General features: G+C 39.5%; 1 protein-coding gene and 1 non-coding gene across 2 annotated transcripts; one reads left to right on the forward strand and one right to left on the reverse strand.

Moving 5' to 3' along the window:
- Positions 1 to 5979: 5979 nt before the first annotated feature.
- LOC111754382 (U6 spliceosomal RNA) lies at positions 5980 to 6086 on the forward strand. The gene has a single exon (XR_002789074.1). It is a non-coding gene; the product is annotated as a U6 spliceosomal RNA (small nuclear RNA).
- Positions 6087 to 34476: 28390 nt separating this feature from the next.
- Positions 34477 to 226916, reverse strand: Tgfbr3 (transforming growth factor beta receptor 3). The gene is made up of 17 exons (XM_003478932.5): positions 226730 to 226916; positions 208031 to 208187; positions 150000 to 150184; positions 105397 to 105534; positions 84498 to 84681; positions 79931 to 80099; positions 78097 to 78244; positions 73088 to 73277; positions 70999 to 71333; positions 70427 to 70579; positions 67930 to 68070; positions 67597 to 67755; positions 62945 to 63244; positions 59904 to 60021; positions 51991 to 52032; positions 49558 to 49665; positions 34477 to 38005 (listed from the first exon to the last, which is right to left on the reverse strand). The coding sequence occupies exons 2-17, from the start codon at positions 208089 to 208091 to the stop codon at positions 37887 to 37889; spliced, it is 2550 nt and encodes an 849-aa protein (XP_003478980.2). The 5' UTR covers positions 208092 to 208187; positions 226730 to 226916; the 3' UTR covers positions 34477 to 37886.
- Between the last annotated feature and the right edge of the window lie 49189 nt (positions 226917 to 276105).

Genomic DNA, 276105 nt, shown 5'->3' on the forward strand with positions numbered 1-276105 from the left:
CTGTTCCACCACAAGCACCAAGTCCTGCTTATCTCACCTTTGAACTAACTTCTTTAAAAACCAATGTCTTGTGACACTACCCTTCAGAATCCATTTTCCTGGCTTCTTTTCTAGATTACTTCTTTCATCCTACCTAGAAACCCTTTATTCTTTGTGGTAGATGAAGGGCAAAGAGTAATCCTCCCACACTTTTATCCTTATCCACGTGGGACATTGCCTTCCATTCGTAGCACACCAAATGGTATGACCCTGAAGGCAAGAAGACTGGCTTCATATACAGATCAACCTGACAGTTCAGTGACCATTTTTACTTCTTAGATCAACACGGTCTCCAGGAATTTATCATGGCAAACTGTCCATTAATTCTGTCGAGACTTCTTAGGAAAAGTGCCTTTAATTGTGTCCTGGTACATTTGTACATTTGGAAGGCAGATTGAACTGGTTTTGATCACCTGACATTATGATTTCCACAATGGTCTCTCCTAATCCTCCTCCACAGGATGCTAAGCATCAGTTGACTCCAAGACTGGTAGTGCCCTTCCACTAAGGCAGATTCTAACAGGTACAAATAATCATTTGTTTTGAGATTGCCTATTTTGATACAGAGAGACAGTCTTGATCAACCTAGCTCAAGAAAAGGAGAGTCAAACTTTAAAGATGAACATAAGACAAAAAAAAAAAAAAAAAAAAAAAGCAAGGGAAGGGTAGATCAGAAAAGGCATAGGAGTCATAGTACGGCTGGGCCCAAAGGGTAAAGGACCAGGAAACAGAAACCTATGAAGTGCCGAAGCTCCTTGTTCCGGGCATCTACCTCTCTCTAAATGGCCTGGTAATGCTCATTTCTAAACAACCAATTTCGTCTGCTTCCCCATATGTTTAAGTACCTTATATTTTTTGAATGTCTATGGTGTATCATGGTCACCCTAGCCTAATGGCAATTCTTGATATAGACATTTGACTTTTATCTTCACTGTTCATTGGCTTAATTTTACAGTGGTTGCAATTTAAAAATAAATGTTTTAATTACAGAATATTTAGTATATGTTAGTAGAGAGAATAAAATAATGAAACTAATCATCCATTTTCCAATTTTCAATATTTTACTTCTGAATTTCTGTCAGTCTCTCTTTTTTAGTGCAAATCCAAATAATTTAATAATTTAATTTTAAATAAAATCTCAGATATCATTTCACTTCTAAATGTTTACATTAAGTCTCTATGTTTTATTGCTACTTGATCCTTTTCTATCAGAAAGGGTCGAATTACTTTCTTCACCATTTTAAGTGGAGACATAATAATGGTTACTGAGCTTTCTGTGGATTGGATATTTTGGGGTCCAGTGACCAATCTAGTCCAATCAAGATGGTTGGGGAGACCTGTGGTCAGTAATGTAAGTAAAATAACTGTTGATGACACAGCTTGCCTACAAAACTAAGAGGAGAATAGTTTTCTGTGTAAGGGGGATCAATCGTGGTAAATAATGTAAAATCTGATTATCTGTGGATCACAGAGTCACCACCAGTGCTGGCATTAAGGGGAGGCACTTGCCTCAGGCACAAAAGTTAGGAGGAGCCAAAACAAGTAGTAATTAAGATAAGTGTTATTTTAATGCAGTGTTTTAATGAGTCAAAGTAATTCTAGAAAATCTACAGTGAGAAAAATATTGAAATGTTAAATAAGAACAGGATCATCCCATAAGAGTAATAACTATGCTACACTGAAAGATCACCATATATTCAAATCCTTTGCATTCACTAGAACATTTACTCATAATAACAATCCCATGAGGAAGATATAATTAAGTAGTACTAGTAAAATTCTTGACATCAGAATTGGGGATTTTGTTTCAGTGGTGGAGCACTTGCCAGGCATGTGTGAGGCTGTATATTTGATCTCTATAACAGGAAGGAAGGAGGAAAAGAAGGAAGGAAGCAAAGAAAGAAGAAAAGTAAAGAGAAAAGGAGAGAGGAAAAACCTTGGTAACAATTTGTATCTTCAATCTAGTTCTGAATAAAAAAGCATTTATTGCTAAAATTTCATATAAAGCATCAGAACCTCAGTAGAAACATATAAGAAAGTAACCATAGTTTCTGTTTTTAACATGTCTTCTTTAATTTTTCTTTTTCCTGGTATTCCCAGTTCAATGACCTAACTTGCTTAGAAAAACAAGCCTTTTCCAAGAGAAACAACACTTAAATCAAAGAAAATTCTTACATCAACAGTGTTTTTAAAATGTGATCATTTTAAGACTGTGATATTTCCGACAAGCTGAGTTTTTGGAACTTAAAATTGGGGTGCTTCATCACTCAGGAGACTAATCTTTAAGGAGAGCTTTAGAGTTACATTTTGGAAGTTGCTGAGACAGAGTATTTTGCCTTGAAACTGTGATACCTTTTGAAAGAAAAAAGAATTTCCATGATTATTATTTTTGCTGGTAGCTGCTGTAACTATAATTAATCAGTCACTTATTCAGCAGCTATTCATTCAGGGGATAAATGGATTAAAGCACGATGCTTAGGAAACAACTATGAAACAGACAGCCAACGTCCTGGCCTTCATAGAACTAACATTTGATTTTTAGTATCATAGTAGTGCTCAGTGTGGCATCTCTAATTTAAAAAGCAAATAATGTTAATCTATACAATTACAAGAAAACTGGAAAATGCATTCAGCTTCAACTAGTTGTACTTTAAATGCACTAGAATATTCCCAAATCAATTATAATTTTTAAACCTGGTTTACCATTCTTCAGAATATTCCAGCTCAGTCTCAAATAATCTCCCAGCAAAACACTTAATAATTAACACATTTGCTTGCATTACATGATAGATATGAATAGAGAAGTTTTGTAGTTTTCCACCTCTAAACTATTTTCTGAAAATAATTTCAGAAAACAATAAGAACTGAGTGAACTCTGGCCTTATGGTTTTATCATGAAAATGAGAAAAGGTGGTCAATTTTATGATGACTTTAACCTTCTTTGCAAATTATTTCTGCCTATGTTTCCATATACTATGAGAACTTGGAGCTGCTTCATGTCCTAAGACATGCCTCTTCTGGTAATGCCATGTGATTCAAATGGAGTAATCTTGATACACCGAGAGGCTGTCCCTAACTTTCCAGTGCTGCAAAACTATTCTTAAGAGCTGGGGTCAGCGCTATTGAACAAACTTTCATTAAGTTTCTACTAGTTCAATAGTTTACATGACTATATTCCCTTTGAAATCTGTTCCAGAACAATTTAGTCCTAGTGTTTGGCCACTCCCAAAGTGCCTGGAGACCAAAGACAGAGAAGCACAAAGATCCAGGATTGTACAGAGTGCAGTTTAATTGCAAGATTTTACCAGCTAAAACCTGATCCTGGGCAGCAGCAAGACCAATTGGATTTCTGCAATTTGAGTTAAAGGGAGACATATTTTTGGGTTGGGACAAAGTGACTTCATTCTCTAACATGGCTCATCTCGAGGTAATATCAAAGAGTCAGGCACATCCCCAGAGCCAGGGTCTGGTGATAATGACCCATAATGACTCTGCTATATCAATATGGTTTGCTAGAAAAGTACGGAGGAAAAATCAGCTAGGGTTATTCAGGGGCAATCTTGTTAGCTATAATTCAACATGGCTACATGGTTATGTTAAGCTGAATACATATAAAAATCTTACTAAGCTTCAGAGACATTTGTTTTATTGAATAAAAATGTCTCCAAGTCTCCATACTCACATATTATCTTTGCATTTAAATACAATGCTAAACTTAGAGAACAAAATCATTAATTTTAGGAACATCATTAATTTTAGAGAAACAAAGGGATCATAAGAGAATACTGTGAATAACTGTATGTCAACAAATTAGACAACCTAAATGAAAGGAATAAATTACCAGAGACAAAAATTACACCAACTGACTCAAAGAAAAGTAGAAAACCTAACTAGACCTATATAATATAAAGAGACTAAATTAGTAATTTTAAAAGCTTTCCTAAAAGAATGGCTAGAATCTTCTGACTTTTAACCAGTGAATTCTGTCAAGCATTTAAATAATAATTAAAACTTATTGATCATAGCTATTCTAAAAGAAGAAAAAAAAAGATAAGAATAAGAGGAAACACTCCCCAATATATTCTTGTGAATCCAAGATTAACCCTGATACAAAATCAAAGACATCACAAAAGAAAACTATAGATCAACATCTCTTATGAATATAAATCCAAACATCCTCAATAAAATAGTAACAGGATAAATCCAGCAACATACAAAGGGGACTCTATACTATGACCAAGTGGAATTTATCCCAAAAGTGATGATTGGTATAACATTAGAGGTTCAGTTGATGCAATATACCATACCAACAAAATACACACAAAAATCAAAGCACCAACTCAATAAATGTAGGAAAAACTTTTCACAAAATTAATACTTAGTCATGATTTTTAAAAAAACTATTCAGTAATTCAAGAACAGACAGCACTTTCTTCAACTTGACAAAGGACATCCACAACAGTCTCACAGATAACACCATATTTTGAATTAAAGAAGGCTTTCTCTTAAATACCAGAAACAAAACAAATGTCTACCCTTCTCAATTTTGTTCTCAAGTTTTAGACAATATAATCAGACAAGAGAAAGGTATTAAAACATAGATTGGAAAAGAAGAAAAACATCACCACTTGCAGATGAAATTATCTTCCACATAAAAAAGTAAGGAATTCACTAAAATATTACTAGAACTAATGAGTTTATCAAGGTTATAGGACATAAACTAATATTCAAATATCAGTTGTATTTCCGTATACTAACAAATGAACAGTCCGAAAGAGAAATGACAGTGTTTACATTTTTAATAGCATAAGAGTAATAAAATAATTAGGAATAAATTTAATAAAGGAACTGCAAGACACATATTGATAACTATAAAACATTGCTCATATTCATGGAATATATGTCTTAATATTGTAAAAATGGTGTTACTCCCTGCACTGACTCCACACTCAATACAATCCCTCTCACAATCTAAGCTTCCCTCTCTTCAGAAACTGATAAGCTGATCTTAAGATTCATATAAAAATGCAACCCACAATAGCCAAAAATATCTTGAAAAAGAAGACATTTGCCAGAAAGGTAACATAAATTATGGAATAGAACTGGGAGTAAGAAATAAGCTCTTATATTTATGATTACTTGATTTCTGACAAATATACCAAGATAATTCAATGGGAGAAAAAACTATCTTCAACAAATGATCCTGAGAAAACTGGATATCCAAGTGCAAAAAAAGAGAAGTCTTAGTCACTTTTTATTCATCGCTGAGACAAAATACCTGATGACCGGAATTGGGAAAAGAAAGGTTTCTTTCTTACAGTTTTTGGAGGTTTCAGTTGGCTCTGAGGCAGGGTGGTAAGGCAGGGCCACAGTTCCTGGAGGTTGCAAACAGCAAGGCAGAAACCGGCAAAAAAGAGAGCAAGACACACCTTCTTCCGGCCATTACATTACATGCTGGCTCTACCCCTAGATGGGTGTAGCAGGACACCATCAATCCAAGCACCATACAATGAACCAGTCACAAATGTACCAATCACAAATGAACCAATCACAAATGTACAATGCAAATGAATGAGGTTGGGAGCCACCGACATAAACCATAACACTTTCCTTACACCAAACACAAGAATTAACCCAAAAGAGATTACATAACTAAATAAAAGAGATAATATTATGGAACTCTTAAGATAACACTAAATTTTTTGTAATTTTAAGTTAGAATCTTCTGCCAGGTGTGGTGGTGCACACCTGTAATCCCAGCACTCACAAGGCTAAAGCAGGAGGACCATTACAATTGTGAGGCCAGCATAGAGAGTTCAAGGCCAGCCTGAACTACTAACAAGACTATGTCTCAAACCAAACCAAACAAACAAACCAAACCAAACCAAACCAAACAAGGAAACAAAAAACCCAGGAGGATAAGTTAGAAATCATTTTAGAGTGCTCGCTTCTGCAGCACATATACTAAAATTGGAATGATACAGAGAAGATTAGCATAACCCCTGCACAATGATGAAACGCAAATTCATGAAACATTCCATATTTTTTTCTGTTCTGACCTGTATTATTATGTTGTTATGTCTTCTTTTATCTCAATCTCCCCCTTTTTAAAAATTTATTTATTTTATTATTATTTTTTTTTAATTAAGGGAAAAATTTTAAAAAATTAGCAGGATACATTATAGTAACTTTTTTGATTTCCAATTAATTTGATTTGAAGCCCTCACCATCTTGTTTTGACTGATTTTACTCTATTCTGTTCTGTTTGATAGTATCAAGTTTGAGGGTATAGGCAACTACTTTGTTTTTTGGGTTTTTTTTTTTTTTTTTTTTTTTGGCTTTTTGAGACAGGGTCTTTCTATGCAATTCAGGCTGGCCTTGAGCTCACTTTGTAGCCCAGGCTGGTCTGGAACTCTCAATGATCCTCCTGCCTCAGCCTCCCAAGTGCTGGGATTACAGGCGTAAGTCACCACACTCGGCTTAGGCAACTACTTTTGGCTAAACTTGGCCCTATCTCCATTTATTGATATGTACAGAGCTGGCTAAGCTATTTCCTTTTCCCCACAATTGGCTCTAAGCAATGTAAAGAGGGCTGGCTGAGGTACTGATGTGTAATCTTTGAATCCAGAATACAGTCACTGTTTCCCCACATCAGTGTCTTCCCAAGTGGTTGAGCCCACTGGGATGCAGAGCCAATGCTCCAGGGCTGTCAACTGGGTTTTAACCTTGAGAAAAGAGGCTATGGTTTGATTTCTCTATACCTAATTGACTGGATGACTCTTGTGAAGATAACGAAATATACTATAGTACCTATTATTACTATCCCAGCATTCTGCTTTGAAGTTCTGTACCAATGTTACTACATTGTCTCGATTGGCTTTGTTTTATCTTGTTCTGTTGTATTTTTACTACATTCTAAATAAAATTTTAAAAAAATAAAAATAAAATAAAATCCAGGTGAGGCCCTGGGTTGAGACCTTTGTTCTGATAAAACTTCATCCAGATTGGATTTAGGACACCTTGTCTGCCCATAATTATAAATATGTCTTAGTGTCTATCCTCTCACTGTGGATTGCACTGGAAGTGGTAGATTGGAATTAACTTCCCAAAATTCCAGTAATGTTTCTATGGGATTACAAATATAAACTTCCTGGACTGTGAAAAGGACAAGAAAAGGGACCTCTATAACAAATAGTAACTTGTAGACCCTGCAAGTGGCACCTAACATTAAGTATTCATATTAAACTGTGAGAAGTGAGTTCCAGTGAGAGTGCATGGCCTCTCCCCAAGCCTGGGTGATGTGCAGGTGAAGAAGCTTCAAGAGTCAAGATGAGTTAAAGAACTTATGCAGGTGCTGGAGGGACTGTTGGTCATACCAAGGAAGATTGGTCATACCCATATTCCTCTCTCTCTTCTGGCTCTCAGAACCTTAGTCACCTTCCTTAGATTATTGTGCAAAGTGTGTCTTCTCAGTTAGCTTCTTGAGTGTTATTTACATAAACTTACTTGTGTATGTTTTTACTAAGAATATATATTCAATGTGAAGAATTTAAAAAACATACTGAAAAATTTAAACTATCCAGTAATAAGATTACTGTAATATTTTCCTGAGGAGCTATACATATCTTTTATAATTGTTAAAAATGGGATGGGACTGGGGATATAGCTCAGTACTAGAGTGCATGGTTGTCACAAATGAGTCTCTGAGTTCAATCTCTAGCATTGAAAAAAAATATTATTCTAATCATAGTGCCTTAAAGTTTGTTTTGTTCATTTAGCAACATACTGTTTCTTGTACAAAAATTACTTTTCCACAATGTCATTTTGAGTAGTATATAATGAAACACCAATCATGTATTCCCTACAGTTCAACATTTAGGCTAATTTTTTTGGCATTAATAGAAGCAATGTTGTAATGAATATCATTACATATTGTCAAGGAACAAAATTTTAACAAATTGAGTTTAAAGATCAATTTGACTTTTATTCACAATTCAGGAGTAGAACAGCATGCAACAAATGGTATAGAAAGGCATTTCCAGGCAAGGCAGAACCATTGGTTTTTGCAAGAAAGCTTGAGTAAAAACAAGGAAACGGCATCTTGCCAAAGAGCGTTTACCCTCAGGTGATTCAGTTATTCAGGTCCCTATAGAAAAAAACCAGAAGGTGTATCCTTATCATGTTGGCTCAGGTTGACTGGGCCCCATTGGATTGGTTGCTATGAATCTCCTGGTACTAGGAAAACTCATATATTTTTATGTCTGGCACCTAGTACGAGTAACTCCATTCTGATTTGGTTTGGTCTGCTGAGCTCAGTCCAAAAAAATGATCTCCTATAAGTTTTATTTAATAATATCTTAACACTGCTGTCATTAATTTTGCAGGACAGTTTCTTGTAAGTGGAGCTTCTGGGTTCAAAAGTATTCATCAAGCTTTTGTGTGCCACCAACCTAATATTGATCAATTCAGTTCACCTATTTTTACAACCAAGGATTCTTTGGATTACCCAGGCTTCCTCCTAGGGGAACATGATTATAATTATAAACTATGAATTATAATTCTATGAAGAATTTCAAGTCCAGTCCTAATATCTTACTTAAACCTGTGAAATAACTTCACTTACTTGTCTTTCAAGCTATTTTCTCCCATTTTAATTCATATCTGGAAATTTATTGAATTGAGAACCAAGAATAAGGAAACAAAGGGTACAAGAAGTAATTGCCAAAACACCAATCTGTACAATATGCCAATCTATATAATATACAAGTGGACATTTTAACCAGGAGGCTGTAGGGCAGGGCAGAGATTTCTCTTCTCTCCTGTGTAAGAACGTTGCCTGGTACTGAGTAATAGCCGAGTTGAACTGCCGGCCGGTGGGCTGCATTGAGCCTGCTGACACGGGTGTGCTCACCCTGCCTGCACCAAGTCAGGGAAGGCTGGTGTTAGAGAAGGAGTGTCAGGAAACAACAGTGGCCACAGCACAGGAGGAAAGCAGAGCTACTACGCTCTCAGCAGCCTTAGGCTTGTCTCTTCCACAGAGCTCATCCCTTCCCTCTGAGTCACCCTGAAGCCCTAGACCAGAGGAACTCAATTTAACTTTTCTGCTCTTGATTGACATAGTAGCCCTGTCAGAAAAAAGCCACATTTCTTTATCTCAGTTTGATTCAAATTAGATACCTATATGAAGCAGAATCAGAGTCCAACCCAGGATATTTTCTCTTGACCAGGTTATAAGATCTTCTAGGACTGGCTGGATAGTGGTACCTTCTCAGTGCACAGACTTACCCCAGGATTCTTAGGCTGTAAACTTCACAAAAGCCTGAGGAGATTATCCAGGGCATAGAAAGAACACTCCTCAACCAAACTCAGAACCAACAAAGAACTCTCAGCACCTTTGGTAAACTTAGATTCCCCTATAAAATATATTAGTATAGCAAGGTACATGCCTCTCACAGCACCCCATAGGGTCCCATATTGCCTCTTGTTCACAAGGATAGAGTCACCCAATTCCATGAGGTTTCCTTGCCCAGGGGGAATAGCAGTGTGGCTCCTCGGGCTTGTTAGCTACCATCCTTTCCCTAAAAGCACCTGCAGCCTTCTCTTAACCTGTCTTCATACTGATCACATTCACAATGGTGTTCCTCGGTATACAGTCAGTTACCCCTCATGTGGCCAAAATCCTGTGGGGACCCTGGCAACTGCAGAGATCTAAGGAGCTACAGTTACTTGTCTCATCATGATCTCAGAGATTCACCCCTCAGGCAGGCTGACTGGGTGTCATAAAAATTAATTGTATAATTTAAATTGACTGTGGGGATGTTTTTTTGCAGAGCAAGACAGCAAGAGCTAATGTGAGTCACTGCAATGGGGCCCCCGGGATCTGAGCACAAACAGGGAGGTGCAGGCGTGGCCTCGACCACTGAGTCAGAGTAGGCTTGTTTCTCAGGGCAGGGCTGTGCCCCAGCCCCTGCTGCCCCTGCTCCCCTGGAGGGCAGGGCACACACACCCTCCTGAAGGTCAAGGCAAACTGAAGCCTGTGCAGAAATGCAAACCACAAGGCAAAAGCAGGTTTAATCTCCACCTCTGTTTCTAAGCAGATGCACTTTTGCCTCCTTTCTTCAACTTTTCTTTATTCTTTTCCCATATCCAACTTGGGAAGTAGGAGTTAGCAATATACAATAGCCAATAGACAGATAAGCATTGCTTAAGATCCAGGAAGACAGGTTGTCTGGAAAGTATCTTAAAATATATGCCATATAGAGTGTATGGATGGGGTAGGAACCGCAGTATTTTCCATGTTCTTATTTGTCTGGATCAATGAACTGGTCAGAACAATTGAAATGTGAAAGATTATTATTTATTCTAGGGCAAAAATAAAAAGAAGATAAATGCAAAAGAAGTACTCAGGAAGGAAAGAGTATTTTGAAAAAGAAAGAAGATATGTCTTACAAGCAAAATAGGACCACAAGAACAAGAGAGTAGTGACCCCAAAGTCATCACTGCAATCCTTTTGTCTTCTTTGCTAGTTGGTCCAGTTGGTCCCATTCAATCTCGTCCTAAGAAGATGGATATCAGGTGCCAGGTTTGGCAGGTTCTCATGGCAGAAGAGTGGTACCTGGTGCAGGGTTCAGCTTGATCCTGAGTCAGGTGCAGGAGCTGCTGCTCGCGTCCTTGGTTAAGAAGTCTCCTCGATCACTGGCTCTGGCCCAAATACTGCCCCCACATTGCCCTGCCCTAACCTCATACTGTATTAGTTGGCTCACACACTGATGTTCATCTCAGAAAAATCATACCCGTGCTTAACTTGTTGACTTGCTCTTTGAGTTTAATTTAGTTCATCTTTCAAATTGCATGTGTGGTCTGTATAAACACACACCATTATCTTTTCATCTTTTCTCAGCTTAGAATTGCTAAAGTCCTGGAGCAATGAGGTGAGTTTTGAAAAATAATTATCTGTTGTTGGGAAAATCTGGATAAGAGAAAGACAAACTTTTGAAATTAAGCTGCAAGTAGAAATACAGTAATATTAGGGACTGTTGGTAGATATGCACGGTGCCAGCTACTTCAGGTGTCAGCAGTACAGTAGAAAGTCAAAAGACTTTTGTGGTCACACACGCTGGGCTCAAAACCCGCCTCTTGCATTTACATAGCGTGTGATCTTGAGTTTTTCAGCCCCTCTGAGGGTGAGTTTTGCCATTCATAAAGTAGATAATCTTTAGGATTACATGAGTAACATGAGTAAGCCATTTGATACACATAATGAGTCTCTGGTAAACGGTAGCTCTTGTTTTACAACATAAGTTTTGAAAACAATAATGTTTTTTTAAATTATTGACTTACAACATGATAAATTGTTATATTTCTTTTAAAGCTTTTTAAAAACAAGCTGCTAGAACAGCTTACTTTCTTCTTTTCTTTTTTAAATACCTTTGCTTTTTAATATGGAAAGTCCCCCTATCAAAACCTGATAAACAATTTAGGCTACCAGTATGGACCTCAGTGCTGTTAGCAATATCAGTTCACTCAGTTGTCAAAAGTGTCCTTATGGAAGCCAATTCAATTAACATGTTTATTGCCCACAGTAAGAAAAAAATCTAGAAAGAGTAGAAATATTTTCTTTACTTAGGATCTTATCATTATCAATTTAAGCTGACAGATCCAAAAGAGAGAAGGAAGGGAAAGGTAGCTGACCCAAGGGTTAGGAAACTGGAGGAAAGGCTTCCTTCTTGGAAAAGACAAAACAAGAACTTCCACAGAAGTAAAGATTCACACAGGAAAGACCTGGAAACCTGACAGCTAAGCTAAGGGCTCCCTGTGGTCCTAAACCCCGATGGTGACTGATAACCCGCTTTGTGTTTGGGCCTAGTGCTTCCGGGCAGGAAACCCCAGCCCTGTACCAAGGATAAGGCCAGCCTGAGAGCTGGCCCAGTGAGGGTGTCTCACTGCCACTTCCCGCTCTCCCTGGGAGGCTCTGGTTCAGGATCCCTTTCCCAGGCCCTCTGAGGTCTCAGAGGTCAGGGCTCAAGCCTGCTGGTATGGAACTAGCCCTCTTCTGTGTGGAGGTCAGTGCTTAAAGCCAGGCCTAAGGGTGGGAGCTGGAACATAGGGATGCACCACCATGCCTGCCTGTTTTTTTATTTTTAAATGAGAAAAAGAACATACATGATTTATTACATGTCTAAAGCATAGGAGTACTAATAGGCTCCTTATACAATTTGATTTCTTGCTTTCAGTACCGAGGATTAAACCCAGGGCCTCTTGCACTACTAAGTAAGTAAGTAAGTACTAAGTAAGTACTCTACCAGCCTTACACCTTCATTTTTTTTAATGGCTGATGAGTATCCCATTATATGAGTTCTTTATTTATCCAACTCTTTCATTGAACATTCAGTGATTAACTTTTTCCACTCTTAAATAGATCTTATAAACGTAATCACTGTTTTCAATACATGTTTTCATTCTGCTAAAACAAAGAAAAGACAATAATATGACAATTATCCAAAAAGTTCTAAATTTGATCAGAAAATTCTGAGGCATTTGCAAGGTCATCTTAATGTAGCTTTCAAATTTCCCTGGCTTGCAGTTCACAAAGCTGTCTTTGGACCCAGCCAAGGCAGTGTGGAGTGTTTTCTCATTAAGTTGGCTAATATTTCTTGAATACCCACTATTTCAGGGCAGAGAACCCAGCCTCCAAAGCATTCCTGAAGCTTATATAAAAACAATTAGAGTCCCAGATTCTAGAACGAAATAGCTTGCTTTAGTCCAAGAAGTCTACCTTATGGCTTTGAGGAAGCAACTTTACCACTATGAATCTAAACCTCTGGGTGTGTTAAATTAGTGATACCTACTGCATGGGGGGATTAATCCTCCTATTGGGAGGATTAAATGAGACAATACTTGTAAAGATTTGACACAATATGTGGTACATACTGAAAGTTCTATCCCTTAACTCTATTATTGCTCTTCTGCTATTATAGTTGAAGAAATCTAAAGCTCTATACGTCTCTTCATAATTCAAAACTTCCCTGTTTATCTGTTGCCAGTAATCTCATTGATACTTCATTGACCTATTATTTCTTGAGTTGTGTACATTGTCAAAGAAAAAGAAAACACTAAATTAACAGATAAAAATATAGAGTTCAGCAATTGACCTTTCAAAGGACAGGAGTAGAGCCTTGAAATTTAGAGTTAACAAAATATAATTGCTTAAGTTTACCCCAGACAAAGAACAGATTTATTTCTTGGCAAGAGAGAATCGTGCTCAATGCCTCATGTTCCTTCGAGTTCAATTTGCATTTGAGAACCCTAAAACCTCTAGTTACTCTTCCACAAACTACATCAGCTGTATCCTACACAGGCACGGTCTCACTGGTACAAAGTGGAAACAGCAGGAGGAGCTGAGAGTGCACCATTCCAGGCCTGGTATATTCGACCTCCTCTGTGGTCAGGAAATTTTTGAGAATCCAGGATCTCAAAGCACTGAGGCTGACACTGATAGGCTTGCCTCCCTCCTCCTGAAAAAGAAAAAAAAAAAAAAAAAAATAGCAGCTTGGCCTCATTCCATGACAGAGCTGCAACACTAATCTTTTTGATGGTAACTTGTATTATTTCAATGGCAAAATGCAGCTGGACACTGAGCTAACTGGAATGGAGATTTGCAAGGTGCTAATGGGGGAACTGCCAAAATTACAGCATGAAATCACAAGGGGTCTCAAGTTAGCTTAAAATCCTCTCCACTATTTATTTCCCAGTCTCTAAAAAATGCTGCAAACTGTGGGAAAATGAAGGTGGCTCTCTGTAATTCCTGAATCTAGGGGTTGGGCAGGAAATGTGGCTTGGGGGACCAACTTTAGAGGTACAGAAATTGAAGAGACAGCATGCTCGAACAGGGGGAGGATCAAACTGGATTTTCTAGGCCTTCATTCATTACCAGCCAGGTTCTAGAGCTGGCATGACACTTCAGTTCTTAGTGCTTTGGTTTTCTTTTTCGTAAGATGAGAATCACACCATTTGGTTTGTAAAGTTCTGTACAAGTTTCTATTTTTAAACATGTTTTTGCAAATTTGTTAGATTCATCAGGCTGCCCCATGTCTGAGTTCATTTTGGGCCACTATTAGAGATCCACAGACCGGATAATTTATAAGGAACAGAAATTCATTTGGCTCACATTCTGGAGCCCAGGAAGTCCAAGATGAAGAGGCCAAATCTGGTGAGCACCTTCTTGCCACATCCTTTCACTGCAGACAGAAGGCATTGTATAGTGAGAGAAAATCAGTTTTCTAACAAACCTGCTCTAGCAAGAGATAACACCGCTGTGCTAACAATCCATTCATGAGGGATTGTCCTAAGCTCCCCTTAAACATACTACCCCTCAGCACTGTCACACTGGGATTTACCTTTCCAGCACACAAACTTTGAAATACACATTCAAGCACAGCTCCTAAAAATGGATTTACTAATAAGATCCATGTACAAAGAGGATAGATAATTTATAAGAAAAATACTCCCAAATTTTTTTCAAAGAGAGTCTCATGCTTAGTTTTTCCTTGAGCACAGTATATAAGTGTCTTTTGCTGACTATGTGAGAGTGAAGTATTAAGCTGATTAAAAGCTAAGTGATGATAGGTTGGGTTTGCTACTTGGTATGAAGGTAGTAAGGTAGCTAGCTTGATTTTTTTTTTTTTAAACTGGGAGCCCACATCTCTGTGCCAGTAGGGCTTTTGTTTTGGTCTAGTCAGTCTTCTAGAGAAGAATTCTCCCAACTTCTGCCCAGGCTCTGTGCTCGTGTTCTGTGCCCTGGGTGAAGGTGGGGCTGGACACTAATTCAGAACTTGGTATTGGCACTATTCAGGGATGACTTCACCTCTTTCACTTTCAGGTACTTCTGCACTCCTTTGCCATGTCTTGTGTCCCTGGGATGGAAAACCCTCCTGTCAAGGTTTATCACACAGTCAGTCTTTTGCCTGGATTGGAAGAGATGGGGCCCTTTCAGACTGTTCCTGTTTTCAGCCTGACATCTCCCCTGTGTTCAAGAGGTTCCTGTCATCCAAGTTCCTGAGCCATTTCCTTTGAATCAACTTGTAGTGGGTAATCGGGTACACCACTATGACAGCTCCATTTTGATTGGCTATCGGGCCCTTGTTTCCCCACTGCTGGGAGTATAGGCTAGTAAAGGCTTACAACAAGGTTCTTCCCCAGGAGTTGGCCACGAGTGAGGGGAACTGCCTCCCCAAAGATTGTCTCAAGGCCTGAACCCTTCATTCCACTTTGAGTTCACTCTGAAGAGATTTCTGTGAGGTTAGCTGACTCCACTGCAGCTCCATTTCTATGCCCTGTCCTGTTCTCACAGTCCTGCAGGAGTGGTTCCTAAGAGCTCTGCCCAGTAACTTTCCAGCCTCCGAGACCCATGTCTGGAAGGGTTGCACAGAAAGCCCAGTCTGAGACACTTCTCAGCAATCTGTCTCTTTCTTCTCCTTTTCATGTCCCAAATATTTATTGCCATTTCTCATCTGCTGTTGTCTCCTCTCCTATATTCTTTGCCTTCATGAATTTAAGCCTATTTTCTTCCTCTACTGTCATTCTGTTAATATTTTTAAAAGACAACTAGTGTACACATATGTATTTGGTCTGTTATTTTAACCAGAAATCTGAAAACTTAACACTATGGAACATAAAATGAACCTTCCATCTTCATAAAGGTCATGCGAAAATTATAAAAATTAAATCCATTTGGCTAGTACTGATTTAGAATATTAGGGAGAAAATTAAATATGACAGATCTAGGTCATCAGTGGAAGAATTAGAGTGGCTCCATGTTTCCATGGCTTCACCTCTAGATTTCTGGAGGGGCCAAGAAATTCACCCCAAGCTCTGAGCTTTCTCTTTCCTCTCCAGGTGTCTGCATGTGCTGAACTATGTTGAAATGTCCTTTGTTCATTTCACCTGGCTGAATCTTCCTAACCTACCAGAACCCAGCCAAAAAATGCCATAAACTTGGCATCCTTAGCATTTGTTTGGGTGTCTCTCTTGGGTATCAAAAGCAGGCTGTGCCACCTTTACAGCAGCACTTAGCCCACTAGGATTATCATTGTCTGTGATCCTGAAACTCTGAGGACCTCAGGCCCAAAGAGATAAGAGTCCCAGTTACCAGTGGGCTTTTTTTGTGCAGCCTGCATGTGCCAGAACAAAGACACTGGAGTTAATTCAGCCCACTGCTATTGAATCAGGGTGACAGAAATGGAAGAAAAGATGCCAGGGTGCCTATTGAGGAGTACTGAGTCAGAGGAAGGAAAGAGGAGGCCATGCGTTTAAAAAAATTATATATATCATATATATATATATATATATATATATATATATATGACATGATATATATAATATATATGTAGCTAGACTAAAGTTGCAAAAAGCTACAAAAAAGGAAACTCCTTAGGATCCTGTAATACTAGCAAAAGAACTATTCCTAACACTTAAATCTTAGGGATGTCTTAAAGACCTATGCATGTTTAACTCCATCTCTCCATCTCTATCTGTCTCTTTGTCTGTCTACATGTATCTTATGTCTTTTTTGAGACAGGGTAGTCTAGGCTGGCCTTGAACTCACTATGTAGCCCAAGCTGGGCTCACACTTGTAATATGCAGCAGATCTCCTGCCTCAGCATCCTGAGTGCTGGGATTACAGGCATGTGCCACCACGCCTGGCTGTTTTAACTCATTTTATCTTTATAACATTCTTAAGAGCGGGGTATTGAATCCTATTTTATAGATGAGAAAAGTGAGTCACAGAATACTTGCCTGAGGTCATTTATCTAGGAAGTGACAGTGACAAGATTTGATTCCAGGCAGTCTGTAGCTAGTATCCTTGCTCTTAACTATGCCAACACAAGAGCTCTGTCGCCCATTTCCAGATCTTACCAGCTCACTGCCTACTCCAACTTACTGGAAAGAAATTCATCCTTTTGGATGGAACAGTAATATGCCTGCCTTGGCAGGGTTCCCAGCTGTGTTGAGTCTCATGGCCCAAGTATAACTGAAGGCAGGTAAAAAAGAGCCCAGGAGGAGAAAGAGCCCAGAAGATGGGGTGGTGCTCATAACTTCTCCTCTCCTTTCTAAAAGAATTCTGAGAAATGGACTCTGTGAGTGTGTGTGTGTGTGTGTGTGTTTGTGTGTGTGTGTGTGTGTGTGTGTGTAGAAGAAGAGCTAGCTGACCATACATTAGTGGAGACTAATCCCCTCCGGGCCCACTTGCAGAAACTCAGTGCTCAATGGCCTACACTCAGCTGCTGGGCCTTAGTGTGTGGACCCAGGATGAAGGACCCCGTATGCTTTAGGGATCAAGTCAGAACTAATGACTCACCTCACACAGAAACCCAGAGGTTCAGAACACATCCCAGAATCCTGAGACATGTCTCAAACCCTTGCCAGCTGACCCATCTGGACCAAGAGCTCTAAGCATGAAAGACTGAGACAGGAAGGAGCCCTAAATGTGTGGGTCAGTGAGAACTGACGCAGAGATCACTTAAAAGGCCAGCCTGGAATGATCAGGTGGCAGGACTGAACCCAACAACAGTTTCCCAGGCAGGACAAGAGTGCTTTGCCCAGCCTCTCCCTCGCCCTCCCTTGGGGGTCTTACATCAGGGGCTATTTTCTCAGGATGTCCCACCTCTAAATGTGAGAAGCAGGAGAAAGAACTAGCCACCAAAACTTTCTGGGGCAATCTCCTTGCTGGTCCTTGCATCATTCAAAGGAAAAGAGTTTGTAAGCAAACCATGAAATTGTTCCCTCTGGACTAAGCGGCATTTTCACACTGGTAACTTGAATGTGTGGGGTGGAATCATTTGTTCCATGTCTGTCTTTTCCACAGGGCAATGAGTATCACAGCAGAGGGAGGAGGGTCCAGGTCAATAGTGTTTAGAACAGTGCCTGCTAGACAGTGGTGCTCAACATGTGTCTGTCACAGGACAAACTCTGCCTGAATGCTACATTTCTGGCCCTTACTTTGGGATTAGTGTGAGTAAGCCTCTCCCCACCCTGTAAAGAGCAGGAAGTGGATGAGGATGCTCTGTTCCTCCCTCCCCTCGTGCGCACACATATACACACACACAAACTACCAGGGCCTCCTTATGGATTTGCATTTTCAGAGCCAGCAAGAGCAGTTGCTCAGGTCTCTTGAGCCACAGGCTCCAGTACTAGCTCAGGTATCAGCTGCTGAACAGGATCTCTAGGAATCATTTGGGACGGTAAGGCATGAGGAATTTGAGAGGTTGGGGGTTGGGTTCAGCATTTTAGAGGAAAAGTCAGTAACTGGGGAAAACAACTGGGACGAAGGGCAAGCTCCTCAGCTATGAGGAAGTACACTGGCTCCCAGTCAAACTGGCCCTCTTCCAGATTTTTATTTCTGGTGTTTGGTGGTTAAATAAAAAAAGCTTATAAACTTAACTCCAGTTAGAAAAAAATACAACTATTTAAAATATTGATCCTGGATAATCCTTTCAAACCTGGAGACCACCAGCAGTGAAGGAAGGGGGAGGCACAGTAGGCAGGAACTAGGGGCTGCTGAGCTCCCCGCAGCCCCCAGGTTTGGAATAGCTTCTTCCCTACTTTTGGTGAGGGTTTTACTGGTCAGTTGTTCACCCCTAGATTTTAAGGACCAAGAGACAAAAAGGCAGTTCATAAGCCTATAGCCTCATTGATTCTCGCTCTTTACAGATTCTAACATGGTAATGTTCATGTTTGGCTTTTGATGATTCTTCCTCTCTTGGCAGAAACTATAAGTATTTATTTTTAAGGTGAAAATGGTTTAAAAATAATTTTGTGAGATCAACATAAAACACGACAGACATCGAATAGAAACATTAGCAAAGCATATGAGCAACAGTTTACTACAAGAAAACAAATGCTCAGTAATCATCTGAAGATTTTCACCCCCAAGAGTTGTTTAAAAAATGCAATTGAATCAATACAGTGCCATTTTGTATCTTTTGTATCTGTATCTATATCTGCATTTGTATCTGTATCTGTATCTGTATCTTGGAATGGACTTTTAAAATGTTACTTGCCAATTTTAACTACCGGAAAAAAGTCAACTGAAATACTACTAGAATTGAGACCTCGATCCAATGACTGAACACAAGATTTTTATTTAACAACATACATACACGTTTCTCCACAAACATGCATACTAACAAGCTGTGAGATATAATGGAAAGATCCCATGCACAGTAGTAATAACAACAAAATTAAAGATACCCAGGAATTCACATAACAAGGAATGAGAGACTTATACGAAGAAAGCATTCATGTGTGCATGTGTGCGTGTGTGTTGGTTATTGAACACAGAGCCTTGTGTGTGTTAATGATGTCACTGAATTGTATTCCTAGCTCCCCATAAAACATTTTTATTGAGAGACATTGGAAACAAAAGAGCCCACATCTGAAAATGTTTAGGTGAATTAAAAATGCAAATGTAAATATGAAATCATAAAAGTCCTAGAAGACAGGTCATCATGTAGTTCTGACATAAGGAAGACTTTCTATGCGTATAACTACATAATTCTTTTCAGTGTATTGATAAAACCAATGCTAAAATTAAAAGGCAAACTAATTAATACTAAACTATAACATTAAGATAAAACAGTTGGCATTCCTTTTTGTTATGAAACATGTACTAACATTTATTTTAAAGGAGCAGTTTTGGGGAAAGTATAAGATGTGATCTAAATTATTTCTTAGCAACCAGTAATTCTATGGCTTTTCATTAACTTCATCAAAAACTGTCAAGATTTTTTGGCAGAGGTCTTCACACTTGTCTTTGTTTGGAAAGTAAGCATTTCTTTTCTCACCCTCATGAGCAATCTTGTCTCCTTCTTCAGACCTGAGCATGAGTGATGCCTTCTCAAAGAGGCCTAAACCAAGAAGGCAGAAGTTACTTGTGGGGTGAATGAAAACACCCTCATCTGCGTGTTGGGAGTGTCAGAAGAATTGAAATAGGGTCCCTGCCCTCCTGAAATAGGCCTTGAGGGATTTATTGGTGCTTGAATGAATGGGTAGATCAATGAATAGGGTGGGATGCGCCTTTTGTGATATATTCTTTATGGATTGCCTGTCTGGATTTTAAATACAATCTTAACTTGAATCACGTCTTTATCTAATTTAAGCCCTACCCTAGTCAGTATCCATAAACCAGCCCCAAAGTCCAGGAAAACAAAGAAGCACAGTTCAATGAGAAATTGTTGATAAAGATTTTCTTTTATCCTCCTGTTTCTTGACATTCAAAGTGAAAGGTTTTTGCCCCAGACCCTGTAGCGGGTAAAGCCTTGGAGGCGGAACCAAGGGGCTCTATCTTCCCCACCCTTAGGAATTTACTTGTGGCACGAAATGAATACCAATGGGCTACCTGTGCATCAGTAATGCCCCTCAGGCACCACCCCAAACCTAAGCTACAGGTATGCCCCCACTCCACGTGTCCAACGGAGAGAATGCCAGCCCCCGGAGACAATGCCAGACCTCCGAGGGTCGGAGGGTCTCTCCCTACATTCTTAAAATAAAGGTCATTTATATTTCATACTTCTTATCACCACAATTCTATCACAAAGGAGTTCAAAGTGTAAACCCTGTAAGACTATTTTCTCTTTACTCTATTTTCTCTCCTCTACTTACCTTTCCCTATTGCATGAGGACCCAGACCTATCTAGAAATTTCTACAGTCTTTCACCCTCTTCTCTCCAGCCCAACAATCCTATTTCCAACCCCACTTCTAACACTTTCCTCTGTCTTTTCCCACTCCCCAAACCTCCAGCTCTGAACTTCATGATAGGGGATGACACTACAACTACCTCTCCTTGTTACAGCTCAGTCCCCTCCTTCCTTATGGATCTCTCTCTCTCTTCCATCACGCTCCCCCCTCCATCATTCTTATGGTAGACCCTGGCACATCCTGGCTCTCTCATCAGGTCGGTCTTCACATGTTGGAATGCTTTGGGGCTCAGTTTCTCTGATCCTTTCTCTACACTGATGTCTCTAGGGCTTATGAATGCCTCTAAGCTCGTGGCTTGTCTACTTAACCACAGGTTAATAAGTCATTTATATCTCTTGCCTGAACCTCTCCCCTGAGTTCTCCCTCCCCACCTGAAGTGTACAATACTCTCCCAGTTGCTCAGCCTCAGAACCTAGTGTCATCCTTGACTGCTTTCATTCTCTTACAACATACATTAGCCTGTCAGAAAAGCCATGCTCTTGTCGCCACTTCTACTCATGTCTCCCTCCTCTGAACAACAGTGTCACGGTGCCTGGATTAATTCCATAGCCTCTGTAGCAGAAACCCAGTGTTTCTCATCTCAGTGCATTGAATATCACTTGAGTAAACAAATATCCTCCTAACCCTCCTGAGGAACAACACTGTTGGGTTCTCCAGTTTTCTATGTCACAGCCACTACTTATGTCACTGCCTGAGCCTTCTGGTCCCTCCTCTCACCATCTCCAGAGCAATTTTCACATTTCTGCTTCACTTAATTTGGACCTTGCCAGAGTGGTAAATCCTCCATCACTGGCAAGGACTCCCATATCAATAAAATCTTTGTGGTAAGATGCCAGAGTGGTTCCAATGACCCTGCACTGTACATTTATATTCTGCATAATCCCTCCCCTTGAGTGTGATCTAGACACATCAAGACACATGGGATTTTACATATGTGATTATTCTATGTAAAGTTTTTGAACACAAGTCTTGTTAGCAGACTCTCCTTTGCTGGTTTTCAAGAAGCCTGCTGCCATAGTATGAGTTGCCCTAAGGAGAGGACCAGGCAGTAAAGTACTGAGCTGGTCTTTGGTAGCCAGCTGGCAAGAAATGTAGGGTTTCAGCTTTACAGTCTGCAAGCAACTGAGTCCTGCCAACAACTACATAAACTTGAAAGTGGATCCTTCCGCAGTCAAGCTTTCAGATAAGATCTCACCCTCAGCAGGGTGTGGTGGCACATGCCTGTGATCCCAGGCTTGGGAGGCCCAGGCATCACCTGACCTATATAGTAAATTCAAGGCCATCCTGAACTACATGCAAGACCCTGTCCCCCCCCAAAATAGAACTAAATTTAAATAATTTTTTAAAAATTTAAAAATCTCAACCTCAGCAGTCTTGATTCCAGCCTTGTGGAGGACCCACAGAAACTGAGAAAATAAATGTGTACTGTTTTAAACTACTGGATACGTATCAAGACACATGGGACTTTATATATGTCATTATGCCACTTAAAGTTTTAGGTTTTGTGCTGCTACAGTTACACAGCTAAACTTGTGCTAGTACAGTTACACAGCAATAGGTAACTAATACAATCTCCTATCAAACTTTGTGCCGGTATCACTTTTTGGACTCATGCTCCCTGATTCTACTAATTGGCCAGGTTCTACAGTTCCTTCTCATAGTAGACCCAACACTAACCTAGGTGGGTTATATTGTGACCTAGCCCGAGTCATTTGTTTTAATAATAACCATTATATTTTGTCAGAGGTTATGAATATTCTGCCTTCCAGTACTGGAACTTAGCAGTGGGTGACTTAGTTTAAAATATCATTTTAAAAGCTCACTTTCTATAATCGTTTCTGTACCAACTGTCATAGCTCAGCTACACTGAGAAACAGATTCCAAGACTGAGTGCCAAAGCTAGGCTAGAAGTTTTACTGGGCAGCGCCCTTGGGTCAAACATCTGTGAGGAGTGAGGAGAGCAGGGTTGAATCTTCACCACAAATGTCCCAGCTGCTCCTATCGGTTGTGATGCACTGAAACAGAGAAGGTTCTGTCTTTGGCAGAAGTGGGGGACTGGTAGAGGATTTTATACTTTATCCCCTTATCATCCAATCATTGAATGCAGGGAGGCAGGAAGGAAGTCACAGAAGGAAGTTTCCCTAAGAGGAAGTCGGCTGAGAGTCGTCACCAACAGGCTGAGGCACATCCCGACACCCACTGCCTTCCCAAGTACCCTCCTTACTCTGCTTGCAGCCTACCTCGCTGTCCCACCGTCTCACACAGGTTCCAGCTTACTTGCCTTCAGGTTGGAGCTATCATTAGACATTGACATTGGACTTGGGGTAGTCCATGGAGCTGGCAAAGCAACAAGTTCTGGGAGCATCAGTCTATTCCTCACCATCTCAGAGCAGCTTGAGAAATGACCTCGAATGGCCCTCTGATGTTCAGTGCAAAAGGCACAGGGCAAGAAGCCACTGGAAAAGAAACGTGGTTTCCCCTCCCCCTCAGTGGGCTGCACCCTGCCAGGCCAGTATATGATCACCTTTAACCATCACAGCTCATGAACTGAGAATTATTATTTGTTCTACAGATGGAGAGATTAAGGTCTAGAGATGATTAGTAACATGGGTGCCAATCTCTGAAGTCACCACTCCCATCTCATCTTCTTGGCTGTATCCTTCTTCATCCTGACGCTAAATCCAGGCAAAACTTACTAAGAATTCTTGTCCCATCCTATGGCTTTACATATTATTTCTATATTGATGATTCTAAATTTGGACCTTCCACTCAGACTGCTCCCCCAAACTCCTGGCTTGTATATTCTTTTGCCATCCTAGCTCTCCTCTTTAAATCTAGGAACAAACACAATAATTCAAAATAGAATTCTAGGTTTTCTCTGCCAAATCTCACTACCTGGTTTCCTACTGCCCCAGTTACTTTTCCTAAAAAAAAAATAGCACTACCATTCTTGCCATTGTTCATGCCGAAAACCTGGTGCTATCTTTGATTTTGTTTTAATCACATTTAATTCATTAGCATATACAGTCAGAATATTGCTTGAATTGAATCTGGATTCTTACCCTTTCTTATCAGTGCTGCTGATGGTTAGGTCATCCTAGCAAAAACCACCATCCTCTCTCATCAGTGCTATTATTATAAGAGCTGATATTCTCGTGTCAGATTCTTCTCTATGCAGCAGACAGTGATCATTTTAAAATGTAAAGTTGTGTCCTTCTGTATCTCAGCACTTTCCAATGGCTTTCTATTTAATTCATAATAAAATCCAAACATTTGCCACAACCTACAAGACTGCCTGATATGGGGCTCCCTAACCTTCTATCCTCACTTCTTACCCTTACGTGGCACTGCTCTATATTTTACTCTCACAATTGCGACCTCTTTGCCAGGGCCCAACACCCCCAAAACGTACTATTCCTACCCCAGGTCTTTGCATTTCTTTTTTCTTCACAGGTATTTATCCAGCTTCCCCTAGCCTCTACTTTCTATTGATCTCTGCTAAAGTGAGTTCTGTTTGGGTGCCCCTCCTATATATAAAAGGAAATTCTCACCAGCTGTGCTTAAAAAGAGACCACCCACCTTAGTCTGCTCTGTGTTTCTGTATATTGTTTGACTTCCATCCTTCTAGTGTTTAAGTCCCAGAAAGGCAGATATCCTGTCCACTGTTGTGTCCCCAGTATCTACAACAAAACTTGGTACACAGTGAATACTCAAGTTATTACAAGAATAAATAATAAACAAATGAATTTCCATACGAGAGGCATGACTTAGTAGATTTCTTTCCAGGTTTTTGGAAATTGTTCTGTGAAACACACTCTGTTACCCAGGGAGCAGATAACAATAGAGACTAGACTATTGGCTGCCTGATCTTTTTGTTCAACCCAAGGATTTCCTATTCTATATGTGTTGTTGTCTTATCATCTCACCCAAAATATAATTCTAAAACCACATGGCTTTTACCCAGGTCAACAGGTTCTATGACATGACAGGCAAACTCCTTCCTCATTCATTTCCCAACTACATATTCACATCCACACTTAGCCTTAGCAAACAAATTGCTCACAGGACACATTAAGTGTATGAGTCCACATCTACAAAAAGCTTAGAAAAATTTTGTTAGTATCACAAAAGGATCCTTTGCTTTGGAAAAGGAGTTACCACAGGAACCCTTTCAATTACCAGTTCACCAAATCAATTTAAGATAGAATTTGGCGTCAAGCAATCCCCAAGAAGGAAATGAAGGCTACATTCATCAAAAGCCTATATGTCCCAGTCACCCTGTGCCATTGGCTATTTTAATTCTGATACTCTGACAGTTATGCCAGGGCTCTGTCTAGTTTTGTTTTTATTTTTTAATACTTTTTGGTGGTGGGGCTAGGTCTAGCTCATTATTGTAACAGTTTAGTCATAACTTTTTAGTATCTTTGAATTTCACAAATTGTCATACTCTTTCCAAGGAAAAGTATATAAATCTATAGCACTTTGGCACTTTTAGTTTTGGAACAGATAGATTTTATACATCTCAAACTCGCCCAGAAACCAACTTTCATTTCTAGACATCGTGAAATAACTGGTAATTGATTAGCTTTTCTGTTGTAAACAACTCTTAAATTGGAAATAATACATGCAATAATTATTTTCAGACTTTAGACAGGACTGTGATTCTTGAGAGAAGAGAAACCAGCAAGATGTACCCCTCAGTGCTGGTAGAATTTTACTCACCATAGTACAGATAGGCAGTTCTCAGAGCATGGCCCTTTTGCTGAGCCAAGATGACAGAATCAGTCACAGCTACTGAAGTAGTCAGAATTTGTGGGCGAGAAACTAGAGGAAACTTTGTAGTAGAATAACTCTTAAGTGTCTGTTTAGAGGTCCCTATGAGTCTTGAGATGAATATTAAGCTATAATTTTACAGGGCAGAGCACTATGACTTTCCCCAAAAGCTAATGGGGAAAGAATAGCCACTGAGGTGCTGTGAGTTGAACACCTAGTGAAATTCACACAGGGCCAAGAGACATTTAAATTCTGATCATTAGATCATATATTAGGAGTCATATATTAGGAGAAGGCTAATCTAAACTTAGAGCCAAGTCTACAATAAATGGCTACTCTAACAAAGCTCAAAAATAATTCTTAAAAGTTCAAGTTGATTCACAACTGCCTAGTACAATGAAATGCAACATTTTATTAAAGAAGACAACAAAATTTGTTTTTATTTATGGCAGAATAGTGCTCCATTCTATGTAAATACCACATTTCCTTTACTCATCTGTTGATGGACATATATAGTCTGCTTCCAACATTTAGCTATTGTACACTGTGCTTCTATAAACATGGATATGCATAAGTACTATAACATGCATGATTTCTCTGTAAGAGAAAGGCCTAAAGTATAAATAGAAAAATAAGAGAAAGATAATAGGAAACAGGGAGCTGGTTCTTTCTCAAAGGGGAAGGGGTCAAGAAAGAGAAAAGAGGGAGGAAGGGGATGGAAAAGAAATGAGTAAAAGAATTAAGATGTATTATGTGCATGCAGGAACTCCCCATAAGGAATGTAAATGTTATGTACTACCAGCACGGACTAACAAATTTTTTAAAACTCAACATGATTTCAGCACTCTGATCAAGCACATTGTGTTCTTTGCAGGAACTATGTCATACGCGGTTTATGAACCTGTATGAGTAACAGATCAGCAAAAGCTGCTCCACCCAAACCACTTTTAAAGACTTTTAGCTTTAAGTTTAAGTGAAAGGAACAAAGTTAAAGTTTTAAAACTAAAAAATCATTTTTTTCTCACCTTATTCTCTTTTCTGTTTAAAGTTTTTTATTTTTATTATATGTTTGCAATACATAATGCTTACATTCATCTTAAGGGAACGGCCACATATACATACCTCATCTTAATCATTTTTACTTTCCCTTCTCCTCACTTCCTTCCTGTCTCCCCCATCCTCTTCTCCTGTACAGGGAACCATGGTCCATAAAAGAATCATCAGCTTTGAGTTTTCTGAGCAGAAAGATGATATTGAGAATGTTCATGAAAAGCCACAATTTTTAAATGAAAGGCGAAAATGGCTGAGATGTACGTGTGAACTTGCGCCTGTTCTAGAACGATTTCATCTTGGTGTTCAAGGATCTGCCCCAAGGTGCCAGGCAACCAGATAAAGGCAAATAGATCTAGAATTTTGGAGTACAATTTACAATTTTGGAGTCTTATTGATAAAAGTGGGGTCCTGAGCAGCAGTAAGACCAGTGGATCCCTACAATTTGGATCAGAAAGAGAAATACAATTGTGGGTTCAGATAGAACTGACTTCATCCTGGCTAAAATATGTGTGGTTTGTTTATCTGAAGATAGTACCGAAGTGTCAGTTGCATCCCTGGAGCCAGAGTCCAGTTATAAAGCCCCGCTTATGACTTTAATGGTTTTATCTATCTTGGTAATGTAGGAAAAACTAATTAGGGTTTCTCAGGGGGAAAATTGTGGTGGTAATTACTTAACACGCCTGTATACGTGTCAAGCTTTATCTGTATATTCCACTTTGGCAGACAGAGCGTGGAGAATGAACATCCAATGTGGGCAGTTAAAAAGGTGGTATCTCCTGTCTATGCTCTGGTGTCTGACATTGCCCAGGTGCTGAAAAAGTAACCGCACTCTCCCTTAACTCTGTATATGCCGTTTTAGAATTAGCTAGTGCCTTTTTAAGCATTTCTTAAAACTAGACCAGGAAGACCAGCTCTCCTTCACATGGGAGAAAAGGAAATGGGCATTATCTTCTGATACTGTCTGAATGAATTGTATCTGTGACATAGTGCTAACTGGCAAAGATTATACTCTGTTATAGGACATAGTAGAATAGCTATGCACACATCTACCCAAGAGGAGGTGGGCTGTCCAATCTCAATAGGATCCAAGGCCCTGGACTGTCTGTAAAGATCTTGGGAGTTTCTGGTCTGATAAAACCCGTGAAATCTCAAAACACGGTGTGAAATAGAGTATAAACCAAGGAACTGACATATTGATTATATTGAACCTTTGCCAAACAGTAAAGGACATAAATATGGTTTAACCTTTATAGACATAGCTACTGGCATTATTCAAGCATTTCCTAGCAAGAGAGCTGAATAAACTGCCCTTGCCAAAAGCCTTGAGAAGTTAAGTGTAATGTATGGGTACTTAGGCTAGATGCTGTCCAAGACTGGCCCAACCACATGGCACATGATGACACTATCACCTGCCACTGAACCCTCAGGAAGGCAGTTAGTAGACAAAATAGCTGAATGTGGTGACACACATCTGTAGTCCTGAGGCGGAAGAATCACAAGTTCAAGCCCAGCTTGGGCAATTTAGTTACTTAATGGGACTCTCAAAAATACCAAAACACAACAACAAAAGAAGAAACAAAGGGCTGGCGATGTAGCTCAGTATAAAGGCCCTGGGTTCAATCTCCAATACCAAACAACCAAAATAAAACAAAACAAAAAACCTGAGCAACAATAACGGCCCTATTAGGCAAATCCACTCTGAATGTTAACTCAAATACTTACACAGCTGGCATGCTTGCTCCTTAGGTGTTGGGGGCTCTAGCCCCTACTCCAAAACCTATCTGAGTTATGAGTTGATCACAAAATCCTGCTTTTTTACTCACTGCAAATATTACATCCAGGATGGGAAACAGCTCATTGGGGGTTCGGATGGCTTGTTCCTCCTGTACATCTCAGCTATTTCTTGCCACAACATGAGGATTCTTCAGCCCTCCTAATTTGGTCTTCATTGAACCTGCTGGACTCTGATGCTACAGTTGGCCTCCTGGTCTAGCATGCCATCTTGTCCCCCGTGAGGATATTAGGTCTCGCTCACAGACCTTGTTCTCTTGGCCCACACATGTGGTATGCTCCAGCGTACCTGCTCCCAGCTACTGCCACCTCGTTATGTAACAGAGATGATGCCATCAGTACAGTTGAGTGGCATAGGTTTACTTTTACAAGTCCTTACTAAACATTTTCCTATCCATAACTGCAGTCTTCCTGTTTCTGCTCTTTTCCCTGGAACGTGTACTGTTGTCAAACCCAAATTAATGCCTTGATTGAGCTTGCTCCTTATATATAAAGGCAAACTAATTCATTGATTTAGTTCCTAGGACTTTTGGCAGGGAAAGTTCACTGGTATTAATCATGTGATTACTGTTCTTTGTCTATGTTCACATATGTGCCTTTACTGTGGTAGACTCCGTTTATAACCCAGACAAATGGCCTTGCAGCACAACACCTACATAACATATGAAACCTCTTGCAGGCTCAGTACACATCATGGAAGAGGGCATGAAGTATTAAGAGCTGGTTATGAGGGGTGTAATTTAAAAACAAGATTGACATAACAGCAGACATCTTGAATTATAATTACCATGATTGCTCCTGAGTAACACTACCTGATTTTTTTTCTTGCATAGTTTCCAACATAAAGCCACTGGCGTCATATGTTGGGCTTTATATTTGAACCCTAGCTCCAGGGATGTGCCAACTCCTTTTGATATTATCTTAAGATAGTTCATTCAGCTAGGATGAAATCACTTTTGTTCTAACCAAAAAATATGTTCCTCTTTCTGACATGAATTTCCTGAATCACCTGCCAGTGACCACACTTCTGTCTAATAAGTAGTATTTGGGGCAATCCTGGATCTGTTTGGCTTTCTTTAGACACACAGCACCTTAGATCCAGTCTTTATAAACTAGGACCAAGTTGTTCCAAACATGCACTCAATTCTAACCTTCCTTAACCCAAGGTAGGATGCAATTCAGTCACATTCGTTCAGTTCTATCTTTAAATTTTTTCCTTCTAATGAATTCTCAGAAGCAGTAAATGGAGAAAGTCACTAAAAATCAATTCAAGCTGTGACATTCTGAGGAAAAAGAAGTGATGTCATGTGACCTTTGTTTTAAGTGTGAAAGCACTTAAAAGCATCTACATAAAGTGCAGTGTTCTCAGTTCCTCTAAAGATGCTGAGATGGAAATTTAGAGACAAAGCCTGCAAATATATCAAAACCCAAATTTTGGGTTATTAAAGACACCTGTAACTATTATCCAGCCATCTGCCTATTTTTAAAATGCAGTGTTAGGAAGAGCAATGCTACAGTTTAGGCTTACTGTGAAATACACGAACAAACAAAAAAGATGCCTATATTTTCCTTGAAAATGGCATTTAATAATAGTTCTGTATTTTAGAGAATTATAACATTCACAAGTGGCTGGAAGAAACCCAATACTTTATAACTGATATTTAAATTATATGATTTTTTCCGTAGATACTTATGAGAGGAAGGAAGAAGGGTGGAGTAGGGATGAATTATCAAGCTACCATACTGAACCATGAAAAGTTTGGAGCAGAACTAACATTGATCTGTTTCTTATTTACTAGACAACCTTTACCCTAAATTTTTTGAAACAACAGGGAAAAAACCAAATCTGTTTTGCTACAGTAAAAATCAGAGAACCCACAATTCTTATGTAAGTGTTGGAATTATAACCCTTTTGGGGTCATAGAATCATTCAAGAAGATTTTTTTAGTTAAGAGTTTAATAAAAACTATGACTTTATGGTAAGATCCTTCATCAAAAAAAACCTGGTCACTCTTTGTGTTTAATCTGTTTATTCCCATGTTAACACAAGGCTATTTTTAGTGACATGATTTTATGCTGAATTTTAAAATCCTTTTAGGTCAGACCATCCTCACTGTTTGCTTGCAGAGCCGGGTTTGAATTCAGGGCCATCACACTGAGCTACAACCCCAGGCATTATTTTAGTTTTTATTTTTGTTTTATTTTGAGACAGGTTTTTCTAAGTTGCTAACTTCCCCAGACTGGTTTTAAACCTGCAGTACTCCAGCCTCAGCCTTCTCAAGTGCTGCTGGGATTACAAATACATAGCACCACATAGCTCATTAGACAAATGGGCAAAGGATATGGAAATGTAGAGAAGTACCTGGAAAGGACCAGTTACTATATCATAATGACCTAAAACTTACTGTCAATGCAGAGAATACAAATTCAAATAATAAGATAAAATTTTAGATGGCCAGAATTTAAAACATATAATGCTGGTAACAATAAGAGATAATATTTATCAAGTGATTATTTTATCCTAAGAACTTTATGTGGAATATCTCACGTACTAACACAACAATGCTAAGAAGTAGATTTCGCAGTTCAGCTAGCAAATGAGAGAGGCAAGATTCAAGCTTGTGCAGTTTGATGCCTTGAGCATGCTCAGTGGGGATGAGGAAGCCAGGAGCTATGGAATCTTACACTCTGCCACTGGCAGGTGATTCAGGAAAACCTTAAAGAATGTAATGCAATACAAAGTTTATTCCTTCTGTAATCTAGGTCCCTGCACAGTTAAGGTGAGAAGATCAGATTCAAAGCCAGCCCGGGCCACTTAGCAATACCCTCTCTCAAAATTTAAAAATAAATTATAAAAAGGGTTGGAGGAATAGCTCAGGGGGAAGCCCTAGTCTTAATCCCCAGTACCACAAACAAGCAACTCATCCCGACAGCCTGGTACAGTGGTGTACATCTGTGGTCCCAGCACTGGGGAGGCTGAGGAGGGAGGATCACCTGAACACAGCAGTTTCATATCAGCCTGGGTAATCCAGGACGTCACTGGCTCAAAAATCAACACAAAGCAGAAAACCAAGAAAAATCTCATTTGCTTTGACCTGCTATCCTAGACAGAAAACCCACCAGCATCTGATCATCATCTATATTGACTATTTAGTAGAATTTACTTGTAAAACAATCTGGGTTTGGCTATGTGTTTTGCTTTTTAATTTTGTATTTTGTTGTGAGACTAATTTTTCTTAATAGCTAATATTTTATGTTCAATTTCTTTTGCTTCTTGAATTCATTTGGTAAATTACACCCCCCCCTCCAAAATTATCTGTGCCATTTACCAAGATTTGTGTATCCATTCCTAGTTCCACACTTCTATTTGCCTGATGATAGTGTTGAAATTTGGAAACCACTCTCTACTTAGTTCTGATAAGCCCAGATCTAGGGCTGTGATTTTTTCCTATGTTTGTTTACATCAGTGTCCTCTCTTCACCCTGTATCACCCCACCCAATACCTGCTTAACCATGTTCATTGCTGATTACTCTATGGGCCCAAATGACATACCACCCACACTGTCCGAGTTCATTAAAATAGTCATTTAAGGTAACCCTTTATTTATTAAAACCTCTGTGATACATAGCGTGTCATTTTTTAAATTCTTAGTGACTTTTTTTTACTGTTGTCTATCTCAAGTAGTTTTGCTCTGTTTGATACTCATTTTCCACTTTTTATTCCCGATATAAACTAAATTTACAGCGTTAGGTTTCTCATAATTTATTGTTTCGGCTGCATGTTTGAATGTGTTTCAAGTCTGTATACCTTCTAATTGCCATTATGAGTTTTTCAAGCCATGAATCACATCAAAGTACTTCAAAATTTCTAAATTTATTATTTAAAATTATCCTTGTCATGATTTCTAAACTACTTGTATTGTGGTTAAATCAGTGTGATTAAGTTCTGTGATATTTCCTAAGAATTCCATTATGTTTCCAGCAGTGGTCAATTTTTATGTATACTTTACATATTCAAAATACTTCAGGGACACAGGACCCTATGTCTGTCTAACAGAAGAAGCTAATAGACAATTTCTAAATGTGGCATGTTAAAATCTCCCACTACAGTGGTGAAATTATCAGTTTGTGATATATATATATAAAATTACAAATGGATAGGGATATAAATTATAGCAGAGTATTTGGGCAGGAACTTGAAAATAATATTTCTGTGTATCACACACTAACCAACCGATTGTGCCACTGAAGTTCGAAAATAACACTTCTAAATATTTGTTGGTAGTTATTAGGCTGAATTCATTGTAGGAAATAGTATATAATCATCAAAAAGCATATTGTTGTTCTGTACCTTTTAAGCTAGAGGGAGGTCCATATTAAGTGAACAAGAAAAGTTCTAGTGTGGCTACTGTGACTCCATTTTTAGCAAAAAAAACAAAAACAAAAACAGAAACCAGGAACTACTTGATTTATATATCTCAGTTTGAAAATAAGATTGTTAACACCAGTTCCTAGGGCTGGGGATTTAGCTGAGAAGCATAAGCACCTGTTTTGCAAACATGTAGTTGTGTTAATATTTTTGTTTTACTTCTTACAATAACCATGTTTTATTTTGGCAACTTAATGTGGAGTTCCATACTGATGAACTTTAGAGGATCTGATAGAAAGGTGTGTCTTGTGGGAAAAAAGCAAGTTATGAATGTTACAACTTGATTTTACTTCAGTGACACACACTGATAGATGTAAACAAGGAGATGGCTGGGAATACACACTGATTACCAATCAGTGTAGCGTGGGTTTTTCACTACTATGTTTTTTTTTTAACATTCATTTTTCACAACTATATGTTGTGAGCACGAAAAATGAGTTTTTTTAAAAATTAGAACTACAAAAAGTCTATGTCCTCTCTAACCAAAAGCAGTAACCGTAGTCCACACACCTGCACACTAACTGCTGTACCCAATTCTAGGCAGTTCAGAGACCCCCTGAGAAACCCTCCGATGGATGGTCTTGGTTTCTGCTTCACTAATACAAGGAGTTTATGGCAAAAATATTAGTGGACCCACAAATGTCTCCCTCATGTCCTCAAAAGGAGAGGAACTGGCCCCCAGGGGCAATCTTGGCATTGAAAAGCAGCAGGACCTCATCTGTAATGACGTCAACATCACTTGAGCAAAATGTGACTGCATCTCTTCTGTTCTTGTTTACTGTGGGCTCTTGTCTATGGAAGGTGTGAGGGGGCGGGCTGCTGGCCTTGCTCTCAAAGCTCCTAAGACACTTACTCTCAAAAGGGGAGAAGACAGGGACATGGCCGTGCAAAACCATATCCACATTATAACGTAATCTTCAATAGACAGAGTTTTCATAATACAAATTCATATGGCAGAGGTGTACCCAAAAGAACTGAGCCTCCAAGAAATGAGAGAAGTGCTGGGGTTGAAGGCAATAATTCTCATCCTGAAGGCAAACTGAGGAATTAAAGGACTCAAATTGGGAAGTAATGTGATTTGAGTGTTTTTAGTATCAGTTCTGCTCTATGCCAAAGAATTGGAGGGAAGCAAGACAGACAGTTGCTGCAGTACTTAGGAAGCTATTGCAGTAAATTCTGACCAAGATAAGGGCTCTTGGGCAGTGGGTAGCAGCAGTGGAAGTGGGAACCAGTCTATGGTTTTAGAGAAAGATGCTCTGGAGTAAAATAACACATATGCTTATTAATCTGGGTTGGGAAAGCCAAAGAGGCTCCAGTTAGATTCCTAGTTTTCTGCCTTAGGGAACTGGAAGAAGGCTGTACCGCAGTGAGGTGGGGAGTACTGGAAGCAGAATTGGGGTATTTGGAGGGGATGAAAATAGTGGAGAGTAAATACATATTATTTTTCCTCCTTTGACTCTAGGAGACTGACAGAAGGCCCTGGAGTGCACTGCAAGTTGCTTAATTCCCCCTGGTCTGCCCACCCTCCCCTAATCAGCGCAGTTGAAGCAGGCAATGTAAGTAGGAGAGAAAGTGTAAGTCAGAATTTTGATGTATCTGCCTGAAGGAAGAATTTGATGACCAAACAACATGCATATTCATAGCTGATATATATCTTTTTATTATGCACAGATAAAGGACTTAAAACTGTGGTTATCAAGACTATACAGACTATAAGCATGTTCACAAAGTTGCTGACACACCAAAGACTACAACAGGGGTGTTCAAACTGGCCACAGGGATTTTCCGGTTACTCTTTCTACCCTCCTAGGTGATGAAAAACAGCAACAAAATCAGGCTCATCCAGGAAAAACCAGAAGAGAGAAGAATTGTATTTGGAAACTGATAATAGTCCTCTTTAGAAAAACATCTGTCAGTTTCACGAACAACCCCAGATTAAACAAACAAGAAAAAAACTGTATATAGGACTCGCCCAACAAAATGTGTGCTGTTAACACAACCAGCAGTAAGCAGTCATCAGTCAAACCATGAGGTAGTTACAGTACAAAAAGACTGGTGGGTGCAAATGCACCCCACACACACTTGCAGTCACACCCGCTGGAGACACGCAGGAAACAGATTTACAATCTTATTACCAGACAAGGAAAAGGCCATTTTGTGTTTAGCAAATGCTACACAAACAGCTTACACAGAAGAAATTGATGACTTTTTAAAATAGAGTTACAGCTGGTGAACCAACCTTACACAGTGGAAAGCTAAAGGTGCTACACAGATAAATCTGTGGTGGAGCTTAGAGCATTTCAACAATAACTTCAGTAGCAACAAATAAAAAACAAAAGGGGCTCTGTGGATTATGGGTGCACTGCGGAAATAACATTAGGCTTTGCTGACAGAAAGGAGTTCAACCGGAATATAATGGTTTTAAAGAAACTTGCAGAACATGTTATAAAAGTAGAGCTTGTACTTTGTATTAAAACTGCGAAGGGTGAAGCAATCAGAAGTGCTATAACAAGAAGCCTGGGAAAAATGCCCTATTTAAAAAAAATACTTGAGGATATTTACTCTCCAATATGGGATTAGGTTTTGTTAATATGAATTTCTCTATCTGAATAGTACTTCTGACAATGACACCCAAACAAATAAAGGCTGATTTTCTTCCTCTCTCTCTCTCTCTTTCTCTCTCTCTCTCTCTCTCTCTCTCTCTCTCAAAAATCTTTTGGCTTGCATCTATAAATTTGTAAATTAATTTAAGATGACTTATAAAATCAGTGGCACTGTAGGAACTCTCTCAAAAATATACATTTAAATATATTATGAAGTTTTTAACCCTACCCATCTAAGAAACGGATCTTTTAAAACTTCCCCATAGCTAATTTTCTTTTTAAAAGATGGAAAGATTTTTTTAAAGCAAAGAACTGATCAAAGAATTCACAGTAACTGAAATTAAACATTTCATATGGAGTAACTTAAATTCATCTAAAACACTTAAATATATCTTTATACACAAATTTTTGTAGTAAAATATAGCTATAAGTGACTTAAAGACTCTAGTCTTCTTTGAAGACATCTTTAAACTTTTTTATACATAGAATATGCTAAAACAATACATTCTGCTGAAGGTTAGGCAAAGCGCATTATTTTTAAACACAGGTAGCATAATCTAGGCCCTCCACTCTGCTATGACACCCTTATGTTAAAAATTATGGGGACATATTTTCCTAATCTCATGTTGTCCTCATATGTATATAAAAATCTAAAAACAAGGTTCAATATATCAATGTAAATAGTCTGGAAATCTCAGCTGCTAAGTAGTCTGCTTTGGTTAAAATGATCTCATTTGAATGCCTACGTCCATCCAGTCAATGGATCTTAATGACTGGTATTAGTAACGATCCATCTCTATCAACTTGTTTGCCTTGTACACACTGCCTTAAGATTCCGAGTTTCATCAACATTTCTTATGTAAGGTTCCATTCACAGAGGACCAGGCACAACTGCCATATTTTAAAGGCAGTGGAATTCAGTTATGAATATTTTAGGACAGAATCTAACCTGTTCTATTGCTAGAATGCTAAACCATTGGGGGGAGGATTATGGAAAAAGAATACTATGTAAATTGCAATGTCAGTAGTAAATGATTTGGCATGGAAATCCTCTTCTGGTATTCTTTTTTTAACATACGGGTATCACTGAGTATACTTTAGCTGCAAAGTGACATCATATTATTCCATTTAATGAAATTCACTTCAAATCCTTTTAAATTTGGATATATTTAAGGCAAGAGAATGAAAGCAACCCAAATGAGTGCACTTTTCTTCTGCTCAGCAGTGGCCTAGCAGAAATGGTGACACTATTCAGATAACCCAGTAAGAATCCAACGGGATCCACCAGACATTTGATTTTCATAAGGGTCTGCTTTTCATATGAGAGCTTATTAGAAAGGTTGATGTGTGTTGAAGGGAAATGCTCATTCTACCAAATATTACTTAAGAATAAGTTTCAACTCAGGAGCAGCAGACAGTATCAAAATGGAAATGGATTTTTTAAAATCTCTTTTTAAAGATGGGGGTCTTGCTAGGGGAACTTGGGAACCTTCTGCCTTGGCAAGTAACTGCTATTGTGGCCAAGTGCCACTGCATCTCTCTTGATTTCTTCAACAAAGGAAATGAATGTGCCAGATGACATATTATATACTTGTAATTACATATTCATATACATATCACCTTGCAAACTTCTCAGCTTTATGACTGAATTTTGCCCCTATCTAGATATTAATTTATCAGAATAAAATGTTCTGCAGTTCCATATCTTGGCCATTTTCAATTTCTACACACCTATAAGCAAAAAACACTTGCATTAAGACATGTTTTTAGTCAGTGTGTGTCGAGTGGGGGGTGGTCTATAAGAAGCTGATAAGGTAATCAGCACTGACTGGTTTTGGCCCAGGGAACAAGAAGGGAATGTTGCCTTGACACATAGCAGGATGCAGTCCCCGAGGCAGCACCCCGCAGGCCACACATCCAGTCCCACTGAGTAGGGCCAGTCAGAAGTGTGCATCCAGGTGGGGTGCAGATTATGCATTGAGGCACGCTGAGAAAGCCTCAAGGCATTTCTTTTGTTTTATATCTTGGTTCAGATGTCAAAGACTCTTTGGCCACATCTCACTGGGTTTACTGTCTAGCTATTACCCTTTGACCATCTCCTTGAGTGTAGGTAAAACTCAGGGCTCCAAATTATGAATGTTCTCACCTGGACAAAGCAGCATTTTAAAAACTGGCCTGTGTTTCACATTGAAAATCCCTAGCCTGGGAGGGGCCGGTGGAGAAGGCCACCATCTTAGCTTTTCCACATGAATTCTAGTGTGTTGCAGAGATCTAGGGGTCACATTTCTATTGGCCATGATGAGGGGTGAATATAATAGGTAATCTTTATACTGAATTCACTCTCTCTTTACGAAGGAATCCAAGTCAAGCCTTTGAATCTGGACCCGTGCATGGCATCAGTGCCAGCCCCTGCCCTCGGCGGTGGAGGCCTGGCTGGGGCTGGCTACGCAGTGCTGCTGCTGGAGCAGGGCGTGCTCTGTGTGCTGCCGATGCTGTGAGCTGCACTGCTGTTTTCCGAGGCCGGTGGGGAGGTGGGGACTTGCTGTCTTCCTGCTGTCTCCCCTGCAGGTAATTTTAAAACAAAAGAAAAGAAAAGAAAGAAAGGTTTTATGTACATTGTAACACAGCATGTTACCCCTTGCTTTGCCATTTTTTCTGATGCTTTTCACAGTTGTGGGTAGGAAGCATCTAGCTCAGGTCTATGCCGTTTATTATTGTTTTTCTTTGAAAGCATCATGCATGGAGCAAGGAGAATTTCTTAACTACCAGCTAGTAATAGTAGCCAAGACCTCTGACAGTTGATGATGACAAATTCCCTGGATTTTATAGGCTACAAGCTTCCCCCTCCTCTTCTTTCCCCCTATAGTACTCGGCATTGACACTGAGCCTTCACACTGAGTTATATTCCAGGCAAGCTCCCCCAATTTATTTTTTTGCATTTTGAGGCAGGTTGCTAAATTGCTAAGTGGCCCAGGCTAGGCTCACTGACAACCTTTGAAGACAGGACTGTGTAAGCCAACTGACAGTGTTTAGATTATACTATGCATCTTCTCTCATAAAGATATTTACAGTTTGGAGGGTATCTTAGTTACTTTTCTTATTTCTGACACAAAATACCAGACACCAAAAGTTAAAGGGAAACATGTTTATTTTGGGCTCACAAGTTTGTAGAGGTTTAGTTAGTAATAGGCTGGCTCCATGATAAGGTGGCACAGCAGAAGAGTGTCACAGAGGAGAAACAGTTAATGGCAGGCAGAAGGCGGAAAGCAGCAAGTGATGGCAGCAGTCCTCTTTCTGTCCCTTATATTCTATCCAGGCTCTATATTCTTAGGGCAGGTAGTTCCCACCCAGGGTGTGCCTTCCCATTATCAAACTAATAACGGTGCCAAAGCAATCAGTGAACTAATCCACATGAGGCTCTGATTAGACATCTAGACACAAGCCATAAAAGAGGGTGAGCATTTAAATTGTAATAATAGAATCTTGGCAGCTTGGGACCTTTTGCTTTTCTGTTTTATGCCAAGGCTCGCACCCAGGGCCTCAGGCATGGTAAGCAGGCACTCTGCCAGGAACTACACCCCCAACCCCTGGGGCCTTTTTCTAAATGATTTGTTTAAAACTGGGCTGGTAGAGTCTGGATATGGTCCTAGTTACAACAGAGAACCTCATGTGTGAAGCACAACCTTCTTGAGGAATAGGGACTTAGAAAGGGCTGCTATGGGAAAACCTTTTGGGGAAGGGGTTTAGCTGTGCGGACATGAGGATTGCAGGGACTGTTCCCAAGTACCCATCTTTTATGCTGAAGTTCACTATTGACTGCATCATGAATATCTAACATATTAAGCATCCCACTTTTCATTACACACCCCACTGCATTTCAGTTAAACCCACTCTCTGTGCCAAATGTACAGGGCTGTGGAGAGGGAGGAAACCTCAGGTCACACACATGGTTTGCATTTAGCAGTCCAAAGGGCCCTGGAGTTAGTCCTCAACAAAACTGGCCTCAGTGCAACCCTCAAAAAATGGCTGTAGGTAGGGAAAAGTGATCAGGGCTCTCCAGTGAAAAACTGCATTTTCTTTGAAAACTCAGAGCATAAAATTTATAAACTTGTAAGCAGTGTCCTCTTTCCAATGCAGGAAACCCCAAAGGACTAGGCTTGTTTATGAGTGAGGCTCCTCTTTCCTGTCATGCTGAAATGCACATCTATCAGCCAGAGATAAGCAACCCTCCCTTCTGTTAAAACAAAACACACAAGCAAAGCCTCTGCCTTCAAGAACAGGAACTTGAGCCCATTACTTCCATTCCTTTTCAGGGGGCCCCTCAAAAGCTTCTGCCAGAAGTGTAGTTCTGCAAAATGTAGAACCAGCTTGTGCCCCTGGGTCTGGTTACAGCTTTCTCCGTCACTCTTTTTATGAACCACAGCTCCACACATTTTTACATCAACCTTAGAGCATTTCTATGCCTGTTGTATATTTGGTCCATGTGTTTCCTCTAATTGTCTTTTCTCCTGAGACCAGTGAGATGGAGAAGGAAAGGGATCCATATTTCCAAGAAGCAGAGCAACTCTGTTTATATGCTTCTTTCTAGAAGACCGTATTTCCCCAGCATCACCCTCTGCTCTTCACATGTGTATGTAATTAAGTGTGAGACATTTGCCTCAGTGGCAGTAACTTTCTGCAGAAAATTTACTTTCCCCAGAGTAGGAGCTTATTTCTAGCAGGGGATCAAATCTTTCTTTAAGTGCTGGGGATCAAACAAACCCAGGCCCTCACACATACTGTACTACTGACAGATACATCCGAACCCTTATTTTGATGTGTGTACACACACACACAACAGAGATCTTAACAACTCTTAATATATCTTTAAAAATTCAGCCCTTTTATAACTCACATTTTGATCTACACTCAGCTGGACCCTCATGTTGTTTATTAAAGGGTTAATGTGGCTATACATGAACCACATTTATAAAATCTCTCTTCCTATTAAAATAAAGGACTCATCAGAAAAACCAAAAGTAAGCCAACTTCTTCCTTTTTGGTTTGGCCAGGCTTCATTTGCTCAGCCTGACAGCACCTAAAGGAGGAAGGCTCACCGCCTTTAGTGTCAGGGAGCAAGTCTCTCTCCAGAACAGGACATGTCCTGGGGTCACACCCAGGACACGTGCCAGAACTATGCCCTGCCCAGGAAATCTGAATATTTGCTTTCTAGCATCTATTTGCCAAATATAATTTGTTGTCACATTAGTTTCATCAGTGCCCATTAAAAAGAGATCTTTCAACTTCCAGAGTTTTGGAAACCCTTGTCATGGTAATACAATCCGCTACTCAAACTAAACCCCTAGAAAAGAAAGAAAAAAAGGAAACAAAGCTCTTGTAAATAAATAAGAAGCACAGAGGTTGAAGGGAGGGTAGGGAAATGGGAAAAAAATCAAGTTATATCATGTATAGATACAAATTCCCTGTGATGAATGTGATCATTATATATACCTAAAATATATCAATAAACTTAATTTAAAAATAAAGTAAACCCCAAATAAAACAATCCAATAACCCCTGCAGTCAGTATCGCAGGATTTTTCCTCCAGGTGCACAAGGTAGAGTAGCCTAATATTCTACAGACTTTGATCCAAATGTCAAGGACAGTCTGTTTGGGAATGTTGAAATTTCCTTCATTGTAAATGATCCCTTCCACCTCTGTGGATATTTTCACATGTAAAACACAAGATTTCTCAATATTTCCAAGTTTAAAAAAAGAAAAAACTTACTTTTTGGCCAAATTTAAAAAAGGATTTTTCACTGTCAGATGGAAGCACCCAGAGATGCTCATCATGAAGCAGTAAGTTTAATGGGTTAGTGCTGCTTCCTACAAAGCCACAGAGTCCTCTGGGATTTCTCAAATGGGTCCTTTGGCTTTCTGTTCTCCAGTGAAGTGGCAGGGGCAGCCTGGAGCACCACCCCTTTCAAAACTACCCTTTGGGTGAAAAGCCGGGATACTTCTGGAGGAGACGAGCAGGGAGGACCTTGTGACTAAGCAAAGGAGGCCCAGTTAACAAATGGAAGAAGTTCAAGGGAGGCGCCTTCCTGACAAATATCAAACTTGGCCCTCAGACACATGTGTTCAGTCTCACTATGTTCCTCAAATCTCAAACCACATTGAAGGAAGAAAGACTTGTGGAGGAGGGAAAGAGCAGGGAAAAGAGGCATTTGTACTGGCGTATTCTGGAGCAGAAGGGTGTGCTGAAGATGACAGCACCAAGGATTAATCCACCCACCTCACTTAGCCTGTGGCTGAGCCCAGATGGTGCCAGAGAGGTTTTAACCAGAACAGGTTTTCCATGAAGAAATCTATTTTGATTTCTTCATGGAAAACCTGTTTTATTTCTTTAGCCTGGAATAGAGTCACCCAGATCCTAACTTCTGCCACCTCTTAGTTATCTACTTGAAACTTTTATCTCTAAGTCTTTCACTGTGGCAGGTTCTAGGGAAGAAACTACATATGCAAAATTTAAGTGATGTGCACAAGGCTCCCTGGGGAAACAGCAATGCAGGGAAACAATGAAAGTGCAAGAATTTAAATGACAGATGAGAAGAATCTAGACAAATTCAAAGGAAGCTGTTCAGTAAATACTGCCCTTGAGGATTATTACAAAGAGGACCAGGCAGCTGGGTTTTTTTGGTTTTCTGTTTGTTTTGTTCTGTTGGACACAGTCAGAGACATAAGTAAAATAGAAAAGAACTTGATGGTTATGAGGATTGGTTAGTTACAGAGGGAATTTACAGGATCTCTTTCTTGGGAGATATTTACACACATGATTGAAAAATCATATGCCTCAGGGTGGTTTTCATTTTATATTCCTTGATGTCAGAAAGAAAAAGATAAGTTCTAGTAGGTCTATGTGTTGGCTACAGTTTTATGCCAATTAACAGGAGTTTCTTGATATCCTGACTCCCATAAGGATAGCAAACTAAGCTATCTTCAGTTTAGTAATTTCAATTACTTTTTATTATTTCCCATAATGGTTCCTCTACACTCTCTAAGCTAAAAGAACTTTCTTTTGAAGGCAAAACTCTCCAGGAGGAGTAAGTGAGATGTTATCAATTCTGGGCCAAGAAATAATCTTTCAAGGTGGGAATTAAAATCTTTCCAAATGTCCTGCTTTTTGTTTCCCTTCTATAGTCCAGTATGACAATCTGTTTGCACCCACCTTTGGTTTTCTGTATCTTACTTTAGCTTGTTTCTGCTAAGCAGAATGCACTTAAACTCTGACAATAAGAATAAAAGGAGAAGAGGAAGAGGGAATGGAAAGATTAGATAGTGAAGAAAGGTCACACTTCATACATTTATTTGTGCCTCTAGGTGTGGGCTACTGGACTTCAAGCTCTAGTTCAATCATGGTGAACCTTTTAGAGCTTTCAATGATATAAACAGCTCGCTGCAGCATGCATGCATGGATTTACCACCACTCTTTGTCCATGTGCTGAGCCAGGTATATTTACGTACTTCCCGAGCCAGGCATATGAATCAAATTTACCTTTAGTAAACAGAGAAGATTCTCTATTTTACAGGATTCTTAGGAGTGAAATGCTTAAACAAGAAATGCATATGAAGAGCTTTTGGAACTTCAAGGTCCTATAAAAATGTACGATATTTAAATCTGCTCTGATATGTGAGTAGAAAAGATACTTAAGAGTAGACAAAACACTATTTCACAGAGCAAAATAAAATATGGAGATTTTGAATTAAGTGCGCCTGTCCCAATCCCTCAAGATTTATATTCAACAAGCCTTCATTGAACATACTATGTTCCACTTAGGAGCCAAGTTCATACCTAAAGCCCACCTAAGTCAGGTAGACACTTTTAATTAGGAGCATCTCTGCAGGCTCCAGTGTTTTCAGAGATCTGAGGTCTCACCAAGTTCCCAGCCTAGCCCCAGTGAAAAGAGGAAGAGCATGAAGCTAGGCTAGGGTACGACTGGAAGACAACGGCAGAAGGATGAGCTAGACCAGACGGAAGCTTCAGTGACTGTAAAGAAGGCAGCCTTGCTCACTTGTCACTCAAATGTTCCACTTAAACACAGAGGGCTAACAGCTCTAGCTTTCCTGGATCTGTTCCTGTATCTTCTTTCCCAAGACACAGAGCCCCTCCCTGAGCTTCTGGACATTCAGATCCTTCCCCTTTCTTCTGAACCTCCCTTCAGGTACTGTGGGATTTTTATAAGAAATTTAATTCTTAAAAACAAACAATACGTTCTCCTGTTGCAATGAGACTTATCTTTCCGGTTCTCCATCCTTCTGACAAAATTCACTGAATTGTTGCTTTCCTAATTGTTGCTTTCCTGGCATATGTGCTCATGTTTGGGTTTCAATGGAACCACTGTTTACTGTTCATCTGGTGATTCTCTTCCTCCAATATCTGTGAACTCATAATGCAAGGCCTCTATTGTTCATTACTGGGCTACCAGTGCCCAGAACAGTGTCCGGCATTTAATAACACCTCAGAAAGTGAAAACGAGTGAATATACTAGAAAATTTAGCAGACATTAAACAGAGGCAAAAAGAATAATCAAATACAGTGATACCTTGGTTTGCAAATGATTTGCTTTATGATTTTGGAGAAGATAGCTGTGCTTGTGGTGGGGAAAAGATCTGTGGTCATATTTATCACCCAATGCAGAGTTTATCAAAAGCAAAATTTTGCTGGCTGCTCTTGTTTATAAAACAAATTGTTTGCAAAACAAATTGATTGCAAATAGAAGCATTCATAAAAGCATTCATAAATTGAGCTATTATTGTACATGTTAATATAAAGGTTCACTACTGACAAGAAAAAAGAAGACAGCATTATGGTTATGTGCCTTTTAAATTTGGGATACAGGACAGGATGAGAAGAATGGCCTCTACATGAAGAAAGCAGAATTCCAGTGCTGCCTGCCCTAACTATATGGCTCTGAGTAGTTGCATCAGTTCCTTAGGCCTGTTTCCCACTATGTAAAAGGAAACAGATCAGTAATTCTCCAAAGACCTTGCTCAAGTCACTGATACAAAGTTAAGAACAAGACTTAATGTAGACGGTGCTTTCTATGCACACATGCTATATCCGCTCCCTACATTTCACCAGAATGACAGTAAATGGATTTGCAGAAGACACAGACCCACAAAAACAAAGACAATGGAAGTGGAGACAACAACAAAATTCTAGAAGCTGGTGAAGAATGGGAGAATGGTAACTGATTTAGCACATTCCTAAGAGTCAAACCCAAGGCACAGTGGGAAGAGCTGAGAAGCAATTTACATGACAGTGTTCCCAAAAAGTGAGGAAATGATGACATCATGACCCTGTGGGAGAGAGGGTAATTAGAAGGCTAACAGCAGTGGAGTTGGGCAAGTGTCTATGTAAGAAGCAGTAAGATTTCTCAAAACCACCTCTCTCACTGCACAGGGCTGGGACCCGTATCCAGGAGGACTATGGAAGTTTACTCTTGGAAGAGGGCGAGACCAGGGTTTCCATGATGACCACACAGTCTCAGAGGGTAAGAGAACCATACTCCCAAAGAAACATTAAGTAAAACATTCACTGTGTTTGGTTCCATTGAGCTTCACTTGCTTAGCCTGACAGCAGCCAAAGCAGGATGGTCTTGTCTCCAGAAGCAGTGAACCAATCTGCTTCCTCCAGAACACGTTATGTGCTTGATTATCCACAGCAAGTACAGGTGCCAATGATATCATGTTCTACCCAGGACGTCTGAGTATGTGCTTTCTGATACATACTTGCAAAATTTAATTTTTGCCATGTAAGTTTACTTTAATCAGTCCTATTGCAAAGGTCTCCCAACAGCCAGACGTACACCTTTAAGGGATGATGCAGAAAGATTTATTTTATGAAAACTCTAAAATTAAAGAAGAATGTCCCAAGGAGGTGACATCAGCAGCTCATGAATAAAAGGCCCTGTCCGTCATCCTAGGGAAGTTCATAGTCCTACCCATAAGCTCAGAACCTCCCCCTTTTTAAATAATCCTATGTTAAGGTACTGTACCCTAAGAGGCAAGCATAGGACATTTTTTAAGGAAATAAACTCATCAGAAAAAAAATGTTCCTGGAATTTAAAATTTTAAAAATAGTATTAAAATCTCAATAGGTAACTGAAAGATGGAGATGAGAAAAAGAATAAATTCTAAAATATCTCAGCACTGAAGGACATGAGTTTCTAAACTGAAAGGGCCCAATTAAAGCCCAGCACAAGGTATGAAAGCTCACATAAGTCAAAGGATCTTACTGTACAACGTCTTCCAGAAAGAAGAAAATAGGTCAGATATAAGGGAAATGAGCCTTGATTTAGAAGACAGTGAGGTCTGCTTGTGAAATTCATAAAGAAAATTATTTACAACCAGGCATTCTTTGCCAGACTATCCACAATTTCTGCAACACCAGCATATTTTCAGACATGTTAGATGTAAAAAACACTTTCTAAGTTTTAAACCAAGAAGGAGAAAGGTATGGGAAATAGGGCACCTGCGACTCAAAAATGAAGGGATTCCCTAGAATAAGAATGGAAAAGAAAACAGGACAAAATTGTCCAGACTTCAGAACATACTAGTTCAGATAGAAGCAGGTAGGGGGAAGCCTCCAGGAAAGAGCTACTAATGAAAAGGAATGAATCAGTGCAATACCTAATACAGTTTAACATATTAAGGGAAAATTAAGACAACTGGCAGAGTCAGCAAATAAATTAATGATAAATATATAGAAATCTAACTAGAAGGTAGAAGAGAAAGGAATGACTATTAACCCCAGGAAAAATTAAAAGAAATATTATCTTATCTGGTTAAATTTTGATTAGCCTTTAGGTTGTCATAATAATATAATTAAACAGTAAATAAGAATCTTAACCAAAATTTCAGTATAATTCTCCCAGGACAAGTGGGAAGTAGAGCAAAAAGGGAATTATCACATGATTAGGGCACAGGTGTAAAAGACAGGTAAACCCTCATTTTCCGTTGGAGGAGACCGATGGCAAAGGTTCCAAATGGAAAAATCAAGAAGCAGCAATGCATTCATGTTATTTAGAGAAGTGGATTAATGGCCAAGAGAATCAGGTAAGAGTAAACAGATGGTGCTCTAGGGAGGGAGGGAAGGGAAAGAGGTAAGCGGGGTCTGATTTTTTTCATTAACAAGTCTCATAGAACTCTTTAGGCCTTTGAACTATGTGCATGAGCTATTGAGATGAATCTAAAAAGTTTTTCAAAAAAAAAAATACTTTGTGTCCTTTACAAAAACAGACACAACTTTGCTTTGGACTTTAAAGACGTCCATGGACGAGGAGTTAGAGTCCCCTGAAGAAGCAAGGCTCCTCAGAACCATAAAGCTTCTATGGCTCTAAGCCAGCAACTTTCTACTCCCAATCACCTTTTCAGTCTGCACCATTTTGAGACATAAGTTTACAAAATGAAGTCTTCCAGGCAGAAATAATACTGCCTTATGGAGGTATCTCTTATTTGCCCAGAGGTTATATTATCAAATTGGGTCCCCATCTTTTCAGACCAACACAAATTCCAGGTATGTAAGTGGATATACACAGTCTGAACATGTAATCTGGTGCTGTGCTGTGTGCTGCAGACAAAATGGAAAACATGAGGAAAGGGAAAGCCATCCAAATGCAGATGCAGATGCTGCCTGGACCCCCAAATATACCACGTAAAGTCTGAGCCTACAACTTAGCTTACTGTGGAAATCCAGTGGACTAAGTCAGTTTTTGAGTTCTCACCATTTCTCTTGGCCATTCCATTAAGACCTTTTCTATTCATCTAAACTTGCTGCCAGCTGACCCAGGTAAGAAACCAAAAGGGTCTGAAGAGAAACATCATTTGGTTCTTTAATCGACCTGTATGACCCTGGTACTCCTGGTGAGCAGTTTGTAAAATGAACCAGAACCTACAGTTTTGAATAAAAAAAAATTTTGAAGCTATATTATAAGTAATACCAACAGATTTTAAACCCATATGAGCATGTTTATAAACTTTTTATTTTTTGAACTGACATATTTTGCTAAAAAGCATCACTTGGTGGGTCTTGGCTTTTCTTTAATCTATGTACAAACATATCTCTGTACTGACAATACTAAAATTCCTTCTGAAGCCCCTGGGTGGAGGAGAGGGGATCAATAACAACAACTCTCCAAGCTGGTGAGCCACAAACATATGCCGTAAACCAAGCTTTGTTTTTTATCAGATTTGTGCACTTAGCTGTGGACAGGAGTCCAGGATTGTGGAGGAGTGGGGATTCAGTGGAGTGTGGTCTCATAGCAGGTACTATTTGGCTGCTCTTCATTCGGCCTAGACCTGGCTTCCTGGCACATAGTCAGCTGTAACTAAGGCTACTCAATGGCTGGTCAGACACATGGAAGCTGTGTGGGGTGACTGCCACCGTGTAAAATCCTGGAACTATTCAGTTTTCTTAGAGTGCTTTTAGCTTCATTCCCAATAGACAACAGAGGTTGCCAAAGGTCCTAGGACTTCTCAGCCACACAACGGATTGGAAAAAGTTTTGAAGACCTATTAGTTTGAGATCTGAACATGTCAGTATTCCTGTGATTAAAATTACTTACATTAAAAATTCTACTCTGCTAAAAGCTGTCCCTTCTGGTCCTTTTATAAACTGCTCATGAGGAAGCATACTCCTAAACTGATTCATAGATGTTTATGTAATACTGAGAATCATTACACTTAAGGGTCTTATTTTCTCTGTGATATGAAACATATTTCACTCAAAGGTTGCCTAAAAGGAACAACAATTTGAAGACTCAAAGCCCCACTATTAAATTCTGCTGAACTTTTGCCAAGATGTTAGCTTATTAGATGAATTTTCTATGCCAGGCACAAGAGTTTGCTCCTCCCTTTGTGTCACAGATACTTTAGCCATGGATACAGTATTAAAAGTAAAAGAAAAGAAAAAAAAAGAAAAGTCTGAGATTTTTTCCACGAACACAAGATCTCTGGGTCATGTGTTTTTTATTTTTATTTTTTTCTCTTTGTCTCTCTCAACAATTAGAGGTTTCTTCTAGCTATCAAGAGAACTAAGATATCATGCCTCAAGATGTCCTCTGATGGCTGTCTGGCCTTTAACTGGTCACCCTTTCAGCTGGGTCACTTGAACAGCCGAAGGTGACACAAAAGATCATAGCATTCTTTGGTTCAATGAAGAGTGAAATGAAGTTCTAATCACAGGCTAGACCTGCCCCTTACCTCTCATCGATCAGCATTTGCCCAGGTTTGTAGCATATACAACAAGTATTCATAAACAAAATACACACTCTTTTTTCCCATATTTGCAGAGAAATTAAGAAGCAACACAAGGCAATCCACAGGTTCCTTCCACACCAAAGTTTAAGAGCCCCACCCACCCAAACCTCCTACACCCACTGGGCCTGTATTCTCTACTGTGTCAGAACAGGCTGTCAGTTCTGGCCTATGAGTTTTGACCTCTCTAAGGTAGGATACTCTCTAGGGTAGGGGAAGGAGGGTGCCAGGGCACATCACAATCAGGGTTGAGGGAATATAGCTTAAAGAACAAAATGCTTTATTGCAATACTTTTATTTTTCTTCAATTCATGAATACACATTTTGAAAATTTAAATAACTTTATAGAAAGATATGAGAGCTTTACACTTATCAAAGGATCGAGAAATTCTGGCTTAAGTTACTAAGTAGGGACAGTGTTCAACACTTCAGGCGTGGTTAAGTATTCTGGGCATCCTTTGTCACTTACTGCACATTTAGAAGTATTCTAAAGTCTAGCTTTGGACAAATGGCTTATATTTCCAGTTTACATTAACTTTCTTTAAACTTTAATGACAAAATAGCTTCATTAGAAGCTAAATATCACCAACATCACCACTGTAATGAACACAGTCTACGTATCACTTTTCTACCACTACTTAAAGCAAATTAGATTTTTACAAATGCAATTTATGCCAAACACATAAAGGTAAAAATAGTGGGGATGAACTTTCTTTCACTCATCCATTTCATTCATTCATCCAATGAAACACTAAGTGTCTACTTAGTGGCAAGCACACAGGGCGTGCACCAAGCAACAGTGAGCAGTTGCACTAACCTGTATGGGAATAGATGTACCACAAGGCCCCTGTCAAGAGTGCTCCAATCACAAATGCTGCAAATGCAATACCCATCACAGTTAGGGTGTCCAGACCATGGAAAATTTCTATAAAACAGGGAAACCAATACACATACTTTAAGTTAGTCTGCATCATATATAGCAATTTTATATTTATTTTACACACACTGTCATAAAAGCTTAGCCTTGGCTAATAAAATCTGAGACTGTAATAAGAGTCCCAATAAAATACACTGTACTTTGTTACTTGCGAATTTTTGGTCAAAGGAAAAATTATAGCTTTGCAAATTTTTTCAGTTTGCAACTTATTTCAAACAACAAATTAATTTTAAAAACCTGTGGTCTCAGTGCCCCTATCTGAGGGCCTACTATTTGAATAGAGGGCAACCACAGGTTAAAATGTCTTGCAAGATATAATGAACTTCCATTGTCAAAATGTGATTGATTGATGCTTTTTCACTGAACACCTCCAACAATGAAACATATGGCACAGAAAATATATATATTATACACACTATTTTCTTAACATTTAAAAGTATGACAGATAAAAGTAGATAAGAAAACAGAACAAACTATTCCTGTGCATTATAACATTTTACTGATTAAACCCTCAATTTTTTTTTTATTTTATGGAAAAAAGGTAAAACAAAACTCATATCAAAATAATAGAATAACTATTGAGTTAATAAACCCCCAATCTTAACAACTATGTAGCAAAAGCTTTTTAACACTTTTCCAACTGTGATCTTTCTATGAGGGGAACAGAAATTACTTCTCAGTGGACAGTGACGTCAGTTTCATGCTCAGCAAAACATACATAAATAGAATCAATTGTTCGTCCATTTGGCAAAGATTTTTATATGTGAAATTAATTCCAGACCACAGAAATAAGATATTTCCTTTTGTTTAAGATTATCTTTGAGTCGCTTATAAAAAGTTGAAATCAGTTTCTACGGGAGACAGTGGAATAAAAATTTGAAGGTTTTTTTTTAACACAAACTGAAGGTCTAAGATGTCCTCACTATTAGATTCTACCTGCGCTTTCCACTCCAGTCAGAATCAACGCCAGCTGATCTCTGCATAAATTGAATCTTTTTACTTTTCAGTTCACATTGATCTACAAGATTGAGTTGTAGAAAAACATGACCCCTGAACAGCCCCAGCACTCCAAAAGGCTTGGGAAAGTATGTTACAGTGGAAAAAGGAAGGATCCAAACTCCCATTTCTGATCATCATTCTTCCTGTGTCCTTTGTTATGCTCATTTAAATTGTGAAAAAAAAGGATTACGTTACCTACTAGAGGTAGAAGATATATAAAATAAGATTGTGAAATAGAGGAGGATCCCTTAGGGGGAATATGAACTGGGTAAACATCTATGGAGGTTACTGTGAACTATTTAATCCAGTCCCTGAGGCAGATATTAAAAGGCAACTTGACTTTTTATGCTTACAGATGTACAGATGAAACATGATTATAATTTTTTTAGTGAAAACATTTTAAAATTCCAAAGATGGAAACATCACTTATGAAAATTAGATTAGGTATGAGACAATGTGTATCCACATGGTTCTGTCTTTCTGAGATCACAATACTGTCCCATATCTTATTAAAATAATCTACTGGGGGAAGGGAATATAATCACTCTCCAGACTGATTGTTACATATGTGTGATGGGCTCAGTCTAGAGACTCATCTTGGGAATCTCAGAGAAGGAGAAGAAAAAGCATAGATTCTTCTAGCAAAGTCAAATTATCTAGAAGAACTTTGGGTGAGAAGCCAGGGTGGAATTATGCCCCATGCCAATGATGAGGCAACTCACTAAAATATTTCTTAGCTGTTCTGCACAAAATGATGAAAATAACATATACAATTTTAAACTCATTCTGTAGTAATTGGTATTGTTCTATTATCATTATTATTATTATTATTGCAATCTGTCTGGAAAAAAAAAACCTAAAAACTATAGATTCCTTGGACTAGAGATGGTCTTGAACATACTGCAACTAGATCTCTTAGCACTAGTTCACTGAGCAGGCAAGTACTATTGCCACCACTTAAAGTAAGCCACAACCGTATGTTAATGTTTTTGGATCACAACGGATACAAGCAGGTGAATAAAAATTCTCTAAAACTAAGTTTACCACGTTCCCATTCATGTCATATTGCCAGTGGGATAACAAATTAATATTTTGAAATGTCAAATAGGGAGAGGAAAAAAGAAAGAAATGGATGAAGGAAGGCCAGAGGAAAGGAAAAAATAAAATAGAAAAAAAAAAAAAAAGGAAGAAGAAAAGAGAATGAGAGCAGAAGTCTCCTTATCAAAACTCAAAGTTTGGCAAGTATTCACTAACCAACTCCATCCTATAAAAGCCCAGGAGGCTTTATTTTGAAAGAGTTGCATAAAGACTTACGTGGAGGAACTGGATTTGGCTCCTTAATGCTTGGAATTTTTTCTGAAACAAAAGCATAAGTCATAATGCATTCCATGCAGAATCCAAGGTTTAAGCAAAAGGTCATTAAAATCTCTGCAGAAGTTGACATTTTGTATTTGTTAATATTTACATATCAGGTGATTTGTTAATAAGGTTGTGAAGACACAAAGATCATCTTTAGAAATCAAAACTGTAATGTGGGTTACCCAGAAATTTTAGGCACTGTAGTTTACTAATGATTGATCTTTAGAAGCTTTCCAACTTGAAGAAAATATGAAGGCAAGCACCTAAACTTAGGCAGAACTGTATATGTGTGCACCTTTATATTTACATTCAAAAGGATCTAATACCTTTAATATCATGCTTCTGCTGTATTCACAATATTATTCTATTTTTAAAATATTCTGTTAAGAATTCACAGATTTTGTATCTTTATTCTTCTGTCCTTTGAATGCTACTGTCCTATAGCTCAGGTCTTTCATCACTCATCTAATTATCGCAGAAATCTCCCTTCCTCCACTACTACCAATCCCCCACAAATATTTCATCCTCCACATCTGCCCGCAGAGTGAATTTTCTAGAGTTCAGAGCTGATCATGTATTGCTCCAATTAAGCCCCATAATGACTCCTCTTTGTTTAGAGGAGGGAAAAACCCAAACTGTTCAGCATCAGGTACAAAGTATTCCCTGCCTGCTTTCCTGAGGGTTATTTTACCCATGCTGGGCTACCTGTAATTTATTTAGTCTCCCCAAGTTACCCATGATGCTCCACCTCATTATCCCTTCTTCCCCTTAACAAGCTTTGTTGGCAGTGTTTGCTGGGAGCTTCCCTCCCCTTCTCCAGCTCCAGTCACCCCAGCAGGGCTGGTCTCTCCCACCTCATTCAATTCACCCCTCTTCTGTTACATCTGTGTCACATCAGGGCCTAATTTGCTGGGTTTGTTGGGCAAGGTCTGGTTCTTACTCATCTACAGATCCTCAAGGCCCAGGCTGGTGTACAACAGTCCTTCCAGAAATCTTTGGTGAAAAGCAATTAAAATGTTGATGTACTTTTTGAAAAAGAAGGAAACAAGACTATTAAAAAGCTTGTACACCTCAATATTTCTACAATGCTTCATGTTCCTAAAGTGCTACCCAGCCAAGATTTCATTTGGGGTTTACTTCAGAACTGTGAGGGAGGCAAGGAAAGAATTTTTATCACTATTAAGGTCACAGCTGGAAAACATCAGGGCAGGGATTGAACCACTCCTGCCTTGTAGGCTGAGTGACTAGGGCTGAGAGTGTCACTCTGCCTGTCCTTAGCCAGGGACCACTAAGTTACTTCTTGTGCACAGTGAACACAGCATAGACTGGGGCCAGGACATTATAGCCCATGAGCTAACAGTTGGATTTTACATTTTGAAATAATTTCCTAAAAATCAAAAGAAGATGATTTTTTTTTTAGACAAGATCATGCTCTATAATTCAGGCTGGCCTTAAACTCACTATGTAGCCCAGCCTGGCCCCAACACCTGGAAATCCTCCTGCTTCCACCTCCTGAGAGCTGAGATTACAGGCATGTGCTACCACATCTGGCCCGAGATAACCATTTCATGACAAATACATGAAAACTTTCATGAAATTCAAATTCAACCCAAAATGAAGTTCGATGTGGCCATAGCCCCACTGAACATACTATCTATGGCTACTTTCACTTATGACAACAAAACTGAGCAGTTGGAGAGAGGAACTGTGTGCCACAAATGAAAATGTTCTCTCTGGCCCTTTCTAGAAAAAAATATCCTCCTTTTTTAAGAGTTTAAAAGCAGTTAGTGCCTCTCTCTTTCATCTCCACTTTCACTAAAAAAGAAACACACACCTTCTTTTTCCTTTTTATCGGTACCAGGGATCGAAAGCAAAAAGAACTTGTGAAAATCTGACCAAAAGCAGCAGCATGTTGATCTTTAAAAAAAATAAAGCAGGCCAAGAGGGTGAAGAAAGAAAGGATTGTTTGTAGAATACATACTCCCTACAGTAACCACAAAATAAAAGTCTCCCGGGAGTTTGGTCCCATCAACCTTACTTGGATCAGTGGTGACATCTTACATTTTTACATTTGTATAGTGTTTTACCAATAGACAACGTTTACCAATAGACTTAAGGTTTTCATTTTAAATTCTCCAGGCCCTATGAAGTAGGGGTATCTAACCACAAAATTCACCCACTTTCAAGAAATAGTAGTTTGAGTCACTGAACCAAGGCCAAAGGCATTTAAAGGTCTAAATAGTGTGCATCATGCAAGAAGTATACACACTTCTGGGAAGAGTTCCATCTAATCGACGGCCTGTGGTTCAACTTTGTCACTCGGAATCCCCAAGTGGTTTAAAAATGATGATTCTCCCCTAAAGAGACTTCATATGTAAGAATCTAGGTTTTATAGCCAGGCCTGTGTGATGGATGGCACTGGTTTAAAATGCTTAATGGACTTATGATCTAATCTTCTCTCCCCACCCCAAGGAGAGGCCTTCTCAGACAGCTAACCAGGAACAGTTGTTTCTCCCTGGTGAAGTTTCTTCATGACTGCACATAAACAGGAACAAGCGCAGGCTGCAGAGCTGAAGTTAAAAGAATTTTATCCTGTAACTTTTCCATGCCCAAGTCCCCTAACCCCTGAGTCTTAACTAAAATGGTTTCATCTCCATCAGAACCCTATAATTGAGTTGGCACGCTGAAAGGAAAAGGGTGGAATAACAATATTTACTTTGGGTTTAAGGATAAGATTGTAAGAAAGAGATCCTAGATGTTACTGCAAAGAGAATTTTAATAGATTTCTTTGCAGAAAAAATAAGCTATAATCAACATTCTGAATTAAATCTTTTCATACACTCTGAGCAAATTTTGGTCTACCTCTACAACCAAAATTTCCTTCCTCCATTGTTAGGCATGGTTTTCATAAATGTTATATTCCTGGGGGTTATGCATGAGTAACCAGCCACATCTTTTGGCCCTCACTTTTTGGTTCAGGTCTAAACACCATATAGGCCTGAACAACCCTCCAGGGAAACAAGGCGTCAAACTGGTACCACATTTATTGACATTTGACAAAGAGGAAAGGATGGGGAGAGAAAGTCTCTTGAAGATTCAGGAGGCCTTGTGTGGGCCCAATTTAAGACACATTTTTGCTAATCTAACTTCATTGTTTTTGAACTCTTTTTCTGGGCTCTTTCAGTATTTGTGACATGCTCTGCAAAGGCCTGTCTACTTGTGTGTCCTGCCACTAGACAGTGGTTCTCACCTGAGGGTGACTTAGGAAATGCAAAATGGCTACAGACACAATGGGCTGTCACAACAAGAGGAGTTGTGATTGGTGTCTAGTGAGTGCTGTAAACATTCTACAATGCACAGGACAGGCCTCCAACAACAAAGAGCTACCTAATCCAAATGCTGATACTACAGCGATCGAGGAACATTCCACTAGACTGGAAAGGTCTTAAAGATAGGAAACTCTGTCCACTAATACCCTAACATGCAAAAGGGGCTCAGCAAACATTGTTGTGAACTAAATAACCATAAATAGTATATATTTGTTCAGCAACCCAATCTTCATATTGCTTTCAGAATCATCATCTTAAGTGATCTAATCATTGGTACCTTGCTTGAGATCTTTTGATGGTTCGTAACCTTTAGAGATGCACACTGGTACACTGATGTTTAAAATTACTCCCTGGATTTCCTTCCAAATAATTCAATGGGCAACAGAAAGTAATAAAGTATAATTTGCCATAAATAGATAGCTGGTAAACTCAGATGTAGACTCATGATGGTTCATTCTATTTTTGCATGTATTTGAAATTTTCCAAAATAAAGTTTCTAAACTGTGAAACACATAAAAGAATAAAAATTCCTATAATACCCTCCCAATTGAATAGAGACTGAATACCTTATTCTGTCAGTGAAATATTTCTACTATCTTTCCACTATTTCCCTTCATCTCTACCTTCAGGACAAAAGTTGGCTGGTCCTTTAGAGTATTTTGTTCTGGAAAAATCAAATGTGTCTTCCAAAAAGTAATGTCTCTCTTGGATTAATTTTCATTTGACAATCACAATTTTTCCTTCCACTTTACCTACCTCCCAAAACCCTGCTAGTTTGGCTGAGAGGCTGAGAGGAAAGGAAATTAATATTCACTGAGTGCACATGGTATGCAGGTGCTTTTATTTTTTAAGGTTATGTGGTGGAAATCTGGAGAATTCAGTATTTCAAACATTTAACTTGCTAAGAATCAAGTATTGCATATGAATCACAGCAAATTTGAAGAAGACATTTATTGCTCTTTTATGTCCACACTTCTTTGTATACGTGCACTCTGTTTCAGAGGAAAGATTATCTTTCCTCTTGCCATTTTTTAAATTCATCACTGATGTAGTGTAACCATCTTTATTTGTATAAGCCCAACCATTCTCAAATGCTGTGAAGAATGGTACAGCATCCAAAGCAAACAGTACCAGCATGACTGTACTTCAAAAAATTTCACAAAATATGGTAGGATGGCACCACCTCAAGTATTTTAATTGTTTTGCCATAAACCATAGAATGCATAAACTATTCATGTTTTCTGCAAGTTTTTGTGAGTTACAGTCCAAAAGTCACAGAACTACTTCTGACCTTTAATACACTTTAAAAAAAAAAAAAAAAACGCTTTTAAATAGTTTACACATTTCCTAATATCTTAACCCATTAGGGGGGCCAACTTTGAAAAAAATTTATCTTCCTTTCAAAATTCCTCCTTTCACCCAGTATTTGGGTGATATCTTGAATAGAAATGTGATTAGGGCTGAAGCGGGGAGGGGAATATGACAGACAGAAGCTTATATTCATGGCAGTTCTACAAAAACTAGAATGGACTTGCACTTGGGATGAGGCAAAGGATTTAAGAACACAGGCTGTAGGATCAAAGACCTGGGTTTGAATCCCAGACCTGCCATTTATAGATTGCATGCCAGTGGGTAGGTTATTTAACCTCTTTCTATACAGAGGTGCCATGAAAATTAACTACAATGATCCACATAAAGCATTTAACACAGAATCCTGTACCAAGTAAACTTAAGCCTATACCAAGTTTAATAAATGTTGGGTCATCATCACCACCACCAGCACCTTCATTTACTGTTGAAAGTTTAGGAAAAGAATACTGGTTCCCAAAGGACTTGAGATCAAATGTGGCAAAGATGTGTTCCATTACAAACAGTGCCCTAGAAGAGGAACCCAAAATTATTTATGTACTCTTAATGACCTACTCCTCCTGTCCCCTGGGGGAAGAAAACACCACCTGAACAGTGTCCATGTTGTTATTGGCAGCGGTGGTCACCACTTTCTCTGCCTGGCTCTCTGCCTTTATCAGCTACCCTACAAAACCTACCAGTTTAAAAATAAGATGAACCAAGTGGGCAGGGAGCACTGGAGTTTTGGCATGGCCTTTGAAAGGCACCAATGTAGCATAGGCTAGTGAAGCATTTCCTGGGGATTGGGGAAATTTTACCCCAAAACTTAATCTCAATATGTGATCTGCCTGCTCCGCAGGAGAATACTCATAACCCATTTATTATTCAAATAAGCCAATGCTATTAGGAAAATGGTCACTTTCCCTTTACAAATAACCTATTCCCTGTAAAGAGGAAGTACAGATTCCAATGTTCTGTACTGAAATGATTTTAGAGTCAAAGAAAATAAATATAAAAGGTGAGAGGAGCCCTCACAGAGTTGAAAACTGCCAAAAACCCTATCCATTCAGTGCAGTTAGGCCGTGAATCTGTACACTGCCCCTGGGAAGCTAGCCTAAAGTTTAACTTTCTCAATTTAACAAACAGTAAGCAATAAACTTTCTTCACCCACGTGCTTCTCCTCTAAAATCTAGCCTCAGCAAATCTCAAGAAATTGCTGTGATACTTGGTGAAACTTTCCTCCTGAACTTTTATGTAAAAAAAACTTTCAGTATAATTATATGAAGTTTGAATAAAAGTTATTACCTAGTTTACAAGAGAAATTACTAAAAAAAAAGCTGCTAGAATTAAAAGAATGAATGAATTGCTGGAAGTTATACTCCTGCAGTATTAATGGGTAATTATTGTCTGGCACGGGAAAAAGTAAGCCTTCAATTACTGCAGAATTACCTCGCTCAGAAGAGGTACAAGTAACAGATGGAGTACAAGGTAGTTGCTGTTATTGGTAAACTGCTCCCACCCTAAAAAATAGAGCCAGCTGTGGCCCAACTGTGACTCTTTTGCAACACGATTAATTTATTCTTATTTCACCTGAATCCAAGAAAAAGGAACTAGTATTGGAGCAAGCCGTTATGTTATCACTTTCAGATGATTGAAAACCAACAACGAAAGTAAAACAACAACAAAAAACATTGCTGAGGAACTACTAAACACCTAATCTGTCCTCTCATAACAACTTTAGGATGGCTGGGAAATGAATTATTTATTTTGCTCCTTCCAATGGCACAGATGCGTGCTGCAGCTGAGCGGGCAATGGAAGTCATTTGGGCCAAACTCCTCCTTTCCAGGTGATGAAAATAAACCCAAAGAGGTGAATGAGCACTCTGGGGTCTCACAGTCAGTGGGAAAGCCAAGAGCAGAATTGCAGGCTCTCGGCCTGGGGCCCATGTCCTACCCCTACATTCACCTACCTCTCATGGTGACCTTGCCCCTGTGGGGGAGAAGCTACTAGAGCCAGATACAACAAGGAGGACAGCACAGCTGCCCTTACAAAGCTCACTCAGCCAAACAAGAAACCACCAGGACCCACACACTTCTGTTCTGGTTGGTCTTTTCCGCTCCAGAGCCATGTCCCCTGTCTAGGCTTACCACATCCCAATCCAACAATGCTTAGATCACAAGTGCATCCCAGGGTGGCCCCCAACCCTAAATCTGATGTCAGCAGCAGTCAGCAGGTCTCCCTGCTAATATGCTAAGCAGCTAGAACCAGGCTGTTCACTGGCTCCTTTCAGTCCTCAGGGTGGGGGAGGTGGCCTGTAGCTCCCAGCCCTGGAATATCTCACCCTGGCAGCATAAAATCCACTTTCAGGCACCCAGTCTTCTCTCGGCTTCACACCCTTAGACAGCATTGCTTCTGGAGAGTGCAGGTTGCTTCTAGACAGGGACACTGTAATTACCTGGATATCAACTGGCCTATCAAGCCTATGCCAGATCTGGCTCTGCCCTGCCTGTCCTCCCAGGTCCTGACACCACACTTGTCAGGGCACTTCGTTCCTTTTGTCCTAGAAGGTACAAATGTTCCTGCCCAAGTAGGAAGAGGCCTGTTGGCTTCAAGTAATAAACAATTGTGTAAAATTCTGAAAACTGAACTATTACATGCATTTAGGCAATGGTTCTTAATCACCTTGCTCTAACACCTAAGATGGACATATTCCCATTACATCCTCTCAAAGGCATCTGTGGTTTTGAAAGCATTATAGAAACTTATAGCCTACACTATTAGCAGTAGATCACAGAAAGATGGGCCATGGACTGTGTGCAAGTATCAGTAAACTACAGACAGCTTTAACCACTTCTTGCACACTCATGGAAGCATATTTGAACATGAAAGTGGCATTACAACAGAATTACCACTCTCAAAAGAGGTATGAGTAACAGATGAAGTACAAGGTAGTTGCTGCTATTGGTAAACTGCTTCCAGAGACAACCCTGACCCCGGTCTAGTATTTTAAAGAAATAATTTGCAAAGGTATCACAACTCACAATGGCAGAAGGAATACTACCTAAAAGACTCATTGGACAAAGAATCCTTTTTTTAAGGCTACGAACAGATCTTTTGAATAAAAGTAGACCTTGATTTATAGTATGAGATCTTTGTCAGAAGAGCCCTGAGGCCCTTATACCCTGACTCACCTTTAGGTAGTGCTTGGTAGATCACGGCCAGCGGCTTGATAAATGTCCTCTTGTTTTGCATCATGGCCCAGATCATGGCAGCATCCAATGAGGTACAGGCTTCATCGGGAGACACACACTGCAGAGGCAGGGCAAAGCACAGTGTCAGAAGTCCCTTGAAAAAGCCTCACCAGCTAGGCCTGTACATTTAACTTGTGACCCCACATCAGACAGCTCACAGCTGTGTGCCACAGTATAACAGGAGATTTGTGGTTTTCAAAGAATCTTAATCAGGGAGCTATCATGGCAGGTCTAGGGCATCTTCAGCTGCACTGGAAGGTGCAAATCTCCTTGGGTGGCTTATAAATACTGGCCTCCCCATCCTTCTTCTCTACAAGTTTTAGATTAGTTTGAAAAATAGGAGGAGCTATGTGACTAATATTAGCTTTTCACCAAACTGGCTTCATATAAATGGTATGTGTAAATTGTAATTATCATTTATGATTGTGGTAAACTTCATGTTTTACATTATGAAGGTGACAAATTTTACATTTGTTGTACAAAAAGATAATCATGCCATCAAGTTTGTCTTGATTTTTTAAATCCTGGAATAGGCTTTGCTAAATAAAACTTTCTAAGGCCATCTTGCTTTTTGGTTATTTGTTTTGGTGCTGGGAATTGAACCCAGGCCCTTTGCACATGCTAAGTATGTGCTATACCACTGAGTCACATCCCCACCCTGGCCTTCTGCTTTTCATTTCAGGTCCTACGGTGTGCAGGCCATGAGATCAGCTGCTTCTAAGCATATAAGGAGCATGCCTGGGGTTCACGATACCTGGAAAAAGTATGACCACACTCCAGTACCTTTTCCTCTAAAATAACTCTAGCTCCTTGTCAATGCTTATCAAAGGATGACATTCTAAATGACACCCATTTGCCAATCATTCAACAATTCTATGGGAGGCACCCCAAAATAGCTAATTAAGGTCCAGCTCTCCCAATCACACATGAGCAGAGACATGAGACTTAATGGTCTTGGCTGCTCTGAACAATACAAAAGTCAGACATACAAGAAGACAACCAACAAAATACCATCCAAAACAAGACAAATGCCTTTATAAAAGCCTTCTTCATGGTTTTCAGAAAGATTTGCATTTTATTTCCCTACTTCACTTTTCCAATATTCATTCTCTTACTGTCCTGTTAGTTAAGTAACAGTCTATGACTCTACTTGTATCTCAGTGGGTGGCCCTGGGCTAGACACTTAACTCTCCAGACCTCCATTTCATCAAAAAAGGGTAGGGTTGGATTCAGTGACCTTTGAAACTTCCTTCTAGAAGGTGCTTAGGCTATTGTGACAGAAAAGTCTCAGAGGTCACTAGAAATATGGAAATACTACGTATATACAGCAAATGAGGAGAGCGCTGAAATAGCTCCACGAAACCTATGCTGCGTCACATCTCCTCTCTCATTCACTTTTCTACCCAGGAGGAAAGCTGGGTGTTACTATTTATGACTTATAGATGAGGACATAACAGGTCACAAGGGGTCAAGGAACTTGTTTTAAATCCCACAAGCAAGCAGAAGGCCTTCTGTGTCACTGCCCATGTTCTTTTTGCTACGTCCTGTCTTGGAGGTAACGCATGGGCTGAAATTCATGGTCACATCTCATTATGTCATCCTCTGGGGCTCTGAGCAAGAGTTCTACAAGGAAACATTAAGTTTAATTTTCACAGATCAATACACTGAGAAGCTTAGACGCTGTCAGCAGACTCAGACAGGCAATAGCCAAAGCCACCAACCTGGATCCCTGCTAAGGGCCTCCTCTCCAAAATCTCTGACTTCTAAAAGTTGTCTTTCTGCTCGGAGGAAACAGCTCAGTCCCACAGCCAAGCACTCAGTTCCTCATGGTCCTCTATCACTGTCCACTAAGCCCTCACCTTTATGCCCACTGGAAGGTGACATGTCCATGGAACTAAGACATCAATGAATCCAAAAGCAATGAAACAAATATAGTCTAAGTCACCTTGCATGTGTACCCTAATGATTATGATTTGTATGTTTTCACAGGTAGACAAAATTCTCAAAGAAATGGAGGCCTAAAGAAATATAATGTGCTCAGATCAATGGTAATCTAGTAGAAAATGATTTTTTCTTCTACATCTACATGTATTTCTTACAGCCTATATATTAAATGAGAGAATTCTATATTATTAATGTTATAGCTTGATTCTTAACCTTTGAAATTGGTAAGTGCCTACAAAAGAATGAAAAATTAGTTCATACTGCATGTGATACCTACCACAGAAATGCACATAGGAAATCACACATAATTATGCAGGTCACAAAAACAGTTATAACAGAAGATTCCTTTCACACGAAAAGGCCAAATGAGGTATCATAAATAACCTTGTGGAATACCTGCAGTAGCAGGCCAGCAAGGCCAAAGGGTTCTGTTATGGCAAGTGAAGGGGAGGTGATGTGAGACAAACAGGACAAACTGAGAAAAGCTAAAATATTAGTTAGCTTCTCTTAGAAATCTTTCTGAGACAAGTCAACCTTATAATTCATACAGAAGTCAAAAAGCTACTGCAATCCAAGTCTCAGCAGGACCTGGAAAATTAACCCTCCCAAGGAACTCACCCTTTCAGCTTGCTGCCATTCTGGCACTGCACAGTAGCTGGCTAGCACAGATAAAACCAGGCCTCTCCCTCAATGGAAAACAGTACTGATTTATCACTTATAAGCTACTTCTAAGTAGCACACATGCAAAGAGAAAAATCGTGCCATTAAGATTTATTCTCTAAGACTCCATAAAACTCACACTGCTCACGCTGACTTTATTACTTCAATTGGGCAGTTCCAGGGCAGAAAACTTCGACCTTTAATAGAGTGATACCATAATCCCAAGCCTCCCTTTATTCCTTAGGGAAGTGTGCAAAATTAGTCACTGTGAATTTGTGGTCCCCAACATATAGTAATTTGGAAATCAACTTCCCCCAGGTCACTGCCTTGTATAACAATGCCAAAAAACCAGTCCCTGTGGATGGGAGTCCACATACCTTAGGCAATTTCTGATGGCCCTTGTCCTTCTTGGTACATAGTGTCACCTCACACTGGAGGAAGAGCAGTGAGGTGTTGAACATAGACTTAAAAATAAAGCTGAATCTCTTCTTATCCATCTCAGCTTGTGGGAGAGGAAAGTATACTTTCTTGGTACTATAGAATTTCACAGATTCATCTTTAGGACAAATGTTCTCAATGATGGTGTAATCAGACATCCTATCAGGGTGTGAAGATGGAGATATAAAGCATGTTTGAATGGCAAATCCCAGTTCTCGGTCAGTCTTAGTGACAGACACCTACAAAAACCAGAAAGATAAATTCAGAGGTGAGTAACATTTTTTACTTGATGCATGAGGACAATCTACTATGACTGGGATATTCCTTCATTTTCATAAATGTTTATGAGCTTCTTTCTAATTACAAAAGTAGCATATGTTCATTAAAGAGATATTTTCCATTTAAACTTGATATGGATGATGACAATGAATTATTTGGTTCAAATGCCAACCACTAAATCTCAAATGCAACATGAATGTCCCTTCAATCTCCTGTAAGTCCTCTGAGAGACTAAAATAAAAGTATACCATGGACCTAAGTGAATTTTCCAAAATAAATAAAACATTTGCAGCTAAAAACCCTAATAGCATACTACTGTTTACTTATAGGACAAACTCTTAAAATTTGCTTCAAAAACAAAAAACAGTACAGAGGCAGAATTGAGTTAACACAGGCAGGAAAGACTGAGTTTCTAAACTGCAACAAATCAGAGCAAACCCAGAACAGTACAGTAAAGCTCCAGATACTGAAAAGAGTGCAATCTGGTGGCCATCATGGGCCTGGCAAAGTGTCCCAGCTGCTCACAGGACCACACCGCCCTTGCCAAGTACTCTCCCTTCACTCTTCAAGCCCAAGGGTATTTTCAGGGAAATCTAATCTGGAAACAGTTCCAACTCATTTACACTTCCCTCTTACAAAACATTTGTATGGGTCATGTCCAAATCTTGTTAAGGTTCTTTTCTTTAGAAACAGGAAGTAGTGGTTAGCCAAGTGTAAACAGAATCAAACCTCAACTATCCTGAACTCAGCTAAAATCCCCAAAACAGACTAGATTCTCCATTTGGTGACATGTGGATCTCTTTGTATACTGTCTCTCCCCCTTGTATGCCTCATTCCTTAACTAAACTTAGGATCAAAATAAACTTAAACACTTTAGAAGTAAAGTTAGTTCTTACCCCTGGGCCAAGAGCCCCAGAATCCTTTCAAAAGATGTGGAAAGATAAACAACTTTCCATTCTGAGATGCCCAGGGGAAATCCCTGACATCTCATGGAGCTCTGAATCCACAGCACTGTATCAAAGATCCCTCTGCGAGTACTACACAGTACTTGACCATAAAGATGATGAAAGCAGGAGGATGCAAATGAAGACCATTATGAGACTGTCACTTTGGGGTGACATTCTGTAAATATTTACACATCACTATTTTTACAGTGTTTCTGCAGAACAAGCTGTATCTTAGAAAGATGGTAAATTATGTCCATCCTACTGACAAAAAGTACCCTTTAACATGAGTTCAGCACTCATCAAGTATAACTCACTAAAAATGTGTATCAAAAATTCTGCAAATCTTTTCTTACTCTCAAGGGAAGTATGTAATGGCACAATGTCTAGGGTATCCCAAAAATTTGTCTTGGAGGGGAAAACACGTCATCAGCAAATCCTCTATGCTAAAATAGACTGGAATCCTGGGGACAGGACTTTGAGGTAGAGCACCTGTCCTGCATGTGTAAGGTCTGGGGTTTGAGCTCCAGCAATGCCAAACAAACAAACTGTACCACACATGAAGAGTAGAATACTGTAGGTTTTGAAGTGAGACAAGTGCAAGGAAGCTACAACTCCTGCTGCTCACATATATACCCCGCGACTCAGTATCCTCAATTGCAGAGTGAGAACACTAATACTTACACGGCAGAGTTAGTGAGCGAATTAGTAATATAAAAATTACATTTAAATAATATAGCTGCCAGGCAGTCAGAGTTAGAAATGTAAAAGTTATATGTACTTCACTTAACATTTTGGCCTCAAGGTCCTTTATTTACCTACAAATGCCTCAAGTTGATCTTTATTTATGGCAGAATCTATAAATCCTACTTTGAGAAACATGTATTTTCATATATATATATATATATATATATATATATATATATGAATAATAAATAGGAAGTACGGAGACGTCTTTCAAATGGATGGGTTAACAAGTGATGGGAGAGGGGATGGATAAAAAAAGAACTGAAGAAAGAAAAATGAAAATAGAGCTTTTATAAATGGGAAGGGGATCAAGAGTTGGATGGAGCAAGGGGCAGCATACAGCAAAAGAATTAAGATGTGTTATGTACATGTACCAATTCCTCACCATAAATGTCATCATTCTTTACGGCAATCATGTACTAACAAAAAAATGTTACAGGTAAACAACACAGTTTCTAGGCAGTCAATTAGTAGTATCATTCTAGATTTAAGTTTGGAGAGTTAGATACTGTATTCTTCCTTAATTGCTCAAGACAAATCAACTATAAAAGAAACTGCCATTATATCACTAATAGTCATCCAAAGATGACCAGAGAACAGGTGGCAACATTGGTAGCATCTTAGATTAAAGGAAGGGACTGTCGTCTAGAGGGCATGGAATACATGGAAAAGGGATAAGAAGAAAGGTGGGGAGAAAAATCCAGGAAATAGTTCTTCAGATCAAGTCAATGATTTATAGGTTTTGCTTAACCTAAGTAAAAAAAATTTCCTACCAGCAGTGGAAAACAAAGATGAAGCACAGTTGGTTGCTGTCCTATTTAGCATTTTAAATAGTTTAAATCTATTTTTTTTTAAATTTATAACATTTTCCCCATCTCTTAAGTTCTCCTTGATGTATTCAATATTTCAAATATATTTAGTAAAAAGACTTGGTCCACTTTTCACTAAATTAAACTACACAAAATACAGAGGATATTTGAAAAGATATAATAGGAAAACAAGAATAAAAAGGAGAAAAAAACTACCAGTAATATATGAAGCCAGCACTGCAGTAATGAAGGAAAAACCTCCAAAATATCCAGGATAAAGTACAGAAGGAAGATTAGCCATTGGTAAGCATAAACTAGCAAAACCATAAATTAGTCAAACCAGACACATACTTAGAAAACAAAGTACTGTTAAACAACGCCACTAAAATTCACAGCACAATAGGAAGCCACTGACCAAAGACACATATGTATTGTGCAGCCAGGAAAGCCAGAGGAAAACAGCACCCCTTGGATTAGAGGAGAGTTATGATTAGGAACAGTATGTGAAAAGCAGAGTTCTTTCCTCAGGGGGGAAAGTAGGGGCAAAGAAAGAAGGGACACTCTCAAAATAGGGATCACAAGAAGAGAGACAAGAGTCCACATGATCAAGGAAATTAACACGTGGAGCCAGCAGGTTTGGTCCCAGGGCCAGTGCAGATGTGAGAGTTACCTTTTTAAAACAGAACTATGTGCCCTGAAGTCACTTTTAACATATGGAACTATCCTATTTCAATCCCTTGAGCTCAGTGCTCCACTCACAGTGAAGCAGGACACCAGCCTGCAGCTTAGCACCCAAACCCAGCTCATCAGATGACAACATCCCTTGAGACTGGCAGACAATACCCCCAGCTGAAACACTACAGGTTCTGCCCACAGCACAATGGCAACAGACAGTCTGGTGCCACAAGGAGACCTGTCTTTTATAGAGTCCAATTTGTGAACCTACATAGTTGCACTGATAAGAAGTTATGTTCTGTCCCTTTCAAATGGCACTCTGAGGATACATGACAGTAGTACCTGTGGACAATAGTATGGATTATGGAGCCACAGAGTCCGGGGGAGGGAAGGATCCAAGTCTGAAGTCTTGTAGGTAGCAGCTAGGTGACCTGGGACAAGTATGTTCCTCAATTTTGTCACCCATACAATGAAGTTACTATTTCCTGTTCTCACAGGCTTGCTTTGAAGAGTTAATTAATTACTACAGTGCCTACAACTATATTTGGCATGCTGTACACCAGCAATAAAATTAGCTGCTGTTATTTCATTATTAATCCCACTACCTAATATTTTGCAGTCATTCCAGGTTTATGCTATGCTTGATTATTGGCTTTATATAGGAAATAGTTTTAATAAATGTATATATTTAGATAATTTATGGAAATAATTATTTCTGTGACATATGGTAGCCAATGGTATTGACTTAAAAATAAGTGCAATTTAAAAGACAATGGGTGAGGCGATTTGAAACATTTCACGGTTAACTCTGACAGGGCCGCTTGCTTCTAAACTATTGTTCTAAATACCAGCCTCAAAGCAAGCGCAGAGCTTTACCAGAATTCATACTCTACTCTTATTATTTTTAACATTTATCTACCAAATATTTTCTCCATTTAGCATAATGTGTTAAATACTGAATTTTCCTATCTTGTTTAGAAAGTAACCTGAAGCATTTTCAGAGCCAAGCCGTCACTCCAGGCAGGGAGGACCATGAGGAGAGGAAGGAAGAGGCCCGCGGCAGGAGCGTTAGCTATTGTCTCAGAACTGCAACTCGGAGCTGAGCTGAAAGCCCAAGGCTCAGGTTAGTGGTCTCACCTCAACATAAATGTGTCCATTCTCTGCCACAGAGAAGATCCCTTGGGAGGGCACCAGAAACAGGTCAGTGCTGTACAGCTCCATGTTGAAAGTGATGTTTCCATTGGGCTGGTCCTGGAAGCTACTGGGATTCCTCAGTTGCCTCAAGCTACAATTAAACTGTAAAAAAAAATCCACAGAAAAAGATAAAGCCCTTCACAGGAAGGAAGAAGGTGCTGTAGCTTTATAAGCTCTGGCCCCTAACATACAACTATATTTTCTGATAGTCCCTAGTGAAAGCCAAGTAAATGGACAACACTGTTCATGAACTACCTACTAAGAGCCAATACATACCATGACAATTTCAGAACGGCTGAAGAGGAAAGCATCTCCTTCATCTAAATCTCCTGGAAATCCATTATCACCTGACTCCAAATCTTCATAACCATCTGGCCAGCCACTGCCATCCCCAGGCAATGGAACCTGTAGCACAATCTAAAAGGCAAAGAAAGCATAGTCATTGTTACAAACAAAACAAAAAACCCCTAACCACAGGCATTTTGGTCTACTTCATATAAATACCTATGTACCAATTCAGACATGAATTTAAAATCTGACTTCAACATAAAAAATCCACAAGCTTTAAGGATTTCACCTACAAAGTTACAAAAACTGACCAATACAAGTTTTAGAAAATATCTAAACTAAAATTTTATTTTCCCTGATGAAAAGTACATATTTATTTGATAACTCCATTGAAAAATTATACATTATTTCCTAGAGTGAGAAGACTATATACTGAAACAGTTGAATGGGATTGTCACCAAGCTTATATTGTGGGGGAAGGCTTTTCCTTTGGGCCTTTACTTAAAAACTCTAAGCAATACTAAGAGTTGGCTCTTGCAAACAGCTTTTATTATTTGTTCCCTTTAAAATTTGCAGAAAGTCTGGCTTCACTTAGAAACAAAGAACCTAAGGTTTATAATGGAGTCAATCTCATCTTTCCTCTTTTGCCCAGTATCTTTCTGTATGGTGTACAGATGCAGAAAAGAATATGTTCTTTTTCAGAATAATCTATCTTAACACTGGCTAAAATCATTGCTTCTGGATTAGTTCTAAGTAACAGGGAGAAGATCTGTCAAGAGCATGATTCTACAAATAAAATCCTAATTTCTCTCTACTTAGTATTATTAGATTCTGAACGTGATACAAAACAAAAATATACGGCAATCCTAAAATATTACAAAAAATAGTGATAATTAAAACAAAATATTCATCAAAGGGAACAGAATAGGAAGAATATGAAGAAAAACTCGCTCTCTTACCAGGTCCTCAAAAGAAAGTACTGATGCAATTGAAACAAGTACCCAGGCTATTGCTTATTCTATAATCATAATAAAGTACATGAAAATATATGCTAAAGAAGCATCTTTAAAAGGTCGTATGACTTCCTTTCCTAAAGCAATTGATATTTTTTGTTCTTAAACAGATTATCATACCCTGTTACTGGTGTTAACTTGGACATCAGTTCTTAAATACCAAAAGTCAAGTACAGCATTAATATACGACATTCACTCCACTAGGAAACACTAGATAACTGCAAGAAAATTAGTGTTGCATTAACAAGAAATCAAAGGTTAATAAATGAATTATTTGTATAACAAATGGGTATTTGCTAGGCCAGAAGAAAGATTACTGAATAAGAGATCAGGAAGCTGGATTCAATCCTAACTTTGTCATTAACTAGTCACCTGAATCTAAGCAAGTCTTTTAACTCTCCAGAGTTTAATTTCCTCACCTGTGAAATGAGGAAATTGAATGAGATCATCTCAGAGTACTTTCCAGCTCTAATATTCTGAGCTTCTCAGAGGAATAATAAACACGGGCCCACAGAAGAACTATGCCATATACCTCACTGGCCAGAGCCTCCCATCGCCAGTCTCTTCTTTAGACTGGGTCAAGTTACTGGCTGCTTGGCAGGGCAAAGAACCAAAAGCCCAGCCACCCCTCCTATGTCAACACAGGAGTAAGCGCTCAGAGACAGACACATACTCTGTGCCAGCGTAGACGCAGCATGTCTGAGCCTTATTCTTATCACTGAAAGTACAATCCTATTACAAAATTAGTACTTTGAAATTCTTGTTAGAGTTCATGTTTTGAGTCCTTCTAAAATGCCTTTGCCTACCACAGTCTTTACTCTCAGAGAACAGATTTAAACTGAAGAAAAAAAATTAGATGAAGTGACAAGAAAGATTGCTACAAAGTTAGTTATTGTTATGGTTATCATGAGAAATCTATAGATTCTTTCTCCAGGTAACTTCTAAATGTAGTGTTTTTCCTAGAAGTGAAGCAGGTGACTTGATAATTCTTTCTAGATTTTAAATTCTCTTTTTGGGTCTTTATGAAGAAGGGAGAAACCCTCTCACTTCTGGATAAGACCCAAATGAAGACAGAGAGATCATGCATTTGGTTAGAGCTTCTCATATGTAGCTCAAGGGTGTGGATTTTATCCTGTAAAGACACGGTCCTCTAAAGGCCATTTGATGGTTCAGATTACCTTAGAAAGAAGTCATAATCACTTTGCTAGTGAATCCTTTACCATTAGGAGATGGGAAGAGAAAGAGGGTGAGATCACTACAACTCCAGCTGAGAAAAGAAGACCTTCCAACTCCTAAAGACCCACCTATAAAGCATATTAAGAGCTCAGGGTGAAGGTGCTCCATATTTTGTTAAGAACTGACACCTGGCTTTATTTAGGCATGTCACTTTCATAGAAAGAGAAGACTAATCTTAAGGGAACACTCAGCAATTGTCTGGAAAAGGGAAAAGCTTTGTTGTGGACAACACTCACAGAGTTATAGTAAACTACACCATGGGAGGCTGACTGCCGGTGCCGCGTTCCACAGCCATTCAGCGGAGACTCCAGAATGAAGTGTGTGCTGTTCACCTTGGCCTTGCAGGAACGATCCAACAGAGTGAGCTCCATCCCTGGGTGGCCATTGGTCTGAAAAACAACCACCAAAGATATCCTGAAAGGCTCACAGGCAGTTCTCTGTGCACAGCGAACACAAGTGGCCTGACCTTCCATGTAAAGGTGGCTGAAGGCCTGTATCCTGCCCCTTCCCCCACTTACCTCTTCCCAGCTGACCACCTGTGAACAGCCCAAGAATTGTGTTTGTTGGCCTTGGAAATTCAATAGCTAAATATTGACGTACAAAGCTTTGGAATCCCCCTCCCCTTCACTGAGAACAACAGGAACCAGGTGAGACGCGCAGCCAAGCGGAAGTGGGACCATCCAACTAAAAACCATACCAAGGCTTCAGCCTCCAAACTAAAAGAGAGCGCATGCACACAGAATGGGCCAAGATGGGAAAGGAGGTAGCCTCTCTCTCCCATTACACTCTGTCAACAGGTTGCACTGACCTGAAAAGAATCTTTTTCTACAGCCACAATCATCTTTTCATTGTCACATTTGACTGATGGGATAATATCCATGCTCCCTTGTGCTTCTTCCGGTTCTCTGGGACCAGGAAACAGTTGTGTACTGGGGATGACAGAATCCTTTGGCCTAGGTATCCTATCTTCTCCCCCTTCCTTCCGGCCTCTCCTGGCGATATCAGGGAAAGGAAAGGGGAGACCTCCAGTTCCGCCAACCCCTCCCTGGAAGGGTGGGTTCTCCGGATCAGGCAGTATGGCTGGGTCCAGCAGGATCTGTAGCCCAGGAGGGATGGTATGGACTTCCTCATCTCTCATTTCCTCTGTGGCAACAGAAGAAGGCAAATCATCATCAGTGTGGGATGCCAGGCCACAATCATCATGATTAGAGGCAGAGCAGGAGGAATTAGCACAGAATGGGCAGTGTAAAATTATATTTAAAAAGCAATGTTTAAAAGCAAGGCTGAATTCTAGTCTTGGTGCTCCATTAATTGGGTGGCTCTTGGCCTTCTCTATGCCTCAATTTTCCAACTTTTAAAAGTTAGGGAGTTGCATTATATCTGTATCTTAACCTTGGATATACATTAAAATCAATTTTGAAGCTTAAGAAAAATCACTATGCCCAGGTTATACTCCAAGCCAATTAAAACTTAAGACTCTTTGAGACATAATCAACACATTTTCTGCTCCCTATATGACTGCAAATATACAGCCAAGATTGAGAAACTGTTTTGGTAGCTACTTCTATAATATATAAATAAAAAGGCTAAACATCTGTGACTCAACTTGGGGGGGGGCAATATTATTCCATTCAAAAGCCATTAGACTACTTTCCTTGAATTTACAAATTTAAAAAGATTTCCTGAAACAATAGTAATACTTTTATTTACTTATTTCTTAGGGTTTCTGGGGATCAAACTTAGGGCCCTGAGCATGATAGGCTAGCGTTGTACCATCAACAGTACTCTCTGCCCCAATTTTTGTATTTTAAAATTATTTTTCTACTTCCTTTTTAATTGTTAAATTCTAGCAGGTACTGAGTTTCCCATGCTTTTAGAACTCAGTATCTAATGGAAAAATAAAGAGCTACTAAGATGCACTTATCACTTCAAAGAGAGAGAGAGATTCCCATACAAGCTATATTCAGTATTCTATATTTTCAGCAGTTTATAGGAAAATTATTTCCCCAGTATTCCCTACTTTCTACTCACTTAAGGCCACCTGATGTATATCTGAAGTCAAATCCAAATCAGTGGAGGTTGGTCTTGAAGATGACCAATGAACTTGAACTCTCCTTCAACATAATCTTTTTGAAAATGATGCTACAGTTGTATGACTCCCAAAGAAGTCATAGCTTTGGAGGGTCTTTAACTTGTACATTAAAACTTTTACAATGACCTTGTAAGACAGGTGCTATTATTTTCCCCCTAGTTACTCAAGAGAAAGCTGAGGCTCAAAATTATACAACTTCTCTCCAAATAGTGAATAAATGGTGGCACTGGGATTTGAACCTATACTTGTAACCTCCACTCTACGGGCACTGTACTCAGTGGGACCAGGGATAAGGAACAGGTCTGAATATCAGAAAACTTGGAGCTTGAGTGACATTAGTTGTAAAACTGGATATTCTGGAAAACTTGAGCCTCTGCTTTCTGCTCCATCAATGTGAGTGACAACTCTGTCCTTCCCCCTGGGTAACAAAGCCCAAGTATGAGTCCTTCTGACCATTTTCTTATAAGATTAAGCCTCTGATCATGAACTTTCCTGCAGTCCTAACCCATCTGGATCTTCAGCCATCTGTGATCATTTAGGTACCTCTGAAAGATTTAGTCCTAATAAATATGATCTACCACAAATTTTCTGACACAATCAACTGTTATGAAAATCTATCATAATTTTGCTAAAATAATCTGTCATGATTCTAGATAATTATACATCTTTTGGAAGAAAGCAGTCAAAGAAATTATTAAAATGTACAACCAGAAAACAGCACCATTCAAGCTAAAGTAACAGTTCTACACAGAAAAACATCAGTTGGTATTTTTCACACAACAACCTCCCTAAAAGTCATACTTACCATTGTTTTCAACTCTGAGATGAAATCTGTTAGCCACAGGAGCCACTGTGTATGACGTCACTGGACTATAACCATTGTCCAAAGCCCACTTCACCAGATTCTCTTGTGTAGAAGGAATGTCGTTTCTTATTGATGTAGTCATTGTCATGGATCTTTCACTCTCTTTCCCAAAGCCAATACTATTGGGAGCCTAAACAAACAAACAAAAACTTCAATAAAATAACAACCACAAAAAAAAAACAGCAAAATTTTACTCCTGACTCAAAAAATCAGAAAGTACTTCAAATAACAATAACATTGCATATGAGGGATTATTTATTCTTTTGATCCTTATTTTCCTTGGGCTAAGAACACTGACGTGAAAAACCTTTGACAGCAGATGTAGAAACACCTAAACATGCTGTGTGACCACAGCATTTGGGTCACTTAATTGATAAAAATAATCCAGTGACAGCTACATAAATAGCCACATGCTAAATATACCTAGTCCATCCCTAGAGAAGCAGTTTAATGGTTACTTTATTAGCACACAATACTGAATATGTATACCAAATTCTCTTTTATTTATTTAAAATTTGGTGTAAAGTATATAGGTCTACATGTTATATGATCCTGTCCCCACAAAAAAAAAGGTCTGGGCTTTTAATTTTGTGCCAGTATTTAAACGAAAGATGGCACAACCTAGTGACTTCACTGGGGAGACTATCCCAACTTTATTAAATTCCATATAGTTAAACAACAAGTATTTATATTTCATCTATAATTTATGATCATCTTAGCATCCTTTATGTTTGTCAATTCTATTAAATAAATATGCCTACATTTTATATTCTAAAATGTTAATTAAAGTTATCCGCTAGGTGTCAATTTTTTTCAGCAAAATAAGGAAACCATAACATTTAGTTTCACTGTGTAATCAGTTACAAAAGTAAAACAAGAGTCATAAATGGGACTCTTAGTAACCAGGGCCTGGAAGGGAGAAACAGTCATCTTCCCTGACCCCTGTAACAGTAACTTTGTTAGCAGCAGTGGGAGCCGAGTGCTGCAGAGAGTTCCCCAATGGGAAGACACATTTTCAACAACTGCTCCAACAGGGCTGGGAAGCCCTTCCACTGTGCAGATTATAGCATTTCATGCTGAATAAAAGCCACTGTAATTTCCATGCCCAATGATTTTCTCCTGCATATATGCAGCATTTTCTCTAAATTCCTCATTTGTTTCCCATTCTGTTTGCCCCTAACATGACTAAATATTAATCCTTTCCCACTGTAAAACCATAAAAGATTCACAGGCTCTAAATTCTCTCGGCCTCTTTGGTTGTGGGAGATTGGCTGAGGACACATACACTTCAATTCAAAGCTTAAAGGATCTCACCCGGTCTGTTTTTCTATTACCCAAAGTGCTTATCTGAAGGAAGACTGCCAGACTGACCAGTCACAACCAATGCACATAAAGGAACCAGATGGACTTTTAACCAAGTTCTGCAGCCATCTGGATACTCAGCTTCAAAGATTCAGAATAGTTTAGCTCTGATTCAGAAAAAACTCCTTAGAGAAATTAAAGGAAAGGAAGTAGAGGAAGAAGGGGGAGGGGAGAAGAAAAAAAAAGAGAACGAAGAAAAGAAAGAAAACTAAAATAGGGTAAAGCAGGATCCACTTTGTTGCTAGAATGTTTTACTCATTTGGTCACCAGTAATTTCTTAAGCATAGCTTCTTCCGGCCTTTCAAAGCAGCACATCATTTTGATTGGCTAGAATCACAGCATTGGTCTAAACAATGCTGCGTGGCCTCATCTGCCCTGGTCTTGTACGTTGCTGGACAGCTGAGAAAATACTACATTTTGAGAATATTATCATTATAACTACCATTGGCCCATTTATACCAATATGGAATAATCTGCCTACCTCTTTCCACATTACATCTAGCTGTCAGTACCTGATTAAGGATAAGAACTTTTTAAAAACTAGATATCTGCCCACACATTTATAAAGCAGCAAGGCTTGGGACAATGGTAGGCAAGCTGGCTCTCAGTACTGCAGAAATTCTTCACTCTTTTCAATCATATTGGAGGTAACAGGGAGTTCAATCAGGCCTCCAAATGCCACCACCATCTTCCACAGTCACATCTTCAAAGATGATAAGCATGGTTAAAAAGTCTAAGTGCCTCTACCCTTTGTTCCCCATATCTGCATCAGAATTTACGTGGGATGTTGGGAAAAGGTGGGCTAAAGAGAGTAGTGCCTACACTTGCTGATTTTAAAAAATGACTTTTCTAAGAATATGCTGTCTGCTGCCAATCTGTAAATCCTAAGGCCATATAAAACAGTATAAGACCAGGTTTACTTGATCTCTTCTTTTTTGTTCTGTTTCTTTCCCCCCTCGCTTTGGAAGTGATTAAGCATTGACCATAGGGAACTTGAGGAAAGAGCCAGAGCTAGATGCGACAGTGTGGATACATTCAGGCTTCCCATTCTTGCCCAGCACAACCTTTTGATTTCTTTGGACCATTTTGCCATCGGAAGGGTACATTCTCCCTACCTACGCACAAGGCATCCATGTTTAATGTGCTCTTATTTAAAGTTACTCCAGCAAGCTCCTTATGGTTACTATAGTAGATATCTTTCTTTGTTTTCACCTTGTTTAGAGAAATAATCTAATTGTTTCTATAGATATGTCCTTAATGTCTTTAAGATGGCCCCTTTTTTATTGCTAGGCACCATGTGAGACACTTTACATATATTATCATATTTAATCCTCTAAAATAAGGAGAGAGGTATTGCTATTCCTGTGTTAGGGAAAGAGAACCAGAGACTTACAGAGAACTCAAGATGTACAGGAATTATGTCCAGTACTTTAGACAAAATATCCTGCAGGCCTTAACCAATACTTGTTGTATAAATAAATGAATGAGTAAACAAATGAACTCAGTTAAACCACTGAAAGTACTCGCATTATACCTATTTAACAGGTGAGTAAACAGATTCAGTGTTCAATTAGATTGCCCAATATTTGCTAGGGATAACAACAATCAGAGATGAGCCTTGAATCTAGCACTGTCTGACCCAGAGCCAGGGTTCTTAAAATACTAGAAATAAGGTCTCTATAAAACATTTCTAAGTAGTAACTTAAATCTTTTTATTACTATGTACCTTTCTTTTTTCTACAGCCTAGTCAGAATTCACATCTGAGACAGAATTAGGAAATCACCAAGCATGAAACTGATTGGGAGGGGGAAAAAAAGAACATCATGAAACATTACCTAATTGTTTAGTAATGTTGTCATGCATTGTCCAAAATTGGCCTGGAACAGGAGTACAGCCAAGGAGAGGAATATAAACAGATCTTTCTTGGGATGAGCGATCTCATTTCTAACCTTTCTGATTCATATGAGAGATGGGACATTCCCAGTGAACTCTGGGCTGCCACGGACCAGGCATATATACTCAGGGAGAGAAAGAGCCACTGAAGGGTCAGGGCTGAAAGAATATTTATACAAGAACTCTGGCTGGGAATTAAAATGTACCGTATGTTTTTTTGCCTTTCAAAGCATGATTCCTTTTCCTGTTTTTGTTATTCTGAAATTAAAAACATTTGCTTGGTGTGCCAGGCAGCAAAATCAGGAGACATCCCAGGTCACCAACACCCTGTGTGTCATGCCAGGGAAGGCAATAAAAGTATCTGTGACTTCAGAAAAATCACGGCTGGGCTTTGTGCTTGACACCAAATTAATATATCACTGTTACACATAATGAGTTATTGGGACCCTCACAAAGTTAAAGAAAAAAATGCAGAAACCCACAGCAACCAGAAAAGATTACTTTAAAATTAAGATGTGCATGCTCCTGGCTTTGCCTGCTGCCTACCACAAGTGTCTTTACATGATGTTGCCTAGGAAACGATTGGCTTTGCTCCTACTATATTGCAAGGAAAGCGCCATGCATGAGTGAATATCAAAACCAAAGATGGCCCTCTCCTAACATATTTAAAGCATAATATTCACTCCAACTGATTGAATATAGGTGAAACAGAAGTTGGTTAAATATTTTCAAAAAAAAATAATGCATAAAGCTTTGAGCCTACAAAAGAGATGCAAAAAAAGTTTTAAAATACAAGGACTTGGGGCTGGGGATTTAGCTAGGCGGCATAAGCGCCTACCTTGCAAGCAGGCAGTCATGGGTTCGATCCCCGGTACCGATAAAAAGGAAAAAGACAAAAAAAACAAAAAAAAAACAAAAAAAAAACAAGGACTTACTGTTTAACTTTCCATATTATTCACTCCACTAGTATGAAAAATAGCCATTTCCTAAACACATCTGAGGTAAGATTTATTGTATCTACTTCAACATTCAACTTTTCAGGAAGTTAGCTGCTGCATCCTATCATGCCAACCAGTGAAGCCTCTTAAGTGCATGATTTGCATGAAATAAGATGTTTAAGGAACAGGATGGAGCATACTCAAAGTTCCTGGATTCTTCTATCAGTGTTCCAGCCCTAAGAGTTTGCAGCAAGCAAAAAACTCATGCTGATACAGAGTATTTAACTCAAAAGAAAAGTCTATGATGTTAGCAGGGGTCAGTGCAATTTTCCAAATCTTCCCTAAGTACATGACCCCAAATAAAGTCTGATATTCAGGATATGGTTCCCTTACAGGACATTCAACCATAAAAGGCTGAGCAATGTTAATTATTCTACACTTACTATGTCTAGAAAGTGCATTTCAGGAATTTCCCAAATGAAGCAACTAAGGTTCAGAAAGGCAAAAGGGCTTGTCCAGGTCACAATTTGTAAATGGAAGCGTTTAAGACTCAAACCCAGGTCTGCCTTAGCCCTAGAGACCACACTTCAATCACCACACGGAACCCCCTTGTCAAGAGAAACCAGAGTACTTTCATAAAAGTAAAACCTGAGAGAGTTCAGAGATTCAAAAGAGCTAGAACCTTTACAAAAATAACACTCATAAGCACAGTTTACTGCCATTCATCAAGACACAAAAAAATTCAAACAACTTACAATAACTTTCAGGTTTCCCTTAACATCAAAAGATTTGATCACCCAGTTGACAGACTTTTTACACTTCAAGATCAGGATGAGATTTTTGACCACAGCAGAATCCTCTGGAGAAGGTCTTATGTCAATTATTATATCCACCTGGAAGGCACTGAGAATGGAAAACAAAGGCAAAGTAAGGACCTCAATGCCAGAACGTTGCAGCTATCTCCCCTCTTCCAAGTCTTCATGTTTCCAGTGTCTGGCCAGTTGATTAAAAAGCTGGAGTCCATCCCAGGCAAATGACATGTGCAAAACAGATTGTTACTGCACACATAACAAAATGGTTTTACATAACAATAGAAATACATGCCTGCTGATTACTAGCCACTCAAGTTTTTCTCTTCTTTGGGAGGGGAAAAAGGTGGTTATTTAATGCAGCCACTGTTTGAAATGGACTTGAACAAGCCAGAATAGTTTACTTCTAAAGCACAGTCAATGGTTTTCCAACCTATGACACCACTTCGTTGTGTATCTCCAACATGCTATACACTCAGATTCCTTCAAATCAAGAAGCCAAGCGAGTGGCAGTCTGGTGAGGAGGGCAGCTGGTGACCGGGAGGAGGGAGGCAGGGTGGTAAAATAATTAGGAAACTTCAGAATAAAATAAGAGGTAAAAGGCTGAAGGTACTCGGGCTGAAGAATCTGACCTACATAAGGCTTGCTTAAGCCATTAACAATTGTGAAGAATCATATCTCAAACTTCTGGACATACTGTTATTACAATAAAGAAAGCAGATGGTCAACCTAGTGATTGCAAGAAAATTGATGAGTACAACTCATTTTCTAAGAATTAACATAAAAGAGGATTTTTTATTAAACAATAACATCTCTGTCATTCTGAATTTAAGGGAAGAGTCTTTATGTCTATCTTGGTTTTACATACTTACGAAGCGTAAAGTGAATGGTATCCCCCATGAGGCCTTAGGCTTAATACTGAAGTATACTGGCCAGATTGTTTCTAGTCCCATCCGTTCTTAATTTTCCACTAATTCCTCACATGAGACTAAGTGAAATCTTACCAAAACTGATATGTAGCTTTTTTTTTCACTTTTGAAACAAAAACAATTATAAAATTAATTTTAAAATTCCTCCGCAATATAAAGTTAAATTTCTAAATCACTAGTCCTCATGAAATATGAAATGGGAGAAAAAACTTTCTTTTCCATTTTTGTTTCTTTTAAAAATTTTCTAATTATTCTCAAAGGGAGAGTCTAATTTCCAATCCAAGGGTAGGAAACTGACACAGAAAAAAAGAAAATAAGAGAGAGGCTAGTTGTATCTAATGGTTCCTTGGTATGTCACCATGAAGAACCTTTCCCCAACGCAGGCACATACTCCCCACTCCCCAGGACGGACACACACACACACACACACACACACTCCTGCACACACAACTTTCAAGCAAACAGTTCTGCGTATGTAAATGCTCTGAGGACTATGAAGAGAACTTTATTCAAAACAGAATGTTACTAAACTGAAAACTATGTTAATAAGGCACATTTTGTAATTTTCTCAAGATGGATAAACGTCAGTCAAAGGGAATCATGATGGAATGAGAGTAACTGTTTCCTATAACTAATACCCAGAAATTTAGAACAGGCTTCAGGAACTCCTCTGGACCACAGAGAGTCTAGAGACATGCAAAAAATAAGCTATCGCACTTTGCCTACTTCCTCTTCACAGCTTCTGTGAACCACAGGCATTGCACCCCTCCCTACCTATGAATCAGGAAAGATTTTTCCTTTTTACTTTCATCTTGTTTCAGTTCAGAAGAAATACACACATTTTTGCTCACCTGTAAGGGTTAGAGCTGGGGGTGATTAACTCGATGATGTGTACTTCCTTATCCTGGGGCTGGCTGGACATCACACACCCTTCTGCTGCTTTGGGCTGAAGGTACTCAGCGAGATAATTGAGTGACAGAAAATTTTTCCCAATGTTGCAAGTGGGAGGAAACACTTGATCTGAAAGTAAGGAAGCACAGAGTGACCTGTCAAACACTGAGCTGCGTAGAACTAGGCTCAAAGGGAAGATGTGATGGTGAAACTGAGCGAGCTTAACACAAGGCCCCACAAGCCTGAAGGAAGCACCAGACCTCCTCAGCCACCGCTCTGCAATGCTTCCCAAAAGGTTACCAGTGACTTCCTGCTAAGCAATTCTAATGGGCTCTTTATGTCTACATCCTTTTGGTGCTTGTTCTCCATGATCGTTCTTACTTCATCCATCTACACTGATCTATATCTGAGTTTCTTTCACTGTGGTAGCCCCACAACCTTTGGTACATGCCACAATCTACTTGTTAGGACCTCACTTTGGGTAACGTGGCTCAGAACCTAAAGCTGGGGCACAGGCAGTGTTAGTTTAAAGTTCCATAGTTTAGCCCAGTGTAAACCAAGGTTAGGAACATGAGATCCTTTCTCAGCCCTTTGTCTTTTACATTCCCAAAATGATCTCAGTCATGGCTCCTTCTCACTTGTATCTAGAGCAAAACTCCTTTTCTGAGTTCTAGACTTGCCAACTTTCTACTAAGCCATCTCCCACCTAAAATCCTAACAAGTATTTCACAGTTAGCATACTCAGCACTGAATCCATTATATATCCAATCCCCAAATATACTTCTCCCCAGGTATTTACAAGTTAAATTCATAGAAAAACTAGTTACCCAATTAATTTTCTAGTCCACACATGTAACACTAATCATCCCCTGTATTTATTTCTCACAGCACTTTATACTCTGTAGATTAAAGGTAAATGTTTGGGATAAACAGGGAGAGCAGACTTTTACTCTTTGTCACTTCTTGACCCAGATAACTGCTGTTTACATGGCCCTACAGTTTTCAGGGTGGTTTTTACAAACATCATCAAGCTGAGGGCTGTTCACCACCTCCAGTGGGGAAAGCAATGAAGGTACCAAGAGTCTGAAGACACTCCTCAAGAGCCCGTGCCATTTACACAGCACTGCAGTCAATGGGGTTTCCATCCAGTGGTTTAAATGTTTAATCAGAACCTGAGGAGACTGCTAGAAGCGTGACAGCAGGGACCAGTGTCAAGGAAGTTCTAGGTGTTGCAAACTTTTCAGAAGAGGTAGTTAGAGACCTGGCATTTTTATGAAACAGATTTCTGCCTATTTCATTTTAAAGAATGGCTGCCAGAGTCCACATCCACTGAAAGTTTCACCTGATGGTAAGGAATCAACAACCCAGGATGTTCCAAGATTGGGCTAATAGTGTCCCTCACCGCCATCTGTGTAGCCTCTCCCATACTAAAGTGCAGCACACACAGCAGCCGCACAGCTTCAAGCACTGCAGCATCCCACCACCATTCCAGGAACGGAGAAGAACAGAACAGTTCACAAGGGCCCTGCTTTTAGGCTCACTGCAAGAGAGCATTGGCTCTGCACTCTGCTTTCTCTTCCAAAACCCCCTCAGAGAGAACAGGCTCCCCAACTGGAGCTGCTCAAGCAGCCTTCCTTCACATCTGCTGAAGGTTTTTGCCAGATGTGCAGATGAGGTATGCACACCCTACAGCTGCAGCCCTGTGATGCCTCCCCCAGATCACAGGATGGAAAATGATATTGGAACAGCAGAGTTGAGATTTAATTGGGAATCAAGTGTGCATATGGGACAGAGAATTCAAGAGATAGACCCCTCCTGGGACTGTGGCCTGCATTTCCAGTCCACAAGCGTGCCTAGCTTGTCACTGGCATGTAATAGGCACACAGTATAGGTTTCCTGAATTCACAAATGACGTGAGACTTCAAAGTTCACCCATGTTGGTAAGCCAGTAGAAAAGGTTTCATTGTTCAAAAGTTTCTGGGGGTTTTTGTTTTGTTTTGTTTTTCTGGTACCAGGAATCAAACTCAAGACCTTGTACTTGCCAGACAGATGCTGTACCACTGAGCCATATCCCTGGGCCAAAAGCTGCTGTTATTAAGGGTTCCAGTCCTAGATACCATTGTCACTAAGTTCAATAAGCTGATCATTTTTTGTTGTGTATGTAGGGTTTTTTCCTCCACAAATAACTTTCCACATGCCTGGCATCAAAACTTACATAAAGTGCCAAGTAGAAAGAAAACCACAATGGGGAATCCCCAGGGAGAAATGTAATAAGTCTGGGGGTGGGGAGGAAGAGTACTTTTTTTTTTTGCATTTGAAGAAAGACCAACAAATGACTTTGAGAACCAAAAAGATACACTCAGAGCAGGAATTAGCTTAGGAAGTAATGCAAATGCCCCACTTTTCTGCTCTGGAAACTGCAGCTCTGGGGTTGGCAGTAACAGAGACCAGTTGGTGTAAGAGCTAACATTCTTCTCTACCCAGACAGGTTAGAACAGCTCTCAAACTTTGAGCAAGCACCATAGTCGGGGTGGGGTGGGGGGCTCATGAGAACAACTGCTGATCCCACCCCCAAACGGCATTTCTAACAAGCTCCCAGGTGATGCTGCCGCTGCTGCTACTGGGGTAGGAATTAGACTTTGAGAACTGAGACTTGGCATGGGGAGGCTCATGGCTTGGATGGGGAGTGGGGGTGAAAGGAAGGTAGAGACACATCAGATTCTGGAAAACTAGCTCATGAGGCTGGCCCAGGAACCTCACTGAGGGTGACATTTGATGACACTGTCTGTGATCCACCGACCTAACCAAGGAACCTCCAATTCCCACTGCATGCTTTCATGGCTTAGCCCAGTGACTTAGACCTGGCTAGAGCTGGAGACAAATTCCAGGGGCTCCACAGGAATTACCAAGAAGTTAACCAGTGTTTTGCTGGGCTGGACATCAGGTCTCTAAAATTCATTTCCCTAACCAATGTGTAGCTTAGTCACCTAAGTTAATCAGCCCTGCTTACAAGGCAGGTGATTTTTAGAAATCCGTGTACTATCAGAGAAATCCGTGTACTATCAAAGAAACAGAGCCCAATATTCTGAATGTTACTATAGCAAATGTTCTTATTCTGACAAATTCCAAGGCGTAATCAACATTCTTTCATGCTACTAGAATTCTGCTTCAGAAATGCAGACCATTGGCCAAGGATTAGAACTTGTATTAAAAGAGTTTTCATTTTGTCTCAGAGGGACTTGACCATCTGTTATTTGCAACCTGACTACTATAATAGCCTGGTAACAAATTTAAAATCTTTTGAAAAAACCTAGCTCTCATTTAAAACTCTTCCTCTCATCACAATTAAACAAGTCTTTCCATCCAGCAGTCCACTTTTATTTTCAGATTATGCTTATTTGGTGAAGACTCAACATCTACCATCAGGCAACAATCATTATTAGATTGCAGAGTCAGGAAACTTGGGTTTCAGATCTGGCTTTTCCACTTGCTAGTAATAATGGATTTTAACCAATTTACTTAACCCTCCACTAAGCCCTCTGTACAATGGTAGAAATCAGGTCTCCCTCCTGGGATTACTGTGGGGTTAAGTGGGATGCATGTGAAAGCCCTGATGTGGCCTCAGTAAGCAGCACACACTCTACTGTTGCTGTTCACCTTTGCTCTATCTGTTTCATATGCACTTAAAACAGTCTTGATCCAAAAAAGAGCAGGGATTGAGCATTCAATGACCCTCACTTTCTTGCCATGCTATCTGTGGAGGAGGTGACAACTGCTAAAGAATTCACCAGATAGCACTGTATGGTGAAGACCTAAAACACAGTGCTCACAGTCACCTGACTAACATGGACTCATTCACAAGAGTTATTGCTTTGTAAACTTGTGGCAGTTCCGAATATACTCAACTAAAAATAATGATGAAAATGTTCTATAAAAAACAATATTCTTCCAGAATTGGGTTGCTGGCTATTTAAGCCTGTCTGCAAGGCAATTAAAATGGGCAGTCTCTTTTCCAGGCCATGTAGTTCATTTCTCCAATAACTTATCATATGCATTAATATTAAAATATATTTAAGCACTTTCCTTTGATATTGCCCAAATTAAAATGATGTTTCAACTATACATTGGTACTGGCTTCAAATACATGTAGAAAGACAGGTAACAGAAAACTCATCTGTTGACCCAATTGCTAACTCCTTAATTTCATAATCATCATCTTACCACATTCTTTACTTTTTACCCTCTACTTCTGATGTCTGTGCACAGGCGCCTTCTACATCCTATACAACAGCTCCAACTCCCTATCAAGGGCACTAATTCCCATTTTCACTTGGTCATTACCAGGTAAATCTCCCCAGAAAGAAAAATAAAGAAGGGGAGGTGAAGAGAGACAGGAAGCCTAAATGATCCCTCATCTCTTTGCCCACTACAGCATTCTGGAATCCTGTGATTCTTTCCCCTAATCACCTGGTTACAGAAAAATACCTGTCATAAACCAGTCATAAACTGAAGCCACTTAAAATTTACCTTCCCCTACTTTAATATAAATGTTTCTTGCTATCTTGAGTTCGGTAAATGAAGTAACTGCTCCATATTCCTTTTGAGCCCAATTTAATAGATGTTCGTTTCCATGGGAGAAGTTCCTTTCTTCTGTTTTTGCTGTCAAAGAGAAGTTTCCTGATGAAAACTGGACCACAGAACCCTTGGACACCTAGAGGAAACAGAACACATAGTTAACATGGCTCAAGATATCTCAAGCTGAATCACAGTCACACACACCATGTCATGGCACGCAAAAGAATTCACCAATAACCAATTTGTGTCTTCCTGCTGTTACACAGGGAAACCAGCATTTTAGGAGCTGATTCAAGAAACTATCCCAAGCTTAGTTCTCCCAGCTAATGGCAAACATTCCTTCAAACTTTGAAAGAGCTTTGTGATGGAAGACTGAAACATGTATTGTGTGTAATCAGAATTATCACTGCTATTTTCCAATGTATCTATATTAAAGGACAACCTTTTGAGTACTAACAGCCTCTGGTTCTGCATCTGTGGGTTTAATCAACTACAGACTGAGAGCATTTGGGAGAAAATTTATACCTATACTGAAAATGTACAGATTTTTTTCTTCTTGTCATTATTTCCTGAACAATATAACTATTTATATAGAGCATTTACACTGAATTGGGTATTATAAGTAATCCAGTAATTTAAAGCATACAGGAAGATCTGCGCAGGTTTATACGCAAGTACTATGTCATTTTATATAAAGGCCTTGAGCATCTACGGATTCTGGCATTAGGGAATGGTCCTGAAGCAATCCTCAACGGGTAGCAAAAGTTGACTGTCAAGTATTGCAAGTCAACTTGGAAGCGCTGGTGGGTGTTCTCATGAGCTTGTTATGCACTTCAAAATCAGGGTGAGTGATCTTACACAGCTGCAGCATCTGCTGACAGAATCACAACAGACACCCAGCAAGAGTCCTTTCAAGTTCTGCTGATCCCTGAGATAAAAAGAATGGTTAAAGGTTCCTGATCTTCCACTACATTCCTATATTTCATAGCAGTGAGATGAACATGCATAAGTTTATTTGTAAGACCCTCAAATTTTAATAAATACTGGAAAGACTGTTAAACTGACCCTAATAAAATCTGGAGGTTGATGCACACAAGTACCATATTACTGTTACATGAATTTGTAGGAGCACTAACATAATGTGGTGCATAAAAAACACACACAAAAGAGAAAAATCATATTGCTGTACTATAATCAAACTCAGCTGCTGGTGAAATACATGTCATTAACTAGTATTTATAAAATAACTAACCTTAACAATGTCAAGTAGAAAACACAAAACATGAGTAAAAAAGTTAATAGTTATACAACTATAACTGTCTAACCTTAAATTTCACATTAACTATTTTATTCATAAGGAAATCATGTCATTTCTGGTGGGGTTATAAATAGCCAGATCAAAACAGCAAGTTTGAAAGCAGGTTCTATCACTTACAGCAACACCTCCAACCTTAGTATATGTACAAAATAGCACTTAGGCATTATGTTAAGAATTAATACAGTACTTGATTCAATTATATATACACATATATTTCTTAAATGCTGGCCAATGAGTGCTTCACTGGTTTGATCCAATGATATATTAATAGTTGAAAAGTGAAATCACTTGAAGAATTTCTAAATATTCTGATGCCCAGGGCATATCCCAGAGCAGTTAGAATCTTTGGGGTAAGGCTCAAGCATCATTATTTTTAAAACTCCCGGCTGACTTTAATGTTCAGCCCCATTTGAGAAAGCTTCCCTGAATGAATATGAAGTGATCCACAATGGGAAAGGCACTGTTGTAGCCCAGGCTCAGTGTGCGGCATCTGAGCTACCTCTACTCTCATGGTAGTTTTTAACCCTTAAATTCCCTAGTGATCCATTTCTAGAATGCTCACAGCAGTGGAACACAATGAAATATGTTCTCTTCAGTTTCTTCTCCCTTAAATTTTTCTACAAACATAGGTAAATTTTATGCAAAATTTTTAAAAATTTCAATCTTCAGCATAAATGGGTGAACCAGAGGTAATTTTGTCCTCTAGGAGACATTTGCTGATGTCCGTCTAGAAACATTTTTAAGATTATCATAAAAGGAATGAAATGCTATTAGCACATACACATTAGAAGTGGGAGATTTAAGTAAACATCTTACAATGCATAGGACACACACACACACTCGCACAGAGAGAATTATCCAAAATGTCAACAATGCAGAGCGTAAGAAATTCTGCTCTATGTTTTGGCAGTTCGCACTAGGGAGGCAGTGGTGAAGAGGATGATCCCTCAACTGACCAAGTATTATTACTCAAACATCTACTGGATTCCAAGACTGAATCCTCAAATAGCAATGTGGCTGATTAGAACTTTAAAAAGGAAAAGAAAGCCTTTCTAGTTTGCACTAGCTTGGGAAACTCAAAACTAGCTATCCATGAAGTGAGTATAGACATAGAGTATGTGAGGATAGACATAGAGTCTGACAATAGATACCATTTAATCCAAACCTACTCTATATTAACAGTTACCATTTACTCCAAACCTATTATATTCTAGCACTGTGCAGTGCTGTTAAATGTGGTAAGGACAATTTCCAAGTGTCCTGATGCCATTTATAAGCAAACCCAGTATGTAATGTTTAGCTTTGATGTCACCTGCACATAAAAAAATCTAACCCTGCCCACCTATGTATCACTCCTCTGAAGTGCAGCTGGACACCAGCACTGAGCCTCACACAGTGTTCATCTGGTCTTCTAACCTTAACCTGGTTGTAAAATCATCTTTTCATTGAAAAGCATTTGTACTAAAAAGGCATTTTTATTAAGTCTGTCTCTAAAGAGGAAAAAAAAACCCACAACAGTGCAGAGGGCTTTGTGCCCCTGGCAGGACAGTTCTGGTTTCCTTAGCAGGGATTCTTGGGTGTTCTGTTGCTCCTGTCTCTTTCATGGTACAGCCATAAAATGTAAACGTGGGTTTTAAGTACATTATACAAAGAGCACATTTTTTTTTCAGAGTAAAAGAAGGAATATATAATGTCAGTACACTCTCGAGGCAAGAAAATGGACAGTATAAATAAGGGCATAAATCAGGAACAGCTTCAGAATGTCCCCCGCGAACTACAATACCACGATGAGGCTGACTGTTCAAGGAGGAAGAGCTCTGGCTCAGCTCTGGCTGGCTACGAACCATTAACCCTGCCGACAGTGTCTTTGCCTGACCAGCACCACCAAGTTTCATACACTCAGGGCTGAGGAATTTGAAAACAATTACCGCCACTCCTCAGACACATTCCAAAAAGAAGACCGCGAAGCTGCCAGCAGCAGTGAGGTGTCCCTGACTGCAGGTCAGTGGAAATTTCCCGCTTTGGTAAGGGGTTAGTCAGCACTCTGCTCCTGACTGCCAGTTCTCCTAGCTCTGCAAAGACTTCCCCCACCTCCACAGAGTTACAGAAGGTATTATTCAGATGTTGTTTCCATTTGATCCTTAGGACCTGTGAAGCAGGCTACTGTAATTTCCACAATAGAAAGGAAGAAATCTCAAGGAATGGCCCCCTCAAGGCCGGAGAATATGGGAACAGGACCAGAGCATGAGACTTCTGATTCCTGGTCTGAGCAGGCATTTGTTGAACCCTTGCTAAAAGAAGACTACTACTATTCCAAGACAGACTACTTACTACTCATAAGATTCACTTTCTACTCACTAGCATGAATCATACCTGCCAGACTGAAGACCTTTCTCTTTCTCCTATGAGACAATCTTAGAAATATTTGAAGGTGTCACTGGGTCTTATCACGTGTTTGCTCTTTAGAGCAGCATTCTCAGCTTTTCCACCTCCTCCCTAAATGCCATGGTTGTCTGAGCTTTAACAGCATGGTCTCCAAAACACAGAACTGGCACATGATTCTGGGTTCCCAGATGTGGTCTGACAAACACACTGTGATTGTTAGTTTTAGGGACCAATCTGACAGGCCCAAGGGTTGCTCAGATCCTATAGTTGATCAAACATTATTCTGGGCATTGTTGTTGTTGTTAGGGGATATTTTTAGATGAGATTAACATTTAAATCAGCAGACTGATTAAAGGAGATTGCTTTCCCTATGGGTAGGCTCATCCAATTAGTTAAAGGAGTGAATGGAATGAAAAGCTGGCCTTTCCCAAGATAGAATTCTTCTGCCTGATGGCTCTCACACCAAAGCATCAGCTCCTCCTGGTTCCATAGCAGCCTGACCTTTAGAGGGAACTCTACCACCAGCTCTGCGGCCTTAGCACTTGCCAATCTCTCTAACTGCATGAGCTGATTCCTTATAATAAATCTGCTTTTAAAAAAATAGAGACACTACATAAGGCCCAAGACCACATTAGCTTTTATTATCAGCTGAATGCAGGTATTATCCTGTATTATTAATTTATACTTTAAACATATACTTAACAAATATTTACTGAGCCCCAGGCACTGTTTTAGGTGTGAAGGGGATATGGTAGAAAATATGACAGACAAAATTAACCATCCTTGTGAAGTTTAGGATCTAGTAAGGGAGACAGAGTAGCCAAAAAAAAAAAAAAAAGAGAGAGTAAAATATATAATATATAATACAGCAAAAAGAGGTCTTTGTTTTATCACAGCAAGGCTCTTTGATCCTTTCTTTATAGCAATAATTCTTTCAATATACATACAGACTCTTTATAATTATTCTTTAGACCTGTAAGTAGTCTATAGAGACTATTTAAATCCTTATTTTGTTGCCTGTAAATAACTAAACCTCACATGCTTCCTTCTATATATCCATCCGAATTCCTGAGAAGCTGAACAAAACAAGGTTGAAGTCTACTGTGCCTCACAGGGATCTCCACCCTTTTACAAGGTCCCAGAATGTTACCTAGCCATGAAGCTGCCCCAGAGAAGGACATTTTTATAATGGCATCATGCTAGAATCTTCCTACTGAAACAGACATGTCATGGCCATGTTATCCCTGGACTTTCCAGTCAAAGCCCCAGACTTAGCTTTCACCTCCACAGTGTGACACCCTTATTCAAGTCTGGCTTGGGTTAAAGTTTGTGGGAAAAGCATTGGGCGTAAAGAGATTAGCAAAACACATAGGAAACAGAGGGAAATAATTTCATAAGTATAGAGGAGCACCCAAAACCTGCTTTTCTCTATACACCCCCTACTCTCAACAGTTCATGTATGACACAGACTTCTGAATCCTCGTCCCAGCAGGTATCTGTTGAAACCTTACAGAAAGACTTCACCAATCCTTCTCTAACACACTGGACACTAGCTGCTATGATGCAATTCTATTTAACTGATGCTGTTTCCCTAGAGGTAGCCTCAGGTCCACAGGTTAAGGGTTCAGCCCTACAAGACTGCTGAAACAGACATGTCATGCCAACAGCAAGTCTAGGTTGTCACCTGTGTTTCTGAATGGCCATAAATCAGAGGCTCCTAAAACCCTCCTCAGGTTCACTTATTTGCTGGAATGGCTCACAGAACTCAGAGAAACAATGTGCTTCTATTTACATATTTATTATAAAGCAAACATCTCAGGAACAGCGAGATGGAAGTTGACAAGATATTGAGCACCTCCCAGGTCTACCCAGAAGCTCTACAGCTACACACACACACACACACACACACACACACACACACACACACACGCAGTTCTGGGATTTTTATGAAGATTTCTTTATTTCAAGTGAGCAGGATTAAGTTAAGCCATGGGACACTGGCAATAAAGTCAATCTCTTGCTCCATTTCCTTCCCCAGAAGTGGGTGATTCTCTGGAAATTTCAACCTCTAAATCACATAACTGGTTTGCCTGGCAACCAGCCCTCATTCTAAGGGCACCCAGGAGTTCCCAGCTCCCAGTCATCTCTGCATAGAAAAAAGAAATACATTTATCATTTTGGAGATGCCAAGGATTTTAAGAACTATGTGCCAGGAAATGGGGAGAGGGACTAAATATATATATTTTTTATTATGTCATAATGAGTGTAGAATTGTTTAAAAAAGAAAAGGTTAAGAATACAGATTTTATATGAGGATAAAACGGCAGAAACTTCCCAGTGCTACTAATTCCCCCATCCTCCACCTTATTCCTGGGTCCTTGCCATACTACTACGCCATTTCTGGCCCTTCTGTCTCAACCAAATGGTTACAGTAATCAACCCCGTTCCCTTTCTCCCTTTTCCACACTCTCAGCTGGGCAATCTTTCTCAAATATAAACATGCAATGACGCAGAAGAGCAGTTAAGTATCTGAATGTGGCACATGGCCAGAGGGGTCTCTGCCACCCCCATTTCATACCACTTTCCCATGTATCCAGCATGCACCATATGGAACCAATAATAGATGCAGAACATACTGCACTGCTACACGCTCCTGGGTCCTTTTACATCCTCCTCCCCAGCCTGGGCCACTCTAGCCTGCCTGGCTCACCTGGCAAACTGTTCCTCGTATTCCCATAAGCATCTCCTTCTCTAGGAAGCTCCCAGACTCCCTGCTCTCCTCAGGATGGAGCTGCTGTCATTCCTCCGGTCCATTCCCTCCATCCCCCTCTCAAATGAATTTCTTTGGTTTATTAGCACACCTACCACCTTCACTTAGCAAAGGACACTACCTAAGGGGCCAAGAAGATACCTTGGCCTTTCAGAATCTCTTGGCCTGGCACCATGTGTGGCACAAAGAAGGAACTCCGTAATTGTTTATTGAATGAAAGCTCAAGGTTGATACTTACAGGAAAGGATATGTCAGTAATTTCTCCATTCCTGTCACCTACACTCTTTACTTCCCTCACTGTCCAGGAAATGAGCTTTTGGCCAGGCTTTCAAGTTAATGATTTGATTTTTCACCTTATAACTCTAGCTAAAAACCAACTATCGAAGCATATTCAGTAGTTTCGTGCCCCCCCCATAGTCCACTGAACTTTCCTCCAGCTTGCTAATTAAAACCTAATCTTCTGACAGTCTCTAACATGACAAATGTCTTCCTGTGGGAATGAATGGAGCCCTGAGCACGAAGGGTCCCAATTCCTAGCAAGCATCTGTGGAAGGGGCAACCATAAAGCACTCTGCAGTCTAACAAATTCTGGGATAGCAAGATGCATCTGAGCCCTCTCCTCACCTGAATCTTTTTCTCTATTTGAACCACGCATATCATTTGTATTTTAAATTCTGGTTATGCTACCAGATTTTTTTTTAAAAGCAGAGCATTACTCTCTATCTGCCAGTGCTGGGAGTTTTATTACAAGAACTTACGGGTAGGCAGTGAGAGCCAAGTTTATTATTTTTTCTGGATCACATTCAACAACCTCGTCCAAAAGTGATGAAAAAAACTAAAAGAGGCAACCAGCCCTTTTGTTTCCACACCTGTGTTTAACGTTTAACTCTTGAAGTCCAAGCAGATCCATGGAAGCCACAAGGTTGATCTCAAGAGCCAGAGAAAAAGGAACAGCTCCTTGCAGACGGGTACACATTTTCTGGGATCTGAGTTGCTTCTTCTTAGCACTTATCTCAGCCCATCAGTTGACTACCTTTCTCAAGTTGGTTGAGTCTTGGTGGGGAGATAAGAGGGGCTGCTGTGGAAAGTGCCACTCTGTAAGGTTTCATCCAGTTCTATGCTCACCCCCACTTCCTTGACTCTCAACCAAAATCTAATGCTTCTGCAGAACCATCCTGGTGACAATTCCAGCCGTGCTAGATCACAGGTAGCATTAAGTCTCATCTTCACTTTTACCTCACATCCTCTAAGTCTACTCAAATATACTTGTTTATTATGCTTGCTGTCCATTCCTGCCACTAGAATGGAAGCTCCTTCAGAGACCAGAATCAACACCTGCTTCACTTCTGGATATATCACAAGTATATACTGAACCATGTTGGCTACAAAAAAGATACCCATTATTCAGTACAGTAAATTGTTGAAGACCAATTAGTTGGTAGTGCCCGCCTAAAGTTCTGCACTGAGGAGGATTCTGAGGTCATTTTCAGGAGTAGTGGAAAATGGAAATGAGTGCCAAGATCAATCGTTTCTGGCAAGGACTTCAAGAAAGCCATTCCCTGCCCCCAGCTACACTGTCCAACACAGTTACCACTGGTTATCTTAAGCACTTGAAATGTTGCTAAACTGACCTGTTTATAATCCTCTTCCCAGCACCCATGCATACTTGAAGAGCAGTGCCCTAGGGCATGAATATAAACATTATTTAAAATCTAAATAATCTTTACACAGCTGGAATGAGATTGTTTGTAGAACAAGCAAGCATCTTTTCCCTTGAAGTGGTGGAAAAAGCAAAGAGGGAGACAGAAGAGCCAACTCATGGATGGAGTCATCTTGTTGCACATCTTGTTCATTTCTTTAAAATGAAAGAAGTGGGTCTTGTGAAAGAGAAGAAGCCAAAGCTCCCTGGTGATAAAAGCCTGCTGAGATTGCAGAGGAAAAGTTGTCCTAGGATATCACACATACGCAAGTGCACATGCACACATACATGCGTGCACACGCGCGCACGCACGCGCGCGCGCACACACACACACACACACACACCCATATAGCTCAGCTGCGGTCCATTTGGAGCTTGCGTTATCGGTTGGGTGAGTGCCTGCTATTAATGTTAGGGACTCCCTTGGGGCAGCTTCAATTCTACTTCACACACCCAACTCCATGCATTTCTATGACTCAGGCATTGGTGGAAATTCGACACTTGCATAATGAGAATCAGCCCTATCCTCTTTCATCCACCCTAAACCCAACTTGCACTCTTCCTCTTCATTTTATCTGACTCTTATGTTTTAAAAATCTCTTTCCAGAGTTACCTGCTTAGGAAAATGAGAAGGGCAAAACAACAAAAACAAATAAAGCAAGGGAAGACATAATGATATTTCGAAAACACCTGCCCTGCCAAGAACTCACTAGCTCAATTCCAGTGGGGAAAGACATATGGTAAAGGAGAATAAGCATTTCTCTAGAATCTGGGTTTTTATTTAAGTAGGATCTACAGATTGGCCCTAGCACTCATAACAGCTCCCACACAGAAAGGTATTAAGGAGATTATGTTTTGATGTATTTTGTGCATACAAAGTCCAGCAAAAACAAACTTAGTGAAACAGTACTGAAATATTTACTTTCCAAATGAGGATTGAACTCTACATCTGAAAGAGGAAAATCACATGTTCTCCCTACCCGATCCCTGGGAAGACTATACGTGCTTTTTCCTCTAAATCTCTGTGATATAAAATGAGATCCAAAATATGTTTTCTATTAACATATATTACAACTTAGTGTTTTTTCAGAAAAAGATTTGTCTTAAAGAAATAATTTCCGTGCCCATGAATTTATATCTGTAATTTCCAAAGCTACATATTCATGAGCCTTATGATTATAGTATCTGCCAGTTATGTATTCAGGAAACACAAATTAATGCAACCATTTTTAAATTTTGGGGGGTTTTTTGCACCCCAAACCAGAACTTTTATGGTTTGAAACATAATTGACTGTGAATTTTTTGCCAGAGAATTCACGATGGTCATCTTGATTTTATATTTATTTATTTATTACTGAAATGTACAGAACTAAGAGACTGTGCAGTGTTCTACTGCTCTGCATGTTCACACGGCTCCACAAGGAAAGCTCTTGAAGCATCTCAGAACATGCGCCTCACAAACCTGAGTAGGAGCCAGCACACGAGCAATGTTCTCATCTCCCATGGAAAGATGACAAGAATGACAATATGTGTAAGTTCACACACAAAGAGAAGCAAAAGACTTCACTCCATCTGAGAAATGAACTCAGTCCCCACAGATTAGCAAAGTAATGAAGCGTGAGCTGCATTATAACAGTTTTCCAAAGTAGAGCCCCAGGCCACACAGGGATCCTACTCAGCCTTAAAATATAATCTCCCCAGACTCCTAAACTCACCCTTCCACATCTTCCAATGTTAGCATGATGTTTAGAAGAGCTTGCCCCAAATTTCAAAGTGCATTTTCCATCTAAAGAGTGTTTTCCAGGAAAAAAATAAAATATTGGCATTATTACTCTTACTTGCCACATTCCTCAATCTATTTTTGCCTTCCAAGTGTGCTTCTGGGGAAACTCTCACTAGGAAGGATTCTTTTATTGTACTTTATTTTTTTTAAAGTTACATTCACTCTGTCAAATCAGGCTCAAGAGCTCAAATTCAATTTTATAAGCACTTGACTCCAAATGGGATAGTAGAATGTTCTTTGCAGAGTTATTCTTTGATGCCAACTCCATTTAACAGACAAAGAAAGTGAGACTCAAAGAAGATAAAGGATCTACCTGAGGCACAGAGCTGCAGGATGGCAGTACTGACAAAAGAAAAGATCTTGACAAAAGAAAAGACTTATTTCTCATTACAGCTCTTTCAATTCCCATCATCAGGAAGCAGTCAGCTACTAAACCCAGAAATCACTGTAAGACAGCCAGGAGTCTCCCTCAGCCTCATACTAATAGAATACTGAGAGAACATGAGCCTAAAGCCTCAATCTTAACACCTACTAAATGTATGTTACATAGATTTTGAATCTTTTTATTTGACAAAGAAATGAGGTCTCTGAGTGACTAGGTAAAGTGCCAGATTATGCAGCAAGGGATGAGGGCAGATTCAAACGGTATTTGGATTCCAGATATTGCTCTTTCCATACAGAGATGGGACTCTGTGCCTAGAAAGGTCATCACCCTTTGGGAAGGGAACCTGCTCTCAGGTGAGCAACAATCTGAATCTCTCTATAGATATGGGGGTGGTCTGCCCTACTGGGTTCTTTTCTCTATATAAACCCTGACTGATATAATTCCTGTAAATATCTGACACAAGTTCCAGGAGAAATAGAGTTGCATACTTTGGACCACTGAGCAATCACAGACCCATGAACGGCTTGGGAAAAAAAGAGTCTAAAGCAGTGATAGAGAACCTTTTACAGTTTTCAGTGATACAAACAACCCATTACAGCGCACATGCTATAGGTTTGCCACTATTGGTCTTAAGAATATTTTCTTGGGTGGTAGAAATAGAAACAGGGTCTCCAGCCTAAAACAACTAGTGAGAGCCCTTTTGGATATTCTTAAAATTAGGTCTCAAGCAAAAGCACAGTCTTTCTAATAGACCACACCATTATTCTTACTCTCATCTTATAGTCTACATTTAATAGTCTTCTCCCAAATTCAAGAGTGTTGAACTGAACAAAACTAGCTTGAGTGTTGAAATGATTCCTACAGGGCAATAGACAGATACAGATAATAAGCAAGGTAGCCTAGTATAGCTTATACAGAGTTAGTCCAACCAGGAGCCACAGAGAAAATGTTCTTGGGGAAGAAGTGGAATAAATAAATAAAAACCCTTATCCAAATGGAATAGTGGTATGACCTAAATCCCAGTACTGAAACAAGAAGCTTTGCTGAAAAAACACCTTTCCTCATCTGGCTTCATTTCCCAATGTGGTTCTTAGGGTTCAAACTCTAACGCCTATTCTTGGGATAGTTATATAGTATCTTCATGCTGGAGTCCAGAGTTAGGGATGATATCAGTTACACCCTCAAGTCAGGCAGTGTGACTGCCACCAACAAAGTCACCATTTACCTTTCTAGAAAGTACACTAGTGTTGCTAACATTTATTGAGCACTTATGTGTCAGACACTACTTCAAGGACTTACTTGGGATATAGTCACAACTTACCAGCTATACAACCAACCATGTGTTAACCTCTTTATCTCAGTACCTCCATCTTAAAATGAAGATAATAATGATACCTATTTCACAGACTTGTTATAAAGATTAAAATAATATACGTGTTTAGAAGAATGACTAGCATACAGCACACGCTATTAAATGTTTGTTAAATATATACATATAAGCATATGTCCTTACAACAGATCATGAGAGTTCTCTGACAGATCTTGAGATGGATAGGCCATGATTTATTCACTGGGGTAGGGCCATAGCTTTCTTGCCCAAACTGCCAGAAAAGGATAGATGAACTCTATTTGCAAAGGTTGGAGCAGGATTAACATCAAATAGCAACTCTGAACATCAGCCTACAGCTTAGGTATAGAAGGTATAGAAACCTATATGTGCCACGATAAAGATGGAAGGCTAGAGATCATACAGGTTCTGATCACTGAGGACCTTCCAGGTACATGGATAAGTACCTGGCTTTCATGCACACCCCACATCCAAGTACCACACTGTTATTCTCTGCCCCAATGGGACAAGGCAGAGCCAGACCAACATTGACTCCCTGGCACAGGTGGCAGTAAGAGCCCACATCTGCAACAAAGACATCTGGCCATCCACAGATTCGGTACTAGGACCCGAGGACAAAAGCAGATCTTGGGATACAAATTCTACCCAGGACATAAAAATAATAGAGATTAAAAAGGACTCCTTCCTATCCTATAGAAAACAGAAGTAGCTTCTAAGCCAGAAAGTTAAATGATAGGAACTTGAGGCAGAAGACCCAGGTTGCTTCAAATAACACATCAACTTGTACCCAGAAAAGAATTAGGATATCCTGCAACTGTTTCCTGAAATGGGCAGTGGGGGCTACCTGGGTAAATCCTGAGCAAGGGCATCGCTGTCTGCAATTTACAAGACCAATGCTCAGTTAAAAGCTTTCACATCAGCCTCCTGGGAGATAGATTTCCTCCCCTCCTGCTACATGAAAATAAAACATTCTGCAACCTCCCTTAACAAAACATTCATTTTTTTCCTACCAAACTGCTCTCTGGAGGCTGTCCTCCATGTTAGCCATGGCACTAGAGACTAACATTTGATACAACTGCCCAATGCTTGGAGAGGGCAGATGCATCAGATTACCAGACCAGCCTTAGACAATAAAGCCTTAAAGGACACCATGGGACTCTACACAAAGAAACACCAACCTTCAAGGAAAGTGAGTTTATTTGACCTCAATTTGTTGAATGAAAGCAAAGCCTTCACAGAGCTGGGACCATGCCCGCACACAGACATGACACAACATGTCCAGCCAGAGCCAGGAAAAGTCTACACTTATGTGAACCCTCCAGGACGGATGTCTTTGGAAAAAAAAAAACACTGCAGTGAACCTCACAAGTGTCCCAGGGCTACTCATTCACCTGCATATTCACCAGCCTTCCCCCAACAAGCAGTATACATCCTAGAGTCATTCAAAAACCCTTTCAGGACCAGGTTCACTGGATGAAACTGGACTCTCTCTAATGTTTTAATTATCACAGTGTCACTTAAGAAGAGTTCCCTCACCATAAAGGGTCTAGAAACTCATTCCTAAGAAATATAGTAGTTGACTGACCCTAGCTCATGAGAGGATCGACCCCATATAATTAAGGCTCTTAAGGACAAGCCACAAAACCAAAAGATAAGCAGCCTCCAGGATAGAAATACATAGTACACAACCACTTGGCTATCCCACAGGACATAATGAGTCATTCCACCAGAGCTGTTTTAAAGAAGAACTACCAATCTTGAAACATTTAGCTATTTAGTCTGCCTCTAAGAGAGAATTTATTTGAGGGAAGACCTCACTCAAAAACCTAAAATGGTGCATCCAGGCCTCTGGTGTATAAGATGACACTTCTGGGTGATTAGGAAGCTGCCTTGGTCTCAGCACCCTGATCCATTTGCCACATGCTACTGCCCAGAATCAATCTCTCACATCCCATTTGAAGAGGAGAGTTCTCATTTTCTCTAATTCCCAGGATCCAGCAGTGGCCCCTGTCACACTTAACTCTGGGCCCTAACTTCCTAATCAGTTTTCCCATGTAATGGAAAGCTCTCTGAACGCAGGCAGTTCACCCCCTTTCTCTGTATCCTCCACAACTAGCTCAGTTCTCAGAATCATGTAGGCCTGCAAACACTAGGTGTTACACGAATGAAAAAGTAGATGCATAAATCAACATACCAAGTATGCTAATCTTGTGGTGTTCTAAATGGGGAGGAGGGCTGTCAAAGAAGGAAAAGGAGGAAACTAAAAGAGAAAAAATTATTTCCAGATTTTTCAGTGTAACACAATAGCAAACAGAGCTTTTAAAAGTTCCCTCCTCCACAAGCAGAAACGGAGTTTGAGTTATTCTTAGTGCATTTTTGGATGCTGCAGCCCTCGGTTACACACTGCTTGGCACAGTGAAAAGGTAACGGCTGGACGTGCACTGTGGTACCGGCTGTGTGTGTCTCTTCCTAGCGCAGTGCTAAGCTCACATCTGGGGCTGTTTAACAACTGATTGGAAATTTAGCCTTCTGATTTCCAGTTAAGTACTAGGCACAGGAAAACAAATAGCACTTGTTTTTCACTGAGCCTTGTCAGTCATCCAAACTGCAGTGCAGACCAGAGAACTGCCTGTGATTTGGTGGCAGAGGCCCAAATATTTGGATAGGTTTTTTTCCTCCAGTATAAGAAAAAGGAATAAACTAGATTTTGGCAAATACGGCTTCTTCATCCACCCTACCCCTGCCCCCATTTTTGGAAATGCAAAGCTGGATTTTAAATACGAAGCATGTTCTGGGTATCGATTTACATTTTTCATTAGGATTAAGTTTTGATTTGTTTTTAATCCAAAGCCAACAGCATAAAGTTTGGTTTCTCTCATTTATTTCAACTGCCCTGCCTTGATATTTACTTGGATTTGCTGAAGAGGCAATGTTCATATTGCCATTTTCTGTTTCCAATTAAATCAGGATATGATATCTAGCAGTTGTATTATCAAAGAATCAGAGAGTTTAAAGGTTAGGAGGAACTTTAGAGATCGAGACTCCCTCATTTAGAAATGCAAACTTAGGCCTGAATAGTTTAGTGATTTTTACATAAGGATGATGATTAGTTAAGTGCTAGAGCCCCATGACTAGTACTGAAGCACTAGTACTCCTGACACTCAGGTCAGGGTTAACTAGACACGAAAACCCGAGTTCCCTCTGAGTTGCCAGATAAAACATAGGACACCAGTTAAATTTGAATTTCAGATAAATAATGAATAACATTTTAGTGTGTCATAAATATTGCAAGAAAATCATTTGGCATTTATTATTTAGTTGAAGCTCAACTTTAACTGGCCATCTGTATTTTCATTTGCCGACGCTGGTAACCACACCTCAGAGATCCACATTCACCCCTTCCACACTCTACCTTCCCGTTAGCATACAGAACGAGATTGGAAGAAGCTCCTTATTTCTTGAGACTTTCCGAATCTTCTTTTTTCCTTATGAGTATGTTAAACAGCTAACAGACACAAATAGGCTGGCAAAGTTTTCTAGACCAGGCATTTATGTTACCAGAAACCAAGCATTAGGGTCTCATCTTGAAAATTTCTCTTTGCCCCAGGCTCTAAGTCAACAGATCTTGTGGAAGAGAGCCCTCAAGTTTGGAATGCAAATGAAGCAAGATTTTTAAAAAATCAGATAGGTGCATGGAAGAAACAAGAAAAATACATTTTAAGATTTAGTTCAGGGCTAGAGGCATAGCTCAGTGGTGGAGCACCTGCTCAGCATGCATGAGGTCCTGGGTTCAAGCCCCAGTACCAAAATCATCATTGCCATTGTCATCTAGTTTGCTGGTCTTGCACCATGACTTTTTTGGGACAACGGGGGTTTGAACCTAGGACTTCTACCACGCTAGACAAGTACTGTCTACTAGTGAGCTATACTTTCAGGCTTTGTATAGTCACTTTTAAAGAGTACTGTAGCCAAGGCTTTTTGTAAAAATGGCTTTTTAAGATATAATTCATTTACCATAATATCACCATTTTCAAATGTCCAATTTAGTATTTTTAGCATATTCTCAAATTGTGGCATACTTACCACCATGTAACCCCTGAACATTGTTATGCTCAAAAAGAAACCTCATATCATATTAGTAGCCATTCCCAATTTCCCTTTGCCTTTACCCCAGAAATGGCTCATGAATTTTTTGTCCTTATGGATTTGCTAGTTCTGGTCATTTCATATAAAAAGAATTGTACAACATTCTGTTTTGTGTATGGTTTCTTTCATTTGGCATGTTTTCAAGATTCATTCATATTGTGTTATATATCAGAACTTCATTTCTTTTTATGGCCAAATAATATTCCATTGTACAGACACAGTATTGTTTTTTTCTATTCATCAGTTGATACACATTTGGGTTAGTTCCAGTTTTTGGCTGCTATGAATAATGCTGCATTGGACAGTTGTGGACAAGTTTTTATGGACATGCATTTTGTGCAGTTCTTTCCCAAAGATCTGTTTGACATTCCCACTAGCAATATATGAGTTTTCCAATTTCTCTACATTTTTGACAACACTTGTTACTATCTGTCTTTTTCATTATAGCCATCCTAGTAATTATAAAGTGGCATACTGTGGTTTGGACTACTTTCCCTACTTTGGCTTTTTTTTATTTTGTCTTTTTCTTTTTTATCAGCACCGGGGATCGAACTCACGTCCGCCTGCTTGCAAGGCAGGTGCTTATGCTGCTGGGCTAAATCCCCAGCCCCTACTTTCCCTACTAATGACACTTAGCATCTTTTCATATGCTTTGGGCTATTTGTGTCTTTTTTGGGGGGAGAAATGTCTATAAACTATAGCATGTTTTTAAAAGAATTTAATATCGTAGCTCTTCTCAATACTTTTTGTAAAAACAAACCTCTCGGGTTGAAAGCTCAGATATCAGTTACACAGTTGAGTCACTATGTTTTCTCCAGGGTGGAAATGGTTGCACAAAGAAAAATAAGCCTATGTGATCTTTCTAAGAGATTTTTATTTGTAGTTTCAACATAACACATAGAACATAGAAGATTATTTTTGTTCTGATTGCACTGAGGGAACATCCTTAACCTGTTCAATATTCTCTGGACCATTCACACACTCTGCAAAAGGGAAAATAACAAGATCTGACACCTTCATCATGTATGTGCATGTGTGTGAGTCACAAAGACACACTGCTTGAAACTCAGCCTGAAAGTCTCTCCAACCTACTCCATTTCCAAGGTAACCAAAATAACCAGACAAAGCAAAAGCTCTTGCAGAGAAGACTAAATCCTACCTTCTCCTTGCCTGACACTCCCTTCTCTTGCCTGGGCTGAAGAATCATGAGAAGATCGAAGAGATCTGACAGATGCTTAGATTAGTATGAAAGTATATTTTTATATTATCAAAGTTACTAGCACAAGCCTCCCTAAAATTACAAAAGTTTTCATTTTTAAAAAATTTGGCAATTATAACAATGCAGGAATGTCAACTGAAAATACATCATCCTGACAAGTGAGTAGATGCTTTCACTTGAACTTTTCTCATCATCTTACTTTAAAAAGTGAATAACTATTAAAGTACCATGGTTTGTTATCATTATATCTATATAAAATATACCAATAAAATTAATTTTAAAAATAAATGAAGTAAGTATTGTGATTCTACCTGAACAGTAAAGACAGCTTTATGCGAGCCCTTGTGCAGAATACAAGGAAGAAACAAGGCCACCTGCATTTTGCACTGAGAGTCAAGAGCCGCACCTTCCTCCTCAGCCGCTCTGAGCTTTTGGGTAACGGTAGAGAGGGACACAACTAAACCCCAGCTCCCAGAGATCCCATGGGCTCCTTGAAGTGCTTGAAGAAACACTTACAGTCAAGTAATTTAGCTACCTTATTCCCAAACTTTAACTCTTAAGTATAAAAAATGGACATGCAGGGCACACTACTGGTTTAGTATCCTGTAGGAGAAGCACCTGGCTTCCTATTCATCACTGTCCCTCTGCTCCGAAAACTTTCAAGTGGATGAGGCATCACTGAAATCCTCTCAGGCTACAAGAGGAAGAGAAAAGGTTGCCTCGGGAGAGCTGCCCAGCTTGTGAGAGAACTCTTAGCCCTCGCTGTCTCCTGATCTGAGACTTGAATGAACAACAGATGTTCTGCTATCTCTTCCAGGCCATGAAGAAATGTACAGATGCAGACAACCATTTCCCTAAAGGAAACCTGCTGGACAACAAAGCAGAGTTCAGGTGTCCTGGAATTTCAATCCTTGACTTCCCTCTCTGCTGTCTCCCCATGCTGTTAATTTTAGATTCATCACTCAATCTGCAATCTCCTTACATGGGATTAACTCCAAATAGGGTCAATGTTAGATTGTTTACTAAAACTGTCTCCCTTTTTGTTAGTGTCTTAAACTTGTGGCCAAACAGTTTTTCCAGATCTTAAACAAAACTAGAGCAAATAAATAATGACTAGGAGTAAGATACTTTCCCTTAAAGCCCATGGAATGGCAGACTGAAGAAGGAATCTGGAAAGTAGTAAATATAACTAAATGTAGCCCACACTGTTCATCTGGACCTACAGTCCAGAGAAGCAGGAACTTCTTTCAACCTGAGGCCAGGCAGGTTGGTGTTTTCATGTTACGGGTATAAATTCAACACCTACATGTACTCTTTATTATGACTAAAACAATAATGGCACACATAGTGTCTACACTTATCCGAGGCAGGCACTGCCCTAAACATTTTCTATGTAATCTCAATTAATCAAGACAACACTTCTACAGAGTAGGAACTATTATTATTCCCAGGCTGAGGAAAATCAGGTTTAGAGAGATTAACTTGCCCAATTATCTCTTGCATTCAAAGCAGTATGGGTAACGCTTTTCCCATTACCTCTCCATAATCTGTCCACCGTGGTAAACTCTAATCTCACACAGTTACTAAGCACCTGAAAAGTGGCTAAGCAATAGAAGGGAGTTTTTGTTTGTCTGTTTGTATTTTACATTACTGGAGATTAAACACAGAACCCTCACACTAGCTATATCCTCAGTATTCTTTTTGTTTTTTATTTTGAGACAAGTTCTCACTAAGTCGCTAATTTGCCCAGGTTAGGGTCAAATCTGCAGTCTTCCTCCCTTGGTCTCTCAAGAATTCTGGAATTATTAACAAGGACTGCTTCAGCAGGCTTGAATGTTTAAAAATTAATTTCAATAGTCATGCATAGCTAATTCCTATACTACTGGACAGTATAGTTCTAAGGTACGAGGACCAAATGTAAATAGGACTTACGATCGTATTCGTAAGTCTTAATGTGAGAGATAATTTTAACTACAGGAGACTCACAGTGATTAAGTATGCAAAGAGCCTGTTTGATATAACAGCCTCTAAGATAGGTCCCATTTGGGTTTGAGATCCAGTTCTACCAGAAACTGGTCATGTGATTTGGTCCATGACTTAATCTCCAAATTCCTCAACTATATGAAGGTTTAAATGTACCTTTACCGTGGTGTTATTGTGAGAATTTAATGAAATAAAAATATGAGAGTTCTTATTGAGACTGCTTAACTATACTAAGTACTAAATAAATGTGTTTCTTAACATAACGACAGGATAATTAGCAATTGCAAACACTGATACAATACTTTAATCTACAGACTCAATTCTAACTTCATCCACTGAACACACAATGTCTTTTATGGCAACTTCTCCACCCCTACTCAGTAAGATCCAGTATGGTGCCACATGTGTCTTTTTTAGTCTTGCCTAATCTTTAATTGCCTTTTATAAGGTAATTAATGAGTTTTTGGAGAAGACGGACCAGTTATTTCATAAAATTTCACACGATTTGGTTTTATCCAGTTTTTCCTCATGATTAGATTCAGGTCATATGTATTTATAACAAGAATAATATTTAACTGGTTGTATTCTTTCTTATTTACCAGAACACACTGCCTAATCACAACATACTGGTGGCATTGTTCTGATCACTTGGTTAAAGAATTTCTGGGTGTCGCCACTGTACACAGTTATCTTTCTTCCATAATTGATAAGTAATTTGTGGAAAGGACATTTGGGGTCTATTCAAATATATTATTCATCTAACTCCCTCCAGTTCTACTAGATTTAGCATCTTTTGATGACTTTGGCCTGATTTTACTGTTATGGACCCAAAATGATGATTTTCTAACTCTATCCTTCTTCTATATGTAATAATTAAATTTCTACTATACAGAGGAGCTTCCCCTTCTTCCCTCTTTTATATATCTACTTTTTAACTGTTGGCTATGGATTCTTGCATTACTCAGTGGGTTCCTTTGAGCTTTGAAAAGTACTCTTTAAATGTAGGAGATAAGAAATTACAGATTTGGATTAAAGCCTTTATTACTTAGGCAAAATTTATTCCTTAGGCAAGAGGCAGCTGTTAACTGAGGACACCACTCATCTTAGATGCTTCTCAGAAAGAGAAATTTAACAGCCAAAGGCACTGCAGTTAGGACTCACTCAATAGACAACATGAGTTATCACTCCCAAGTTTCACTGTTGCTCATCATCAGACATGATATCATATACCAAAAATTCCAGCCAAACAGCCCATCTATTTCTCCACAACTAGCAAACTTGAAATGTTCTGGCAAACTCAAAAGGACATGATTTACAAATAGTAGGTAATATTTGGATCTTTCTACAAGAGCGGGATTCCAGCTTTTTAAATAAAATACAAATGATTTCATTTTGGAGCTTGCTATGTCACATTCTCAACAAACAGCTCCTCATATCAGAAATTAGGCATGTGTTATATACAAATATACTAGGTTCATGCATATTTATTTTGTGGCTAGAGACCACACACCCAGTGGCTACTTATAGCATTCATAATGCTCCTGGTACTACAAGGAGGGTCTCAGAGCTAAAACCAAAGCTCAGGCCACACAGTCTGACTCCAGATCTGCAATGTGTACACACAAGACATGGGTCATGTTTGCTTCCTATAGCTGCTTATGTATGTCATCTAGATACCAGCAAGTATACAACTCCAAATGTAACACTCTTTGGACTCTTACTATTTCAGTGAAAAGAAGGCTTTTCAAAGGTTTTAGAGTCACTACAACTTTGTACCAACAATCAGTTTGGAAAAGTGTTTTTAAAAAATCTTACCAAGAAGAGTCTGGGGACCCCAGTGGCAAGTCTCTCTGTCTTCAAATGCCAGACCAAGGGCTGTGGGGAGTTGAGCAGGAACACAACAGGCTTGTGGTGAATGTGGACTGAGGAGATGGGATTCAGGTGCAGTGTGACCTAAGAAGCAACAGAATGAGGGGAGAACTTAGCACTGATTTTCCACACAAGTCACTCACAGCAGTGTCTGGATATTTTTTCACTATTCACCACTAATAGGAGCAGCTCCAAATCTAAAAATAAGTATATCAGATTGAACTAGATGATATTGCTGATATTGCATCTTTTATTTTTTATTGCAACTATTTCAAATGGTTCAGCAATACTAATACCAACTAAAATATGACTCAGCTCCCCAATGTAGAATACAGATAAATAAAACACTTATTAAATGCAAAAGTGGCAAAGACAGAATAAAAGTTACCTTCCCCCAGTACTGCCTAATCTTTCAAGTCAAATTACTTAACTGAAAATTAAAGAGCAGAGTCCCCTGAGGGTAGGGTATGCCTATGGACTTCAGAGAAATGATTTTCTTCTCTCTCAGGTAAGCTCCAGCCTCTATAAGTTGAATTCTGCCAAAGAAAAGTACAAAAAAGCAAAGAGAAAGGATCTGCCAGGGGAAGCTGCCAGTGCTGTCATCATCTGAGCTACTAAAGAGAAGGAATTTTCCAAAATGAAGCACGAGGAACGTACAGTGCCACCATAAACAAACAAACAAACAAAAATCCAAATAGAAGAAAACTGTGTCTGGAGAAGAACACTGTGCTCAGATTTAACAGACGATCAAAGACTATTGTAGGTTACCATTATCACATTCTTTCACTAAAAAGGGAGTCAGAGAAAATGGACTCAACAATATTCTCTTGAAGCACATGATCCAGTGAGTCAATGTGAACCCAGGAAAGCAAAAGATGAGCAAAGGAATACTGACTAGCTGGTTTCATTCAATGTGTCTCAACAACTAGCTTTCTTTTCAGAGATAAGGCAAGACCTTGGAAACCACATAGTTAAGCAGATGCATGGATGCGCCAAAGATCACCATAAAGAAATAAGAGCAATAAAGGACCCACTCTCTAAAAAAAGCTTAGTCTGTAAAGATAGACTGAGAGATACATAGGGAACAGTGGAACATCACTGTTAAATTCTGAAGGTCTGGCTTTATGATCTGACTGTACACAATCAGAGACACACACTCAGTGCTATTTCACAGCCTCTGTGACTGCTGGACGACTTCAACTCAAGAGATCTCTATCTCTTTTTTAGGGACTGCCTATGATCAGCAGCATTTGGTATGCTCATGTCCTTAATAAATAATGCACCAATCTTCCAAAACCCATGCTTTAGGATATGGTAAGCATTCCCTAAAGCATTCCTTAAATTCCCTAAACTCACTATTTTTCAATATCATAAAAGTACTTATTCTAGGATTAATTTGTACTTAGTGCATCATAGAGTCTCGTTTGTTAACTATTGAGTGAGAATGTCTTAATTGCCAAAACAGACTGTAGGCAAAGATGTCTTACATCATGGGTGAACAACATTTTGATTTCCCTGGGTCACAGTAAGCAACGTTGTCTTGGGTGACATATAAAATATATATAACGTATAAATAATCTATATTATATAGTATAATTTATAGTAATAAAAATCTTAATATTTTTATTATATCAAAATGAAATAACACAATGAACCAATGTTTAACAATTAAATAAGAAAACACATGTGTCTGATTAATAACAACATATCTACGTGCCCAGGAAGAGAGAAACCAGTTTGCCCTTCCTGTGAGCCAATCAGCACATAGGCTAAGAATCAAGAAGGCCACCCCTTACCCTCCTTAAGCAACCAGCTGGTTTGGAGGACAGGCTGAGTTGATAACAACTGAGGTACAAAAACAACTAAATGCTTGCATTGTTTGACTGACTTTGCAGGCCTAAGGTCAATAGTCAGAGCATCTACTAGGAGGATGACAGTATGCAATACAGCAAATATGGGGGATTTCCTTCTGTCTTGTTTTGGAATCCAATATTGTTTTCACTGTTTTGTTTTGCTCTGATTTACTGTTTTGTGTTATTTTATGTTCTTTTTTGATTGTTTTTTTCTGTTTTGTTTTATTTGATTTTACACTATCTGATGGTATGGACAACTATTGTGAAGATAACAAAAGATATTATGGTAGCCATGGTTGATTTCTAATTATCCTGTTTTGAAGTTCTATTCCACTTTCACTGCTTTGTTTTGATTGGCTTTATTCTGTTTTATTTTGTTAGGTTTTATTCTCTTTTCAAAAAAAAGACACCTGTCTTCACAGGCACATGCATCTGTAGGAAGATTGAACCATTATTATCAGTAATTGTGTCTTTTACTTGCCAAGTCATACAAGTACGTGTAACTCTGATATGAGCAGCTTTCAATTTAACTGTGTGTGGCGGGGATGGGAGGTGAAGTTAGCATTGCACTGTGTCTTTCCCTATCCAGCGTTCCTTTGGCTCCTAGAGAATTCATGCTCAAGAATCACAAAACTGAGTCAAGAAAAACACTGCTCCTAATCTCATAATAATAATAAAAGCTTAAGCTCTCGTGGAACTATATTACTAGCTGTCCAAGTCTATGGGTTGGACTTGCCTGCTTTACATTTTTAAAATATCACATCAAATTCATAAATTTATGTTTCCTAAAAAGTTTTTTTAAAAAAGGTTCAAGATAATGCTCAAAAATGACTTAACTAGCTAATCTGCAGAAAAAAATACAAAAACATAGTCAAACTGTCATGAGCTATTTGTGAACACAGTTTGGATCAGTCTTATAGTGGACATAAACATAATGTCAAATGCAATACCAAATGAACTATGATGTCAAATATAACTACAATAAAATAATCTGTATCTTGGTTGTAGACTCTCATGATACACTGGAGATGTGATTTGTACCCAGAAATAAATGGACTGATAATCACTGAAAACGAGAGAGGCAGTAGAAACAGAGCAGAGGCAAAGATAGAAACTGAAGTGTTAACTGCATACTATGAAGAGCACACATCACAGAGAGTGAAGAAAAAAGAAAACCATCACTTGTGCAAGACTACCCAATATCTGCAAAACAACTCTCTGACTCACAAACAGCATGTGCCAGTAAAAGGTTTCCTTATTCATTCCAAAACTGTTCACTGGACAGCAACATAGCACAAAGAATAGCACTGTGTATCTGCAGGTGTGTATCTATAATATGTGTTTGTACTGCATTTTTTTTCTGATGATTTTCTTTTTGGTTCCTAGGTATATGATTCTTAAAGCTCTTAGATGCACAAAAGTCTTATTCAAAACCTGTGCTACAAAATAAATAAGTACATACCTCAAACAAACAAACATTTTTTTAAAAGGCTTATTAAATAAGAAGATATATGAAACAGATATTGGCTTTTTGGGTCCAAAATTTCCCAGATGGTCCAGAGTGTCAAGGCCTGGCTCAGACAACCAAGGAAAGATTTCTAGGAGTTGCAGCTCTTTGAGCTTTCCTGGAAACGGCTCCCTCTTCAATATGTGGCAGTGTCTAGCCAAGATGAATCTCCTGACTCTGGCACACGGGTCCCAGGCAAAGCCCCAAAAGCCATTTGGCAAAGAACAATTCACACTACAATTGGGAAATTAAAAGAAAAATAACGTAATCCTTTTTCAGAAAGATCATTTGGCAGGGACAAAGAGTCCTACGAACACAGTCTCACCTAATCCCTCAACAATCTTCCTCCTCTATACAGCACTTTCTCCACTTAAACATATCTTGCCAAAGGGAAGACAGAGAAACAACCAACAAAAGAATGAATGCATAAAAGCTCCCAAGAATGTGAAAAGAACATACTTGGAATATCTCAATGGCAAGGTACCTAACTTATTGTAAGCTGAAAAAAAAAATGAAAAGGAAATGCTCCTCAGGAACAATAATTACACCTCAGGAACAGATGACAGTTAGAACCATAAGACGATCTTGCTGAGGTTTTTCCAAGGTTGGACTGTCCAGAGATTATAATCTAAAGGCGAGAGCTGAAGCAGATTGCACCAAAGGAATACCACATGGAGTAATGATAATGGTATTCGCCAATTTCTAATTTAGAAATTCAAACAGTAGTCTAAAGAGTTGGCCTTCAACCCTTCATCACATTTATTTATAAAAATACATTTAACAGCTTAGCCTGGAGCCTTCAAAAACCCATGGAACTGAAGATGGGGTGGCACAAACCATGAAGGGGCTGTGTCCCATAGGAAGGGACAATAACTAGTCTCTAAATTAATGGCTTCTTTTGTGAATCTTTGGAAGTCACAAAGCATTTGAGAATGTAGTATAATATGAATCTTCTCTTCATATATACTCATACACAAAAAACCCACATTACATAAAATTTTATAAACAGTTTCAAGAAATACATCCACTGCAGGTCCCATGAACTCCAGGTTAAGCACCCATTAACTCAGGTTAACCAATCAATTGTAAAGGGATGGAAAGTTCTAGTGGTAGAAATAGAAACAAAATGGCCCCATTTAATTAAACTAGAAAGCATACTCCGGTCTTAAGATCTCATCTTTCTGGGTAAAGTATTTAACAGATGAGAACTCAGAACTAAAACACTTTCACATGTAGTTTCTGGGGTTTCTGTGGCCTGCTCAAACCCATAATTTGACCACATACTGGTCCATGAAGCCCAGCCCAAGAGTTCCTGCTCTAATCATGTTTGTCTCAAACAATGCTGAATGTTCAGTCTTCCCGAGGGTGTGAGAAAGTGCAAGTTGCACACTCACATGTAGCCACTGTCCCTCACACTCCACTGACCCCTTCCCCTAAAAGGAATGTAAACTGGCTCAATCAGTTCTATAACATCTGTTTATACTAGGTTTTCTCTCAGAAAATGAGTTTTCTCTCATTACCTGTACACTTCAACTAACTTACTAGCTGTAAATTTATAAAGAAATTCAAGCAAATCTTTTCTGACTGTTTTTCTGGATACAACTGAATACAACTTTATCCAGAGTCAAGGGCGCGCTAAGGAGCAGAGGCCTTGGGAAGCACGTTCTTTCTCTTATTATCATCATCAGAAAATAACCAGAACAACATTCTCTGGACCTTTTTATGATGAAGCCTCTTAGTTTTCCAAGAATTATTAGAAAAAAAACATATGTATAATTATACAGTTTCAAATTCTACAAATCACTTTATGAAAATGAATTGTGTACTTCCAGGAAAAGAGAAAAAATTCCTACTCTCTTTATGGGAATATCTCATATAATATTTTTTAATTCCCACAATTCATAGTCTAGATGCAAGACATTCCTGACACAGAGATTTCAAAAGATTTCTTAATATCAAGGCTCCCTACTCTTGGGGTTTGTTAAAACAAACAAAAGCAAAGTGAGAAAACAACTGATATGAGAGTCTATGAGTTATCCAATTTTGCTAATGTGTCAGTGAGGTTTCATTTCAACATTTCTGATTCTTAGAAGAGCCCCTATGGACCCATGAAACAAAGTCATCCAAAACACTACCAGAGAGACTTCTATTATCTAAAACAAGACCAAATAATGCTTGGAAAAGGATGACTCAATGATCCGTTTACAATTAGATAAAAAAAGAACTCCAACAGCATGCCTACAACCAAGCACCACAAAAATCACAGGCTGGTCTGTATATAGTCATCATCTGCCCCCTCGTCAGAGGTAAAGAGGCATCACTTGGCAACGGTGTTGATAGTAACTGAAAATATCCTAAATCTTGGCCTCCTGGCACCCATATATTATACAGACAAGGTGGCACAATCCCTTTTCAAGACACTAGCATCCCACACTTCAATCTCACTTTTATGCAATGTGATTTTAGAAACTCCAAAGTGCAACTGACATCTGGGGACAGGAACAGTATTTACTTAGTTCTACTACAGAGTCTTAAAGGGTTTTCTGGTCAGAAGAATCCCTACCCGTGATTTTTTTTTTTTTTTTTTTTTTTTTGCCATTGCTTGTCTTTCACCATTTGGGAATTGGTATAAAAAGATTCCCTTAAAATATTCTTGGAGGAGTGGATCTGGAGCTTTTTAAAATTTATTTATTTATTTTTAGTTTTATACCTCTCTTAATTTCTAAAGGAACACCAATTAGTGTCCCTCCTCCCTAGGGAACCAACTGACCATCCTCCTTGCTCTAGAGAAACAGTAGGGTCAAAGATTTCACACTGGTATGGTAGATGATACCAAGCTCTTTTTCAAAGGATTTGTCTTAAAAACCACTTACTATGCTGAGAGGGACACAGTCAATTCCCAAATTAATCCCTCCTCCCCCAACAAGAACACGATTTTGGATTCCCTGGGAGCCTCTGAAAATAATCTACTATGACTACAAAAGAGGAAATAAAATAAAAGTCTGACATTTGATGCAGAAATAAGTCTGCCTTCTCTGCCCCATATTTTGAATGCCCTGGAAAATTACTGGGAACTAAATTTGGGTTGGGGGTTGAGGGGCAAGAACTCATATAAACAGAAGAGTATTTATGAAACTACAGGTCATGACCTTCTAAAGGGGTCCTGGGAGCACTGCAAGGGGATTGCAGGGACCCTGGGCCTCCCTTCCCAGAGCAGCCCATGGTTTAGCCACTGTGAGGAAGAGAAGCAGGGGAGTGGAAACCCTGGATGCAGGTATGTGCTGGTAAAAAACACTGCTGGGGCCTCAGCAAGACCTTACGAACAGCCAGTGTGAGGACCCTGGCAGGTACTTTTCTACTGAGCTTCAGTACTGAGAAGAGACCATGTGAACATCATCCATGTCACTTACATACCATCCACATCCTTCCAGGACTCTGGTCTAATGTACATTACAATCATGCTCCCAGATGACCCACCACATTCAGTTCATAATGCATAACCTCTGCTAGAATCCTTTCCTATCCCTCAGGCACTACAGTTTAGTTGTCTGTCTTCCCTGGCACTCTGTCATGAGACACACTTCAAAGGCAGAAAGAAAGTCACACTCATTTCTGCATCCTTGGACCTAGCACAAGACTTGTTGACTGTCTGGTAAGCAGTCAACAAGTCTTCTGAAAAATGAATATAAGGAGCAATAAAACTTATCAATGAAATGTGACTCAAATAATGGTTCCAAAGACATATTGTCCTGTTTTTCTGGCCAAAATAGGGTATATCTAGAAAGAAAGCATTAACTTCATTATCAAGTTCAAGAGAAAACATTAAAATGGGAAGAAAAGCAAATAGATTATAATCACCAAAACTAAGGCTGCCTGGACCTATGTTGGTGAGGATTCCAAAGCCACATCCAGGCTTTGTAGGAATAAACATCATGACTGTCATCCTCTTCTGTGTGCACAGGAAAGGGTAGGACAGTTCATATAATGTGTATGGGAACTTTACAAGCTCAAAATGAAAATGGAAAGTTTAACAGCTATGCAAATTTAAATATGTATGATGTGAAAAAATATTTTAAATATATTCTCTTTCTCAAGGCTAGATAATGATAAAGACATTCTACGGCTTTTTAAAGGCATAGAATTTTAAATGGTTTTTATTCAGGCAATGTGGTGTATTAAAACGTTTAAATATTAAAATTCTAGGCAAACTGAAGGAACATAATATTTGCACATAGATTAAAGTGTGAAAATTTTGCTTTTGTCTTTTTATATTCCCTTTCATACTTAATAAACAGATTCATTCCAGTCACTTTATTATTGCTTCTCATATATAACCAAAAGCTCTATATAACTATGTGCAGATTTATTTCCTCCCAACTCTACTTTTATAATGGACTTGAAATTGTTTTCACTACTTAGCTATTTAATAAGCCCGCTTTTACATACATATGTCTTCAACAGCAGGGTGTTAGAGGGTCTATGTGTTACCAATGTGGTGAATGGAAGCACACAGAGAATCACTAGTTTGATCATCCAAAGCTGGTTTGGAAAACAGGCATAGCAAGAACCCAGCTCCTACATGATCTGGGAACTGGAGTAATCATTTCAACCTGCCAAACACAATCAACAATGTCTTTGATGCTTCAATGCAGAATCATAACCCCAGGAGCATGAGGGTCACAAGAACATAAGGCTCTGGTGGTCTGCAGAAATATACTTTCTTTTGGATTTCTACAAAGCACAGGATTTGTGCAGGTGCAAACCAATCATTCCTCAAACTCCAGGGGTTCCAGTCTATATGCGGATTAGGCTAAATTACTCTCTTAAGGGAACTAATTCTGGTCAGGGAAGGAAAACCTTGAGATTCTGTGAAGACTGATTTTCTTTGAAACCTGTAACAAAAACAACTCCCAAAGTTCACAGTCTTGGCCCCCTGAGGGTATTCTGGTCCAGCCAGGTTATGGTTTCAAGGAAATGTTTTTAGAGGAACATAACTTTGAATGGTTTTTTTTGTAAAGGAAAAAGAGAAAAAAAGCAGAACAAAACAGTGTAAGGGTACAAGTAATACAGAACTACAAAAAAAAAAAAAAAAAAAACAGCTATCACCAGTTAATAGATTACACGCTATCATCTTAGAAACGGTGTTTCAGGTCACAGGATCAAAGCATACAAAGTGAACATTCAGACAGTGAGACTGCAAATAGTTGTGTTCAGTAATCCAATCAAAAATATTAATATGGTCATCTATTTAACACACCTAAACACCCTTGCTGTTGTGTCCTTTAGGGCACTTTTTTTTCCTCTCTTTATTACAACAAAATTTACACATTTTGGGTTTTGCTCCCTTAGATCTTATTACTTTTTTTTGTAAGAAAATAAAATCAAGCATGATAAAACAAAGCTGTCAGTCAAAACCAAGTATAGACATAGCACATGATTATACGACCTGTCTTGACAGAAGGAAAAAAAGTAACTCAGAATAAACCACTGGAGAATCTGTGTTGGGGAGCATTTTCCTGAAAAACTCTTACTTTCTTTGACCAAATGTTCCATCGTTTATTTAGAAGTAAGAAATTGTAAATGCTTTTAACTCAGGAAATAAACAATGTCAGAACCACCTCCCGCGCAACGGAGCGGATGCAGTTTGCAATGTTTCCTCCAGAACTCAGGAGTTTTGCCATTTTCCTCCATACAATCCATTTTCATTGAGCCCTGCAATGCCTTTTCAAGGTGAAGAACCTACCTGTCATCAAGCCAAAAAAAAAAATACATTTAGAATATGCCATGTTAGAGCTGATGCATCTAAAATGGAATAATATCTTTGTAAAGCAGCCTTCAAAGTTTAAATTTCATATTTTCTCGAGGTAGTTCAATACATGTGTTCTGAGTGGAAAGGAACATAGGTATAATGAAGAGTAGGGCACCTGTTAATGAAGGTGTTGTAAGTTACTAACAGTAGTGGTGAACCTATGGCACCGTGCCGTAACCAGCCGTTTGTCATCACTGAAAGCTCTAAAAAGTTTGCCAATACTGGTCTATAAACCTTAAGGATCCTTCAAATACTTTCTACTACTCAAAACAAAATGGAAAAAAAAAAAAAGAAAAAAAAAGTTAAAGTAATAGGCAAAAGGGCCAGGGATATAGCTCAGTGGCACAGCACCTGCCTGGCAAGCATAAGGTTCTGAGTTTGATTTTCAGTACCAAAGGCAAAAAGAGGAACATGAAGAAGAGAAAAACGAAAAAGGAGAGGAAGAAGAGGAAAGAGGAGGATGAAGAAGGAGGAAGCCAAAGATCTAAATTGTGGGAAATCTGAACAATGTGAACAATGATCCTGTGGAAGGACAGGAAAATCACAACTGAGGGGCATGACAGAAAGGTGGAATGGGTTTTACCTCAGAATGAAATAAATATAAATTTTAACACAAGCTATTTGATTTTCAGATTTTATAACTAATGCAAGATCAGTCATTCATTTCCTAGCATTGAGACACTATAATCTTATCAAAGCTATATGCACACAGTCTGCAAATTTAAACCCTGATCAATCAATTCACATGACCAGGAATTTGTGAAGGTAATACACCAACAGAAAGAGAAGATCTAAATTATCTTCCATGTGAATAATTAAAGTTTTTGTTTCCTGTATTTGACACTGGGAAATATGAGGTTCCATATTCATATATGGAAATATTAACTGTGCCTTAATTTTTATTTTTATATCTATTCTCATTTTTTATACTTAAGATGAAGCTTTTTGCTATCTGAATTCTACTAGTGTGATTAACATGGAAGACATTCGAATATTTGATTAAGCTACTAAACACAAAGAGGAGTGTTTGTATTTAAAGAGTAAAAATGTTGCAAAGGCTGATTGCCCATGTAAATGGAGAAGGGTTCAACCTACCCTTTCAAAATATATCACTAATGAATTTTCTAATTCTGACCAAAGTCTAGAAGGTCCTAAAAGATATCAAGGTCATAGTGCTTAAGCTCTGTTTTCAAAGTTGGTCAGCTACTAATGCTTATTAAATCAATAGCCCCTAGTTCTTTATTTCTCATTTAGCCAAACTAATATGGTCTGTGATTCTGCCTCAGAGTCATACTTATACCCACTAATAATCAGTAATTAGAGCCAAAGAGGGAAAAATAGGAGCAGGAGTTGAGGGGTTCATTAAAATATATATTCAAGCCTTGGTTGTAAATTTAATTATGACAAAGTTAACTAGTATCTTGTAGAAGTAGCTAAAATTCTGTTTGTGATGTTCAAGCAAAGAAGAAAAAGAAGTCTAGCTCATAATACAACAAATCTCTATAAAAGTATTATTTAAAATAAATAAAATATAGTATTTCCCATGTAATAAAACATTAGTCATAAAAAGGGAAGAAGTACTGATCCGTGATAGAACATGGAGAAACCTTAAAAACATAATGCAAAGTGAAACAAGGCCGGCACAAAAGGCCACAATGCTGTATGTTGCACTGTTATGAAAGATCCAGAACCAACAAATCCACAGAGATAGAAAATAGACTGGAAAATGTAGAAGCTGGGACAGGTGAACAAGAAGTTACTACTAACAGGCATGGGTGTTTTGTTTTGTTTAAGTGACGAAAATGTTCTGGAACAAGACAGTGGTAGTGACCGCACAACATCATGAATATACAAATGGCACTAAACTACACACTTTAAGGTGACTAAAATGACTGTATTAGGGTCCTGCAGAGAAACATAACTATCTTATAGAGAAGGTCCAAGTTACTGATGTGCATTCAGTAGAAAACCTACTCAATGGGGATGGTGCAGCACTAAGGGCTGGGCTTCAAACTGAGCTCTATCCCTAGCCTCTTTTTAATTTCTGAGACAAGATCTCATTACGTAGGCTAGGATGGGCTCAAACTTGTGATCCTTCTGCCTTATCCTCCTAAGAAGTTGAGATTAGAGGCATGCACCACCATGCCCAGCTCATACTTTGAATTTTGAATGGTGATCTTTTCCCAGGCTGATGATACTATGGCACAATACTCTCTAGTGATGCTGGGCAGTGGCAGGAAGCTGAGATTGAGGGTAATAGCTGATACTAAGTATAGCTGGTACTGAGCTGATGTTCAGTAGGTTAGGTGTATTAAATGCATTTTCAGCTTATAGTGGCCTCAATCTTGTGACAGATTTATCAGGATGTGAGTCCATCCTCATAGAGGATCACCAGTAAAAGAGAGATTTTATCATGGGAACTTGCTCATTAAATGAGGGACACAGCAAAGTCCAATAATGTACCATCTATAAGCTGGAGAACTACGAGAGCCTGGGGGGCTCTGAGTGGGTTGGATGGTGCCTGCCAACACCGAAGACATGTAGCAGTAGGTCTTTCCTACTGCTTGTGAATTCAAATGCTAATCTCTTTTAGAAACACCCTTACAAACACATCCAGAAATAACAATTACCCATTACCTGGGCATCCCTTAGTCCAGTCAAGCTGACATCAAACATTAACAATCACAAGGGTTTTTACAAAATATATACACTTTATGACAATAAAATGCAATCTGAACTTTTATACAAGCCAGAGCAGAACAATCTAGAGTTTAAAAAAATTTTTTTGGCTAGGGGTTTAGCTCAGCTGCACAAATGCCTGCTCGGAAAATGTAAGGTCATGAGTTCGATCCCCTGCACCAAAAAAAAAATTTTTTTGATAAAAGATCTTCATGTGGTGCTATAAGGAATTCATTTTGTCTTAAAAGGCTGAGAAGTCACATAAATCCTCAAGGCTTCAGATCCAAAGCATCCAAAGCTTAACCATACACTGAGCCAGCTTCAGTCAATGTTATGGATTAAGAACTTGGTTAAGAAATTGGTACCAGGAGTGGGGTTATTGCTGTTATGTTGCCTGGCCATGTGACTTAAGAGCCTTAGAAATTAATTTGGAAAATATTTGAGAGACTAGCCAAGGAGACAGCCTTTGTGTGCTGTGTTATTTTGGAGACGCTGGTCGGAACCTGGAAGATCGGAGTACTGATGGAAATGCTACCAATTGGGAGGCTTCTGTAGGGAAAGACTCCAATGTCTGCTGGAGTCCAGGTAGTATATTATGCTTTGGCTGAAGGTTGGTCTTCTTGTTTGTATTTGGAGATATCACCTGGGTGGCAGAAAAATTTTAGTGCAGTCTACTGTTGGGATGGTAGCATGGTTACTTTAGAGAACTTTTGACCAGATGTATTTTGAAAATTTAGAGCAAAGAGCCAGTAAAGTAATTTAAAACATTTGGCCAAGAAGAAGGCTCCACTGGAACTGTGGGTTGTAAAGATGAAACAGAGAACATGGTTGGTCACCTTTTAAATGTTTTGGTTCTGATGCAAGAATTAAGTGTAAAAAGAATTGTGTATAAATGTAATTGTTGTATTAATATAACAAAATCTGCCACTAAGGACTATAGTTTAAGGAAATGCGTGTGGTTGTTAAATTGACCAGGGGTGGATTGTTATGGATTAAGAACTGGTGGTCAACTTAATGCCAGCTGGGTTACATCAGCATGGCACTGAGTGAAGATGCTCCACCTGAGGAAAGTTGCCAGCATAAATAGGTGGAGAAAAAGGGAGGTGTGGAGAGTTGAGGCATTAAGGAGGCATTGTGGCTTCTCCTACGAGTTGCTGTCTGAGCTGTTGGTTCTCCTGGAGAAGCTTTGGTCCTCACATCGAGCATTGCTTCCTGGCTCTAGAGGGGAAGACGTGTACCTCTTGGTCTCCAGGATGAACTCGTCTTGCTGCTTCCTGGCACATACCCGAGTGTGCTTGTCCTCGGAGCAGCTCAGGGCCTCCGTGTCACTGAGGACAGCTGTGGTGCCTTTCAGGATAGCCCTGGTCTTTGTTGTGAGTGTGACTTCTTGGCTCCAGCGTAGAACCCTCATCCCACTAGCACAGCTCCTTCATCCTGCTGGCATAGACTTTCTGGCTTCCACCGCTGACCCTTGGATCTTCCCAGCACGGATCCGTAAAGAGACTGGCGTGAGTCCTTCTTGTGGGCTCTGGACCTCCAGTTAGACTCATGGGAGGCATTGTCCTGAGCTCTGGGTTTTTATCTGGACTCATGTGGGACATTGCTGTGGGGTTTAGGCTCTTGACTAAGTAATCTATGTTTTTGGTGTTGTGGATAGATTTCCTGCATTTTCCTGTGTTAACTCCCGGTGACCATTATAAAAATATTATAAACTCCATGTCCTAAACCTAATTGTTCTCTGTGTACAACCCCTGACTACAACAGTCAAGAACTTGTTTCCTATGCACTTTTTTTTCATTTATTCAAGCAGCATGAGTTAAGTTCCTCTTACAGGATATGCCAGGCACTAGGTCAGTTACTGAAAATATAAAGGTAAGTGAAAGGCAACCTATCCTTCCTCACTTTGCTCACAGTCCAGTGGGAAGACACATACAAAGGGATGATTTTAACCCAACATCATGATGATGCTGGATGAAGAAGAGGATGTAGGGGTAGGGAATGAAGGCCAGGCTGGCAAAGGTCTCCCAGACAACATGATTTACGCTGCTATTAGGAAGCAGGCAAAGCCAGGTGTGGTGGTACATGCTTGTAATTCCAGCACTTGGGAGGCTAAAGCAGGAACACTGTCACGAATTCAAGGCTATCCTCAGCTACACAGTAAGTTTGGGGCCAGCCAGAACTACATAGCAAGACCCTGTCTTTGAAAAAAAAAAAAAAAGAAGAAAAAGGAGGAGGAGGAAAAAGAAGAGGAGGAGGAGGAGGCAGAGGAGGAAGAAAAGGAGGAAGCGGGCAGAAATCTGTCACCATAACAAATTTCCTTGTTCCTCATAATTCCTGAACAACTTGGATTGGTCTGATGACCAATTAACAGATCTTATAACAGATAAAATTCATAAACCAAGGAGACCAAGGTGACCACTAAGTTCCCTTCTGACCCTAGAATCCAGTTACTCCCTGACTTCATTATGAACTCCTTAAACTTTCAGAATCTGTTCATCCCTTTCCCATTTCACTTCTTCTCCAAAGATGTTTCTTAAATCTGTCTTTTAAAATCCATATAGTGTATTTAGTAATGTCCTTGAGAGTGTTTCTCAACAGTAATTCTACCAAAAGAAAATGATAAGACTCTAATCGGGACGTGATGACAGTTTTTCAGTATTTCCAAAGAGTTTGGAAAACCGCTGTGGTACGTACGCGAGGGTCGTCCCTGTCATTGTCTGGGACAATGCGAGTGTCAGGGAGCCTGATGGTTCCTGCTTCTAAGTTCAGATTCTAAAATGAACTAGATTGGAACAAGCTGTTAGGCTTCATAAAATATTAAATTTCTCCCAATCTGAAGAGAGACCAGTAACACTACCAATACTGAGGTTAAACAATTTGTAATTTATATTTATTTTAAGCTTATTTATCAACTCTAAGGTGTAAGGAAAATGTTACCATTATCTCAAAGAAAGATAAGGAGTGACATTTTCCAGATGACTTCACATGAACAAGCCTTGTGTAGAGACAGAAATCTGATAAAGGCAGTCAGCGACACAATCGAGCCATCAGTTTCCACATCCTTAAGCAAACTTTCTAACCAGAGTTAACAAGTAGCAAAACTGTATGATTTTTGTTTCCTCTTCTATTAATTTTCCACTCACCATGGAAGGTTCCCAGTCAACACCAAGAAATGAAATATGGATGATGGAAAAAAATTACTATGTTTCTCTTGGGAAGATGTCGAGTTGAACAAAGTGGCCTCACCTACTCTAAGAGTGACTTAGAATCAAGACAAATGGCATGAAACACACTTGTAACTCCAGCATTCTGTGAGGCTGAGGCAGGACAATCAAGTTGCAGCCCAGCCTGGGTAACTTAGCAGAATTAGCCAGATCCTGTCTCAAAACAAAAACTATAAAACACCTGGGGATATGTCTCTGTACAAAGACCTTGGGTTCAATACCCAATATAAAGAGAGAGAGACAGAGACAGACAGAGACCGAGACAGAGACAGAAAGGGACCCCTTGTGTTCAACTCCAGCTCCAATAGCTGCTTCAGCTGTGTGACTTTGGGAAAGTTGCCTCACCTCTCTGTTTTGCAGTTTCTTCAATTAAAAAACACTATGAATACCTAGCTTTTGAATTATTATGTGAAATAAACAGTTAATATGTCTAAAGCCCTAATCTGATGGTCCCACAATTAAAAATTAGTATGTTAGCTACAGACAGGCTCTCAACTTTCTCCTACAAGGATCAATCTCTTGTAGTTTTCTCAGAGTTTTGTTACTTGGATGCATCCTCCATTCACTACCCTAGAACCCACCCAAACCAGAGTTGTTCCTAAAGTGGATACACTGCTGTACAGTGATCTGGAAATTTTCAAAGGTGAATTATATGCAGATTCAGCATATTTTAATTTTCCAACCTTTTAGAGAGGTAGTAGTATGTATTAAGATATTTAATTAGTTTCATATTTTAACATAGGATTTGGGAGGGGAGGTGGCTGAGGGTCAAACCTAGAATCTTGCATTTGCTTAGCAAGCATTGACCATTGAGCTACACCCCCAACCCTCACACAGAATCAGTTTTGTTCTTTTCACAGGAAAAAATAAAAACATCATGCTTTTTAAAAGGCTTCATGCCAGCAGTGCTCCCAGAAGGAAGCGCTTTCCAGCAAACGCTCCTGATCTATGTCCCCCTGACACTTCTTTTACAGTATTTATCATCTGCTGCCTTCTCTTCACACACAAGGAGTATCTCAGAGGAAGTGCTATCGTTGGATGATGACTGTCCTTCTAAAAGCTTGGGCCCCAAAGTGGCACTCCTGGGAGGTCCTATAGATCTTTGGGAGGTAGTGCCTCAGGAGGCAAGTCGCCAGGAAGGACCACGGGACCCGTCTCTCTCTTTGCTGCCTGGTTGACAAGGTGAGTGGTTTCCCTCTACCATGAGCTCCTGCCACAATGGCTGCCCAAAGCTAATCAATCACTGACTGGAGACTATGAGCCAAACTGATTCTTTTCTCTTTATAAATTGATTCTCCTCAGGTATTTCATTATAGTAACAGAAAGCTTGCTAAAATAGGTGCTGGACTTGTCTTTTCCTCATTTTAGTACCTAGTCCTGTATCTGGCACCTGAAGAAAAATATATAAATATGTAATAAACAAATAAATAAACCAACAATCATTTTCTGAAACAAAATTTAATGTCTCCTAAGACTTACATTTTCTTCCAAGTTAACCAAGATTTCCTGTAACCCAGTCCTTTGGGTCACACTGCCTTCATTCCTAAGTTACAGGCACTTTGACCGTGTGGGTTAAGAACATGACTCAGAGCCAGACTCTAGGCTGGAATCTCAGCTCTCCTCTTACCAGCTTTAGGGCCTTGAGTAAGTTAAAACTCAGTTAGCATCAGTTTCAACATGGGGATGGTAATTGTGCCTATTACATCAGATATCAAAGGATTAAACATGCCATTTGTATAAAGTATTTAGCACAATAAGCGGCACATAGTAAGTGCCTGTAAGTGGTAGCTATTATTACATCTGCCCTCTAAAACCACGGCTGTTTTACTCTATTCCTTTGGTTTGTTTGACAGACAGAAGGAAGCTGTTGTCTATCCTGTCCTTCAAGCTCAGGTTTCAGCTTTCCTCAGGGTTCTCCGAGCTTGGCCTACATCCTCTTCCTGAACCATCCCCTCTCTGGGCACAGACAAGCCCTGTTAAGCTTTGCCTTTGCTCTCTCTCTCTCTCTCTCTCTCTCTCTCTCTCTCTCTCTCTCTCTCTCTCCTCCCACCTGGCCACTCTGTAAACTTCCTCCATCATCCTCCTAACTCTTGCACCAGTCATTATCATAGCTAACAATATCTCCATGGCTCACTTAGCTCTGCCTTTAGCTAGACTTGGAGATGCTTCAAAGGCCCTATATGATTTGGAAGAAGGATAAGAAAAGGAGCTGTTTGTTTTGAAATACAACATATCCCAAATGAGATGCCCTGTTTCCACATCAGTTGCTGATTGCTGTTGGGTTGGCTACAAGCTCGGTGAAGACCTCCATCAGATACCATACCAAAAAGGTCGAGACAGCTGCAAAGGTTCCTGTTTCCCTGGAGATGAGAGTTTCATGGAAGGCTAAGAATCACCACAGCAACCAGACTACAAAAACAGTCCAAGGGTTTCGGCCTCAAAACTCTGGTAAAGCAATTTGTACTCTGTAAAGCCGGGGCACAGAAGCTGAAAGATGATCAAAGTAAACCCTACTCCTCAAGCACCATTTTGTTGTGCTGATTTCAAGGCATCAAGTCACAGCATCAAAGTTCCGTTAGGGAAGATTCACATCAAGTGCCAAGGATTTGCTAGGCTAAGCTGCCAGCCTCAATGTGAAGGTCCAGAGGGAAATTTGTAGCACATTTTCCAAAACAACCATTTCAAATTTGCTCTATGAGCAGACCAGGGTAAAAATGTATGCCATTGTATCGAATTACTCTTCCCCATGGTAGAACAGCTGTTGATACCAACCCTAGATTAAAAAAAGGTGGGTGGTTTTTCTGATAAAATATTAAATAGGCTTTATCCTGTACAGACCTTAAGTTTTAAGGAAAAAAAAATTAAGCCTCATTAAACACTAATTGAGAAAACACACACACACACACACACACACACACACACACACACACATAAAAGTTTTTCCCTTTTTCCTTTTCCACTCTCCTTATCCCAGTTACTCTTTTGAGCAGCTTCTTCCCCTTTTACTTTCACAATATCTACTGTACATTTTGGATCTTACTCTTCCATTTTTTTACACTAGGGGGATAATACAATGTTTACACATTTGATTCATTTCACTTATGAGTATGGTTTTAAGTTGCTTCCATTTACTTATAAAAGTCCTAAGTGTGTCCTTCTATATAGCTCAGTACTACTCCATTGTATAAAAATATTGCACCTTTTTTATACATTCCTTAGTTGATGGCATTTGGGTTGTTTCTAAGATTTAGCTATTACAAGTTGTGCTGCTATAAACATGGGCACACATACGTTGCTGTGGTACAGTATCTTCAGTTCTTCCAAGAAAATACCCAGAAGGGGAACAGCTGGATCCACTAGAACCTCCATCTTAGTTATTTGAAGAAACTCCACACTGAATTCCAAGTGGTTGCACCAGTCTACACTCCCACCAGCAGGGGAAAAGGGCTCCTTTTTCCCCAATATTTGTTATTGGTTGATTTCTTGATGATAGTCATTCTTTCTGGGGTGAGACAGAACCTCAGTTTTGTTTTAATTTTCATTTCTCAAATGACCAATAATGTTGAACATTTTTTCATGTATTTATTTGGCATTCATATTTTCTCATCTGAGAAATGTGTATTCATCTCAGATGCCCATTTTTGGATTGGGTTTTTTAATTTGGGGCGCCTAATTCTTTTCAATTCTTTATATGTTGTAGATATGTCTCTATATGTCAGAGGGACTGCTGGCAAAAATTTTTTTCCCAGTTGGTGGGTTTTCTTTTCACTCTGTTGGTGATTTCTTTTGATGTGCAAAAACTTTTTAGTAAGATGAGATCTCAGCAAGCCATGTGGGGCCCATGAAGAGAAAAGTCAGGGCCTCCTGAGAATCAGCCATACTGGAACTGGGAGGAGCCAAACAAAAAATCACCTAGCCAGCCTTTCTGGTCAGCTTCAAAGGCACAAGGCACCCAGGGAAACAAAGTCAAATAGAGCCTCTTATGCGCCTACCAATGCCTGGGCTCACAATCACCAATTCCCCCTCCCCCCACCGCCCAAAAGCAACCAGCTGGTTCAGCGGACAGGCAGAGTTGGTACAACTGAGGCACAGAAATAACTAAATGCTTGTATTGTTTGACTGACTTTGCAGGCCTGGGGTCAGCAGCTTGAGCACCTATATAAGGAGGATGATACTATGTAATGTAGCAAATATGGGGGATTTCCTTCTATCTTGTTTTTGAAATCTAATATTATTCTTACTGTTTTGTTTTGTTCTGATTAACTGTTTGCTTTATTCAATATTCTGTTTTGTTTTGGTTTGATTTTGCTATATCTGATGGAATGGACACTACTGTGAAGATAACTAGATACACTATGGTAGGCGTTGTTGTTTTCCTATTATTCTGCTTTGAAGTTCTGTACAAATTTTACTACTTTGTTTTGATTGGACTTGTTCTGTTTTGTTTTGTTGGATTTTTATTATTTTTAAAATTAAATTTAAAAAAAGATGAGATCCCAGTTGTTGATTCTTTGAAGTACTTCTCATGCAGTTTGTGTTTTGTTCATGAACTCTCTGCCTGCACATGTCTTCAAGATTTCTACCTACCTTGTCTTCCAGTAGATTTAGTGTTTCTGTTTTAATATTTAGATCTTTGATCCATTTTGACTTTAGTTTAGTGCATGCTAATAGACATATGTCTAGTTTTAGTCTTCAGAATGTGGAAAGCCAACTTTTCCAGCACCATTTATGAAAGAGACTATCTTTCTTCCGGTGAACATGTTTAGCCCCTTCAAATATAAGGTAGCTGAGTGTCTTTTAGTTGTGTCTGCATTTTCTAATCTGTTCTACTGATCCTCAGGCCTGGGTTTTGGGGGTTTTGTTTTGTTTTTGGTTGTTGCTTGTTTGTTTTGGTTTGGTTTTGCCAGTGCCATGCTGATTTTATCACAGTAGCTGTGCAGTATACTTTCAAGACTGGGATTGTGATGCCTCCTGCCTTGCCTTTGTTGCCCAGGATTGCCTTTGCTATTCTAGGTCTCTTCTGTTTCCAAAAGAATTTTAGGAATATTTTCTCTAGATCTGTGAGGTATGCTAATGATATTTTGATCAGGACTGCATTATATCTGTATAACAGTTTTGGGAGTGTGACCATTTCACAGTGTTGGTTCCTCCTATCCATGAACAAGGGTAATCTTTCCATTTTCTGATATCTTCTTCAATCTCCTTTTTTAGAGTACTCTAATTTGTAATAAATAGAACTTTTACATCATTTATAGATTGATCCCTAAGTATTTCAAGTTTCTGAATGCTATTGTGAAGGGTGTAGTTCCCCTAATTTCTCTCCCATTGAGTTTACTGTGTAAAGGAATGCTACTAATTTTTTACTGTTGACTTTGTATCTAGCTACGTTGCTGAATGTGCTTATTAACTCTGCTAGTCTTTTGGTGGGGTTCTTTGCAGTCTTCCATATAGAGTATCATGTCATATGCAAATAATGATAATTGCCTTCTTTCCTATCTTTATTCTTTTTATTTCTCTCTATCTAATTGCTCTAAATACCATTTCCAGAACAATACTGAATAGTAGTAATGATAGTGGACATCCTTGTTTTCAATTTTAGAGTGAAAACTTTCCATTTTTGTCCATTTAGTATGATGTTTGCTGTTGCTTTGTCACAGATGGCTTTTATCAGATTGAGGTAGAAACCACCTATTCTGATTTTCTTTAGACTTTTTAATCACGAATGAATGCTAGACTTTATCAAAAGCTTTTTCTGCATTGACTGAGATGATCATGAGGTTTTTGGCTCTGTTGATGTGGTGTGCTGCATTTATTGATTTGCATATGTTGAGCCATCCCTGCATTCTTGGGATGAATCCCACTTGGTCATGATATATAATCTTCTTGATGATTTATGACATTCTGTTTGCTAGTATCTTGTTGAGGACTTTGCCCCTATGTTCATTAGGGACTCTGGCCTAGAGTGCTCTTTTTTGATTGGGTCTTTCTCTGGTTTTGGTATCAGAGTTACACTTGCTTCCAAGTGAAAGGGAAGAATTGCTTTCCTTTCAATTTCATTAAAGTGTTTGAATCGTCTCTAAATTTCTTGTAGAATTCAGCATCAGGACCTAGGCTTTTCTTCTTTGGTAAGTTTTTAATTGATTTTCAGTTTCAGTAACTGATAAATTGGGTTGTTCAAAATTGTTGTATCTTGATCTAGCTTTGGTAATTCACACATTTCTAGGAATCTGCCTATTTCTTCTGTGTTTTCCAACCTATGCAACTAAAGATTTTTGAAGTAGTTATTAATGATCTTCCAAATTTCTACAGGATCTGTAGTGATTTCACTTTTAATTCTCCATTGCATGAATCTGAGTTTTTTCTTTCCTTTTTTTTGATAAGGTTGGCCAGGGGTATATCAATTTTGTTTATTTTTTCAAAAAGTGAATTCTTCAATTCATTAGTTCTTTGTATTATTTCTTAGTATCAATTATATTAATTTCTGGTCTGATCTTTATAATTTCCTCTTCTATGAGCTTTGGGCTTGACTTGCTCTTCTTTTTCTAGAAGCTTACAGTGCAGCATTAGGTTGTTTATTTGTGCTCATTCTGTTTTCCTAAAGTGTAAGTTCACTTCTATGTATTTCCCTGTTAGGACTGCTTTCATTGCATCCCCCAGTTCCAGTATGTTTTGTCTGCATTTAATTTAATTGTAAATACTGTTTAATTTCTTCTCTACTGTCATCTGTGACTCGTTGGTTTTGTCAGGAAGGTGTTATTTAATTTCCATGTGTTAATGGAGTTTTTGCAGTTTCTTTTGCCATTAATTCCCAATTTTAGTGCATTATGGTCACAAAATACGCATGGGTTAATTTCAATTCTTCTGCATTTTCTCAAGCATGTTCTATGAGCTAGATATAACCTGTTTGAGAAAATGTCCTATGTGCAGGGGAGAAGAATGTATATTCTGATGTTGTTGGGTGGAACACTTTTTAAACATCTATTAAGTCTACCTCTTCACATGTTTGATTCAGTTCTATTTTTTTTTTTTTGCTGACTTTTTATCTGATTGATTTATCTCTTGTGACAAATGGGGTATTAAAGTCTGCCATTACAATTGTGTTATTGCTTATTTGATTTTTCAAGTCTATTAATATTTGTCTTATACAATTGGTGCTCCTATATTTGGTGCATATGTATTTATGATTGTTATCTCTTCCTCTTGAATTTTTCCCCTAACAAATATGTAGTGACTTTCTTTATCTCTTTTCATCATTTTGGCTTGAAGTTCATATTGCCTGCAAATAGCATAGTTATCACTGCATTTTTCTGGGTTCCTGTTGAATAGAATATTATTTTCCATCCTTTGACTTTCAATCTATGAGTTTCTTTTTGAGTCAAACGTGTTTCTTGTATACAGCATATTATTGGGTCTTGTTTCTTGATCTATTATGCCAATCTTTTTCTTTTGATTGGTGAATTGAGGCCATTTACATTGATGGCTATTACTGATATGTATTGGCTTATTGTCATCATGTTCTTTTCCTGTTGTTGGTTCCCTGCTTTTCCCCTCTGTTTAATTTTTTGCCCTGCCTGGTGGTTTCTTTCTGTTGTTTTTCTTGGAATTATGATCATTTTTATAATCTATCAAGGATATCTTTCAGTATTCTTTCTAGGACTGGTTTAGTGGGCATGAACTTCAGTTATTCTTTATCATGGAAATACCTTATTTCTGCATTAATTTTGAAAGTCAGTTTTTTCAAGATACATCAATCTGGGTTGGAAGTTGTTTTCTTTTAGGGCTTGAAATATTTCACTCCAAGTTCTTCTTGACTTTAAGGTTTGTGTTGAGAAGTCAGCCAGAATTCTAATGGGCTTTCCTTCATAGCTAAGCTGTTTCTTTTCTCTAACAGCTTTCAATATTCTGTTTTTTGTGCTGAATTTCTAGGATCTTGATTATTATACACATGCATTCCACCTAATGGAAAGATAGGCCCATAATAATGTTATAGTATGCCATCATCCATCCTATTCACTGTATCTGCAGCTTACTCAAAGACAAACATTTTAAATAGAATCAGGACATCAGAATGATGTGCTTGTCACACTCCCCTTCTACAGAATGTACTATGTAATACTGGGTACTGCTTCCTGAAGCTCTTCTGAAGATATAGTATGCTTACAAAATTGCTAAGAGTTTCAGCAGGATGGCCAGTGAATCAGCAGGTGGTCTGTTGGCCACCCAAGTTATTGCTCCTTGGGTTTCCTGGAGCAGCAGTGTACATACATAAGGAAGAAATTAGTAATATGTAACACCTAATGCTTCACAGACAAGAATTGAGGACAAGGCTGCTCAGTCTTTTCCAGCTTCTCCCTATTCCATCTGCAGGTTAACAAGCATGAAGTTACTAATCTAGCAAGGAAAAGACATTCTTATTTTTAAATTTTTTGCATTTATTAATTTCGTATATAATGAAAGTATTTCAAGCCCTGAAATATTTCAAGCCATTTTGTGTATGATACATTGTTAAATCAATCTTTCCCAAAGTGTAGAGATACCTAATAATTACTTTACATATAGCCTATCTATTTATTTTTCTGAAGATAAAGGTTTCTTGGATGAATATTTTTCTCAGTGAGATTAAAAAAGAACTATTAAGGGAAGATATAAAGTAATATGTGAATACTGTACAAACTGTGACTCAGTGTGTATACACTGACAGTTGGAAAGGACCCATAAATATTGACTAGAGCTCAAATATGAATCAGACACAAGACTTGTCCTCAAGAAGACCTCAGCCCTGAGAGTAAACATATACTCAGATGTAGACATTCCTGTGAGGACCCCTCACCTAGGCCCTGAGCAGTAAGCAGGACAGAGAGAGGCAGAACTGTGATGGAAACCAGGAAGGAGGCAGGGAGGGCCTCGAGTAAAGTGGAATAGGTAGGGCTGAGCAGCATTACACTCAAGATAGAGCTGAGCAAATATGAAAGAATAAAGAGAAAGTTGCAAAGATAACCTGGGGTCATCCCACCTAATTAGCACAAGCAAACAAAGAATAACATATAATACAATTTCAGAGTTGTGGACTGCACTTGTTTTCTGATAAATAATGGGTACATTAACTTCCAGCATATTACCACTTAATTAATCACATTAAGCCTGGGGAAACAACTCAGTGGCAGCTGACATGCACCAGGTTCTGGGTTCAATACCCAGTACTGCCAAATAATAATGATTATTATATTAATACACTACACACACTTCAATCACCTGACTTACTTGCTCAATAGAACATATATCATTAATCTGAAACAATTTTAATCCCATTTTATTTAGGATTCCACTCCAAGTCTTCTGTGGTGCCTCTTTAGATTGTTACTGAATTATCAAGGAATATCTCACCAGGTGAGAATATAAAACTTTAGTCCTCAAATTCAAATCTCTTAGATTTGAGGTTTTTGTTCCTTAGTTTTGCCACCAGGTCATAACTTATGGGTGTATTTTAATAAAAAATCATCAAGGATCAAGCAGGTGAGCTTTGAGTCTTGCATATTTTTTTCTAAGAAATAACACACAGGGCCTGATAATTCTGGTCCCGATAATATTATTACTCTATGCAAAAATTCACTAAGTCTTACCTGTAGGGCTTTACTGTATAGAAAAGTGAACTACAATATCTGTCTCTCTGCTTCACCTCCATTCTTCAAAAGAAAAAAAAATCTGGTATGATATTTTAGATTTTAGAGATTTCCAGAAAACAATTCACTTATTTTCACCCTCAGTAAGAAAAAGTGAATTCTCCATGCCTGAGAAACAGAGGAAATTAGCTTTCACTATAAACCACAAATATTGGTGCTTTCCAATCTTTCCTTACTCCTAAACAGCATGCCTGACATCACTCGCTTAAAAAAGAAGCAAACATGTTTTGCTGAAGTATTTAGTGTGGGCTACAATTTTTCCATAAATAAAGAGATTAGCTCAAACTGCATGGCCACCTATAGCTTCAAAATCTATTGTTCTTTGAGCAACTAATAAAGTCAAGTAAGTCTTCAAGACAAGAGCCCTAAGAACAGACACAGCTTACAAGAAGGAAGGGGCTGATGTGACCAAATCATTAATTTCATAAATGCTAGGTCACACTAAATGATCTGTGTATTCAATTAAAAGGAACAACTGATAAAAGTTTTAACTTGCCAAAGTAAATGCAAGTGAACAAAACAGAAGATCTTTCTTCTTTCAGGTGAAAATATCCTAAAATAAATTTATCTTATTTTTCAGACTAGTATGAACATGTTATACAGAATTTGTTTTCTTTCTTTTTTTTAACTTTAACTCTGGGGGAGTCTGCGTCCTCTTGTCTTTTACATTTGGCAGAAGCAAAACAAATCATGAAATACAAATATAAACCTAAATGTAAATCATGATTTATGGAGTCTATCAAAATAAGGTATGTTGACAAAATAATAGTCATAGATAAGTTCATTTATTTGCTAATTTCTCTTAGATATACTTCTTGAGGGCAGAGTTGTTTGATTTATAATGAATTGCAGGCAAGTGGCAAATTTTTCAATTTTGTTTTTTCTTAAGACAGGGTCTTGCAATATAGTGCAGGCTGGCCTTGAACTTGCTATGTACTCCAGCCTGGCCTCAAACTCACAGCAATCCTCCTGTCTCAGCCTCCCAAGTGTGAGATGCCAGATGTGTGTCACCACACCTGGCAGATTTTCTATTCTCTATGGAAGTACATACCTTCTAATGTATCAAAATATGATTTAAAAAATAAGAATAAATGCAAGCATCACACTGTTAGGTTCTAAAAACACCCTTTATATGGTATAAATTTTCCTTAAGAAGGACAAGGAGAGCTTTTGGTAAAACCACAAATTGCTAGCCTGAGAACAAGTTTCAGCCATCATAATTCACTCATTTGGGGGCTGGGGATTTAGTGCAGTGGCACAAGTGCCTGCCTTGCAAGTGCACAGTCATGAGTTCAATCTCTGGTACCAAAAAAAAAGGCTAAAAAAAATTTCACTCATTTGGTGACTGGGAATTTTTTCAGGGCAGTGAGTAATGTGCCACAGGGCACTGTTGAACATATATATGAAATTAGAGAGTCTCCTTATTTCCCCATTGTTTACTTCTTCCTTTCTAGCCCTCTCTTCCAAGTACTTGCTTCAAAAGCAAAGGAATGGGAAAAAGTGTGAAATTTGAACAATGAATGGACTTGGTTACCATAAGTACCATCAGAACACTGATAAAGGTCTGAAAGGCAAAACTAAAACCCAAAATGAAATGTGTAAATGAGAAAATCACTGACTTTCAGGGATAGAGATTTCAGCAATATTCTACTCCAGATGCTAAGGAAATTGAAGAGCTCATAACTTGTCCAAGTTCCATAGCTGGTTAAGGGACCACTGAGACTAGAATCTAGTCATTCTAGTCATCTGGCTTCTACATATTAGCTAGTGGAACCATTTGCCTTAGATAACCAATTTTCTCTAACTGGGAACAGGGGCTCCCTAACTCTTCAGAATTTGGGACTACCTCTTCACCACTGGCTACTAAAACAGAAACACTAGAAATAACCAGTACCCTACCTCTCCCCCTATACCGCACCCCACTATCTGACCCTTGACTAATCTCATCTTCCACACTATTCTCCAGCCACACTGGCCCTCTAACCTCCAGACAAGCTGTTTTCAAGTACAGGACTTTGCCATTAGTAGGTCCTCTATCTGGCTTCTTCCTGCCCACATCTCATGGTTTGATCCTTTTCACCACTCAGGTTCAATTACACCTCCTCCAAGAAGCCCTTTCTAACACTGCTTCTTATCACTTGAATACCCAGGTCCCTTGTCTTCAAAACCACCAAAAGGACTGTGTCCCCACTCTTAGAACAGTGTCTTTATGAATGATTAAATGAATTAATCTGTGAAAAGTAAAAAAAAAAAAAAAAAAAAAAAAAAAAAAAAAAAAGATAAGCCAACATAACGAGTGAATCTATAACTTGGTGTCCAGAAGTCCATCTGCTTACATTTTTATAAAGATGAAGGGAAAAGAAAAGAGAAAGCCTATTGGCTTCTATCTAAAGCATATCTCCTGGGCACTCTGATAAAAGATCACTGCAAACAAAACAAAACCAGTTTTCAGCCTACATACTCAAGATATGCAAGAATTCAAGATCAAGTCAGAATACATTTCAAAATTCACCTGATTCTGCCAGCCGGAGCCCTGCAGTGCTAAATTTTTGGGCATGTGAATGATACATTGTTTTACTGAAACATTTTCCAAGATTTCTTTCCAAATTCAACTCTATGGTCTTTTTTCCCTAAAGGGCAAAACACTAACCTATTTCCAAGCCATGTAGTAATATTTTGGCAAAGATAATTCAGTAAAAAGAGTTGTTTTTATAGAACAGGCTATGTTAATAATGGGGTGCCCCAACCTGTCCCTCGGAGCTCTTCACCTGTAGATGATGACCCAGCTATTGATATTTAGTTCTTAGCAGATGGCTGTTTCATGACAGAACCAAAGACTTCCCTCCAATATGATTAAGTCAACAATACCAGAAATAACATTTAAGCCTGCATTTAAGTAAAGCAAAGAATGTGATATCAAAGCAAGGGAACTAGCTATCCATTTTGTCTTTTCTGCCTTTGACAGATTCTCAAGGTTAAAGGTGTCAAGACCACACCAGTGCCTGGCACTGAATAAGACAAATAACAGATGTTTAGCAAATAAGGACTTACTAATTAAAGAAATGTCTATAGGTTGCCCAAAGCCACACACAAGGCACATAAACTCCCCTAAGGAGGTATGTTGTGAATCCAATCAGGCTCTACCAATCACCTCCTAGTTTGTGACTCTGTGGGGAACACTCAGTCTCTCTCAGCCTCATTTCTATACCTGTAAAACAGCTAAGGACATCTCCCTTGCTCAAGTGTTGAAAGAGTGAATAAAAGCAACAAGGAGCTTCCCAAGGAGCTGAAGTCACCAAGCTGTGAAGTGAAACTAGAGATTTCTCCCAATCTGTAGCTGGGAAGTTTGGGGACATCTACTTTGAGAGGCCTACCAGTGTCACAGATGGTGTCACTTTATCTGGCTGCAGCAAAAAGTGCAGCTGAACACCCAGTCTCCCAGCATAAACTCCAACAGGCAGGACCCACAGAAACCAGCTGTCACAGCTGCCAAGGTACTTACTGTCCTTAACATCTTTCATACTCTTCAACTCAGCTGTTTTATTTACCAGGCTCCTCCTCTAGTCTTGGAAAATTCTGCTTTCAGCCCCCAGCCAAACCACATCCCTATTTCAAACTTCTCCAAATTCTCACCTCCAGAAACCAGTGCCAGGTTAGCACACCTGGCTCCAATTACTCTAACACCAAGCTTTACTCCAGCCCTGGCCATTTCCAACATGCCTGATTACTTAGTGTGTTTATCTCAGTCCAGCTGTGGTTGATTAAATCTATTTGTTTAAGTTTCTATCATGTATATTTAGGGCCACGCTATGTTTCTAGGTCTCTGTCCTTTCTGTTCACAGGTGGGACTCTTTGTCCCTGGGATGTACAGTGGATCATGAGCTCTGCGGGCTGCTTCCTTCCTCGCTCCCACAATGCTTTATACTGGCACACAGACCGTGAAGGCTGCCCTGCTGCCTGGTTCTAATTTAGGGGTGGGGGAGGCTTTGCTCAGCAAACTGAAATGATTATTTCCTCTAATCTTCCATATTTCAATAAATAAGAGAGAGATTCGTGTATACGCTCTGTCCCTATGGAACAGTAGAGCTCTTTGGAAAATCATGAAATTCTTACTGTATAAGGTGGTAAGATCTAAGCAATGAAATGCAAAAACATTTCCCCAAGTATTTAGAAGCCAGATTGGCCTCCAGACCTGTAAATCCTACTTAATCCAGGGTTTTTTTTAAATAAGGCATCACATACCTTCATTTACATTTCTGCTATTCAGTGGTTCCTTAGTTTGTATAGGATTTCTTTAAGGTACTGTCTATTTTAACAAGTCCTAAAACACTTTCAACTCTAATTTTCCATTGGTATTTTTCACTAAATGTACATTAAGCTGTTTTAAATGTACATTAAGCCCACACTAACTGCATTAAAAATACATCCACCACTTCCAACGTAGACCCAAAAAACAATAGCAGTGAAAGAAAGAGTTCAATCTTCTCAACTTGTTTATATTGGTAAAAGAAAGAAAGACGACAAAACTGAGATTCATGATTTCATGCACTTGCTCAAGTTTAAACAAAAAAGATGATGTGGATAGAGGACCAAATCCTAATTAAGGCTCACCATCCATCCCTGTTTTTTTTTTTTTTAATACCTTGAAACACTGGCTTAATAATATATAATAGTCTCAATAACTAGGTTTTCCAGAAAATAAAATCAATGAGAAATTTCCAGATACAAAATTGGTAGACTTAACCTGTTTGCTAAAGCTAACCTATTGCACCAACACATTAATTTAGACATTCAAGCATTTAACAAATACTTGAATGCTTACTGTGTGCTGGGCGCTGACTTCACAGCTGGAGAGAGTGAACAAAATAAAACATCTATCCTCACATATATTCTAGTTAAAGAGACAGAGAATAAGTATATTTTAAAATAAATGAGTATCTGACAGTGATATGGATTATTTTGAAACAGTCAAATAGGGTCCAGAGATTGTAGATAAAGGTTTACAGCTATTTGACGTGGGGGCTCAATGAAGGCCTCTCTGCAGAGGAAGCAGCAGGGGCAAGACTGGTGCAGGGGGGGACTGAGCCACAGAGTAACTGGGAGAAATGCTCCAGGCAAAGTGAACAGCCTCCACAGGAAGGGTGGCAGGAAGGGGGGCCAGACATCAGGGCTAACTACTGAGAGCCCTGAGAAACGGTGAGATGCTTGGGGAAGAGGAGGAAAGATCATTTAGGGTTTTGGAAAGGACTGCGGACTTTCTTCTAAATGTAATGGGAAACCAGTGCCAGAAGCTGAGCTAGTGAATCTCATGACTGGATTTAAATTTTTGAAGAATCATGTTGGCTGTTACATAGAGTATAGATTACATTCACTAATAATGCTAGCAGCGGACACCTAGCTGCTATTCTAACTGTCACTTTTAATTATTTCACTGTTACAGAAACCCTATGAAATAGACTCTATTATTACCTACATAACAAAAATAAGGGACAAAGAAGTTAACTAACTTGCCTGAAGACACACAGCTCATAAACAGTAGAGTTAGGCTTCCACCGTGGGTACTCTACCCCAGGTTCAGCACTCTTACAAGGCTGGGTTACAAGTCCATTGAATCTCCAGTAAAAAATGTGATGGTGGCCAAATGTGATAGTGGTAGTCAAAGGTGGGTATATTCAAAACATATTCTTATGGTGGAATAAACAGGATTGGATACAATGCCTGGAAAAACACAGAAAATCATAGATAATGACAAGATTTTGGTCTTGGCAACTGGATGCCTTTTACAGAGATGGGGGACATAAAGAAGGAACAAACTCTGGATGAAAGAGCTGCACAGAACTCAAGGTAATTCCCTAAACTAAGGAAAGATAATGTGTTCATTTTCTGTAGGTGCTATCATAAATCACCTAAAATCTGGTGGTTTAAAATGACATAAATTTATTCTCACCCAATTCTAGAGGCCAAAAGTCCAAAATCAGTGTTTTGGGGGCCAAAATCAAGGTGCCGGCAGAGCTACACTACCTCCCAAGATTCTTAAAGAAAATCCATTCTGTGCCTCTTCCAATCTCCCAAGACTGTGGGTCTGCTTTGGCTTATCACCCCGCCCCTCTAAATTATAATGCCTTCAGGATCACAATGTCTTCTCTTCTATTTATATCCTCAAATCTCTTTTTTATAAGGTTACATGTGACAGGGGCCACCCAGATTACCCAACATAATCTCATTATCTTAAGATCCTTACTCATATCCTGGAAAACTATTTCTGTATAAAGGTGATATTCCCAGGTTTTGGGAGTTGGGACATGGACATATGTTTGGGGCCTACCACAGTTAAGTGTGAGAATAATAAAATCCATAGGTGTAGATAAAAAGTTAAGAAACAGTTCCCTCTTCTACACGAGAATCTGGTCTTCTGTTAACTGTTAATTCTATAACCCTCATAATCTGGTAAAATGCAGTGGCTTAGTGGGTACCACAAAAACTATTCTCATAGCATAGAACAGAGATGGCGAACCTAGGCTGCAGCAGGCTGTTTTTTTATCACTGACAGCTCTAAAAGGTTCACCGTCTTTGGCACAGAGCACAGTAGCTTGTTGGCAATGCGAGGCTTTTAAGCCAGGGACACACACCCACGTAGATCTCATCCCTGGCATCTGAGCCGTCAACTGAAGAGCTCCTGTGGCTATCTGAATTGAGGGACAAAAGGCACCCAGTAAAGAAAAACACCACCTGCCCTGCCACCAGTTGCAGTCCCTGTATTACAGTCCTCTAAAAAGACTAACACCTGTATTTGTTGAGCCCAAATGCCTCTTTGAACCCTTGCAGACCCCATATGTGTTAGTTGTCACATGTGACAAACGTAATTTCAGTTAATTATTTCCATTTTTCCCTCCACCACAGTTCAATGGGGAAAAACATTTGTTTCATCTTCCCATGGTCTCATTCATTGGCAGCAGAGTGGCTGAAAGAACTAAAGAGAAAGGACAGTCTGGAAAAGAAAACCCTGAGTTGACCAAATTTTCAAAAACTGAATTGAATGGTCCCTCGGGGAGAAGCGTGAAGGAGTGTGCCGTGCCTACCAATGACAGTGCCACTGGCTGTGCTGCACCTTCCAAGGCCCCTCCTACAGGATTAACTGCAAAATCCCAGCCCACATCTCTGCTGGAAATGTGTAAGCGGGCTCATTACTCAGAGCCAAGATAAAGGATAAATCTTTATGAGTACCGTAAGTATGAGTCATAAAAAATAGGAAACACATGTAAGACATATACAGTGTAATAGTACCAAGCCAGGAAAAGTGTTTAGGAAGTGTATATAAGAACATGGCAGAAGGGGATCAAAAATTACCCTTGTACATTGCTCCAAAACACATCGAAAAAACTCACAGCAAGTCAAGGGTCTATTATCACTCTGTTCTCTAATAAACATAAGTCATTTCCCTACTTGGAAATACACTGGTGTTTTTTTTTAAAATGCAAGTAGGAGAAGAACTGACTCGAGAAAAAGTAACTTAGAGTAAGCTTTGAAAGATTTTATGATTTGGGAAATTTGAACAGCTTCCAACTAAAACACTGGGAATTAGATCTTTAACAGCATTAAAAATGAACAAGAAAGATTCTTTCAGAAAAATACTTGCTTGCAATCGTCCTCTTACCATTTCACATAGAACCTCACTATCTCAACAACCAGAGGTGATAAGGGAAAAAGGAGCAGAATCTTTAAACCTTACTTAAGCAGGAAACAAAAATAAACAGCAACACGTGCACTAACAACAGACGGCATGGAAGAGCCAGGCTGAAGCCTCTCAGGGACGCTGGGCTCAGCAGAAAGAACTCTCGGCAGGGAAGAAATAGAGTCCCCAGCCCGCTGCACCAGATGAAAATAATATAAGGGAGAATAATTGGCCCCTAAAAGCCTGCTGGGGATGGATGGTTGAAGCAAAATACATCATCATAGGAAATTAAGCTCTTAATTTTGAAAGTTCCCTAAGTTTAAGACTGAGTGTGGTAAACAAGAAAGGCTGAAACTGAAAGGCCATCTGTCTCACACCAAAGCATGCATGTCCTCAAGGACTTGGCTCTCTTAAACCCAGCCTTCTCCTTTATCTTTGGAAACTGCTGCGTCTCAAGGAGACCACTGCTTGTATGTCTATCTCCTTGAGCTTGATAAAAGGAAAAATGTGTTGTTTTGAGCTTCATTAAGTGTTACATTTACCCACAGTTCTAATAAAGTCAATGCTCTTGAGCTACTCTGAGGCGAAGTCTCAACATAACTTCCATCTCACACACAAAATCATTCAGTTGTAGGCCAGTAAAACACCCCAGGAGGACAGCTAGCACTGAGAAGTAGAGTGCCTCACTCAGTTATTTTTCAGTCTGCAAACGATTGCCGTAAATCTTTGCTCTCCTCTCTCTCAAGGCACCTGGGTATGTGGTCCCTGAGAGCAAAGCCATACCTATGGCAGGAGGGGCTCACCTCTTAAGACATTAGTGCAGTTTCCATTTAAATCAGCACCCAGGTGCTGACTATTGACCCTGTGGCAAGTGCAGCTCTAGGCATGCAGAATCTCATCACCAGCTTTCTGCAGCAAATTCAAAAATCAAATGTGTGTACATGGGTATCAACAAATAGAAGTTAGATGTTGTGGGTACAATTCGATATCTGGGCTCCAGGAAAGAATCAGGCTACAGCTGTCATCCTGGATCCTAAAGCTGGCTTTGTTCATGGTTCAGGGAAAAATGCTCTAGTTAGAAAGCATTATTAGAGGGCATCTTGGGACCCTACAGAGAATCACTCCTAGGAACTGAAATTCATAGCCATTTGAACACTTCTGGCAAAATCCTATCAGATTACTAAAACAATCTGGTAATAAATTTGTAAAAGCCAATTTATCTTTCAAACATGCAATCCCACTCTTTCAAGTTTAAAAAGGCTACCTGCTATCTGGGCTTTGGCTATTTTAGCCTTTGAGGTCAGGCCAGCTAACTCAGAAGGACTACTTCAAATTGCTGAGGGACCTGATAGGCTGGAGAGAAAATCCAGGGCACGTGAGTGCAATGGAGGCCAGGCAGCACGTCTTCCAGTCAGATTCCTGTGTCTTTAAGACCAGACCCTCATAAATGGCTTGCTTCTGCTGGACACTATGCTCTAAATAAACATTCTTCTGGCCGACACACAACTTCCTGTAGGGTTGTGGTGGGTAAAGCTTGAAGAGGCTGCCAAATCCAATGACCAGCAACTTCTGAGCTGACATAGAAAATAAGCTACAAAGAGTTGAGTCCAGAGTAAACAAAGGAAAGAGCCACATTAAATAAGGAACAAATTACTATAGAGGCACAGATATTTTCAATATTCACCGAGCAAGAAAACAAATTTTTTTAAAAATCAATATTAGGTATTTAATAATACACAGTAGAGTAAAATGTTCTTTTTCAATTGGAGGAATCCAAGTAAATTAATTCCAGCAATATTAAGAATTGACTCAAGAGTCACCGCCTACATCGTGAGGACAGATCATTCTCAATGGCACAACTTCAAACCTGGCTCGGATCAAATGAGCTACCCTAGGGAGCAGCACGAAGTCAAAAACCATTTATAGCTCTTTACCCAGCTGAAGGAAAGACTAACTAGTTTACTAGCAGATGACTAAAACCCCTAAGAGAAAAGAAGAACGTAACAAAGATTTAGACATGTGCTATGGAAAGACTGCAACAGATCTACATAGTTTAGAGTAAGTCACAAGATGAATTAAAGGAGAATTAATTAGGGGGATAGCAGTAATAGAAAATGGAGGGGGCTGGGGACCAAATACCAAGTCCACAGAAATGATGGAAATCAAATAAAGATGCACCGTGGAAAAGGAGAGTAGTTTTTAAAATGTGCAGTTAAACAGTGTCATCCAGCCATGTTAGAAACCAATTTGCATAATGCAAAAGAGGCCCAAATCCCATTCCCTGTCCTTAACAAGTCCACTTACCAGCTGGGTGCACAGAATGATTCACACATGATTCAGCACCAAAGAATACAAGAAAGATCAAATTCTGTGCTCTGGGGAGATGCAGAGTTTGGTAGAGGGAACTGGAGAATTCAGAGCAATGTTTAAAAAAGAGAGAGGCAGACAGGATAAAGGACTCAAAAAAAGGAATCACTGATGTCAGGTGTAGTGGTGTACACCTATAATCCCAACACTGGGAACCACAATGAGTTCGAGGCCAGCCTCAGCTACATAGTGAGTTCAGACCAGCCTAAACTACCAATACCCTGTCTCAAAACAGAAGGCTGCTGAAGAGGTAAGACTTAAAGTTTTCTAACAAGCAAGGCCTGGGAGAGTTAAGATAGAAGTTCAGGGAGAAAAAAGACCGTCTCACTAGGTTTTCCAGGCTGATCTCAGACTCCTGGTTTCTAGCAATCCTCCTGCCTCAGCTTCCCAAGTAGCTTCCCAAAGTTCATGCTATGGTATCCAGGAGTAAGGTTCTAGAATCTGGACTCTAAAGCATCTGAAAGAGGTTCATTATAGAGGCTTCACATACCACACACACTTTGAGAAACACTGATCTGCAGGAGTGAGCTCAGACCCTTACTTGTGTGGCATTTCCAGTCTCATCTTCTACTTCTAGGCTCCACCCACTCTTACCCCACCACTGTCCATCCTCTGTCCCAGGGGCTGGCAAGCTTTCTGCCAAAGGCCACACAGTAAATATTTAAGGCTTTGTATTCATGGTATTCAATCAAAAACAGCCACAGATAACATATAAACAAATGGGTGTGATTGCATCCTAATTAAACTTCATTTATAGAAACAGGAATCAGACAGATAAGTATATGAAGAGATCATGGCACAGCCATCCAGTGGAATACTACTCAAGAATAAGAAGGAGTGAAATAATGGAGACACGCTACAACATAAACAAATATCAATAAATTATGCTAAGAGCACATACTGATGATTCTATTTATATGAATGTCCAGAATACAGAAATCTATAAAAAAAAAAAAAAAAAGTAGGTCAGCGGTTGCCTTGCAGTGGGCAGGGGCACACAGAAAATGGGGGAATGTCTGTTAACATGTATAAAGTTTCTTTTCAGGGGTACTGAAAATATTCTAAAATTAGATTATGGTGTTTGCTGTGTAACTCTATAAATACTAAAAGCCATTGACTTGTATACTTTAAACAGGTGAACTTTATGGTGTATAAATGGTATCTTAATAAAGCTATTTTTAAAACTGAAGCATGCTGGATTCAGGCCAGTGACTCAACGACTATGGTTTGCAATTCCATCTGTAAATCGACCATTCCAAACATGAAGAACTTCCCTCTGCACTTGGTTTCTGTTCTTCCCTCTTGATACTGAGGCCTCCACTGCAAGCCCTCCCTCAAATGCTTTGTCTTCTGGAAATCCTTCCTTCACTTCCAGGTAAAATAACCACTCTCTGCCAGGGTAGCACATGTCTGCAATCCCAACACTGGGAAGGCTGAAGCAGGAGGATCCCTATGAGTCTGAGGTCAGCCTGGGCTACAAAACAAATTCAAGACCAGTCTGAACTTTATAGTGGAACCCTGTCTCAAAAAGATGAAAAAAAAAAATTACCAGTCCCTTTGTTCAAATTCTGAAAAATCTAGTTAATATATTAGTCATTATCTGCCACACTGTATTAAATTTAATCTCCTCTAATCCCAATATAGATGCTGAAAACATAAACATGAGTAACACAAGAAGAGTGGCACACAGTAGGTTTTCAGCAGATAGCTCATCAACAGGTCTGTGAACAAATAAATGACTGAATTATGGGAGTGGTATTCAGAGAAAACTGGTTTATGAAGTGGGTCCCAACCAAGATGGAAAGAATCAGGGCCTAAACTGAAGATGCCAGTCCCAGGAGATGGGTTAAGGAGCAGGATAGTGAGCAACAGAAAAATTCAAGGAAACTTGCAGAGGAAATGATGATAAAACTTGATGATAAAACTTGATGATTGATCAAATACAGGGTGTGAAGGGGATGGAAAAATCCTTGATCTTTCAAAACTGCAAAGAAAGATGGTAAAGGTAACACTGATGGGATAGGGAGACTGCCTGAAAAAGCCAGCACTGAGGTAGGCAGAAGTGGCTTAGGAAGTTCCTTGAATTCCATTTTAAAGACAATGAAAAACATCACTAACTAGTATTTAGTTGCTTCCTGTGTGCCAGGCACACATGGCACCTTAACTGTCCACAGATGTCTCTCAGCAGTCAGCAAGCCCCTATCATCACCACCTCACAGGTGAGGAGCTGGGGCCTACAAAATTAAGTCATGCACCGGGGCCACGTGCTGAGAAGTGACAAAGCTGAGATTAACCCTGTGTCTGTACCATATTGATAGCCACTCCCACACTTAGGGTACTCAGGAGGAGCTCAAGGAAGGCCCAGGAGGTGGGGTGCAGCAGAGCCCCCATTGTGGAGTTCTACTTGAAAAGCCCACAGAAAGTACTGGGAGTCATAAGCAGGAGGTGACAGCTAGAATCCTAAAGCCAGGAAAGCCACCTTGGGAAGAGCAGATAAAGGAAAACAGAAGGGCAATGACTGAAGAACTCTGGAGAGCCAGGCACGGTCACACATCCTTGTAACACCGGTTACTTAGGAAACTGGGAAAAGAAGAATTTGAGTTCAAGGACAGCTTGGGAACTTAGTGAGATCCTGTCTCAAAATAAAAAATAAAAGGGTTAGGGATATAGATCAGCAGTATAGCATTCCTGGATTGCATCCTGGCATCACAAAAAGAAAAAACAGGTGGAAAAGAAAAAGGAGAACCAGGCAACAAAGCACCCTGAAACCAAGAGGAAGCGGCCAGAAAAGGGAGTGCTTAGTAATCCTGAAGTTCAGGCATGGCCTTTGTCCTAAGAAGAAGAAAAGCACAATAATTAAAATACATTAATTTGCACAGAAATATTTAGAAAACACACTAGAGGGAAGAGTGGAAGGTTAACAAATATTTCTGCAGAATATGAATATTCAAGTTAGAGATATTAGCAGTAAGTTTCCTTTGACTCTCAAACAAAATGTCAAAACAGCCGATTAGCACTAGAAACCAGAAACACAAGTTGGATAACTGTATGTTCTGTGCACACACACAAACCAGGCATTTTCCTAATCAGCAAATCTGAGTCTCAGATTTGTAGACCTGTTCTTTACTTTGACTCTTTCTTATACTCTCAAAAAAATTCTAAGCGCAAAAATGTCATATTTTCAAATGTGGAAGGGTGTTCTTATAGAATCATTTTTTAACAAAAATTTCAGGAAATTAAGAAAGTCCAGGGAAGTTGCCGTTACAACAACAGTGTGGGTTGTAATTCTGACCTGTAAGATGACAAAACATCATGCTGTTTGGGAAATATTGCTGTCGGGCAAATTTTAAAAGGGATGAAGGCAGTCTCTTCTCCATCCCAAGGAAGAAGCAATAATCGGAGAGGCTTTTTCAATCTGTCAGCCTCTAGCCAGCATAGAACATAACCCAGCATGACCTCATGCTCTAATGGTAGAGTCCAAACAGGCTCAATCCCCATGGTGGGGTCAGGGGCTGTGCTTTCCCAGGGCAGTTAAACAGCACGAGGACCCTCCTATGACCAATAACTGGGCCGCAGTGATACAGACCGCAGTAACACTGTTAACTTAGTTGGGGCCCTTGTTTGTTTGCTAATCCTAGTGGTTAGTAATATCTAATTCCTGCTTTCACTTTTTCTAAAATTTTAAGACTGAGTTTTCAGAGAATTCCTATTTGAGAATTAGATGTAATTTCAAATGACACATCTGTCCCCAGCATGTTAGAAACCATTCATGACCGGTACAGCCAGTCCCAAACCTGGCTTGCGTTGTCATCTGCTGCTACAACTCTGTCTTGCTGTCCTACACTCTGTTCTTCTATACAGACCTGGAATGACCCTCTTCACGCTGCCCAGCAGGGCATCATTTAAATAGCCTGGAGTGTCTTCAAGGGAAGAGGCGGCTCTTTTAAAATGTTGTGGGCATCCTATTCAGTTAGGTTCTCTGATCCTATGTGAGAGACACAGCCGGCTTTGAAGGTAACAAAATCATTTGTACAGGAACACTGAATAAATGAGAGAAGGAGGGAAAGAGAGGACCAAGTGGGAGGGAGAAGGGAGACAGTGAGAGAGAAACAGATCTCTTGGGAAATTCAGTGCATCCAAAGTAGGTCTGTGATAAATGGTCTGATGATGCTGTGATAAATGGTCGGGCAGTGGTTATATATGAAAGGTGCTTGTTTAGAAACTGCATTTCACTAATATACAGCTTGACATTTGGTTAGTACATATTATGTGCAAGATGTTGCAAAATAATTAACACTAGAGTTTTGGGGGGTTTTCCCTGCATAAATACAAGACTATTACTGCAAAGTCATTCATGAATTAACAGCAAAGAAAAAAATTGTCCCAGATAAAAAAGAAATGTAGCTAACTTGCTGGTATTTATTTGATGTTTTGTTCTCATATTTGTACTTTCTAAAAAGCCAGCCTTGAAACTGTGCATCAGTCTTTTCAGCGGAGGTGGGTACAGGCAAGATACACACCCACCGCCTCCCTCTCTGAGCACTTCCCCCTTTTTAATAACTGAGGGAGGAGAAAAAGAGAAAAGCTAACCATCTATTAATATTATAGAAACAGGAAGAAAACTACAGATGTACAGATGAGTAAATAGGTAGATGAGGCAGGTGGACAGGCAGATATCTCCCAATCCACCAAAATTCTTAAAGTAACAGAAAAGATGTTAAACCAGATGACCAAGTCCCTATATTGTAGCTCTTACAACTTCATTCTCAGTAGGAGATCTCTCAATGCACCAGTTCCTCCTTCCACAGTTAAATCAAGTTTGGTTAAAAGAAGTTCTGGGTTATAGGTAGAGGACAGGTGAGTTACTGTGAAGGCTGCTGAAAGTGTTATGGAAATGATTAACTATGAAAACAGACAAACATCCTCTTGGTGGAGGTATTTAGTGTGGTGATTAGCAGCCAAACAGAGATCAATGGCTCTTGAGTTCAGCCCTGCATTTTATAATTACTGACACTTGGTACGATAATCCTAAACCAAGGAAAGGAAAAAAACGACAGTGTCACACACAGCCCAACCTTGATATGCTCTGAAGACCCCAGAAGAATAGGAAAGGACACCAAAAACTGGAAAGAGCTGGGGCTATGCACAAGCCATCCCTGAGACCTGCTGGCTCAGCCAACTTATAGGGCTGAGCTGGCTCAAGGAAGTCTGCAGCCTGAAACAAAGTAAAAGAGAGGCCACCTTGAGGTGCAGAAAAAACTTGAACTGCATCCTCAACACAAACCACTAGAGGCTGGCTCCGTGACACACCACCTCCCAGGCCCTCCTTGCTAACAGTGTGACTTGCTTTTCAGGGTGCTAAGGACTGGCAGAAGTAACACAAGTGCCCGGCATGGGGTGGCCCACAACAGGCACATAATCTCCACCACAGGGGCTGCTGTCACTGTTACGTGGAGAATAAAGAGGTGCTTTAAAAAAAAAAAATAACATTTATTTGTGCTTACTTCCTTCTCTTTCTCCCAGTTGTGGTCTTTTCCTGTCCTCAAAAGAACCAAGAAAGGAACAAGTTCATGCCACAGTCCTCAAAGAAGGTACAAATTCCAAGTGATTTAGAGCCACATGTGTGATTAACCACACATCCCATTTGGCCATGCCTGCCAAAAAGCTTGAAGCCAAATTTCAAACTCAATCATAGCAACCACACTCATCCACACAGCCAACAAACTACACTCTTCTCTTTTGGTTCTTGTTTTGTCGTACATCTGCTTACATTGTTGGTATGTTTGTTGCTGGAATCCATCTCAAATCTTTTTCTGGGAGGAAGCAGAGAAGCAAACATATAAAATCATGGAAGGCATGGACTTTCTGATGGGTGAAGTTATTAAGCCTGGCTCCTTTCCCATGTCACTGGAGCCTCCCAATTCTCACTCCACCCTACAGCCCCATGCAGCGGCACACCCATGAACAATCCCTCCTTTGGTGGCAGAACAAATACATAAATGTAAAAGCCCATGTCTTTCCCGTATGTGTGAAATAGCTAACTAGGGGCTTCTAGCAGTTTTTATAATAAAAGCACTTAGGCAGGATGGAAATAGAAAAGACCCAGACTACCACATAAAAGCAGATCACAAGTAAAAACTGGAAGATAAGAAGCAAAATTGTTGCCATTCCAGCAACTAATGAAAGCATGTTTCTGTAAACAAGGCTCTGATGATGTTAAAACCCTTCTCAGGAATCAAGAATCAGGGGAGAGGCTGAATTTGGAAGGAGCATATTTTACTATAGCCAAAGGGCACACGGAACTAGATTGTATACTGTTTTACTTATTCTAAAAGACAAATCCAATCTATCAGGGCTGTTTACCCTATTCTGTCCGCTTCTGCCTGAGAGTCTTTTTCTAATTTCCTGTTCACGTCTAGGGCTGTTGTTTCCAAAACCAATGATTACAAATGAGAGGCGGGATCTCACATGAAAAATACAACTCTAACTCTCATTGTCCTGATGAGAACCCAGCAGGGAGGCCAGGAAGAGAGTGGTGCTTTGGTACCGAGGGTTTCAAGACATTGCCGTATCAAGCATGTTTCTGGTATGAACCTTCTGCCAGCCAGTACAATCATCTGTACAACTTAAGTGTAACTATTTCCCCAAATCTTATCAACCTACTGCAGCTACTCCCTCCAGGTAGGCTCTGTCACCTCTTCTACTCAGGGAAACAAGAAACTTTTCCTCAGCTGCAGAACATTAAGGCACCTACAAGGTAGGAGTTTAGTAACATGCGAGAGAAGGGGATTTATCACAAATCTGGCCACTGGTCCTGCACTCCTGACAGGCAGAGGGGAAATGGGGCTGATTTAGTAATTCCTTCACATTCAAGGATGACACTATGAAACGGAACTGTTGTAATCATTAGAGTCAAGGTCAAGTGTGGCCTGTAGCCAGCATGGTAATTCTTCTACTAATTTGTAAGAAATGGTACATATTTCATTTTGAAAAATAACTGCCCCAGACCCTCCCATTAATACCCCTCCCAAACAGATCAGCTGTTATTTCCAACATAGCCCATATGTCACATCTATAAAAATAAGTTATCCATTGAGAATAACAAAGAGTTGGGTGAGTTTAGACTATCGAAGGAAGCAATTTTAGTATTTTTTTAAAAGTAAACTGACAAAGGTAAACTTTATGGGTTAATTACAATGTTAGCAGGTATCATGAATTTTTAGTATCTTTATTAAGATAGATTCATATCCCATCAAATGTACCCCTTCATGATTGGGACACTTTTTAATTATTCACAGGATTGTTTATGTTATCATAATTTAACTTTTGAACACTTTTACCTCCCACCCCAAAATAACTATAACCATTAGCAGTCAACCCCTACTTCCTCCTTTCCCTCACCTAAGCAAATACTCATCTACTTTGTCTCCATAAATCTGTGTATTCTGGATATTCCATTTAGTGAAACTATGTAACACAGTTTGTTACATCCACCCTTTACTTAGCATAGTATGTTTAAAGTTCATTCATAGTACAGCACATGTCAGCACTCCATTCTTTTTTATTGCCAAATAACATTCCACTGTATGGATATACTACATTTTATTTATCCATTCATCAGAGGATAAAAGTCATACTGTTCCCACTTTCTGAATATAATGAATAATATGATATGAACATTCACAGACAGGTTACAGAGTGGGATCTATGTTGTTTCTCTTGGCGCATATGCAGGAATAGAATCATTGGGTTACATGGCTCAAGTGATTTTTCAAAGTTATTTATATACCTGCAGTGCTGTCTCCGCACACTCAGTGATGGAGAAAGTCAGGAGCATGCAACTCTTTTCTAGCCCCATCTTACCACCCACCACCAAACTCTCCCTCTTATGCTCTCCTTGCCTGATGTCACTCTCCACATTTACTCTACATATGCAAAGTACTCTGAGTTCTAAGTATGAGAGCGCATCAGAGCCACGTGGAATTTCCAAAGATCAGTTATCGCAATCATCTTCTCAAATAAGATCGAGCTGCAACCACCTAATCCTCAAAGGTCCTTGAAAAAAGAAATAGTGCAATTTCCCTTAGTTGCCTATTTTCAGAAATGCCTTCAGGTCCATAGTTCCAAGTGTACATACACTACAGACACTGAAGGAGAACAACTTCCAGTTTTCAAACAACTTTGAGACATCGTCCACAGGCCTTCTTTCTTTCCTTCTCCCTGAACACATTACATCCTGTGATGCCAGCTCATTTTATGCATCTCTAGCACTGCCATCTCTTAAACTAGGCTCTAGAGTTCTACTATCCTTGCTTAAGGTATTTCTCTTTTCCTCCAGTAGTCTTACTGAATTTATTTTCTGAGTCAACAACAGTGTCGCACAATTTAACATCAAGAATGTGGGGCTGATGCTGCTTCTGTAATGGCCTGGACTTTCTTTTCCTTCCCAGTTCCTCGGAGAAAAGCATATATAAAATGAGTAATTATTGCTGCTAAAGAACTGCTGGAGTCAGCAACGCCTCGTAGGAACTGCATTTCCTCCTCTTCTCCCTTCCCTCCCACCACAAACTCTCCCCCGTAAGTTAAGAATTAAAGATGCATTATGGGGATAAAGAAATCTGACCTGAAATATGTGTTGCAGCAACAATGGCAAGCAACCAAGAGTATTAACAATAATTTCCAGTGGAGCTAGAAAGGTTAGATGATCTGTCTTTGAAATGAGCCAATTCTGCACACTTTCATGAGATTAAACTCCATTTGCTTTTCCTTCTGGCTGCCTCATGCCTCTCCTTTTCCTGCTCTCCCTAAAAGACAGGCTGGTGGAGGCACATGAACAAATGGCTCTGGAAATTTATTTTCTTCACTAGGAGAAACCTAAAAGATAAATTTCATTCTTCATCAGTTTTCCCATACTTCAGTGTGGTCAGGATTTACTGTACGTTCTTTTCCCCCTAGAAAAAATGTCTGAGTGATTAACATTTATGATACACTGGCGCAAAAAAAAAAAAAAACAGAATGACAACTGTATGTTATTTTGTAGGAAAATTTACCCCCTTAAAGAAGCCATTTTAGATGATGACCATTTTAGAGATACAAGAAAAGGGAGTTCATTTCTTTCTGAGAGTCACAACTTTGGCCAAATAAGTTATCTCTGCACCTGTTTCATCACCTGTAAAATGACAGGACCTCATAGGTAGATTATGAGTGAATCATGACGTGCTAGCCAAGAGCAAATACCAAGTAGCTATGAGCTGGCATCCTCCTCCTCCTCACTACCACTACTAAGCCCACTGGCATCTTCCAAGAATCTACCTGGACGGCACCAGGGAGCTACCACGGAGGATTTCATGGAGGTACAAACATTGCCATCTGTACTTCAGAGTGATCTCATTTCCTCTTGCATGCTGCAGGAGCAACAGGCTAACAAGGCAAAGCGGAAAAGACAACAGAGAGGTCCAGGTAAAGTTTGGAAGATACCTTACAGTTACAGATACCCTATAGTTTTCTCACAATCATGTTAGATAATGAAGTTCTTAAATTCTTCGCAGGCAGAGGGTCAGAAAATGGGAAGAGGTAAGCAATCCCTCTAGAGACAGAAGTCTTAAAGCTGCCCAGGTCAGAGAATAATCCATATTTTAACTCTTGCCTCATCCTGTATTTGTTCATGAGAATCCTTGTTGAGTCCAGCAGAGATGCTTTTCTGAAGAAAATCTTTGTAGACTCAGGGGTAAGGACTAAAGGCTGACACCCATACCTACCTCCCTCTGTGGCTGCTCAGAGCCCTTCTCATCGGTGCGGAGGTTCAGGACGTGTACCTCCTGCGGCAGCCCGGTGGTGCCTCTGCTGGCACAGCCCGACAGGACAGTGAAGCTCTCCATCAAGGCCTGGACGGGGTGGGAGGCATTGACAGGCGACAGTTCACAATGGGCACTGGACTCTGGACCTGATTGTGGAATCAGACACAAAGTATTCAGTGCAATTCTACCGCAGAGCGGATAGCAAATCACTGCCAATCCACCAAGAAGCCTTTATAAGTAAACTGTTTCCAAAATAAAACAACAACAACAACAAAATCTAGCCTATTCTTCTGAAACTCCAACCTCTTATATTTCTTTGGGATGATTCTGCTGTATACTTGATTTTCTAAATGCCTATTTAGACTCACAAATAACTAAGATATTCCTTCTGGATGGAGGACACTTTTCATTTGACATTTGTATTTAATTGTTCCTCTCGTGGAAGAAAATAACAGAAAAGTAGAAGAAATTCTTAAAAGACTCAATATTATTATGCATTAAAAAAATCTCAAAAAATAAAAAGGCATACAATCCAGTCTCTGCATTTTAAAAGATTTCATTTATTAAGGAAAGCAGAACAAACTTAAGAACAACACAAAATAGGTTGGTGTGAATAGAGGGAAGGACCAATACAAAATTTGAGCCAGAGGTCAGAAAAATTCTCCCTCAAGAGGAGAGACATGAGCAAGTGCCCCAAATAGAAAATGCAGAACCCTGCTCATAGGTGGCTCCTGCTTTTTCCCTCTTCTTTTCTCTAATCAGCCAAGCCTTAAATTCTAAACCCATCCATTTCTCTATTTCCTTATTCTCCCTAAGCTGTTACAGATCTCCCTAAGAGAGCTTCAGGCCTCAAGATCTCCAGCCCATCTTCTATATGAAGGAGGTCTTCCCATCCAAGGATGCTCAACTGTGCAGTGGTTCCAAACGTGCATGCCTATCCCTCTTATCTCCATCCCTGGAGAGCTGCTGGCCTAAGGAATAAAGCCAAAGCTCTTTCACATGGCACATGTGGCCTTTTATCCAGCCCCTTCCCGTCTCTCCAGCTGCATCCCACCCCACTCTAGCAACATCAACTTGCATAAAGATCTCCAAACATACTATGATGGTTCTCAATTCCTTGTCTTAATTCAAGCCTGTCTCAAATTGCTCTTCCATTCTAATTCTACCCTGCAACAAACATCCCAAGCAGAAGGAGGTCCTTTTATTACTCTGTCTCCCTCATCATTTCTCTGCTATCTGTTTCATTTACATTGATGGCCACAGGTGTATATATCTGTCTTTTTTAAAAGAGAAAAAGAAAACTAATTTTCAAAACAAGACAATTAGAGGGTAACAATGGTTAATACGTTGCATGTTATCTTTAAATTAGTTACTCAGAATACAAGATATTTAGCATTTATTTATCCAAACAATATTAGCACAACCTTCCTTTACAATGAATTAAGAGAAATTAGTAGTATAACTATCTTAACTACCTATATTATTTCTTTCAGCTTCTCACATGAGGGAGACAATATGATGTTTACACACGTAAGTCTGATTTATTTCACTTAGAGTATGGTCTCTAGTTGCATCCACTTACCTACAAAATCCTCAAGTTTATACTTTTTTATGGCTGAGTAGTACTCCATTGTATAAAAAGACAACACCATTTTATCCATTCTTTGGTTGATAAGTATTTGGGTTGCTTCCAAGATTTAGCTATTACAAATTGTGTTGCTATAAACATGCGTGCACATATATTGCTGTTGTATGACATTTTTAATGCTTCTGGAAAATACCCAGAAAGGGAAGAGGTGGGTCAAACAGGACCTCCAATTCTAGTTTTTAAAGAAATCTCCACACTGAATTTCCATGTTGGTTGTACCAGTCTACACACCCACCCCAGTGGAAAAGGGTTCCTTTTTCCCCACAGCCCCTCCAGCATTTTGTTATTGGTTGATTTCTTAATGATAGCCATTCTTTCTGGAATGAGGTAGAATCTCAGTCTTGTTTGAATTTGCATTTCTCAAATGACCAGTAATGTTGAACATTTATACCCGTCTTTGACAACCGAATATGACCTCCTTGAGGGCTTTAGTTACTCATCTTTGTATCTTCAGGACCCTGTAGAGGGCCTAGCATATAACAGATATTCAAAAGTACTGGTTAAATGAATAAATCATTCAGTTTTTCTCTTAACGCTTCCTCTCTGATCAGTGAGTAGGACATCATTCTGCAGATTTAGAGTTGGCTGTAAGGAATGGATTTGGGAAACATTGCTACAGTGACGTGAGGTACAGCCTCATGACATTTCAAGAGTGACTAGATGGAGAGAGACAGTTATACAGCAGAAAGGAGAAACTGGGACACTGTAGGGGCCCAGGGACTGTCACCCTAAAAAGCAACATGCCCTCGTGAGCTGACTGCTTTAAATTAAAGGACCTTGGAGAGTGACAGATGCTGAAAGAGGCTTCCCTTGACCGCTTAAACTCTGGAAGGAAGGAAGTAATGACCTCTGGTCCCTTTCCCAAACTTTCACTCACTAAACTCACACTGCAGGAAGAGAGACTGAAGTCTGTCAGCACACCTGCACAGACGTTTCTCACATACCACTGTTTTCTGTTTACATGCTGGTCAATATTCCAAAGGGAATCATTTACAAACCACTGTCTGTTCTGCAGGCCAGAAAAATGTTGTCTCAGGCTACTGTATGTTCTTCAAACCCACCAGTTTCTCCTAAAAATCATTTTCAAACCTTCAAAATTATTCACATTCCCCAACCCTACTCCTGGTCTCTCCCCTAGAGAGGTATATACATTTCTCAGTCATTTGGTGTTAGTGGTTAATCAGAGTCCTGTGTTGTCATTTTATTCTTTTGCAGGTCAACAAATTTGTCTTTTCTCCTATTTAATCTGCCTTTATCCGCCTATTCCCATGAACCTGCAGAGAGAGAGAGAGAGAGAGAGAGAGAGAGAGAGAGAGAGAGAGAGGAAATTTCCCTTCACTCTCATATGGTAACATCTCATTTTCTCACACCCCTGGGAGTGTGGGGCTACTGCTCCTACTCAATAGCTGAGGATCCTGAGACTTGAACACATAGCTCACTAAAGCAACCTTCCAAATGGAATCCAGACAAAAAGCGCTGGCCATTATACAAATGCAAATTAAAACAACACTAAGGTTCCATCTTACTACAGAAAGAATGGCTATTGTCAAGAAATCAAATAATAACAAGCATAATTCTGGTGAGCCTGTGGGGGAGAAGCAATCCTTCTATATTGTTGATGGGAATGTAAACTAGTACAACCACTATGAAAATCAGTATGGAGAATCCTCAAAAAACCTAAAGACAGAAATTCTATTTGATACACATCTTCTCTTCTAGTACTTTCCCAAAAGAGTAAAAGTCATCATGATCACAGTGATACATGCATACATGTTTATAGAACTCATAATAGTTAAATCTTGGAAGTAGTCCATATACTCACCAACTGATGAATGGATAAAGAAAATGTGGTATTTATATACAATCAAAGACTGTTATGCCATAAAGAAGGATAAAGTGGAGTCATCTGTAGGACAATGGATGCAGCTTGAGACCATAAGATTAAGTGAAATAAATCAGACACATAAGCTTAAATATCACATGGTTTTTCTTATATGAGAAATCCAAAATATAAATAAGGGCAAAGTAAAAGAAGATAATAGGAAATAAGGACATAAACCTTTTGCAACTGGGAAAGAGATGGAGGGAAAAAGAGGGAGGGGAGGGAAAAGGTTTGAAAGAAGAGTTAAAATGTGTTACATACATACGTGTACCAACTCCTCATGAGGAACAAAATCATGTACTGCAGATATATACAAAGAATGATAATAATAATAATAAAGCTTTGCACCACTCCAATGAGTTCTTCCTGACATCTAAATAATAAAGGTCTTCCTCAAGACTGCACCCTCAGTCTAAAATGCAATGGACAGAGTCAGCCACTCCTGCCCCCCACTGCTATGTCATAAGCAAACACCCTGCCCGGTGGGCCAAGTCTATTTCAGGAGTCAGAAAAATTATCTAGATTGATAATGGCAATCTGGCCTAAATGAAATATGTGCCTTCTCAAATAATCACCAGCACTCTATATTGCTGGACTCTGCTTGGCTGCTTTCTGAGAAAGCTGGAGGTGCTGAGGGAAGATAACGAGGTGGCAGCAGCAAGCAGTACATTGTTGGTACACCCCCAAGCCGAAGAGAAAGTCTCCTCTCCCTACTCAATTCTGGGGGCCCACACTGAGAGTAGCTACCCACACTGGGAGACCTGACTTGGTTTCAGAGCCTCCTGCTGTGAATTTGAAATGATCACAAATTCAACACAGGTAAAAGTGCTTTTGAGTTCCAATTTGTCTATTTGTGTGCAAAGCTGTGATTGACATTTGGCCCAAAAATACATCTGCAAAAAAGCTTCAACCTGCTTAACTTGCCCACCTCCTTATGACTCCATCATTGCCCACTGGAGTTGAGCTTAGTTCACTAAACTGTTCAATTCTCCAGACATAAGTGACATAAATCAGCACAAAGCAATGCACAGGGTACACTCTGATCCAATGGCGGGACAAAGACCCTACAGAGAGACCCATGGGAGTCAATATTTCAATGTCAGTGTTTAGATTTTAAAATATCCTCTCATGGTAAAGGCTTGGTCACCTACCTATCCTACTGGGATATGGTGGTATCTTTAAAAGGTAGAGCCCCATGAAAAATAGTTAGGCTCTGAGGGACCGTGGGACCCTGGCCCCTGCTCCCCTATTTCCTGCTGCTATGAAATTAACCATTTCTCCACCACATATTCGTGCCATGAAGTACTATATTGCCACTGGCCCAGAGCAACAAGGCCAAGTGATCATGAACTGAAAACTCTGCCAAAGTAAGCTTTCTTCCTTTTAAGTTGGTTATCCTAGATATTTTGTTATAACAATGGAAAGTTGACTAAGATACTCATTACAGGGTACTCTTTTTTTTTTTTTTTTAACTGGTACCGGGGATCGAACTTATGACCGCCTGCTTGCAAGGCAGGTGCTTATGCCGCTGAGCTAAATCCCCAGATCCCTTACAGGGTACTCTTGATCAGCTGACACATTAGAATTTTAGGAGTACCTTATGGAATTTTCTCCTTTAAGTTTAGAAAAGAAAAAACATACAAAACATGATTATACTAAAAAGACAAAAAAAAAGGAATTATCCACCATAAAGAGTATGTAAGAAATGGTGCTGTCCACAGTTCAACACACAATTTCATGTAGGAGATAACTTAGGTGACTCCCCTTGAATGCAGAACAATTGCTTCAGCCTTAGTTAAACCGAACCCTGTCTCCATGTACTGATATGTACAGAGCAGGCTATGCTATTTCTTTCTCCCTTTAGTTGGCTCTAAGCAATGCAAATAAGGCTAGCTAAGATACTGATATATAAACCTTGAAGCCAACCGACTGTTTCCTGTTTCTCTCTAGCATTGTGTTCCCTATAAATGGTTGAGTCCAGCAGAATGGCAGACCCATATAGCTTCAGGAATGTCAACTGGATCTGAGCCACAGGATAAGAGGCTATGACTTCCCAGGGCACAAAAGTTTATGTATCAGAAACTAAAGCAACAGCCTCCTAAATCATTGAAATGCTACCTCACTTGAGTTATGCAGATTGATTTTTCTGCATACTATTCTCCCTGCATATTGCAGAGATGCTTGCCCTCAATGTGGCCAGCTCAGCTCACATTGCTCATGTAATTCTTGCCAATTATCATCATTACCCATCTTTGAGCCACTACCTTCTTCATGAGATAATAAATTCTGGGTGAGGCCTTGGATTAAGGCCTTTGTTCTATGTATCTTTACCTGTACCAGACTCAGGACCCCTTGGCTGCCCATAACTTTGAATATGTCTTAATGTCATTATTTTTGTCATGGTTTGCGCTGAGGTGGTAGATTAGAATGAACTCACTGGGATTCCAATAACATTTCAATGGGATTACAAATATAAAATTTCTCAAGCCATGAGGAGAATGAAAAAAAGTGATTGCAATATTTAGATTACAATATACAATATTTGGCTTACAATACTTCATACTGAGTGAAAATAATAAAATGCTCTCACTTACTTAGTTTTTACTATGTTCTGGATAATGTAAAACATCCTTATACCACACCAGAAGGACAATGCCCATTTAAAGAAAAGGAAGATAAGCTCAATCCACTAACATACCTATTTCAAGTCGCGTTAGTCACTATAGACCACAGACTGGGACCTGCCTTGAAATATTCTCTCTTAGCCAGCAGGATTCTGATGGGCAATATCAATGTGAATTCTTTGGGCTGCTATGCTTGGACCTTCTGGGAAGATCAAAAAGCAATCAAAATATCCCATAATTTATAACTTACTCTGTGATGAGTCCAAAAAATAAGATGGATTGGTGGGAGAAGAGATAGTCTGATAAAGCAACTATTGCAAAATGTTAGTTGTGGAATCTGGATGTTTGCTGGTCAATGATTTCAACATCTCTGTATGTTGAAATGTTTCATTAAAAAATGCTCAGGGGGAGGGGATGCTTATGAAAAATAGTAAGGCCAGAAATGCCTCCAGAAATCACACTCCGCTGATAAGAAAGCAAATAGGCATAATTTTTCAATGTATCAAAAGCCTAAAGAAATGTGCATATTCTTTTGCATCTTTTCTCTTTCTAATATAGGGTCTTGCTGTGTTGATTGGGTTGGTCCATCATCCTCATCATCCTCCTGCCTCAGTCTCCCAAGTAGCTGGGATTACAGGTGTGCGTCATCATGCCCAGCTAGTATATGTCGTTTGACCCAGTAACTTCTCCCCAGGCAGTTCACTGTAAAGAAATAACTGAGTAAGTGTGCAAAGAGTGCAAAATGTACCTAAGAAGAAAATTTAAAATAATAAATCTTTTAAATATTATAATTCTGATTCTGCCCTGATCTCAGATCTCTCATTGCTCTGCAGAGTAAGGCCTTAAACCTCCTCTACCCCAAGACTTCTGCGGCCCTTCCAGACCTGGTTCTACCTCCCAGTCTGGTCTCATCTCTCATCAGCCTGCACTTCCTCACTGAGCTACATCGATCCCAGCTGAGCCAGCTGTCTACCCAAATCAATTATTCTCCTTTTTTCTCTGCTAGTGAGACCCATATTTCAGTCCCACTTGAATTCTGGATGAGATATAACCAGAGGTGTCACACATAACCTCCAATGATTCATTAGGAAAGGAAGGAAGTATGGTCTGGGTTTTTTTCCTCCTTCCTGCTGACTGGAATATAGATGTGATAGACAGCACTACAGCAATCATTTTGACCGTAAGACAGAAGAAATGCTGAAAAGGCCAATATGAAGTTGCCTGAGTGCTTGATGAACATGGAGCCATGGATAAGCTCTGAAATGCTTCTTTTTATTTAAACACACACACACACACACACACACACACACACGTAAACTTTTGTTTTACTCAAGCCAAAGTCATCTGAGGTTTTCTGACACCTGTAGCTTAACCTTCCCTAATTAACATCCTTTCCTTCTTTTATGCCAGCTTTCTTCCCAGGAGCCTTTACATAGCCACAGTTTCAGTTTCTTTCTCCATCAACACTTTCCCTACCATCTCTGCTCCTTCCCACTACACAGGCAAGACAAACCCCTGCTCAGGCTGAAGATCACCTGAGAAACCCTCCTGTGCCTCTCATACAGTGTTAGGCAGCAATGTTTTCATATTCTCATGGTGCTCTGTACTTCCCTCCGTAGCATTTTGTGTGACTTGAGTCTTACAATTCTTTATATAATTCTGTGCTTAATGTGAGCACACATTAAATGTAACTTATACCACAAAAGAATGGAACCTCACCATTTTGTTTATTGTTGTCTGCCTTACCTGAGCACTTTGCCTGGCACACAGCAGGCACCCCAATATTATTGAGCAAACAGGAAAGAAGTATGAGGTGATCCATGCTTAACAACTTCATACCAGTGAGAGACCATCTATCTAGATTTCTTCCTTTCACTTTTTCTTGGGAGGGGCGCCTGGGGATTGAACTCAGGACCTTCATGCTGAAGTACATCCCTAGCTCTTTTTATTGTTTTATTTTGTTTTGAAACAGCGTCTTGCTAAGTCTCTGAGTTGTCCAGGGAAAGCTGGAAATTGCAATCCTGCCTCAGTCTTTCAGAGTACTGAGATTACTACACGCATGTGCCTCCATGCCTGGCTATTCCTTTCATTCCTTCCCTGAGAGCCAAAGTTGCGATTTTATACCAAAGAGAAAAAAATCATCATGAAGAGAAGGAGGTGGCATTTTCAGTTGTTAAGAATCAAGTTCAGTTGGGGTTTCCCCACCTTCACTGTCACAGAGGGTAGGAAACACAAACCAGTTTTGGCCCTCTCTTCAAGCACTCCTCTCCAGGGGCAGGCCAATAACCACCCCCTGCCACAGTTGGGTCAGGCCCAAGCACCTCATCCCTCTCTGGGCCACAGGAAGTCCTTCCCATCATGCTGCTGGCTGGATTTAGCCTTACTAAGGATTTAGCCTTACAAGCTTCCACCTGCCGCCAGCGTGCTCTGCCCTGTCCGGCTCTTCCACACGTGCCTGAGGGAACAAAGTGGCTCTGGTTCGTGCTTGCAGTGCAGCATTTCAAGCCACAAGGGCCGGAAACTAGGAAATCTTGTTCTGAAACCAGGTCTGACTCATCTGACATTTCGAGATGCCCATGAGCTCTGGAGCCGCCAGTGTAGGCCCTTGTGGACAGCCCAGAGGGCTAGAAGTTTCTCTTGTGGCCATGGCTGGCAACCCACAGCCCTTCCCTTCCCTGTGCAATCTCATCCCCTCAGTCAAGAGACCAATGAGCAGCTTGCTCTGCTGACGATGCTAATCAGCACAGCAAAAGCCACTCCACCACAGTGAGAAGCAACCAGGACCCAGATGACCACACAGGATAAAGAAAGAAAACGCAGGCTAAGAGCAGCAGCATCCACAAACCCACACACCTTTACTCTCACCCTGCATTTTACAGATAGTTCATCTGAAGCCTGATAAAAATTGTAAATTAGGCAGAATCAATACTATTACTTCTACTTACTTAAACTGTTGCAAGCCACAGAGCCGAGCATACTTCAATGACATGCTGCCTACAGATCTACTGCTGCCTAATGATCTATACTGCTTCATCTCCTGGCCGTTCCTCACCACAGCCTCCCAATCTGGATACTGTTGCTTCTGGGCATCTAGTGCATGCCTGGGCTGGGATTCTTTGGAGGTTACCCCCAAAGAAATTCAGCTTTTCTGTGGTGTCAACATCTGAGCTGAGTTTCTCCTTCCCCACTGGCTATTCGAGAAATCTGACTTCTTCAAAACTCTGTGAATTCTGTGCATTTTTAGAACTGTCTTTTCCCCAGAGCCAGCTCTGTCCTGTTTGGTACCCTCCCAATCACCCAGACACCCCTGGCCTCTATCGTCCACAATATGATTCCCAATCCTCATACTGTGAACACAGTGTTGAAACTTGGATTTTAGAATGATGGAAATTATGCTCAGATAAGTTAAGCAACTTGACAAAAGTCACACTGTAAGTGGCAGCAGGAAATCTGAACCTAGGTCTGTCAGACTCTAGGTGCAGGCTCTTCCCATGGCAAGTTCATCTGCTTTTTGCCTTGCACTTTCCAGTTCCTCACTTAGAACTAAGCAAGCAGACTTAGGGACCAAACACGAACATTAATTTGTGTCTGATAAGATAAAATAAAATAAACTGCTCGATTTACACTTATAACCTTTGGTTGACTTAAAAGGTTTCATGAACTCAATGCAAGAGCAAAAGTTCCTTTCCCATTTTACCAAATGCCCTCTCTGTCTTTTTCACTAACGCTTGATTATCTGGACACATGGGAAATGTTCCTCAGATCTGACTATAACATCAACGTCTAAATTTCCCATTCTACTTAAAGAAAAAAATGCAGATGGACTCACCCTTTCATTATGTGCTTTCACTGCAACCCAGCATTCCGATCTCAGCTACAGAACCCCCACATCCACACTGGCTGCGGGCCAGCCCCGAGACTTGACAGAGTGCAGACAAGGCATTTGGGAACAGATGCATTTGCTGCACACATTTTAAATTTAATCTATCCCCAAAGAAATTATTACTGTTACACCTCATGCAACCCAGAGTAAAATATTGAGGGGAGGGTGCTGTTCAGAGGAAAGGATAGTGATTTTCACATTTAATAAATGTGATCTGCAACCATTCTAAATATTAAGGCATGCCAAGTTGACAAAAACATCTGGTACCTATTCCACATCATTTCCAGCACTCTGATTCCCCGTATCACCCAGGGTACTAATGAGGAGCGTGTGTTCTGCTATAATAAAAGTGGTAAAGATGCAGAAGGAATTAAGGGGTAACATTATAGCCTGGGACCAAGACACTGCACTGAGGAGATTTTATTCCAACAACACCATTGGCTAATGAGGGTCTCTGTTATTGTCCCACAGGGAATTCTACAATGCTGTCAGCTGCAAAGAGGGACAAACTCCCACAGACTGTGAGACTGGCGCTGCAGGATCTATTCCGCCCTTGAGCCGAAAATCCCTCTGACCCCTGTGAGAAGCCAGATTCTGTAAGCTAGGGCACCCAGGATGATTTCTCAGCCAACAGCACAGTCTGACTTTCATTGAGCTTTATGAGTGGGAATGTTACAAATACCAGGATATGATGCAAAAGCAAAGCTCAAGAAAAAACACCTGGAAGGCCCTGGGCTCCAGAGGGCCTAGCAGTACACAACATGTGCTCATGTTTGTACCATGTCAAATTACAAGTCCCTGGATCTGCAGCGCCTTGGGGATAGAGCTGCGGAATGCATTGCCTTTAAACTCCAAAAGGGGCCCTTCTACCACTGCCCACACTGGGCTTTTCAACAATAAAACTGAGCTTAAGGCTAGCGTTTTTCCCTGGTAAGAAAAAGACAGAAGAGTCCTAGAGCTTGTAATATGGGATTTCTAGGGTGCTAAGCCAGAGGATCCCAGAGTTTTCTAAAGCACAACTCTTTAGGTGTATCTTCTCATTGTTTCTTTCCCTCTTGCAAGAAGTCAAATGCCAATTGTTAGGCTAAACACCAACAAATTGTGTACATTGTTATGTCGAAATCATAGTACAACCATGTCAAAATTTTTCCTATTTAAAATTGTTTTTAAATATTCAAAAGAAAACAAAGGGAAGAACTGCATTAAGAACCTAAATTCTGAGTGTTGAGAAGTGCCACACTGTACAGGGTACTTCCCTAAGCAAAATATCACCATACAACCTGAAGTGCCCAGAGAAGGTATATGTGCAGCTCTGGGAGGAATGCATCTTGCTTTGTTTGGTAATTTTTACGACCTGAAGAGAAGAGGTAGCATGTACTACACCTCACCACTAAACTTAAAAAAAGAGCCCCTAAGGTGTAAGGGTGTAGCTCAGTGGTAGAGATAGTATTTAGCAGGTGCAAGGCTGGGTTGCATTCTGAAAAGATTCTTTGCGTGAGAAAAACACAGGGAGCTGAGGCATAACGAATGCCTGTAATTCCAGCACTCTAAGGAGGCTGAAACGGGAGGATTGTAACTTTGGGCCTAGCCTGGGCAACTTAACTAAGACCTTGTCTCAAAAAAATAAAATAAAATACGGAAGAGCATAGGGCTGGGACTATGGCTCAGCACAATCCCATAACAAATTAAAGAGGAAGAAGAGGGGAGGAGGAACGGGGGAGAGGGGAAGACAGGGGAGAAAAAGAAGAGGAAAAAAAGGGAGGGAAGGAAGGGGCAAGAGGAAAGGGGAGGAGAAGGAACAGAGCAAGGGTACTAGACCACCAAGAGACACAGGAGCTGGTTTTCAGATCAGACCTGTTGTTTACTGGTTGTTCGACTTGTTGTCTTACTTTTCTAGTGCTAGGGTTGCATTTAGGGCCTTGAGCACGCGAGGCAAATGTTCTACCACGGATCTACAGCCCCAGCCCTGAACTTCGCAGTCTCCCTCTCATTCTCTGACAGGCTCCACTTGTAGATCAAGCACTATACATAAAAAAGGCCCTACGGATTTCAAATACTCCTACAGACATAAAGTCCTCTGGTGGGGGGAGGAGAAAGAAATGAATGAAAACATTTTCTCCAATTGAAAAATATTTTGTGGGCTTTTAGAATGATTAATAAAATATCTGAGATAAGATGTTCTTATACTACTACTCCCTAGCCATTACTCCTCAAAAAGTATTTCTAACAATTACAGTGAGGAGATTGCAAATAAAATATGCACAGTACTGGACCAAAAATTCCTTTTCTCTCAGGACATTCTGCAAGGCCTTGTACAACTTGCAGAGATGAGAACAGGCTACGCACTTGTGCCTGCGAAGAATCTGGGCAATGAAGAAGGGAGAGTAACTTGGCACCACCTTGGCCAGACTTCCTACCATCTATAAGATGGAGCGCCTGTTCCTGTTTTTCTGATGAGATGTAGAAGAAGAGGAGAAGAAAATGTACACTCACAACAGGACTCATTTATGATAGACTGGAATTTATGGTTTGTCATTGTCTAAGTGGCTCAGTCCAGAGACTAAGTACAAGTGTAAAGGTTTGGAAAATGCAAAAAAAAGAGATTCTCCTTTTTTCCTACCTTAAGTTTGCCAGATGCAAAATAACTGAACATATACATATACTTTTTTTGTTAAAAGGAAAAACTTAATTGATCTGGATTTGCAATATTAAACTCAGTTTAGCTGCTCAGTAAAAATTGTAACTTAATCTCTAGTAATGTATTTTATAGTAAAGTAAGACATCAGGGATACAAAACTGCTACTGATTAATATTTCTGGATAACATTAAAAATCTGTTCATCTCTTAGAACTTAGCTTATACCTAAAGTAATTACTAAACTCATTTTATTTTTCCCACCTTGTAGCACTGAGGACCAAACCCAGGATTCAAACTTGCTAAGGACATGCCCTTCTACTGAGCTATAACCTCAGCCCCTAATTTCCCTTTTTTAACTCTAACAAACTGGTGTCTAACATGAAAGAAATGATACAAAAAATAGGGGTGTGAATATACACAGAATCATGGGAAAGAAAGCACACACTGCAAAGGTTCTATTCCGGGACTGGTGAGCATTTTGTGAAGCTGGTGTAGGGGTAGACAAGAAGATGCAAGAGCAAAGATGTCAGAAAGGACTGAAGAGGGAAACCACAACTGCTGGGGAGTTGAACTGTAGCCTAAAACCACCAGTCCTGGTTATAGATAGGAGACTAGAAATTAAAAAGGGAAACTACAAACTTTTGGTTTGGCCATATAAGATATTACTAATGACAGCCACGTGTACAACTGGGCCATGAAACCGAAGCACATTTACTTTAAGGATTTTACATACAATCAGGGTACTCAACAACTGGTTTTTAAGGAATGAGGGAAATGCTTCACATGAGTGCCAAATTATCTGGTTTAACGTGTACGTCAAATCCTATTACAAGACTAAACTGTATTCCTTCCTCTTTAGGACTGCTAGCTTGCTGCTCAGGTGCAGCTGTGATGAGGCAAACTGAGAGCTGACAGTTTGCAGAGAACTTTATGAACACCTGTTCATGAAGTGCTCCTCTCACAGTGCAATCTGAAGCTCTGGAGAAGCTATGGTGCCAAACTGCCAGAGCCCTTCACAGTTACGAATCAACAATCCAGCAGCACCACAGAACTGTTCAGTGTAGACTTAGAAACACTGGCCTTAGAGAAGGATTGCACCCAGCTGTGCACCCTTGGCCCCAAATCATACTTGTGTGCTTGATTAAATTCCAAGACTCCTTAGACCTCTTACACTGATTATTCTTTATCACAAATCTCAACTTTCATAACCTAGGGATTATTTGTTTGGGCATGTGTTTGTGGGTCCTCACCACAGTTGGAAACACCATGGGGTAAGGAACATGTTTCTTTACTGAACCCCCATCTCTGTGCTTCAGACCATGTCTGGTATGTAGCAGATGTTCATAAATACTTGTTGAGTGATGGATTCATCAGGCAAACAACCAAAAACCCATGCTGCTAATTCTCATGGATTTCAGGAGCTGCAGCCATCTCCTGCCACATTTCTGTTTTTGGAACCTGAGATGGTCACCTAATCATTCATTTCATTGCTTTGTACATAGTAGGAATATGAGCAGGTCTGTTCTTAATATTACTTGTTTTTATTATTGTTTTACTATCATTATTGTAACAATATCTCCATCTATCTCACTTCGCATAAGAAACCACAGAACTATAGAATTTAATGGAACCTGTAATACTAGGTAACTCACGGCTCCTGTCACCCAAAGACTTTAAGAGATTTCTACAAAATAATAGTAAAAAGCCCTTCCCTTCCAAATCCTTAGTGGTTTTCAGGCAAGTTCCACCACTGCTTCTGGTCCTAGAGATCCAAAAAAGTAATCCACCAAATTAAGTCTAACCAGGATTCCCAGTTTTAGGGGGCCCTACTCCCAGGAGATTCCCCATCCAACCAAAATGTCATGCTATATATTCTTTTATTATTTATATTCTCAATTATTGCTAGGAAGGTAATTGAAGAGCTTATAACAAAAAGAAAAAAGAAAAAACAGGCCAAAAAACCATTTCAGCTGTCAATCAATCAAAAAGTCACTATAATGAAAAAGAAATCTTACAAAGAACCAAGTAAAGGAGACCATTTCATCTGAGTGCCAGACCCAGCTCTAAACTTTCTAGCAGCCAAGATAAAGAGAAAATATGATGCTTACATAGATCTCATAAAAAGGAAACAAATCAGCTCTTTGGACAAGAAAATACCTTTTTCTCTAGGTCTGAATTTAAAGACACCTAGAAAAATGCATGGATTGGTAACTTCAGGAGTCATTTTATATAAATTACTATCTTGTTATTTAATAAAATCACCCCAAAATTTAAAATTGGGATAAATGAGGTGCTCCACAGAGCACCTACTGAGCATGCCCATAACAAAACCACACACAGCACTGTACAATAAAATACACAAAGCAACCTTTCAAAACACATGTGTCATATGATGTTTCAAAGCTGAAGGGGTTTTTTTTAAGTTTGTCAAATTCAGTCAAAGCGATTTCTGTTTTTCTAAAATCTACGTGTGTTACTTTGGGGGAAACTTTTTTTCTTCAGTGTTTTTCCACTCTGGATCAACTAGCTCCTCTCTCTTCCTCCCAAGCAAACCTTCGGAAACCACACTGCCACAGGGAATTCACCTTTTCTCCCATGGAGACAAGCTCTAATACTTTCAAATGGTCAACCTGAAAAATAAAATGCTTTGCATGCCAACTCCTACAACAAAAGGGCCTTTGTTTTCAGATTTGCACAGAAAATATGCTAGAGCTACATCTATTATTTAAAGTAATAATTAATTCTTCTCGCAGTATTGCATATCATACTCCCTTCTTCCACCTTCCTACCCACACAGTAATGTCCCGTTTATTCAACACAAGCTTTACTCTTTTCAAGAGAGAAATCTTAGTCATTTTAAAGAGAAATCTACCTAAAATATACTGTATTTATGTGTGTATATATATATATATATATGTGTGTGTATATAATTACTTTATGGTCACTGCAAATATTTTGAGCATCCTGAATATCACATTTTATATTTTTTCTGCAATATATAGTGATAAAAATACTAATCATGGTTTAGTAAAGCTTGATATTTCTCTCCACCAAATGGCCCCATATTTATATACTTTATAGTTCTTTTATGCTTTCTGTATCATATTTCTGGGGTTTTTTTCCATCTCTGGCTGAAGGCCTGTGCCTGCCTCACTTGACATTTTTTATACTTGTTTACAGTTACTTCTAAGACAATCAGCTCTGGATGACAGCTAAAAGGTAGCTCATTTACTGAGTAACCTATGTGGCTCTCTTACATCTTAGCTTTTGTGTAACTCTTAAAATACGTTAGGTTCCCACAGGATGCAAGAGCTTACTATCAAACTGCAATCGCCTAATACTATTAGACAATACTAGAAACACTGTCCACATTAATTTAACTTGAATGAAAACAAAGTAAAGTTTATACACTGAAAGTTAACTAGTGCAAATTTTGTTTACACCAAAACTGTGCTAAGCCAGACTCCCTTATTGCTTCTAGGACTTCAAGTATTTTAGAAATTCTAAGGGGAAAAGTGCATAAGTAGGTCTGATAGAAGTTCCCATGGCTGCCCCTCCTAATTTCTTAAGGTGCCCTCTCCCCCTTTTTAGGATGAAGAAATATCTAACCTGCACATCTCAAATTACAGTTTTATCAACACCTGCAAATTCTTCCACTGTAGTGCCTCAATGAAAGCTGGTTTTACCATTCCCCCCTGTCTGCACTTAAGTCAGAGCTAAGTGGGTGCCACCATGGAGATCAGTCACTCCTCCCACTGGTCTCTGTTCCAGACAGCACAAGTCACCCACAATGTACCATGTAGGCCAGGACAGGCTTGAGGTTGGAAAGTGCCACTTTACAAAGAAAACATACAACGAGACTACTCATAAAGCTCCTCTACAGTACACCACTATCTGAAGCTTTCTAAAATCAAGTCAACATACTCTCTCCCAGTCTTCCCACATTAGAAATAAGGGTCTGACTGTACTATCTGCAAACCAAGGTTACACAAGGAAAGGCATGGCTGTACTGAGGACATACAGGTACACACACAGGCAGGCTCAACAGAATCCACTTCTTCTAAAGTGAAAGTTTCTTTACCCTAAAGATAACTTACAATTTATCCTAGATTTTGACCTCTTTTTTTTTTTAACTGTAAAAAGTATAGGAAGTTGCTTGGAAACAATGAATGGAAGCACACATTTTTGTCAAACAACAACAGGAAACTTTCAGTAGTTTGTGGCAAAACTTCATATTTGAGCAGAGAAAAATAAACTATGCTCTTTTAACTCCTAATTTTTACTTTCTCTCATCCAAAACATACAAGAAAACACACAACTGACAGCCATGAAACAAATCTCAACACTAAGAGAAAATTAGTATTTACAGGCTTCAAAAATACACTTCCCCAGATTATTTAATGAACATCTTCAAACAGGCCTACACTTACTTCTATTATTACATGACCAAAACGAGTCATAATAAAACTCTGGAATATTAAAGACAATGTGTGGGGAAAGTCCAGAAAACATAAAAACTATTTCAAGGAGCCAAAACAGAACTATATTTATCTTTTTATCTAAATGCATACCAACAAGTACACTGGCAAATAAAACAAGCACTCAGAAATAAACATTCTGGCTACAATTCTACAATGTAAAGTCTTCCAAATTTACCACCTCCTTCACACTAAAGAAAGGATTTCCTGAAAGAAAGTTAACCCCACTACCACTCCAACTACAAGAACCTCTACTACACTATGAGTAAGTTAAACACAAGTACTTGGGAGGCTGAAGGTGTAGCTGAGTGATAAAGCAGATGTTCAGGGTGGCCAAGGTCCCGAGTTTGAGCTGCAAAACTATTTAAAGGATGGGGAACTTGCTCAGTAGAACAAGAGCTTAGCAAGTACAAAGCCCCAAATTTTGTTCCCAACATTAAAATAAGTAAATAAAAACGTATTTTTTTAATACAAGCAAGTGGGCTTCAAGTATGTTTCAAAACAGAAAAGTCCATGTGTAACTCTCACTCACTGTAGTCTTACTACAACCCAATCTGAGGTAGGTCTCCACTTCCACTAATCCCATATCCCTATCCTAAGCCTCTATTTTCTTGCCTTTAAAATAGGGACAATACGGAAGAACATGGCGGAAGATAGCAGCAGCTTCGGAGGCTCTCTGAGAAACCACACTTAAAATCCGGGAAAGGTGCCCGGCAGGAAGTCCTAGGCAAGGGGGAATATTCTTTGCCGACCCAGGAACGAACTAAATTAAGAGAAACCAACTGGAAACACAATCCCAGTGATACAGCAGGAACAGATAAGGTCTCAGCACAGAAGCTGGACCCCGTGCCACTGGAAACTGCAATTTGAATTTCCTGCAGCCGCTGCTGTGTCCCAGTCGGCATGGTGGGGAGAGAGGCCCGAAAGGCTCTGAGAGTGGGAAGCATTGAATGGAGTTGGGAGCGGGACTGGCCGGGTGCCCTGCATCGACCTACGGTGAGTGAGCAGATCGGGGACCCTTCCATAGAGAAGGAGGCTTCAGTGGAAGACATACTTGGACCGGGCAGACTACCCGGAACGAGATGCTGCAGTGACTTCAGTCACATATCCCCCTCTCAAGCGGGATTGGTGGGGAGTGCCTGGCCTGTGTGACACCGCTGGCTGAGACCCAGTAGGCTAGCCCAACCCAGGCCCCAGCACCTGGAGGTGCACCCTAGCAGTGAAGCCTTTGGTAGGTTGACCTGGAGGGGCGGGCCCAGGATAGACTGCCCGGTCTATATCTCCCTGGTGCACTGCGGTGGGCATCTAGCTGGTGCAATTCAAATAGACTGTGGCCGACAGGGAAGGAAGCTGGGCCTCCTATATACACTTATATATAAGGAACAAAGAATATGGGAAGAGGGAGCAACAAGAAAGGGTCCTCGGCCCCCAATCCTGAGAAACATGCAATAGCAGACACGGCACCAATAGACATAAAGTGCTATCTCCAGAGCCTCATAGACGAGTTCAGGAATGAAGTTATTAATGACCTGAAGCAAGACATAAGCAGAATAGTTAGAGAAATGCTAAGCACCACCCAAGAAAAAACAGATGGTATAATGGAAGAACAGAAAAAAAAGGGGAGAATTGTTTGATGGAGAAAATAGAGAAAAATAGAATACGTGAAGCAGGTTCAAAGAGATTACCAGGAAACTAAAAAACTCTATCGAAAACTGGCCTAACAGCTTGAAAGAAACTAAGGATAGATTATCTGAACTGGAGGGCAGATTTGTAATATGGGAGCATGAAATGAAAAACTTCTTAAAAATAACAAAAAAAAAAAAAAAAACAGCAACAATACAAAAGCTAGAAGATGATAAGAGGATCTATAACGTAAGAATTAAGAACATAAAAGAAGAAGTGGGGACACAAACAAATGGACTACAAAAGCTATTCACAGAAATAATCCAAGAGAATTTCCCTAATTTAGCAAATAGTAAAGATACTCAGATATATGAGGCATACAGGACCCCAGCCACCTACAATCCAAACAGAGCTACACCTAAGCATATAATAATCAAAATTCCAGAAATCCAATGTAAGAACAGAATATTAAAAGCTGTCAGAGACAAGAAACAGATCACTTACAAGGAAACACCCATCAGAATTACAGCAGACTTCTCGGCACAAACCATCAAATCACGAAGAGCATGGGGGGAAATAATTCAAGCTTTGAAAGATAATAACCTCCAGCCAAGATTGATATATCCTGTACAACTGTCCCTAAAAATTGATGGAAAAACAAGGTGCTTCCAGGATAAAGAGGAACTAGGGGAATTTGCAACCACCAATTCAACTCTACAGAGAATACTGCAGGATACTCTAAAAAAGGAAAATACCAAGATTCCAGAAATAGTGGCAGAGAGGCCACAATGAATGGAGCAGAAAACAAAATAAAGAAGAGAAACTGACAACAAACAACAGAAAAATTGGTTCTAAATACCGTGTAATAATGTCATTCTCTTGAATGGTTTTATAGTGTCTTGATATGTTTGGTGCTACAGTATACGAAGTTATACTCAAAGATTTCAAGGAAAGAGACACTATAGTAACTATTTTTATGTCAGGATATATTGTGGTGAAACACTATTTTGCTTAAATGGTTATGTTTTGACCTGCACTGTTCTGTTGTTATGCCCTCTTTTATCTCAATCCCCCTTTTTTTTTAAATTTTTTACTTTTTTCTTTTTATTTTTTTAATTAAGGGAAAAATAAATAAAAAATAGCAGGATACATTATAGTAACCTACTTTGATTTCCTATTAACTTGATTTGAAATCCCTGTTGCCCTCACCATCTTGTTTTGACTGATTTTCCTCTATTCTGCTTTGCTTGATAGTACCAAGTTCAAAAGTATAGGCATAACTGTGAAGACAATAAGAATCATTATGACGCCCATTCCAGTTGACTATTATTTTCTTTTAAAACCCTGTAATGTCTCCAATGGTTTGGTTTTATTCTTTACTGTTTAGTTCCATTTTATTATAACTGCCAATTCTTCTTAAAATAGCAAGTGGCAGTATGGTAACCATTGTTGATCACCTTATATTTTGTTTTTACATTATCTAGTATGTCCATCCTTTTGATTTGACTGACTCTGTTCTGATATGTCGCATTTGGTTTTACTCTCATCAAAAAAAGAAATAAGAACTGTGGGAGTAATAAAACCCAAAATGTGTAATTGTCATTGTACAAAAGAAAAGAAAAGAAAGTGCTCTAAAGGTTATAACTGCATATATGTTTAAGTGCATAAGATAGATAACCATATTACTGAAGTGTTTTTTGGATCACTGAACAAAACTGTTTGCACTCTCACTGTTTGAAAGTCCACTTTATATGCTTCAATTTTGTAACTTGAACAACTATTTCTAAGATGAGAATATGTAATCTATTAACTAGTGATTTCTTACTGTTTATTTTTTAAATTTTGTATTACCTGTACCCTTTTTCTGTTTTTTTCTTTTTCTCTTTAAATAAAAAAAAAAAAATAGGAACAATATTCACCCTACCTGATAACCAGAAATGTTATGAAAACAAATGAGCTCTTGTACTCAAAAGGTCTTAATTAAATCAGAAAGTTTTATATAAATATAATCACATTACTAATAAAGAACAGAAGCATCAGTAGAAAACACTCTTCTTCATATCACCTCCCCCTCACCATCGAAAGGAGAAACCCATAACATACAGTGAAAACCATGGGAACAGCCCAAGAGCCAAATTTAGAAGGCCTTGGATCCAGTCTCAATTCTGCCACTAACAAGCTAGTAGACCTGGGACATCTGTTAGTTTCGCTTACCTGTGCATCATGGGGTTGGTACTCCCTTTCTTGCCAAAACGAGCCAAAGTAATGGGTACCAAAGAATTCAACAAACTGAAAAGTGAGGTTATTATAGAAAAGAGCAATGAATCAGGTTTGTCAACAAAAACCTAGGCTTTAATGACTAACGCTCTAAAATTAACTGACAAGAAAGAAGCTAGCTGTGACCAGCACTGCAAGGAAGAACATTAATCAAAGATGGGAATGAAGAAGACTCCACACTACGAACTCAGAAAAGCTGGGTTAGGGGATTTACTACCTCCAGCACTCAGAAGGCTGAGACGGGAGAATTGCCATGAGTTTGAAACCAGCCTAGGCGACATAGTGAATTTAAAGCCAGCCTGAACTACAACATACTGAAACCCTGTATGCAAACATACCTGTTGAATAGAAACCTTCTGTGTCTACTTAAACATGTGAATTGAAGTATCAGGTCATATTTTCTCCATTCCTGGTCAAGAGAGAGGTAAACAAACCCTAATTCCAAATCTGGATGCCCAACATTCCAGAGTAAACAGCAGCTCATGGAGAAAGCAACAGAAAGAAGGTAAGGAGAGAAAACAGATCAGCAAACTACAACAGACTGGTCACTTAATAATTAAAAAGAAAAGAAAATAACCCAACTTCAGGTTCAACTCGAGGCTGAATTCCTATCAGAAAACTACCAGAGGCCAAAGACCACATCTGGATAATACTTTAAATCTGAGGCCGGTCTTTGAGAAAACACATGACAAAGATTAACAAAACATATATTTTTCTTTCTACTCATTTTTCTCAATTATTTTCCCCAAACTTGCACTTTTACTACCCTGCTTTCCGAACAGCAGTCGGCAATTACATATAAAGTTATAATGAGCAGACATGAGGGTAGTATTCTTCTTTTATGTCTATTCTTTTTTAACTGGATACTTCATAATTACGAGTGAATAGCAACAGATTAGCTGGCTCACAGTTATAAAGTCAGAATCATTGCTCAATCCTCCTAGATTAGCAAACATTCTTTCAAACCAAGCCCCCAACCTGTGTTAGTTGTAAGATCACTTCCATCTTTGTGAGAGTAAATTCTAAAAATCATTAGAATCTGAGGTTCCCACGTATTGGGCTCAACTGAAACTTCTGAATCGCACAATAAGTGTTTACATTCAAGTATAACTTTACCTACTGGAAACATTTCAAAAGCAAAATGAAGCATTAAGAAGTTAATAATACAGGAAGTTCCTGACTTATGAACATGTTCTGTTTCCAGGAGAACATTCCTAAGTCAGATTCATTTATAGGTCCAACAAACTGAGTCTTACACACCTTTGACACAAATGTACAGTGTAAAGCATCTTAAACCAAACCTCCATGTCACCACTGGTCTCTTCTTGCTTCTGGTCATCCTGGGCTCTGATTGAGCTCACTATCACATTATACAGTAAGCACATAGCAGCACAACTGTGACAATATCTGGCAGATGATGTGAGCTACTCCCATGATTTTTCCACATCTACAAATGTTCCTAATGTGACAGTCATTCCTACCTGTGAAAGTTCACACCTTTGAATGTTCCTAAGTCAGGGTTACTGTGCATATTCATTTATATCACTTTCTATTTTTTTTGTTTTATATCTCTTTCTATAAGCAGAGTATAATGTACTTACTGTTTTCCTCCTAAGCTAATACAGAATTTCAACTACATTAAGGTGATTAGTTTCAGTTACTCCCACATAATAGATATTCTTATTAATGAAAACACCACTGTCATCATATATAAATTCATTTAGTTCCTAAGTATACTATCATTTATCACCTCTACAACTACACATGTGACAGATTTAAGTTGTGGTCCTACATAGTGAAAATTATTCACCTAGCTGAGAATTCACAAACTGACAACACAGTCTCTAGTTACACATTTATCTTAAAATAAGATAACTTTTTCTTTTACATATTTGGAATTAAACTCAAGCTCTCTACCACTGAGCTACACCTCAGCCCTGAGAACAAAAACTTTTATTTCTATCCTAGGCTTTTTACTCACTCCAGCATTAGCAGGCATCCTTAGCCATCTAACAATATTACAAAACATCAGAAAAAATATAGTGTTCAGAAGGCATACAAACCATGTTTTCCAAGGTCTGTATCTGACAATCTTCTAAAAAGGATTACATGTAGTAGCACAGTATAATAAACGAGATATAATACCCTCTTCAAATCAAGGTCAGCTACAAAGGAACACTCTGGCCTTGGCAAAGATCTCAAAGGTTCAGACAAATAGGAACTTCAAGAAATGTGTGTGTGTGTGTGTGTGTGTGTGTGTGTGTGTGTGTGTGTTCAAATACTGCCTGTCGTAAGTCATCTCTCTTGGTTTTTAAGCTAGAAAGGATATAAATGTCTGCATTGCTATAGTCACCTTCCTCCCACTGCTTTTAACTCCTCTCTAAAGCAGTCCCTGTGGACACCAATCTTTAACTGCCTTGGCCTTGGCAGGACAAACGCTGGCCCATGTATTCCAGTAAGGCCATGAGTATTCTGAAGGTCAAAAAAATATGGATCCTTTCCAAGGAGAGAGGAAGTCTGAGCTTTCTGGAATGAAGCCTCGGGCTCAGCCTTGACTTGGTGCACCAGAAGGCAAGTAAACCAAAAACTGGGAACGGCTTTCATTTTTAATCAGTACTTTCTGAAGGATGCTACTGATAACAAGGAAAAAACATGAATGTACTTGATGTTCACATTTCCCTCTGCCCTCGTTATTTCCTCTTGCAGATGCATACACAGATGTTTAAAATAACACTATCACTAACAAAGGTTTAGATTTAAACTATGGTATGTAATTTTGGATTCTGGCGCCACTTGCAAAAAATAGCTTGACATATTATGTAGGTAGGTCTTTTTTTTAATCAAGAAAAATTTCCACAAATCCTTTCAGTAGCATCAGTTCATTGTGATAACAGTTCAGAAAATGGAAGATAAAAGATGGGGATGGGTTGCAAAACATTTTGATGGCTGCTTCTCAGAGTGGGCTAAAAATTTAGGTATTTCCAAGCACTAAAGCGCATACTGGTGCAATCTGCAGACTAACATCACAAACATATCTACCTTCTTTCTTTGGCACGTTGGAATAGAAAGAAATCTCACCTGTCTTTTTCACAGATGAGAAAAGCAAGGCCTAGAAAAATGAAGGAGCTTTTTAAGTCAGGCTCACACAACAGGCCCGGCCTTCCCTTGAAACCTTGCCACCTCACAAGGCCTCAATCATCCCAAAGCTCTGTCCAGGGGTTCCTGATCTTTGTTCCTCCTCTCTAATGTGCTGATATCCCATCTAGTCCAGCAGATTTTACCCCCTAGTTAGGCCCTCGCCTCTGAATTCCTACAGAAGGTCAGTTCTCCGATGCGCACACTTTGTGGAAGGCAGCTGTGCTCACCACCATACCGCCAATGCTGAGCACACATTCTGGCTATCAAAAAAAAAGTTGTCAAGACTCCCCTGCATCTAAGGGAAAATGTTTTCTTAAGAATTCTACCCAGCACCTATCACAAGGCCCTGTACATAATAGGTACTCAATAAATAACTGCTAAATGAAATTATCTAATTTATGCATAAGGTGATATTTTTAAGTTTTAAGAGTAAGTGAGGAGTAAAAACAAAATTAAAATCCACACTTCAAGATGACCACAGCACAGTTTGTACCATCCCACAAGGAAAACCCATAGCTGCATTTGTATTTATGTGGTGAGGTATGTGTCTTGTATTTGTGTATATGTACACACACACACACACACGCAAGCACCAGTACAACCAGGAGAGAGCAGTTAAATTTCCTTTTTAATTTTTTACAAGTATACATTTATGATAAATACTAAATATATTTATTGGGTATTGGTACATATATTGGTACATATACTGGATCATTTCCCTTTGCCCCCAGTCTTTCATTTTTAAAGAAAAGTTTAGGACAGCAGGAAAACTGAGCTGAGGCACAAAGAAAAGCTGACTCTGCACATGCCTCATTGTTTTCTATTTTCATTCCAGCACACTTGTGGCTGGAAACCAGCATTTAGGATTCCCTGTGGACCTGCCGTCCCTGGTCCCTGGGGTTCCAAAGTGCTGCACTTTATATGCTACTCAGAGAGGTGTGATTCACTTGAGTATGTTCCCTGTGGTTCTAAGTGAAGCTAATATATATTGTATGTCTTTACAGAGGTAACCAAAATATGTGCTTAGGGGGAGGAATATGATCAAGGGAATATTCAGAGATGTAATTACACATGCACAAGTGGGACCTTTTGTGTGCTTTAGAGGTGGGAGGTTTAATGTAAACACTGACTACATTTGTGCTTTTCATTTTTATATACTCACTGCATCACCACACACTTGAGAACACATCTGTTAAAAATGCGGACGAATGGCATTTTACCCTATTATGGGTTTGGGGCTTTTGATTTTTTTGTTGGTCACCCCCTTCATCACTCTACCCCTCATTTTCTTAGCTCTCTTTCTTTAAATATATCTGGTGGCTTATGTTTCATTTCAAAGTTAGTTTTTTTGGCTTGGTTTCTCGAGTGTTTTGTTTTGTTTTGGCTTTTTCAGTAGTGCTAAGAATTGAACCTGGGGCCTTGCACATGCGAGGTAAGTGTTCTACTGCTGAGCTGTGCCCTCAGCCTCCTTGATGGCCATTTTTTCACTTGAGATTATTTTACTGCTAAGATCCTCCTATGACCTAAGAACACGAGTCTCTTACTGTGGAACAGAGCTGAACCTAAAAGGCTACTGACACCTTCTTCTCAGGACCTATACTTGCAGGGTCCAGGAAGCGTTAGGAAATGAGCCTTAGATTCTTACCCCATCCAAGTCCACCTCCCCTGTTAAAGCAGCCACTCCTCGGAGAGCTAAGCCATCCCACAGGCTGAAAATAACCCTTTGACCTATATAGAAATTACAACCCAGCGGAAGCTGAGACAATTCCTCTGCTGAAAGCCATTCTCCTGTTGGGAGAGGCCTCCAGATTTGTTAGCCTCCAAACACACAGCCGTTCCTGCCAGTGATTTATTTCTTAGCATGACACTAACTCCGCGGTTTACAATAGCAGGACATTCCTGCCGGACACCAAGGTCTCTCAGAGTAGCCACCATCACGGCCTTCTGACGTCATGAACCTCACTCACCTCTGAGCCTGATGACAGGGTTAGTGCCTTTGTCACCACTCTCATCTCCAGGCCCTCTGCTCACGTTCCCTCTGCTCATATACTAATTCTATTGGCAGGTGCTTATGCCGCTGAGCTAAATCCCCAGCCCCTTGTACTAATTCTATCACTCCAAAGAGTTTTATCTTCTATAAGTTTTTCTCCTTAAAATCTTAAAAAGAGTGGATCAGCTTCAGAACAGTAGGGAAAGAAATACCAAAGTGATAAGAGGAAAGTTCAAATCTTGAACTGGTTTCTTAGATAATACGTCACTTTATGCAAGTCACAATTTTTCTGAGTCATAGTTTCAGTGAATAGTAGTGAACTTTTCACAAAACTATTATGAGTTAAATGAGGCTACATAAAAAAGTTCTTAGCATATATTAAGCACTAACCTTTTACCTATAAGACAGTTATAACACTTAATTTGTATTTTTCAGAAGTCTCGCTACTTAAATAAAAAGGGCTAGTAGAAACTCTTTTAAACTCTTTTTAAACTAACTGTCCAACCTCTCTGTAAAGGCATTATACTATACCCATAATTATATTACATTGTAATTGGTATAATTGTAAATACCAGCTTTATAAAACCATAACTTCACAGCATAACAGTAAAGGCATTACAAAATTATAGGCATGAATGTTAACTGCCATAGTATTTACAATAGAGAAATAGTAGAAATAACTTATGTGTTTATCACTAATGGTACATCTCTGATTATAAAAATTTATACTATATTTTAAAAAGTGCTCTCTGTATTAACAAAAGTATTTTAATAACATGAAGTTTTCAATTGCAAAAAAAATACACAGATTTTTGGCCCTCTAAAACTATGTGTATGTATATAAATGCATACAAAAAGGATTCAATGGATAACTAATTAAATAACTATGGGTTTCCTGGGGGGAGGGGTTGATTTGTTTATTTGTTTTTTTAGTGCTGGGGACTGAACCTAGGGCATCCTGTATGCTACACAAATGCCCCACCAGCCCTAACTACAAATAGTTCTTTCCTAAGGTAGAAGCAATTCTAAAGAGGAGTTGGGAGATGAAAGTAAACTCAAACTTCCCTCTCTATCCTTCTACATTCTTTAACTCTTTTTACCATGTGTATACTCTTGAACATTTTGTTTTTAATTAAAAACTAAAACATATGTCTTACTTTGTTGCCCAAATAATTCTGACCAGTCAGTGCTCACTGATTAGTTGCTGCTCTGGAAGCCTGATTTCAGGACAGTATCACACATGACTCAAAGGGACAATTCCAGGGTCCCTGTTAGAGGTAAAGAACTCTAGTCTCTTCCACTTGAATCACAGTACACTCTCATCAATTTAAAATCTTTCACCCAACTCCCTCCTTATCAGAGGTCAACAATTCTGCAGATCTCAAGTCTTGCCCGGGCTCAGCAGGACACTGTCACAAAAATACCAGGCTACAAATCCCAGCATTGTCTGTACCATCTGAGACTTGGCCTCAGTTTTCTCATTTGTAAGACAGAAACAGCTATACTTTGCCAGGAGCAGAGGATGTAGGGAAATGTAAAATTCATACTAAGTGCTCAACAAATGACAATCTGTATGTTCACTACTTTTAACCCAGCAACGCCCTGAGTTTCAAGATCAGTTTTCAAGACAAGAACCTACTATAGGATTATTTTGAAAGTTTCTGGCTCTAATATTCTACAAATGTGCTATAGGGAAAAAAATGAGCAAATACTTGGTAATAATGCAGCCAGGAGGCAAAATCAAAAACCTTAGGACCATAAAAGGTCCTAAGGAGAAACTTTGTGACTCTTACTGTATCCCCATGTAAGAGCAAAAAAGATTGAGAATTCTTTCCCTTCAGTCTAAAAGACAAGTTAAGAATTTAAAGAGAGATTAGATAAACATATTTCTATTCTACTGACAAACAGAAAATATTTTCAGTGTCACCGAGTACCTGCCATAGGCTGGGAGTGGCTGGGCATTTAAGAAACAGAGCAATCCCTACTACCTTGCAAACACAATTTTCATTCTCCAGCTTCCTCAATCTTTTGTGACACTATTTCATTTGGGGGCTCAAATGAGATTCTACCTCCTCTATTAGTCCTCTCAACCCCCATCCGCAAGCTATCTCTCTCTTTCTGAATTCCTATCACCTTTGTCCTTCAATTCTATCAACTGCTACTTTACATTACAGTGATTTACATGCCTATTTTATCTCCCTTACAGAACCAGATCTTCCTTATAAAGCCAAATGAAATCTAATTGGGTCATCCACTCATAAGCATTTACTGAGCTTGATGGTTAAGAATCACACAAGGTTATGGGGATACAAAATAACCTCTCTCCAAAGAGCTCACAATCTAATGGCAAAGATGGGCAAGTGAACACTCAATACCTCAGTGCTTTCTGAGCACAGAGAAGGAGCCTGCATAATTCAGGAAGGGAAAAGGACAATGATCAAAAAGATTCCTGTGGCAGTGATATCTCAGGTAACTTTTAAGAATTGGTACAAGTTACCCAAGCAAAGAGGATAGGAAAGGACAAATTAGCATTAAGATACATCTGTCCCAACACACATACATCCTCTTTCAAGAACCTGCTGGCAGTTCTGCATAAAGTTAAGCATACAACCCAGCAAAGACATTTTTCAGTATTTGCTCAAAAAAAATAAAAAAGATATAGCTAAAACACACTTGCTAATGTTTGTCAACTACTTACCTTTAAAAGATTCAAAAGAAACAACCCAAACATCATCAACAGGTGTATGAATAAACAATTAATTGAAGTATATTCACACAGTTAAATGTACTCAGAATTGAAATTACAACTGATTACAAATTACTGTACTGATATATCCAACAACTTCACTTCATTACTGACTCCCAAAAATTTTTTTGCTGACCCAAAAGCCGCCAGACATGAAAATACATAAAATTCCAGAATAGATAAAAGTAATCGAGAGTGGACAGAAAGTAGATCAGTGCTTTAGGGCTAAGTTACCAACTCAAAGGAGCACAAGAAAATTCTGCTCAGGGGAAGTGGAGAGGTCGATGATAGAAAAATGTTCTCTATCTCAACTGTAGTAATGGGCATATAGGCATATAGGCATATGCATTCAATAAAACTCCACTAAATATCCCTTTAAAACATATATACTGTAATCCACATAAATTATATTTCGATTAAGTTTATTTTAAAAGAAAAAATATGTAGCACAGTGTTCAAGGGCACAGACTCTGTAGCCAGACTGCCAACATTATCATTTATTGGTCATTTAAGAGTCAAGCAGGAAGGGCACTAGCATTAATATTCATATTACAAGCAGAAGGAAGAACACAAGCAAAGATCTCAGTAGTGTGAAAAGATTACTGAGATGGTAGTGTGAAGGCTACAAATAATTTGATAAATTTGGAACATATATTAAAAGGAAGCTATAGGCACAATTCAACGCAAAAGCACTTGCCTACCAGGGAAGTGACTCTGGGGCTCAATCCCAAGTAAAAAAGAATGAAAGAACAAAAGAAAAGAATGTGAAAAGAGGTGATGCCAAAAAGACAAAGGGCTGAAGGCTACTCCTCTCTATCTCCATACACAGCAAAGAGCTTTTAAAATGTTGTATATACCAAACTAGATGTTTATTGTTTTAAAAAAAATGAATGAACACAAAACTAACTCCACACCACTTCAACTCATTAGGATGGCTAGAATCAAAAAGAGATAACAACAAGAGTTGGGGGGGTGACCCAGGGAGAAAACCAGCCAGCCAGCATCTCCCGATTTCCTGGCCACGGTGGAACTTTGGGCACTGGGCAACCTCCCTGCTAAGCATCTGTGAACCTACCAGAATGAGAATCAAACATCCCATCCCTACCCTGTTAGCAAATGGGAGCCAGAGGTCTGAGCATCTCTTGGAAGGATGACCATATGCAATATAGCAAATAAGGGAAATTTCCTTCTACCATCTCTTTGAAGGCAAATATCGTTATCACTGTTTTGCTTTGTTCTGATTAATTGTATTGCTGCATTTAATACTCTGTTTTGATAGGTTTTATGATGCTCTGTATTTGGTTTGATTTTGCTATACCTAATTGAAAGGAAAACTATAGTGAAGATAACGAGACATACTATGGAGTGTATTACTGTTATCCTGGTAACCTGCTGTGAATTTCTGTACCAATTTCACTGCATTGTCTCGATTGGCTTTGTTCTGTTGTATTTTACTACCTTCAAAAAAAATAACAAGAGTTGGAAAGAATGTGGAGAAAATGAAATCTCGTGTTGCTGCTAGGAACATAAAACACTACAAACACTGGAAAACAGTATAGCAATTCCTCAAAATACTTAACACAATTACCATGTGACTGATTCTATTCCTAGACACACAGACACAATACAAAAACATAAACATTTTTTAAGTAGACAAAAGTTCACAGCAACATTATACGTAGCAGCCCAAAACTGAAAACAATGCAAACATCCACTGACTGATAGTTGGCCATAAAAAATAAAGTAGTAAATACAAGCTACAATCTGATGAACCTTGAAAACAATGTTAAGAAGCCAAATTCGTAAGGTCACATATTGTAAGATTTCATTTATAAGGATGTTCACAGTAGGCAAATCCATGAAAAGAAAAGTAGATGTGACAGCTGGGGAAAAGAGAAGATGGTGAGTTACTTGTAAGGTTACAGAATTGCTCTAAGGAAGTGATAAAAATGTTCCAAAATTAATGTGGTAATGGTTGCATAAGTCTATGAATATAAAAGAAAACAATGAATTATATAGTTCAAATGGGTGAATTGTATGATATGCATGTTATACATTAATAAAGCTACTATAGGATACTTAGTTAACAAGGATATCAATGGTTCACTCACTCCAAGCAATGTTTGATAAAAGTTAAACACAAAGAAATATGAAACACCCTCCTTCAATTTAGTCAAACCCACAGTAAGTCTCTACTGTGTGCCAGGTATGATGACCACAAATATTGAGCAGCAAAGTACCTTGACCTTAAAAAGCTATACTTTTATGAATGAAGAGACTGCAGTTTCAGCACATTAAAAAGCCCCCCATGAGGCCGCTCTTGGGACTAAAAGAACAAAAACAAAGTCCAAGACCTCTGCTCCATTACTTTGCCCTTGATCTCTTACCCCTGTGTCATGGTCCTACTTCATGTATGTTTCTTCTACTGTAAGTCTCACTTTTTTTTTTTTTTTTTTTTTTTTGTAGCAAGTCCCGGTGACAAGCAGTGTGACTGATTCTCTAGCCAAGCAGCCTAAACCAACTACTGTAACTCCAAGACTCTTTGCCAGTGACTGATTCAAGGATGGCCTGGGTTAGGCCAATTCAGAGAGGTTGGAGAAAGAAGCTGTCTTACTCTTAAGAAAGTTGAAGCCAGCATTGTTCTTCTTCCCTGAGTAAGCACATAGTTCTGTTATCTACACAGAACCCCAAATAGGTCTATCTTCAGCTGATGACCCAGTGGTCCATAAAGCGGAGAGACAAAACAATGTAAGCATTGGATGAAATTCCATTTTTAATTCTCTCTGCCCACCATTAAGCTTAAGAAGCCTCCAGTTATGTCACATGACATTCTCCCCTCCTTGGTCGGAGGCATCTACAGAGTAGGCCAAGGAGCTCATCTCTATTTCATTTCCTCCCCTTATCTCCTAGCACTTAATCAAAAAGAAAATACAAAACCAATCAGCAGTGCTATTTGTTCTCATTATATCCAGCCCAAAATGTTTGTCTATTTTTATTTCTTATTTTAATGTTCTGGTACAATACCTATTTTTTGTTATTGTTGTTCTGTTTTGGGCTTCCTTTGGGGGGAATTAACTGGTACACTTTAGATATACATAATGGTCACATTTATCATAGGTAATTTGTACTTGTAAATAATATATCTTGATTCTTTTTTCCCCAGTCTTGTCTCCTTTCAACCTCTCTTTCCCTCCTTATTTATAAAAGCTTTGTCTCCATTTTTCCTTCTATTTTCTTTTCCTTTCTCTTCCTTTCTTGCCTCCTCCTCCTCTTATTTTCCTTCCAGTTTGAACATTTTCTATTTCCCTATAATCTACTATGCATTTTGTCCTTATTTAACCTTTCGGTTAACCAAAGAAACAAAGTGATATCTAAACATGTGTGTCTGATTTACTTCACCTAAGTGTATGGTCTCAAGGTGCATCCATTTAGCTAGAAATGTCCCAAGCTTATCCTTCTTTAAGGCACAGCAGTACTTCACTGTATTTAAAAAGAAAACACACACATTTTTTTTATCCATACACCAGTTGATGGGCACGTGGGCTGTTTCCAAGATTCAGCTACTACAAACCATGCTGCTATAAACATCAGTGTGCTTGTACTGCTGTGGTATGATGCTTTCAATACCTTTGGGAAGATACCAAGAAGTGGGATATCTGGGTCAAACAAAAAACCTCTAGTTTTAGTTTTTTGAATAATCTCCACAATAATTTCCACAGTGCCAACTCTAAATACTTTTAAAAGCAGAATTTAACAGGAAGATTTTTTACATAAATAAAAGTTTTCCCTATTAAAATTGACTAGTAGTATTAATACAAGTAACAACTACATCTTATAAAAAGAAAAGAATAAGTAGCAGGGTAGAGGTTGTGAGAGAAGGTCATGGGTGGATAATCAAAATATGTTATATGCGTGTATAAAAATACTATTTTGAGACCTAGTATTTTATAAAATTATTAGGCATAATAAAAAATTATTTTTAAAAAAAGATCATGCCCTACCAAGAAAAGATTTCTGTGCTTTCCCCTCCATCACTTCCTGTAGTGTCAGCGTAGAATGATCTTCAAAGATAAACTTCTTGGGGGTAGGGTCCCCACAGGTATGAGGTAAAGTGACAGACAGGCAGCTAGCATTGGCCTTTAAGAATCATAGCAACAATCACAGCAACAGAACCGGGTGTGTATGGGCTGGCGGTTACAACATGGAATGGTACTGGTTTCTATTCTCAGCGTGTGTCACTGACTTAATGACAAGAAAATCAAACATTAAAAGGAAGTATTATCAGCAGTAACTGGAATAGAGTTCCTGGGATAGAGGGAATAAGAAAATTCCAATGGTAAACCGCAAAACTCCTATTTCTCAATAGTTTCAATTCCCTGCTCCAAACCTTTTCTAAAACTGCTAATATCAAAGTAACTGATTTAAATTGATAGCTATGTCCCTTTCCTGGTGTGAAGGCATCAACAGATGAGCAGGAAGAAACATCAAGAACTCCAATTATCCTCCCCTTCTTAAGGCTTCTTTATATGCATACCATGTGATGTAATTCTTTAACTAAGCTTTTGGTTATGATAACACAGTCCCTGGTCCAGAGTAGGCACTTGATAAATGTTTACTAATCACTACAGTGCACTCGGAGAAAACATCTGAATGTGGACAGCAAACAAAGCCTCATTTCTCCCAGAGCTGCTTATTTAGCCAGCCTATTAACAATACTAATGCAAGTCATCAAAAAGCTGAAAAAGATCTCATACGGGTAAAGCTGCTGCTGCTCACTGCTCTCTGAATGAATAAACTTATTCAGCTTCTCTGACCTTCATCCAGAATGCAAGGTAGCTATGGCCAGTGCAGGCATGACTCCAACTGACTTGTTAGTAACCTCACTGGCTAACAATGAATACATCCTCAAGAAACCAGCTCAGCTGCACACTGTCCAGAACAGCGTCTTGGCTCCTGGCTTCATCTCTTCCAGGGTACTGGCTTTGCAGCACAGCCTGAGTCTGCTTTCAATGCCTGACTACATCAGAATATGAGTGTCATGATAGCTACAAAATAAATCTGGAAAAGTTTACTTCTTTCTTGCAATACAATTGCTCAGCATGAAGCACTAGATTCATCTGTACTAATATTCATATCTATGATGAACTCTTAGGATAACCAATCAACCTTACAGCCCACCTTCATCAATATTAGGCCTCACCAACAGGCCAGAGGAAAAAGAGTTTACCAAATGGCAAACTCACACTTCCCCCTGGTATCTTAGCCCAGACAGAAAGGAAACACCAAATCCATGGCCCAGTGTATAACTGCTTCAGCACTGAAATGAATGGAAACCAACAAGGCCCTGAAGTCGCACTGTAATTTAAAACTTCAGTTAGAAAAAAACTAACGCTGATGTAGTTCAGTTCCTTAACAGGAAAGTTCGTAAGAAATCAATACAAGTAAACAGGGGCGGTCATCCCTGTAACTGCACTGGCCTCAAGTATCAGATGGCAATGCCGATGAACTTAGCTTTACTCTCTTCACTACAGTGATGAGGTCCTTTTGGATAATGAAGCCTATGGAACAGTACAAGTCAAGGAACACAGGACACTCAGGGAGGAAGCATAACTGAATTCTTCTAGGATAAAATCATGGTTAAAACCCATTCCTACCACTGCATTTGCAACCAGTAGCCCACATCCCACATTCCCACCTCTTTCCTTTTCTCCCATCTCCTTGATATATAGTCAAAGCAGGATAAGCAGGTCAAGGACTTCAAGGTTTCCTCAAATGCACATAGCCCAGGGTGGCCTCGAACTCATTACGATCCTCCTGCCTTAGCCTCCTAAGTGCTGGGATTGCAGATAAGCACCACTGCACCCATTTAGAAATCCTCTCTCTCTAATCTGTATTCCCAGGCATTTGTTCTGCTGGAAAATCCCCAAGGCTTCTCCTTCCACCAGGACCCCTGGGCCACAGCTCAAGCAGACTCAGTGATGAGATACACAGAGAAGGGATCTCTGCAAGGGCATCAAAATGCCCAGGCCTTGACTTCTCCAAAGTAAAGTATCCATGCAAGGACAAAGGACACACATGCTGAAAGAGTCTAGCTATAGACTCATGAAAGGTAAGAATGCTAGAAGCACTAAGAAAATAGCAGAACCTTCAAAGGAAATTCTGAACTTCAAAGTGCTCTCATATATGTCCATGGCTCACCATTTTCCACAGAAAGGTAAAACTATCAAAGGTGCTTTAGACACACAAGACCATCACTGCAAAACAAAGGACTCAAACTTGGATGCTCCAGACAAAGGTTCATCCTAAAAGTGCAAACCCAAATATGGCTTTTCAGTTTATATAAAGGCAGAACTTAAAAAATAAGAGTTTCAAAAAGTCAGATCCTTGGTACTAAAATTGCTTCCATTTAAACCCAGAGCAAAAAGTCAGACCTATGCAATGCAAGGTTGTGCTCTGAAAACTGCCTGTACTAGAGCCATGGTCTTCGTCTCTTCCTCTGACATAACCAAGATAAGCTGTCTTGCTGGCATGTTCTGCTTTGTGAAGGAAGATGCAGGCAGTCAGGTCCTGGTGCATGCCCCCCAAGGGCAGAATGCTTCCTGACTACTTTTGTTTGGTATGTCTTTGTTTTGGTTTAACCCTGGCAATCTGGCAGGCAGTCTATTTCCAGGGGGAGCTCTGTCCATGGTGTGGATGCCCCAGGCTTGAGGTTCTCATTCATTTTCATAAACAGAGCCCAGTTGCCACAGCAACTGGTGCTGTGTGCAGCTGCTAAGTAGCAGAGGTCACCCAGAGCTTTCTTTGGGTTCTACGGTCTATTTCTTTGCATTTGTGAACAGTGGTCAACAGGCGCTACACTCACGCCAGCTAGTACTTCATTCAGGAACCCCAGCCCTGAGAATGAACAGCCATGCCAGCTGCTACATACAAATGCGGTATCAGATGGGACATGGACAGATCTCAGCCTGGGCCACAGAAAGCATAAGTGCATAAAAAGTGATAACTTCCACCCAGTGCTTTCAGCCATCCCCAGAGCAGGAGAGATACAAGGCCAGAGCTCAAGGGAAAAGAAAAGATACTAGGAAAGTGAAAGTGGAGCCCAGAGAATGGCATTTCTGCATAACATGTGCCAATGAGATACTTTCTCCCTTCCCCACTGAGATAGGACAACAATTCTCCCGATGCCCACAGCAGGAAGCACATCATACCTCCCATCCCAGCACACAAAGAAGCACTTCTGGAGTGGAAGTCCAAGTCTTTTCCAGCTAGAAATTATCACTGGTGTTTCCACAGTCCCAAGGCAACCCTGTCCCAGGGTCACTCTAGGCAGACGCTAAGCACATACAACCTTTGCGGAAATGCACCTCTGCCCACTCTTCTTTAGAGGTGTCCATTTACGATGATCAGTAACATCTGTCCATCACTCTGTAAATTACAATTTTAGGTGCTTTCAAACAAAAACAACCATAATAATGATAATGCTCTACAACGTGGGTCCTCTTCAGTCTGGAAAAAAACTAAATCAGCTTGCCTAGGGGCCACAGACCACAAAATAGAACTGAACAGAAACCTCACTGGTTTTCCACCCCATTCCCTCACTAACAGCATGGAAGCGATCAACATTCTTTGGCCCCTGGAGCCACTTTCAGAGACAGGTAATTGTTTGAAATGTCAACAAAATTAAGATTTACTCTTCCAGAAACATGCTTCTGTCTTTATTGATCAAGAAACAATGAGACCACCATATGGAGAGGAAAAAGGAAAGAAAGTAAGAAAGTTCCCTAGCCCATCAGTGTAACTGAAAGGTAAACCTGAAAACGTGGGTCAAATATGCAACAGAAACAAAATGTCTTGCATATAGGATTTTTTTTTTGTTTGTTTGTTTGTTTAGAGATGGGCTGGTCTTGAACTTTTGGGCTCACACTTCCCAGTAGCTGGGATTACAGGTATACGCCAGCATGTTCAGCTTACATACAGGGTATTGGTATGTTATTCCCATCATATTTTATTACAGGTCAAAGAAGTCTAAAGAGTTAAAAGTTGGCTCTTCAGGGCTGGGGATTTAGCTCAGTGGCATAAGCACCTGCTTTGCAAGCAGGCGGTCGTGAGTTTGATCCCCGGTACCCATAAAAATGAAAAAGACAAAAAAAAAAAAAAAAGTTGGCTCTTAGACAATTTCTTAGATAATTTAGACTTCAAAGACTCCATATTAACTTCTATGTACATAAACTAATATGATTCCTTTCCTTGCTGAACATCAAACACAATTCACAATTAATTCTATTTTTAAAAAACGTAAGTCCTATTAAATATGAACATGCCAATATATGTCAAGCAAGGAAAACAAAGATGTTGAAAATCTGCTGCATTCTCTGCAGAAACAAGGTCAAATAACAATATGCATGGAATCTGATTAAGATAGATAATGGAAAAATTATTTTTTTCTCAAAATTGTAATTTTTCTTCCTACTTTTTTCCATTTTGCCTATGAATTCTGTAGCTAACAAGGAAAAAGTAGCCTTTTAATTCTTTAACTTACAAAGTAGAAATTCCAAGTAAAAGTATACCTTAGAAAATTCAGTTATTTCATTTTTCTAGCTAGTCAGTGCTTACATTGCTCATCAGGGCGTTTCTACTTTGTGACTAACGGAGCACCCAAGAAATGAACATACCCTACATGGCGAAGAGTACCTGGAAACACAGCAAGTGGTCCTAAGTAGGACAGAGCTTAGCAAATACTAAGGCCACCTATGATATATGGAGACATATAATCAATATTACTTTGAATTTGTGTAAGGAGTCTTAAATTTCAGTTACTAATTTTCTACTAGAGTATGTTCAAAACATCCACATTTGACACATTATCTGTGGAGTCTTACTATTGATCAGGCTGTCTTCTAAGTATTTTATATATAGTAATGTGTTTACTCTTCATAACAACCTTAAGATACATTACGATTGCTCTCATTTTACAGATTTAAAAAACTGCAGTAGAGCCAGGTATAGTTGGTGCATATGCCTGCAATCCCTGCCTCAAGGAAAAAAAAAGAGAGAGCGCTGTAGACTAGAGATGTAGCTCACAGTAGAGAACTCCTCTAGCATACACAAGGCTCTAGGTTCAAGCTCCAGAATTACAAAAGAAAAAAAAACTAAAATAAAGTCATATTAAATAAATCATTCAAAATCACAAAGTGATTAAAGCCAAGCCAGGCTATAAGACAAGCGTGGTGCCCAGTTACAAAAGCAAGCCAGCTTTCCAGTTTCTAAACTGAAATGTTCTTCCAAAGAAAATGCTGAAACAAGATGGCTTAAGTGATATGCCAGTGAGTTCTGACCTAAAAATACACCCCACTTCTACAAAAAGTTCAGTTATTGACCCAGTAAGGAGAGATACAAACAGCAAAGAAAAAGATTTCCTTAATTATCTGCTCAAAATTCTCAGTTTATGACATTTTAATTTTACATTTATTTTCTGCAGTGTCAGGCTGTCTTTACAAATTACCTAAGAAAATGTTTAAAGTTTCCAGAAAAAGGAAGTATTTGAACATAATAAAGTAGGAATTTTTGCTCCTTTTTTCTTCTACATTATAATGTTTTCATAGCTTTTACAATTCATGTTTCTGGCAAACTTACTTCATTAGTCCTGAAAGTAAAACCATGTTCATGAAGCACATCTTCGGAGGTGTCAGTATGAAGCCACTATCCAGCTGGGCTAATTTCAAAACCTAATTCTGATAGCATGGTAAACTCCTGTCTTTGATAAGATTAGAAGCTTTTCTTTTCTAGAAAATCCTCACACATCAAAAGAAAAAGGATATTTTTTTTCTGAATGTATTTGAAAGTTGCAAATAATAATAGATACTTCTCCTGAGATCTCATTTCCTCTTCTCTCAGGGGTTTCCCTTCGGTTCATGCCTGAAGAATGGAGCCATGACAAGCAAGTGAAGGTAATGTTTATTTTTCTATGCTAAATTGAAAATATATTCACACTTGAGAGATCACAGTCAATGTTAATTCCATCATTTAAATATTGAACTATACGCCAAGTGTTTGCAGCTGTTTGAGAAACAGCAGTGCCCAAGATAAACAACTTCACCTCCACTTTCATAGAGCTTCCCATCTAAATAGGAAGATGAACAGACAATAAACAAATATGCAAAGTAGGGTTTTCAAAGCCAAAGAAAGCTCATCCCTAGGAAAGGACAAGTATAGTGATGCAGATCGAGTTTTGTAACAGTGGAGTAGAGAAACGCAGGCAGCCAACGACTGTCTCCTGTCTGACTCGCATCCCCATCACAGGTTGAATGAGACAAATCTCTATGCCAAATGTTGTTCCCAGCTAGCTTGTGACAACTCAAACTACAAATCTGACCCTTCCTTCTTCTACCAACAAGGAGCAAAGTCCTTGAATGCCTCAATCTGACACAGACCACATGTCCACTTTCAGATAACCTAATTGTCCAGAATCCACATCCTCAACTGTCACCATTCTACTTGCTAGCCAAACTCCAGGTAGTGCTACAGGGCATATATAGGGGCTGGGGGCAGAGGTGAACTGCAACACAGCATAATAAAGAATGTCCCAAGAGTCAGAGATGTTTAAAATTCAAGCAAAGGCTACAGGTTCAGTCAACAGGATATTAGATTTGTGTATGAGGCTGAGTTGGGCCAGATAATATCCAAGGATTCTTAAAATGCCAACATACCACTAGACTTCTAACGTGCTGTAAGTACAAAATCTCCCCAGATGTAACTTATCCTAAAATAATACTTGAGGATAACGTTGTTAATGAGATAAAAATTCAGATGTTATGAAGAAATAAGCAACTTAATCATGTCACATTAACCAAGCAGGAATTCTAACAGTACGGAAATAATAATAGCTACTATCCCACAACAATACTTAATAAGTGCCAGGCAGGACATTGAGCACTTAAAGCATACTATCTCATTAAATCTTCACACAAAGGCAGTGAGAGGGATACTATTATTATTTCTATTTTTTAAATGGGAAACATGAACAAACAAAGACTACACAGTTACCCAGGGGCAAAGTGATTTGTACCCAAGCAGCTGGCTGGGTACATAAATTCAATGCATTTATGTTAACTGTAAACAATATCTTTTATGAAAAAGTATGGTCTGAAACAAAACACAGTTTGGTGAGAAGAGCAGCAGTTTTCTACATTTTTGCAAATCTCCTTAATGTCTGGCTTAACAAAAGACAGCTGGGTTTTCAGTTGTACTTCTGCATTCAATTTGTTCTGACACATTGTTCTGGTTGAAGGGTATGAAGAAATTTGGCCTTACACAGATAAAACTGTCCCTAGGTATCCTCAGGAGACTGGTTCCCGGACCCGCAGGATACCAAAATCTGTGGCTGTTCAAATTCCTTAAGTAACACACCCATAATATTTGCATAGAACCTTCACACATATTTCAATATTTTAAATTATCTCTGGAATACTTATAATGCCTCTGTAAATAGTTGTCCTACTATACTGTTTAAGGAAATGACAAAACAGTAAACGTTCAATACAGAGTTTTTTCTTAGTATGTTCAGTCTGTGGTTAGTTAAATCCTCAGCAGTGGAACCTGCAGATATGAAAGGCTGACTATATAAGCAACTGAAAGATGCACATCTAACATATATGCATCTTTCATATATTGTGGCTATTTCCTCTTTGATATTATACCTCTGTTCAACAATCATTTTTTAAGATTTGTTGAATGTGGCATTTGAATCACAACTTTTCATATCCTGTTACATTAAAATCCATTGCTTTCCCCCTCAAAGCACCAAATAATTTCAAAGTGCAGTAATAACTCACAGCAGAGAATTCAGGCAGGCACCTTTCTAACCAACTGACTAAGTAAGGTTAACATCACTTGTACTGTAGTAACTTCTGCCGACATAATAAACCTTTGATTTGATGCTCTGAAAAAGGCACATTGCCTCAGGTATCTTTCCTAATAATGCATAACTTCAGAGTAACCATGAAGACAGATCCAAAGTGAGGAACACTCTCCAGTACTTTTCCAAAGTGTGAAGGTCACTGAAAGACAAAGGGATTTCTGAGTGACATAACAACTAATAACAATGTGACAGCATTTATTGGATCCTAGAACAGAAAAAGACCATTAGTAGAAAAATTAATGATATCTAAATAAACTAAATATTTTAGTTGACAATATAAAGCAGTACCAAGATTAATTTCTTAGTTTTGGTAACTGTCCTATGGTTTTATATAAGATGCTATCATGAGGCAAAGCAGAATGAGAGATACAAAAGAATTCTCTATTATTTATGCAACTCTTCTATAAGTCTAAAACTATCTAAAAACAAAAAGGTTTTTAAAAATCAACTGCTCTATCTTGCACTCTTAAGATATAGAATCTTTTACCCATGCATATTTTATACGATCAGGCATTGGTCATCTGGTCATCTGGTAAATTTCCTGAGGTAGACAAATATGCCAAATAAGATTTTCATTATATAATATCAAAAAATCACAATTAGCCTCATTGATCTCATCACAAAAGGATTTAACTATTAAGAAACTGGCACGGTCATGGTGAAGATAAAAGTTTTCCAAAATTTAATTCTGTTTGAAAAATAAGATTTTATCATTGGCAACAAATACTGTCCACTGTTTCCCTGAGGTAACAGGCTCACTTTGTACTCTGCTGAAAAATTCCTACAGAATACCAAAGTCTGGATAACCATCATTTGTCTGTCCGTCATTCTTTCAAGTCAAATGGTATTCCATGAAAACAGGCTAGTTCAGCTCACAATTTAAACAACTGCACAAGTATTTAGCTCAAGATAACTATTGTATTTGGAACATAAAAGTAGTATATGTGTACTCCTAATTTCATCATACAGAATATTAAAAAGACATTAATTTGAGGGGTTTTACTGCTTCAAGAGCATTCTTAAGTGAAATTGGCAGCTGTTTTTACTGCAAGTGTGTGGCAGGGAAGCACACTTGGTTTTTGGTAAGGCATCTGCAGTTTTATACAATTGCTTTTATGCTATCAGTGCAATTTTAACCTAATGAAAAACAGAGTATCTTAGCATCATTATAAAAATGGTTTGGGGGCTGGAAATTTAGCTCAGTGGCCTAAGCACCTGCCTGGCAAGCCGGTGAATTCAACCCCAAATATCATACACACACAAAAAAAAAGGTTTGGTTCTCCTGAAAAAGTCTAAGTATGGCCACACTTTGAGTACCACTGATTTAAAGAATTAATTTGCGACTTTAATATGACTCTGTCAAAACCAATCTCAGCATTGGGGCAAACTGCTTTTCCTAAATAAGAGTATAACAGTCTAACAAAATCATTCCTTACCTTGATAAAGTACTCAGTCACTAACCATAGTGGAAAATAAAATCTCTATAAAATCCTTTAGTTACAAGTCTCAAGTAAAACTTTACTATAACAACTCTAGTTGTTCTAGCACAGCTAGTCCTCAGGAAAATCCAAGGACTATTAGAAGGGTACAATAGTCAATTCTTGGGTTCTGAACTGCCCTGACTCTGACCTGTAGACCAAAGGAACATGGATCTTCATTTTACTGCAGTGGAGAGATGCTTTGACTCTTCCCTTCTCAGCAATATCACCCTCGAGCCCAGCTCTCTATTCCTTATAGCACACACTGAGCTCTGAATTTCTACAGTTTAGAGGAAAGCCAGTCAGACCAATATCTAACTTTAATAACTTGACTAACTAGCTTATGTCTGAGATTACTCTTCCAATGCACACAGAGAGCATTAGTTTTCATCGATATCTATGAAGATTAGTTTGAAGAGGATAAAATGATAGGTCTAAAGTAGGCTCTAGCATCTAGCACTGATGAAACAGATTCTGTGGTTACTGTCCTTATTTGGACACTCTGAAATCTTCAAACTAAATTTCCAAGAGTTGGAGATGTAGCTCAGTGGTAAAGCCCTATGTTCAATCCCTAGCACCAAAAATAAAAAAATACAAAGCTACTGAGAATTACAAATGCATTATTGAAAGAAATTAAATAAAGCCTAAGCAAATGCCAAGGTGTACCATGTTCATGAATAGAAAAACAGGCACCACATGCTATACAATCTGAGCACTTTTCATTCTAATAATGCCTCTCTTCCACTTTAATATATTTTAAACACAAATAATCATGGTTATCTTAGAAAAACCCTGAGTGCTATTTTATCTTTTTTAAAAAAATCATTTTCTAAAGTCTTCATCTTAACTATTAATTATAACATGATTCATGGTATCTCACAGCTTATCTGGACTATACCAGTAGGTCTGGATGTTACTTTCCTAAAAAGTGTGATGAGACTAAAAAAAATAAATAAACCAACAAAGAAAAGTCAAAGTCATTTATCAGCCCAAACACTTTGTTCTCAACTTTTAAAATACGTTTCATGATCCCTCACAGCTCTGAGAGCTTCTATCCTACCAACTCCATAAAGATGGCCGGGGATCATCTGCAGAAGGGACTAGAAGTCCAAAGCAGCTCCTACAGGCCTGCTGGCTGAGAAGCAGGATAGCCGGAGCTCATGCAGAGTAAACACACAGGCAGCTACGCACTTAGAAACAAATTCCTCCACCAGCACACTCTCCTGAGGCTTTTGTGTAAGCGTTTTCCAACAGATTCCAAGTTGCGTGGTAAACAGAAATAACATACTTTGCTGGCCTTTCCTTGAGTTCAGGAAGGTCTGACAATATCATAAAATGTCTCAGCAGAGTCCTCTGAAATTTTTCATTAGAATTCTTTTCATTTGATTCATGTTAATAAAGTAAGTTTGACCTGAAATTTGTGCATAACTACTTATTCACAGGCCGTTCAAGCCCCAAAGAGTAGGAAAAGATGATAAGGCCTGTTAGAGGTGGCAGGACCAGACCCAGGAGCTGGGAGATTTCTGGGAGGATATTTCCAAACACAGCTGTACTTTACAAAGCTCCCTTAGTTAAGTAACACTCAACTGGCTCTTAGATCAGGCTGAAATATGCTTCTGTACTTTCTTTTTCAACTGCCTACATCTCCCTCAGTCATCAGAGGCTGGCACTTGGCTCAAAAGCTTCTAATCTCTTGTATCGTTAAAGAAAGGGGACATTTATTTTTCTACAATTTGTCAGGCTGAGCTAATTCTAGATATTATTATTCTATAAGATACGTCAAATGTAGCAATAATACAAACCTATTTTTCCCTTTATGCATTATACTATATTTCAGTTGGCATATACTTCAAATTAAAATATTTTTTAAATCACCTTCCAGTGCAATCGCAATTGAAAATTTTATTATTTGATACTGGGCCACATAAATAAAGGATATGAGAAATTTGATTTGTTTTAAGAAAAACTTCTAAAAGGCTTATTCTGGTGTCTTTAAGCATTTAACACTTAAATTTTGAATTTTTTCACAATAAACTGGAGTTCTATCTCTTTACTAAGAAGAGGCTCTTGTGAAGTATTTATTTAGTTAATAAATGTTAAGCGATTGTGTTTCTCTCACAAAGCAAAAAGCACAGAGAACCTCTTAAAGATGCCCTTTGGACTCTTTTAGATCTACAAGGGTCCACATGAGTTCCATCACCCAAGTGCTGGAGCAGTGAACTGGAATTTAGGGAAGAAATGGTCATATGCACTTCTCCAAAAAAGAAAAGCAGTTCCCTCTTGGCCCTACTCCAAAAGGCAATTGAACCAGATAAAGTTCAGGCTAATCTCTGCAAAGTCTCTCTGCCAACTTTCTCCTACAGGAATTAGGTTTTTCAGCATGGGCTTTGCAAATAATCTAACACAATTAATTAGTGCCTTTGAATTTGTCCTGTATCATTAATGAAACATTGCCAGACAGTCTTTGATAGCACATTTCTAGAGCTAATTAAGCTTAGCAAAAACAGAGGACTCAGCCTCTGGTGCACCCAATAGGGCCAGGCTGAGACCTGTCTGTGACAGACAGTAGTGCTGTCCTCACAGACAATTTTGGAGTGATGAAACTAGTGGGTTGTTGGGGATTATAGATCCCCCATATATGCCAGACTTGAGATAGGATAGAAAAAAATTTTTTTAATAGAAAGAAGACAAAGAAATCGGGATTTTAAATTTTTATTTCTAAAAAAGGAAGGATGGATTGGGGCTGGGGATTTAGCTCAGTGGCATAAGCACCCGCCTGGCAAGTGCAAGGCTATGAGTTCAATACCCAGTACCACAAAAGAAGAAGAAGAGGAGGAAGAAGAAGACAATGACAAAGAAGGGTGGGTTGGCTTCCTTGTCTCAGCTACAGGGACCTGCTCAGACTCTGTCCAGTGACGTGCTCACTCCGTGAGCCACCCAAGAGGGCAAAATGTATCAGGATTGTGACTCTGTAAGTGCAACCAAAGGCTTTTCAGTTTCTCTTCTCCACTTCCTCAACCCATTGCCCTCTGAAGCACAGCTTATCTATTTTCCTCTCCTTTTTCTCTCTAAGAACTTCTGCAGCCTTTGGGTTTTTTTGTTGGTTTTGCTTTGTTTCCTTTTTAGCAATTAGAAAATGAGTGCTTGCATATATAGAAGCCCTAAAGACAAGAGGCACTGGCTCTGTCTAACCAGAAATGGAAAGAGATGTCTAGTGGTATCCTCTGATGTGCAGCTGCCTCATTAGGTACCCCCTTAGGTTAATATAACCTGTTCCTGGGTTAGATGGAACTAAAATTTGTTCACAAGGAAGACACATAAGGATAGGTGTCTTAAGCAAAGTTTCTCATGCAACTAGCATGGAAAAGTTAGTCCTGAGACACTGTGGAGAGGACCTTGGGTGTGAGAGCCAAGGAAGCAATCACCTTAAGTCACCTACTACTCTGGGTCCTGAACACTTTAAAGATATTTTCAACTGTCTTTTGCTTGCTCGCTTGTGCCTGCTCTCTCTCATGTTCTCTCTCTCTCTCTCTCTCTCTCTCTCTCTCTCTGTCTGTCTGTCTCTGTCTGTCTCTGTCTCTGTCTCTGTCTCTCTGTCTCTCTCTCTCTGTCTCTGTCTCTGTCTCTGTCTGTCTCTCTGTCTCTCTCTCTCTCTCTCTCCCTCTCCCTCTCTCTCTCAAGCTCAAAGATCATAAGCTCAGTCAGCCTGATGTCATAGCTCCCCTTTTTGGGGTGGTTGAGAACATTTCTTAAGCTATTTAGATTCAAGCAGTCATTCAGGTGACCCCTCAACCTGGTGAAGTCTATAATCCCAAACCAAGAAAGAGCCCACCAGTTTTCTGTCTTTCTCTCTTTCCTAAAGGACCCCAATCCCTTTCTTGTCCCCTTTCTCTCCCACTCTGCAGCTTTCATCAGTCTGAAAACTCAAAACTTTTTCTGATATTAATAATCAGAAGGAGGCAGGTGTAGATTGGCGGGGTAGACTGCAGTGGGAGAGGTAATGCTCAGGAAGCCTTCTCCAGGCTTTGGGGATAGCTATTATGCCTCTGCCTGTGTGGGGAAGATGAGAGGCACCTACCACCATGAGGAGGGAAGAGGGGAAGCACACGGTCTCTGTATCCGCCCCCAGCAGGAGAGACCCACAGACCACTGCAGGGACTCCATTTCACCTTCTCCTACCATGATACATTTCAAATAATCTTCACCCTAAAGACATTTCTTTTTTCTTCTAATGAGCAGAAATTCTTGATTTCATACTTCAAAGTCTGATATTGTTTCTGCTCTACATCCCCATTCCTCTACTCCCCCGCAAAAAAAGTTTAAGAAAAAAGATATATAGCTTTAAATGTACATATCCTAAAATAAATCTCATCCAAACTTCTCTTCTTCTGATCAAAGAGTACTGCACAATCCAAGATTCCTCACTCTTATGACCTTAGTCATAAGGGAAATCTTTCTTTTTTTTTTTATAATTTCTAATTCCATGCAAAATTCTAGCCTACTCCATATGCACAGCCAACAAGATAAACACATTTGGGGGAGGTTTAGAAAAAAAGCAAACAGGGCAAAAAGAAAAAAATACTGTTACATTCCTCTAGACTTCACTGGTTGAATTTCAAAAACAGAATGACCACTACCTGGGGCTGTAGCCAGTTCTGAACTGTACATAGGCTGTCCATGGCCCCTCTAGTAACAATAAAGAAGCCTGAGAAAGCAAGTCAGAAAATCTAATAAATTACTCAATGGCAGATAAATAAAGTTATTTTAAAACACAACTTTTCAGGCACTGTTTTCACTGTCTTATCCCAACTTCTAATAAATACGGTATCAGGATGCTTAATGAATATCAGTAAGAACTTAAGTAATTTTTTCACTTTAAAAAAAATGTTCTTTTTTTTTTAGGAAATAGGAAGTCAATGAAGAAAACAACAGTTAAAAACTAAAACAGTTCCATAGAAATGAGGTATGCTACACTTAACATTCAGGATTAGTCTCTAACTCCGAGCCAACTCAACTCTGCCTTTTATCCAATCAACCAGTATTACCCCTTGTTACTAGTCCCTCAGCCACTGTTGCCTGTTGCAATGTCCCTGCCCTCACTGAGTCAACACAAGTCACCTACCTTGGTCTGCACGAAGTCACAAGGCAAGAGGTGGGAAAGGCAAAAGAGGCCTTAAAAGGGAGAAATGTCAGACTGGAATGACAGTGAGGACTTCAGTGAGATGCAGGCCCAGTTAGGAAAGGTACACACAGTTTCTGCAGTGTCCACACATACGGCCAGGAGCTAAAGCTAGCCAAGGAGGTCCTTCAAACCAGTTTCCTCTCAATACGTGGCCCCTCTGACCTAAATGAGTTTACAAAAAGGTTTTTAAGGCAGCTGCTTTAGAGGCATGGTAAAGCCAAACTAAGATGTTGTCAGGATATCTGCAGGCTCCTTGTTACAATTTGTGCACTGAGAAAACATGATCTGCACTGTCAGATATGGTCCTCAAACCAGCAAAATCAGAATCAGAAGAGACTATTTTAAAAATGTGTACTCTGACCTATCAAGACTTACTATTAACAGAATCTGCATTTCTAACAAGGTTTCCAATGATTCTTATGCATTTTACATTCAGGAAACACTGGTCTAATATCTGTGTTTAATTTCCAAGTTTGAAAGCAAAATGTTCTGCTCTAAAAAAGTAAGATATGTCTCAAGCAAAATTAATATGAATAGTCTTATTACAAAACCTATTTAAAAGTAATTATTTTTTTACAGGAAAAAAAACTGCTGTAACACTCCTTCCCCCATTTAGCTCACTTAAAATCATCCCTCAAATATCATCTCAATGAAATACTCCTCAATCACCATATGCATGTGTGCATGCATGTGTGTGGGCACGTGTATGCATTGGGAGTAGAACCCAGGGCCTTGTCCCCACTAGGTAACCACTCCACTCAGCTACACCTCCAACTCCCACTGTTCTTTACAACACTGCATTCCCTCACTAATAGCCCCTAGGTTTTTTCTTCAGTGAACCTGCTAAAATATGCATAACCTGCTAAAATATGCTCCTGATCTATCTTTCCCCACTAGGGACATGTTTCATGAGGACAATGATTGATGATTATTTTGTTCACTGCTATATCTCCAACACCTGAACTGCAACAGGTGTTCAATAAACACTTGCTGAAGTCAGGCACAGTAGCTCACATCTGGAATACCAGCATTCTGGGGGGCTGAGGCAGGAAGATAACACATTCAAGTCTCACCTGAGCAACACTACTACTTAATAAGATCTTGTCTTAAATTTTAACAAAAAAAATGTTTAAAGGGCTAGCACATATAGCTCAGTGCAAAGGTCCTCAAAAAAAACATTGTTGAATAAATCAATCAGTTGGCACTTTAGGAATTTACATCAGAAGATGAAAAATGGAACTCATTCTTTGCACTTACTCTAAGGAACTCTAGAGTCTCTCCTTTCTTTTTTAGCTCCCAAGACAAGATCTTGCTATAGAGTTCAGGCTGACATCAAACTCACTATGTAGCCCAGGCTGCCTTGAACTCATGGCAACCCTTTGCTTCAGCATCTAAAATGCTGACCAGATTGTGCCACCACACCCAGCTCTCCTCCCTTTCTGTGGCTCAAAACCCAACAATGTATCTGCGACTTGATGAGTCACTGAAGGCTTAGTAAAAGACCACAAGTTCTATCTAAAACATAGCAGTTATTTAAAAGTTTACAGAAAATGAGAAAAGATAAGTGGTTCTTTCCTCTGACTCCAAAAGAAAAGAAAGGGACAGGCTGGGGCTATGTGGCATTTTGGTTCACCACACAGTGTTTGCCATGCACAGGTGCATACGCAGATCCTGCTGGGAAAGTGGTCACAAAAAGTACAGAGCAACACAGTGGTGCCTCCCATAAAAGAATTGACTGGGCTGACTGCTCACCCAGGCCTGTACCACCTGAGAATCCTTTCCCATGGGGCAGGAAGGCAGAAAGGAAGGCAGGTCTCATTCCTCATGGCTCTGGTAGCTCTTCTGGCCTAGGATGAAGTTTTTCGGGCATGTGAGGACAAAGCAAAACAACACAAAAGTTTTATTGAGACTTTTTCCTTTTGCCATATATGGGTCCTCTCACTGCCAACAGAGAGAATAACTTTAAAATTTAAAAAAAGCAACATTTTCCTTTGAAGGTAGTAAGATTTTCCACATACCACTCTGGGTTTTGTTTTGCTTTAAGATTTCTAAACGTTGGCAGGAGAGAGCAGGAGAATAGCTGGGTTTCGGTCCCCAGAGCACCTGTTGCCTATTTCTTGGAAGGAACATTCTATGAGCAAGTGCGATTTCTTTCAGATTTTTTATGAGTGCCTATTAGTTATAAAGAATAATGGCTTTCATTTTGATATATTCATATTGACTATACATCATTTCCACTCCCATAATATTATTCCCTCTCCCTCCTCTCTTTCCTTTACTCCCTTCTTCTCTCGTAGACTCCCTTCTAGTTCTATGTCTTTTTTAAGACTCTACATATGAGAGAAAACATGTGATATTTCCCTTGTAAGTGCATTTTTAAGCCCTCTAGAATGCCATCTGATTTATAGTGTCCATTCAGCAATCAAAACTATGACTAGTCTGGATTCAGGATGTTTTTTTAACCACTTAGGCAGTGAACACCTTAAAAAAAACGAAAGTCAGCAGCTCACATGGATGTGGTGTGGGGTGGGTCAATCAGTCAAATGGGACAAGTGCTTCACACAGGCACCCAGGCGGGCCAGTGCCAAGGGGAGGTCTCATGTAGGGACAAGTCTGGGACACTCCCCACTCTGACAGCACTTCTAAAACCAACACACTCGGGGTTTGGAGCTGGTGATTCCAGGTGCCCCTGGAGTAGCAGGGATTAGTTATCAAAGCAAACAAATGGAGAAAATCTAATTTTCTATGTACACAACTGTGTCAGAGTAAAGCTCTTAGCAATTAAACAGCTGTGTAGGCACACAAATAGCCACGTCCTAGTAAAACTGTTGATCACTATTTATAAAACATACCATTACTTGTACCATAAAATAATTCAAATAAATCAGAAATCCACAGAAGACAGTGGTAACTACACAGCACAATAAAGTGGCAAAGGGCAGAAAACCATGATTGTGTTGCCTTGTCTGGTATCCAATCTATAGATAATCTTACTCACTTTATTGACCCATCTTTTTTGTACTACACATACATCTAGTTATCAAACTAGCTATTAGTAAGCTCTCCTTGCAAATGAAAAAAAGAAAGAGAAAAAGATCTTATATTTAATAGATACCATATTTTACCCAGATAAAAGCTTCGAGGTTCTAGGCAGGGCAGAGGAGTCTCTGAAAAACAAGCTCATCTTTCTCTTGACTGTCACTAACTGTAACCACATGTGTGCACACATTTGGTGTATTGCTTCTACGCAAAACTCTAAAGAATAAGGAGGAAGCGGGGGTCTAATCAAACTTGGGCACACACAGTATCCCAGAGAGAACACAGCAGGCCACTCAAGCCACTCTGGACCTTTTAAGAACAACTTTTTGCTCTTTAAAATAAATAGAAAGTTCAGCATCCTGGTGATAGCTGGCATCACAACTGACAACAGGCTTTGCCTAAGTGTCCAGAAGCAGAATTAAACACAAAAGTAAAGAACTAAAGACAGGAATAATCAAAGATTAAATCAACTAGCTGGGTCCAAAGACCGAAGAGTTGCCTAGGTAAGTCTTCTTGTCATTTGCTTTGAACATTCAAGAACATTCCTCTTCAGTTTGGGCACAGGGAGTGCTAAGTACTGAACCCAGGCCCTGAAACATGCTAAGCCTGCAACAATGCCACCACTGAGCCACACCACCCAGCCCAGCAGTCCTATCAACCTTGTTCTCTTACATTCCTCAGAGGCAGCTCCCAGGCAGCACCCTTCCCTACCTTCCTGCCCTTAGGAGTTACAGCTTTTGATCATTCAGTTGGCAAAAAGGAGAAAACCATGGCAGAACCACCTCTGCAGTTCTCAGACCATTAACTCAAGGGCAGGCCAAATGGATAAAGATAGTGAGACTATGTCTATGGTTGCTTACTATCCACCCTTGAAAAAGAAAGGAGTCCTGTCAGTGGCTACGACATGGACAAACCTGGAACACTTTATGTTAAGTGAAATAAGCCAAGCACAGAAGACTAATACTGCACAATTTATTCATATGTGAAATTTTAAAAGGTCAAATTTACAGGAACAGTAAAATTGTGGTTACCTGGGCTGGGATCAGGAGACTGGTAAAAGAATAGAAAATAGCAGTTAGGAAAAATAAGTCTAAGAGCTCCATGGTATGCCACAGGGACTACAGCTGACAACAATGTATTATACATATGGAAATGGCTAAGCTATTAAAGTGTTCTCATCATACCAAAAAAAAAAATGATAAGTATAGGAAGTAACACATATGTTAATAGCTGAATCATGCATTTCACAATGTAAACAAACATATCTATATATAAAATCGTGTTATACAATATTGACACATACAATGTTTACTTGTCAATTAAAAATAAATTTTTGAAAATAGCTTTTTTTAAAAGGCAAATAGTGCCAGTCCTTTTGGGCACCATAACAGTAACAGCATGAACTCTGGTGTTGCTACCTCACTGCTTCTATACACTTGATTTTTGGTTTGTTTCTCATTATATATTACATTTATCTTTTTTTTTTTTGTACCAGGGATTGAACTCACGACCTTGCACTTGCCAGACAAGCTCTTACACTACTGAGCTAAATCCTCAGCCCTCACATTTATCTTTCCTAAGCCCTAGTCTCTTCATTTGTAATATGAGTGTTATAATAACATTACCCATGGTGACGCAGTAATAATAACATAATAGTGATAATGGTAAATACCAATCTCAGGAACTTTCTGTAAGGATTAAATGAACTGACCCATGTCACATGCCCAGGACAGCAGCTGACTGCATTCTTAAGAAGTGCTGAGGGGTGAGGGGCTAAGGCAGGGATGATGAACTTTTAGAAATCAAGTGACTGCAACCCAAAACTCACTTATCACCAAGTGCCAACACTGCAATTAAACCTGAATACTGAGGTTCTAGTTTAGAAAATAACTGTTATATTAATATATTTTATCTTTGAAAAAAAGCCAATAACACACTTGCCATAGGTTCACCACCACTGGACTAAGGGATGCAACGCAGCAAACAGAGCAGAAGATCTGTTGGTGTCATTTGTCTGCAGAAGAGTATCTGAGTCCCAGTTTCACCAAAAGTTGAAATCACTTTTTCAATTCTTTTTAGATCACTTGCTCTAAGCCTCTCGTTATTCTCATTCTGAAAATGAAGAAAGTATCTGCTTACCCTAGAGACTGCCGGGAAGGTCAAGTGAAATATGAGGTATAAAACGTTCTGAACACTATCAATACGATATTATTTAGTGTAGACTCTCAGGCTGCCAGCTTGTCCCACCCCCCATCTGAGTAGTCACCAGCTGGTATCTCGACTTGCTGTTCCCAAGGTACAAAGCCTTCAGAGTTTTCTTAACAAGACAAAGGCTCAGGCTAAAATTGCTTCCGTTTTCCACGGACTACGCCTGGATTCCAGGTATAACTGACGACAGAGATAAAAAGAAGTGTGTCTGCTTAGCTGAAACACACATGCAGGCTGTGGGCAAGCGTCCAAAGGATGCATCTGGGCACCTGATCAGGATGGTGGAACAAGGGAGCCAGGCATCCCGATTCAGCCCCTGGCTCAGACAGGGCAACATCTCTGCAGAACTCACCTCGGCAGACCTTGCTTGCTGGGCCATGGGGGCCAGTAGATGCAGCCAAGTCCACCCCTTCCAACCAAACTAACTTCCCTGAATGTTCCAAGTGCACCTCTTTTTCTCATTATTTCAGCTCCTGGAAACAGCCCTACCTAACCCTGGCAAACTTCAGAAGCAGCAGCTAATATTTTTTAAAGATGTGCAGAGCTGTTTTTAAAAGTGAAAGCTTAGTGAGTTTAGTAAAAACTTAAGCCTGCAATAGCAGGCATTTATTTTTCAAACTTCTCGTTTTTCGTATATTAGATCACAGGATCTAAGATAAGGTGCCAATAAGTAACTTCAAATAACAGCTATTTGGGAGGTATTATGGTTCTTACACAGCATGTTTACCAAACGCACAGCCCTCCCTGCCCACAATGTTATACAATAACCAAGGTACAAAAGAGGGGAGGAGAGACGGGCATGGTGACGCATGCCCATAATCCCAGCACTGAGGAGGCTGAGGCAGGAGGATCACAGTGAGTTCAAAGTCATTCTAGTCTACATAGCAAGATCCTGTCTCAAAAAGAAAGAGAGAGAAAAAGACAAGTTATTAATTTATCAAAAAAACCACTAACCACGTGCTGTGATGTGCTGCCCACCGCCACCTTCAACAGTGAGAGAGAGAGAGAGAGAGAGAGAGAGAGAGAGAGAGAGAAACAGAGAACAGAAGAAGGAAGGAAGGAAGGCAAGAAAGGAAGGCAAAGAAGGAAGGAAGGTGGGAAGGAAAGGAAGAGAACAAAGGGAAGGAATGGGAGGAAGTAAATTAGAAAGGCAGACAGGCAGGCGTCCACAGAAGGCCCAGCCAAAACTATGCGCTGCTACAAGTAGGTGCCCACTATGCCCGCTGGTCTAACCTGGGCTCATTTTTTTTCCTCCACTGTGCTTGCCCCACCCCTACCCCCATATGTACAAGAGGTCTTTTACTCCCTTTACCCCTTTTGCTCCAAGAACTTTACACTTTTCCTCTGATTTACAGCTTCAGAGCCATTTCTGTGAAAGAAGAATACAAATCAAGAAGGCCCATTACTCGAGGGTCATTATGCTCAGACGACCTATGCTAGCCCTTCTCAGGCCAAAGGGTCTCTCCAGATTCCAGGATGCTACACTGGCAGCGACTCACCTGGTTCTTGATCAAGCGAAGGACAGTCTCCTAATGAGACTCATTAGAAGGCAAGGAGCTGAACTTGACAGCCAGCTGCCTGGGCTAAGTCCCAGCACTGCCACTTGTTAGTCACAGGACTGTATACAAATCATTGACCAAACTGAGTTTCAGTTTCCTGTGTGTCAAGTGTAACGATAATCATAATAATACCGACTTCATAGGGTTGTTTTACAAAATAAATGAGCCAGCAGCTAGCAAGCCTGCATCCCTGGCACTGTCCTTTTGAAGCTAACAAGGCATCAAACTGTTCGATACCACAGTCTGAATTCTAAGACTGAACAGTGCATGCCTTTAGCTCAGAAGATAGAAGGAGAAAGTCCAAACCTCAGAATGAAATCCACAAGCCTTCTTCTGATATTTAAGGTCCTCCACAGTCTATGCCTACCCTGCCTTCCAGGAAGATCTCCTGCTCCATTCCCACACCATTCTCCAGGTCATCTATTCAGTTAAAAAAAAAAAAAAAACAAGAGTCCATTATCTACATACCACACACCACATAAGGCACAGTTCTCCCATCTGGCCAGCCCAAAGTCATCTTCTTCCCAGAGTCTACCCAACCATTAGGACAGAGATCGAGGCTGGAGCTTCCACAAAGCCTTCCCTAGTTGCCCTATCCCTCATGAGTTTCCACTACTGAATGTCTCCCAGGTCTTCTGGGGCTTTTGCTATGACTATATTTTATAAAGCCAAGTAAAGTACAATTAACTCAAAAGAAGGGGGAAAGCTTACATCTCTCTGTACATCCCTAAGTGACTGGTACTGGAGGTGCACTTAGCAAAGACTCAGTGAATAAGTCATTTATATCTCAAGAGGGCTTGATGGCATAAAGCAAATACAGGAGTATTCTTTCAAAACACCCTTCAGATCAGTAATATTTCATAGCATAGAGGTTTAAAGGCTTAATCTTCAGACCTAGCTTTAAGTAGGCTTATGTTTAAATCTGCCATTAATTAGCTAAGTGACCTTAAAGGAAGTTATTTAATCTCTGTGCCTCAGCTTCTTCATCTATGAACTGAAGATAATCAAAGTACCTACACTTCTTAGGGTGGTTACGAGGGTAAAATAAGATAATACACATGAAGTACTTTGAACAGAGCCAGGCACACAGTAATTACCAATATTCAGTATTATTACTATCATTATTATTGTTATTATTACTAGCTTCTTGAAGTTCAAGTCATCTAAAGTGTCCCAGAAAGCATCTGGATAAGTAGGCTGAGCCTAGATAGAAAGGTACTCGGTATCAGCACATACAAGACATTTTTTCCCTCCTTCACTCCTTTGGCCCATTAGTTTATATAAAGCAATAACAACAAACTCCTACACCTAAAAGGCATCTCCACCTCTGTGTTATCTATCAGTTGCCTTGTGCTCTCATAAAATCTGTGATTCTACTGTCCCTTCCACCTCTGCAAAGCTTTACGTATGTAAGCAACTCAAAAATATTTTCCCAGGCTAGCAACACAGCTCAGTGTTAAGGTACTTGCCCAACACAAGCAAAGCCCTGGGTTTAAGTCGTAGTATCACCAAAAAAAGAAAAAAAAAAAAAATATATATATATATACTCTGCTAATAGCTTAAAAAAGGAAGGAGGGTCTTAAGCAAAACCAATTCAGGCTGTGGATATAGCTTAGTGCCACAGAGCCTACAAGTGCAAGGTTCTCAGTTCAATCCAATACCAAAAAAAAAAAAACCTGACTCAGTACCAGAAACATCAGCCAGGCATAGTAGCACACATCTGTAATCCTACACTTTGGGAGGCTGAGATAAAAGGATCCCAAGTCAAATACACATTCAATTTAGTGACTTAGCAAGACCCTGTCTCAAAATAGAAAATAAGGTGGGGCTGGAGATTTAGCTCAGCAGCATAAGTGCCTGCCTTGCAAGCAGGCAGCCGTAAGTTCGATCCCCGATACCGATAAAAACAAAAAAGACAAAAAAAAAAAAAAAAAAAATAGAAAATAAGGGAGGAGGGAGGCTCAGTATGAAGCTCATAGGTCAATCCCAGTACCCCACCCCCAAATCAAGACCATATGGAGCCATCAAACTTACCACATTCCCACGAAGTACCTTCAGCATTTTTCAGTCTGACCAAGGCATTAAGCAAAACAGAAAGCCTTGCCTCAAACCCACCAGGGATGATTTTACATCTTGTCATCAAACAGCAGATTTTCCATCAAGTGGTTTCTCTTTTCCTCTCCCCCCCCCATTACTTTTCAGTGAGATTTTAATTAAGATCAGTTTTAATACACAGTCTAAAAGGCAAATAACTCTTCAATAAATGAGACAAAATGAAACTGCTGACAGACAGTAATAGAGAGAGAATGGGCAGTTCAGATTCACACACTGGCATTCAAAAGCACATGGCAGCTTTCTTTCAAGATATCTGCAGTGCAAGGGACATTCTCCTTTCCAGTCTCTGAAACTAATTTCTGACAGTTCTCTTTCAGTCAGGCTGCATCTGCACAGTCCAGGTCTGATCCATGTGAGCCTCTGCGTTGAGATGGTTTCTTTAGGGCAACATACAGGTTAATAAGAGCACAGATGCAGAATTTGGACATAAAATCTGGCTCCTCCACTTCCCAGCAACACAGCACCGCACAAGTTACCTAATCTCTCCGTATCTCATCACTCATAAAGTGGCAAAAATAACTGTGCCTAACTCAGAATCATGACTAAGTGAGCTCCTTAAATAAGACTATCCTTTTTCACTTTCAGGTTCTGCAACTAATTAGCCCAGTGGCTACTGTAGCAAACACTAATAAATGATAATTATTTTACTCTCCTCTGCATGTGCAGAGAATAGCCAAAGCCAAGAGGCTTAGCATTTTTTAAATCCATGATTTCTCATTGAGATTTATCAGTTCCCAGAATTGATTCAACACACTAGTTTCGTGGAGTTCATTATAGAAGAGATATAAGCAAACTATAGCAAAATAGAGCAAATCAAGCTTCTAAATGCATTAAGTAATCCTGACATGAATGCTAAGATGTCCATACGGGGGATCTGATTCTCTCACTAAGTGATACCATTGCCACCACTGCTGCTCCTCATCTCCAGCCTCACAGTCCCACGGTCTTTAGGAAACACAAGGTGTTTTGCTACTTTTCTTGTTCTTTTTTTCTTTTATTTATTATTTTTCGGTGGTGCTGGGGATCATACCTAGGGCCTTACACATGCTGGGAAGTACCCTATCACTAAGCTACATGCTCAGACCTTTTCTCTGCTTTTTAGAAAGTTATATATTAAGGTATCTTTAAATAGATAAAATTAAACAGCTCCCATGCAGCCCATCTTCCAAGTGTCACCTCTGCATAGAAGGTCTATTTACTCTGAAATAAAGAAAAAAGTCTCTTTCTTAAAATTCTTATTTAGAGTAAGAATGCAAGTATAATCCATGTATATAATAAAGTGAAGTAGGATTAATTATTAGCACATCTGCTCTCGACCTGCCACATCCACAGATTAGCTAAGTATCTGGGTCACTAACTTAGAATGCCTAGTGCCAACCTAGTAAAACATAACATAGGCAAACATACTATGTATCTGTATAGTAGTCAAATATTTTATTGATCCTAAGAATGTTAAGTACTTGGGTTTTACATCAACATCACATGGTCTAATCCTGCTAAACTGAAAAAACTGAGAAAAAACATATTGAAAAGAATATCATGAATGTGTAATATACTATGCAACTTACCTGCAGTGGCTAAACAGGCAGTCATCAGGGCAAACACAGCGACCACATAATGAGACGTCATTTTTCTTTCTGCAGCAGCCGACAGTTCTTCAGATCACAGACAATCTTTGAAAATTAGAAGTAGCCTGAAAATCCCTCTTGGCAATTTTCAAATTTCCTATAAAAATAAACAAATTTCACTATGAAAACACAGTACAGAAACTTCTTTTCATAAATACAAATTAAAGTTAAATGGAGAATTTCTGAAAAGCATCAGAAAAGAAATTTGTCTTGAAAAACATGCCAGGACATTACTCAACCAAACTAGGAAGAGAAGGGGGTGGTAATTGTCCAATAAGCATTTCTACAGCAAATACTTTTGCTTATATGTGACATTTAAATCTTTGGGTTAAACTGGAGGTTTGGGGGATTGGTTTTGTTGTGTTCTGTTTCATTTTGTTTTTGAGATCAGACTCACTATGTTGCCCAGACTGGTCTCAAACTCCTGGGCTGATACAATCCTCCTATTATCATTCTCTGAAATAGCTGGGCCTGTAAGTCCACAACACCAAACTTGCTTTTAAAAAAATCTTTGGTTTTATAGAGTTTTCAGGACTACAGAATAAAATTGAGATGCATCTATAACTCCACCAGTGATACTGTGATACTAAAGTAATCAATAATACTCCAAATACACATTCCCTAGTGCCAGCAAGCAAACAGAAATAGCTCTGATTAGAGACTCAATTTAATATCATAATGACAGGGTTATCACAATGATAAAATTAAATGACAGTGAGAATCAATCTAAAAAAAAAACCCAAAGAACCATAAAAAAGGAAAGGCTTTTATTTCAACTGTTGGCTGACATTTTAACAGGGGAAAAGTCTCTCTTGACCCCATCTGAGACTTTCTTGATTACTACAGTAGATGATCTAAAAGACCTTTCTAACCTTTCCTACCCCAAGTCTTGAATGGCAGTTTGCTGGTGGTCTGCTTACCTAGAATATTCTTCCCACAGTCCTAACACATGCTTCGTAGAAACATTCCAAAGTATATTTTCCAGCCCTACAACCCTAAATCCAGCACAATGAACAGAAGTTGCTCAATTCAACAAATATTTATTGAGCACCTAGTATGATCCAGGTATGGTTCCTTCTCATCAGCAATAAAAGCTATCTAACAAACAGATAAAAGGTACAAAGATCCTGCCTGTCTCTAAGCCCTGGACAAAGCAAGATGGTGGAATTCCTGGGAACCTGAATGCACTGATATGGATGGACAAAGCTCTTTAAAAGAAAACGCTATTTCAGCAAATGCTAAAATGCAAAAAACTTTTAAGCAAATTCCTGTAAGGAGATCTCAGGAGAAGATGGCTTCCTAGTGTATTTTTATGGGACACATAAACCATAGGCAGCATGAGGCTTGTGGGAATACTTAATGAGCTTGTGTCACCCCTGCCCACAGATGGATCTGAGGAGCTGTAAGGCTGCACTGTATTAATCCAGGGGCTTAAACCAGGTTTGAACAAACCTGTGGAAAGAAAGGCAAATGGTTCTATTAAAAAATATAGACTGCAAATTGCTGACAAGAATATTGGGCAATTATTAAAATACAGCAATTACAGATATAATAGAGCCAAGCTAAACAGTTTGATGCCCAAAGGCAAACCACAGCAAGTTTACACCGGATCTTAAAACATCTCTGAGGAAGTCCAAGACAAGTTGAAACTGCACACTGCTGTTTCTAACAAAGAGGGAGTTTTGCTTCTTTTAGCTTAAAAGTCCTTCCCTAATGTAACTCGTTCAAAAAAGAAAATAAACTGCGGAGGGTTTTTATCTAATATTCCTAGTGTGGTGACAGGATCAGAAAGCAGAGAATATAAAGGGAAGCATGTGGTTCCCACTCGGCTGAACTCCAGTTTGGGCCAAGACCTGGACGCAGCAGCGCCTTCACACACAACTTACAGACTGGTTCCCTATTTGAAAGAATTCAGGATGACAGCAGGCTTCCAAAAAGTAATAGCTTTGAAACAAACCCAGGGACATAAACTCCTCTCTTCTGTGAGGTTCTATGACCCTCATTTTGCATAGACCAAGGACTCCCGGGCCTTGGCTTTTTGACCTTGCTAAAAGTCTTTGGACTTTATGAACTAAATGCTTCCTTTTGAAATACAAACAGGACCTCTAAAATTCTGAAAGCATAATTTTGTGTCTACACAGTTCAAGGCAATGTGTTCTATTCAACAGGTATGAAATACTTAGTATCTACAAATTTAGGAAAATTCTGAGAGAGCAAGCTTCATGAATTACAAAGAAGAATATGTTAGTAATTCTGCTACTAGCACAATTCTGCTTTCAGCATTGGCCTGGGTTAATGCTGGGGCCATCAAATGGAGCTCACTGCCTTGCATTCCTTGGTGATCCAAAAGCACACACAGGTAAAGACCAGGATTAGCTAGAAAAACCCTTCTCAAACGGATCCTGACCCCATCATGGGTTTAAACCAATGTCCAAGAGGAGCTAGTTAGGAACAATATTTTCTGGGTTGAATTTTTTGTTTTTGTTTTAAAAATAAATCTCACTCTATCTGAGAGGAAAATTATGGCAAAATGGCTATCTGGCAGTGGGCTAAGAGCTAGTAAGAAAAAACTAGTGTCTCTCACATGGCTATGTACCCAGCTATATATGTGAAATTATTGAAAATCAGGACGACTCAGTTGAAAATTTGTCATCCTAAAGATATATAAATAGACTGAGCTGAAAGAGGTCAGCATGATCTTAGTGACAACGAAAAACCCCAAATCCCAAGATCCACACCTGCCCTGATGGCAGATGAAGGCCAGAAAGATCTTTTTCTGTGGCCACCACTCTATCTCCCAGCTCCTCCTGCTCTGTCATTACAACCTGAGAAGCAGTCTCTCTCCTCAACAGTTACTCTCTGAAAACAGAACTTGTTTTCTAAAAGAGGGGGAATTCTGCTGTGGGTGCAAAAATCATTACTAGTCAAAACAGTCATTTGATTACAAGACTATGGGTGGCAGCCATAAAAAAATATACAATCCTTGGTAGTGCTAAACTCAACTTTCTTAAGAAATGCAAAGGACAAAATGCAGCACAAATCCATACACTGTCACATTCTAATACTGACATGGTTTTGCCACCAAGTGGGGAAGGAAAGTAGAGACTCAACAAATCTAAGGATCTTAAGGACAGAGATATTGAGTGAGATTTTTAAAATTACTACCACCTAAACTCAAATAGTAAGTAACACCTAAGATTCTGGTTGCTGAAATGTAAAGTGGTTTCTGACAGATCATAAAAATATTTCCAGAGTGCTGTTTAAGTGCATTTTTTAGAGAAATGCACAGTTGAGTCTGCAAATGATGAAGTAGAAGTTGGTAGAGGAATAGTCCTGATGGTCATTCAACATATTATTCAAGGGATTCAGAAAAGGGGCAGCAGGGATGACATCAATATCTATAAAAAGGGGTGCATGGGATGTAGAAAAGATACTGTTGTTTGATGATATTTGGATGCCCTTTAAGACCTGTACACAAAGAGAGTAAAGCCACTTTTATTAAGTCACAGCTGCAACTCTCAGATTTCTCTGCCTCACAGGGAAAGTAGATAATTCCCAGTCCCCATATTCAGACAGATTTGGCACAAAGAAAGATAGAGTCCTGGATTTCGTTGAGAAATCTCTGGAACCATATCTAAGCACAACAGATACCCAACAAATATTTACTACTATTATGTGCCAGGCACTGATCAAGATGCCAAGGAGATAGCAATGGAAAAAAGGAGCCAAATCCCTGCCCTCAAAGAATTGATATCTAGTAAAGGCAGTATCATTTAATTTTTTAGGAGACATCTAACTTCTTGGGCTTCATTTCTTCTCTTGATAAATCTGTAGTTATTGCTTACTCTTGCCAGGTAACGGGGATATAATGGCCAAAAAGAGACATGTTCTTTGGCCTTTATGGGCTTACCATCTGGCAAAGTAAGCAAACAATCACAAATACCTAACCATACAGTCTGACAAGAGCACTAAAGGAAGAGCACCTACAGATGAGAAAAGACACTCCGAGGAGAGGCACGCTGCAAGTCCTGGCGTGAAGGGAACAAGGCCGCACAGCGGAAAGAGACAAGGAGCGAGGTTCACAGGCCATGATCAGAGTGGATTTTAAGTATCTCCCTGGATGCTGTATGGAGAACAGACTGAAGGGAGGCCACTGCCCTTGAGAAAAGAGCAGTTGAGGTTTACAGAGGGGCAGACAAGAAAGGATGAACATTGAGGTCAGGAAGGAACCTCTGTTTCTTCCTTTGTAAGGGACAATAATAAATTATATAGATTACCAAGCCGTTGCAAGAATTGAATGAGATTGTGCATGTATGGTATAAAAGCTATCATTATTTATCATTAGCAGGTTATATTTACTGAAAAGCTTTATTATCCTAAGGTCTAAGATTAATTAAAGTCCCAACATGCTGTGGCTGCCAGGGCAGGAAATGAAAAGCAGAAGTTACTCCTGAACTCCTATGCTGGTGGGCAGGAATTTCAATGAAGACCAGCGGGAAGCGGGCAGGAGGCACAGAGAGCACAAGGTGAGCAGAGGCTGCGCCCACCCTCCCAGGATCCTGCCTGATGCCTTCGGGCAGGGAGCTGCCCCTTCCTGGCCCTGCAGCCCTCACTCCCAGCTGAGAGCATCAGTCTCTGGTCCTGGCATTCTTGCTTTCTTCGGGGTAGAACCTCAGTGAGTCTTTAAAGGCCTAGACACAATAGGCCTCAATCCCAAGCAAAACACATCGAAACGGAAAGACAAGGTTATGAAAGTCATACTTAGTTTGAATTCACAAATGGATTTTTCACCCACCTTGCAGTACCTGAGAACTACCTTTTCATGCTTAAGATTTTTGCATCCAAAGATATCTTCTGCTTATAATTTAGGGGGTATATTCTTTTAAGATAGAATTAACAGAGAACTATATTTGGGAGTTTAACCTTCCAGCATACCCGGCTGTGTTGCACTGCACAAGTCACTTAGCCTCCACCGTTCTCTCACCTGTAAAATGATAACACTTGGTAATATATGGGAGGTAATATAGGCATGTTACATACAATCATACCAGTACCCTGCCTCATATAGGCATGCACACACGCGTGCGGGTGTGTGTGTGTGTGTGTGTGTGTGTGTGTGCGTGAGTGTCACGCTGGGGCTGAACCCAAGGTCTCTTGAGTGCTAGGTAAGCACTCTATCACCGAGCTACACCCACAGCTCCATGGTCTAATTTACATCAATAATTTCACAATTGTTTTTATGGTTAAAATACATCCAACACTTTTTTATAAAATAAAATAAAGAGTAGTATAAATTGTGGTTTGTAGCAGTTCTGTATTTTGATATTTATCCAGCATTTCAAAACGTCTCTCAATTGTCAAAAAACATGATTCAAAATTCAATATAAGATGTAAATCCTAAAAACAGTCTTAATTTTGGAAATCTGCTCCCAAATGGTGAAGAAGTCACTGCCTCAGTACTTCTGGTATAAGTTACAGGGATCTGGCTGCACACTCCTCATTCTACCTTATGAATCCCAAATTAGCTGCAGGGGTTCAGCCAGGGGGCTGCAGAACTCAGCCTGGCACTGCCACCAATCCTACCAAACTTAGAACGAGGAACCAGCTGTCATCAAGAGGGTTTGAAGCATGACCCTACAATTATTCTGGCAAAATTCAGCACACTGAATATTTTCAAGATAAAAGTCATCATCCTTCAGGCCCCTGGCCATTGGAAGTCTTTTGAGAGCTGCAGGAATAGCTCAGTGGTAGAGCATATGCCTACCATGTGTGCACCCCTGGGTTAGAGCCTTAAAACCACAAAAATAAGATACTATTTTGTACATTACGATAAAAGTACAGAAATCTGTAAATTGTTAAAATTTTTCTCAATAACAAATGATAAACTAAAAATTATAAGGCTGGGTACAATGGCACAAATCTGTAATTCCAACTTCTCAGAAGGCTGGGGTGGGATCACGACTTGAATGACAGTTGGGGCAACACTGTGATAACCCCCATCTTAAAAAAAAATTAAATTTTTCTTTTAAGGAGATTAGAAAAGTGTAGGAATTCTGTCATAAGTGTGTTACACCCTCAGGCATTCAGCCTTACTTTCTAAATCTCTAACAGGAAAAGATATATTGGGAGCCTCGCTAAATTGCTATTTCTCAAACTAGGCTCAAACTTGTGATCCTCCTGCCTTAGTCTCCCAGAATGATGGGACTACAGGTGTGTACCACCACATTCAACTAAGAGAATCTTCCATTCTATACCTCACATATATTGATTATCATATGGGTAAGTGATCTGAATCCTGCCTAAAAAATGAGACTTCACACATACCTGTGGAAATCTGAGATGCACAGTCATATAATAGCTGGGAGGAATAACAGAACTGGGAAGAGGTACTGAAGAAAAACACTCAACAACATAAAGAGTACTAAAATGGAACTATGACAGCTATTTTTCATCTATAACACATAAACAAAAATATTTACACACAATATCTTTCCTAAAATATAGGCATATAAAAAACCTGAATTCTTTTAAATCTGCTAATTTGCTCAAAACCTGATGTTTTTATACTATTCTTCAAAGCCCATAAAATCTACTCATTCTCTCCTCATTGCGAAAGCCACTTCTGATTGACCCCATCCCACCATGAACACTCTTGTCGCCTTAACATTTTGTGTATAATTTGCTCCAAGTTATTTTCTACTCAGAGCCAACTGGGAATGTTAGAAATAGATAACATCTACTCCAAACCTTTAATTTTATAGATTAGCAAACCAAGAATTAGAGTACACGACTGCCCCACTATTACACAGCAAGTTAGCGGCAGAACCGAGACTGGTCCACATGCTGCTTTGTAATTATTGCACGACTGTCAAAATGTTTATAGTTCATTCCCTTACCCATTTGAGGCTCACCCCTTCCTCCCTCTTCTGAACCCACAGAACATCTCAGGGACTACTGAGCACAGTAAGTATGCTTCACAGCTTCTCACTTAATCCTCTCAGTCACAGAAGGAGATACACGCCCTTTACTGTACTTCTCAGTGAGAAAAGTGAGGTTTCAAGACATTTAAGCACCCTTACAGTCACCAGCTAAAAAGTCCTAGCACCAGGATTTAAACTTAGGTCTGTCTAACTCCACAGCCCATGCTCTTAACTGCTACAAGCAAGAACTCCTCCAGAAACAGCCTGATTGAAAACATCACACCAACAAACAAACAAAAATCAGGGGCTGTGCCTGATTACTGAACAACTGAGGACACCAACAAGGTCCTGGGTAGTCACACTGTAATGAGAACCAATGCAAGGACAAGTTATTTTGTTTTGAAACCAGGATGGCAAAGCTCAATCAGTAGTTACATTTCATGTCATGTCATTCATTCATCCAATAAATATTTGTGAGCACCCAGCATGTACTGGGCACTGGTGAAGGAGCTGACACAGAGCAGTGAAGTAAACACATCCTTATTTCCATGGGGCTTGCCTCTGAATTGGCAAGGAAGACAACAAATATATATATAAATGTCAAGGCATGCTCCGTCCTATGAAAGAATAATAAAACACATTGGGGAGAGCCAGTGAGGACAGAAGGGGTGCTGAAGAGATCAAGAGTGACCACCCAGGGGAGGTGACATTTAGCTCAGAGATGAAGGAGAATGCTGTAACAATATCTGATGGAAAAGCAGCCCAGACAGTAGAAATACCAAGTGCAAAGGCCCTGGGGTAAGAGCTTGCTGTGTGTTCTAGGAGCAATAGCATAGCACAGCAGAAAGTGTGAGGCCCCATCACACATGTTCAAATGCCTGCTATGCCTCTGTCAAGCAATGCAATTACAAGCAACTGACTTACACTGCTGTGCCCGACTATCTCCCTCACAAGGTTGCTAAGCAGATTAAGTAAACTAATATCATAAAGACAATTAAAACCTAAAATACCCTTGGGATGGGAAAATAGTGGCTCTGAGTTTGTTAACTAGGCCCTGATAACTCAGTTCTATTCAACATCATTTATTTACAATTTGACACTTTTGAATTCCAGGGTTAAATTGCACTCCTGGCTGTGTGCTTAGCCAATAATTTCCTCCTAAACCTTAGACTTCCATAGTTGGGCTTCCGGACCTGATGAGAATCCATACTGATGTCATCTCACTAAGGGCAGGAGGCACATTATTCCAACTTTACTATTATACTAATAAAAATTATGCTCTTTAGTCCACATGGCCCTAACCCCAAGAGTCTGGCACTTCTTCAGAATGGAATTTTTTGCCTCTTGGATTCAAGTTATTTGTTGGCTTCCCAGGAGGCGGTCTCACCAGCCTCCACTGCTCACTGCCCTCATCGGCAGAGCAAGCAGCAACTTTCAACCACAATCCACCATCTTCGGAAGGATTAAAAATACACTTTGAAATCAAGATAGTAGCTTAATGTTTAAGAAAAAAAAAAAACATTTTCTCCATTTTTTTACTCTAAAACGAACATTTCTCTAGGCACAGTGGCAGTGCACACCTGTAATCTCAGCACTCTGAAGGCTGAAACACGAGGATCACCGTGAGTTTAAGGCCAGCCTGAATTACACAGTGAGACCCTGTTTCAACAAAACAAAACATTAATATTAATTAATTAAACATTAATAAACAAACATTTCAAAAAAAAAAAAGAAAAAATACTCAAGGGCCATCTGGCCTGGTAGTCTCAAGACTGTCCTGCCACCAAGCAGAGCAGCTCTAGAAGGTTCCGTGAGCCACCAGGGAGGTGGGCTCAGAGCCAAAGGGAAGCTGTCAGAGCCACAAGGAATTTTTGCTCCTTGCCCCTGTCCTCTCCCCCAGCTCTTTCCTTTACTATTATGTTTACCTTTCATCTTTGTAGCTGGCTGAGTTAAAGGGCAAACCACAGTCAGAGAGAAACCACAGCAAGCCCCTGCCTGTTAGAGGTAAAATGGGAATCTTCCCAAACCGCTTGTAAGGCTGGGGAGTGCACGTGGTGGCTGCTTCCAGTCAGACAATTAAAAAGAGATCAGTGCTCTAACCTGACAAGTCTTAAATGAGGCTTTAAAAATCAGACCTCCTTCAAGCCTGACCTCATGGTTTTCCCTTTCTGAATAACAGGAGTACATGTTTAACTGGAGCTATAAGAACTCCATAAAATCTTGCTCCTTCACATTCATTTATCATTCAACAAATATTTATTGAGTACCTGGTTCATCCCAGCACAGATTGTACTCGATGTGGGAATTCACTAGGAATGTCAAAAAAAAATTCATAGAAATTCCGTCTTTATGAAGTTTAGACTCTAGTCCAGGAAGACTGATTATAAACAAGATATAGAACTGGGTACTAGACAGAGAAAAACGCTAAGGAAAAAAGCAGATAAGGGACAGGAAGTATGTATGTCTCCAAGTTTCTTTAAGTAAAGACCTTCAGGAAATGCACTCAAATGAACTTTGTAGATATTTGGGGAGAAAAAACATTCCAAGAAAATGAAGCAATACATGCAAAGGCCCTGAGACACAGTGTGTCTTGGCATATGCAGAGACAGCAAGCAGGACAGGCAGCTAGAACAAAGTGAGCCACCCAGAGCAGAAGTAACAGGCATGCAGGTGGTTGACTACTGTGGCTTTACAGATCACTGTAAGTGTTCTGGTTTGTACTGTGGAAAAGATATGAATAGTAGAGGATTTTAAACAAATACATGATGAGATCTGGCTTGGGCTTTATCAGAATCATTCTAGCTATTGGGTGGAGATTAGATTGCAGAAGAGCCAAGGAGGGAAGCCTCTCACCAGCTATGTGATCTTGAGGAAGCCACTTAACTCTGTCTCTTTCTGGCTGTTCTCAACTTTACAAGCCTTAAAGAAGATTGTTCTATGCTGCCATCTATTCCCAAACTCTGTGATTTTAAGTTGGTTTTCTTTGTGTTGTCTACCGTTAAAACTAATTTCACTATTATAAGTCCGACCTTTCTCCAAAGCTTTAACTAAAGTAGAACCGAGTTGAAGAATTCAATTTGACAGCACATACCAGGTACCAGACTAATGTTATGGATCCAGGACACAAAGATGGTAAGATTCTGCTAAAGTTTGGATCATAAATGTCTTCCAAAGGAAGGCCTATGTGTGAAAGCCCTGGTCCCCAGAGTGCCAATACTGACAGAGGCAGAAGCCTTAGGTGATGAGGGTCTAACTAGGGACAGTGGTGAATGCCTGTAGTCCAGCCATAATCCCAGCTACTCAGGAAGCTGGGGTGAGAGGATTGTGAGTTCAAGGCCAGCCTGGGCAACACAGCAAGACCCCACTGTTTAAAAAAAAAAAATAAGGTCTAATGGGAAGTCTTTAGATCATTTGGGGCATACCTTAGAAGAGGACTGTGGAACCCCAACCTCTTCCCTTTTTTTCATTCCCAGTCATAAAGCAGCTGTTTTCCTCTGGCCCATACTCCTATCATGATTTATACTCCCTCACTAGAGGCCCAAAACAATAAGGTCAATCAACAAGCCAGTGTGTACTAGAATCTCCAAAACTATGAACCAAAATAAATCTTCTTTATAATTTAATTATCTTGCATCTTTTGTTATAATGATGGAATGCTAATACAGGCTGAACCCTGCTCTAGAGAACTCCAAATCTGCCAGGGCAAAATAAGAGGGTTTTCTACTAGCACAAATACCTCCCCAGATGCAGTCACCCAATCTTGAAATTCTCAGCCTTCAGAACCATGAGATAAATAAACCTTTACTCTGCATAAATTTCAGAGGCTCCAGTGTTTTGTTACAGTAAATAGTCTAACACAAAGGCCATTACACATAATGAAGCATTGAAAATGGAGACTGCAGAAAGATCAGGAATGTGAAGGGAATAAGGAGAACTAGCCCCATAGAATTCAAGCGGAGAAAATGTAGGAAAATGAGAAGAATAGCACAGCAAATGAATCAGGAAGAAGACAGTGAAGATGCAGACAGCAAGCAGGCTCGGAATTTTGTACTTTGCATCTTTTCTGGCTCAGTCAAGGTGCAGTGGGCGTGGGAGCCTGCCTGCAGCGGGCTGAGGAGTAAACGCGAGGTGAGAAGAAAAGAACCAAGAGTTCAGACTCGACTAACCCTGACAAGACTACTTGTTATCAAGGACTGCACCATCAGGAAAGTCTTATTCAACACTCTGTGGAGGTGGAAGGTGTGAGAACAGGAACTAAGAGCTGATAGGCATGAACTTCTGGTGGTGGAAAAGAAGTTTCTTACTTATCACCGTGGTCTCATGGAGACACTAATCCTGAAACTAGCAGCAGACAGAAAGGCCAGCTCCTCCTAACAAACGCTCAGGACAATGTATTCATCCCCATACTGTCCAGTCACTTAAGACTTCACATCTCCATCCTCTTCTTCCTAGCATCCCTACTTTCTCCTCGATCAGAACACGCTGAGCAGTAGGGACTACAGTTCTGTTGAAAGCATGGCAAAAGTTTATCAGAAAATCTTACGTTTAGCGCCAACCACCACCTGTGATACCATGAGCCCATAACCTGGCACTACCCAGACAGAAACAGGTTTTATGAAAAACACAGGCTGGGGCCCAGACCCCGTAGTGACAGCGGAAGCTACTTAACTCCTCTTGAATGTGCTCTCTGAGGCACAAAAAGAAGCCCAAAGAGAGTCTTTAATCCTAAAATTATTCTTAATTTCCAATACAGAACACTTTAGAAAAATCAGAAAACCAAGCAAAAAAAAACTAGCAGATTCTTTAAAATGTGCATCTAGAGTCCCTTCTCCTTTAATGCAAAAAAGCAAACCAACTCCCAAATGATCATTTTTCTTGGCTTAATTTCACTATTTTTGTGATACATAATTGGAAGCAGACTACTTTTTCCTGGCTTTTAGAGAACAGGATCTTTGGGGTTACAAGAGTTGCCAACTACAGAACCTCAACCCGAGCAACAACAAAAAAAAGTTGTTGCAAAGCTCTTACCTACATATACCTACATCACATATATATGAACTCCAAAAGACAATGTAAACCCCTTATTAAGATGCAAAAGTAAACTTTGCCCTAATGAACTAAACACCTCTCTCCCATTCTTATTCTCTTTACTCATTTACATTAAGTAGAATCCAGCTTTGAGTTTAATCACCTCCCATTTAGATAGCATCCAAAAAAAAAGCCATACCCAGTGTGTTATCCACATGGGATACTTTTCGGAGGCAAATTCAAAAATTTAGTAGATCCCTTTATAAAAGAAACCTCCTTATTTAGACCACACACTGAATAAAACCCTAAACATCTTAGAGAACGAACACTTTAATAATAATAAAATAAAGATGCTACACACGGAAAATGTCATGTCTACAGAAAAATATGAAATGGTCCAAATAGGTCATCCTCCTGGCTCCTGTCAGAACCATGAGGCATCCAAGGACCATACAGTAGTGAAGAGCAAATATGACCCATGAAAAACAAAGACATGTGTGTCTTCACAGAATGGGTTGTTAGTCCACTAGTTTTTCCCAATACATATCATATAATATGAATACATGACAACAATCTCTCTAAAGTGACAAAACTAAGAAAATTAATAGGAATGTCTATTCAGAAAGGCTTTGACAAAAAATAGGTAGAACAGCAATAGTAAATATGACAATTTAGAAGATCGGAAACTTCTCCCACACACATAGGGAAGACCTTACACTGTGATGATGCAAAATGTATGTAATGACTCAGTGGTGCTTTCCCTCCGTGTTAAATCTAATGTGCCAGCAAACTACACAAAGTGTAATATAACAAAATGAGACATTTATTCTTTACGAGTACTCAGAAGAGTTTTGTGTTTGAGTAAGTTTTGAAGAAAAAAGCCATAAAAGAGACAACTCATAACACGGTGAAGATCACACAAAAGTACTGAGGGTACCACGTGAATATGGGGCTTTGTGATTAGAATCTAAGAATCTCTCTTCATATAACCTTCCAAGTATGAAAAAAAGCCACATTCTGCTCTAGTAATTATCATATAGTTAATTTTGAAATGAAATCTGCAAAGAGTTATCGGTACATTTTTGCATCCAAGAATCAATATCAGCTTATCAAAACATACGAATCACTAAAAATGCTAACACAATGAGAGTCCCCCAAAGGGGACACTTTCATACACTAAATGGAACTAAGCATTCATCAACTTTCCATTAATTAAAGAGCCAAAAAAGAAACCCAAAGTTCTGCTAAATCCTCCACCTGGCCTGCTGGGTGTTCTCATCCAGAGCAGTGTTAGTCCTCTGCTTGTGAAACTATAGACCACTTCCCAAGGCAATGTGATAAACAGGAAAGCTCAAGGACTATGTCTGTAAGGCTGTTTTCTAAAGATCTTTTTTTTCCAGGAACTAATCAACTTAAATGTGTTTTTACAAATGACCCATCTGTAATTTTATACAAAAACCTGACCTTCAGCATATACCAGAGAGAGGAGCTATGTGTTTAGGACAGAAAAACAGGTGTTTCTTCCCTGCAAACAGCACCCAACTCAGAAGGCCTCTTTCAGTTTGAATCCAGTGCCCAAGAGATTGGGAGAGTAGATACTACTTTACAATCCTTTTACTTAAAGTGAAGATAGAGCTAATATTTCAAGGAATTCTAAATTATTATGCTGACAACTGTTTAACATTAAATTCTAAAAATGAACCTTGCCAGGCTCCACATATCACTCAGAGGCCTCTTTCCAAGCTAGAAGCTTTCAACATAAAGGAATCACTGGCACGAACACCATCATTAAATCTTTTCCCTCTTATCCAGCCATTTATCATCAGGTTGTATCAGGATGGCTTGAAGAAATGGTTCTGGGACTCTTGTTTCAGACCCTCCATTTCAAATATAGTCTCTAACTCTTATAAGTAGTTGTCAGCTTATTAAGTCTCCATCTTGGCCTGAAACACTTAAGAATAAAAAATGCAGAGTAAGGTCCAAATGAGCATGGCCTAAGACAGAATTTATATTAATGTTGCTCCAAACATGAAATATTGCACATGTCTTGGTTGAGATAGCAAGGGATGAAAATCAGTAGTCTCCAGGGGAGGCAGGGAGAATGGCTGAATCTGTACTAAATCTTAAGGACTTTGCAAGCAGAGAAAACAAAGCTCGACGTCAGTTAACAAGCAAATGTGCTACTTCAAAAAATATAAAACAAGAAATGTAGACATGGACAGAGCCCAGGAAATGAACCCAACTCTTTTTGTAAAACCCTTCCAACTAGGGTTGATTTATTTCAACTTCACTGGAAACTGAACAAATTAGCAACAGCTTGCGTTTTATGAAATGCTACAAAGAGGTAGTGCTATCATTCCGAGTGTTACTCTGAATATGTAGAACCAGAGAAATTACTACCACAGATCATAGTGCACTTAATTTTCCCCAAGATACAAATGCCCTCGATAAATCTATTAAGGATAGCTTTTGATAGAGCCTGGATTCATCCTTACGCTCCCAGTTGTCCATATTCCTATACAAGACTGCTTTTAAACTAAAAGCCCTATGTAAATTTCAAAAAGTAGTTAACACTTTTTAAATATTTAAATACAAGGAAAATCTTCCAGTGGACTGATCAAAATGGCAATAAAATTCTTGTTAAAACTTCTGAAAGTAAAAAAGGAAGACTGTCCACTATTATCTAATAAATCTGACAATTATAATTTTTACCCAACAACAATGAGAGGGCAGAAAAAATACATTTCAAAATGAATTACTGAGAACAGGAATAATTCAAAATGACCACCCAGCAGAACCATCCAGGAAAAATATTACAGCAAGGTTACTCTTTGCCCACCCCTTTTCTAAATTCTAACTGTTCAGTTAGGCTCAAAATGTAAAGTCAAATCTTTCACAGATTTATGATCCCAGGAAATTGGCCATCACTTAGTTACTAAAGAAGTCAACAGTGATCACCTTCTTGGAAGACAAAGGATATTTGAGTTTCCCGGTCTCTTAAGCCCAGAGCCTGGGCTCACAATCACCTGACTTTTTATGAGATACAACCAAAATTTGCATGCAAAGGGGAAAGATGAGCTTCCTTTTGAGACTTAAAGAGAATGAGCCAATAGTTTCTTTCTGGCAAACCAATGTTGTCAGTCTTTAAAGGCTTTCTGTGACACCAACTATGGTGTAATCCCAGCACTCAGAAGGCTGAGGCAGGAGGAGTGCTGTGAGTTTGAGACCAGCCTAGACTACATAGTGAGTTCATGGACTACATAAGTAGACTCTGTCTCAAAGTAGGGGGAAAAAACTTGCAGTCACAGAGCCCTAGGCATTTCTCAGGCATCTTGGTCCCCTACTATCATAGAACTGAATATGGACATCTAATTTGCCAAGCTGCAATACTAGGAATCACATGTCAATTAGCAAGTATAGAGTTGATAAACATTTGTGGAGTTAAGGAAACTATATCAGAGTGTGGAAGACTAAATGAGATCTAAAATAAATACGTTTCTGCAGTTTAAGGGCAATGTTGAAATATAGACATATAGAAAGAAGGGGCTAAATTTTGAAGTTATTTTAAAATAGGGTCCATCTAACCCTAACTTTGTTAATAAAGTTAAATCAAAATTACATGATACAAAAGAAAGAAGGGAAACTGGTCTATAAAACTGCAAAGATAAAAAAAACTTTTTAAATAGTGAGTTTGACTGATTTTTCAAGCATGTTAATTCTTTTGTTGTTGTTATAGGGAATGGAACTCATGACCTCGCACTTGCCAGGCAAGTGTTTATGCTACTGAGCTAAATCCCCAGCTTAAGCATGTTAATTCTTAAATATTATTTATACATCTATTTACAGCATGACTATCTATTGACAAACACATTGTATATACCAAAAGTGGTATCAAATGATACTTTGAACTATCACTATACATATTGAGCATCCCTAATTCAAAAATACAAAATGCTCCAAAATTCAAAACCTTTTCAGCACCAATATAATACAGGTAAAAAATTCTATAGCTAACCTCATGTGACAGATCAAAGCCAAATGCAGATACTCTAAAAATACCATATAAAATTACCTTTCAGCTATGAACATAAGGCATGTGTGAAACATAAATTTCATATTTAGACTTAGGTTACCTTACTAAAGAGACCGTATAATGACTAAGCATGTATTCTAAACTCTGAAGAAATTCACAACATTCTGGTCCCAAGCATTTCAGATAAGGTATATGCAATCTGTCTCTGAAGAATGCATTGTAATCAAAATATAATTGAAGGTCACTGATCCTTTATTGGTTTGCATTTGAAATATGTCAATGAAAGCTAATAAATAAAGTATTGTGAGTGAACTAACCTCCCTGAGAATTAGTATAAACAGTTTTATGCAAAACATAAATAAGGATCATTATAAAAGAATTCACAAAGGATTTCTCCAGATTGCCATTTCTCTTAAATAACTTGAACTACTATTAAAACTACACAATACTATTTTGACATACACACTTCTTAAGGAAAACAGTGGAAAAAACCCACATGTGTGTACTTAATATCTGTCCAGCCCCCACAGAGTTCTTGACATGTACAGGCCCTATTCTCAAGGTCATTCTTATCTTCACCAGTTTAAATTAAATCTCATCCTCCACTGCAAACTCAGAAAGAGACTTGGTTAATTTGCTAGATAGAGGCTCATCCTTTGCCACTTCTGAAGCTTATGTTCCATACCCAGCAAATCAGTTTAGGTGCCTTACAGACATTAACATGCTAGTATGTTGTGCGCCCCCTATGGTCCACATTAAAAATAACAATGAATTCCCCAGGGATTGCTTTGAAGTTCTGAGTTTAAAGGTTGATGGTTTTTATGTTAAAAACATAAGCCGAATCAACAATTGTTAAGCAAATCTGTCATGTAATGGTCAGATTCCATCACAACAGGAAAAATAAAGGTTGACAAATAACAAAGATAAACTTAAGAGCAAAAAAAAAAAATAGCTTTAAGTCTTGAAACACTAAACAGTGAATAATTAAAGCCAAAAACAAAGAACACCAAGAAACAGAGCAACATCCTTTAACTGACACAATGGCATGAAATCAATTCCATTTTAATATCCCTTAACGGGGTAAGAATTATTTCCCTGTCTCTAGTGCCAACCTCAAGCTGTTTCCTAAGGAAGCCAAGTAATGGTGATCAACAATGTCTGGAGAATTAATACAAGAAATTAAGACTAAAGATTTATATTACTATAAGTCAGAGAGCTATTATAATAATTTGTAATAATTTATAATAATATAAAGTTTCAGAGAAGCTGCAAAGTGGCACCCCATAAGTATATAAAGTATATATAAAATCATCTAAATTAATCACATATTTAATGTACTTCAAAAGTTGTGTTCAACTCAAACAAGAAGCTGGGCAATGGTAGAAGACCATGGATTCACCGCACACAAATCTGACTGCACTTGCTGCTCGGACCCATTTGAGCAAACTAGCTCAGGACTTAGAACTCACAGGTGTGAGTACCGCGGGCCAGTAACTTAACGTGTGCTGCCATCCGTAAAATGGGGCTGATGGGGTTTTTAACCATAGGTTTAAGGTGATGCTTAAGTCTAATTGTGCCAGTAAAGACAGCAATGTCTGCATAGAGGCTCAAGAAACATCAATCAATTTACCCAAAAGAAAGCCAAACTGACACTGAACCGTTTGCTGTCCGAGTTACCATTATAGGAAGATTAAAAGTCTTGCTCTAATGTACTACTTGTGGAGACCTATCTCCTCCCAAACCGCTCACTTCTTCCAAGGGAAGAGGTACTCAGCAAACACTACTACTCCCCTGTCTCCGAGGGGCTGGGACAAGCAGTGCCAACACCTGGCAGTGCTTACCCGGCGCCAGGCACTGTTCTAGCACCTTACATATACAAGTTATTCAATCTTCACAGCAACTTCGTGGGCCGGTACAGCTAAGGAAATGGGGCGATCTCCTCTTCTCCCAGCTTTTTGGGTAGACAAGAATATCCATTAGATTCTACTGGACCAAGCTAGTTCGTGCTTGACACGCCGTCTGCCTACACTATGTCACTCTAAAAAGTGGGGTAAATACTCTAATGAGTCTCTTAGCAGATTGTTCTAGCGACTACCCAGATTTCCAGGTGACCCACGAAGAGTGTCTTGCACACACACCGGGGCGCACAGCTCAGTTAGCCCAGGCGGCAGCACCCGAGGGCGCGCCCGCAAGCAGCTCAGGTCATGTTGGGGCGCAGCCTTAAGCGGCAGTCTCTGTCACCGCAATTCTTTGCAAACCCACAACAAACCTTTCCCAGGGACGCTGTCACGCGCCCGGAGGGAAGTGGCCAGCACGTCCCACAAGGGTCAGAAGAAACCACGGAGAGGAAGAGTGAGGGCGGGTGAGGACTCCTCCTCCCCGGCACTGCGCATCGCCGCGAGCGCTGCCCACCCGCGCGGCCGCTGCCCACGCACTGCTGGCCACAGGTGCCCGCTCTTCCGAACGTAAACACCGCCCGACCCCCGCCGCCCTGCAGAGGCCGCAGCTCCCGCAGCTGGAGCGACCGCAGCGCAAAGCGGGCGCAGACCTTGCTCGCCGCGCGGACCCGCACCACGCAGCTTGCAGAGCCCGCGATCCGGCGGGTGCACAGCAAGGCACAGGCTGCAGCGCTGGAAGCCCGGGCCTGCACGCACGTACCTCGGGGCGGTGTGTCACGAGCAGATCCACCCGCTGCAAGTTGGAGGAGAGCAAAGTTTCCCCGCCCAGCGCTCGCCTCCGGCAGCTGCTGCGCCTCGGCGCAACTACGCCATCGGGCTGGCCCGGGACTTTCACCTCCTGCAGGGAGCTCCGGGAACTGCGCAGGGAAAGTGGCCGGGCGAGAGCCACAGACCTCCCTCCTTCACTCCTTGGGAAGAGGAAAGTGTCTCTCCGCGTCCCCGAAACCCTCGATTCCCCCCATCGGGCCGATCCAGCGCGCTCTTGCTCCTCTTACACGCGCGGGCGGGGCCGGGCAGGGCGCCACAGCAATCAGCGCGCTGGGGGAAGGGCGCTCTCTGCCGCGCCCCCACCGGGGGCTCTGGGCCGCCCAGAAACTCCTCCTCCTGCCTCCCGCCTCTTTTCCCTCCCCTTTGCCTCCCCGCTGGTGGATGAGCCCCGAGAGCTGCTCCAGCCTGTGTTGCCCTTTGTCAGAAAAGATGGGACAGGAAAGCAGGAACTTGGGGCGCCCAAGTTGGGGTGGCAAGTGGGGCCCTCGGTCGTTGGAGAAGGGAGGGGGACACGCGGTGTGAATTCCAGGGAATGCTCCCTCCAGCTGGGTACTTCAGACTTCCCAGGACTCTCTAGAGGAGACGGTTACAATTTGGCTCCTCGATCTGGATATAAAAATTCTAAAATTTCAGATAAACTGATCGTTCTCTCTTACCCACACCCCTACACAGCCCCCGACTCTAAACATTCATTCTGCCCGGTTGGCTTTCCCAACCTTCCAATCTTGCTTTTTAACTCAAGATTTGCCCTGGTGGTATGCACTAGTGGAGTTACAGCTTCCTCTCATTAATAACTAGCCAATGTATTACCCTGAGCAGTTTCTCCTGCTAGCTCGATGAATTAATACAAATAATGGAGCTAGGTTAGTATTACTCGCATGACCCTAGGTCAGAATGAAGCAAATGACAGGTGCACAGCCCAAGATCCTGAGTGCATGTGCCTGTGAACTGCACCCTGCAGGAGCTGAATGCAGTCCTGTTTACACCTCGTTTTTCTATTAAATGTATCCGTAAATCACAGGACTCTCTCTTACAGACAGGTGAATAATGGTCAACAGGCTGGGATTTCAGAGACCAGACCTCCAAACCTGACTGTGTCACTAGAGCAACTCCAGAACCTTGCACAAATGGCTTAAACTCTTCAAACATCTTTTTCCGCTCTGTAAAATGAACAGTTTGGCCTAAGAAACTTTTCCCCGAAGTAACTTGAGGTTCTTGGAAAGTTAAAGGAAGGGGCTTCTTACCTTAAGACTTACATTATTATTTGGGAAGTTTCAGAGTTACCTATTTTGAGAGAAGGGAAAATATTTCTTACCTCTTTCTTTTGTATGGGTGTGATCAAAATATAAAGTGAACATTTAGTTTTTAAAAAAAATTTATTACAGTAAAAGACACTGCCACATTACCATTAATGCTCCTCAAAACTCATTTTATGTTTGGTGGGGAGTGCTTTTGTTTTTGACACAGGGTCTTGCTATGGAGTTCAGGCTGGCCTTGAACCCGCTATGTAGCCCAGGTTGACCTGGAACTCACAGTGATCCTCCTGTCTCAGCCTCTCAAATGCCAGAATTACAGGAGTGCACCATCATGCCCCACCAAAGCTCACTTTAAACACGCTTATCCCATGGTGCTTGTCACTTTGTGAAGCAATTCTAGAAGTCCTCTTTGATGTCTTTACCGGAGATGATCAAAAAATACAGTAAGCACTGCAGCTGAGTGTCATCCTAGGGAAAGGCAAGCTCCTAAAAACATTCTGATGTGTCCTCACCCATTTTATTCAGTGGCTCTGGCACTCTACAACTTCTGGCTCTCCCCCAAAGTCAAGATAGTCATGAAAGGTAAATGTTTTGAATTGACTCAGGACATCAAAGCAGCCATGACAGCACAACCAAAGAAAAGAAAGAAGACTCCAGAACTGCTTCAGAAACACTGATGGAATTAGTGAGTTGAAGTGAGGGACTAAAAGTAATGTGTCTTTTACCTTGACAAGTTTCCTAATTTAAAAATACACCCTACTTTTCTATTGCTACCTTATATGTGCTTTTTATTATTATATTACTGTATTTTTGTTAGGAGTTGGTTGAGTTTTGTCTGTTTCATGAGAGATATTGGTTTGTAACCTTTCTCATAATACGTTTGTCTTGTTTTGAAATTAAAGTAATATTGACCTCAAAAAATTAGAAAGTGTATTGTCGGGCTGGGGATTCAGCTCAGTGGCATAAGTGCCTGCTTGGCAAATGCGAGGTCATGAGTTCAATCCCTAGTACCAAAAAAAAAAAAAAAAAAAAAAAAAAAGAAAGTATATTGTCCAGTTCCGCTTTCTGAAAGTTCTACATAGGTGAAGGATTAATAGTATCTTCTTTAAATATTTGACAGAATTTATGAGTGATTTGCTCTAGGCCTGGAATTTTTTTTTTTTTAGAACAACTTCTAATTATGAATTTAATTACTTTCATTGAAATATGGCTTTTCATTTTTATCTTTTTTATTAATGTCTTCCAAGCAATTTTGTGTCCTCCAAGCAGTTTTTCCATCTCTTTTTTCCTCCAATCTGTCATTTTTATTTTTTCTAATTTTTTATTAATATATATTTGCCATACATAATGCCCACATTCATCATAGGGAATTTCTGCTATACATAATATATCTTAATTGCTCTTCTTTTTCCCATTCCCCTCCCCTCTCTTCAACCCTTCTTCCTCTTCCCATTTACAGACACTTTGTAGGAATTTTTTCATATCATCCAAATATTTTTCTGTAATACCTCAAACCTTACAATAGCTTGGGAATTCACTTCATGAAGATCGTATTGTCCTTAATCAACTGACAGTGCTACAAAAACCACTCAGACCTTACCAGAATTTACTGAACACTATGTGATAGATTTGAGCTACACAGGTGTCTTAGTTACTTTTTACTCATTGCTGAGACAAAATACCTCAAACCCAAATTCGGAAAGGAAAGGTTTATTTCTTACAGTTTTTGGAGGTTTCAATCCACACTCATTTGGCTCCAAAGCCGTCGGGCATGGCTGGGCCACAGTTCATGGCCACTGAAACAACAAGCAGGAACCAGCAAAGAGCAAGACACACCTTCTTCCTGCCATTACATCACATCCTGGCTCCACCCCTTTGTAGGTGGTACACTGACACCACCAATCCAAGCACTAGACAATGAACGAATAACAAATGCACAAGTCAAACTCCTGAGGCCTGGGGGCCACAGACATAAACCATGATATTCCATCCCTGGCCCCCAGGACTCATGTACATCCTTTATATAGAAGACATTTAGTCCACCTCTAAGAGTTGCCAAAGTCCTAACAGCTTCAGCATTGCTGAAGTCCAAGTCCCAAGTCTCCTTCAAGATCTATGGCAAACTCTTAACTGTAACCCCCTGTACAAATGAAACAAGGTTAAACATTTCTGAAATGCAAAGGCACAAGATAAATATTACCATTCCAAAAGTTACAAATAGGGGAATATAAAACATTGGAAACAAAGCAAGTCCATCATCCAGCAGGACAAACATTAAATTAAATTTCATATGCCCAGCATCTAAAGCAATCTGGTTGCACACTCCAAAAGGCTTGGGTGATTCCACCCCCACAGCACTTCCAGCGATTTTAACTCCCACAGCTTTTCTCTTAAATCCTCTCTGCTTGATTTTTGCAGCTTTCCTTGGATGATCCATGTTCCTGGCTTTTCCAAACTTTTGGGGTCTGCACTGCACCTTTGGTTTTACCCTTACATCTTTACAAATTGCCCTCTGCTTGGCCTCTGGGGGGCACACTGCTTGGCCTCTCAGGCCCTTTGCAATCGAGGTGAAAGTCGTCTTACCCTCAGAATTTGTGCATTTTCCTTGTACCTAAAATCAGCACTTTGTGGATGCCACCAAGGTCTGCTGCCAGCTGAAGCAGTAGCCAGGCTTTTCTCTCTCTTGGCTGTAGGGGTCAGTTGCCTGGATTGCCGGGCTCTGTTTACCTGAGTGTAAGGAAAAGCTTTTCTGTGTTGCTGCTATTCTGGAACCTCATGTGGCCTCTGTCGCAATTCTAGAACCTGGTGCTTTGCAGCTTTCTCCTCTGAGCAAATTCTTTTACCTTTGCAGTGAGGTTGCAAAGGGTGGGGACCCGCTTCCTGGGATGCCCCAGGACCATCTTTCTTATCTCTCTGTTTCTCACCAGGAGTCAACTCTGTTTTTACAATCCACAGCCTTCCTGGAATTTTCCTTCTGGCCAAACTCACAGTATTGCAAATTATCCTGCTAGGCTCTTTGCTCTTGATTTGCAACATAAAGTTGACTGAAAGCCCCCAACAATAGCTATGCTACCGCCTCAATGTTCAATTGCTTTTTAATTTCTTTTTCAAGATTAATCAGTCCATTGCTCTTTGTCTCAGTCTCAGGCAAAGTCTCTGGGCAGGACCAAAATGCAGACAAACTTTCTGCCAAGCCATAACACAAATCATGGGGAGTCCAACAACCAATGCAATCCTTCTTCCCAGCAGAAACCTCCCAAGCCTGGTCTTTACCATGAGGCTTTCTATCAGCCTTCTGGTCTCCTAAACTCTGACCAGAATCTCCTCTACAGAACAGCCTAAGCTGCTCTAGCTCTATGCATACAGGCAACGTGTCCGAACCTTTCCAAATTCTGCCCACAAGCCGTTTCCAAAGCCTCTCGAGAAACATGGTTAGGTATAGTCACAGCAAACGACCCCACTCTCGGTACCAAATTCTGTCTTAGTTACTTTTTACTTGTTGCTGAGACAAAATACCTCAAGCCCAAGTTCAGAAAGGAAAGGTTTATTTCTTACAGTTTTTGGAGGTTTCAATCCACACTCTGTTGGCTCCAAGGCAGGTGGGCATGGCTGGGTCACAGTGAACAACAAGCAGGAACCAGCAAAGAGCAAGGCTCACCTTCTTCCTGCCATTATATCACATCCTGGCTCCACCCTTTTGTGGGTGGAACACTGACACCACCAATCCAAGCACTAAGACAATGAATGAGTAACAAATGCACAAGTCAAACTCCTGAGGCCTAGGGGCCACAGACAGAAACCATGACAACAGGTATTATAGGCACATTATGCCTTTAATTAGGCATAATACCCCAAAGGAACAAAATCTAAGTATTAGAGTTAGCCTAGCCTTTTGTATAGTCTCTGTAAATGTAAAGCTTTAATGGTTTTGCTAGATTCAAATTACATACTATTCATGCTTCAAGTTATCAAGTGAATTTCAAGTACATACATGGGCACTTGAACTCGATGTAAATATTTAATCCCATATTTAAGTGTATCAATCATGTGGTTTCTAAATAAAATAGCATAGTAAAAGAGGGGAAAGCCAAGTCCCAGTAAGAAATGTCTTATCTTTAAAGCATAATCTGTTCTCCAGGGAACCAGGTTTATAATAGTAATCATCATCATCTATTGAACAATTGTACTAGGGGGAAGGAGAGAGAGAGAGAGAGAGAGAGAGAGAGAGAGAGAGAGAGAGAGAGAGAGAGAGGTTTTAAACCTGGGTATAGAGGCTTTGTAACTTACCAAATTAAAATAGTTAACAAATTGAAAAACCAGAATTCAAACTCCATTCACCTATCCTGAAACCTAACTCCTCAACCACCAGGATCTGCTACACTAAAGCTTTACATATTCACAGAATTTGGGAGCTTGATAAAAATAAAATTCAGGGGCTTTTAAATAGTTTCAGTAGATAACACAAGACATATTGATATTTACAAAACTAACAATGTCTTCATAGTTTTTGTTGTTATTGTTCTTTTGTTTTTCTTATGGCTGTTGTTGTTTTGATGTTGTTTTAGATGGGATTTTGCTGTATTACTACGAATTGGCAATTCTCTTGCCTCAGCTCCCAAGTATCTGATTATGGGAGTGTGCCCCATGCCCAGGAATGCCTTATCTTTTATTAATGGTGATTTTAGTGGATTTCTATAGGGCTAGATTCTCTCCTTTTATTAATTTCTCACAACCTAGGACTATTTGTTACCATAAGATAACAACTTCATTTGGGTGAAAATTGGCATCTTGATCATTTTTTCTGACCAGTTCTTTTATTTTTATTTTTTAAATTGTAAGACGAAGGTTGAAATAGACACACTTTATCTTACTTACATAAAAAAGTATTTGACAGCAGAGAGTCTCTGATTTACAGAGTCTCTCACAAGGAACCACCTCTCTTCCAGGTGTGGTCCCACTCTTTTACAATGACTCATATTCAGTGGCCAGTCTCCAGATTTCACTGGTTAGCAGACAACTGCACAGACTCATGATAACTTCTCAGTCACTAACACCATACACTGAATCTACCCTGGCTCCTTATAGAAGAAAACACCTCAGTTTTCTAAAAAGACCATATCATTAAAAAAAAAAAAAAAACACTTATTGTTTCTTCTTTTTAAAAGTCCTTTAACAAACGCTTCACTCTTAATCTCAAGTAATTAAATCTTGAAACAGCTCTATTAGCCTTATTTACATATTAGAAAATAATGCACAAAAAAGATCACTTGCTGAAGGTCACACAACCAGGGTGTGGCAAAGCTGGGAAACAGAGCAGGATCCAAAGGCTGTGTTCTCCACTTTGCATTGCAGGAAAAATGAGCCCCTTCTGCTCCTGCAGCTCAATTCTTTAAAAGTTTCAAAAGCAAAAGTTTGTTTAGGATGAATAATATTTCACCAATACATAAAAGTAGATTCCTTTCACCCAGTAAAGAAAACTAATGTAAAGTTTGTCTAACACAGCCAATATCTTGGAGGCAATTGCACAACTGCTTTTAAGAATGTGTGACAGAATGTGAACCTAATGTTGTTCCAAAATTGTTGGGACAGGATACTGGTCTACAAACTACAACATGTGCTCTCATTTTCTGCTCAGTTGATCTATTATTGCAGGTAGATTTACTACTTTATTTCTAAAATTCTCTCCTAAGAATTCCAAATCACACTTTCAGGGTTCTATATATAATCATGATCTAACGCTATAATTTAAAACCACGTTTTCTATATCTGAAATTAGAATTTGTTTTCACTGAAAAGCTTTGCAGTTAGCAAACTGCAAATTAATGAAGGAAAAAAAAAACCACTATCAGATGAAGGGCAGAGTCCCAAAAGCCACCTGATTCAGACCTAGAGGATTCCTCAGAGAATTTGGAAATACAAATCCAAAGCAAATCCCTTGTAACCAGAAGTTCCTGCAAACTTGCCATTTCCTGTGACTGAAAGGAACCCCAGTGGAGGTTTACACAATACACCTTCAATTTCCCCCTCAGCGGGGATTCTAATAAAGCAGGAAAACTCAGCATTTCAGAGTGAAGGCAACAAGGCCTGAGATGCACGTGGTCTGAGCTCCCCCAGAGGACCTGGCAGAGTCTTGGTCTCTGTAACAGTGGCTGGGATTCAAGGCGGGGATTGCCCCACCCCCATCTCCACAGCGATCTGCTAGATCTCTTTTTTCTGTGTTTTGTTTGTTGGGTTTGGGCTCAGAGAAAAGGAAAAAAGAAAGTAGAATGAGTTGTGAAATGTTATTTTGTGCTCAAGAGGACCAACCAAAGGCCAACATAGAGCTGAGGATATAGCTCAGAGGCACAGCACCTGCCTGCCAAGTGTGAGGTCCTGAGTTTGAACCCCAGTAAACAACAACAACAAAAAAGCCAAGATATACAGTCCATTAACACACATTAATATCTGTAAATGTTGTAAATCTTTGATCATAATGTAAGCCCTTTTATCACTGCTGGTCTCCTCCACTCTCTCTGTTCCAGGATTGTGTTTAATTCAGGAAGGCTTACACAGAGTCAAAATGAGTAAACAGCTGGTTACAGTTTAGATGTACAGTGTCTCCTAAAATTCTCTTGTGCTCAAAGGCAGAGTGATAGGATCCCGGGGATGCCTGGGTGAGCAGTTGGGAGGGAGCCTGGTTAGAGTCCAGTCTCTGAGCACTGACCTGGAAGGGTGTCTCCCTGCCAGGCTCCTCCCTTCTCTCTGCTTCCTGAAGACCATGGCATGGCATAAGTAGCTTCCCCCCACCTGGCCTTTGCTCTCTGCTTTCTGGCTGCCATGGGATGAGCAGCTGTCCTCTGCCCAGGACCTCTTGCCCTGCCATTTCTGCCGTGGAGCCAGCCAACCAAAGACTGTAACTGTGATCCAAAATAAACCTCTCCTCCTTTAAGTTGTGGTTTTGGATATTTTGTCTCCACAACAAGAAAGTGACTAAGACAACACCCATTTCATCTTTAGGATCATCAGTGGCTTAGGGTTTTTCATAATGAACATGTCATTTTTACCAAAAACCATGAGGTAATCATTACTTTTTACTCTTTTTCCTTTAATAGACATGCAGTTAAAGCAATAACATTTAAGATCTTAGTATATTTTACAGCATAATTAAGAACTGATCAGTTGACTACCAGCTGAGCCTTGATTTCACTAAGAACTATCTTTAAGAGACTAGAGGACCTCACAATACTGTTTCACAGTCTCCACAGGAAATCCAAGCCTGGAAATTATTGAAAGGCTGCAGAACCTGGTAAGGTCAGAGTAATGACTATCTTACTTCCCCAGTCACAGTTTCAAACATTCCTCTATCTTTTCCAAGTCACTGCCTAAATATGTCTTGATTTCTATAATTTTTTGACCCACCAGAATATCCAAATCATGAACTCTACCATCTTTTCACCATGCAAGACTATGACTGATCTCACTTTAAGTTTATGAACACAATCCTGATACACCCTGCATGCTGCTCTGCAATCCTACTGTTTACTTTATTAGCCACTCTGCCTTCCTCTGACCGGTTTGTTTTACTTATTCCTCTGTCCTCAACTCTTCAAAACCTCCTTCCTTCTTCTGGAACTCAGCTGATGACTTTGCTTCTTATTTTATTGAGAATATTAAAACCCTCAGAAGATAATATCCTCCTCTTCCCACTACCACATCTACCAATTTATCTGATTCCACTCTACTGTGTCTGTCACTCGCCCTGTCACCCTTGATGAAATGGTTCTGTTCCCTCTGTCCGAGCACTGAGTTCCACCCCTTCAACAACTCGAGGACTTTCACCATGTAGCAATTCCCCCTTCCATCTACATTCTCTGATTCTTCTCTTCCCTGGATTATTTCTATCAACTACAAACACACTATCAGTTTTTTTAAACTGTTGCTTGACCCACATACACATCAAGCCCCATTTCTCTACTCCCTTTTTAGTAATACTCTTGAAAAGAGATGTCAGTGCTGGTTGTCCCCGCCTCCTCACTCGTCCTTTTCTCCTCAGTCAGCTCTCTTTGGGTCAGTGTGTGGCCAGATTAGTGCCAACTCTCAGTCTTCATGTTACCTTATCATTTAATAACATGACCCAGGAGACAACTCCTTCCTCCTTGAGACAATGCTTCAGCTACAGGGACAAGAAGTACTAATGGTTTCCCTCCTCCTTCACTGGCTGTTTCTTCTAAGACCACTACACCAACTCCTCCTCCTGGTCCTAAGAGCTAAATGTTGGCTTGTCCTAGGTCCATGACCTAGATCTTTTTCTCTCCTGAGACTTCTCTGTCTCTCAAGGAGTTATCATCACCCAGACCCATCTCTTTAAATTAGTACATACTGATGATTTTAAATATTTATCCCTCACTTGAATCTCTCCTCTAAAGTCCAAATTCATTTATTTCTTTTCCTCGGCCATGTCTCCACTTGATTTGCTCAGTGGGAAAAATCAGATTTAACAGTGGAAAAACTGAAATTCTGATTCCTGTACACACATCCCCTCTCTCTTCCTCTCATAAACCATATATAGGCCATCATAAACCATATAGGCCATCATTAACTCTTCTCTCTCTCTTACACCCCACAACCAGCCCATCAGCTCATGTTTGCTCAATCTTCACATGACCACTTCTCATCATGTTCATTGGTCTCCCACCCGTCTCTTAGTTTAAAAATCTTTATCTCACCTTCCAGTCTTGCTTCTTATCTACCCACACACACTGGTGCTTGCATTCAGTACATTCTATACACTAGTCACCTGAGTGGAGAAGGTCAGCATCCAACAGGTATCCAGTAAGCATTATCAAATGAATAGATCACTTCATTTCATAAGTGAAAAAATGAAGCTAGTAAATCTTTACAACAACCACTGAGAGAGATAAAGTTCCAGGAGCCCAACAAGAGACTGACATGCTGCCTCAGGGTGTTATGTAGGCCAGGACTTGGAAGATAGCAGAATACATCTGACTCAAAGGTATTAGAAGCAACTTGCTTCCTGCCATGATGTGACTTGTTAACACACAGTGAATAAACCAAACTCCCAGGCTAATGCGAATAAACTTGATTACATTTAACTGAAAGGAAGTGAATAAGACTGACTACAGTTAGCTGGAAAGAAGGAAATGTATCCCAAAGAAGGGAAATAATGTGTAAAATTCCTTTTATTTTGGTCTTATAATACTATACTGCATTGGTAGAGACAAAAGTCATACTGCTTATTGTCAGTGACTGCCTTGAAATACTGATACTAGAAAAAGAGAAACACTTCCTAAGGGGTCTGGCTACTCCCCAAGTGAGAGACAGGAAGGAAGCACTCATTAGCTTACACAATACCCCCCTTCTACTTACTTTTTCCTTTTGAGAAAGGGCAGCCTACCCCTTTCTCCTCTGCCTTGGGTCTCCTGCCTGGCACAGTCCTGCTTGCATTACCTTAGGTTTTCTTTATGTCACTTTAAAACACTTTTCACTGTTAATAAAATCAAACAAATTGTTCATGCTCTATGTTTAAAGGGAGGGGAGAGCTTCTTTCTTTATTTATTTATTCGTTCATTTATATATTGAGACAAGACTTTGCTTTCTAGTTCAGACTGAACTTGAACTCACTGTGAAGCCCAGGCTGGCCTCAGATGCACAGTGAACCTCCTACCTCAGTCACCCCAATGCAGGCATTACAGGTATGCACCACCACACCCAGTAATTTTTATTTTATTTATTTATTTTTAAGAGTTTTATCTTTAGTGTGTGTGTATGTATGTGTGTGTGTGGGGGGGGGGTGCTGGGAAGGAAACCCGGCCCCTCACATACACTAGGCCTTGTCCTCTACCATTGACCCGCATTCCCAGTGCTGAAGTTCCTTTATGCCCTCATGGTTTTTTGCTTCCTCTTTTTTTATCTTCATCAGATTTTTCTCACATGTCTTAGTTCAGGCCACTGTAACAGAAGTACCAAGCCTACGTGGCTCAAACAGAAAACATGCTTTTCTCACAGTTCTGGAAGCTGGAAAATTCAAAATCAAGATACCAGATAAGAGCCTGCTTCCTGATTTATAGATGGCCATGTCCTTGCTGTGTTCTCACATGGCAGGAATGGAAAGCTCTCTAGGGTCTCTTTTACAAGGGCACTATTTGTGAGGGCTGCCCTCATGACCTAAAGCATCCCTCAAAGGCCCAACTCCTAATAACATCATAGGGCTTAATATTTCTAAATATGAATTTAAGGATACACAAATAGTTTATATATCAGGGCTCACTAGGGGAACATAATGTATGTATTTACAGTGTTGCCTTACAGTGGGAGACTTGGAGGATCCAGTTAAAAGCAGGTCTAGAGCTCAAGACAGTCTCATGGAAGTCTTTATTAGGAAGCCTGAAGTCAGCTGGCCAAAGGTGATGGTGAAGACTGGAGCTCCTCTGAAGAAGGAAAGGGAGATTTCTACCTTCTTTCTTCCTTTTATTGTTGGTGCTACTCACAACCCAAGTAGGTCTTTGCTCGTCAGCTGATCAATCATCCAGACAAGCCCAGAACAGCACTAAACTAATCTGATAGGCATTTCCTATTCAAGTTGACGCCACAATTAACTACCACAGTCCATAACATGCTGCTTTTCCTCCAATGTAATTTTGTTCACTTGAAATGCATAAACAGAACATATATCTTTACAGAGTTCATACACACTTGTAAAAATGAATACATAACATTTAATGACATGGCACTGTATGTTTTAAGTGATTAAGAAGATAAGTTTTATGTTATTTGTATTTTACCTCAATTTAGAAACTGGAAAAAAATACAGCAAAATTCCATAGGCTTTTGCTTATTTTTGCCCAAGGTACATTTCACAAAACTATGATATTATGTAGCAATCTGGGTATTGATACCAAGATTCATCAAACTAATTTTTTCTTTTTTCCCCCAAGGGTTTGGAAAGGTCCACTGCAGCCTTACACATTTACTTGGCTAAAGCTTCTGGGATTTTCCGGTCCACAAATAGCCATCCATCTACTCTTCACATTTCTCCAGGTTCACAAGTGCTGACTTCAATGTGGGTCGTGAATGTTTTGCTCTTCACGACTTTTCATGTGTGTTCACTGAAGTCAAGGTGCTGAACAATTCTGTCAGTACACAAATTTCTCCTGTTGCCATTTTATAACTGTGCACGCCTCCCTTTCATGCTTGTTCCCCTTTTTAATCCTAGGAAATCCCTAACTGGTCTACTATTTCTAAAATTATGTTGTTTCAAAAATATCATATAAACAGCACCCTTGGTGTGTTTTGTTGGCATTGTCTTTCCTTCAGCATAATTCCCTGGAAGTTTTTACAAGATAATGTGTATATTAGTCATTCATTCTTTTTTATTGATGAATAGTGCTTCACATAATCTTTTTTAGGACACTAAAACTCTCTATAATCGTGATAATAATTACTGTTCTATAAAACAAAAACAAACATGGGAAAGAAGCCGATCTTCCTGCTAAGTCTGGCCTCAGGGAGAAGGCAGGGTGGGCTGGCAGGGGGAAGCGTAGGACTAGGAATAGGGAGAAGGGATAGTAGGATCGATCTCCAAAGAGAGCAGAGTGTTTCGGCCAAATTCCTTTTTACCTACTTGGCAGTGCCTGCGGTCCTTCCCCTCTTGTCTCCTTACCTCAGAGTCCTGAACGTTTCTCTGGCAGTGGGCACCTGGAGAAGCTGGCTGGGTACTCTGGCCTCTTGCCAGGCTGTAGAAGTATAGGGTAGGGAGAGCAGGGCAAAGCCTACCTGTGAAAGGTCCAACCGGAAAGCCTGTGGTGTCTCAGCCTAGAAGCCTCTGGCCCTCTGAACCCCGGCTCGATATCCAGGGTGAGACTAGGATCTGACTCCTAGGAGTCTCCCACCAGAGGCAAAGCACATGAGAAAGCCCAAAAGGCTCCAGTCACTATTGGCTTTGGGGTGCAAGCAAATCATGTGGGTCCTGAGGGAGAACCTCTGGGCTCTGAGGTTGCTCTAGCCAGCGCTGCAGTCTGGGGACAGGAGAACATCTTCAGGTAGCACCGAGCTCACTGATGCAGGCATTCTGTGCTCTCTGAGGCACATAGAAGCTCCAGCCTCCCTCCTGGCCTGCCCATTGATGTCATAAACACAGCCTTACTTGGAGAGGTCTAGCCTGCCTCAAATTTTCTGTATGTCCTTGAAAGGGAGACAGTGTTAGAAAGTGTGCAGGTAGCTCTTGATAGAAGGGCACTGTCTTTCCTCATTGTTAAAATGAACAGAATACACCTGGATGTTTCTTTCTTTGCCTCATGTAATAAATCGTGTACAGTTGATTCCGCTGCTCATCCTTCAAGAGACACCTAGGTTGATCTCAGCCCAGCTTTTGGCTGTTACGAATAACACTGTTATGAAAAAGCTTATATCTAGGTTCCTAAGTTTTGTAGGGTTTTTTTCCTCCTCATACAAATTGTTTTCCAATATTTTGTTGTACTAGTTATCTTCAAAACTTCACTGAATATTCTTTCAACTTTTCTCTAGGCTTCAGTCTTCAAAATACAAAGTCTGGATTTTGAAGGAATGCTGAATTAACTTTGCACTTGACCTGAGACAGTCTCAGATTGCATTTTGTTGGATAGAAATGCTTTTCAATCCCCCACTTCCCCAGAGCTAAGTTATGTATCTTTTAATTTTTTTTTTTCTTAAAATAAGATTGAGGCTTCAAAGCTGGTTCTTCAGATATCTAACTTCTGTCAAGTAATTCCAGGTTCAATTCAGCTGGAATTTTGAATGTTGCTTGAGTTCACTTACATACTTGCCCAGTTGTATTTTCTCATTCACACATACATGCATGTAAGAGAGAGAGAGAAAGAGAGAGAGAGAGAGAGAGAGAGAGAGAGAGAGAGAGAGAGAGAGAGAGTATGTATGTGTGTTGTGCTGGGCAAAGCTCTACAACTGAGCTACATCCTAGCTTTCTCTCTCTCTCTCTCTCTCTCTCTCTCTCTCTCTCTAACTGGTATTTCTGCTTCTGAAATTCTTTTTTCCTGAGGACACACTAATCTTTTTATAAAAGAACTCTGCAGCTCCACAGTTCTCATGGATATCGCACTGTCAAACTGGCCTGCTGGGGACACCATGTAGAAGTAGGGATCATCTTCTGAGGTGTAACATCAGTACATTTTGAGAGAAGAAGCACATTATTTGAAAAGGTTAAAGTCCTCAAAAGCATAGTTTGCTGCAAATTTTGCTATCATTAGGAAAGTTCAAGCACACAAAGCATTATGTTTCAAAGACCTTGATGTGACACAGTTCTGATGACAGAATATTTTCATTGACAGCGTATTGGTTCATTAAGCTCAACTCAACCTGATAATTACATAATTGTGATGAGATTAACTGACTGGACCATCCAAATGTTCTGAAAGTCAACAGAGGGGCCCTCTGTCCGGTAATACTTTTACTCTTCAGTTATTTTTAGACTGGTGTGGTGAGAATGTGCTGTGCAGTCATGCAGAGGATTATACATGTTTTGTTCCAAGACTCATTTATGACTATTGTGTGGCCTGAATTGATCATAACTTACCAGCTGTAGGCAGAAAGTAAAGTCGTTCTTCAAACCAAAGAATGGGTCTCGTTTATTTTTTTTAAATCCTCAAATACAGAAAAATGCATAGAATGCTATAAATGCCCATGCATCAACATCCAGAATTGATCACTGTTAACATTCTGACAAGTTGGCTTTTCCATAAGAAATAAAATAAAAAAGATAAATCAAAGTCTCCTTGACCCTTCCCCCAATTCCAGTCCAGACCAGCTTCTCTCTGTCTCTTCAGAAGCAACCACTTTTATGAATTTATTATGTCTTTCTAGAGTGTTGTTATACTCTTATATATGTATATATGTATTGAAATTCAGAGACAAAGAGCAAGAGCACAATGCTATTAGCATGAAAATGTTGCATAAATAGCACATAATATATAATTTAATTTTTTAGTTCACATTGTAATTTTTTTTTTCTGTGTGGGGGATTAAACCTAGTGTCTCACTAATGCTAAGTAAGCACTCTGCCACTGCACTATAGTCTCAGCTCCTCAATATTACTGTAACCAGAATGCCAGATTCATGTCACACAGTCAAAGCAAGGACAGAGGAGAGGCAGGGTGCAAGCAAAATTATTTAAAAGATAAAAAGTCAAGAAAGTTAAGTTCCTAGTAACTGGGTGGGGGTTCTGAGTAGGATATCTATGAAGGGCATTGTTTAGAGGTTTTTAAGGAATTTAAAGGGGAGCACAGGCTATTGTATAAACAATACAATCTCTACCCTAGGAAACTACACATTTTTTAGGGTTGAATCTGCAGTGTCCATGCAGTACCATGCAGGGCCCATGTACACTTGAGCCAGTGGCCTACCTGATCCTGCCCTAGGGAGGTCTATGACAACCACAGGAAATCTGGGGAATGTTTTTATAAGACCATCAGAGTGAGTAGACTCCATTTTGGGCTTCGTGGCTCTATTTTGGGGCCACTGTCCTTACTGCCTACTGGAATACTAACTCCTATCTCATTAATTTCTGTTATATTATGATTTTTAAACTTATCTGTGCTGTGTATATGTTCGGTCCTCCATACCCTCAGTTTCTGCATTAGTGGATTCAAACAATCAGAGATTGAAATTTTTTTAAAAATTACATCTTTATTGAACATGCTTAAATTATTTTTCTTATAATTCCCTTAGCAATACAACATAAGAACTATATGCATAGCAATTACACTGGTATTATAAGTAATCCAAATATGATTTAAAATATATGAAAGGGTGAGGGTAAGTTATACACAAATACTAGTAAGCTATTTTATATAACGGACTTGAACTTCTGCAGATTTGGGTTTCTTCATGGGATAACAGAACCAACCCCACACAGAAACCAAATGATGACAGTACTTGGTTCATTTCTCTTAGCTGTTATGTAATATTCCTATATTAAATAATAATTTTATAAGTTCCCCTAAAGATAGCCATTTGAATTGCTTCTACTTCATACTATTTCAATGCTTCAGTAAACAAGGGGTATCTGTACCTGTACCCCAATTCAGTTGTACAACAATTTCTGCGACATATGATACATAACCAGGAGTGGAATTCTTGGGTTACAAGGTACAAACAATAAAAACTTTACAGGTATTGCCAACACATGTCCCTTCCTCTGGGGCTTAGATTTCCTGTGTGATGGATTTGAGACATTCTACTTTTCCACAACCTCCCAACATTAATACTGTTAGATTTCCAACATTTTAAATTTGGAGGGACACTTGCCTTCCTCAGACTTCTAGTAAAGTTGAACATAGTTTCAAATTTGCTAAACATTTGGTTTTCCTCTCTGTGATACTTCCTAAATTTCTAAACAAAGCAAATTTAAAAAAATATAAGGGGAGTAGTAAGGAGATATTGGTCAAAAGATGCAAATTTCAGTCAGGAAAAATAAGTATTTGAGATATACTGCATGATTATAGTCAATAGTAATTATTGTACATTTCAAAATTGTTAAGAATAAATTTCATATGTGTTCACTACAAATAATAAATATGTCAGGTGATGGGTATATTAACTAGCTTGATTTAATTATTTCACAATATTCACACATATCAAAACATCACATTTTACTCCATAAAAATAAACAATTAATCAATTAATTAATTGATTAAAAAACAATTAATTTACCAACTATTCTTTTCCTTTAAAAAAGGGAAAACACAGTTTCTCGAAAAGCAGAAGTATGAGCCAGGTGACACACATCTATAAGCCCAGCACTTGGGAGGCTGAGGCAGGAGGATCATTGCAAGTTTGAGATCAGCCTGGGCTACAACGTGAGCTCAAGATTAGGCTGAATTGCCTAGCGAGACTCTGTCTCAAAGACACCCAAAAAAAAAGCAGCAGTACTAAAATTTCATGTATAATAAATTGGTAGTTAATGTTGGTACTTTAAAGTTTTGTGTTTTGGGGCGTCATGGGGTATAAAATGTGTTCAATTTTCTTAATACATTTAAAAACATGCTTCTTACATAACACAGCAAAATAAATATCCTCAGTGCCAAACCCAGTGTCTGGCAAATAGCTGGTGTTTAATAAGTATCAGTTGAATGGACAAACAAAAGGAGTAAGTCAAGATAATTTCAGCAAGAGCACTTTGAAAATAGTACTCTGCTAAAGAGAAAGTCAGACAGCAAGTGTTTTAAAATACACGATACAGAAAACCAAAACCAAAACAACAAAATATACACTCAATACTTCTTTCACTAATCATGGTATTTCTTGTGAGGTATTAGATAATAGTTCCACTTTTCAAGTTGAAAATCAAATACTTCTAATGCTAACGTCTTGTCTCAGGTGACTTTTCTGAGAACTTGCCATCAAGATCTACACACAAGGTTTCTCTGCTGTCTCTTTGATGTGTATCTTGGTCATTTTGTTTTGTTTTGTTTTGTTTTTATTAATGTTTACAACATGTCACAGTTACATTTGTTTGGGGGATTTCTATATAAATATAGGCCACATATACCACGTCTTTATCATTTTCAAACCCTTTATCTACCCTCCCTAAAATTCCTCCTACCCCTACCTCAGGGTCCTCTTCTCCATCTCCAACAAATCTATGTTTTTCTTACCATCCTCCGTTTTAAACTTTTATTTATGTTATAGGATTCTCACGTAAGAAAAACATGAGATATTTAACATTCTGTGTCTGACATTTCATTTAACATTATGGTCTCAAATTCTACTCATTTTCCTGCATAAGACAAGATTTCATTCATTTTTATTATGAACAGTATTCTAATGTGTATATATTCCACATTTTCTTTATGCACTCACATTTTTTTTTTTTTTTTTTTTTTTTTTGGCTTTTTCCTTTTTATCGGTACTGGGGATCGAACTCATGACTGCCTGCTTGCAAGGCAGGCGCTTATGCCTGCATTCACTTTTTTATGGGCATCTAAACTGTTTTCACAGTTACAGAATTAAAAACAGAAAAAACATAGCCAAAACTATCCTCAAGAACAAAACAGGAGGTATTACAATTCCAGACCTCAAGTTATATCACCAAGCTATGGAAACAAGATCAGCATGGTATTATTTTACCCTCAAAAATAGACATGTAGACCAATGAAATAGAACAGAAGACACAGAAACGACCCCATGCACCTTCAGCCATCTAATTTTTCACAAATGGGTCAAAAACATACGTCAGAGAAAAGATAGTCTCTTTAATAACAAATCATGCTGGAAAACCTAGTTATCCACACAGAAGATTGGAACTAGAGCAGTATCTCTCACCTTGCACTAATATCAAATCAAAATGGATCAAAGAGTTATATATAAAAACAGGAACACTGAAATTTCTAGAAGATAACTTCAGAAAAACACTTGAGGTCATAGACACAGGCAAGGACTTTCTGAACAGAATTGCAGTGGCACATGGAATAATACCTGGAATCAACAAATAGGATTTCATCAAAGTGTTCTGGTTTTAATGTACTTTGAGATCAGAATCACTTCTTACTGTTTTCATATATTTCTATGCTCTTCATTACATTAGTGATCAGAAATTAGATGTAATCCCTAATCCCTTGCCAGCAAGAGCTAAGTAAGATCTAATTGTTAATGCTCTCTTGTTTGGAAAAGAGTTGGAACAGCAGCAAAGCTGAATCATCATACAGTTTTACACTATCTTGAAATAACAAAACTAAAACTGCTACTGACTCTCTCTGGATATTTCCCCCGTGGTGACCATGGTGAAAAAGCAAACTCAGGAGAAATGAAAGAAAATTACTGTCTTAAGGAAAGTACCTAACAAAGATATTGCTTCCTATGGTGCAGGACAACTTACTCAAACTAGCTTCCCAAGACTTGGTCAAATGGGATTCAGAAAAACACATGAATATTTTAACATAAATATTAACTAATATATTAATACTAATGTCAACATATTAAACATTGTTTTAGTTACTTTTTAGGCACTGAGATGAAGCACTCAAAACCTACAACTCTTAAAATGTTGGCTTATGGTTTGTAGAGGTTTCAGTCCATAGTCAAGTGATTCCAAGGCAGAGTGGCATAGAGAGGAGCATTGTACAGAAGAAACAAATCATGGCATGGCATGAGAGCAGAGAGTGAGAGAGAGTGAGAGCGAACAAGTTAGAGAGAGAGAGAGACAGACAGAGACAGAGAGACAGATAGAGAGAGGGAGAGAGAGAGAGAAGGAGAGGCAAACAAACAGACTGGTCAAGGGAAGAGGAAAGGAAATAGACCTATCTAGGCCACCCTCCCAGGGACCATCTCTTCCAACCAGGCTTCACTTCCTAACATCACCTTTAGCTACAAACTCAACAGTGCACTAGTTCATTGACGTATCACATCTCATGACCAACCACCTCCCAAAAGCCCCACCAACGAGTATATGAGCCTTTGAGAGGCATACAGTTGTAAACCATAACAAACATTAACCAAAGACATTAGATGTAAAAGGCCTAATATTTAACATCAGCCTAATAACATTAATATTAACATGAACATAGTAAAACCTTTGAGAGATTGTGAAGTAAAGATTCCCACCTAACATTTCTGCGCCTCACTATGTTGCCCAAGCTGGTCTTAAATTTGTGAGTTCAAGTGATACTCCTGCTTCAGCCTCCCCAGTAGCTGGGACTACAGGCTCACAACATCATTCCAGATAGGAATTTTTTTTTTCACCTCACACTTGCTAGGCAAGCGCTTATGCTGAGCTAAATTTCCGGTTCCTCTTTTATTTCCTTTATTTTTAACCCTACATTTTCCAAACTTTCATTTTTATCCAGAGCACTTTTAAAAATTAAGACCTATAGAAGTAATGTTTTGTAGAGCTTGGTTTGTAAAATTCAGATAAAAGAAATATTATTTGTTATTTGATTTGAACAGTCTATTTCACTAATCTATTTCATCAACAAATATTTTTTCTACTGGTGACAGATACTTACTAAAATGAAATTGCAGAATGATACCTGACTCATCAGTGCCTGAAAAATGGTTCTGGTGCTTCCCATGTGTGACTTATCTCCTATAAAATGCTTTGAATTTAGTCCTTAAAAACTAATAAGAAACTCTCTGACCTAAGAACTTCCTCGCAATCCCAACCCCACCTTGAGTCAAGCACTGGCTTTCTAATCTGGATCAACTGTCACAAGTGGTTTCTCTTGAGCCCCAGTGTGAAGATGAATTACTGTCAAGCTTTATAAGATAATAAAGGAACTTTCTGAAATATCATTAGATACAGTGTATTGATCACTTTTTCCATTGCTGGGATAAAAATACCTGACACCTGCAATTTGCAGGATGAAAGGGTTATTTTAGCTTTTGAGAAGTTTCAGTTTATTGTTAGCTGGCTCCAAGGCAGGACTATCAGGGCAGAAGGACCTCATCAAGGTTAAAAAGATTCATCTTATGGAATCCGGAAAGCAGAGAACAAGGGAAGAGCACATGAGAAGAAGCAAGGATCAGATGGAGTCACTGCAGTCACACTGCATGACACACCCAGATACGCCCAGGAGACAAACTGATAATCAAGATATAGCTTTTCAAAATTTGTGATAAAAATCACATACCAAAAATTTCCAGTTTATCTATTTTTAAACATAGTGTTCAGTAATATTAAGAATATGCATAGTTATGCAACAGACCTCCAGAACTTATTATATTGCAAAACTGAAAGTCTTTACTCGTTGATACACGTCCTATTTCCCCCTTTCTCTAGTCTCAAGCAACCACCATTCTATTTCCTGCTTCCGGGAAGTTGATTGTTTTAGAGACCTTGTATAAGTGGAATCACAAATTTTTTATGGCTTGTTTTACTTAGCATATGTTCTCTGGTTCATCTATGCTGTAGTATGTAAAATCTTTTTTAAAAAAAATGAGTGATATTCCATAGCATATATTTATCATGTTTTGATCATTCTTTCATCCACTAATGAACACTTAGATCGCTTCCACTGCTTGGCTATCGTAAATAAATTGCAATGAACATGGATAGGTGAAGATCTCTTCAAAATTCCGCTTTCACTTCTTTTGGATATATACCCAGAAGTGGGATTGATGAACCATATGGTAACTTCAAGAGAAAATTTTTTTTCAGAAATCTGTACACTGTTTTCCTAGGGACTGAAATATTAACATTTCCATTAATAATGTATTTACAGGTGTTCCAGTTTCTCTACATTCTTGTCAATACTTGTTATTTTCTGTTTTTCTTAATAGTCATTTCTTTTTTTAATTTTATTTTTTGTGGTATCAAGAATGGAGCCTAGAGCCTGGGCTATATTTCTACTCTCTTTTGTATTTTATTTTGAGAGAGAGTGTCTCTAAGTCACTAAGTTGGTCAATGTGGGGCTCAAACTTGTGATTGTCCTGCTTTAGCCTCTCAGACTGCTGGAATTACAGGCATGAGTTACCCCACCCAGACTAGTCACATATAATTAATATTAGATGTGTTTTTATTTGTCTTTCTTCTCTGAAAAATACACAACAACTTTTCATGAACCCAAATATGTGATCCCCTTGAACAAACACAAGTAGCTGCCAAAGAACAGTAAGCTCAGAAGGAAGACACAGTAAAAACCAATATCTGAAAATATACAGTTAAGGAAAACTACATCCAAAAATCAGAATGTGAGTTGTGTGAAGGTTCTAGCACAGGAGCATAGCTGCTCATGTTCCATTGACTGAAGAATGGGCCTCTTCTGTAAGAGAAGGTCTTCAACCAAGTTCATAGAGAGACGCACGTGGACAACTGCCTAGTCAGCCAGGTCAGCTGAATCAACCCTGGTGGTCAATAGGGTGGAAAATGTCACAGCCAGATCACCCCATCTCCAAACAATATTTGCAAATATACAATTGAAAAGATCTACATCCCAAAGTCAAAGTGAAACAAGGCCATCTTTTGGCAGTTGCTCAATCATTTATGTGATTAAGATTGCAAGGATTTACATATTTTTCCAGCTATTTGTTTAAATAATAGCATTGTATATTTGAAGATTATAAACATTATTTGTATTTGTATAAGTACTACATATTTAAAATATAGCTATTAAGCTGACTTTTCCAGCTAGTCTTAAAAGTTTATAGAAATAAATATATATATCAGAATAAATAAATATATCAGAATGAATGAGTATCGTGTGTTCACTGATACTCAAGAAATTTCTAGGGAGTTGTCTTACCATATCAGTAAGATCTATTAATTTATAACAATTTAGTGTTTCTAAATTTACAAAGTGCTAGCTAGCATCCACATGTTTTATTTAATTGTTCTTTCATTCAATGGGTTATATATTTTTATTGAAACACAGATGCAAACAATCTACCCAAATGCATATATTTAATAAGAGGTTAGCTGAAATTCAAAGCCAGATCCTTTCTCTCCAAACCCCAACTCTTTTTACTCCTCTGTTAGAGAACACAGTTCTGTTTCAATTAGTGTTTTCAAAATACTTTCTTCATGTCTGTTTAGGGCCTCTAAACCCAGAAAATTTTTTTTCACATAAGGGCTCAATTAATTGCACTGTAGACTTGGTCACTGTGTGAGAAGTTCCAACAAACAAGCAGTGCCAATCCATGTCCAGCTGTAAAGAGTCAGCATGAAAGCAGGCATTTTGTCACACATCCAGATGATGGGTGTCAGGGCCAGGGCCAGGGTCTTACTGCCAATTGTCCTGAGGATCTCACTGCAAAACAGAAATGCCCTCCAAGATCTCTAAAACTACCAAGCAGTTGCTGCTATTTTTGGAAAAAAGCAGCAATCTCAGATTTTGCTAGAAGACTATTAGTACTTGTTTTTTAGACAGGGTCTTGCTAAATCATTAAGTTAACCAGTCTGGGCTTGAACTTGGAGTCCTTCTGCCACAGCCTCCTAGAGTTCTGGGATTATGGGTATTTTTTTCTTAATGCCATGCTGAGCCTCTTATGCTCATACGAGAAAGTATTTAAAATTCCAGATACCAAATTATTGATAGCAAATTTCTTTCAAGAGTTTTGAAATACGATTTCTATATGAATTAGAAATTCATATATCTGGCTCATAATAAGCAACAGTATAACCAAAATATACATTTTTTCAAAATATGTTGATAAACTGATAACTGAATGAATTCTCACAAACTGATGCTTACACGTGGTTGGCAAATTTACAGAATCAATCAACATATATAACATTAAGATTCTAGTAAAGCTCTGCTGATTTAAAAACATACTTTGAAAGCAAAACAAAAATAAAAACATACTTTAGAGCACCCAGAAAGACTTGAGCTTAGATTTGGTTTCAACTTCTTGTCAGCTATTTATATTTCAAATTTCAAAGTCCCATGCTTGAGCACATCATTGAAACTCTCTAAGACCCCTTATTTGCCAAAGGAGAACAGTAACAGTTACCTTTTAGAGCTTCTGGGAGAACTAAATGTAAAACAATGACAGTTTTTTGCATACTTCTGGCAAAAAGAATGTGCCAATTATGTTGTAGTCATTATTAATTAGTAATCAGCCTTGGCATAATTTCTTTTAGTTTAAATATTTATTGAATAATCCTATTAATTTTGGAAATGTACATAAGTCATTTATATTTACATTCGGACCTGAAATTACATCTTTGATTAATTCTTGGTGTCAATTGATTTATTTGACACTTATCTTTATGGTACAGAAAAAATGTTTGTTGACATTTTTAAATTTAAATTCCAAACCAATATAAACTTGTTACTAATTCAACAGTGATTTCAATAAGATTTTCTATACCAAACTGTTGGCCGGTCATTTTGTATACACCAAAATTATCATTCTCACCTCCAGATGAAAAGCAGTATCAAAACTCTTTTAGTTGCAAGTAATAGAAATCCAACTTGAATTGGCATGAGCAAAAAGGAATGCATTGGTTCTCAGAACTGGAAACTTTAAGGGTAGATCTACCTTCAGACAGAGCAAATCTTGCCAGAATTCTCTTCTTCCGGTGCGTGGAACAGTCACGGATAGTTACCTCCATAAACTTGATGTTAGAATCATGGGCAGCTTTATGCAGTTCTTTCAGTTTGAAGATAAAGAGATAAAGAGAAAAAGAACTCCCTTTCTTTCCTAATGGCTATAAATCGTAGAAAGACAAATCTTAAAGAAGATTCTTATTAGTCTGAGTACGTGGGTCACTGTACTCATCTCACCAGGACCACTTGGCCAGAAGTGAGTAAGTTCCCCAAATGAAAATCACAATCCAGTTCCTGGAAAGGGGGTTTAGGAAAGTAAGCAAGTAAAAACAATAGATATCTCCAGCCGAGAGTTTGGACTGGGTTGCTTGAAAATAAAGACTTCAGTGTGACTGTCATGACATGTATTAAAATATGCATCCATTTCATGAAACCACATAAAAATGTTTCAAAAGGGAATTGGGGTGGGTCATTCTTGACTCATGCTTATTCTTCTTGCTAACTAAGCTCCACATGTGGTGAACATCTGCCAAAAAAAAGTAAAGTTATCCTCATGTGTTCTGCATCCTAACACTACAGTATAGTATGTACATGATTATATTTAAAAAAGGGAAATTATCTTTCCACATTCAAAAAGCAAATCAGAGCATTAATAAGTAATAATCATGCAGTTACATGAAAATATAACAAAGCAGAAATTTTGTCTGTATTTTTAAAAAGGGAATCAGTAGGCTCAAGTTTCAGCTCAGTGGTATAGTACTTAGAAATGCTGGATCCTATCCCTGTATCTCAAAAAATAAAATAAAATAAAGGTGTCAAGCAATAAATAAGGATATAGTCATCATAAAAATTTAACCAATTTCAAAATAAGACCAAATGAGTTATCATTATAATGAGTTTCCATAATACTAAAAAGGAAAGGAACACATTAGCATTATTTGCATTCAAAAATGGCTGTATTGGTTAATGTTTCTACATGAAGCACAATCATACCTGCAAGGGACAATAAGTTATTTTGAATATTAAAAAATACAAAAAGGAAAATCCTATCCCCTTTGTTTGGTTTCTATGCCAAAAGTGACTTTTAATCTGATTTCATTCTTCTTCAGTTTAGTATGAGTGTGTAGAATACTGATGTCTCCCAAATGAGAAGATTCTTGCTGTGACCTCACTGTGCTCTGCAAACATGATCTCATTTTTCAGCTTGGTTATGTTCCAAATCCAGGAGTGAGGGCAAGTTTATGATCAGGGAAGAAAAAAAGGAAAATATTTACATGAGTTCCATAGTACAATTTTTTAAAACTCAAAGAAACTCATGATGAAAGCATACACACACACACACACACACACACACACACACACACACCCTTTGAACTTTGTACATGTGGGTGCATAACCCAAATGGGGGTAGTCATAGAATGTGAGGAATAAGCTAGGAAAAAAAAAAAAAAGCAAAACCACTACTTGCAATGGAAATGCACAAAAAAGTATGAGATGAACCATCTGAAGATACTGTCCTAAAAGTGACACTCCCAAAATTTGAAACAGTATGGCTAATAACAATAGGGTGCTTTCCTAAATATCCAGCATACTGTATAAAAATCTCATCTAGAAGACTTCAAATTAAAATGTTAGTTAATTAATTAATACATAATAGTCTGAAAACAAAACATTGCAATGGAGGAAGCTTTTGCAACAAGTGAGTTCAACATCTCCCCCCCCCCCCCCCACACACACACACACACACACACACACGCACACACTCAGGTAGTAGGGATCGAACTCATGACCTTGCGCTTTCTAGGCAGGCACTTAATCCACTGAGCTAAATCACCAGCCCAACATCTTTTGCTTTATCTCATGAGCCAGTTGAAAGGACAGTAGACTGTATACCCTATTGTGCATGATAATTAAGTAGAATTATTTTATGAGTCTAAGTTCTTCTCTAATATTCTCAAAATATTTATTAAGCACTTATCAGAATTTCAGTATCTTACCTGTAGCATTACAACTTAACTAAATAAAGTATAAATTTAATATCACTGTTCTTTACTGATGTTATCAATACTACCAAAGATGAAATAAATAGATACATTCTGTCATATAACTTAGATATTTATTCTATTCTAGAAAATTTAAATGTCAGATCTGTGCTTGAATGATTGTTTCTTCTCTAAACATTCTTATTTCGTTGTAAACTCACTTTTATACTTTTGCTATTTAAATTTGGATTATGAATCAATCTGTTGAAGATTTCACTTCCAATATCCTGCAAAGTATGCCTTCATGTTTCCCCACTTCACCTAGCACAAAGTCACTTGCATCCCTAACAGAAAGACTAAAATCCCTGAGAAGTGACAGAAGTCTCTAGGGAAGACTCCTTTTTTTCCAAGTTCCTTTGAGTTAGGTCAGGATTGAAAAGTGCAGGATAGGCCACGCCACTTGGTGTCTTGCTGGGAACAACTGGACGTGTCTGAATATCCTGAGGAATAGGTTTCAGCACAAGCAATGTAATCCCAGAAGTAACAGTGTCCTCTCAGTTAGCGCTTCTCACTGTTTACTTCTGGTGGCATTTATTGAAGAAATGGTTTAAAAGTTTGGCACATGTCACAATCTCCAGTTTAAATTCTGACTCTTCTAATAAGCTAACCAAATTAATAAAGGCCGTGTAATCACCGCCACCTCAGTTTCCTCATCTATAAAACAGAGCTTAAAAATTGTTGTAAAGGTTAAATGATGTAAGCCATATAAAGCACTTAATAACAGCGTCTTATTAAATGTTAGCTATCTTGAAAATCTATTGTTAGACATTAACTTAAATTTGATCATTATCCCTATTTTGAATTTCAAAGGCAGTTTAAATTCAAACAGACATATTGTTTACAATAGCACAGGAGAAAGCTCTCAAGATCTCAATTTCAGTCCTTTCACTTACTGTCTTTTTACATTCAAAAAAAGTCTCCTCATGGGAATGGGAGGTATAGTTCAGGGACAGGGCACTTGCCTAGCATGTGTGAGGCCCAGGGCTTAATCCCCAGCACCACAAGAACAGAAAGGAGAAAAAAAATCTCATAAGACTTAGACGTGATCACACTTGCCTTTATATATATGTCAAGCACTGTACAGTACCTTATTCATACTAAGTGCTTAAAAATTGTTAGTTCCTTCTCTTTCATTAAGAATATATTACTCTAACAAGGATCGGCCTTTGGATTAAATGCATTCTTACAATGTCTAAACTGCTACTCAATTAAACTTAAAATAGTGTGATATTAAGATCAAAGTGCAGCAGATAAAACATCAAATTCTATTACCAGCTTTGTCACTAAGTAGTAGTCTTAAACTCTTTGGATTTCCTTTGTAAAATATAGATAAAAGTGTAATTTTCTAAGGAGATATGTAAAATGTTAATCATAAAGAAAAGCAATCACGATAATCTTTAAACGCGCTAATAGGATAAACTGTTAATACTGTTTTACATTCAGAAAAATAGTATTTTGATACAATATTTATTCCATAGGGCTTTTCCTCCACGCTTCACACTGAATGGCATTCTAAGCCCTTCTTTATTTTTATCTTGATATCTTACTAGATTGCTCAGGTTGGACTCAAATTTGTAACTCTCTTGCCTCAGCTTCCCAGAGTGCTGGTGCAATAATAATAATAATAATAAGTACCAAGTCTAGCTTTCAGTAGATTCTTGAAGTCAATCTATGATAAAGGTCTCAAGATTATTTTAATAACATACAGTGTGTTGGGGGGACTTGGGGAGTGTGTATGCATACACACACACACACACACACACACACACACACACTTGGGGTTCAAACTCAGGGCCTTGCACACACTAAGCAGGTGCTCTACCACTGACCTGTACCACCAGTCCGAGGATTTATTCTTAGAATAAAAAAAGACATGGCTACATATTAAGTGTTTCACTTTCATCTCTAAGCATAGAAACTCTCTAAAGGCTGAAATTTTCATCTCTCTAGTTTGTGTATTTCCCAGTACTTTGAACATGATAAGGCACTGAAGTACTTGCTCCTTGGTGAATGGTGGAGGGCTGAGATGTAGTTCAGTAGCAGGGCTTGCCTAACATGGATTAAAACTTCAGTACAGGGAGAGACAAAGGGACAGAGACAGAAACTGACATAGGCAGACAGAGACAGAGAGAGACAGACACAGAGAGAATAGGTTTTGTTATGTGGTATTAGACATTGAACCCAGGACCTTAACATGAGCTAGAAACCCAGCCCATTTCCCTTTTTTATTGTTTCAAATTTTGAGATGGAGTCTGAGTGAGTTGCTAAATTGCTGAGGCTGGGCTGAAACTTGGAATTCTTCTGCCTCAGACTCTCAGAATGCTGGGATTACAGGGTGGTACAACCATGACTTGCTGGAAAATTGTTCTTTATGCCATGCTTTCGGGGCCCCTATTTCAGATCACTGGATGTTTATATATTGTTAGCTTTCCATTTTTAGGGATTCTCCTCAATCCTGAGTTAGGCCAGCATTCTGCATTGCACTTCAACTACGTTAACTATATCTAATCTGAGATTGTTAACCTAAGAATTCTGTTTTGTTTTAGATACTCTTCTCACATACTTGTCACATACTTCTCACATGCATGGTATCTTGTTTCTCTGTTCAAACAAGTACTAATAAGTAGCTAATCGTCTGAACTGTCTCTCTCTCTTTTTTTTTTTTTTCTTTTGGTGCCAGGAATTGAACTCAGGACCTTATGATTGCCAGACAGGTGCTGTGCCACTGAACTAAATCCTTGGCCACAAACACTTTTAATAGTTCTCAACGAGGTTGATGAAATTGGAATGAAGTTTTAAAAAATACGAATATCAAAGATAATTATGAATCTAGATTTTTGCTATAAGCAATCAATGTTTTCTCATTCACACTGCTGTTTTGAAAGTTTCTACATTACTAAAAAGTCTTTTGGTTTAAAGTTCCAATTGCTGATTCAAAATACTAGTTGACACAAAGTAAACACTTCTACTTATATTTTTACATGTACTAATACATAAAAATTTAACATTTTCAGAAATTCTTTAAAACAAAGAAATGTGTTCTCAGTGAAGTATCTCTGATGTTTTTAATAAAATCAGTGTAGATATTAATCTCACACAGGGTCTCAAGACTTCCTTTCTTTATGAAACAAAGAAGAATCTTTTTGATTTAATACTTAGGTTGCTTATTAATCATCATTGCAGTACATTTTTAAAAATTAAGTCCGATATATTTTATGAGGTAAAAGCTGCTGACTTTGTTTACTTAAAATGTGCTTGAATCAAACATGAATGAATCACAGAATATAAATATGAGTGATCATAATAGAAAAGATTAAAAACATATTCTGCCTATGGTAATAGAACTTTCAAAGAGATCGCAACCAATTCTGACAAAGCCTTAGAAGTTCCTGTTTTGGCAGTTAAAAGAGGAGAACATAAAACATTTTGTGACCTTTTTTGTGGATAATTAAACACAAACCATGAGAAAACAAATGTACAGATGTACACCATATTTTCATCAGTCCAAGAACCATGTATTGAAGATTTAATATTTGGAAGAAATATTTGAACTACATTTAAGACATGTTACTGACTGTTTTTTAAATTTTGGTAATTTTTCAAGTTTTGTCTCTGTGTCTTCCTTTTTATATAAAGTGACTGAGTTTAGTTCTCATCTTCTTTCTTCTTTCAAGGAGGCCAAATATTTTCAAATAAACTATGTACATTATTAAGGTGTGTACATATAGCACTTCCACCCATGCTGCTGAAACTTACTTGTATCATGTTTTCTTTGCTGTGAATATCATCTCTCATTGAACTTTCTCTTCATAAACCAAACAAGAGAAATCCTTTTTCTGGTTGCTGTCACAGAACAGCACCATTTTTCCCCAGGCCTGCCAGAATTTCTCTCCCTTTACCTAGGGATAGATAGTAATACTTCTAAGTGGAAACTAATAGATAACATTCCCCTTTGTGTGCTCAAGGAGAAAGCATTCTCCAAGAATGGGTAACTAAGGCAGCTTCCCTAATAAAGGATGGGTGGGACATTCCAGAGTAAGGGAGCAGCAGGGAAAGGGCTTGTAAGGCTAGAGAAAGTAAATAATTTCCAAGCAACTGAATCTCAGAGAAAAAAAAAAAACAACTGGAAATATAGAGCAAAAGTTAAAACAAGCAAGGAGCAGTGGGAAGACACTTAAAGTCTAATCAGCATACTTGCATGGAATCTTCTCCAAGGAAGGTCTAGGGCGAAGTAATGGGTATCTGTTGCAGTCCCAATTGAGCGGTGCTAGGCTTATGACAGAGCCAAGAGGAATAACACTGAAGGGCCAGAGAAAGTAATGTCACCTGGGAGAAGGCGGAAATTTCAGAACAGCCCTTCAAAAAAACACTGGAGTCCTGTGCAACAGATTTCTTCCTGTAATACTGTAAGCCATCTGTTGTGTGTCTCCAGCATTTCTTCTACTTGTGTTTTCATTGCAGAGAAGGGTGCGTCAGTTCAGATTCTGTCAGAGGTACCCCAGGGGCCACGGGAAGGAATTTTGGTCAGTGAGCTTCTAGGTTATGACCCAGTGGTGAAGAATCCTTCTCTACATTACTTTTTCCTGCCCATGCAAAGCTGTAAAGCACAGCTGGCAGCCTTAGGGTCCCAAATTCTCCTGATTTCTCTGTTCTGCTTAGCCTGACCAGTTTATGTTCAAACCCTCATGCCTTTGTTCTCCCACATTTTGGATCTAAGATTGTCATCAAAACCTGCTCTGAGAAAAGAACTATAACTGATAAACAAATTCTTACTAAAATGTAAATAGGAAGTTAGGCATGACTTTTCCCAAGCATATTTAGGCTTTAAGATATAAAGGAAAGAATTCTAATTATGAAGGGCCTGGCCTTCAACACAATTTTTGAGAAGTGTGCCAGTTCTCAACTTATCTGTGTTTTTTATTGTTTGTTGATTGGCTTTTTGTTTTGTTCTGTTTGGTACCAGGAATAGAACTCAGGACCTTGCACTTGAGCATTGTGTTACTGAGCAGGCACTGCAATGCTGAACAACATCCCCAGCACTCAGTTCTCAATTTAAAACTGCTTTACCATTTCTTATCATCTACCTGCAGTAGACAGAAGATACCAAATCCCTTTTTGTTCGCTGTTGTAATTACAGAGCCTATCTGTATGTCAAATTCTTTTTTCATAGTTGGAAAGTTTTCTGCTATTACTTCTATGAACAGATTTGTTTCAATGTCTTGTGCTACGTTCTGATTTTTCATTGATTCTGGGTAATCTCATGTTAGTCATCTTTGTGTCATCTAGCAGCTGTTGGATTGATTCTTCATGGCCCCTTGCTATTTTTTAGAGGTCTTTCCTTTGATGATCACCAGCTTCAATCCTGTCTTTTAGATCTGATATTTTATCTTCACACTGGTTGACTATGTGAAGTTTCAACATAATTTTAATTTATGTATTTGAGTCTGTTTTATGGAATCCAGTTCTTTTTTTATGTTGGTGAGTTATGATTTCCATGACTTTCCCAAGTCTATTCTTTTATCTGTGTCTTCTCTAGATTCACTAATTATTTCCTTCATTATGATCATCATGCCTCCAATTATTTATCTGATCATTTCTGTTCTGTTTTAATCAAGAGACTTGATCTGTCTTGTTACTTCTGCAAATACCATTTCAGAAATTTCAGCTGGGTTGCTTCTGATTTCTTCTACTTCACTGCCCTCTAATTATATACAACAGTTTATCATTTTCTAGGCTGTGCTTGATGCTATTATTACCAATGGTACTACTTTAGTCAAAGTGACATAATTGGTGCTATCCATTGATCTTTCTTGCATGTAAAGGTTTTCTCAGGGTCACAACAATATGACTAGGTGGTAGGATGAACAGGCTCCAATGTTTCATCCCTAATAAACAGAAGAGGCAGGACCCTGGGGCATACTCAAAATCCAGGTACACCTAGAAAACATCTTTGAAAAGTAGTAATTTCTTTAAGTAGTCTTGTTACTAATAATAAAGTTACCTACTATGAGAAATTTATAAGTCTCACACAGATAAGAAAATCACAAGAAAAGAAAAGAAAAATGAGAAAACAGAGATGAAGAGGCAGCTCATAACCTCCAAGGCAAATCCAGGGAGCTTTCAGGTGGAATAATGCCAATATGACACACCAAAACTTATGGGATGCAATGAAACAGTCCTAAAGGGGGAATTTATAGCAGTGAATTCCCACATCAGAAAAACAGAGAGAGAATAAATAAATATCTAATGTGGTATCTCAAGTTCCTAGAAAAAGAATTGCAAGTTAAACCCAAGATATATATGTGGGGTACCACTCAGACTACTTCAAAGCTCAGGGTGTTACAGAAACACCTGAGATCACAACCCTGCTTGTCTAGATCAGGTGCACAGTCAGATACAGTTATGTAACTATGAGTTAGCACAAGTAAACACCCATGCACTGATTGTAAATGTGAGATAACAACCTGTATAAGAATTATACAATAAAGATTCCAATAGCTCTCACTCTGGCTCTCTGCTCTGTTCCCTGCTGTCTGCCACTGTTGCTGATGTCTTACACATATGTGTTCTTTAACCTTGGGTCCTCACCTGTGAAAAATCTCCTTTGTGCCCCCAACTTACTGAAAATATACAAGGGAGGAAATTATAAAGATCAGAGCAGAAATTAATACAATTAAGACTAAGAAAATAGTACAAAGAATCAATTAAATGAGGTGTTGGTTCTTTGAAACATTAAATGAAACAGACAAACCCTTAGCCAACCTTCCTCAAAAAAAGGAAAGAAAAGGCTTGAATCTATGCAGGCAGGAATAAAGATGACAAAACCACAACAAATTCTGTAGAAACCAGAAGCACATCCATGCCTACATAGAGATCCTATACTCTAATAGGATGGAAAACTTAGAAGAAATGGATAGACTCCCAGATACATATGAATTATCAAAGCTGAATCAACAAGATATAAAAATTCTGAATAACCCAATAGTGGTGAACTAAATTGAAAAGTAACTAAAAATTCTACCAACAAGAAAAACTCAGGCCCCGCTAGAGTCATTGCTGAACTCTATAAGAATTTTAGAGAAGATTTAATGCTACTACTCCTCACATTCTTTAAAGAAATTTAAAAGGAAAGCAATACTCCCACAGTCATTCCTGGATGACATAGTGCATAGTGCATAGTAAGAGGTTCAATTTTCAGCATTTGGAAACCTAGTTTTCCCAGCACCATTTATTTTATTTTATTTTTTGCTTTGTTTTTACTGTTTTCTTTTTTGGTACTGGGAATCAAACCCAGGACCTCAAGCTTATCAGGGGGACTGCCCCTGATATCAAAACCAAAGATGACCCAACTGAAAAAGAAAACTACAGGCCATTCTCTTCAATGAACACAAATGCAAAAATCTTCAATAAGACACTGGCAAATATAGTGCAGTAAATAATCAAGAAGATTAAACACCATGACCAAGTAGGACCCAGAGATGTAGGAATGGTTCAACATATGTAAAAAGATAAATATGATATACCACATTAATAGAACCAAGGATTAAAAGCTCAAGATCAGCTCAATAGTTGCATAAAAAGTATTTGACAAAGTCCAGTGCCCTTCATGATTAAAAAAAGGAAAAATGAAATAGAAGGTCCTTATCACAATCTGATAAAACCCATCTATGACAAACTAATAGCCACCATCATACTAAATGGTCAAAAACTGAAACTCTAATGTCAGGAATACAGATGCCCATAATCACCAATCCTATTCAATTTACTTCTACAAAGATTATCCAGAGTAAACAGATAAGAGAAATAAAAGGTATATGGATAGGAAAGAAAAAGTTAAATTATCATTATTTGCTAATGACATGATGCTGTACATAGCAGACCAACCCCAAAAACTCCACCAAGAAAAAAAACCAGTTGCACAAAGTAGCTTAATATTTGGCAGCACAGCAGGTTTCAAAGTAAATATTCAAAAATCAATAGCATTCCTGTACACAAATCACAAACTCATTGAGGGAAATAAGGGAAACAACACCTTCCACAATAACATCAAGAAAAATGAAACACTTAGTATTCGATCTAATGAAGGAAGTAAAAGACATAGTATACATTGAGAACTATGATACTCTGAAAAAGGAGATCAAAGAGGATATCAGAAAATAGAAAAATAATCTTCTGTTCTTGGATAGGCAGAACCAATATAGTGAAATGGCCATACTTCCAAAACCATTATATAGATTCAATATGCTCCCAATCAAAATACCTCACAGAACTAGAGAAAAGAATTCTAAAATTCATATGAAACCAGAAAAGACCTAGCATAGCAATTCTTAGCAACAAATGAAAGACAGAGGGCATCATAATCCATGATTTGAAGTTATAGTGCAACACTACCATGATAAAAAAAAAAAATCTCAATAATGGCAAAAGTACAGAGTCGTGAATCAATGGAATAGATTGGAAACTGTCGAAACAATTCCAAGCACATTCAGCTACCTTATTTTGACAAAGAAGCCAAATTCATCACTGGAAGGAAAATAGCCTCTTTAATAAATGGTGCTGAGAGGGGCTGGAGATTTAGCTCAGTGGCATAAGTGCTTGCTTTGCAAGAGCATAGTTGTGAGTTCGATCCCCCGTACAAAAAAGGGGAAGCGGAGCTGGGATATAGCTCTCTGGTGCAGTGCCCCTGATAAGCTCGAGGTCCTGGGTTTGATTCCCATTACCAAAAAAGAAAACAGTAAAAACAAAGCAAAAAATAAAATAAAATAAATGGTGCTGGGAAAACTAGGTTTCCAAATGCTAAAAATTGAACCTCTTACTATGCACTAAACTAAAATTGGAATGGATCAGAGAACTAAATACAGAGACAGAAACAATCTGAAAGACAAAACAGGTAAAACTCTAGAAGACAAACGTATAGGCAAAGATTTCATGAGCAAAACCCAACCACACAGGAAATATTACAAAGAACCAGTAACTGGCACCATATCAAGTTAAAAAGCTTTTTCACAGTAAAAGAAACCACCAAAAAAAGTCAAGTCAAAAGACAACCCACAGAATGGGGTTAAAGAAAACTTTTTGCTAGTTGTTCCCAGACAAAAGACTGAAATAAGACCCCATCCCCCAAATTATTAACTCAATCCAAAAATTGGGATCTGAAATGAGTAGGCATCCCTCAGATGAAGAAATATAAACAACAAATAAATATACGAAAAGATGTTCAACATCACATCATTCAAGAAATGCACATTTAAACAATGTTGAGATTCCATCAAAAAATAACAAATGCTAGAAGACTGAGGGGGCAAAAGAACCCTTCTCTTTTGCTCATGGGAATATCAACTGGTACAACCACTGTGGAAATCAGTAGTAGACTCCTCAGAAAGCCAAAACTAGAAATTCCATTTGACTCAGCTATTCCCCTTTTCAGTATCTTCCCAAAAGAGACAAAAGCATCATACCACATGATGAATGCATATGCCTGTTTATAGCAGCACAATTTATAATAGTCAAAACTAATAAGAGCCCATATCCCTATTCATCAACATTTGATTGAATAAAGAAAATGTGATATTTATATGAAGTGGAGCACTAATCTGTCATACAGAAAGACAATGTGTAGGAAAATGGATGCATCTTGAGATGAGAATTTTAAGTGACACTTATCAAATAGACAAATTTGTATATCACATTGTTTCTGTTGTTCAAGAAACCCAAAGTATAAATAAGGAGCAAAATGCATCATGAATATTAGGAAGTAGGAAGAAAATGTTCAAGTAGGAAGGAGAATAAGGGACAGAGTGGACCGGAATGGAGAGAACAGTGATGGAAAATTAAAAAGGGGGGCCTGGGGATTTAGCTCAGCGGCATAAGCACCTGCCTTGCAAGCAGGCAGTCGTGAGTTCGATCCCCGGTACCGATAAAAAGGAAAAAGACAAAAAAAAAAAAAAAAAAAAAAAAGAAAGAAAATTAAAAAGAAGGGAAGGTAAACAGCCAAAAAGAATTTTTGTGAAGAGAGAGAGGAAGAAGGATTGAAGAGAAGGAAGGGGATTAGGGGAAAGAAAGAAAGTATATTACATACAGGTACAAATTCCCTATGATGAATGTGATCATCATGTATGGCAAAAGTATACCAATAAAGTTAATTCAAACAAACAGATGATAAACAAATAAATGCCACACTGTTTCTTTTGTACTAGAAACCCAAAGAGTAAATGAGTAAATAAGAGTAAATAAGGAACATAATCAAAGATATGGAAAGGAGAAAGAACATGTTCATATGGGAAGCAAGACCAGGGAGGGGGTGGAGGGAGGGAAGGAAAGGAAAAGGAAAGATAAGAGAAAAATGAAAGGAAAAATGGAAGCAAAACTTCTGCAATGGGAAGAAGAGTTGAAGAGAGGGGACAGGGAATGAGAAAAAAAGAGAATTAAAATATAATATGCATAGATACAAATTCCCTACAATGAATGATCAATATGTATGTCAATTATGTACTAATAAAAACAGTCAAGAAAAAGAAAAAACTCAGGCCCTCCAGCTTCAAAATCCCATGCTTTCACCCATCTCTGTGGTAATAATAGTCATCCTGAATGCAAAGGCTTAGGTTTCTAATCCCTATCATAATCTTTATCTCATTTAATCTTTGTACCAACTCCATGAAAAAAATGTTATTCCACTCATTTTACACATGAGGAAAGTGGGGCTCTGGGAATGCTGAATCACCTGCTAGAGGCTGCAGGACCAATTAGTAAGTAGTTAAACTACAGTGTCACACAATAATTCAGCTCTGAAGCCTATTCTTATAGCCACAAGGCCAGCTGGACCTACCTAACAAGACCCTGTCTCAAAAATCAATCAATCACCCAATCGGAAACAGATAAAAATCCTTGCATTCCCCATTGCACATATACATCATGACGTACTGTTTGTGAAAGCATTCACTTTACTGTAAAGTACTCTTCAAATACCAGGTTAGCATTCTTGCTCCCAAAAGGCGAAACAGAAGCCCAGAGGCAAAAACAGTATATGTGCATATTCTGCCACCTAGTGGTCATAAGAAGACATCATTTTAATTCTTTCATATTTAAATAAATTTAATATAAATTTTAAAATTTTTGGAAACTTCAAACTAATTCGCTCAATTTATCTAGTTTTCATCATTTTTTATTGAATCTATGAATTTTGTATCTTTAATGAGGTAGGAAATTAGCACAAGAAATATAATTACATAGTTATAATTTATTTGTAATTTAAGACCTGTCCAACATCAATATTTTAAGTCTGATTACTTTTTTCCTAGCAAGAGAGTAATTATTGGGTGGTACTCTGCTCTGTGGATACAGCAAAGATCCAGGGGGAAATTCTTGCTCATAATATAGATCATACTGAAGAGTGGGGGACAGACAATAAATGGATAAGTGTAAAATATAATTGTCCAATGAAGAGATCTAATAGGACAGGTGCTGTAGCTGCAGCCCTGCAAGAGAAAAGTGCCTCTGGTGAGGAAGACTCAGGTTTTGCATCTGGACTCTGTCCCAGATTCCTAAAAAGAAGGCATTAGGCCACATTTTGTCATTCTAAATCTCATAAGGATGGTACACCTTTGCCAAAAACCGAGATAAGGACCTTTCTGTTGTACACTAGCAAAAAGCTTCATTATATTTGTATTATACCAAAATACCTGTAATGTGGCCTACTGTTCTATATGTGTGTTTCTTTTCCTCTGGGTGACCTAATTGATATATTAATCAATGCTCTCCTCTGTGAAGAACTGTAAATCCATGGGGTCCTAACCTAATTGATATGTTAACTATTGCTGCCCTCTACAAATAACAGATGTGGTGCTAAAATAAGGTAACAAAAGGTTGTTAATTGCTGTTAGACTCCTCTGTTCTCTGCTGGATCTTTCCCATTAGCCTACCTCCTGATCCACGCCCAAACCCCTTACTCTGTAAACAGTGATATATATATAAAGGCTGCAAGTGGGGGGGGGGCGCGGGACACACACAGCTTTTGCAATTCCAACTGCACTGTGTCGCTGGGCCCAGGATAAAATAAATCAGCGCTGCTTTTTAAAGTATGTTTTTGCCTCATTTTTTTGAACTCGAGTGTGGGGGCTCGTTTGTGGATCGCAAGACTTTCCTCAGGCCAGGAGAACAATACAGGAGGCACAGCCTGTGAGTCAAAATGCCAGTCAACCTTTCCCAATGCAAACTCACCAGCAAATTCAAGAACAGCATCAAAGGTGGCTCCCCAGAGACATGGTAACTCACTTATCAGGGAAACATTCCAAAGTGCAGGATTAGATCTTCTTGCAGCTTGCAGAGTCACTCTCATTTGAGGTGACAAGCCCACTCAAATTCCCACAGGAATTTGGGGTCCCCCACCTGAAGGAACAGTTGGTCTTGTACAAAGGAAAGGCTGATCTAAATTTAAAAGATGTAATTGTTGTGCCTAGTGTGATGGATGGTGACTGTAGAGATGAGATACATGTTCTTGCATGTGCTATGGATTTCTGGGTTTTTGAACAGAGAGACTATGTGGTGCAGTTGATTTTGTTACCTGTAGAGAAGCCTTCTTTTCTTCAGTATAGACAGCTCAGGAGAGAACAAGACCCTCAGAGCAAGACTACAAAGAGAGAAATTTATTTTACACAGGAAGTGACTAAAAACAGGCCTACATGTTTAATAAAGATTAATGGAAAATACTTTGAAGGTTTAAAATAGGCACCAGTGCAGATGTGTCTGTAATTGCATTAGAACAATGGCCTGTTACATGGGCAACACAAAGGGCTCCTACATCCCTTATGGGACTGGGAACCCCTCAGCATGTGTTACAAAGTTCCTCACCTTTGTCTTATGAGGAGCCAGACCAACAAAAAGGTTTCCTTTTACTTTATGTGGCACCTATTCCAGTTAACTTGTGGGGAAGAGTTTGTTACAAAAGTGGAAATTAATGCTGACTAACGATTCTGATTTTAAAGCTAAACAAACAAGTTCCAATGTGAACAGAACAAGTAGATTCAGAACCTAAAATTAAACAAATGGTGATTAAAATGGGGTATCAGGAAGACAAAGGACTAAGAAACAAATTACAGTGACTCAAATAGCCTGTTAAGATTACACACAAAAATGACAGGCATAATATTGGATATCAGCAGGGTTTTTTTGACAAAGGCCATTAATGCTTCTTCCCCCACAACAGCTCTGCCTTTACAATGGAAAACCAAGGAGCCTGTTTGAGTAGATCAATGGCCCTTTAAAAAGGAAAAGCTAACCAAATTAAGCAAGATTATTTGAAGAACAATTATAGCTAGGACATTTAGAAAGTTCAGTTAGCCCTTGAATTACTCCTGTCTTTGTTATTCCAAAAAAGTCGGGTGAAAGAGTTGCTGGCCCAGACAGACACTTTAACCAGGAAAAGCCTCAGCCAAGTTAGGGGGCTCCTGCCTCCCCCGCCCCTATAGATTTACCTGTAACCCTATACCCCCATCCCTAAGAACCTGTCCCTGGTGCCACGCATGTGCCAATGAAATACCTGTACATCCCTAATGCCCCTTAAGGTCCACCCCAGACAGAGGCTACTTATGGGCCTCACTCCATGTGGAGAAGAAGAAGAAGAAGGAGAAAGGGAGAGTGTGTTCCAGAGAGAGACCACCGGCCCCGGGGTGGAGATGCTGCGCCCCGGGGCCAGGGGGGGTCTCTCCCCGCATTCCCAAAATAAAGGTTACTTATATTTTATATTTCTTATCTTTGCAGCCACTGCTGCCCACTCCTTTCACGGCCGTCCACTCCACTCCTTCCATGGACCTCTTTCCCTTCCTTCCTCTCTTCTTCCTCCTTCTCAGACCTAACATTGGGCAGATGGAGGTCCCTACAAGATTTAAGAGCTGTAAATGCCTGCTTACTTCCTATGGGATGCTGCAACCAGGACTGTCAAATCCAACTGCAGTTCCCAGAGGCTAGCCGCTTATCATAATTGATTTAAAAGCTTACTTTTTCAACATTCTTATTTTTCCTACAGATAGACCGTATTTTTCCTTTTTCATGATTAAATTTAAACTTTAAAGGATCAACACAACTAATAATGTGGAAGCAAGGTTATGCTTGTGTCTTAACAGGTGAAGGAGCCACGAAAAATACACAGCACTGGTGGGAGACACAATCAATGCTGGAGACAGCTTTATGTGATGATTCTGACAACCTGGGCCCAGAAAGACCTGCCTATCAGCCAGAGAATCCACTTCCAGCTCCCTCAAGAGACCAGGAGAGAGGACAAGTGATCCAGTGGGGCAACATCCAAGCAACAGTTTATGAGGTTAGAGATATAGTCACATAAGGAGAATCCCACCAACTCCTGAAAATTTTTTGCTTGCCTTAATGGCTCTGCTGACAGTATTTGCATGTATAACACCAGTCTCAGGAGTAGAGTAATAGACTTATGTCCATGATCCACCATTATTTATGTTGTACTAAAATGCTGAAAACTTAAATAGTTAATTAAAAGATAATTATTAGCAAAAATAGTTAAAAGGATAGTTATTAGTAGTATTGTCATTCTATGCTGAGCTCGTTACCCTAATAATCACGCACCTGATAGGATTATTTCCAGAAGATGAAAAATATTTCCAAAAGATGAGGAGTATAAAACAAAAGAGGCCTTTATTATGGGAGAGAGGGAGAGAGGACTGGCACACTGGCCGCTGGAATCTGGTGATCTCTCTCACGCAGACACATAGCATGGGGGAATATAAGTAGCCTAAGCTTAGGGCAGTGCCCTAAGGCCATTAGAGATGCACAGGTATTTCATTGGCACACGTTTGGCGCCAGGGGCAAATTCCAGAGGGGGGGGGTAAATCTCTAGGGGCAGGGCAGACAGGAGCTCCCTAATTCTGGCTGAGGCTTTTTCTGGCTACAGTGTCCGGTCTGGGTCAGCAACCCTTTCATATCCCATCTTATGATTATTAGGAAAAGGGGTGAAGATTTCTCTCTTTAACTACTTCCTGCTGGCAGGGGGCACTTTAGCCTAGGGGAGTCGACGGGATGACGGTTGATGCCCAGGTAGATGCTGATGCCAGGTGTTTTAGCCAGGACAACTTCACTGGTGAATGTACATATGTCAGACTAGAAAAACAAAGAGACATGATGTTATTAGGAGACATGGCACTGTCATATTTAAGGACCCAGGTGAGGTAGAGAGGAAAGTGCCTTTGATTTAGACATGGTATTTTATTAGGATGATGTTGAGGTAGGATCATTATCATGGTGAGGTAGAATTCTGAAAAATAAGTGTGAGGTTAGAAGGAGTGAAATTATGAGAGGTGATTACTCCCCCATCTGAAGGCATAAAAGTTAGGATGGTAGGTGTGTAAAACTTGTCTCCGGTCTAGGAGTTGAGCTGGAAAAAATAGGGGGAGTAGGGGAGACAGTGGCTGTACCAGTATAGGGAAGGTGAGGGCTTAGGCTTTCAGGGATGTCACGTTTAACCAGACAGCTGAGGGTAAAAAGAACCACGACAGTTATCACATAGAACATTATAAAGATGATCTTATGCATGATGTGGGAGTCTCTAGGAAAGACTGTCAAGAGTCCTGCTGCAAAAATGATCATTAATAGAGTGTAAGAGATTAGGAACCAAATTGGATAACAAAACATAACAGCCTGTTAACTGCGGCTGTGAGGCCTTCATGAAACGGAGACAGGTGGGTGACAGAAGATGAGATGACCACTCAGAATGATCAGATTTAGGGCTGGGAGGGCACCTCTTAGCCTGAGTGATGTAAAACCAGGATGAGAGTCCAGCAATTCTGACCACTGTAGGGGTAGCCAAGTAGACCAGGTAAGGGCCACTCCACTTTGGTTGTAGTCCTGTGGATTTAGAACATTTGAGATAAATTAGATCTCCTGGGGATATGGGAGGATCTGGTTTGGCCTCTCCAGAGGGTTGTGGAAGGCAGAGATCAGCATGTTGTCGCAACAGGTGTCGGAGGAAGGAGAGGACTGGGACATAGTCAGCCAGGGAAGGGAGATTTTGGGGAACAGGAATGGAGTAAGAATGGCCTGCCATACATAAGTTCAAAAGGACTTAAGAAAGTAGGAGCCCAGGGAAGTGTCCTGAGCTTGGCTAAGGCTAAGGGCAAAAGTTGAGGCCAAGGTTGGTGTAGTTCTAAAGTGAGTTTTGTAAGGTGTGTCTTTATGAGGCCATTTGCCTTTTCTACTTTTCCTGAGGATTGTGGACGGTATGGGATGTGTAGGTGCCAGGTGATGTGTAAGCTCGAGGATACCTGTTGAGTGATCGGAGAAATAAAGGCGGGACCATTATCTGACTGAATACTCTGAGGTAGACCAAACCTCGGAATGATTTCTTGTAATATGATTTTGGTAACTACATCAGCAGTTTCCCTGGTTGTGGGAAAGGCTTCTATCCATCCTGAAAAGGTACAAACAAAGGTGAGAAGATATTTGAGAGTCTTGTGGCGGGGCATGTGTGTAAAATCTATCTGCCAGTCTTGACCAGGTGTGTGTCCCCAAAACTGATGGGTAGGAAAGGAAGGGGGTGCCATGCGCCCCTGAGGAAAGGTCCTGGCACAGAGATCACAGGTGTGAGTAATCTTAAGAATGATAGCTTTTAAAGAAGGGTGTGTGACTACTGGGGCCAAGAGTTTGTATAGGGCCTGTGATCCTATATGAAAACAGTTGTGTAAGTCGGTGATGATGTCTGAGGCCTGTTGGTGTGGGAGAACAAGTTTAGATCCCTGAAAAATCCATCCCTGAGTGTTTTGTGTGTAACCTGGTTTATGAAGTAACTGTAACTGCTCTGGTGAATAATTGGGCTGAGGTAGACTGTTTGGAATTAACGGGAAAAGATGAGAAGGGCAGGGCCTTTGTGCAGCTAACTTGGCTTGTCTGCAAAGGCATTGCCTTGAGCAATAGGATCTGTAGAGCTTTGATGTCCTCTGCAATGGATGTCTGCTGCCTGCTTTGGAAGTTGGGCTGCCTCTAGAAGCTTAAGGATAAGGGGGGCATTAATAATGGGGGTTCCTTGAGTGGAAATAAAACCCCGTTCTTGCCAGATAGGAGCATGAGAGTACAAAATGCTAAATGTATACTTTGAGTCAGTGTATATATTTATAATCTTGTCTTTTGCTAGTGTAAGGGCCCTTGTAAGGGCAATAAGTTCTGCCCTCTGGCAAGAGGTCCCAGGTGGCAGTGGATTTGCCTCTATAACTTTTGACTGGTTAACTATTGCATATCCTGCCTTCTTTTGGTTGTCTGTGTTTGTTGAACTGCCATCTATGAACCCTGTGTCAAAGGCCAAGGAGAGAGGTATGCTACTGATGTGAGGGAAAAGGGTGGGAGTCATCTGTAAAAACTCTATACAGTCATGGTGAGGATGGCCCTCTGAGGTGGGAAGTAAGAGGACCACTAGTTGCAATAGAGATGCAAGGGTCTTGAGAGAGAGCTAAGTGTACCTGTTGAAGGCGAGAAGGGGTCATTAGGGCAGGGAGCACCTTATGTGAGATAAGCTCACATAGGTGATGAGGTGAGTGTACTGTAATAGATTGTCCTAATGTAAACTTTTTAGCTTCCTGTGTCAGGAGGCCTGCAGCTGCAAGAGCTCGGAGACAAGGAGCCCATCCTTTTACTGTGTGATCTAACTGTTTTGATAAGTAAGCTACTGCTTGAAAAGAAGATCCCTTTTTGTGTCCTAGTACACCTATAGCGTTGTGGCCCTGACAAGTAGTGTATAGGATGAAAGGTTGGGTGGGATCAGAAGGGTAAGCGCTGGAGCTTTTAGGAGAGCCTCTTTTAATTTTTGAAAGGAGGCATGTATGGGCCTACTAGGGTCCAGGGGTTCTGATAAGGGACCCTTAGCAGCCTTGTAGAGGGGTTGAGCTAGAGCTGCAAAGTTAGGAATCCAGAGACAAAAGAAATTAGCTAAACCTAGGAAAGATGAAACCTGCCATTTAGTTGTGGGCACCTGGAGATCACGAAGAATTGCCTTACGATCTGAGGTGATGGAGCGAATGGTGGGGGTGAAAGCAAGACCTAGGTATTTGACTTTTGGGGAGGCTGTCTGGGCTTTGGCAGGAGACACCCTGTATCCACGGCTAGCAAGGAAATTAAGAAGACTGCTGAGTGGCGTATGGCTAACATATCAGATGGAGAACATAATAGGAGGTCGTCTATGTATTGAAGAAGAACGCTAGGTTTGAGATCGAGCTCTGTGAGGTCAGTAGCAAGAGCCTGACTAAAGAAATGGGGACTCTCCCTGAACCCCTGAGGGAGCACTGTCCAAGTAAGTTGTTGAGACCTGAGAGTGTCTGGGTCAGTCCATGTAAACACAAAGAGGTTCTGGCAATCAGGGTGTAGGGGGATAGTGAAGAAGGCATCTTTAAGATCTATAACTGTAGAGTGAGTAGTGGAGGGAGGGATATGAGAGAGCATGGTATAAAGATTTGATACCACTGGGTAAGTTGGGGTAACAGCACTGTTAATTACCCTAAGGTCCTGTACCAGGCGATAGAACCCATCAGTCTTGAGTACCGGGAGAATGGGAGTATTGTGGGGTGAGTGGGTAGGTTTAAGAAAACCATTGTCTAAAAGCTGCTTAATGATGGGTTTAAGTCCCCTTAACTGTTGGGGTGCTATGGGGTATTGGGGAACACAGGGAAAAATTGAGGGATCCTTGAGACGGATTAAAACAGGCATGGCATGTGTAGCCAGAGTGGGATTGGATGTGTCCCAAATCATGGGGTCAACCAGAGAAGGAGGAAGAGGGGGGATGGCTTTGTGATGCATTGTGAGGCAGTTTGGAGGATTAGGGCTGTGGTGAGAGCGAAAGTGAAGGAAAAATTGAGTTTCTGAAGAAGGTCTCTACCTAAAAAGGGTGTGGGACATGTTGGAATTACTAGGAAGCTATGGATAAAGAAAAGAGTCTGGAATCTACATGAGATTGGCCCAGTCTGCAAGGGTTGATTTGGCTGGCCATCAATGCCCACAACAGAAATCAGAGACTTACTACAGGGTCCTGAAAATTCAGGAAGTACACTAAAGGTGGCCCCCGTATCCACAAGCAGAGATATTATTTTGCCTGAGACCTCCAGTGAAACTTGGGGCTCTGACAAGGTGACTGGAGTGGGGGCTGTGAGCCCCAAGCCCCATCAATCTTCCACAGCAAGTCCGAGCAGGTCAGTCAGTGACGAATCTGGCATTGACGAAGTCTCCTGTGAGGGCGAGGGATTAGAGGATGGCCTAGTCGCTCGCTGGCGCTTAGGACAATCGCTCTTCCAATGCCCTTCATCTTTGCAGTATGTGCAGGGCCCAGGAGGAATGCCAGGGTTGGGGCAGTCGCATGCCCAATGTCCTTGTTTGTTGCATTTGAAGCATGGTCCGGGCAGGACTCGGGCAGCCACACCTTGTTGTGGATTTTTTGTTTTGGGAGCCCCAAGTGCCCCTGCTAAGAGGTCAGACTGATATTTAGCAAACTTTAACTTCTGAGCTTACTTTTCCTCTTTCTGAAGCTTGTCTCTATTGTTGAAGATACGGAAGGCTAATTTAAGTAGATCTCCTTGTGGAGTTTGAGGGCCATGTTCAACCTTTTGTAATTTTGCACGAATATCAGGAGCAGACTGTGAAATAAAATAGGAGTTAACAACAATTATCCCTTCATGAGAGTCTGGGTTTACATTGGTATATTTAATTAAGGTTTCCCGAAGCCGATTTAGAAACACAGCCGGGTTTTCATTAGCCTCCTGGACCTGTTCTAAAAGCTTGTTATAATTAGTGTGTTTGTGAGCAATCTTATTAAGACCCACAATCAGACATTCGATCATCTTATGTAATTTTGTTGAACCTTGACCATTTTGATAGTTCCAGTTAGGGTCTTGGTCTGGCACAGCGACAGGCCCAGGGTCATTGTCAGTAGTATTTGCCCTGTGCCTGCAGTCAGCCTCCTCTCAAGCTCCTTGCCACAGCTGATTTCGCTCTTGCGAGCTAAGGGTGGTATTTAAAAATCACATAAACATCTTTAAAATGCAAATCATAACAATTGGTGATAAATTCAAATTGGCTGATATAATTCTGTGAATCAACAGAAAAACTGCCCAATTTATGGGTAATCTGAGACAGATCAGAAAGAGAAAATGGCACATGAATATTAACGAGGTCTTCGGGGTCAGCTTGCTCCCGAAGTAGCAACAGAGCCTGAGGAGAAGAATGTGGAGGAGAGTGCCATTGGGCAGCTATCTGCCCGGTAGATGCGTGTGAGTAATTATCTGAAGAGCGGCTACAGAGTGGCTGCCGCTTACCCTGTGAGGAGGAAATACAGGCAGATGGCATTGTGCTGTGTGCCTTGAAATGAGTACAAGGCGGCTGTTGCTGTTCCCAAGAGGAGCCACAAGAGGACACCCATTGACCATGAGACCTGAAGGAACATGGTGGCACCCTGTCGCCATGGTAACCAAATGAACATGGCGGCATGCCACGTGACCCCTCTGGGCATGGCGGCGGCCCATCGCCATAGCAACTATCTGAACCTGGTGGCCCTCCATCGCCATGTGGCCCGTCTGAACTTCTGGAACATGGTGGCGCCCCGTCACTATGGCAACTAGCTGAACATGGTGACACTCCATCACCACGTGATCCATCTGAACTTCTGGAACATAGCGGCGCCCTGTCACCATGGCAACTAACAACATGGTGACGCTCTGTCGCCAGGTGACCTGTCTGAACTTCGAGAACATGGCGGCTGTTTATGGCACAAGCTAGAAAAATCACGTTGTGTGCCGGAGGGGCACAATGAATGTGACCTAGTGTGGTAGGCGGGCAGTGAGAAGGTATCAGAGGGCAGAGCAGAGCTTCCAGGAGAAGCCTGTATTGCAGAAGGCGGAGGGGAGATGATTGCACATCGGGAGGTACCTGTGACGCATTGGGACCAGGACTGCTGAGAGAACCGGGCATAGGGGGAGGGGAGAGCGATCCGGCAGGGGGGTGGGTAACGGCAGGGAATGAGTTGGGGGTAAGCAGGCAGCAACGTGGCAAACACCGGAGGAACGTCCTCAAGCAAATCTTGAGGGCAGGACAGAAAAGTTTGAGGCACGGTAGAGTTAGTTAAAAGGATCTCAGCAGGAGCACAAGACTTAATGAGGGATTGGCATGTTCTCAGAACCAAAAATGCCTTAATGTATGGGAGCTCTATTACTCTGTCACTGGCCTACAGAAATCATGAAGAGTTTTTAGAATTGAAACATCAAACGTCCCTTCTGGAGGCCAGCGCTTGCCAAGGAGTGGGTACGTAGGCCAAACTTCCTGGCAGTAAAAAGTTAATAATTTAGTTTTTATGGTACTTTTAATTTTTAAAGTACGTAAATTGGAAATTAAGCATTGTAACGGTGTTTTTTTGGATGTAGGAAGTAAATTTCCCATCGTTGATTAAGGCAAGCAAAAAACCCAGTGGCCCAAAGGACAAGCCGTCACTGATCCTGTAGCGCCACGTGGCAGGGCTAAGGTTCCAAAACTCGAGTATTCCAGTCATCACTGAGAAATGTACAAGTGGAGTTCGTGGAAGGTCAGTAGCAGCTTTGCCAGTGGAAGCACAAGGCTTTTAAGGAAAGCGAGGTATTTTTTAGTGGGCGGTCCAAAAACTTCTGCTTTGGGCTATCAGAACCCAAAGAACATGAGAAATTTTAGTGTGGACACAGGGTACCCCAGAAAAAAACCTGCTCAGGGTTGTCCTAGGGACGTGAAAATGCTAGGGACCCACACAAACGGGGAAGACCAGTCCACTGGGGCCCGGCCCAGTGCCAGGAGTCTTCCAGAGTGTGCTCACCTTAAATCAATCTGGGCGGTGGTGCGTGGAGACGGCCGGCGAGAGGTGAAACACGTCTCGGCAGAAGGAAAAGCGCAGAATCAAGCCAGGATGTTACCGGTTGGTGAATCGGCCGGGGACCCAACTGGGCATGTGTCCCAAGAGTCAATCGCCTGCCGATCGAGTCACACAGCACCAAATGATAGGATTATTTCCAGAAGATGAAAAATAATATTTCCAAAAGATGAGGAGTATAAAATAAAAAAGGCCTTTATTATGGGAACACGGGGAGAGAGGACTGGCGCACTGGCCACTGGAATTTGGTGATCTCTCTCACGCGGACACGTAGAGTGGGGGGAATATAAGTAGCCTAAGCTTAGGGCAGTGCCCTAAGGCCATTAGAGATGCACAGGTATTTCAATGGCACACGTTTGGCGCCAAGGGCAGATTCCAAAGGGTGGGGGGGGGTATAGGGTTACAGGTAAATCTCTAGGGGTGGGGGAGACAGGAGCTCCCTAATTCCAGCTGAGGCTTTTTCTGGCTACAGTGTCCGATCTGGGTCAGCAGCCCTTTCAGCACCAACCACATAGTTATAGATTAACTGACCATGTTGTCATGCTGTTCTGTATGCGTCGTCCCCCAAGTAACCTGTTTGCTGTGTCAACTTTTGTTCCCCTTGTAAGAGACAAATGATGCTGTGTCAACCATTATTCCCTTTATGAGAGACATATGTTCCTGGAATTGGCAGACCAAGGACTATGAATTGACTAACCACCCACTGTGACCTCAAGCAAAGGGGAACAAAGGCCCATCTTGTTTCTGTTTCTCATCGCTACATAATGATCAATGAGCTAATCATAAATGAACTATAAAAATCAGTCAAAATTCTAACTCAGTTGCACAGCTTTGCAAATTCCCTCTGCACTGTGTCGCTGGGCCAGCTAAAATAAAATTGCTTTTTTAAAAAAGACATCATCTTGCCCGTTTTTCATCTCGGGGATCTTGTCCCATTTTCATCATGGGGCCCTGTTTTTTGGGTGGGTTACAACATGTAACTATATGAAAAAATTTAAAAACAATTTTCTGTTTCATATAGCCCAACCACCCCCCTTTTAAAACCACTATTATTTTAAACTTACTATGTGAAGGAATAATCTCTCAAAAATACAGTAGCAAGCCAACTTTGATGGCTCACACTTGTAACCCCAGCACCCTGGGAGGCTCAGGCAAGAGAA

The sequence above is a fragment of the Cavia porcellus genome, unplaced genomic scaffold (assembly GCF_034190915.1).
Source record: "Cavia porcellus strain 051 isolate PalLab524CR breed Dunkin Hartley unplaced genomic scaffold, mCavPor4.1 scaffold_1, whole genome shotgun sequence".
NCBI lineage: Eukaryota > Metazoa > Chordata > Mammalia > Rodentia > Caviidae > Cavia > Cavia porcellus.

Excerpts from the sequence above, each read along its gene's own strand:
- Tgfbr3 (XM_003478932.5), bottom strand. The coding sequence starts at position 208,091 with ATGACGTCTCATTATGTGGTCGCTGTGTTTGCCCTGATGACTGCCTGT. Across the intron at positions 84,682-105,396 it reads GGGTCCCCAGACTCTTCTTG|GTGTCCAAGGGTTCTGTGGT; the intron begins GTAAGATTTTTT and ends TGTTTCCTCTAG. Across the intron at positions 73,278-78,096 it reads AGGGAAACCTGAAAGTTATT|GCTCCCAATAGTATTGGCTT; the intron begins GTAAGTTGTTTG and ends TTGTTTGTTTAG.